Source organism: Excalfactoria chinensis, chromosome Z (genome assembly GCF_039878825.1).
Source record: "Excalfactoria chinensis isolate bCotChi1 chromosome Z, bCotChi1.hap2, whole genome shotgun sequence".
In the NCBI taxonomy this organism is placed as follows: domain Eukaryota; kingdom Metazoa; phylum Chordata; class Aves; order Galliformes; family Phasianidae; genus Excalfactoria; species Excalfactoria chinensis.
Window position 1 is genome coordinate 53,887,119 of NC_092857.1, and position 242,480 is coordinate 54,129,598.

Sequence of the window (242,480 nt, forward strand, 5' to 3'; positions counted from 1 at the left end):
TAGTAAGACAGCCTCTAGTGAGAACAAATGCCCTAATGAGTATGAATGTTGCCAGTCAACATTTTCTATAAGAAGGAAATACTGATCAATCTTTGCTGTTACAATTTTAAGAAGCAGATAAAAAGGAAATCTCAGGTACAGTGATTTATTTTCCCTTAAGAAAAAAACTTTGTCACAGTACACACTGACACATCACTAAGTGACTGAGAAGTAATTTTATGGAAGATTTTTGCAGACACTGTCATTCTTGGTCTGCAAGTATATTAAATGAAAAAGTATCACCTTCACTGATCAGAACTGGTGATCCCTAGGTTATTGGAGCTCACTCCTGCCAATATCTCATCTGACATTGATTCACAAAGATTCACTTCAGACTCTCAGCCAGAGAGTCTTCCTTATACTAAAGGATCTAGAAATTTTCCTTTGAAATATTCTGTTTCTGATGTTCGATTAGCTGATTTGCCTCAAATTTTCCTCTTTTCTTCCTGCTTTACCCTTGACAGCCTCTCTTGCATAGTAAGCCTTTCCCACTAACTTCTCTTCCCAGAATCATGGTGCTAAGGGAGGTATGATATTGGGAAACAGAGGCATATTGCCAAGGTAGGCTCTTGTCATGCAAATAAATGTTTTGGTTGTTCCCAGAACTGGAAAGCTCATTGGTACTGATGAGTCCAAGAGAGATGGGAAGACCTAGAAAGAATTGTTTCCCATCTTATTGACCATTCAGATCTGTAAGAAATTAAGGATCATATTCTCTGCTGAAATAAATTGGCTAGCTCTAACACACTTGTCTAGAAACCTCAAAAAGATATCAGCATGTGGCCAACCAAAAACAGAGATAATGCCACATGGGTGGCAATTAATGGATTGTTATGTAGCCAAGTTCAGCCTATACATAAACACAAAAATTGTATTCTTTAGAGTAGAAGAGCTATCCCAGTAGTGGAAACACACTTTCCCTCATTTTAAGTGACTTTGTTCAATCATGCAGCTGTACCAATTTTTCTTGTATTACCTAGCCCCCCCCCCCTCCCCTCTCCTCCCTCCCCTCAAAAAAAAAGAGAATTCACAGAAAAAAAAGTTTCAATTTCTCACTCACATCTGTGCCACAAAACATTTGCATGCTCAATGAATCAGAACAAAATAACTTTTGTATTATCTCACTGTTCATAATTAACTCACAGCAGGCTTATCTACTACCAAAGACTGTGAGTTATTTGAAATATATGTGGGCAGCTGAAGGAAGAAATTTCATACAAAATTCCAGATTAAAAGTTGGAAAACTGGAACATTGATAGATATGACAGATTTTAGGTGAAAACTCGATTCTTTCCATGAAATGTCTATCTTTCTTTCAGTCCAGGATTTTGTTCGTTATGTCTCAAGTGATTATATGTACTTCCTACAAGATGAAGTGAGACTATTAATGCCTAAATATGCAGAAGAATTTCTGCTCAGACTTGGGAAAAGTGGTTAATATGAATTTTGAATGAGAAAGGAGAAGCCTGATATATTTATCCTGATCAATCCCAACCCATCTACAAACAAGGGGAACTGTCACGGAGCAGATTTGGGTTTTTTGATTATGGTAGTGGAAAGTAGAATGTCTGCTGAGACAGCATGGAGTTGATATCTTGGAAATCAGCAAGAGTATTCCTGTTAGCTAACCTATTTCTGTTTCTACTGCATTATGATAACAATAAATAGTATTTTTCATTTAATATTGGAAGGTGGGAATTCTTATGCCACAACACACATGACTGGGATTGCTTTCCTTGAAATTTCCGTGGGATTTAAGCTTCTGATCTCTATTTCTGAGTGTATTTTTAACTTCCTAAAATCTAAATTTAGAAGATTTTTCAGGCCAACACAGTATTTCAGATACACAATCAGTACAGTGAATAAGTAGCTTAAGCTTAGTCTTATCTCAGTATTTATTGCCCAGATCAAATACTTCATTCATGTTTTGGCTCAACAGGTGGAACTTCTGCAGGCAAAACTTTGTCTGGCTGAAATGGGTAAAATGATCATATTTATTCTGGTTCTTTTATATCAAAAAAGCTGTTGAATGACAAAGATGACTTTATTTTAGTGAAGGAAATTTCCCAGACACAAGGCTATTTGACTTCTGAAATGTGGTATGAAGTGCAGCTCAGACTGGAGAAAAGACATTGGTTTTTAATCCTGTTTCTTTCCAAGATGAACAAATAAAAGATCAACCTATTCCTAAATGACTCAGGCCCACCTAGTTTTAGATTTATGCTGTCTTAGATGAATTTAAGATGAAATAGATGTAGATCTGTCAATATTTTGTGGTATCTTTTGTCAGAAGTGTCTAAAACGACATCTTGAACTCATAGGCTCCTTTGTTATCCAGACTTAAACGCACATGTTGTTTAGATGAAGAACTGGCATAGTGCAAGTTTCTCATTTAATTTATGTAAAGTCTTTGTTCAACCAGCTGGATTTCTTTTGCTGAACATTGTAGTGCTCACTAAGAAGAGAGATTGCGCCAAGAACGGGAAAAATGTTTGGCCTAACTAAGCAACTTCTCTAGACTGACAAAAGAAACATGTAAATACTTTAAAATGCTGGGTGAGAATCAAGCTAGAGCTGCTTGGGATAGCCCAAACCTAATATGAAGATGATTGTCACAGTGTAACCTTCTTCTGTGTTTCATGTGAGTGCTCGTGTTCACGTACCTTTAGAGTTTGCTACCTTCAAAGAGCTCAGGAGTAAAAGAAGGACTAGTGTTGTGGATATATTTCCTCTGCGGAGTAAGAAAGATCTGGAAAGAATTGACCTCTGACCTCTGTCTTGAAACTTATTGGTGAGGTTTATGGATAGTTCAGATAATACCTCCCAGCATGCCTTTTATTATTCATTCATGAGGGCACTCTGAGATTATTTTCAGGCGTCACTAGACATAACTAAGGTGAATATCTTTATCTTCCACCTGACTCTTCTAGCACAAATTTCCCAGAAACTGTTCTTACCACTGGTGGCTACAGATGCCACAAGTTTCTTCACCTTGCAGGCAGGTTCTGGGCTGTGCCTCTGCTATGCTTTGTGTCGACACAGTTCTTATTAGCTTCCTATGATAGATCCTGTGAAAGAGTTCTCAAAAGATTCAGCCAACTCTTTAGGACTCACAATCAGAATCACAGAATCACAGAATGGCTCAGGTTGGAAGGAACTTCAAGGATCATGAATCTCCAAACCCCCTGACAGGCAGGGCCACCAACCTCCACATTTACTAGACTAGGTTGCCCAGGGCCCCATCCAACCTGGTCTTGAACACCTCCAAAGACGGGGCACCCACAACCTCTCTGGAAAGCCTGTTCCAACACCTCACCATTCTCATAGAAAAGAACTTCCCCCTGACATCCAACCTAAATCTTCCCTCCTTCAACTTAAAACCATTTCCCCCTGTCCTGCTGTTATCTGCCCTTGTAAAGAGTTGACTCCCCTCCTGTTTGTAGGCTCCTTTCAGGTAATGAAAGGCTTCAATGAGGTCACCTCACAGCCTTCTCTTCTCCAGGCTGAACAAGTCCAGCTCCCTCAGCCTGTCTTCATAGGGGAGGTGCTCCACCTCCCAGATCATATTTGTGGCCTTCCTCTGGACTCTCTCCAACAGCTCTATGTCTTTCTTGTACTGAGAGCTCCATACCTGAACAAAATACTCCAGATGGGGCCTCACAAGGGCAGAGTAGAGAGGGACAATCACCTCCCTACCCCTGCTGGACTCTTTTTCTGAAAGCTGGAAAAGCAGTTTCACCTTTCGTCTTGGCTTTCTATTATGATGTGTATGCCATATTTGACCTATGTATAAAACTCTGTTTGAATCTGTTAATACTGATAAGGTGAATGATGATAGACTTTAATTTAGTCGTTTTAAGAAATCTAAACTTGATTCATGTTTTGCAGTGGAAAAAAAAAAAAAATGCAGTTAACTGTACTTAATTCATAGATGCCCAAATTAATGGAGTAAATCATCCCCTGAAAAAAAATTTTAACCTTGACAGTTTTACATAAAATAGTGTAAGGAGATCTGCATGGATGAGCAAGTATCTGAGTAACAATGTCAGTGATCCTCACTTCTGTCCCTGGAAAGCTTATGGAGTGAAACAACAGTCTGTGGATGTCAGCTATAAACACATGGGAGAAAAGAAGATGACCAGGAGTATTCAGGTTGGATTCACTATGTAGAAATCAAGCTTAAACAATCTGATAGCTTCCTGTGATATCTTAACTGGCTGGGTAGATGAGGGAAGAGCTGTGGAAGTTGCTTTTGATACTATCCACCAGAGCATCCTACGTGTACTGTGGATGACTTTACTTGAGCAGGGGTTTGGACCAAATGAAATCCAGAGGTCCATTCCAACCCCAGCCATTCTGTGTATGATTGTGTGTGTTCACATATTCTGACTTTTTCCTCAACCTTCTCTCACAAGAGTATTGTGCCATCATTTGACAGTGGGCACAGTATTGCACATTGCTGAGGCCCCCTTCTCTGACAAGATATCATATAATGTTATTTGTTGAGTGGGAAAAAAAAAATGATGAGGACTTTAATTATAGGTTTTTTTCCAATAACACTTTATTATAGCCTTATACCAACTGCTCAAGATGTGACTGAGAAAGCTGTGCCATTGATGAGAAAGTCAAGAATTTCTGTCTTTGTTTACAACTGATCCATTAATCCATATATTTTTACACCTTTATTTTTGGAACAGCTTGAGAGTAAATTAAGGTAATATATCACAAACTCAGTTGTGTTTTTATATCCACGTGGGACAAAGTCTCATCAAGATATATCAGAAAGGTTTTAGGGTGCAGATATTGCTTAATTTCTAAAATTCACCTTGGTTTCCTCACACAACTTCTTCTGAATGGTAGCTTTCATTTCAGGACTTCAACTGCTTGGGTAGCTGGAATTTCCTGCCAGTTTTGTGTTGCAGAGAGAAAGGGGGAGTTGTTAGGCATTCTTACATGAAGAGTCTTTCATGTCAGCAGTATTTATGACTGAGAGTCAGCAGTATAAATAAGTGCAGCTTTGTGTGTGCTCAGATATGGATATGCTGTTCATGAAAACCTGGCATTTTAGCTACCATTTTCATTCCTGTTGTTTTCCTTCTGAAAAGTAGGTCTGTAGATTTCAGCTGGAGTGAAAAGTCTGACCTCAATTTTTCTGCAGTCTTCAGACTTCAGGCATTAACATTTATGAAAAATGAGCTTCAAATATGTAACAGGCTTCTCGGAGTTCTTTATAATTTCCTTTTAGACTGCACTGCTTATCTATATCCAGCACACAGTGCTGTGCTGTCCTTCTGCTTGGGAGCTGGAACCCTTTTTTTCTTTACATGCTTGTCATCAAGGCGCTTTGTCCTGATCAATCAACTTGAATCTGAGGTTTAATTGCATAGGGTTTCTTTTTTCTGACTGTTTACTTACAGAGACATAAGTGACTCTTCCACTCAAATTCATTTTTCTGCTTGTAATGTCGACTCTGTGACACTTCCCTGTGTTGACTCTGTGACACTGCTTGCTCACTCTCCATCCTGACTGCCAGGTCCCTGGACTTCTTTGGCTCTCCATTTGTTCAAATTGTTTCAGATTGTTCTGTTATTAAATAGTTTTTCTTTATTTCTTTTTTCTTTCTTCCCCTCATACTCCAGTCTGCCGTGTTGTTCTACTTTGAAACAAAATCCACTTTAGAAATGTAACCTTTTCCATGAGCCCTGTCAGCTCTGATCATAACTGGTGTTTTATCAGAACCTGCCCTGACAGCAGACACCTTCTGTGGTTTCAGTTGCCTAAATATTCATGTCTTGCCCTGGACATGGTGACTTTGAGCATATCTTCTAGCTGTTGCATTTAGAAGGCCCTAGCATAGATTGGATTGCCAGGCTTATAAAGATGCAGTAGTTGTCTCTGGATCGTGATTAGTTGGTTCCCTTATTTTTAACTCCTTTGTTATGATCTCTGCTACTGAAGGCCTTCTGAATGACTACTACTCTTTATATCACATCACCTGTACTGCCTTAAGCAATTAGGATTTTCTAAAATCTTGAATCAAATGAATTGGCAAAAGTGACAGAAATTTTAAACGCATTTCGTGGGAAGAAGAAGAATAAAGCTGAATGGATGAGAAATAATGAGGAAGTTTTAAAATGAGCCCCAAATTCACTTCATTAAGTGTGAAAAATTTGAAAGTCTACTGCTTATAAAGCAACACATGCAGCCAAAAGCCCTTGCAAAACTACGGTGCTGGGTTGCTGGGTCTGTACAGCCATAGTGTTTTGCAGCTGATCAGGAAAAAAAAAAAAGTGAACATTTATCGGTTCCACAAGGCATTATTAGTGTCTGGGGGAAGCTTTGGATGCACTGTGTTGGTCCAAAAGTCTGGAGCCAAGACTAAACAGCCACAATTGTATCTACTAGATTTTTTTGTCATTTGAGCTAGAGCGAGGCCATTGATTGGGCTTTTTGAAAGTACGGTTGCACACATTAGTAGCTCTCTTCACACACCTGTTATAACACCTGGAACCAAACCCTGCATTTGTAATGTTAAACAAAACACTGATGCAACCTAAGCTGAAAACCAGTATGTTTCTCTGCAGCATCTAGAGCTGGAAAATTTTTATTTTTATTTTATGAAGAGTGGACCCCGGGAGAGATGCAGTAATAGTACATTCGCGAGAGTATTTTCCTGCACCACTGAGTAATTACCGAGAGAGAGGGGAACCAAACTTCCAAGTTCTCTTTTTGGAGCATGCTCCCAGGATCTCGAAGAGAGACTTGAAGCATGAAGGCTAGTTATCTTCCCATTGTAGAAAGAATTAGATATTTTACTAGGTGCTCTGCTGTTTTTAAGGCCAAATGCTAATGACAAGACTTCAAAGACTTATAATCTTTCTCAGTGACACATAGAGTTGGCCTATTTCTCTGATATCATAGAGTATCATGTACATGACTAATCTGGATAAGAAACACTATTCAGTCTAATTGGGTGCACTGGAATTTCTAGTGGCGGGGGGGAAAGTAGTTCATAAACATACCTATAAAAGAGGAGTTAATGCCACTGCAGTTTCAAACTGCTGGGGAACTCTACTGAACGGCAGGCTTCTTCTTCCACTGAGATTGCAGTAGTTTGAAGAAAGGTTCTGCTTTATTTGGTTCTGATTCTACCATGATGTTTAATCCAAAGAGTGGTTTGAATTGAGTTTTGAGCAATGAAGCCATAATAGTTGAAGGCCTGGGCACTCTGGAAACCTGTATTTATTTGCTCTTATTCCTGAAATTGTTTAGCACCCAGATCTCCCAACACATTTGCATTATAAGTAAATGTGATACAACATAAGAGATTCCTTGACACATTTTTTTCATTTTATTTTGCAACAGTGATTTGGCACAGCTACCATCTGTTCCTAATGAAATTAAAACCTAACCATCAGACTGGGCATTGTTCAAATAGACTTACCATGGTCACATGTAATTACAAACCAGCCTGCAGATCTGATTCTTTCGCCACATTGTTAGCAGATGTTCTAATTTAAAAATGTTAGAGCTTATGCATCTCTACAACATCTCTAAAATGATAATTCATATTCCTCTCTGTATGCATTTCTCTGAAAGGCAGATGGGGGCTTGGTATTTGAGCTCTTCATGAGAATAGATTGGTAAGATTATACTGTACTTTGCATGTCCTTTATTATTCCAGTGCAACTGATGAAAGCTTCTAGTAACAAAAGGACATTTGGTAAACAAAGGCCAGCTGACTTCTGAATGAAGAGCAGATCTGCCTTTTTGTCCCAGTCCTGCACAGTGTGGTAGCCAACTTGCTATTTGCAAAGAGCCTGTGGCTGGTGAATCAAACAGACTCATGCACTTTCTCAAGATGTTGTTTAAAAGCAGAGAGCAGCAGAAATTAGATTTTTGACTGGAACAGTGGTCTTTCCTCTCAAGTCTTTCTGCCTTTCTTGCTCACTGCTACTATATATCAATGAGCATTTCATCTGTCCTGTGCAGTGGTGGATCATGGTTCATAAGGCAGTGGAACAGGCTGTCAAGAGACTTGGTTGATGTCTTGTCCCACGAGACTTTCAAGGTGAGACTGGATAAGGTACTAAACAACCTGATAAGCTGTGCACAACCCTGTTCATTGCATGGGAGTTGGAACAGATGATCTTTAAGGTCCCTTCCAGCTCTAAGGATTCCTTGATTCTACAGTTCTATAGGTTCGCCCACAGTGAAAGAACTTGTTTTAGCCAGATAAGCACTATGATGTGATCTCCTCTCTTCTCCTAGGTACTACAGAACCTGAATAAACAGCCATGCATTACTCTCTAACCTGATTAAATTTCGACAATTAGACAATTAGCCATAACATTTGCAGCAACTTTTTCTGGTTTGGTTTATTCCCTAACTTCTACTCAATCATAATCAAGTCTTTCTTTTGGTAGAAATAATTCCTTTCATCTCCATTTTCATGCTTGTCTAGGAAAATGTGCCCTCTTTCAACCAGTTACAACAGGAAAGAGAATAATTCTTCCATTTCTAGTCCCTTTGGTTTTCAAACAGTTAAGAAGAAATAAGAGAGATCTACTTCACTTCTGCAGAATTCATTGGTGTTTTGTTTAATTAATCCTAACATTTCAGTCACCCGAGCCTTTCAAAATGTAAGGGGCCTGAGGAAGGAAAGACTTTCATTTAGTGTTTGTGTCATTTGTAATTACACCATTTGATTTCCCTTGAGGCCACACAGTTTTCCTTGACTCTCCCTTGCAGGCTGTTTATGGAAAGGAGCCCACCAAGTAGAAAAAAGAAAAAAAAGAAAAATGAAAAAAAAAAAAAAAAGCAAGAAACAATGGTAAAAGAAAACTAAGTACTCCGAAAACAAAACAATTTCTTCAGTGTTACTGCTAGGAGAGCAACAGCATGGAATATCTATCTTGTAGGCCTGCATTGCTGCCAGGGAGGGAAATAACCTAACAAGAGTGTCAGTTTCAGGCAAGGTACCACATCTAACACAGTTAGCAGAAATAGAACTGTTTGAGTTACTCTGTAGGAATATACTGGTGATACTCTAACATCTGAGGCAAAAGAAATGCTACGTATGAAAATGAAACTAGAAGAAAGGAGAGGCTTCCAAATATAAATGTAATAGAGCACTATTATCACAGAGCACGGCTATCACTAAATAGTTAAGACTGGCATGAACATATCCAGGAAGTTGTACTTGTGCCTTTGACATTAATGATGTTGGAAAGATTTTATATCAGTTGAAGAAGTGACCCTAGATATGACAATATATTTTAAGAATCACAGAATCACAGAATCACAGAATTATAGGGGTTGGAAGGGACCTCTAGAGATCATCGAGTCCAACCCCCCTGCCAAAGCAGGCTCCCTACACCACGAAGAATTAAGTTTAATTCTCAGTACTGATTAATTCTCAGTACAACTGAATCTAATTTACCTACTTAATAGTGTATCTCCAGAAATTCTTATCATGCAAATACAGAGGGAAACAAGGGAGCAGAGTGTTTTACTGCTACTTGTTTGTATTTTGAATGTCCGTGCTTCCTCACACCATTAGTGGATGCACACTTTTTGCCCTGTGCAGGATGTGCCTCCCTCTGCTTTGTCCACATACGTATAATTGCCAGAGCATGGTGCTAAACTGTTTCCATTAATACTGTTTTAAATCATAAGATTAATTAGCACTTTTGAAAAAGGGACCATATTCAGCTGGACATATTTTTTATTGTGATTCCTTATCATTTGGTAACATCTGACAAATTTATAAACTGTAAATTTTGTGGACATGAATGTTGGATGAGAAGCCCCCTTCTTTATGCCTCGATTGAATGGGAAAATTTTCTACTTACATATTCTCATGTATTTTATTTTTAAATAGAGACCAACAATGCATTTTCAGGAAAAAAAAAAAAAAAAAAAAAAAAAAGAAAAAAAGAAGAAAAAAAGAAGTTAGAGATGGTCTTATTTTTAGTTGCAGACCAGGTAACATACATTTTTATTCCAAGAGAAGAAAACAAACAAAAACCAGACTGCTGGAATACATTAAATTTGGAAGCAAAACTGATTTAGACAGTGCAAGTGAGTTTGTTCCAGGTAGGTGCTCATTACAGAATAATGTCTTGGAACATGAAAATGGCCAAGCCTTGAAGTAGAATCATAGCAGCAGAAGAGAATCATAGAATCATAGAATCATAGAATCATAGAATCATAGAATCATAGAATCATAGAATCATAAAATCATAGAATCATAGAATGGCCTGGGTTGAAAAGGACCACAATGATCATCCAGTGTCAACACCCCTGCCACAGGCAGGGTCACCATCCACCCGACCAGGCTGTCCAGAGCCACATCAAGCCCGGCCTTGACTGCATCCAGGAATGGGGCATCCACAACCTCATTGGGCAACCTGTTCCACTGCGTCACCACCCTCTGAGTGAAAAACTTCCTCCTGTTATCTAACCTAAATCCTCCCGTGTCTCAGTTTAAAACCATTCCCCCTTGGCCTATCACTGTCCACCTTTGTAAAGAGCAGTTCCCTCTCCTGCTTATATGCCCCCTACAAGTACTGGAAGGCCATGCTGAAATTCCCCCAGACCCTTCTCTTCTCCAAGCTACACAAGCCCCGTTCCCTCAACCTTTATTCATAGGAGAGGTGCTCCAGCCCTCTCACCTCAGTGGCCCTTCTCTGGACTTGTTCCAAGAGCTCCATGTCCTTCTTGTGCTGGGGATCCCAGGCCTGTACGCAGTACTGCAGATGGGGCCTCACAAGAGCTGAGTAGAGTGGGACAATCACCTCCCTCTCCGTGCTGGCCACCCCTTTTTAATGCAGCCCAGAACACAGTTGGCCTTCTGGGCTGAAAGCACACACTGCTGGTTCATGTCCAGCTTCTTGTCCACCAGGACCCCCAAGTCCTTCTCCACAGGGTTGCTCCCAAGGGGTTCTTTGCCCAGCCTGTATAAACACCTGGGATTGCCCTGGCCCAAGTGCAGCACCTTTCACGGTAATTATATGTACAATCCTTGATAATGTTATAGGACATATTCTTAAGGTTATGCTACTTCATTATTTTTAAATGACTAAGATCTAGTGTACTGCTTAAATCAGTTAGCACCCTGTGCAAAAATACGCCTCTTCCCTTCTACACATGTAAATATTACTTAGAGAATGCTCTTCACGTTACTCGGTGCTGACTAAGGGCCTATCAGTGATCTTGTTTCTCTTATAACAGGGTCTGTATATTCATTTCCTGTTTTGAACTGCTATGGGCAAGTGGATAACCTAGAATTTGCAATACAGAGATATGTTGAGAAACTGATACTCCACTTGTGACAAAAGGGTCAACAGGATCTTCTGTTTAAGCCAGCATGAAGAGAGAGCATTGGAAGAGAATTCAGGCTGTACCCACAGACAACCTCCCAAACTGACTTAAGATCGTGCATAACTTGATGAGTTCTGGTTTTGGCTTTTGGTGGCTATTTTGAAAGATGTGGAAGTATCTTGTGAAGATGCCTCAACAGTCCTATCTAGGAGGTGGAAGCAGTCAAAAGTATAGGTATCAGTTGAAAACTCCAGCAGTTTACTTTGGCAAGGTCCTTAATTGTCTCTTTGCCAGATTCTAGTCAGCAGAACGGTATCTAAAACATGAAGCATTTTAAGATTCAGTTATTCTATTTTCAGAATTCTTGGAACTGAAAGTTTCTTTTTGTTGTTTGTTTGTTTTTTGGGTTTTTTTTGTTTGTTTTTTTGTTTTTGTTTTTGTTTTTTTTAATAATCTGACTCTGTCCAAATGTGATATTAGAACAAATATCAGTAGAAATCATTTATTTACTCCTGAGGATCAAATACTGTAATGCAGCTCCCAGAGTTGGATTTAGAGGGATAAAAAAAAAAGTCCAAATACTCCTGCTGTTAAGCTCTAGAGATTGTTTTTGAATGTCTTTGCCAGTTTAGTACTCTCTGATCAAAGCCCACTTAACCTTGGCCAAATCCTGGGCCTTGAGTGGCTTCACCAGTACTGGCAGACGGGCACTGCACTGCTACTTGGCTCAGACATGCGGTGTTGACACAGATATTTTCTAAGAGGTCCTTCACGCCTTCAGCATTCATAGCAAAACTGTTCTAGGAGTGACTTTGGATTCAATAGGAACAGGATGCTTTCGCATTTGAGAAGTAAACTGGAAGACGTATATATATCATGGGCTATGGGCTAAGAGAAGGTGGCTGTAAGAAAAATGCAAAATCAGATTTTCTTTATATGCTGGGTGATGTTAGACTGTTCAGTCTCTTTTTTCCTCACGTTTGCTAAAGCTACTTTTAAGCACAGATTTTTTTTAAAAGTGTTAGTTGACTTCAGGTAAAGCTATTATCAGTGGTTGTGCCTACCTTGCAAGATGAAAAAATAATACCTCAAATATTCTCCATGAGGTCACACAAACTGGCTAGTCACAACAAGTGCACAATACACATATAAAATCTTTCTGAGTAGTCTGGAGTTAAATGTTTCTGGTTACTCAGACAAGAGAAGACAGGATCCTCACTTAACTCTGTGCAAAGCAGCTCACATCCTCTCTGGTAGCTGCTCTATCAGAGTCGAAGACAAAACACCTTACAGTGCTCACCATGAAGTCCACAGGCAGATGATGAAATGTGTTGGATAACCAAAGTCTCATATGAAAGTGATTCAGTCCATGCCATTTGTTTTTTTTTTTCTTCTTGCTCTCAGATCTGCTCTTCATGCTGATTTTTGCTGGTGATTTTTTTCCATCCCTGTCCCTTCTCTGTGTTCTGTGAATGCTACGTGTGTTTCACACTGTTCATCTTGAATCAATGGGATGGTTTTGAAATAAGTTTGTCAGTTTCTAATTGAGCACAGACTATCTGCCTGGGGAAGAGTTGAAGGGGAAAATACTAACATTAGGGAGGTCTGGAGCCTAACCAAGCAAATATCTAGGTCAATGTCTGCAGGACATGGACTGCTGTAGACATGTGCTCTCTACAGCCACATATTGCTTATGGTGATGCAAAAAAAATTATCTTTAAAAGGCCCTTTGTTTCCCCACTTCTCCATCTGGAATCTGAACCCTGAGATGACAAAGGGCAGGTGGTGGTGTTCGACTTGTTAGGATATAATCTGCTGGCTCAGCGAGGAGTTGATAAATGACTCCCCAAGAATAGTGAATTATTTGGTAATGGAATTGAAGAGGACCAAGCTTCCATTTCTGCCCTCAGGTCACAGCAGTAGAACATTTGCCTGTGTATTATATTGTACTTTATTATGACAAGGAGCAATGAGGTCTGTTTGTATATGCACAACTGAGAGCCCCTCACCAAGCCACACTAAGTAAATACAATAAACATGTCACAGGGAGAACTTTTGTGGTTTCTGACCTGTTTCTCCTTTAAAACATATTGGCCAAATTTGAGGTGAGTAGTCCAAATGAGTTTAAAGAACAGTCTATACTATTATGATTCATGTGACCACATATTGAATCATTTAATCAAGACTGGAAACCAGCAAGATCACCACCTCACCACTATAAAAAGTAGGGAAAAGCAATAAACGCTTTTCTCTCTGTTGTTGCATTGTGTTGTGTTAGGAAAAACCTGAAGTAGTGTGGTGGTCTTAAAATCAAGCAGATTAAATCAAGGGTGAAAAATACAGGGCAGGTGAAACAGGGACCCCATCCAACCTGGCCTTGTGTGCCTCTGGGGATGGGGTATCTACAGTGTCTCTGGGCATCCTGTGCCATGGCCTCACCGTTCTTTGAATAAAGAACCTCTTTGTGATGTCTAATGTAAATCTGTATTTCTTTACTTTAAATATGTTACTTCTTGTCCTATCACTACACTCCCTGATGAGGGATATGTTCTGTCTCTCTTGTTGACCCTCTTTAGGTACTAGAAGGCTGTTTGCCTAGAGCCTGCTCTTATCCAGTCTGAATAAGCTTTATTTCCTCAGCCTTTCCTCGTACTAAAGGTACTCCAGCCCCCTGATCATCTTGTGGCCCTCCTCTGGATCCACTCCAACAGCTCCACCTCTTTCTTGTGCCCCAGCACAAGACTTATCTTGGCCCCAAATCCGAATGCTGTACTTTAGATGGGTCCTCCCAAGGGCAGAGTAGAGGGAGACAACCACCTCCCTCTCCCTGCTGGCTACCTCACTGTCAATGCAGCTCAGCATATAGTTGGCCTTCTGGGCTGCAGGCACACACTGCTGGCTCATATTCAGCATTTGTCTACCTCTGTAAGCCTGCTCCTAACCCACTCATCACCCAGCCTATATTCATGTTTGGGAATGTCCTGACCCAGGTGCACAACCTTGCACTTGGCCTTACTGAACTTCATAGGTGTGCAGAATGCCACCTCTCAAGCCTGTCCAGGCCTCTCTGCATGGTCTCCCTGCAAGGCCTCCCTTCCCTCCAGCATGCTGATCACACCACACAGCTTAATACTGTTGTCAAATTTGCTGAGGGTCTTACTGTCCATGTCACTGATACATACATTAAATAACATCAATTCCAACTCTAACCTCAGAGGAACACCATTCTTCATTGGACTCCTCTTAGAGTCCAAGCCTTTTTACCATAGCTGTTTGAGGGAGACCATGCAGCCAATTCCTTTTCCATTGAGAGTTCCATCTGTCAAATGTACATCTCTCCATTCTAGAGACAAGAATGCTGTGGAGAAAAATTGTGCTTTGCACAACTCCAGGTAGGTCCATTCCTCTCATTTAAAGTGGTCAGCATGCATCCAGAGACCAAAATATTTTTCATGCCCCCAACCTCCTAAGAAAGTACCATTAAAAAGCAAAACTGATGCTAAAACTTGTTCCTTGGCAGGCAGATTCGTGTTGTGGGCAAGGAAATGATATGCTCAACACTGAATGTTCACAGACTTTCCTTAAATGGGGAAATCATCTGAAGCCCATAAACCAGGTCACACTGGTAGGATGGTGATAAATTAAAATGCCATCTTTGGTATTAGGATTTTATGTCTCTAGTAAATAACAAACAATTCAAACATCAAATATAACATATTATTAGGGATAGATTTATCTTTTTCTCTTCTGAACTTTTACCAGTCTGTGAGAATCAATCATGAGGATCTGGAATTAACATTTGTTCCAAAGAGACAGTGTGTCCCTTGGCCTCCTTTATTATTTGAAAAGGGTGGGGGAAGGAGAAAAAACAAAAAACAAACATGTAGTTTAGTAGGAAACCAAAACTAGTTTGTGAATGTGTGTGTCTGGTTTAGCTTATTCATGACCGTGATACACGTGTAAAATATGCTGGTGGTGCTACATAGTCAAAAAAGAGCAGCTTGCCAATGCTGTTAAATTACTATTTATTTCCTTTGAATTCCACTGGGTGTGACATTTATGTCCAAAAACATCTATCATTCTTTTGGACTTTAAGCCTACTACAGCCCTGAAAGGTTATTTAAGTTTTTGCATGCAGGAAGGGCCAGCTGTGAAGATTTAGAACTAAAAGGGGTACTTTCATATTTTGACCTGACTTAACTTTGCTTTAAAACAAGTCTTTTGTGCTTTAAAACAAGGGGTGGTTTTTTTTTGTGGAATAAATGAAATCATATATAATTTTGCCCTTTTTGAATTGCCATGTATTTTATAGGGAAAAATACAGTACATTCTAATCACAGAAATTGAAATTATCAAATGTAAAAGCTCTCAGCTGGTGTGATGGCATCATCTAGCAGATGACAGGCTATCCTGAGCAGCTTATGTATGATGTAAGAACAGAGGATGCAGAAGATGTCAGTGAGTCTGGTACAGGACGTTTGATTTATACATCGTGTGGAAAGAGATTGAGACATATCATGGAGTTTGAATTAGGACAACACAAATTGGTGAATGGTCCTGCAAATGAACCAGAATACACAAATAGGGCAATTTAACAAAATGGCCGTCACAGGACACGCTTACAGCTGTACTGGAGATACATCCTGGCTGCTCTCCCACACAGATGATTTGGAGAGAAAAAACTCTTTTTCATGGTGGATCCCTTTCAAGTAATGGAAGTGATGTGATGACACTAACTAATGAGAACCTACTAATAAATTATACTTCCTGTACTGACATAAAAGATAGCAGAAATAGCTGTGACACTGGAAATAATGATAGTCAGATCATTAAGAAAATGTTGGTGTGGGAACTATGTGAGTTAGCAGTGCGCCCAGTTTTGAAGGTGCTTCTAGTTTAAGTTAATGAAACACCTGCAAATCTTCCTAAATTGATTCTTGTAAAGTGGGAAGCAGTGGTTGAGCTGTACTATCAACATTGTTTTGTTTCTCAGATCTTTGGAGCCTGAGTGAAGATTCAACGTGATCTAAGTAAATTTCATGAGGGGAACACAGCTTTTGACTGTCAAATACTCGAAAATGGCACACACCAAAGCAGGAGGTTACAAAGAACTACCTGTGATCAATGAGCCAAATGAGGTGAACTGAAAGAGGAGGACAGATTATTTCTTCATGTGAGATTCGTCATTTTAGACCTGAAAAAGTTTTTCCTGCCTGAGGGTTTTTGTTGTATTTTTTTTTTCCCCAGCTGCCAGCTGGTCCTGCAGAATGATAGTATTTCTCCACACATTTTGCTTTGCAGACAAATTTGGGAGAATCATGGGAAAAAATGTGCTATTTATAAAATATAAGAACCGTAGGCAAGCAACCAACAATTAGGGCACATCTTCAAGTCCTCTTTCCAGTACTTAAGTGTACCTTCAGCATCCATCACGTTGATTACATTGCATTACAGAAGATGAAGGAATGCTGCTTTTCAGTTAGTCAAGTGCCATCAAATGGATGTGGAACCTCTACAGACATTATATATTGTGTTGAAAACACTCGTTGACTCTGACTGCGATGGCTAATAATTATGTTCAAATAATATGACAAAATACAGGGAAAAAAAAAAAACAAACAACAAACAAAAACAGGCTGAAAAACATTTAGATAGGAATGTTATGATGATATAATCTAAAGCTGGAGCAGGAGTGCCAATTTTACCTAAGTTGGAATGCCTCAGTCTCAACTTCACTCTGTTCAGCAACTTCCTTTGTGAAAGGCAACTTATCCTCTGCTACATACAGAAATACTGGAAATTTCCACTGCCAAACACAATCCACCTCTCACACCCATGACAACAGAAGTAGATGTTGGTGGTATGGCAGCAGAGGTTGAACCTTCCCACCAATATTCTCTTACGTGTTGTTGCTGTGTGGCAGATGGCAGCAGAGTGGCAGTCTGACATGGAAGCGTGGATGAAGCAAAGGTTGTTCACTGAATTCATCCACGCGGACAAAATGGTACCCATTAACATTTGTCAACTCTTGCTGAACAATGATGGTGACAAACCAATGGATGGAAACATGGCAATACGGTGGTTGGTGCGTTTCAACAGTGGTGACAGTGGGTCACCTCCTCTGCTGCAAATTTTTACGAGCACGGCATATGTTTTTCTTAATTGCCAACAAAAATGCACAGCTAATGGTGATGACTATGTTGAAAAATAGCATTTTGGAGCTGAGAATTTGTTTTATCTGACAGTGTTATTGAGCTCATTGTATCTGTTATGGTTTCCATGGAAATAAACAAGAGGTATTACTTTTGGAGCGGACCAAGATGATTCATCATCACTCAGGGCAGCACAGGGAACCCAAAAGTTTGGCCACCGATGCTTGCTGTAGAGAAGACCACAGGACATTTTATCTGTGAATGATACTCGGTCTTTACAGGCAACTTGAATTGTTTCTGTAGGTGAACAGTCTATGCACAAAAGCCACAGAGTAATTGTTTCCTCTACAGCACAGCGACTTCACCTCCAGGTGACATGATGTTTCCATTGCTCACTGGCTGTGGTTAACAAGGTACAAAGGGTTTTTACAGAACAACGACTTTGTTCCAAGAATAAAAAATGCTCGAGTCATCCCTTGGACTTCACTTTTTCTTTCCTTCTCCTCCACCTATGCCTGCCCATTTGCTTATCAGTCTCTCCAGAACACCAGATCCTTACATCAGCAATCCCACCTCTTACTCATGCTTTACTCATCTCCCATCGTGGCAAGTACTACTGTTTGATTTGTACTTTGGTCACTTGAACTTGCTTTGAACTTGTGGTCACTTAGAGTGAAGACATGGATAGAAGTTAGAATGTCATTAATCCATAGCAAATTCATGCAAGGATATGAAATAATCTGTCCATTCATCAAAGAACACTAGATCATGTTCTAGATATTACTGTAAATTTGTATGTGTACAACAAACAGATTGCCACATTTTGTTCAGAGATTGCGAATCAGTGCTGTTTTAGTAAATTCTAGCTTTGTATGCCTTAAGTGAAGCAAGAGCAGTAAAGCCATGGCAATAGGCAGCTCAGTTCAGAGGTGGTGCCTGAAAACAGAAGAGTTTGCAGATGGATTCCTATGCTTGCCTGCAATTCTATATAAACACAGGATGGCTCAGGTGTGTCGATATGAACTTCAATCACAAACACAAAATGCTGTGTTCTAAGAGCCTTGGTCACATGACAAAGACAAGGTGTAGCACCCACACTTTGAAGGAAGAACAGTTGGTATTATCCAGGTTGCATCACGTTGACCACCAAATGCTAATCTCTTGTAATATTACTCACTTTGGGACCTGTCTGTATCTCCAGAATGTGCAGGTATCTTGTGCTACAGCCACTCTCACCTCCTTTTCCCCACCTACGCCTTCATTTCATTACCCACTTCTCACGAATACTCCATCTTGGAAACTGTTTATCTTCTACTTTGCTAAATACTCTAGGAAAACAGATGGGACATTCCCCTAAACTGCATGTAAAACAGCCTACACTACCCTCACCTTTCACCAAATGTGTGCAACAAGCAGAGATAAAGAAGCTTGCTAGCTGATCCACCTGTATGTAAAACAATGAGTACTCTTCTAAAGCAGCAGGCACACCTACAAGCTTAAATCACATTTAATTAACCATTTCCTAAGTTCCAGCAGCTCTTAATTAGGATAAGATCTCCCCAGACTTGATGGGGTTATAAACTCCTGTATGTCAGCCAGGAATTTCTGCTGCTTTCTTCTCAATTACCTTAATAGCCATTATCAGCTGTTTTGATGTAGGGTATGCTAGTGTGCCTTTTTGCCATTATACCGTTAGCACCTGTGTAATATAGTAACAAGCACTTCCTTCTCCACTTGGTTTAGGAATCAGAGCACAGTTCAGGAAAGACTCTTTCCCTTGCCACCTCTAGTGACAGAACTCCATTGGAACATATTTACTGTTCTTTAAAAACAATGTAGTCCAGACTTAACGTTTAAGGGTAACTTGTAAAATTGTATCAAGTGTGCTCACAGAGTTACGCTTTCATCTTCCTTCACATAACAGTTAAACCTTCCCCAAGTGTCAACGATGCGTATGAGATAAAGAGCAGAGAACATGAAATAGCTTTAAGATTCCAACATGGGAAAAACAGTATTTTCCTTCATATCTTGAACAGTAAGATTGAAGAGGCATCAATCTCTCCAAACCCGAAACTTTGTAAAAACAAAGAAGTCTTCCTGAGGTGAACACCTGCCTACAGTAGTTATTTCAAAACAACTGACATCTGTCAGAGTTTAAAGACCCTGTTTTTAAATGCTTTTACTGGCGGCATATTTTGAGTAGCCCTATCATAGACAACACTTATCTCTGCCTACGATCTTTTCTAAGGCTTGATTACAAGCTCCTTCTGAACTCAGGCACTTCTAGCAGCTGCTGAGAAATGTGTCCTTTGCATAGTTGCTAAAGCGGCACTGCTGAGCAACTGTGCAGCTAGTAAGCCAGGAATATCCTGTAAATATCATAAAAGGATCAGTGAAAAAAAACCCAATATTCAAAGATTTACCCATTAGCTATCCACATTTAAGACAAAATGAAAAACTGCTGTAAATAAATAATTCTAAGGGCTGAACTGAAAGTGACAAACACAAGGAGGCCGGTTCATTTGAACTCCTTCAACAACAACAAAATGCTATGAACAGGAATAGCTTTAGCAATACATTGCTCTGTCAGTGCTTTTTGGATTATCTAGGCTAAAAAAAATTACCAGGGTTGTTTCAATGGTATTTCTAAACACAGGTAAACACAGATGGTATTAAGAATTAATCTGACAACTAGGGCAGTTTTAGACAGATGCACAGTCTATAGACACCATTATTTATCATAAAGTCCAATAAATGTTAAAAGCCAGAACACGCTCACTAAATATAATAGTTTCCAATGATCCTACACTTGTTTTTAACACATACGTACATGAGTCAAACCTCAAGTCTCCTAATGAGCTTCTCTTATCCCCAGTCTAGGAATGGCACTTTCCATACACAGAAATGAGTTCCTTAGATGCTCTAATGCTACATCTGGGGCAGTACCCACATTCAAAGAAATGGGCTTGGCTGTTCCTCAGATTTCCTCCTTGGTTTAAGGCTTGTATGTGTGCACACCATGGTTATCAACATCATGCAGCTCCATACTCCTCTGAGCCTGCAGGTTTTTAGAACCAATGCTTTTTATTTCACCTAAACTAGAAAAAGCTATTTTTCCTGTCTGCTGATTAGAAAACAGCTTTGGACCAATAAGTATGTTTGATGATAATTTAGATATGCAGATACACATGGGATAACACAAAGCTAGTCACTAACAACCACTTCCTTTCCAAGTACAGGGTGATTTGGATCTACAAAACAAAGAGTTTTAATAAGAATGACAACAGGTACATACCATGCAGATTGTTTTATTGCAGCTAAGCTCATTCTGATCACATACCTCTTCAGAACAACCCAAAATACAGCAGACAGATAACTCTAAAATGCAGTCATTACGAAGTCATACACCTGCCTAGTAAAAATACACTTCTTAGGCACTACTGAAATAAGTTACTAATTATCAGAAAATTAAAAAACTAGAATGGCAAATTATAATGAGGTTTATATCGTTTTTGCTAATAGTGACTGTAATCTTTTTTTTTTTTTTTTTTTTTTTTAAATTTTATTTTATTTATTTATTTATTTTATTTTAAACCCTTAGAACATTAGGGCATGCAACTTTCCTATCTCTGGACTACTGAGAAGCTACCTGCCCCCTCAGCTGATTTAACAACCTTGTATTAAATGCCTCAAAAACAGTAGCAGAGCCATCAGAATCTTTTTGAAAAAATAAATAAATAAATAAAAATTAGGGAATGATTTACCTGTGAGCTTGATCTCTAAAGACAAATATATATGTATATATTTACAGAACAGTCCTGGTTTTCCAATCATTCATTTGTGAATTCTCAGCAGATAGTCAGATGTCACAACTGTTATGATCCCCATCTTTATTTATGATTTATCTTAACAACAGAAATATCATTAGATTTAGAAACTAAGAGATTAGAAAATAAAAGCTGAATGTGACTTAAACACTTAATAAATCTATTTTAAGCATGTGATCATACCTATCACAATATCACATGAATTGTTCAGGCATTAAGAACTGAATTATGCAGTAAACATACTCTATAATGTTCTTCAATTTCATAAGAGTGGTTCTTTTGCCAGATGTATAATTGTTAAAATTTAATTAAATGAGTCAATCAAAAACGAAACATTAATAAACAAAACATTAAAAACCTTTTTAATTGCATGGTACAAAACATATTCTTGTGGAACCCAAAAACACAATGGACATGTTTCGAACTGTTACATCAGCAGTGTCAATATTGATGTGACATTATTATCTACATATCATACTGAAGTTAGTTACATTATGATCACCAAGAGACTGGCTACCCAGAATGTGGGAGGAGAGTTGACGATGTTTCTTAATTTTTTCCTGCTGGAATTTCTTCCATGCTTCGCTGTTTGTTAGCAGAATCTAAGGGACAACCTCCAGTTGCTACTGAACAAACAGAATGCTGAAGGCCATCACCACACAGCACACAGCTACGTAGGGGCTCTTCCTTTCACCTGGAGGCAAAGGGATTGAAAAAAATACAACTCAGGCATAACTACATAGATCTGGGCTTCTCCTAGCCTAACATGACAATTACCACATTGCACGTGCAAAGTAACATTCAACACTTTTGGTTGCAGAAATGCTGTTACAGCCATATATACTGGAGAAGAATATGAAAGGGAGATGAAAAGCTAAGATGCAGGACAGTACATGCTGCTGTATATAAAGAGAGAATTGGAGCTGTCTTCTTTAAGCAAAGTTCAGTGCAGGGACCTGTGTGTTTCTATAAACAGTCCTTCAAAGTAATAGAAGAGGTCAACAGATTAACAAGCTGCATTAAGACCTCTATTTCTGACACTGTCATAGCTTTCCACGGCAGACTACAGACAAAAGTTAACTGCGCTCCTTTAAAAGATTTATGTTCGGTAGCAAAGACAATCAATATCTATTTTCACCTATTTTCACTCAAAACAAAATTTAAAGTACCTCTTGCTCACCAAAACAGTTAGATTAAAAAAAATAAAATAAAATCTTAGGGAACTGTAACACTGTCATGGAAAGGTATTTACTAGACTGCTAATGATTTATACGGATGCTTCCGCCATACAGAGAGGAAATTGCTTTTGCCCTTCTGCTTAAGCACATTCTGTAGGAATTCACTGACTTTACTCTGGAGAACAGAGATGGCCTCCTACACTGGATTCCTCTCCCAGCCTACAAAACTGTCAGAAGCATTAACAATGCCACAGCTCTAACATGACAAGATTCCAGATTTGATGCATTCAGAAACATAAAAATGGAGTTGGAGCTGTTTGCTTAAGCAAAGTTCTATTTGTCCATATTGCATGAGGTCTCTTACCTTACTATAAACTATATTTTCTAAGATACTGTTTTCAGAGAAATGATAAAGGAAAAGAACAAGCCTGGCATTAAGGCATAATCCTCAGGAAAAGAGGCTCCTTCACTAACAGGACCCTCAAGTGTAGCAGCATTGCCCTAAGAAATAAAATAAGATACTTGTAGTGATATGTCCCACAAGCAGGGGTGGCTGCCACAGTGACATTACATGCTGTTGCAATGATCTGGCATATATTTAATTAAGTTTTGAATGAATTAATGTTTGCTATTTCACATCTGCTTAAAATAAATTTTTGAGGAAGTCCAACACTTAGAGTTTAGAGTATTATTATTTTCATAAGGCTTACACTTTCCTGCTCCTAAATTTCTTGAAAAAATCACTATGTGGCAGGATTAAACATCATTTTGCACAACTCTGTAAACACGTAGCCACTTGCTGATCATTAAAATCCTATGCACATTCTGCAGAGGTTGTTTAAACATTCTGAGTAAGTTGTATGTAAAAGGAGCCAGTAGGTACTACCATTTTTAAAAGCCTACATTCTTCCCCAGTTCTCTGTTAGTGACTAACTCAAATAAAATATTGGCAATCCCCTTCAAAAGCCATTACCCATTACTGAGGGCATGATAGTGTTATGTAAGGAAACACAGGAGGAATGGTAAGATGCTACCTCATCTCCCAATTTGAAAGAATAGATCATGCATGCATTGCCTTGGATGCGGGAAATGTAGAACTTAATCAAGTTGCTACAGTATGAGAGAAGACTGTACCAGATGAACAGGGGTTCTTAAGTTCATCAAATTGACAGGGACCTCATAAAAGCTCTTGTGCACTCTTTTAAATGGCTTTTTAAATTATTTGCTGTGCACAGCTAATAGCAAAAAGAATGCTTGTGCTTAATTAAATAGAAGATGGTAAAGTGAAGTGGTCTCTTCAACCCTGAACAAAACCTAATGCAGCTGAAATTTAGATTTATTTTTGCTAGTGCAGCTCAGAATCCATTGCTAACAGCTGCCAAATTGCCAGTATCTTTCAACTACAATTTTATAACTGGTTCAGCTATGTCTATTAACTAAATAGGACAATACCTGCAATCATTTTAATGGCAGGTCTTCACAAAAGAATGTTTTTTGCATCAGTGCATTCTGACATGCTGAAAAATGTATGTCATGTCCCTTTAAAAGGCTGAGAATGAAGAAAAGGGAACCACACATTTTCCTCTGGGTTCAGTGACAAGTAGCAACATCTAGAATTACATGCCCGATGCTTCTGCTCTGCATTAACAAGACAATCTGAAGAACAGTTTTTAATGATTTTTTTTTTTTTTTTTTTTTTTTTTTCAGATCATTGACATATATTCAAGATTTAAGTCTGGAATTCTGTAGCACATTCCCTTTTCAATTCAAAAATAAATTCAGAATCACGACAGAAAAAAAATATACAAGCGTAAATGATGGGAGAATGCCTAAAATCAGATACAGCTGATCAGCCTCCCCATAAATTCCACTTGACACCAACAGCTTTGAGTAATTCGGAAGTGCAGAAAAACTAACAAAAAGAAAAAAGCAATATCTGTGATTAAGCAGAATCTTAACACATTATGAATTCCACGTTGTTTTATTACTGTACGGTAAATATCTATTTTTTGTCAGTACTGCATTAGGTTTTCAAACCGAAGCTAGTTTTTGAGGAATCACTGATTACTCCATAAGTTATAACAAGTCTGTTTTGAGTGATTCCATGCAGTAAGATCCGCAAAAGGTTTTTGAAACTTAACAACTTAGATGTAAATTAACATTAGAAAAATTCAGGCTTCCACTGTGCTAGGTAAGACAGTCATAGCTCCCCTAGTCAATCTTCACTGTATTTAATGCAGGTAAAGGTTATGTTTTCGAAGATAATGCGTAAGTGTGGTTTCCACTGCTACCTGGAAACACTGTGCCAACAAAAAACGCACACATAGGAAAATTTTATAAAAGATATTCCAAAGAAAAAAAGTTACCAATCCTGGCGCATTTCCAGAATATTCCCAATAGTCTGCAAAGATAAAAGAAATTCATTAGGCTCTGGAGTTTATGAAGTCATTTAAGAAAAATCTCAGTCAATTTATCTTCATCCTTCCACACTACAGCAGTTCAAATAAACAGATTTTAACTTAATTCTCAGCTTCAGGAAACACCAGGTACATGCATGAGGTCCAAGCTATGAACTAAACAAACAGCGAAGTTCTAAGTCTAGCAAGTCTTTTAGGGTTTTTTTGTTGTTTTTTTTTTTTTTTTTTAGTTTATGTTTTCCTGCAGGTGTAAGAGATTATACATCACAGCATTTTAAATGTAATGCTTCGTAGCATGTCTCTGATATTTCTCTTAGCAATAGTACATGAAAATGTGCTTTCCATCAGGGCATATTCGTAGGTACAATCTGATATTACAGAATATTTGCATAGATATAGACACCAAAACAATTATTCAGGTTTGTTTTTTGTATTTTACACTGGTTTACCTAGGTAAAGTCTCTCTAATCTTGCCCACTAAGAGTATTAATGATCACAAGTGTAATTAACAAAAAGAGGAAAAAAGGTTTCAACTACACAGACTAAATAAAAACCAAAACCAAGTAGGCCACACCTTTGTAATTTCTTCATATAACTAAAGTGACTTCATATAGAATGCTCAAGAGAAACAAGAAAAGTAGTTGGGTATGCTTGAAAGTTTGCGGAAGAAGAAGAACAAAAATACTAAAGCATCTTGAATTAGAAGGGCAGTTAACTCTCAGTCATTTAAATATCAGTCAGAACTTTGTTGAAAACTTTACGTTTTAGGTTTGCTTCATAGTATAACTGGCTGCAATACAGTAAAAACATCTGGATTTGGCTACATTGACTACACGCACATTTATGAACTAAAAAACCCTCAAGGTTTTTCCTCTTCCTTCCCATCATATTTATTCACAAAATAATGTGTTAATTGATTTATTAACAAAAAATGATTTATTAACAAAAACCTTGGTCTAGATTATTTGCGAGTCTTCACCTACTACCTGCTGTGATGGCATTTCTCCAGATGCTTCCCCACAATGCTGTGAATCTGTCCCCACCCTGGTCTGGTTATCTGCTATTCCTGGGCTTCAGTAATTGTATATTTTTTCAATGTATAAATGCAGACAGGTAGGTTTGGACCACTTGATCATGCGTAACTACACAGTCAGCAAATCTCATTTTATTTAATTTTTTTTTTTTTTAAAAGAGAATTTCTGTTGATTTCTACCTAGAGCTCTTTTATCACCTTTGTTCACTTTGGCATCCCTCTTTCCATTCAGCAGTCTTTCTTTTCTGTTTGGTGTTCGATAATTCAGAAGCAAGAGTTCAAAAAGGCTGCAAATGACTGACAGTTCTGAAGGCAAAGTGAAATGCTTTTTGACCATTGTAACTCTTGTTGACCGGTTTCTTACTAACATTAAATACATTTGCTTTTTTTTTTTTTTTTTGTAAAAAAGTTATTCACGTATAAATCTCACCGAGTAAGATACACATGTAAATCTTACTGAGTAAGACATATAGTCACAGAGTCCCATGTGAATGGCACTCAAGACTATTAAATCCGTTGTTCTCTGTAAATAAAGACTTGAAGACCGCATGCAGTAAAATCTTCCACAGCCCAGTACCTCAAGTTCCCATTTCTCACAAGCGTACCCAGGAATTTGCTGAAACAAAACACTACTGTTCTCTTCTTATGCACACTTACAGAATTTTACCTGGGAAAAAGATTGTTCCCTCTTTCAGGCAGTCTACAAACCTGTAGTATGTAACAGTCTCAGCAGGGGTTTTTCTTTACCTTCCCAGAGCTTTTTCACCACACGTAACAAAGTAAAGTTCAAACATTTACATAAAGTATTGTGCATTGTTCCTAGCTTCAAAAAATTCCTTACTGGTGGAGATAATAATTCTCCCTTCTAGTGTGGGTGGTAGGAAAGAGAATCAAGGTTTCATCAGGTGCCCATAATAAATTTAAATTTACCACTGACACGAGGTCTGACAAGCCTTCTAACAGGTAACAACAGCACCTTTTTGAGATGCTTGTGCTCCTATCAGAACAGCCCAGTAGATCTGTTTGTCCACATACTTAACTGCTGAGTAGCAAATTGAGACATGAAGCTCTAAAATATCCATAATCATAATCTCTGGATACACTAGAGAGCTCACTGTGGCAGAAAAGCCACTCTTCTCCTATGCTCATACTTTAATGTTCACCTCAGGTCCACAACAAGTATCTCAAGACACAGCCTGTTTGATTATACAGAAATGATGATTCCATGAATGAATCTGCTCCAAAATAATTCTTCCTTAAGCAATTATTCAAAGCAATTGCACTGCTCCTCATTCTTGCCTTTATGTTCACCCTCAGCCTTTATGTTCACCCTCATCCTTCTTTTAATGCAGGTGTCAGTCTGGCTTGCAAGCCTGTAATTTTCAAGAAGCAACACATCAAATATATGCATGAGTTGCTGCACATTGCTTGATTTCACTGTAGGTGCTGTTGGCTATCTAAGGAAAAAGATTACAAAAAAAAAAAAAAATTCAAAGAAATGGAAGCAAGCAAGATGGGAAAGATGTAGGGGCTTCAGGTTTTGGCTGCTAAACTCATAATACTGTGAAACGCTCCTGCCATGTGTTTGCCAGGGCAATCTCGCTACAGCTTCAGGAAGGAACTGTAGGAAACCAATGCAATGCTTGTGGCAAGTCAAAGGCAATCTCCACTGCACATAAGATAACACATTTTTCAGGTTAGTAGAGAGGACAGAATTATGCTGTGGTACACATTCTTTACTACTTAGTATGAAATAGTAAATCTCCACTTGCTTTCCCAATCCTACAAGCTATTGCTCCTGACAAAGCACATGGAAACACTCATGATGCTTCAGGGAATACAAAGGTTTAAAATTGTTTGACTTAGTAGAAAACTACACATTTTGGCAGAAACCATTCAGATGAAATACAATGTTATGAGAAAGGGCAATATCACTGCAGTGTAGTTTCTCAACCAACAGAAAAATGCTACTTTACTTTCTATCTTAATTACTAACACAATGGATTTCCATCTTCAGTAAGTTTATCACTCAGTCAGAAACACAGCTAGTTACTACTAACATTTTTCCTCCCTGTAGCACTAATATTTTATTGCTACTTTTTTATGTTACTAATTTGGAGCAGGAATAATGAAGTAAGATCACCTCTGTGGTAAAATGAAGTACCAGTAGAATTTATTTTATCCAGTATGTCTAGACGTTTCCATTTGAGCATGGAATATGTTAGTGAAGAGGGACAGAGGTTTAACACAGTGCATGAGCTCCATGTAAACATCCACCATTCAAAACACAAATTTCATTGCTTCCGGGCTAACATTTTACTCTTTTGTACAAAGCGGTCTACACACATACATGTATATATATGTGTGTGTGTGTATATGTATATATTGTATGTCCAACATCTATATAAATACAAGCCAACAGATCAAATACTTAACTCCTTCACTGCCAGCAATCTTTGAAAACACGTTATGAAGAGACTTCTATTGTACTTGAGACAGATATACCTCCACAAGAAGATTAAAGGACATAATCTATGCCTGTAAAATAATTCTCTCACTTCTTACTGTGTATACCTCATTGACTATAATGTTATCTTCCATTAGCAGACACTCAAAAAAAACCCAACCCCACAACAACAAAAGAACAGTACCATTATCAAAAGAAATTTCTCACGTCAGTGGTAACTGCATGATCTCATTAGAAAAGACACAAACACTCTCATGCCAGAACACCCAACCAAAAAAAAGCTATTGTACTCTAGGTAGTTTACATTACTAAAAGAAAACTTGTGTACTCAGATGGCAATTCCAGAAGTTGATCACAGTGAAGGTTTTCAAAATACAAAAAGGAAGTTTATTGATAGTAAGGTTCTATTACAACCTTGACATTTTTCTTAAAACTAAATGCAGAAGTGTCCAAAGATACAGGGAAAAAAAAAAAAAAAACAAAAAACAAAAAAAAAAAAAAAAAAAACCAAAAAACCCCCCAAAAAAACAAAAAAACATTTTAATAGCAATCAGTCTAATGGAAAAAGTGGAGATCAAACATTCAAAGACCAAAATCTTGTATTTTTTCCCTACCCAGCTAGAATTACCTCCAGTTTTCATAAATATTATCTCCTTTGTAATAGTCCTCAATGATAGCTCAAAATTGCCCAATCATTACTTCAAAAACATAGCATTTAAATCACAGCTCTGCATATTGCTCACTGCATCCAACACTCCATGGTATCCTTTGTAGTACAAAGCAAATTGCTAAGCCAAAACATGAATGTGCTTTAAAAGTGTACAGGAGGCACAGATTTGTCTCTCCTCATTTCCTACCAAACACAAAAATCATGCTACTGAGCAGGGCACAGAACTATTTCACAGCAGCACATCAAGTACATTCCAGGAGAACTGGGAACGCAAAACAGAAAAACGGTGGTCATCCAGGAAAATGTGCTTCAGGAATAAAAGTGAGAGATACAACCACAGCAGCCAAATGACACAGAGGAGAAAAAAAAAAAAGAAATAGCCAGCCAGTTTCTGCTGTTAAGGTTTAATTCTCTACCCATAAGAATAAAAAATAAATAAATCCTTATAATAACAGCTGAAAGAAAGAAAATGTTTTCTTTCTGTCTCTTGTTTCTGTGGCATCTAAGGAAAATGTTACAAGCCTTAAAAATAACTAAAAAAAGAAATATTAGCTGGCTTTCTGAGGCAATAAATTCACAATGCAAAACTGCAAGTAATTTCAATATTCTACAGTAAGAACTTATACAGCGAAGATCTTTATCAAAGACAACCAAAAGTTTTTTATGTTTAAAGAAGAAAAACATTTTGCAAAATAGCATTTGTATTATCAACCACTATTAGAAGTTACTAAGAATAAAGCATTATAGTGAAAACCAAACAATTTGTGAATTTTTAAAATGATTGGACTACATACCCGGTTTTATTTTTGTCCAGTAAGCTGGGAGCCACGGATCTGATATAGGCACAGGTACATATGAGCAGCAAGATTACAGTCAGAATACTCTGAAAGTTGAAGATGGCAGACTAAGGAAGAAAATTAGAAAAGAAAAATTACACCTTCACAGCACAAAATTTCCCTCAATTTATAAGCTGGAGAAAATAAACGATTCCCCATACAGCACCCATTGAAAAAGGAAAATAATCAAAATCAATGTTGTCAGTGAACAAAAAACAAACAAACAACAAAAAAAACACTTCCAACAGCTTTTGTATTCTGTGCACAACAGTGAAAGAGTGGAGCTTTCCCTTCCCAGTTCCTCTCAAGAAAGGTAAAGAGCAGGTAAAAGGGTAACCTTACAGATTTGCTCCCAGGTACTTGTTCCAAACCAATTTCGGGAAACCTATTAGCGTCAGCCTAAGAGTTACAGAAAACAGACATCCCCTCTTGGCCAATAATAAGTGTAACTGTAGTTTGCACCAGTAGAGTGCTGTGATGGTGGTGGTGAAGGTGGATGTAAAGAGAAATTAACTAAACCAGTAGCACCAAGAGAGAGTAAAATACTGAATACAAAAGGCAATCATTACTATACTTCTACATGAAGATGGCACTCAAAATTCAACATATCTGTGTAAGTACACATTACTAGACCCATCTGTACTACAAGAAGACAGTTCATTAATTTTACTTTGAAATCATTTTTTTCATTTTAAATTTAAAAATACCTTTGCTAAAATCACACATATGGATGTTCATATGGGAAATGCTGGATGAACAAAGAAACTGACTTAAAGGATTAAAGATCTGTTGTCTGACAGTCAAATTAATCTGCCTACTGGTAGTAAAAAGTTCTTGAGAGACTATAATATCCAACCATTTAATTAAGTTGAAATACCAGTAACATAGAGTTAATTAATTTAAAAAAATACTGATAAGATTAAAGTATGCCTTAGCCTTGCACAGTCAAAACGCATTTTGTGTCATCAAATCGTAACCAACTATCATTACGTAACACATATGGACCAAAAATGGGTGTTCACATAAGGACTTCTGGATCTCCAAATCAAGAACAAAATCTGAAAGGAAGCTTGCTGATGCCAATTTCCAGCAAGCACTATATCACCATTCCAATAAAGAATGCACTAGCAACATTATTATTATTTTGCAGGACTTTCTCTGGAAATGTTGGAAGAAATATTTGGCAGCTAGTCCTTGTAATTTATAGCTTCTAGTAACTAGTCCAAATCTGACTTAAGATTCTCCTTACAATATTAAAATAATCCAGATGTAGGAACCTGCACTAAAAATAAATAAATAAAAAAGAAAGAAAGAAAACATTCAAAGATAACATCCCTCAAAAAGCAGTTTTGTCAACAGCACCAGGTAGAAAAACAGACAACCGTTTATTGCAAAGTGCCTAATTTTTACTTTGCTCCACTGTCATATTCAGATCCTGTTTATTCAGAACACCAAATAAATAAACAGAAAAAACAAACAGAACACATTCTTCATTCTGCAATTTTGTGCTATGGACCAATTTATGTCAAGTATCTTTTTTTTTTTCCCCTCCCCCCCTACTGCTCAACCCAGAATGCTGAGTAGCAATATGTAATTAAGTGTAAATACTCAGCACTTATGAAGGGATATTACATTGCAGTCTCCTTCACGAGGCAGAGAACTGGGTGGGATTAGTTAAGAGCACAGTGATCCCATTTCCACAGCCTGAAGCATAGCTCTGTTGATTGACGTGCACTTTCTTATTGCATCACAACTTTCTAATGTTTTGAAGCTCTGAGAATCACATTTCTCTATATAATTAAGCAAAATTAAAATCACAGTATTTCAGCTTACTACTGTACTCTTGCACTAACCACATGTTAGAGAGAACACCTACAGCTCTTTTGATACTGAGATTTGAAATATACTTAATTATGTGCATATTGTAATCATATGTATCTTTAGCGATGGAGAAGTCTGTGAATCACATGAGACAACACTGGAACGCACACAGAGCTGCCAGTCTGACTACACACACTAGGCAGGGCTTGATACACAAAACAATGAGAACGTTTCAGCTAATAACATGCAGCAGGCAACCCTTGAGTGCAGAGCTGCACACAGAGGTCAAGGAGCAGCTGAACAACTCCACCTCTGCAGCCTGGAGGACCAATTTCAGCATCCTGGTATTGCATGTCCCCAGGGGCAAGGTTAGCTGGCTCATAAAAGGGTGTGCAATTCTCCCATTTACTTCTGTCTGAAGCAGGATATATCTTGCCTCAGCTGCCTTTGTACAGGACTAAACTCTCAATCAAGCCACTGCCCTCAGTTCCTATGTTCTGTGATTAAAAAAAAAAAACAACAAAAAAACCAAAAACGGTAAATGTGATGATTACTAGGATGCAGACAGATATGGTAGGCAGTGAAGGAAGACAAGCCATATGCAGCAGCTGACAGGCAGGAAGGTTTCTGCAACAAGAGGGAGCACAGACTGGATACTGCACAAGTCAAGCAGTGAGCCAGTATCTAAGGACAGGCCGGTGCTCTTCAAGATGCCTCTAGCTGCCTTCCTCCCTAGCCAAGGCACTAGCTAAATCATCATGTGCGGGTAAGTATTTTAGCTTAGCTAGCCAAATCACTTATCCACAGTACTTAAAGAAATGGACAGATTATGTACAATGGAGAAAATACTACTTACTACTGTCTGCATACCCTTGCCTTTCAACTAGTCACAAGCACTTGTCACATTCGGATACTAGGAAGTCCTCAAATGCCCACATTAGGCATTCTCCTGGCTCCTGTGGGGCTCTGATACTCCCTGTCAATGATGAATTTGACTGGTCCTCTGGGACAGACAGCTGCTCTCAGCATAGCATGGCACTGTGCTTCCAGTGCCTGGTTCCCATGAATTCCTGCAGGCTTCACACTGCAGCTGCTCCCAGCAGCCTGGTGCTATCGGGCATTCAGATGTACATGGCAAAAAGGGCACACTGTCCCATTTGCTTCATACCAAGCAGGGAATGTAAATGTATACTCATGAAATATGTTATTAATCAATCAATAGCGGCAGTACATAATTGTTCTTTGTTGGACTTCCCACGTTTTTCCCCAGATATGCAGCATAGTGCATCATTATAACTACACGTGTCCTCCTACATAAACATGTTCTGAATTACACAAACATTTACAAGTCATTTTAAAGGAAAGAGGCATATTTCAAAATTTGTCTGCATTTTTAAACTGTAAATGATCATCTACTTCTGAATCAGATAGCTTCACACTTCACATTAAAAGTAGCTCTTATACTCCAACTGAATTTACAGAAAAGGGCAACTTGCATCCAACTGCTTGAAGCAATGTAATTCAAACCCATAAGAATTGTACACTTCTTGGAATACTTTTAAAAGACACATTGTTAATGTACCATGTTAATCTGCAAAATGCCGTAATATAGGTGGGTTGAAATTCAATTGGTTAAAGCATTTTTCAAACAGTGCTGGTTGGCCTCATGAAGATCCTGATCACTGTTATAGATAAATTCCTCAACATGGAAAAGTTGACGCTGTCTTTATATTCTGTCTTCATGTTGGTAAAAAGATTTCTTCTCAAAGCTCAGATTGCAAATGCAGAATATAATCACCACTGGTATTTTATGTTGATTTTATGTCAGCTGTGGTTTTAGTTATATATGCTTGGACTTTCCATACCTGCACTTTAAACTTTTCTGACATGATGGAAGCACCTTAGTAGCCTCTACATTCTTTGTTGCTTAAGTACCACTTTTTTTTCTTTTTAATTATTTTTTAAATTCCCTCTTCTGTGTGCTCTCTCCAGGTAGTTATGAAGCACAATTGTATTACCCGAAGCTCTAAGAACACGTTATATGCAGCAGGACTTGCAAGAGCAAGTTTGACTGCAGGTCTTCATAAATTTAAGATCATGGATTTTAATGCTAAGAGCTATGTGCCTGAAGGCTCCTTCAAATCCTTCCCAAAACTCAAATTTAGACACCTCAATATTACTTCCTCGATGATACCATATCTTACTGAAAATAATTTCATATAATATGCAGAAATAAAGCGTGAATACTCCTGAAGTTTTCTTGTGTTGTCTTTCCAATCTACAATAATATAAGATTGATGGATGATTATAGCCTCTGGAAACAAAGAAACAGATGTTAGTATTGGATCATTTAGCTGTCTCTCACATTAAAATGTGAACAAGAGCTCATACCATAGTTCAACTGCATTTAAGTAAGGCTTATAACACTGAAATCCCACATTAAAACGGTATTAACTCAGAGGTACCATTCAACTGCAGTAACAGAAAACTGAAATCAATCTAAATAAAATTTAAATGAAGAAACCCTTAAAAAGTTAAAACGCTTATTATACAAGGTTTCCATTAAGTAGTGACATTCTCATTTTCCCAACTTAAGTCCTATTTTTTGGAGTATGAAACTGGAAAAAAAAAAAAAAAAAAAAAGGAAATAAAACATGTAAGACTACTCCAAGCTGAAGGCAAAAGCAATTGCTAAAAATTCAAATATGCACATAATTATTTTCCAAACTATTCTGAAACAATTAGTTTTTCTACTCCTGCTAAACGTAACCATATAAAAATGAACAGAAAATAAGCATTGCAGAAGAGACATGCTAATAAGAATTGTAAGAAAAATACAAAATACTTGCAAATCTGTTAAATTTGATGTTTTTATTGGCAAAAGTACAGTGAATAACTAAGCAAGAGGTCTTCAAACAAAATGCAGCTGAACTTAATAAGAATCTAGATACTGTTTTGTTAGCAGTTATTGGTTGCTCGAACATTAATAAGGGTGTTTAAGTTTACTTCACATTCATCCAGGATGTGGTTTCTGAAGAATGCTTACTGTTAATTCACATTTCTGTTTAATACATTTACAGTTCCATCTAAAATACGAAGCCTTACAACCAGCCAAAAGTATGTTACGTCACAATTAGAATAATAAGTTACCTTTCCTCTACACATCTACTGAAGAAATATTTGTCTAATTAAAATGGCAACTAAGCACACAGGCACCAGCAGGTACCATTTTCAACCAAATGAAGTGTAATATAACTGCTTAAAATACAACGAATTCTTCTGCACAATTAAGAGAAGAATGCAAGTACTCACTTCCACAAAAGCTCTTAACTTTAACACACCTATTTTTCTTTAATACAGTTAAAATTCACGTTTATATGACACCTTGAGTTGACAATATTAAAAATGCAGGCTCACTTGAATACTCTGTTTGCCCCAGTAGCTAGTCAATAGTCCCAACATTGAGTTTTCGGGACAAAGCAGCTAGCAAATGCAGCATTTCCCCCAGAATCTTAAAAATAAAAAGCTAATTGAAAGCTACAATACTAAGCTTCTCTTACTGAGGTTGTTATAATACCTGGGTGATGCACCATCTACATATTTATTCTACAAATACTGCTTTTATGTTTGATGTGCCAGAAAAGCCAGGCATCTTTTCCTCTGACATTTCTCAGAAGACTGTAGCTTGCAGCTTACCATGTTTTCCATCCTTCCCCTCCATTTGATAAGGAATGATTTCTGTTGTCCCAATTCATGGATACTGAAATTAAGTGAGCTCTTTAGAGTAAAAGAGAAATAATGGAAACTTCTGGAACTTTAACTAGAGTAGGTAATAATCAGTAAAGCTCTTTAAGTGGAAATAAATCTTGTATTTTATCTCTTTCACCATTCATGCCCTAAAAATCTGTACCTTAGAGACTTCCAGAGAGTACTTGAACAGAAGGAGAAAAAATTACCCACACAAAAGAAAAAGACTCTCTCACAATCCGCTCTGGCTTCATTTGCCATTTACTGAAGCCGCACGGTTAACCATACTTGTATAGTCTTTGTCTTTTTGATAAGAAAGCTGCACAGTTTGCCAAGCCAGACAACCCTCCTTTCTGCAATTGCACACCATATTGCTTAGTTTGCCCATACTTACAAACCAGTCTTAAGAAACAATTGCAAGAGTGTGTGAATGGAAGATGTAGGAGTAATTTTAACATGCCAGCAAATTTTAACTTGAGTGATATCCCTATCCGAATAAAACCAGCATTCAAATAAAGCGAGGGGAAAAGTTAATTTACAGTACATGCTGCAACAGGAATATGAAGATGGACATAGAAGAAACTCAGAGCTAACAAAACTGAAAATACCAAAATCTTTTTTTGCTTTGTTTTATTTTACAGTATTTTAGCATCGAGGATATGTGCTGATTACTAAAGTTCTACTATTGCATCAAACTTACAAGCATCAAATATTAACCTTGCATATGCTCCACTCTAGAACAGCAAGAAAAACATATACCTTTTATTTGTCTGAATGCATCTCACCTCCATAGAAACCCTCAGCAATTGAAAGCTGAATTATACTGCTGAGCATGGTTAAAAAAAGCTTAAGAAGTTGCAGCATTCAAATATGGGATAGTAGCCACTTGTTGTTCCAAAGGCCAAGTAACAGTGCATCCTACAATTTACCTAAACTGTTATATATATGTTTTCAAACTGTTACATATAACGTAAGATTTATTTCCTTAACAGTAGAACTATCTATAACATGAAAGATAATTACTTCTCATTCAGGAACAAACATACTTTGTCAAGAAACACAAAAAGTCTGCTAAGTCTCTATGTCCTTCACTGCTGGGAAGATCTACTGGATCTACTAATGGGAGGACGGCTGGACTAGATGATCTTGTAGGTCCTTTCCAACCTCGTGATTCTATGATACTACATCTCTTCCTTGGTACAGATCAGGAGCACAGTTTGGATTTTTAACACCTTTATGACAAGTGCCAGGTGGTTCCACCTCAAAACCTAGGTTACCAAGTTGAAACTGAAAATCCTGACTGGGATTGATCCCCAGGCTCTGTGCATTAGCACTATAGCTACTGCAGTGGATGCGCACAGTGATGAATGCTGAAGTTAATTAAAAACATTTACACTGCCACATTTACTACTTTGTGCTTTTTTTTAAATCAGGATTTGGGTAACCAGCCCATTACTAATTTCAAATAGCTTGCACACACACAAAAACAAAAAACAACAAAAAACCTTTTCAACACTTTTCATGTTTTCACTGCATCAATTTGTTTCAAAATAGACATAGCCAAAAACGTTGAGTAAGAAGTGTTTGGCACTCTGCAAGGAAATGGTTTCATTCAATTGCTGTCATTCCTTCACTGTTGAGGTCTGCGGTAAAATTTGTTAAAGTAGATCGAATACATCTTACAGTTTCAAAACCAGATTAATAGAGGTATTAAAGACACGCATCTTACAACAGCAGAATAAATTGTTTCCTCTGTTCTGCAATCATAGAAGAAAAATATTTTCACATCCTCTATCTATAATAGCCACTTAAGCAGTCATTCATTACAGATTTCTGACTCCACAGCAGCATGTACAGTTACTGAAGCTATCTGACTTACTAGGCAACAACAGTGGTGTAGCAAAGCGCTTACTTCTTCATTCCTACTTAGCTACATTAATATTCCTAACATTAGCTAATATTAGCTACATTAATTATTTCTCCTTTTTTTTCCTCTCCTCCAGCAGAAGAAAATGTACAGAGGACAGATTATTCTTACTTCTACCTCTGCTAGCTGCAGTTAGTCCTACACTGAGAGGCATGTAAGAGCTGGCATGAGGTTAACTCATACTGACTGCAGAGATGCAAGTCAGTTGTGGCATGGTACAAATGATGCCGTAGCATCTTTCTGCACTACAGCTTCTGCCAAAGAGTAAAAACCTCAGACTACTAACAAAAAAACATGTCAGCTGGGCAGCAAAGGTTTTATCAGATGAAAATTTTGTTACTATAGCTGAAACTCCCTGAAAATGTATTCACTTACTTAAGACATTTCATGCCTGACGGTGTTACAAAAAAAGACATGCAAAGGCTGCATATCATCGTTTCAAATAAACTCATTACACAAAGATGTGTATACGCTGTGCATATCCAAGATGAACTTGGACAACTTTTTAAATCTTGTCTTTCTTTATCCCATTATAAAGAAGAAGCTGTTAGAAAATTTGAATCAGGATTAGTTCCTCTTTAACTTCCACATGCCAGACACAAAAGACTTCTGAAAGCATTTTTTTTTTCCTTATACAACACTGTTTGTATTAGAAAGCTTGTCTTGGATCAATATTTACTACGTAATGTTTTTAGAATAGCTTTTATGAGCAATTTTCCTTCCTTCTATAAAAGTCATTCTAAGGCAGCAACGGAGGTTGTAACAGAAACGTTTGTTCTAATGGAAAGTTTCAAATTAAATTTTCTACAACAATGTGGAATTTGAGGTCAGTTATAACCAGAGTGGGAAGGGAAGAAGCCATCTTCATGAAGCTTACTACAATGCATTCCTTCTTCACCGCCGAGTTGCAATTACAAACACATAACATAACTACTACGAAGTTCTCATGCATATTCATGTTGTTTGGCTGTAGTTGCATATTTTTACGACAAAAGAAACTGAAGACCTCCATTCACAAAGTGAAAGGCTCATCATCTTTAATATGGAGTTACTTCAGGCTTCTACCCTCTTCCCACCCACCAAACCACGTGTGTGGTACATTTTCCAGTTTCAACAGCAGAACTTCTGCTGAGTTTTCTGAAATACAGCTTTTCAAAAGTCAGCATGACAGAGTGACATAAATTTTCTGCTTCTACATAAACCAAGAATCTGTGTCATTATTATATTCCTTCCCCTCAATAATCGTTTTAATTCATTAGGCAGAATCCATTCCCTTCTCAATGTTAGTTGAAGCTAAAACTGTATTACTCATAGGCAGGAAACAAAGATAAATACAAAAATTTGTGTTTTCAGATAAAGGAAAAGACAGGTACAAGTCAGCTTCCATACACACTGTTTGGCAGAGGCTGGCCTCACACAGAGCATACATCTGGACTTACAAACCAATTATGTGATAAGAAAGCCTGGGGGACAATGGGATGGAACTTAAAGAATAATTTCCAGTGGACTTTTTCCCTTTTCAAAATCATTGCATTTACAAAGCTACCAGTTTGTCACAGTTGCAGCTATTTTTCTTTTCAGGGAAGAGAACAAACTGGATGTGCAACTCTACTCTCTTTCCCTTAATGATACTTACACACAGCTGTTTCCTATTCCACAGCCAATCATGCATGCAAAAGAAAATGCAACAAACAGTTCATGACTGTTAGTCCCACAAGGTACATTTTTTCAGCAGAGCTATGACACCAGAAGCAGCATCACAAACAATCCAAAGCCCTAGATATGCCACAGGATTATTGTTTTCCTGAGGAAGTTAAACTTCCAAAAGAGTGAGGAAACTTATTTTCACCTCTACAAACTCTTAAAACAATCTCATTAAGAAATTCTAGCTTAATTTAAGTTACTTTAAAAATATAGCCCAATTTCTCAAAAGTATTATGGACAGTGAGAAAGAAAGCTCACAAGAATCCATATGCATGCCATCACCTTTGTGCTAGATATAAGTACTAATACTACATATAAATCATGTAAATGCTTAACTGACCAGTGTAAAGTACTGCACTGATCATCTAGGTTCTCTCACTTTTTTGCTGCAGTCACTTCTGAAGTGCTATGGAAACAGCAAGGTGGTGATGTACTTCTGTAACAGCTACCTTTTAAAGGTGATGACTCCACTCATCTCTTCCTTCTCACCTTCCACATTTTCTGTATGTATGTTTTATATATCTTCTAAGACAATTTATGCTTCTTATCATGAGAGCTCTTTGGCAACTGTTTGGAGATATGGTTTAGAATCACAGAGTCACCAAGGTTGGAAAAGACCTCAAGATAATCCATTCCAACTGTCCATCTATCACTAATATTTTCCACTAAACCATGTCCCTTAGTAAAACATCTAAACACTTCTACACCACCAGGGATGGTGACTCAATCACTTCCCTGGGCAGTCTGTTCCAGTGTCTAACTACTGTTTTGGAAGATAATTTTTTCCTTGGGACAACTTGAGGCCATTTCCTCTAGTCCTATTACTAGTTGCAAGGGAGAAGTGGCTGACCTCCACCTCACTACAACCTCCTTTCATGCAGTTGCAGAGAGTGATAAAGTCTCCCCTGAGCCCTACCTTCTCCAGACTAAATAATCCCAATTCCCTCAGTTGCACCACACAGGACTTAGCTTCAGACCTCTTAGCAGTTTTATAGCTCTTCTCTGGGCATGCTCTGGCAACTCCATGACTTTCTTGTAGTGAGGAGCCCAAAGGTGCAGCCTCACTTCTCTGTTCCTGCTGGCTATGCTCTTTCTGATACAGGCCAGGATACCATTGACCTTCTTGGCCACCTGGGCACACTGCTGGCTCATGCTCAGCCAAGTGACAACCAATGCCCCTGGTCCCTTTCTTACAGCCACTCTGCCTCAAACCTGTAGCACTGTCTGGGGCTGTTGTGACCAAAGTACAGAATCCAGCACTTGGCTTATTGAACTACATTCTACTGGACTCAGTACAGCAATCCAGCCTGTCCAGACCCCTCTGTACCCCATGCAGATAAACACTTCCTCCCAGCTTGGCTTCACCTGCAAACTTACTGAGGATGCACTTAATCACCCTAACCAAATCACCAATAAGGATACTAAACAGGACAGGATCCAATAATGACCCCTAGGGAGAATCATTTGTGACTGGTCACTAGCTGGATTTAATTCCATTCATCACTACTGTCTGGGCCTGGCCCTCCAGCCAGTTCTTTACCCAGCAAATAGCATACCTGTCCAAGCCATGAGCTGCCAACTTCTCCAGGAAAGGATACTGTGGGAGATAGTGTAAAAGGCTTTGCTGAAGCCTAGATAGACTACATCAACAGCCTTTCCCTCATCCATCAGGAGGATAATAATAGGAGATGAGGTTGGTCAAGCAGGATCTGCCTTTCATGAACACATGCTGTCAGGGCCTGATGCCATGTGATCTCATTCAAGATGTCCTGCTCCACAATCTTTCCTGGCACATGTTTAGCAGAGGCTCATCTAAAAGATCTGCTAAGGAATGCTGAGGCAAATCACTTCCAGCACTTTCCTTTTGGTGACAAGATCTAGAATCTAGGAACTTTTATTGAACAATGCCATAAAGTTCAAGAGATATTAATCTTGTAATAAATATGTGGAAATTACTGAAAGATTCAGTGGAAGTTGCACACCACTGCTGATGAGAAAGCAAGCCAAAACATTCTGACAAAGCTATTCTCAAAATGAATTCTGGGTTGAAATAAAAATTATGAACAAACCTTTAACTGTACAGAATAAGAGTTTCTTTTCTATCTGTCCTTACTTTTAACATTCAAGTCTTGTACTCGTGCCACTCATCTAAAGCTCAGTATCTTAGTTGATAAAGATTTAAAGCCTGATCCAAACACAAATCCTTTGCTCATATTTTCAGCGTGTATTAGAAAAAACAAACAAACAAACAAAAAAAACCAGAAACACTGTAAAAAATTTGAACAGCAACACTAACAGGCTTCCAGGTCAACTTGTATGTCACCCACAGCTTCTCATTAAGCAAATGCACACAGGCACCCAACGTTACTAGGCATCCAACACTACTCATGAAAAACAGGAACCAGTGACAGAACCTGGCCTGCTGCTGCAACTGCAAAACATGCCTTAGCTGCACCAACAGCGTGCCCCTGACAAGGCAGGGGGACAAAACAAAAACGCTGCACCGATGCAATGTGCCACAGGCGCAGCACAGCCCCGTGCCCCAGGGAAACTAGGCAATGCCCTACAGATAGCCAACACGTCCTGCGGGGAGCGGAGGCCGGGCCCGGTAGCACGGGCAGTGCTGCAGGCCTGCTGTCCAAGCAGCACTACGAGAGGTACCCTCGAGTGGCTGAACTCGCGGGCTCGGACCCCTTAGAGAGAAGTGAGAGCGTCAGCCCCTAGGAAAGGGATTCGGAGCGGACAGAAAGGGCTCGGGGATGAAGAGACTCGGCAGGCCCAGCAGCTCCCGCCCGCCGCCCCGCGCTTACCATGGCGACGTGCTCACGGCCACATCACACTTCCGGCGGGTGCGGGGAGAAGCACCAGCGCCCTTCAGGGAAGGGGCGAGGAGGAGCGGATGGCTCTCATTGGTGAAAAATGCCCTGTGTGGGCGGGGAGAAGGGGCAAAGGACTTCACTTATTGGCTGCCGCTCGGAGGTGGGTTGGTCGTGTCGTGAGGGCGGAAGCGGCGAGCGGCGGTGGCGCGAGTGGAGTGGAGGAGGTGAGTGCGGCGCTCCGCCCCTACGCCCGAGTGTGGCCGGCGTCGGGGCCCGGTCCTGAGACTGGTTTCATCGTTTCAGAAGTGGCTCTTTGGGGAGGGGGCGGCCACTGCTGCTTCTCGTACTTACTGAGCCGATGTTCCCCTGTTTTGAGCGTCAGGGGAATGCGGTTTGTGCCTCAGGTGCTTTCCCTGAGGGTGTTCTCAGTGAGCGGCCGGGCACGCTGCCCGCTTTGAGCAGCACGAGGTTGGCAATGCCTCTCTGCATTTGCTCTTTTCCTTTCTTTTGTCTTGGTGGGGGCTTTCGGGGTGGTGCTTGGGTCACAGAGCCATGCTGACAGTGCTTGGATAGAGGCACTGCGTTCCCTTGTTATGATTACCCCATGTGTTCTATAACTAAGGAGCCCAATCGATTAAAAGAGCCTAATACTTAATATTGCTGTTGTCAATTTATTGTCTGTGAGGGAAGCTGGTTAAAATATGTAGTGACTTTATGTATTTGGTAGCTGACTTTGATAAGCCCTGCCACCACACCATTCAGAAGGGGCAGGCCTTGTTTTGGCTCACTGTGAAAATAATGCAGCACAAGGGGTCTAAACCAAGGCTGGGATTTTTCTTCCCCGCTCCTTGCAGGTTGGTTATTGTTGCTTTATTCCTTCGTTTTTATTTTTCTTTCTTTTCTTTGAGGATGTAAATTTGAGCCTGTCAGGGACTTCAGTGAAGCCAAGGCTGCACGTGTTGCAACAAGTTCTGTGGAAGAACTTTGCTGTGGCTGTTTTGTGTGTAGGGTAACATCCTTAGGTGTTGCTGTCACAACCAATTTCTGAATGGTTATGAACAATTTTGTGTCACAGAATCACATGGTCTTCGGAGTTAGAAGGGACTTTTAAAGGTCATCTAGTCCAACTCCCCTGCACTGAACAGTGACGTTCAAAGCTAGATCAGGGTGCTCAGAGCCCTGCCCAGCCTGGCCTTGAGTGTCTCCAGGGATGGAGTTCCCACCATCACTCTGGGCAACCTATTAACATGCAGAAAGTTCTAAAAGCTGCCTTACTATCTAGTGTAACTTATATTAGTGTGTTTTGTTTTTCACCTTTACTTTAGTTAGAAGTCAGTTGAAGGAGTTACAAGTATAAGCAATGAACAGTTAAACCTCTGATGACTACCGACACCCTAAATCTTAGGAACCAAAATACTTATAAACTTTTGTTTTTCTGTATTGGAGAAAGAAAATGGGGTTGGTTTTCCTGTTTTGTTGCATTTCTGGTTCCTCAAAGTGAATTAGTTACTGAAATGGAAGCATTGCTTCTGCCTCTATGGAGGAAACTGCAATGCTTAGTTTTTATTTATGGTATAGTCAGGCCTGCTTCCAGGTGGTCATCTAACTTACTGTAGTTCTGTTTGCAGGTGTGCTATTTACAGTAGTTTTGTGGGTGTTTTTTTTTTTTTTGTTGTTGTTGTTTGTTTAATACAATGCTATCTACTTTGATAGCTTATAGTAAGCTCACATACAAACTCCATTGCAGACCTTTTAGAGACACTTTTTATTTACCTGAGCTATTTTATTTTTGAATGAAGATTCCATCATTTCTATTTGGAGTAGAATTTTCATTGGTTAGGTGTTGGTGTAGAATGCTTTCAGCAGTATATTTTGCTCTTGTAGGGAATAACTTGCATACACATTTTAATTTTGAACTGGACTAGTTTCACTGAAAAATGAAGTTTTCTGACATTTAGAAAGTTACTGTAGAAAACTGTTTCTAAGCCAAATGGCCTAGAAAGTGAACATTTTTGCAAAAAAAGTATGTTTTGCTCTGCCCCACCTCGGTCCGTGTTCTGACTTGAGCTGTGTCCTGTTCCTAAATTCAGAGATAGTGTCATTAAGCTCCTGCAAATAGTCTTCAGGGTGTCTTTGTTGGATACTAGTCTTTGCTACTTCCTCTGTTGCCACAAAGAAGATAAAAGGAAACAAACGAAGAAGAAAAGGTGGTGCAAGAAGATTACTGGTGTAGGAACTTGGTGTTGGGTAGAAGGACTGGTCACCTCTAAAGTCAAGGCATAACAGACTTACTGAAGGATATATGATATCACATTGACACAAACTAAGGTAAAATTAAGAGGACAACCATTAAAGAAATTACTGTCATTTGCTAATCTAGCCCAGTCAAGACTGATAAATGTAAATGGCAAATTTACATGAAATGTTCGAAGTTGAAAAAATGTATTTATTACGTGTGTCTAGGAGCCTCTGGTGTTACTCTTCTGAGACATACTAGTAATCACATGCAAGATTATTTCATTAAGTACTACCAAATTTACAGAATTTGGAAAATCATTGGAGTAACTAAATTCTACACCTGTGTTTCACACTTACAGGTGAGTTGTGATGCTGGCCTTGTAGGAAGGGTTGTGCTCTAGCAGAGCAGACAGAGCAGAGACTGTAGAATAAATGAAAAAGGTTACTGATCCCATGTGATTTTAGAAGCGTAAAGACTGAGAACTTTTGTGTTCTCAATCTAGACATCAGCCAAATGACTTGCTATCTTGGGATGGAAAAATTAATGCAATTAGAGGAAGAGTGAGGCTGTATATCCTATCACAGGCTGCATTTGTTTTTTTACAGATGAGTCAAATGATTATGAAAGGGATTGTTTGTTTACAGGTTTACAAAAGGACCTTAGAGAGGCCACCCTCCTCAGCACAGAAGCTGGAAAGGAAAGAGAGACCACGGGGCTTTCCAAATGCAGTCATCTGTCTCAGGCTTATGGTAGAAACTTCACAAAAACCTCAGGACAGGTTTGTGTTGGCTGAGCAAGTGACAGAAGCTTAGGTAGTGGTTGGAGGCAACATTTGTGGGCTTATATAAAATTTCACCAGCTGTGAAACCTGATGTTACGAGCACAGCAGACAGTGGCTGTAGGCATTATGTAAGCTGGACAGATGTTAATTATGGTGAGAAGTAGGCTTCAAGATCATAGAGGATAATTATTTTTGAAAATAAGAGACAAGGGACTAGTGTTTGTTTGTGTGTAGCAGATATCACATTACTTACCTGCCTTAGCTTCCTGCAGGCACTGTTAGTTTGTTGTTTGGTTTGTTTTTGGTTTTTTTTCCTGCCCTGATCAGGGAAATCATAGATGAAAATGGTGTGTTGCAGTTCATGATATTTCTTGAATGTTGTCTTGTCTCAGGAAATTTGTTTCATTAACCTTGACTATGCTATAAAAAAAAATTAATTTCTCTTCTTGGAGGAACTTTTTAGTGTGTACTTTAAATTTATACTTATTCATACAGTGTTTTTTGATACTTGACAATGCAAAATAAGCTACTTTTAAAGGAGAGAAAAAACAGTGGGGATACTATATCTAAAAGCTGTTCTGATACTGTTGCAACTGTCAAGATTTGGCTGTACTGCACAACATGCTAAGTTTTTCTATGTTTGCGTATGTATGTTAGTTTAGATTCAGTATATTTGTTCACTGCTTCATTTAGGGCAGCCGCCTCAACCCTTAGCCTGGCTGCTGCAGATTCTGGCCACGGCTCACAACTACCAAACATTAGTGTGCTATTGATGCCGTGCTGATTGCAACCAGAGCATGGGTTTAATAAATAAAAATGTTTATGACAGCATTTTTAGTTACTACTTGTCTGACCTGTGAATCTTCAAAAGAAGTATATGGAGAAGCAATCAGGTATTCAACTCAAAAATCTGATTGAGTTGCTTTGCCGCACTTCTATAAGCCCCCTCTTATCAGAAATATTCTCCCTTCACAACCATACCTTATTGATGTCAAAGCTTTTTGGCAGCATGCACAGGTGTGAACAACTGTTTTCAAGGATGAAGCACAGGAATAGTAAAATGTCATTTAAAAAATCTGATTAAGACCTTGAGGTCTCACTGAGGATTGCAACCACTGCCGTCGAACAATATATATATACATTTAATTTATTTTAAAAAGTTACTTTCACAGTAACTTTTGTGTGTTCGGCCCAGGACAAATCCTCTTCACTCAATGTGGCCCAGGCAAGCCAAAAGTTTGGGCACCTGTGACTTAGGATGCTGATATGTAGCTGAGAAACAGAAAGCCCAGCAACATGAAGGTGAAATGTGACCCAGCATGCAGGGGGTGTATTTTTTAATTTATTGTTAAAATATTTTCCATATATATATATATATATATATATATGTATGTATATATATATATATCTGCTTCTTTTCTTCTCTAATAACTTTTATAATTCCATAAAGAAGGATGTAATTCATGTGGGAATGCAATGTCTTATTGTCTTATTATTACACTTCTGAAACTTACATGCTCATGCTCCATGTATTTTTTTTTTTTTTGTAGTAATTTGCACTCTTAAGATTTCAAAACTGTGATTAACTGGTGAAATATTTTAAGTTCTTCTGTGCTATATTTTCTTAATGAGTACCTAACTACCCCCTAAGTTCAAGTCTCAGTAGTTCTAGTGTTATGCCCCTGCTGTGTCCTCATATTAATATGCAAGTTTCACTATAGCTCGGGCTAGCATTCCTTAGTAGCTACAAGGGAAACTAACATTGAAAAGTATGCTTCCTCAGGTTGACTCCCCGCCTGACACTGAATGCTTTTGGAATGGTTTAATTTTTTGATTGCTTTTTCTTTTTTTTTATTTTGCCTGGCCCACAGTAAGGAGAGAAAAAATAAAAAATAAAAAATCTTGTCATGCAAAAGCATTTAGAAAACTTTTAAGATAAGCAATGAGTTGATATCTATATTGATGTCAATGGTTTATGGGCTGCTTTGGCCCAGTTCTGTGACTAATAGGGTGGGGGAACCTTCTGGTCCACTCCCTAGGAGAGGGGGAAGGAGGGAAAGATACGAAGTTTCTAGATGGGTCTAGAAACAATACAGTGGCAACGTGCTGAGGGTGAAAATTAATTAGCTAAATATGGTAGTGGACTATCAGATAATTCCAATTATATTTTATTATATTGCATTGAAGCTAGCAAATCGAATAATGTGAGAAAGAGTCCAAAACCAAAGGCCTTACTCTAATATTAAAGGTGAAATGTCTGGCAGTATTCACTGCAGAGACAAACAGTGAAAGAAGGGGGACTGACTTTTGTCCTGCCAGCTGCTTTATCTTTCTCCCTTAACAGAAAACAGAAATGGAACAGTGGAAGTTTTCTGGGAGAAGTAGTTCTTCTGAGAATCAGGTACCCAGGAGTAGCAACAGTTCATGGAACTGGGCACTAACTCTTTAACTCCCAGAGCACTGCATGATGTTATGATGTGGAAAACCGATTACAAAACCCATAAAACCATGACACTGATAAAACGCCTAATATTTTTTTTTTCAGAGGACCTAATAAAAGTATTACTCTTTTGAAGCTCTCTATGTCCTTGTTCCTTTCTAAATTATACTTGTAGATACTGCAGACAGAACACTTTCTAGTAGAACAGATGTTTATTATTATTTTTTAATTATTATTAATAGGAATGTAAAGTCAATAGCCACTAAGTCTGTTATCAGTTTAGTGGAGGTGTCTCTCTTGGCATTCCGGTCAGATTACAGAACTGAAGTTGAACTTGTGCCCATCTGTGGAAAACGTTAATATCAGCGTTCAATATGGATTGATGCCTCTTTGCCTCAGCTTTACCCCTGATTGCTCAACCTAATCTTACTCAAAAGGCATTTATTTTCAAGGCAAAGTGATTACTATGGCTAAATAAAGAGCTGCAAAATTGAAGTTTTAAGTGCACTGAAAGTTCACTGAAAATGTCTTGTGAATTATTTTTGTGTGGGAGCCATACAAAGCAAAATGAATTATAATGTTTAAATTAATAAATTGAAGTAGTGTGAGCTTTCTGTTTTCATGGAGATCGATGTTTCTTATTCCAGCTGAAAAATAGAAAATGTGAAGAAAAACATAATAAAACTTCTGTTAGGTGAATACAGAGTAGTGGAGGAATTTTCTTCAAAGAAAATGCCTTAGGAAAATGTTTAGCAAGATAAAGTAATTTAGAGTCCAGGACTATTTTTTAGTACTAATTTGACAGGAACTTGAAATTAAAATAATCCATCTCTTTGAAATGTCTTGAGTGTGGAAGTGGGAGGAGGGTAGGCTGTGTAAGCCTTCTTGTTTATACCTGCTTTTGATATCCCACTCAAGTGGTTTCACTTGATGTGACTTGTACTTCTATGTTACTGGCTTAGTTTATTAAAACTTCAGTAATCTCTCTCAAATACAGAAGTGCAGGTGTCCTTACCTAGCTCTTGTCACTTTATTTTTTTTTTTTTTTTTTATCCTTTACTCAGATTTGTTACTCTTGCCAGTGGCACCGAATTTGTTTTGCTTTAAGCAATAACTAAAACCATCCAGTGAAGTCCATTGCTCTGTGGTACTAAGTCAAGCATTTACAGAAACATGTCAGGCTGAGCGAGATTATAATAAAACTGTACACAGGGACTAAAGAATAGAAAACAAAGGAAGTCTGTAAGACATTTTTTTTTTTTTTTTCTGTGTTGAGTATCTTGATAATTCTTATTCCCAGAGAAGGCAGCGTTTTGGAAAACAGATGAAATCTCAACCAGTTTACCGTGTTATCCAAACATACATCAAAAAGACACATGTATCTGAGGACTTTTGGATGGGAAAACAGCAGTTAAAGCTGGCTTTTTTTTTTTTTTTTTTTGGCTTTTTTTTCTCCTTTCTTTTTCCTTCAGCTTTACTTTTCTTGAATGGATAATACTAAGTTACTGAAGTCTGCAAGGGAGAGTTTTGGAAACTTGACTAAGATGCCAGGAATTCCTGGATTTCTGTTCTTGCTGATTTTGTACAGTATTATCGTCAGGCTGAAACGTTGTGTGTAGAATAATTATACAGACTTTTTTCCTTTTCCTTTTTGAAAAATGAGTAACTTTAATGATGACTTTTCAGATAGTTTGTGAAGGAATTATATATTTTAGATGTGTTTGTTTTTTTGTTTTTTTGTTGTTTTTTTTTTTTTTGTTTTTTTTCCCTTGTCTGTTTGCTTGGTGAAAATGAGTTTTCTTTCTTAATAAGTAGCTTAATATTTCAGTTTTCACAGGAAGGCAAAATAGGTACAGCCTATTTTATCTGTATACCCCTGGCTATAGTAGGACCTTTGAAAGGCAGGCAGACATGCTGCCAAAGTAGAAGTCATGAAATATTTGTTGAAGTTGCATCCCCCAGAGGCAACAGAGATAGAGAACCTGGTCTGAATCTCTCAGGTATGTGTACTGGCTCTCCATCTCAGATCTGGCCACTTGAATCTGATCTGATTTTAGTCCTGCTTGGTTCTGTACATGCTGTTTGTAATTTTGTACTCAAGTATTTGATACTCAGTGGAAAAAGTTTTCAATTGAGAGATAGCATTTTATTTTCATACCATGTGTTAACATGCAGTCAGTGTTTCCTGATGTATTTTTAGAAACCTCAGGTTTTTATTTATTTATTTATTTTTCACATATGGATTTGGGAAGGTTGAAATTTGGTGGTGAACACACTGAACTGTTAGGGTTGGAAAGAACTCCTGGGGAGATGTGAATAAGAAAGGTTTGTCCTTTTTCAGAATCTATCAAGTTATTCTATTATTTCCTAGTGTACACTGGTATAATTTCCCTCTTTAAATATATTAAGGACCTTTTTGTTTTTTTCCTGTTTTTTAACCTTGTGGCTTAAACTGTCTCCTAATATGGATGTTTACAAATAAGACTGGCAAGTCTGGAAGCCTGGATTTGGTAGTGGGTTATGCCCCACACTTCAAGGGGATGAAAGACACCAGGGTGGGCTTTGTCTTCAGGCTACAGTTGAGATCAAAGCTTGTTAGTAAGATTCCTACTATAAAGGTTGTTGACTGTCTGCTTCCTTCTGTTTCTCCTCATTTTTCAGCTGGTGACTGTAGTAAATAAGTCTGACAAGTGTTGTTCCTTATCATAGATTCCAGATCTTTTGTGGCAAATCCTGTGTATTCTATTTGCCCATGGAGTCTGACAAACTAAAATAGCTGTCTTTCTTTTTCTTTTCTATTTTTAACAATTACACAAGAAATATGTGTATGTTTCCAATACTTTTGTGGCTGCCACAGAACAGTGGAAAAGGAGTGTAAATGCTAGCCATGTGAGCCTTGCTTCTGCAGCTGGGTCCTTGAGGACCAGCTACTGATTGCAGCTTTCTAGAAGTTAGTCTCTTAATCAAACTTTATCATGCAGCACCGAATTTTTAAGATGGGCCTTTAACCTGTCTGCGTGAAGTTACAAAGTCATCCAGTTACTTCTTGATATCTGGTGCCAATTTTTTATTTTCTGTCTTCAAGAGAGAAAACAGAATTGTGAACCTTGTGTAACCCTTGGGTCAAACAAGGGAACAGCTAGATACAATTTAGGTTACATGTCCTATATAAATGTGTTAGCTTTTGGTTCAATAGAAAAAGAGATCTTCAAAAATTTTTATTTTATTTGGTCTTCAAATATGTTTGATACTCAGCTGAAGATTTATTATTAAGCATTTCTTCACCATCAGTATTTCTTCATCAACAAATATTGCAGCCCAGAGATTGGGAGGCTTATTGCGAGAGGTGATAGGAAGGAAGACGTGTTCTTTTCTTCATACTTATTTACCCAAACATTTTCTGAAAAGAAAACAGAATAAGTCCTTATATGATCTGCTGTCTCTCTAATATTGACTGGGTCATATTTGAAGTTTATGCCAGATAATTTAATGCTTTTTCTCTTGAAGATTGGAGTTGATGGAATTGTAAATTAACATGAGAGAAAACAAACTAGAATGCAATGTATCTCAGAAATATTCATAAATATAAGCATTCTCTTCCTGTCTTTTGCTTGGAAATGTGTCAATAGCTGGTTTTAATCTTAAAAAGAAATTAAGATGTTTTTGACCGTCTTAAATCTCAATCTGCTATAAATAAATCTCAGTCTGTTTATAAATATCTGTTGTCACATGAATAATACCCGTTCTCTTGCTAGGTTAATGATGCATGTTCTTCTAATTTTTTATTTAATTTTTTTGTGTTCAGATTTTTTGTGGTCCAGCCAATGGCAGAAGAAGTCAAATTATAGACTTTACTGACAGCTTGGTGTTTGTACTAATTTTCCATTCTGAAGTCACTGTAGATAGTATCCTATTTTTCTCAACAAGAAAGCACTTAAGCTAATTGCTCCGTTGGCAAGATATAGTAGCTCTTTCTGATCTGTAAGTAGACTTCCATGCATAACTGCTGAAGTTTGAAACACCTGCAGCTAAAGCAATTTGGAGAAAAGCCATTAGTCTTCATGGACGAAAAAATAGTGCTGAAGTTCAAAACATCATCAATGAAGCTGTGTTGGAGCTGTCTAAAAGATTTGGCTTTTAGTCTATGCCTAGTGCCATCCAAAACAACATATAAAATTCTTTGTAGACCTATTTTAAAAGTGTCTTGTTTATTCAGAAGCAACTGTGTACACTATTTGTTCAGGGAGTAGGCTCCAGTCAATTGCAAACCAGCCAACAGCTGATTTCTCCTTAGAAAGAAACATTGCCTAATATAGATCATTAGAAGCCAAAAACTAAAGGGACAAAGTCCTAAAGATAAACAGCTCAATCCTCAACTGTTTAACAGCCTCAATAAAGCCTCTGATTTACTAATTTAGGGTGCAGCTCCACTGTTCCCACCTGCAAGTTTGTCTCAGATCCTTGGCTCTGACTGGGTGAGGTGTTGATGTGTAGTGTATGACCTGCTGTGCCCTTAAGGAGAAAAATACTGGCTTTCTTGTGGCACTAATCAATCAGTTTCTCTGCGACTTTTCTTTATAAGCAGTCAAGGGTGGAAAGAGGTATTGATTGCTCTCATTTTATCAAGATGGTGAATGGAAGGCACCTAAGTTACTAAACCTTCAAAGGCACTCGAAGGTACTTACTGCTTTAATTGACTGCTAGATGCTTTTTAGGCTTGTGCAATGAGGGTCTGAGTTCAGTAATTTAAACTGATGGATAACTGTAAAAATAGTCTGGTTTATTTTCAATTTTTATTTTTTAATAAAGCTCAGAAGCAACTGGCTTCCTGCTAAACAGGAACAGTATCAAAATTCAGGTGAGCACTTTAACTCTTTTGATCACTAATGCGATTCTTGTCTGTGTTGCTAACTTTTCTCCAAGAGATAGTGAAGTGGAACTAGTCCTTAAAGCTTCATTGCTTCCTCATTCTTCCTTATATTTCTGTCTGTCTTTCATACTTATCATTAGAGGTGTTTCTAAAATTTGAAAAACAGTATCACTGTCTCCAAGTCTGTGTGACTATCTCTCTAAAAACTCAAGTCCCACACCAGCATGTATTTCTCAGATTCCTTTGTCAGTTTGTCCTCTTACTTTATTATGACCAGTTGCTTGACCCAGAGTACTTAAAAGAGCTGTGATTTGTTCTGTTGTGTGCTTATTCTTAACTTGTTGGTGTAACACTAATGGAGCTGTTGAATCAGTGGCTAAAACAGAGCAGTCACAGAATCACATACTGACCTGGGTTGATAGAGACCTCAAGGATCATGAGTCTCCAGCTCCCTACACTTATCCATTGAGTGGTCCACCCATCAAATCCACATCCCTCCAATTTGGAGATGAGGATGTAGTGGAGGACCGTGTCAAAGGCAGTTCTGGGTAAATGACATTGATCACCTTCCCCTTGTACACCAATGCCATCACTTCCATCATAGAAAGCCACAAGATTGGTTAGGCATGACCTTATCCTGCTGAAGCCATGCTGACTGTCGTGGATCACACACTCATTTCTCATGTGATCAATCATGTCATCCAGGAGGATCTGTTTCATGATCTTCCCAGGCTCAGAGGTGAGACTCTCTGGCCTGTAGTTCCCTGGGTCCTCCTTGCTCCCTTTCTTATAAGTGGGACAAATGTGACCCCTCATTCAGTCATCCGGGACCTCATCTGACAGCCATGACTTTTCAAATGTGATGGAGAGTGGCTCAGCAATCACCTCAACCAGCTCCTTCAGAACCCTGGGATGCACACCATCCAGCCACATAGACTTGTATGCATTCAGTCTCATGATGCAGTCTTGGACTTTGCTCTGCCCTTACAGTGGTTTTACTGCCCTGTTCCTCTCCTAGATATTTAGGGATGCAGGGCTTAGGGACATGAGAAATAATAGAATCCTGGCCACCAGTGAAGACTGAGGCAAAGAACTCATTCAGTACCTCAGACTTCACTTCATCCACTAAGCCAGTTCTTTTACATTTACTAAAGGAGGTACATCTGTTTTGGCCTGTCCAATGTACCTATGGAATGTCTTGATATTGTTTTTCACATTCCTATTCCCTTTTAAGGAATACTTAAGCATTCCTTAAAAAAAACAAACAAAAAAAACACCTCTAATATTTCTAGTGGGATTGCTTTTGAATTCATAAAGGTAAATTCTTTGACAAACACTGGTGACACTGTTGGCCAGAACTCGCATGTGTAGTGGTTATGACTATGAATTATTTTACTGAATAACTGGTCTATTGAAGCATATCTAGATAACAGATTTAAAACAAAAATATTTTCTATTATTTCTATAGTCTACATTTAGGGTTTGGGTGATCAGTAGTAATGGGAAGCATCATCTGTTTCAGCTTTGATAGAACAAGTGTAGATTTACAGAGTTCTTCATTCCTTGAGAAATAACACTCATTGGCAGCCAAACTCAAATATTTACAAAGTAGGTTTTTCTTTGCAGGCTATTTATTTATTTATTTATTTATTTTATTTATTTATGTATTTAATGTGTGTGTAGGCAGCGGGATAATCTGCTTTGGCAAGTCTGCTCTTCATGTATTCCTCAGACTGACAGCACACAGTGTTTCTCCACCTGAGGATGCCCTTAGGCAGAAGCTCCATCCGCCACACGATTCCCCTTTACAAAGAAGTGCTTGATCTGTAAAGAGTCACCTGTTCTTGACATACTGAAGGCTGGCAGGGTAGTGAGAGAACAGAGAGGAAAAAACAGGAGTATTGAAATGTGTCACCTAGAAAAGGGGTGTTTTAACTTACTTAAATTCCTTAAAAGAGATATATCACTCCTTATTTCAAAGTGACTTGTGAATACTGTAAACATGTAACTAACTTTGGATATTCAAGTAGGATTTCTCATTTCATCCTGCTGAAATATTTATTTCAGTAATACAGTGCTGAAAACTTGTTACTGAGTTTTGTCTTTAGAGTGGAAGAGATGCATGCTCTTTCTGTACAGTGAATGAATAAAGAAAAAGCTTTGATTTCCTGTTCTTTTGTTTTGTTTGTTTGTTTGTTTTTCCCACTAGCGGGAATTCTTTGTTGCTAGAGGACTAGAAAAATCTTCTGATGTATTTAATTATTTTTCACTGCTTGTTGTTCATCAGTTTACTCAACTGCACAAAGTACTGGAGGAGTTGTGTTGGGATATTTGGGGAAGATTTTTTGTTAAAGTGAGGTAAAATATTTTTGTTTGCTATGATGATTCTAAATGCAGTGCTGGTAAAGATTGGGAAGGCTTGCTTCTTTTGGAGAGGATTATATAGTAGCCAAGATATATACAACAAAGAGATCCTTGAGCTTTTGCTAACGGGTTTGGACAGTCAAGTGCCTAGGGATCACAAGCAAAACTAAGGGCGTGCTAGAAATCATATGCAAGGCTGCTTTGCAGGACAGCTTCTAGATATTTATATTGGTATTAGAAGAAAGTTCTTTTTAGTGATGAGAGTAGGGAGGCACTGGTAGAGGCTGCTGAGAGAGGTGGTGGATGCCCTAGCCCCTGGAGACATTTAAAGCCAGGTTGGACTGGTCTCTAAGCACCTAATGTAGTAGTAGGAATCCCTGTTCATTTCAGATGTGTTCTAACTGGATGACCATTAAAAGTCCCTTCCAACTGAATTTTATAATTCTGTAACATAGGTAATACTCATCTCAGAAGATAAGTGGCACAACGGGAGAGATAAAAGCTGGGAGGAAAAGGGTACTGTTTTGTTTTGTCTCACACACAGAATTGCAGGGGTTGAAAGGACCTGAAGAGATCATAGGGTCCAACCCCCCAAGCTCTCTTGTAAAGTTGTTCAAAGATGCACAGTAAAATGTGGAAAAGCTTGTCAACCATGTCTTTCATTTTGTTATGAAATACTTAACATTCTTCTGTGCCAGATCTCTTCAGCATGTTTGTTTTTATTTAAGTACTGTTTTACCACAGGTAGACAAATCATGTGAAAGCTTTCTCAGTTCTGCTGATGTGCTTGTCACCTACTCCAGAAACAGATCTTTTAAGAATGATGAAAAAAAAAAAAATTATATATATATATATACATATATATATATTAGCTGTTATGCATTGCTTACATTTAATACTAGCATGTAAAGATGGATGTATGAAAAGTACAGTATTATGACCATGCAGTTTTCATCTCTGGCCTTGGAGACCTTGTTAGCACATGTTGCAAAACAGTGCATTATTTTTAGTGCGCAACTCTTTGCATTGCTTTTTATCAGTGAGGACTGATGCTTCATCGTCTTTATCATCACACAATTATAAGACCAGCTCTTTACTTCCTGTTACAAACAGCCTACATTAAAAAAGAAAGACTCTTGTGGAGGCTGCTTCCAGTGAATGCAGCTCTGCTTTGTGATGAGAATCAAATGCAACAAACAAAAATTCCCTGTTAAGTTACATATATGCATTATTGAGTTCTGTGCTGTCTCGCTGGGTTGCATGCGACTGTTTTACAGCCTGTAATTAAAAAGAAATAATTAAAGTGTTTTTACAAGTCTTTTGGAGAATGACTTTTATCAAAATATTTCATAAAAGACTGTAGTGTTCCAGAAGAAGCTACAAGAGGAAGATAATCCAGCAGGCAAAGGAAAGTGCACAAAAATGTACGTCTATATGCTTAAATATATTACACACATTATTTGTGCTTCCTGCCGTGTACTTTTATTGACCCACAGTCAGGACATCGGTGCACTGCAAATCTTTAAAATGACTTCAATTCCATAAATGGTAATTTACAAGGCCTTATTTCAGGCCTCTAAATATTTAATTTTCTGTTATTGTTTACAGCTGCATAGGCATACTGTAGACTTGTAGAAATGCCCAGTTAATTGGTGATAAAAATAAGATAATCTTGTGGGGGACTTAAGCTAATTTTTCAGTATGATTTTTAAGTTACACTTTAGTCTCTGGCACTCCTTCAGTGAATAGAAACTCAGAGTATGGCATCTGTTATAGTATAAACAGTGGTAGTCTATGGATATAAATAATAGTTGAATAGTTGTCTCTTATACTGTTGTTAAATAGAGTTTATGCCTTGTTATATGTACATGATTTATCTCCTCCTCCTGCCATGGTTTTTTAATCCTAAACTCCTTCCAAAAACATTCTAAGCTGTGTTAACTGTAAGTTTTAAGCTGAAATAAAATTAGCTCTTTGCTAATTTGTGGTGGAAAATGTAATGCATAATCAGGAATGCTAGAAGTACCTAGTGACTTGTTCCAGCCAAAGTTCAGTCTGGCACTCACAGCAGACACTTTATGTGATGTTCCTTTTATTGTTTAGAAATGCAATTTGTTAGTCTAAGTTGATCAGTATTGTGGTTTAATTGGCCATCCGAAGTAGTTAATTTACGTTATTGACAATGCAGTTGTTGTTTAGCTGTTAATGCAGCCTTGTGCTTGAAAAACAAGTCTTATATTCATGTATTTTGCTGCTTTTGTCTGAACAGTGCATGGAATTTAAGGAAAAGGCATTTTTTAAACATAGTTGTGCAAAGATCAGACAGCGTGGGCTACTTCAGTTAAAACTTCTGGACATACTTCTTGTGAAGCCAGTAATGTTGAGATTTATCTCTCAATGCACATAAGCAAAGAGCTTGCCACTGCCACTGCTTGAAGAATAGGGTTCCTTCAGAACCTGAGCTGGTGCTGATCACGGAATCACAGGATCTCTGAGGTTGGAGGAGATCTCCAAGATCATCCAATCCAAGTGTCCACCTATCGCCAATATTTCCCACTAAACGGTGTCCATCAGTACAAAATCCACATGTTTCTTGAGCACTTCCAGGGATGGCGATTCCACCACCTCCCTGAGCAGGCATTGCAGCGCCTGACTACTCTTTCAGAGAAGTTTTTCCTAATGTCCAGCATGAGTTTCCTGTGGTACAACTTGAGGCCGTTCGCTCCACTCCCGTTGCTAGTTACATGCAATTAGAGGCTGACCCCCATCTTTCCATAGCCTCCCTTCATATATTTGTTGAGAGTGATGAGGTGTCCCCCTGAGCCTCCTCTTCTCCAGACTAAATAATCCCAGCTCCCTCAGCCACTCCTCGTAAGGCCTGTGCTCCAGACCCCTCACCAGCTTTGTTGCCCTTCTCTCATCATGTTCCAGGGCCTCTATGTGTTTCTTGTAGTGAGGGGCCCAAAACTGAATGCAGTACTTGAGGTGTGGCCTCACAAGAGCACAGTACAGAGGGATGGTCACCTTACTGCCTTACTTACCTTTTTAAAATTAATTACTTTGATTGTCAGTGGCAATCAATGCAATAAATGTGTTGCAGTGTAGCCTGGTAGTTTTCTCTCAAGCAACAGTCTTCCATCTGGGTATTAGTTATTTTGAATCATATTCTATGTGTTGTATGTTGGATGATAGTGAACAGTGAAGTAAAAACAGAGGGAGAAAATGACTGAGCAGTCCCTAAATAAGAAACTAAGTGTCGGAAGCAGAGGAATACAAAGTTAGTATACTAATTTTGCCCAGCTTCCTGATGCTTAGTTTCTTATTTAAAGAATATTCAAGTATATTTGATTGTTGACGCTTACTTAAAACTTGATTATTTTAATCCAGTTTTCTGTTTGAAAACATCAGCAGTTCTCTGAAAAACTGTATTTGTGGAGGAAAGCAGCGTGCTCGTAAATGTACCTTTCCTCCCTCCATACCCACTGTAGCTAAACATTGTTGCTAATATCTCATAAAACATGCCATTGATTGTAATAAGATTCTGTTGTGTCTGTAACAGGTGACTGGAAAATGGAGAAAACTTTAATCAGAATTCATCCGGTTTCTAATCCAGAAGCAGTGTATTTTCTACAAGTATCATGGGAACAAGATATAAGCAGTGGATTTGGTATAAAGCTTACTGATGGTGAATGTGCATGGACTGGGACAGGTAATAGTGAAAACTGTTTTAAATTGTACTGTTCTTTCTTAATGTTAAAAACTTTCCAGTCTGGATCCACAACTTGCATCAAAAAGATTATACAGTTATCATCTGAGTGATGGAGGAAGTTGGATTTATGTTCTTCTGGGGCATACTCAGACATCTTTGAAATCTGGAAAATGTATATGTCAAACCTGTTACTAATCTATCAGCATGTAGGTAGACTATGTTTTGTTTGTGCTTACTAATAGAGTTTCTTGCTGTGATGTTGCATCATTGTGTTATATCTTCAGATTCTTGGATAAATGTGAAATACCAGTAACATTTGCAAGATGTAGTTCATGAAGCATTTATTTGCAAATATTTTCTTAATAGGCTTGTTAAGATATTAATAGTTAAATGTAACTGTGTTTGGTACTCAACTGCATTTCTGAGAATGTTAAAATACAAAAAGTTTACTCCTGGTGAAACTTTAGGGAGGAAAAAGGAGAAACTTTTTTTATTCCTTTTCTCAGAATTGGATCAATTTCTAAGGAATTCATATGATATAGTCCTTTAAGTAATTTAATTGAGAGTTGAAATTCTTGTGCACAAGGCTTTCCTGCTGCATCTGTCTGTCTTTGTGCACTCGTTGCTTTTGATCACTTCTTCTTAGTAATTGTGTCATATTTGAAATTGCCTAGATACCAGATTCAAAATCTGAGAGAACAGAAAGCAGTGGTCAGAAAATTCTTGCTGTGGGAAATCCCTTTTGGGTTTCTCATGCCTTGGATTATTTTGCTTGGCAAGACCTACCAGAAAATGAATGAGAGTTGCTGATAGAGTTGTCTTTTATGGTTCCTGTATATTTAGAATGATGATGAAAAGTGTTGGGGGTCTTATTTAGAAAACGAAACATAGTAAAATCTTTAGGGGAGGAAAAGCACAGTAATATAGATCATGATCTGTTCACTTGGTATTAAGTTAAAGAGCCACTTATAAATCTTATGTTTCTCTAAAAATTGCTACTGATGTTCTTTTTTTTTAATTTGTTAGTTTTAAAAGATGGAGGAATACACTGCAAGTACACACAAAGCAATAGGAAAAAAAATCCTAGTGCTCTTTTACGGTGTGTTAGTATGAGCTTTTTTTGAGCTAGCTTGATCCATATTGTAGTCCTCATTCTTCACTGGCTTGTAGACTCATTTGTACCTCTCAGTAATTGCACTCTGTTGCTTTCTACGCTCACATTGGAAGTGCTGCTTTTAGATTTAGAAAAGAAAATGCAGCAGACAGTTATTAAAATCTGAAGTCTTCCTAATGACATCTGCTTTATGCTTAAAATGTTTTATGAGATCTTACAAAATGCTTTTACTACTTCATCTTATAGAGACTTGAGAGTTGTGGCTGAGTTTAAGCATGACTGACTTGGCTAAGAATCATGTAGGGCAGAATTCGTAGCATGTACAGTGGTTGGTGTGAGTTTGCAGCCTTTGCTGCAGTACTGTGTGTGATGGTAGAAAGTCGTGTTCTGAAAATGGTGCCTGTCAGTTTTAATGTATGAGAATTAATACAAGACTGACTGATTTTGTCTTCATATTGGCTTGTTTGTAGGTCTTTCCTTGTTTGTGGTGCTGCATGCTATTTTCTCACTTGTTCATGTCACCGGTGTGCCACCTGCAGTTGTATCTGGTTGTTATGCAGCATCGCAGCTGAACATTTATGTAGTGTGACTTTTCACACGAAGTCCAGTTTGTAGGACAAGTACCAGCTGGCAATATACACGGCCTTCAATCTTAGTTTTGCTGATGCATTAGGAAGAGGTTTGACGTATTAGAGGAGAAGAGATGTCCTTACAGTGGGTGGGGAGAAAAAAAAATCGTTTATTTCCTCTTGTCTTCCCCTGTTCCTCCTGCCTTTATTTCTTGTTCCTTTTCATAGCAGTATTTAAGCCCTAGCTTAGCAGAACATGAGCTACAGCCCTCTTCATTCTGCTGAATTTATATTATTTTATTGTAGAAGTGAGTTTGGAAAGTGTAATGGTAAAGTAAGTAAAACCTTGTTCTTAAAACAAAGATAATATGATTTTAACCTGTACCTCATCATGTGTCTCAGTTCTTCACTGCCCTAAAGTTCATCAGTGTTAGGCTGTACACAAAACTTTTACGTATGATTGTCTATTACAGTTAGCAAAATATAACCTCTATTTCAGGAAGCATTCTTTCAGGAAGGGCACATTCTGAGTTTACAAATCTGTAGGGTTTTGCATGTTATAATTTTCTGTCTCCTGACCAATTCTGGATTTTTTTTTTGATTTGTTTTTTTTACTCCACTCTCTCTAATATAAACAGCAGCTTTAAATGTAGGGATAGAAGCATCTTTTCCAATCTAGAAATGACGATAATGAGAGTGATTTATTTCTAGTCTTTTCATGCATATTCTGGAGCACTCCTATATAAAAAAATCACAACGTTTAGGTCTTTACTTTAACCTGATATAAATGTGACATCTTTACAGTTTTCTGTTTTAAAGTCAGTAGAGAATACTCAACCAGTTAAAGTATGCAGGGAAGTTTATGACAATATTCGGGCTGACACGTGTGACAAAGACTCGCTTGATTGTATTTGTTGAGCCCCAATCAATTATTTATTTATTTTTCTTAAAAACAGCTCTGGGGCAGCTCAGTTCCTATGCATCCTTTTTGCTTTCTAGCTTTTACAGATTTGAATTTGCCTAAGGAAAACTTGCCTGGTGCTGGGGGATAAGTAATTTGATTCTGACACTAATGTATCATTTTAACTGAGTATGTCTCCAGGCACAGATTTTCCACAGATGAGAATACTTTGTCCTTGTGTCAACTATTTTTTTGCTTGTGGCTCTGACATTAGCATGCTGTCTTTTGCCACCTGCATCTCCTTTTTCACCTGGCTGTTGTCTTTTGTCTTACAAGGTAACAAACAGGTGCCTTAATGACTGACCGGCCTTATCAGATTTTACATACAATAATTAGTTTGTGGCTTTTTTTTGTGGGAACAAGTAATCAATGTGTTTGTGAATAGGTAACCTTTCTCGCAAATAACTCTGTACCATATTATGATCTTTTGTTAAAAACAACAGAAAACAAAGAAAAAAACACCATACAACCCTCCCGTTCTGCTTTCACCCTTTCAATAGCAATTAAATAATAAACAAACACAAAAAAAAAAAACCCTTCACAAAATAAATGAATAAATAAAAACCATCAGATTAGAAAGTTGCTCAATTTCTATATTTTAAGATATGTACATGGAGCAAAAGCTACTGGCTGGCTATGTAAAAGTTAAGAATGGTTTTTGCTTGCAGTGGTTATTGGGTTTTGAAGCTCAGGATCCTGAGAACAGAGTGAAGAAAAAAAATGGATGTTCATGAACATAGATTACAGAGAACTAAAGTCTGACCTGTTCTAGTGTCTCTTTAAAGGAATTCCATTTAATACAGACATGGAGAAGAGATAATTGATGTGTTTTGAGGATCACCTCTTCCAAGCTCAAAAATGATTTATTTCAGAGGAAAATGAAATGAAGCAAAGGTGTCAGGAGCCCTGAATGTGATTCTGTGATTCTGTCATCACTTGGATGATGACATGCTGCATCCTTAGCATGTTTTCAGATGGTGTAAAAATGGTAGGAGAGTTTGAGGTACCAGAATATTTGTGTTTCCATCCACAGGGCCTTGGATAGGCTGGAGAATTGGGATGATGAGAACTTCAAGAGATTCAACAAAGTGAAATGAGAAGCTGCAGACCGGTAGAGGAATAAGCCCTTAGTCTGCAGTGGTACTTTGTCAAAGTGTTGAATATGATCCAACCTTGTGGCAAATAATATCAAGAGTTTCTTGGGCTGCTTAGGTTTCTCTAACCTCTCTCTAAGAACTCTGCTAAGAGTTTCTTAGGAGGTGTGCTACCAGTAGATCAAGGGGGATCATCCTTCTCCTTTGCTCAGCACTGGGCAGATGTGGCACTGTGTATAGCTCAGGGCTCCCCAGCAGCAGACATGAACTTCATGAGCATATTGGAGTCAAGTAGTAGTTGCTGAGGATGACTGAAGGACTGGAGCTTCTGCCTTATTAGGAGAAAGTGGGAGAGCTGGGGCTGTGGAGCCTGGAGAACAAAAGGCATAAGGAGATCCTATTAACATATTAACATGTGTTAGCAGTGATGGGAAATAGTAAAGAAGACAGAGTAAAGCTCTTCTCGGTAGAATCCACTGACAGAACATGAAATAATGTGCACAGTTTATAACACAATTATTAAATAATAATTATTATTTAAAATTATTAGCTCACTCAGAGTTAGTCCTTGGAGATATTTAGAATGCAGTCGGACATGATCCTGAGCAACCTCTGTAATTGACCATTCCATTGAGCAGGGGGATTGGACTAAGCAATCTCTCAGAAATACTGAAATGTGTGAGGATATGACTTTCCAGCAAGTAGTTATACATTTTGCTGTATTTTAACCCCCGCTGTATTTTTAGATGATGGATAGATTTGATAAGTGCTGCCTTCTTTGTAGTATGAGATTAACTACTGTGTCTAGATGAAAATAGAAGAAAAATGAGGTAATTTAAACAAGCTCATTTTTGCTTGAAATGCTGCTCTATTTCCATCAGTAGAACTTAAATATATGAACAGGTTTATGTCTCAAACTGAAATTATATTCAGATGCATTTATATAAGGAAGAAATATTGTTACTGGGCTTTTTTTTAAAGTCACTTGTAGTTGCGTTAAGGATGTGTTTTTGCTTTTTGCTTTTTTTGTTTGGTTGGTTGGTTTTTGCCTTTTTTTTTTTTTTTAAGGCTGTCTCAAACTAATCTCCTTTTTCATATTTTTCTCTCTCAAATACTGGAAAAATGCTAGAGAAATCTAAGAGCAAGCTAAGGTAAATGGCAATCTAGAGCAGTCTTCCTCAGAAGGTTGGTCAGAAGTGAATGAAACGCTGAATGAATCAAGTAAAGAACTGAAAATTCTGTATAATAGACTATCCATTAAAGCACATGCTACATTATAGAAATAGTGCCTTGTCTTAGACTCTTTGCTTACTTCTGCTAAAGGAACTGCACTCCTTGAGTTCATTTTTTTCTAATAGAATGATCTCTAAAAGTATTGTGGAAGCAGTTTTAAGAATGAACTATAAAGGAAGGAAAAACACTGGGGGCTCAGGTGGTAAAATTAATGACATTCTTTTTCTTCCTGACTATAGAATCATGTGACTTGGTGAGTTGCTTTTCAGTTGGAGGGTTAACTGAAAGAAGATTTAAGAAATAAATACATTAGCAGTTGTGTAGCAGACTGCACATCTTTATTGGCTTGTTTTGCTCTGAATTCAACTGTTCTTTTTCTTCAAAGGAGAGGAATAAAATTTTCATAATAATCTTGATCAAATACAAAGTGGAGATAGCAGAGGATCATGTATTTAAACAGCACAACATGGATTCACCTGCATATTCATTTGTAAATTGACAGTTTACTTTGTTGTAAGATTACAAGTAACGAATTTGGAAAAAGTGGATTAAAAATATGCAAGGTTGTCTGTCTACACTCTGGGTTTGACGCATTCAGAGAAAACCAATAGAATATTGAGTGATTGTCCTTAGGTTTATGCAAATATATGTACAAGATCACATATGAGTATTAATTTCTCTCTCTCTCTTTTTTTTTTTTTTTTTTTTTTGTTTGTTTGTTTGTTTTTGTTTTCTTTTTTCCTGTTTTGGGGGGGTGGGCTAGTGTCTGAAGCTGAAATTTCTAGGGAGGCTGCTGACATGGAAATGAATAGAGAAAAATATGTTGAAGAACTGAAGAAAGCATTGATACTTGGAGAAGAATCAGCTGGCAAATACAACTTCACTGTTTCAGTGGATGAAGAAAATACACAGTGTCACTTCTCCTATGAAAGAAATCTGAGAGATGGCTCTGTAAGTATGGTTAAAAGTTTAAATTTGACTTTTAACTATGAGAAGAACCTTACTGATATGTTTCTGTATTTTCATTTATTTAAAATCAAGTACAAGTATGATACTTATTTCAGATAGAATAAAGATGTCAAGCTCCACTTTGGTTTAAATTAGGAAAAATCTTGTGGTTTCATGTCAAAACCTCATCAACAGAACAATTTCTTTGATACATCTATCTTAAATGTATCAGAATAAGAGTATTACTTCTCTAATTTAATTATTTTGTGCATGTTCCACACGTTGCAAGTTTGTTTTTAACACCTAGCTTCCCTCCTTCTTCAAATTCAGTCCTCTAGTATTTTTTTACTTGTTTCTTTTTTCCCTCTTCCTTTATACTTGTCTAAAAAAGAAGAAGAAAAAAGAAAAAAACAAAAACCCCCAAAGCCGTAAGTTTACTTTCAAATGAGAAAACGTATTTTTAAAGTACATTTTTCTATTACTTTAAATATTTTGGAAGCTAACACTGAAGTGGTTTCCTGCTTAGCACCGCATTACATTGTGACTTGTTTTTTTGGCTGTATAGGAAAGGATTCTTAAAGCAAGAAACAAAGTAGTATTGTCTGTATCTGCAGATACCATTGACTGTTTCAGATTATGATTTGGTGTTGAAACTTTTCTTGGGAAGCTGATCTAAGGAAATCCTGCTTGCTCCTAGCCTTTTTTCTCTGAAATTAAATGCGGTGCAGTTGCCAAGTTTTATAACTGTATCAGTAGTGCTGTGATAATTGTTGAGATTACTGACTTCTCAGCCACACTGGTGAAATAATTTGATTGTTAGGAGAAATAGCTCTTCTGACAGGACTGTGCCCATAATCACATTCAGGACACTGTTCTTCAATCAGTTCATTGGCACTATTAAGGGGAACAAAATTATGGGCAAAGAAAAGAAACAAGATTGCAGATAAAGAAGAGCAGCAGTGTCATTGGACAGATCCTTAATTTCTGCAAAAATAAATAAATACATAAAAATCCATAATGGAGTTATTCCTGGAAGGAAGTTATCTCAGAATTTTCCCACCTGGCTTTTTTTCTACTTCAGACTATTGAGGCATACCTTGCTCTTCCTTTGATTAATTTTGTAATGTATCAACTTTTAAGAAACTTACATGTAACAAAGAGACCAACCACAAAGGAGTTAACTTATCAGACATTATTTCTGTAGAAGATGGAAGCATTCTTTTCCTCTAAATCGGAAAGAAATTAAGAATACAACATGGGGTTCAGGTACAGATCTGGAATGGGAATACATGTTTATTTCATGTATGCTGTGTCTTTCAGGCGAGATGAGGAAAAGTTTCCTGTAAAGTGAGGGCCATTCACTAATCTGCAGCAACTCATCCAAGTTCTTCAGAAGCCAAGCTCAGATTCTTAGCTACACTTCAGTATGTGGAGAAAGAGAGATTCAGTGGCATGAAGTTAGGCTTCTTAAAAGAGTGCTTCATTACAGGCTAGACTTTTTCCTCATACAGTTTAGGAAATTTCAAGCTCTTGATTAAGGTGCCAAAAAATTAGGTGATACAAGTCTTTCAATCTGTATTATCACTTCTTCTGTGTATTTACCCAAGACCTTATGGGCTCTGTATCACTTTCTTGACACTTCTTGTAAACACATGAGTGTTATTGCTGTTCACAAAAGCTCTAGGCTTAAGTATGTATACTACATACTATATTGCAGCAGTATTACAAGGCCAGGACCAAAATTTTACTTAGAAAATAACAGCAGTAATTTTAGCAATCTTGTTTTTCTTGTCTGTGTCACACATAATATATTCTAAATACCAGACAGATGAAATACATACTATATTTTATGAAGGGAAAATATCTTCATATATATGGGCCACCTAATATGTTTCCATCAATTAAGGCTTATGAGAAACTTAATTCACAGGAAAGCATCTTAATGTCAGTTTGGGAAAATAATCTAGCCAAAGTAGTATCCTCATTGCTATATGTGCTTTTGAGTTTGATCATCAAAAGAGTAGTTTGGAAAAAAAACCTAATTTCTTGGGTGAAAATGCACCTTTTTTTTTTTTTTTTTTTTTTTTTTTTTCTCTATGTATTATACTAATGCTATGAATTAAATTGCCTGAGTCTTTGTCAGAAATATAAATAATAGTCATGTATACAATAGAATATGTTTCAAACATTTTCTGAAGTCTCTGGGAACGTATTCATGCCATATACCTTTTGGCATCAGATTAGGAAATAATCTTGGGCTCTGTACGTCCTGAGGGCTGAAATTCACTTAAATGCTTTCTTGCTACAAAGAAAACCTAGAGAGACTTCATGCAACATAAACACAGAATTTTAGTCACATTTGTTTCTTACCAGCGGTAATTTTTCTAAACAAATATTTATCTATAACTTTTGTTTAGTCAGTATGAATATATTCTTTTTCCTATTTCAGCAAATGTGTATATGCCTACAGGCTAAAACCTTCCTGGTCTTGAGAAGAGCAATTTTTTTCTTTAGTGGGGGATGTGGTGAAGCTGTTGATTGAAATGCACAACTAACAAAAGAAATGCGGTACTATTTCAGTCAAGCAGAAGGATTTGTTAGTCTTTGTGTTCTTACATAAAAGCGTGATCATGAAGGAAAAGGAAGCAATTATTTCCAATTTTGACAGCAGTGCACATCATACTTTTAAGTACTCCAGTTCCCTCTTACCTCACATTATCAACCTCCATTGTGAAAAAGGTCTATTGAGTTATCAGAAAATAATTAGAAGGTTAGTATTCTTTAGTCAGTATAGTTATTATCATTTGATATATAACAGAGAAATTCTGGGGAAGTATGCATAAAGATGTCATTGATTTGATCTTGGAATACTGAACTTCTTTTTTTTTTTTTTTTTTTTTTAGTGTTAATGAATATACTTAACACTTTCTAGTTTAAAAAAAGCACCCTGAAAAGCATTGATATAATTTGTGAACTATAAAAAGAATATCAGCCCATGCAGCTAATATTGCTTCATTTATTTATTTTTTTACCTACTGAATATACAAATGCTTATTTTTGTACACTGGGAAAATCCACATGCTTTTGTTAGAGGCACCTAAATACTCTCATACACAAAATTTGTTTTAGTTACTGTTTGTGAAACCTACCAACAGCATGATATTGATTACTCACATTAACCTATGCCCACCTTTGCCAGTAATTTCTGTTGCAGTGCTTTGGCACAGTGTTCCATCCAGTATTGATAAACCTCTAATTCCTGTCAAAAATTAAGTATGAATTTCCTTTTTAAAAAAATAAAAAAAAATTAAAAAATAAAGAATAAAATCATTTATTTTTTTCGATTCTATTCTGGATATATTGCAGGTTCAGTTGAGTTATAGCCTGGTGACTTACATGGTATATCCATGGTAACTACAACAGGTAATCAGAGCAAATTCTAAGCTAGAACAGAACAGTATTTTTTGACATAGTCACCACCATTAATTATGCGTTTTTGCTTGCAATGAACAAGAGCCTGCATGCCATTCTCATAAAAAATCTGCACCACTGGAGGTTACTGCTGGTTACCATTGCTGAAACACACCACCCACCACCTCACTGTGCCACTGTACTCACATCCACTCCTTGGTCTCTCTTTTGTTCAGCAAGTGTTGATGAATGCCAGTGAGTATGGTTGATTTTTTTCTGCACAGAGGAATTCAGTGACACGCCTTTGTGTCATCTGCACTTCCAAGTCAGACACCATTCTGTCAGATTGCCCCTCTGCTGCCATCTGTCATATGGCAACAACGTGTAACAGGATACTGTTGGGATGGTTCTACCTCTACTCTCATACCAACATCTGCCTCTGAGGTAGTGGGCCAACATAACAAAACAGGAGGCATTACTTTCAGAGCATCCCTCGTATATATTCCTTGGTATACAAATAATAGCTGGCTGAATCTGTAACATGTGTAACCCAACTGGAAATGGGTATGTTAGAAGCAGCTTAAATAATTTATGGTGAAAGCCGAGGAGACATCCAACAGTTTAGGGAGTATACGAAGGCAAGTTGTACAGTGGTAAACTTCTTCTTCTGTCTTCTTATTAAGAAAACTCGTATTTAGATAATAGAACTTAAATGAACAATCCGAAATAAATATTTTAATGCTTTTATTGTTTACAGTAGCTGAAAAAAATATGGTGTTAGCTATTTTTTGTCACTTCAATTTGCAAAAAGTGTTTGAGAAAACAGAAAATGGCAATAAAACACAACTGTATGCCTCTTTACATACAATAACCATGTGGTGAAGACATATTGCTACAGCTTTGTACACCATCTTTGTGTATTTATTGTTCCATGTTTTCTTGTAGTGAGTATCTGTGTATGTGGAATATAGTTTGTATACAATTAGCATGCTTTGTATAGTACTAGAAACTTAGATAACACTCAAAATCTGCCATAAAAGCAAAAGTTTTCATATGGCATGTAGTAAATCTGCTATGGTTTGCAAGTTCCACTGGAATTTAGCATTTAAAACATTAAGGCTAAAAAAGCTTTTCAAGAGTGTTGTGGTACAGAAATTTAATGATTGGTTGATGTAAAGTTTGTTATGCCAGCAATATTCCTTGATTTTTATCCCAATGAGCTTCTTTTCCAGTTAGGTAGTTCTATTTAACTATATGGTAAGACTGTGTGTGTACATATATATGTGTATATACATATATATGTATATGTATATACACACACACACAGGTATTTTCAGGAGCTTAATGAATGTTTAAATCTGCAATACTCCATTCTTCTGTTGTTGTTTGTTTTGTTTGCTCTTAGCTGTGTTTTCCGATCTGATTTCCAATATTCAGATAATGCTATCTGTTGATGACTTTTGCCTAGTGACTCGTAATAGTCACTTGATGATGATAAAGTGTGCTTCTGAAATTTACTTAACCGTAAGTGTAGTAAATGGTTATTCTGAAATTATTTTTAATGCTTTTGGTAGCAGTTTGTGAAGGAGCTACCTCACTAAAATAATAGTGCCAAACCTAAGTTGGGTGGTCTGCAGGAGTGCAAAGAAGAATAATGAAGTGACGTTAAGCAAAGGAAAAATGTAGGCATATTATTAGGAAATACTTTCTAATGTTGAATTTTGTTTAACTGTGAAAGTGTTGGCTAGAGGAAGTGGTAGCAGCCCCATTGCGTCAGTCACTTAAAGCTGGATTGGTCAAAGAAATGGAAAATGCACTGTAAGAAATTATGCTGTATTGGCAATAGGATGTATTAGATGATCTAATAGGCATTTTCCACCCCTAAAACCTCTGTGTCTCTGCTTGCTTGCTCAGGCTATAATACTCATGAACTCTACCAGCCTATGATATGATGAATGCCTTTTCTATGGAAGTAATATTTACATCGTGCCCACACCATCATCATGCACATGTGCATGAAGGTTGAATACCAAGAGGGCAGAGAATGTACTTTCTGTGAGTTGCCTCACAGTGACAGGTTTATCATCCTTCTTCAAGTGCCATAGTTTTTTTGTTCAAAGCTTGTGCCTTCTGTTGTCTGGATGGAAAGTAGTAAGACTGATTCTCCGCTATAACAATAAAGGTTGGCAGTTTAAACACTTCATTGAGGAAAACTTACAGACAAGCCTTTTCCCAGCTGATAGAGGAGAATAACTATTCTTTATATGTTTACGGAAGTAAATAAGTTCAGAGTTGTCTGCAGATTACTTCTCCCTCTGTAATGCTGGATCCGTAAGGATGGCATTAGACTTGTTATCTAGAGCCCTGTTTTGAAGGCCAAGGAGACATGCAGCAGTTTAGGGGTTATGAGAAGGCAAGCTGTATCCAGATGTAAAATTCTTGTGACCATTTTTTGCTCTTCCAGTCAGCATAAGTATCTGGGGAGTCATTTACAGCATCTGCTATGTCATTCTGCTGCTTATGATCCAATTTACCTGTTGTTTTGTTGATAAACAGGTTGGTTCCTCCTAAAAACGGATTTTCATAATCAAATCTATACATTTGAAAGCCCATGATTTCAATCACTCCACTACCTGGAGTGATTGAACCTACTGGTTGAGTGAAACCAAACCTACATTACCAAATCCTTATAAAAGTGTTACGTATTTTGCATTGTTACATATTAAGAATTGCAAAGATTTGCATCATAAGTTGATCTACTTAGGCCCTGATTTTTTTGTTTTGAATGGAGGAATACATGCAGTGGTGATAGTATATTTTGTAATGTGTTATTGTACCATGTTATTTTAAAAGCAGCAGAGCAAGAATCACAATTTAACATAAAGAATATCCATAAGGATTTTAGCATGTTCATCCTTAGCTTTTTTGAAAAAGTGGTAAAAGGAGTTGTAGGAATACTAGTTCTAGCTGCATCTCGCATGGTGTAACTGAGCCTAAATTGTTGCAAATTTGAAACTTCTAATTTGTTCTGTTCTGTGATTTATCTTCCTTATGACAGGTGGCTTTGCCGGAGGGCATTCAACACTGTCCTTAGGAACTGTTTTTAGGGTGGTGAGGGCAAAGCAGACTGTTAAGAGTCACATTAAAATAACAATGGATTTGGTATACAGTGGAGCTTGTGTGTCGAGCCAGCTGCAGCGCGAAATGGGCCACACACACAGAGATCTCAGTAAGGGGCCATTGAGGCTCGGCCAGCTAAACTGCTGCCACCTAAACAAACACCATCACAGAGTCAGTGATTTAGAGCTTGATCTAAGTAGGTGACCACTTGGAAGTAAATCTTTCCAAGTGCTTTAGCGAGTCACTCCACATATAATAAATAATGGAAATCCGGCAAGATTTTTTTGTACTGGCATTTAAATTGATTAAATGGTCTTTGATAAACAATTATTTGAGTGCTAGCAGTCTTCTTTCTTACAGTAATGCGACAGGCTCCGTTGTTTTTTTTCCTTGCCTTTTAAATAAACTTGTAAATAGGGAGGATATTAGCTCCACCTTAGGCACAACACTCTTAGTAATTAGCTGACAGAAAAGATGCAGTTATTGGTCTCTTCAGTTTCCCAGGGCTACATTTCTATGGTGAGTTCCATGAGTTCATTATAAGTCTGCTACAATATAAAAATACTCAGTGAAGTGCAGAGTAACCAACATATGACATATACCGAATGAGGAAAGTAGAATGGTGAATCTCTTTATACTGTCCAAACTGTCCTAATTCAAGCTTTAAATAGTTACTTTACTCCAAACCACCAAGGGTATGTTGTTTGGATAACAAAGGTCACCAAGAGTTCAGATTTGTTTCCCAGGCAATTCAGCTAACTGCTCTATTAAAAAGGAGAAAGGAAAGCCATTGGGAGAGGCAAAATGCTTAAAAAGTAGCTCATTGTAAAGGCACTGGTTCTTCTCTATCACTTATATCTATGTACTTGAGGATTTAAGAGCATACACTTGAATTAGTTTCTCAGTGGCTCAGTTTAGGAATAGTATGTTTATATGCTGTACATAACAAAACATGAGTGTAGCTATTATGTAATCACAGGCTTGAGAGTGCTACATGATTTTCCTCGTCTCACCTGATGTGTAACCTTAAAAACTCTTCAGATCTTGTAAAATGCACTTTAAATACAGTAGATCGCTTTCTGTAGCCTTTAGGTTAAAAAAAGAATAAAATAACTTTCTTCCTCCTCTCCTTTCTCTCTCTCCCCATTAATATACATACTATATTTGGCAGAAGTGCTGGAGAACAAGCTGTGGTATTTTCCTTGGTTAACTGCAATTTTAATACTTTTATTGTTTTTGGGAAGTGCTGCAGGGGAAAGAATATTTAAAACGTTGGTAACATACATCTTTAAAAATGAGAGGTCATTGAAAAAAGATGAATCAAAGGCAGCAATGAATGAATATTCCTACTGTTTCTATCTACTTGTCATCATGTCTGGAATTCACTACTAGTATCCTACTGAACAAAAGTCTTGATTCACTTTATCAAGGCCTATTGTAAATAGTACTGTAAAGGCCTTTTTCTTTTCTTTTCTTTTCTTTTTTTTTTTTTTTTTTTTTTTTAATTTCAGAAATGCCATGAGGGTGTATGTATGCTAAAAATAGTTAAGTGTTCTGGAAATAGCAAAGTTACAGTTGTTATTTTATTAAAACAACAACAACAACAACAAAAAAAGTCAATTTTCCTTTCTTCTGCCTGATGTTACTACAGTGTCTTATCCCCTCTCAATTCCTAAACATTTCCCATTTTGGAGTACCTGCTGTGTATCAAATGTCTATGTAGGCATTAGGGATTACTTACACAGCTGAGCAGAGATGCTTTCAGTTTAGGAGGGAAATCCTTAAATCATTGCTTACTGACAAATCTTAGTTTCCTAAGAAAAAGATACAGGGGACAGTAGATGCTCTGGAAAAGTCATTACTCTGCATCAAGTTTTAGAACTTCACTACAAAACTTTAGTCCAGTACTTCCTGTAAGGATGAGCAACAGTCAGAACAACAGCAACAGTCATACCTATGTTTCTCTTCAGAAATGCTTTTGCAGGTCCAGAGAAGTCATTCACCTTTCTTCCTGCAAAGGTACAGGAAAACCATCTAGTACAGTTCAATAATGTTTTCTTCTCCAAGTACACTGAAATTTTCTTGAAACATAACAAAAGAGCAATTTATTTTTAAGGTGTACAGTATTTAAAGAAACATATCAAAACAACAAAAAAGAGAGAAAATCAGAATTGTTATTTCATAATCTGATGCAGAAATAAAATGGCTGTAGTATTTGCAATGAGGAAGATTTTGTGCTTCCTGTTGTTTTCTTACCTGTATGGTCATAAAGCCAAACTTATGCATTTTTGCTTGTTCATTTGTGTGATGGGGACTCTGTATATTAGTAATTCTGAAAATAAATAAATAAATAAATAATTGCTGTGAACGATGAAAACAAGTTCCTAATTTCATTGCCCAGTAGGCAAATCAAGATCAGTTGCTTCCTGATAGAATGGCACTAAGCTAATTTTGCTACCTTACTGTAAATGCTATAAACTGAACTTAGAATTCTGGAGAATGCTAACTACTACAGCTAGCAGTATGAGAGATAACTTAATTTTTATTTTCTGTCAGTGAGGATAAATTGTATGTTTTTTAAATTTGAGATTTGAAATTTGGAGCCAGATTTTATGTATATGTTAAATTTTTGGTGAATCAAATTTTCATTTAGAAATATAAAACTCCACAGTGCTTTCTAAGATAGATTGTCAAATCTTGAATGTGATGCTGTTACAGAAACATGTTTCCAAGTCACATTTTGTATAATTTGAAGAATACAATTTTAGGTCTTTGAATTCTGGGTTGGTATCATTGTGTGAGAAACTGTTCCATAAAAGAGGATTTGTCTCATTGTCTTTTGTTGCGTTTTAAATCTCAGAGTTCCTGCAGATAGCATTTTGTCTAAGATTTATTTTGAATGGCTTTGCTTAATATAAAACACAACAGATACTAGTTTGCTTTTTTCATGTTTTCAGAACAGAAAGCCTTGTTATTCTGCAGGTATTGTATCATTAGAAATGTGAAGTGTTTCTTCACCACTTTTTGTTTTGATAGTAAAAGGCACGTATCTCTTCCCAGTGCATGATTAATGTTTGTAGGTTATACACTGGTATAGCCAAGTGATTAAGGTGATAGAGTAGAAATTCACTGGGGTCTCACTGTGCAGGTTTTTGTCCTACTGACTAAAACCCAACCTGATGATTTCCTCCCACTTCCTGGCACTGCACTTCTGCTGGAGAGCAGCCGCGCTGAAAGAGAGCTGAGGGTCTTGCTTGGCACCAAATTGAACATGAGTCAGCAGAGGGCCTAGGCAGCCTTTGAGGCCAACCATATCTTGGGGTGCATCAAGCATGGCAATGCCAGCTGGTTCTTGTTAAGTTCACACTGCAGCGGGGCAGCCTCACCTTGAGTACTGTGTGTGGTTTTGGGCACTGCAGGACAAAAAAGACATGAAACTATTAGAGAGCACCCAAGGAGGGTTACAAAGATAGTAAGTGTCTAGGGGGAAAGAGCTATGATAAGTGGATAGTTCATTCATCCTGAAGAAGAGAGGGTTGAGAAGAACTTTACTGTAGATTGTCTTCTTCACAAGTGGGAGTGGAGGGACAATAATAAATATAATAAATAACTCTCTAGTTTTGTTAGAGAAATAGCTACTCTTGCCAAAGTTAAGCTGGTGTTTTTAGATGCTCTACTAAGTTTGTGTTTTGAAACAGAGGTGTGGTTCTTGATGGTGTTTGTTGTTAGTGGTGGGTTTTTTTGTACTGTTGTTGAGTTTTACTGTCTATTCATGAAAATTCATATATGTTTGGTTGTATTACTGAGCTTTCCACACATTCTGTATGATGTTCTGGTTTGACATACTGATGTGCTGGTTTGATATCTTCTTTAATATATAATTCCATTCACTTTGTATGTGAATTTCAGATGCTCCTAAATTCTCAGAATTCTATGAATGAATTTATTTTGAGACTGCATTTGGAACGCATGCTAACTTGTGGCAGGTTTTTGCCACTGGAAAGCAGTTTGGAAACAGTCAGCTGATTGTTACTGCTCATTCAGTCTGAATTATTGCAGCATTTTAGTGTTCTAAAGACTGAAGCCATTAGATGCAACAAAATATGTTTAATTTGTGAAAAGCTGGAGTAAACACTCTTATTGTTTTCCCGTCATTGCATTCTTTGGTCACAACCCTGGATCCCTGTAGCTACTGTGGCACAAATGTAGAAAAGTGGACTCTACCTCCACTGAAAACTCAGACACAAGAGGAAAAATGACAAAAATTTATGCTTGCTCTAACTTTTTCATGAGGGAAAAAGTCATCTTTTTTGGAGGAGGAAAATAATCAGCAAGATGTTACTGCCATTAACAGTGACATTAGACTGAAGGTCAAAGGAGAGTTGTTAGTTGAAACCATTGCATGCTTTACTGACTTTAGTAACAGATATGATTCTGATATCTATAACCCTAAACAATAAATAGCAACATCTGAAAGTAGAAGAGTAAGGAAATGTATGATTTAGCCATGCTGAGGTTGAGCAAACAGCTGGACTTTAAGGCAATAGACTGAGGGAGGTGAAAGGTCTTGAAATATAAATAGGACTGACAGTCATCAACTTAGAGAGAGGAGATGAATTTGAGTGTAAATAATATCAACAAGATTTAAGGTGTACAGGAAAAGTAAGACATCAAGCTGAACAGAAGCAAACATTTGAAAGCTCACTTTGTGTGAACTGACGGTTTAAAATACTTGATCAGAAATTGGGAAAAAAGCACCTTGTTTTTGTTTGACATCTGTTGAACAAGCAGATATCTTAAAATCTATCTACTACTGCAGTTTATTTTCTATCTTTTTTACTAACCATTGTTAAGTTAGATGCTGGTATATCTCCAGGTTTAGCCCATCCTAATTGAGCTGTATGTTTTATCTCAAGTTTGTTAGGCTACTTACGTTACATGAGTGCAGTGTTTTCTTTCTGGTGTGCTGTCAGTTCTGCATGTGTTCATGAAATGTTCAGTCACTGCAGCATATTTATGCCATCTGGAAATGCATGTGCTTCCCTTTCTGAACAATGGTCTTTAATCAAGGAAGGACTAGAAAGAGCAGTATACATAATCAGTAGGATGCCAAAATTAGAATTACACTTGCATTTTTCGGATGATGTAACCATATCATGTTTCATTCAGGGTCCTGTGTCTCTGGAACTAGTACCTTTATCCATGTTTTCTTTTACTTATTCATGTATTAGTTAGCGTTCAAGTCCTTGAAGAGCTTCAGGATAATAGAAGCAGATGAAGAATAATAGCTGAGAACTACAAGCCCATAGGAATTGTCTGGTATCTTTTATTCATTAGGCAATACATTATTTTTTTTCCCACGTCTGTCTAAAGAAAGATATCCACAAAATCACTTCAGATTTTTTATACAAGTTTCTTCATATTCCACTTTGTTTTTTTTGTTTTTTTTTTTAAGCCATTGCTTGTGTTAATGCTATGCTAACATTATGTAGTTGATGCTAAAAGGACATGTAGAGAACACAAGCACATTTGTGTTTCTTTCATGGTAAGAGTCAGAAACTGAAGTGTGCCTGGTAGTGTTGCCCTTATAATCTGAGGTAAAATTCAGGAAGTAGGAAGATGTTCAGTCACACTTGTAAAACTGATCTTTGTTGAATGATATGACTGCGTGTTTGTCTTCCACAGTTACAGTGCTTACTGTCTCTCCATTAGATTTTAGCATTTTTTTATTCCAAGTACATTTTGGTTTAATAATATGAATTATGTTAAAAAGTTGATTCTTTATTTTATTTATTTTTTTTCAGTCATTGAAATTGCCTGTTGGTAGTTGGTGGGTAGGTGGGAAGGTTTTTTTGTTTTGCTTTGTTTCCCAGTTATTCTGGAAGTGCTTTATAAAACTACATTAGCTAATTCCAATGTCACCAGAGCTGGCAGAATAGCCCTAGATCATTTTTTTTCCTCCCTTCCCTCCCTTCCCTTCCTTCCCTCCCTTCCCTCCCTTCCTTCCATTCCCTCCATTCCCTCCCTTCCCTCCCTTCCCTATTCCCACACAAAGTGGTACCTTGTGCAGGAAGAAGAGGGCAAGTTTCATGATCTACCATAATTTTCCTGATACTACTCATCAGTCCTTGGAACATATGCTCTAGAGATGAATGCATTTCTTTGGGATAAGCTGAGGCTTGAATCCACAGTTAAATCCTCACTATTTTATTTTTTTTTAGATGCGTTAAATTTCTCCTGGGTCATATCTTTTTTTTGTTTGTTTGTTTTTTCCCCACTGGACTGGAGTCTTTTTGAAGCTACAGGAGGAAGGAGCTTAGCCCATATATTAGTATGTAAGATTTCAAGAGTAACTGCTCTTTTGATTAGAGTAGTCCTACCTAAAATGTGGGTTGCTAACCTAACAACATGGAAGAAATTACCCAAAATTTAAAAGTATGTAGTTCATGCATTTGTTCATGTATTTCAGCCTGAAAAATGATTTGGTTCAACAAATGGTAGCTACTTTGCCTAAGGAAAAAAAAGAAAAGACAAGCAGAAAAATGCAGGCAACCTCTGGTCCATGTACTTTCAGAAAATAGCACTACTTTCACAATATGCGGGGCTTTTCCATACCACTACAAGTTTAATCTGTACCAGGGCTTCAGAAGGAAATGTGTTTTCATATGGTAAAGAATTTATTAATGTATGTTAAATAAATATTAATGTGGGTTTCTCTGTAACTAAGGCATTAAGGCATAAAACTCTTAACATTTCATTACTCTGATGTTATTGTTTTCAATATTTTTGAAGAGAAAATGTATAGTAAAAGAGAGTTGTCTTTTTTATCTTTCCTTTAGAGAGCCATTTGTATGTGTTGGAAAGTCGAGATACACTAGACTTTATTGAGCTTCCCTAGACATATGCAAGGACGATAGCAATATGCACTGATTTTAAAAATATAAATGATTTCATCTACCTCCTGAGTGACTGCTAGCTTTAACAAGTGCTGTTATAAACTAGCTTTGATTAGATTTCTGAAGCAAATTACATTACTTCACCTTTTCTTTGACTTAAACATATACAAAACCTTGTGAAACAGTCCCGAAAGCAGATGTAGCTTAGAGAGTGTTTTATAGAGTTACCTTGAATCATCAAAACTTTCATTTAATTTATAACCCCTCTGTGTAACTGAACAGCTTCAAAAACTGGTGGAAGAGTGTATAAATGGAGTAGGAGTAAGCATTTATTAATAATAGTGTCGCACTGAGATATTATGGAGTTACTCTCCTTAGAGGCATTCCAAAGCCATCTGAACATGATTGTGGATGACTGGCTGAAAGTCACACTGCTTGAGCTGGTGAAGTTATTCAAGATGGGCACCAGAATTTCTTTCTAGCCCAAACCATTCTGGGATAGTATTCCAAGGTGCACTGTATGTTTCAAATTATTCTCTTTCTTCTTGCTATAAGAATACCCCTGCCTCAGACAAATACTTTATCTGTGAACATTAAAATTCATTATCTGTTTTGCATGGCAGACAAAACCAGAGCCTAAACAAAATTGTTTCCTCAGTAGAGACACCAGGTGTGTTCTTGTCTGATCAAATCAAATATTTCTGGTAGAGGTTATAGCTTAAGAGAATTCTCCATGTGATTTTGCTTGAATACAAACTTTTCCTCAAAACAAGAAAAGAGAGAATTCCCTTCCCAGGTAGTCGTCTCCATTTCATTGAAATGTTCATATGGTGGCCTTCCTTCTCTTCCCTTCCTCCTTGTAAGCGTCATCTTAAAAAGCCAGAAATGTTGCTACATGATTAAATCTGCAGTTGTAACTAAGGTGTTGTCAAGTCCTTACCGCTTTCTTAAAAACAATTAGGATTTTCCCAAGTGCTGTCTGTAATAAATGAGCTTTTGGTTTCCACTCAGTTTGAGCATTTAGGTTAGGAGATCACTCTGTTACAGATTCCAGCTGCTCTCTTCAGTGAAGAAAAGTATTCATAGCCATGGCCTAAGGATAGTTGTTTAAGAGATAGGATCTAGTTTCCTTAGTGTTTGTTTTCAAGGATTATCTTTTGGTCAGAGTGGATGCACAGCTGTTTTACTGGTCCTAAATTTTCCATTCATTATCAACTTGACACCTATAGAAGATAGGTGACATCTTGAGTTTCCATCAGTTCTTTCCCATGGGCATGGAAAGTAATTTTAGAACACTTGCTAGATAAACGGTTGAACTCATTGTTTTGGAGCTCTTGAAGTCACCTGGTGATATTCACTTAGTTTATTCCATGCAATGTTACCGTTGCTACAGATGGCATCATTTACTGGCAAAGTAATGAATACTTAAGACACCAGTTAGTGTAAAAATTGTGCTATTACTTGTGGCCATGTTGGCTTGGATACTTTCATCTGTGAATGCAATATTTTTGCTGAATGTTCTGCTATGAATAACACTAGAAGAATGATGATTTTTTTTGCTGAAGGAAATATCTCCTAATTCCTTACATAGCAATTTTTAAAACTGAAGTAGCTGTGTTTGTCTTTTAAGCTTTATGAAGGCTTTGTGAACAAATTCTTTAATAAATCTGTTTGCTTTGCTCTTATAAGCTTATTCCAAAATTTACATGAGAAAGCTCACATAAAGCTGATGACGAGTCAGCAGTAGAGCAGTCAGGAAGTTGTCCCCGGAACTTTTAACTTAGTTGCTTGTCAGATACATTTGAGTTTAGGTTTCAGCAACAGTACCTATTGCTTGGGTGATTACTTGGATCCTACTTAAACGAACTCCTCTGAAGTGCAGATTTTCAGGTGAAACTTCCAATGTTTGAAGTCTTCAGTAGTTGAAAACTAATGCAGTTCAGAAGTTTACTTGCCTTTTTTTTTTTTTTAAGGAAGTGCAGTGTATGAGGGAGGAACTTTGTTCTCATATTTGTTCTACACTTTAAAAACTAGCCATCAGGTCAGCCAGTTTGTGTCTCGACAACTTGGGGTTTATACAGCAATAATTCTTTACTTTGTCACTGTGACTCAGCCCAGGCAGATTTCCATCTCTTTTTCCACTCCACTCCCCCAGATTAATGATGTTCAATATGACAGTATTAGAGGAGGCATTTCTTGGTGGTGTCTGTAGATAGTTTTGGTGATAAAATTACTTCATTCATTCACATATGGCTTGTTACATGGAGTCTTTATCCTGAGCAGAATTGGAAGTGTTTATTTCTTTCACTTAAAAAATAAATTAATTAATTAATTAAAAAAAAAAAAAAAGAATTGGTAAAATTGGTGTCTGAATTTGGAAAAGAAAAATGTGATTATATTTTCTTAGTAACTTCTGTTCAGCTCCAAACTAACTTGTAAGTGGAGAAGAAGAGAGAATAATTCTCATCTCTTCTTCAGACATTTTACTTTCCTGTTTTGTGTTATCTTGATTTTTTTATTCCTTTCTTAAGAAGATGTCTATCTGCTAATATAGCTTTAAAATTAATATAATTTTAAAATGTAAATCTGAAATACTGAGTTGATGCCTCTTGCACCTTTATGTCACACAAGTGCACAATAAACAAAGAATTTCCATATTTTTCAGTACATTTCAGCTGCATGTGTGGGATACATATGTGGCCTTTTGGCAGTATGCTTGTCTTCTGTCTGGGAGTTTTGTGAGTTAAAAGGTATCCTCATATCTGTCCTCACATTACTCTACAAGTTATGAAATTTGTGTTCTCCTTTACATGGCAGCTATGAAGTGAGCATACAGAAATGTTTCATGCTACATAACAGGACAAAAGGTATTTCTGATAACCAAAGAAGCAGCTTCAAACATTTTTCTTTAGCTATACATTTTTTATATGCAGATAACAGTGGACTTTTTATATATAGATATAGAGGCTGTTTCATTTCATTCACCTTGTTCCTTGTGTTTCTTTCAGAAGAGGTAGTCATGATAATATACTCTGCTGAACCAAATGCAACTATCCCTATCAGTGTGTTCTAGAGCATTTATATGGTTAAAAGTCTGATTTCTTAGTTGAGAAAACAGAAGTAATGCTTTTCTTGCTCAAGTGGCTTGAAAATATGAAAGAATAGGAGAAAAAAAATAGAAGTTATAAAAATCAATTAGAAGAAGAGTAATAAAAGGGAAAGATATGCAACCAACAGAAATTAGAGCAGTGCAGCTTTTTTTTTTTTTTTTTTTTTTTTTTTTTTTTTTTTTTAATTTTTTATTTTCTGTGAATCATATTAGGCCAGTAGCCTTGTTACATTAAATGTATTTCTAGTACCAAATGATGAAAAAATTGTTCCCATTACTTCAGAAAAGGCCAAATGTTCCATTAGTGTTTCATTTCTGAATCAGAAAAGCAAAAATATTTGTATGTCACAAAGACAATCCATTAGTTACTAAGGAAGATATTACATACATGGACACAATTTATGTGGGGAGAACGATAATTTAGAAGTGTTCAAGAGAGTAAGAAGAATTGGCTGAGCTGATTTCTGGCTTGTTCAAGTAAATTATTAATGTTAAATACTTAGCATGTTAGGGAAGGCTTGAAAACTTGCTACTGTTCTGTCAGCGTATAGTGGATATGTACTTGTCCTTTTTTTTAAGTCTGAAGCTGTCCAAGCTGTCTCAAACAAAAGGCAAGTCTGCTAAAATACTAAGGGGTTACAGAATGAAAATGTGGTTAGTGGTAAGCATTTATCCCATTTTATTTCTTTAACAGCAACAGACATCTTGGAGTGCCCTACAAAAAAGAGAGATGTTTGAAATAGCTGTAGTTATTAATTTACATGGAAAATAAAATTACAGAGACTCACCTAAAAGAGAAGAAGTGAGTTAAGGAGTTCTGTATGTGAGGGATATTACTGTAGATTGTTTTTGAGGTAACATAGCTTTTTTTCATATTTTACGGGAAAATTGTTCTTAAGTATCTCCTAAGAAATATCTAAGGATTTAAGCAGTAACTAGGATTATTTCTTTTGTACTGTGCAGTGTCTCTAAGACAATAATTGTACTGTATGTGTTTTATTTCTAAAGAGGCTACTGAAAATATAAAGTCTCCTTGTATGAACATTGAAAAAGACTGAGGCTGTCTTCAGTAGAGAAGTTCTTTTGCTGAGTCGTTGTAATTGGTAATCAAACACTGAATAAGGAAACTCTGGAAAATCATGGGGAGTACTTGATGCTGTTCTGAAGTTATTCTTCCGAATTATATATGTAGTACAAAAACTGATGAAGGGCTAGTTAACCAGGGGTAAAAACAATCTTCCAGTTTACTTGGTAAAGTAGGTCCATTTCCACACAGTGCAGTTTTATATCACCAAGCTAAATAAAGGATGCAGCTACAAGGAACGTGCTAGGACTAACAACTCAGAAATGGGTTTGGAGACCACAGAGAGCAGACAGCTTAGAATGAACTTCTAGTGTGTTTCTGTGATAAAAATTCAACAGTATAAGAGTAATGAGTGAGATATCTGTTGCTCTGACAACTTATACTACTATAATGCATCCTGTTATGTCTTCTCAGGATTTTTCAACATAATTCTAAAGGTACTGAATTCATGACAAAAAGGCATAAAAGCCTTTTCTGTCACAAAGGAAAAAACAAGGCTAGAAGTTGAATTTAGATAAATTTACCTGAAGTGAATGGGTAGAAAACTAGATCATTCTCTGTGAAGTGCTAACATAGAACCTTTTTGAAGAGACACTTCTGAAAAATATTTCTCATCAAAACTAGTTACTGACCATTGGCAACCTGTCATTTTATTGGTTACCTGTCTTCTGTTCATTCCTTGAAATTTTGTTTTCTCTTGAAATCCTTTGAAGTTATATCTGCTGTTTGCTATTTATGAGGCATGACTGTGATATATTAGTGTGTTCAGAGAATAAAAAGCTGTGGAATTCCTACATTATTTAGTCAGAATTTGTATTAATCTTTGTCTTTTTTTTTTTTCTACCATGCTTTGAAAATTAAGTATTTAACTAACTTGCAATTTCTGCATTTCAGTCACAGTTTTTATTATGTTTTTCTTTTCACTTTAAGACATTTATGGCAGCTTAAGCTGAAGATCTGTAAAACTGGAGTAAAATACTATTTTTTCCACAGGAAACATTCATTAAAATGATAGTCATCTTACTCTTTTTTCCCCTTCCTTTTCTTAATTTTTGAGCACCTAAATTAATTTTTAATTTAGAAACTGCAGGCTCTGGGTAAGTCACATAAAGCAAAATAAAATCAAGAACTTGAAACTCTATCAGAAACAAAACATTTTAAAATGTGCTTGGAAGTGGTCTGACTCTTCATATATCTGTTTTAATGCTTATCGTCTACATAGTGAAGAAGTGCATTATCACTAAGACTGACATGGAGAACAAATAAGAGTGTGTAAGTGCATTCCTTGAGCAGTGGAAATGGCAGTAGGTTATCATGAGGCAAGTAGGCAGATTTTATTTTTAATTTTTTTTTTTTTGTATTGTAGTGAAAGCAAGTTGAACGTTATCACCTCATTAAGAAAGAAAGAAACAAACAAAAAAGTTAAACTCACTTGAGCAGTTTTAGAATTCATCTGAAAAGTATGTACAATATAGAAAAGTATTCTAAAGGTTCTTAGGAGGGGCCTTGCTGAAGAGATTACGTGAAAGATGGAGTTGTACTTCTTGTCTAACAGTTTTCCTTTGTTTGCGGTCATATTATAGTGATTTAAGCTAAGGATAAAACTTGGAAGTTGAAACTGGAATTCAAATACTTTGTCATAGTGCTTATATTTCATGGATGCTTTTTGACAACGGGAAAAGCAAAAAGTTAAATTATTTTCTCCCAGTAAGCTTTTGCTGGCAGTAGATCTATTAAGGAATATGTGCATTTAAAATAGTGTAATTGTAGCTATGATGGTTAAGAATACAGATGACTAAAAGCTCAGAGAAAAATAATCTTTTGCTATGTAAGCTCTGTGTATTTGCGAACCATGCAGCATTGCATTTCACGTATGCAGTGTTCTTTCCTGAATATTTTGATTCATCTGATAAACAGTAGTATTTTTGTGTATGTATTTCCCATTGAGCTTTACTGTCGCCTTTTAGAAAGAGAAAAAAAAAAACAACAAAAGAACAGAAAAGTCAAAAGCTGCTTTTTTTATTTTTTAAATCACAAAATTTGATGTTACAATCTCTGCACCATCAAATTTTCTTTGTTGTTTTTTTGTCAAAAATTAATATTAAAATTTTATTAAGAAATAAAATGGTTTAAGTAATCAGGGCCTGTTCATGATGAAATGTTTTGGCAATAGGGATGTGGTTGTGAAACTTTTGAGTTAGACTGAGTACGGTGAACAGAGTCTGCTTCTCATGCTTCAATGAGGGGAGGACGTCGTGATGTTACATTTGGGAAAGCAAGTATTAATATATATGTGTGTATGCTGCTGTGAGGCAATAACTTAAAAAAAAAAAAAAAAACCAACAACCATGAAGTTACCTAGCACTTATTCCAGCAGTGTTAGATGTATCTAAGGTCTGTGAAAAACCACAGTAGCTACTGATGGTTGCAGTTTGTTTGGCATTAAAGTAGTTTACATGGGAAACTGTATACTGCACTAATCTGAAAAGCAGGACAAGAATGAGTAGGGTTTTCATCCATTTTATTTTGAAATTATCTTTTAAATTTATGGAATGTATTGAATAGGACATTATGCTAAATCTATTCAAGAAATTACATTTTGCTTTTTTTAAAAGACTTATACGTCAGCGTTACTTAGTAACTCATTAAATATATATATTTTTAAGTCTTCAAAAATTGTATAGAAGGCTTTTTACTGAGGTGGATTGTTGTGTATATTTCTGTCTCAGACAGAGATGAGCACTGAGAAGAGGGGAATGTAAAGCAGAATACTTCTCACTGAGTTATATACACTACTGAGATAAAATGTTTTGGTCATTAACGCTCCTCTGTGGAAGAGAAAAAGGGATTGGGTTAAAATGGGCAGAACATCTCTTAATTAAGGCAGAACAGCTGTATTTTGACATTTTGGTGCTCTAAATCTGAGACTGGCTGAAGTTCATTTTGGATTCTGTGGGGTTTTGTGCATTCATGGTCTTGTGTCCTCTTTGGCCTGAAATCATCAGTGAGTGTACAGTATAAAGCTGAAAAATAAAAGTGCCTTTAGCAAATCTACTGTCCATGTAATGTTTAAAGCAAACAGACTGTGTATTGCTGTGGTAACCAGACAGTAAACAAGTGGAAAAATTATAATCTCTCTTAAACTCGGTGTGTGTGAGCAGTTAGTTCATTTTACAAGATTGTCTTCTGCAGTCCCATCACTGTTTTGTAGCAGCATGGAACATATAAGATCTGTTGTTCCTCCTTTTTTCTTTCATTCATACAAACATTTCAATGCACATGAGAAGAATTGTGTGAAGATTTGAGATGATTGTATTGCTGAAGTAAAAAGGAAAAGAATATGATTACTCTGCTTTTAGGAGCTGAACAAAAGAGTTATTTTGGTGTGGTTTTTGTGTTGTTTATTTTTTCATACTTCAGGTTTACAAACAGGCCACACAGCTTAGCCAGAAATCTTAGCTATGCATGTGTACCTTAAAAATGCTTATTACAATTATCAGGAAGCCTGAGTTGGCAGGAGGGGAGATGTGCTCCTTGTCCAGGACAGGGTGGTTCCTACGGGTTACTCACATACTGGACAATAGCAGTGGAAAAGCTTGCAGCACTGCTCTCTTCACCAAGTTTCTAAATTATGACGGACTTCTGTTTAGCTGTAGTTAGAGGTCATCACGCAGTGAGTGGCTGCTTTTTCCGTGCTTTTATTCTGTATCATTTAATTTGTTTCTGAAATGTCTTCTGAAACTTCTCTTGGTATGTTAAAGAAGTTGTAACATTCTGATACAGATTTCTTTGGAAAAGCTCTTTTAATCTCTTGGAGAAGTATTTCCTCAGTATTTGTAACTTTCCTAGCACATCCACACATAACACATGTTCCAGATACTGCCTTCCTCTATTTTTTTATGGAAGATTTTAAGAAGTATATCCAGACCCCAGTTAACCTGAATGGATGAAGTTCCTGATACTCCGATTAATAAAGAGGACAATTTTGTATGCTCTTCATATCATATGTATAGCAGCTATATTATTTAGAAAAAATACAGTGGCACTTATGAAACTCATCTGTTTTAGGTGGTCCAATGTCAGTATTTTTCACTAAAATAGAAGCTACAGATAAAAGGATGCCATGTTGTCTTCAGCCCCTCACTGTAAACATACCATAAGTTTAGGAGTATCTCAACACTTAATAATTACCTTGACTCCCATCCCTAGGCTGTTTTCTGCCTCATGAGTTGGGTGACTGTAGAAGGTACATGATCTTTTGATAATCTCTTTTGGAATACAGTTATTTTCAATTTTATTAGTATCTTAGGGTTTTGTGTTCTTAGAAGTTGTAAAATGTTGATCCAGATAGTAGTTGCTTTAAGACTTTTCTCTCTACCTCTCTCTGAAGTTTAATGGTGTTACTGAGTACAAGCTCCAAAGACTGCACCACTGAAACATGCTTCTTTCAACTTTGTCACCAAAGCTCCAATAAGCTTCTTTCTTTGCTTGACTGAAGAACCATCTTCTCCAGAGTTGGTGCTGCACTGTCACAACTGCTGAAACATACCACCCACCCCCCCTCACTGATTTATCTCTATCAGTGAATATTCAGCAAGCATCAACGAATGTCAATGGTTGCTTTTTTTTTTTCTACACGGAGAAATTCACTGATACTCCTTTGCTTCCATGTCAGACACCGTTCTGTCAGACTGTCCTGCTGCTGCCATCGTCACACAGCAAAAAAATGTAGTGAAATATTGGTGGTAAGGTTGAGCATCTGTTCCCATACCACCAACCAACATCTGCCTCTGGTTTTGTGGGTCAACATAATAAAATAGGAGGCATTGCTTGCAAAACAGCTCTTGTGAACATATATGTTCATATTTATGTGTATTTTATATGTATTTATAAACACCCACCATATTAAAGGCAAGCTTTTTGCAAAGAGAAACAGCACAGTGCCTATAGCTTGTCACAGAAAATGTGTCTCCTTTGAGCTTACTTAATTTATGCCTATTTATGTCCACTAAGAGTGTCATTCGTAATGATTTCTAATTAATACCTATTGTAAGTTTGTCCACACTTGTACTACTGCTCTGATGTTCAGTCAGCTTAGTGAACTCAATGGGTTGTGCAAAGCACTTCAGCTGCACTATATTTTATATCTGTGCAGTGGGAGTACTTTGAGGAGCAGTCTTGTGGTTCTTTGTGCTGCTTGAGTTGTGTCACTGGAAACAATATGAATTACCTTTCAGTGAGTCTTGGAGAAGTTTTCTGTCACCTTCAAGCATGTGATGTGGTAGGGAGAAGGCTTTGATGGATTAGGGGCCCGTGAGTGCTGTGATCAGATAGCCTTTTTGTGGAAAATGGTCTTTTTAGCATGTGGGCCATTCTCACTCATCCTTTGATACATACCTTGGACAGGAGGACAATTGCACTTTAAAGAAAGTCTGATTTTGATACATTTGAGGATTTTTATTTATTTATTTATTTTTATATGTACGCGGAATGTAAGGTCAGCAATTGTTTTATGACTGTTTTATGTCTTAGTAGTGATAAGCAAATGGAAGGATGGACATTGCAGAGCAGAATAATGATTGCATGCTGATTAATTAGGAATCTGGATCTAAAAAAGCCAATGTTTCTACCAACAATGGATATGATTTCTGAGAAGAGTGTTTCTGCTTTGTCAGGGAGGAATGACCTACTGGGAGTGGCAGAGAAACCTGAGGAAAAAGTCCTCGGAGCTTCATAAAAATTGCACTAGAAATTCAGTGATTCACTTGTACTACCTAATGCTCTGAGTCACTGTGCTGGGCAGTGCAACACACAGGGATGTGAGCCAGCACCATAAAAGGATATAAATTAGCTAGTGGACACCAAAGAGAACAACTCACTATTTTTTTTACAACCCTACTGAAATTAAATAATAATATGAGCTGCTGTAAAATTACAGAGAAATAATTTACTTTTTTTCTTTTTTTCTTTAATTGATATTGTTTACAACTTCGGTTAAAGGCTTTGTCTTCTTTTTTGTGATGCTTCTGAGAAAACAAGAATACAAAGTCAACTAAAAGACATAAGGCTAGTGTTCTATTGTTCATAACTGGATTGAAATTACATAGGGTTATAAGCATGGTAAATTGCTAAAGAACTGCTGATCTTATCTTTCTGGGAATCAACACAGGTCATGTGTGAACAATGCAGAGCTGTACCAGACAAGGGTTGGACTGGACGTAAGGAAAAGTTTCTCTACCATGGTGGTGGTCAGACACTAGGACTAGCTCCTTAGAGGTGGATGGAGGCAGTGTTGGGAGGCATTTGGACAGTGCTCTCAATAATATATGTTAACATTTGGTTAGCCCTGAAGGCGGTTGGACTAGATGATTGCTATAGGTTTCTGCCAACACGACTATTCCAATTCTAGATGTAATTCCTACAGAATTGTATGTTGGTGAGAGAAGAATCAAACCTATGAGAAATAATCACCACAAACTTTAGCTTATTTGATTTTGCAGTGTAGTTTCTATATTTGTTCATCCAAGAATACAATGTTGTATTTTTATTTCTTTTTTGGCTGTGCTTCAGTTTCTTTCTGCAGAGCTTCTGTTGTGCTACTGTGGCATCTAGATGCTTTTTCTTTTAAGCTTGTGTCTTGCTGATTGTTTTGTTTGTTTTTTCAGAGCTCAGCTCTTGAAGTTACCTGGCAAAGTAAAAATTTTAATTTTCACTTTATTTTTGAAATTCCCCATCCTGAAAGATACTGAAAAATCTTAAAAATGTGAAACTTAGAAGCTCAAAAATTTTATGAAAAAATGATAAAACTTATTTTAGAAAACTTTCATTTTAAAATATTACAATTTCTGTGTTGTTTGTCCTAAGTTTGTCCTAACACTTCTAAATAGGTTATGAATGCTGAAATGTAATGTGAAAAAGTAAATACAATTTTTACAGTCCTCTGGCATTACTGAATTCTTCCTTCACTTCTCTTAATGAGTTGCCATAGTTTGCAATGGTTATATGATGAAAGGCAAAGAAAAATGAAAGTGGGATGGATGATGGAAGACAAGTTCTAGCCCATATTGAAGAGAATGTGAGGAAAATCTGGAGATGAGCTCGCCAACACTACTGAGAGCAACAGGAAATGGATTCTATGCATGAGAAATGTGCTTAATTTACTTTCTCCGTGTCTTTTGAGAGTCTCTGATAGAAATTTGAGTTTTTGGAGGAACATTTGAATACATCTGAGTCTTGAATCATCCCTCTGTTCAGGTAAATTTAAGGTAGTCATGATTTCTAGAATTCTGGAAACATAAGTGGTGTAAATAACTGTTTTCTTAGTCAATTGCAAACTGCAAAAATTCTGTTCAGTTTCAGGTCGACATGAAATAGAAAAGAACAAGGAAAATCTGATCTTCTTTTGAATTCAATTCTATTTTTAACTTTATTAAAAAAAATAAAAAATAAAAAGCCAACAAGTGTAAAATGCAAAAACCAAAACTGTATTAAAACCTAAACTTTCAATTTAGAAATGCTGTTATAGAAAATAAATTAAAAATAGAATAAAAAAGTAGGGGTTAAAGTTGAATAGTTTCTGACAAGAAACAGTGCTTCAATCAAGTTGTGTAGAAAGGAAATTAGTTTAGTAGTAGAAGGAATGGACTGGAAAAAAAATGCAAGGTGAACTTTTTTTTGTTTGTTCGTTTTGTTTTTATATCTTTCGTAGTTAATATTGAAAGCTTTTCTTTTTTTTTTTTTTTTTTTTTCCCTTGCAAATGAGGACCATGCTTGTGGACAGTTATCTGTGTTTCTTAATGCTTTATGAGGTCTAAGATGCAGCTGAACAGTTGGAAGACTATAGTTTTCTGGGAGTTTTAACTGGCACGAGATAATTATCTTCATAGGAATTGTGTTGAGATTTGTCCTTTGCTGTGATGAAAGCATGTGTGAGAGGTATTTTTTGTTTTATTTTTGCTGGGACAGAACTTGGCAGCTTAGAATATGGAAGGAAGAGATACTGGAATAGGACTAAAGCTGAAGTATTTCAACAGCCAGACAAAATGCATTTGTAATACTTTGACATTTAATTCTGCTCAATCATCTTTCCAGTTAACACCTTCGTAGCTGAAACAGCATGTTACAAAATACAACCAGCAGTATGTGATCAGATTCCCTTACAATAATAAATTCTGAGTAGATATTTCAAAATAATGGGAATGTAAAATTCCCCTAGACTAGATGTGAACCACGCCCTCTGGGTGGGGAAGATGATACTGCTTTTTGAAGCATTGACCAATACAGATATTGAGAGATATTTGAATCTTAAAAGGAAGCAAAATTGGAAATGTATCGTCTTATTAAAAATTGAGTTTTCTGACTTTGCCTAGGACGTGCTGTCATCAAATTTCCAGTGCTCATCTTTTTCAGAAATTTCTTTGTGTAACTAATTTCTGTGAAGTTTTACAAAAATACAGGCAGCGATGCTGTTTTTCATCTTTCTTCAGACAAGATCTGAGTCTTTTGTTGCATCATTTGTAACAGGAAAATGATGACACATTGATTTTCCGATTTTTGTTTTGAAAGAACCAGCCTAAGCTGTAACAAAAATATATATTGGCACTGTGAGATACATTAAGTATTGTATAACTGCTGTTATAATTGTTCATGTCAAGTATTAAAAACAAAATATTTATCTTTGTAAGTAAATAGCATGTGCTTGATGTTGCATTGGTATTAGAGAATGGAAAGGCAGAAATAGAAAATAATTTCATAAGGGGAGTTGGTGCTATATTAAAAGGTGAGTGGGTGCATTTTTTTCCAGTATCATGGGGTGCATATAAACATACCAAACATACCCTGATCTAGAATCACCTTGGATTTTTTTGTTTGCTTTGTGTCCAATGAATATATGAACTTCTTGGCTGCTTGTTCTTATTTCCTATCAGTGGAGAATTATAACAAAGGTAAAATAACAAAATTACATGGACATTATATCCTATATTTAAAAGATGCTATAGTAATACACCAAAAAATAAAGAGTTGTAGGCTGCACAGAGTAGTATGCCTGTTTGCTGATACTGGACTTGAAGTTGTCTAAGAATCTGAGTAGTGCTTGAAATAATATTCCTTTATGCTCTGTCTATGGTTACCATGAAAAATTAGCCCCTACCATTCACTGTCATTGGAGAATATAAATCTTTCTTTTCCAACATTTTGCTGCGTGCAATTAAAACAAACAGTTTTACTTCCTGTAAGCGCTTGTGAAATAGCCATTATGAATCAAACACTGAGAGTTTCAATCTCAAGCATGAAAGTCTTTGAACAATGTATATTTTGGTACATATTGAACATTTTCTGTAAGCCCCTATAAATAAATCCAGGAAATGTCTGTCCCTTGAGTACTGCATTCATTAAATCTGGAGCAGCTGTTCTTGAACTTGCACCCAAACATATAATGGAGTCCTTGACATCAAAAACTCTTCCATGACTGGCATATTATTATAAGTCATTGTAAACATGGGTTTGTTCTGAAGTAGGATGGCTATTACAATTATGAACTAGTTGGTGTTATGGAAAATGGAATTCTAATCCAAATGCTTCGGAATACGATTAATATTAAGCTTGCATTAATGCTTTGGTCTTATAGGTCTTGTTTTGTTGGTTGTTTTTTTTTTTTTCTGGTGTGAATGTTTTTTTTGTTGTTGTTGGTTTTTTGTTCTTGTTTTTACCTATGGATTGAATATTCTACACAATAAATAAGAAGCATGTTGAATAATGTAAACATCACAGAAGTTGTGTAGTGCCTTTTCTGTAATCACAGACTTAAATATTTAATATTTAATATTAATAATATTTAATATTTATATTAAATACTTAAATATAAGACCATGACTTAAATATTGGTGCTACAAAATTGTAATCCTCTTAGATTTTTAGAAGACGAGTAAGGTCAAAAAGCATTAGTAAGTTGAATGTTTGAATAGAAATTATTTTGGGAACTCCTATGTACTCCATAAAATGTTATGGGTGATAAGATGTGAATAGGCATTTGAATTCAGGTATGGTAAACCATGCAGATGCCTTCAATCTACATAGTCTGCAATAATCAAAATTATTTATCCACTTTATCTGTGAAAACAATAATTTAGCTTTTGTAATAAATTTTTACACGGCTGCTGTTTCTTTGTGTCTGCCTTAAAAGCAGTAATGCAGATGGCAGAAATGTTAGCAGTCATAATTCTAGGTCAAGGCAGAACAATCTAGATCTAGATCAAGGCTTCCAGAAAGTTGCATGTTGTTTATTTATATGGTTCTTGGTTTTAACTTAATTTAAATGCCTTCTTATGATAAGATCAATGAACTGCATTACTCCACAATAAGCTAAATCATAGAATCATAGAATCACAAGGTTGGAAAGGATGTACAAGTTCATTTAGTCCAACCATCCTCCCATTACCATAGCTACAGCAAACCACTAAACCATATCTTGTAGCTCCTCATCCAGATGCCTCTTGAACCCTGCCAGGGACAGTGACTCCACCACCTTCTGGGCAGCCATTCCAGTGGCTGACCACTCTCCGAGAGAAAAAGTTCTTTCTTAAGTCTAATGTAAACCTCTTCTGATACAATTTGCAGACATTTCCTCCAGTCCTGTTTGTTGCTTGGGAGAAGAGGCCAAGCCCATCCTCATCACAGCCTCCCTTCAGGAAGTTGTCGAGTGCAATTAGGTCTCCCCTGAGCCTCCTCTTCTCCAGACTAAACAATCCCAGCTCCCTGAGCTGCTCCTCATAAGGCCTGTGCTCCAGAACCCTCATCGGTTTTGTTGCCCTTCTCTGGACACGTTCTTGTAGTGAGGAGCCCAAAACTGAACACAATACTTAGAATGCAGCCTCACCAGTGCTGAGTACAGAGGGATGATCATCCCTCTGCTTCTGCTGGCCACGCTATTTCTTATACAGACCAGGATGCCATTGGTCTTCTTGGCCACCTGGGCACACTGTCACCTCACGTTCAGCCAAGCATTGACCAACACCTCCAGGTCTTTTTCCTCTTCACAGCCATGCAGCCACTCAACCCCAAGCCTGTAGTGCTGGCTATAGCACTTTGTGGCCAAAGTGCAGGACGTGGCACTTGGCCTTGCTGAACCTCATCCCATTAACCTCAGCCCAGTGATCCAGCCTATCCAGATCCCTCTGAAGGGCCTCCCTACCCTCAGGCAGATCAAACACCACCTCCCAGCTTGGTGTAATGTGCAAACTTACAGAGGGTGCGCTCAATCCCCTCATCCAGGTATTCAGTGAAGATATTAAACAAGATGGGCCCCAGTGCCAATCCCTGGGGGACACCACTGGTTGCCAGCTAGACTTAACTCCATCAACCACTACCCACTAAGCATGGCCCTCAAGGCAGTTCCTTACCCAAGGGAGTATATACCTGTCCAAGAGAATACTGTGAGAGATATTGTCAAAGGCTTTGCTGATGTCTAGGTAGACTACACCAACAGCCTTTCCCTCATCTACCAGCCTGGTCACCCAGTCATAAAAGGAAATGAGATTGGTCAGACACGATCTGCCTTTTATGAACCCATTCTGGCTGGGCCTGATCCCCTGGACACCATGCACATGCTGTGTGATCTCACCCAAAGTGATTTGTTCCATAACTTGCCCCGGTACCGAGGTCAGACTGACTGGCCTGTAGTTCCCTGGCTCCTCCTTATGGCTCATTCCTGTAGATGGGAATCACATCAGCAAGCCTCCAATCCTCTGGGACCTCTCCAGTTAACCAGGAGTGCTGGTAGATGGCAGAGAGCAGCTCAGCAATCACTCCCACCAGCTCCCTCAGCACACGAGGGTGGGACATGTCTGGTCCCATGAACTTGTGATAGTCCAGGTGGAGGAGGAGCTCTTTAACTGTCTCCACCTGAATCACTGGGGGTGTATTCTGCATTCCATCCCAGACTTAAAGATCAGGGCATAAAGTGCCCTGACGATAACTGTTCTGCCCATTAAAGGCAGATGTAAAGAAGGCACTGGGGACCTCAGCTTTCTCCTTATCCTCAGTGGCCACATTCCCCACTGCATCAATTAAGGGGTGGACATTTTCCTTGGTTCTTCTCTTACCATTGGTATATTTGTAAAATGACCTTTATTCTCTTTAACTGTAGTGGCCAATCAAGATTTGAGTTGGGCTTTTGCTTCTAGGAGGATAAGGAGCTTCTAGGAGGATAAGGAGCTTCTAGGAGGATAAGGAGCAACTTAACAACAACTGTGAATTAAGTTGTACAAAAAAATACAGGTTTCAGTGCATGAGATATATAGAAGATGAAATTTACCCCTAGATTTCCGCACCATCATTTTTTAGTATTTGACTGTGGGAGTTGCATTGCATTATTTTTTCCTAAGGAGATGTGTTTCTGGATAAAAGTATTTGTAATTGATGTTGTTAATTGATTTAATTTTCTTCAAATTGTATTCAAACTTAAACATCTAATTGCAGGAAAACTTGAATTTCATTTTGTCTCGTATCTTCCTAAATGTAAATCAGAAATTAAGGCTTACTAAGCTTTCTGTATTATATTCAGAAATTAAATTCAAACTCCAAAGTACTTCTACATTAATATATCTAGATATGATGTAAGACATCTTTTCTTTGGAGTCTTTCCTGGTGGAATCAATGACTGCTCTTTCTCCAGTTCTTGGTATAACATTGTATGTGATACAAACCATAACCATATTCACTGATATAAAGTAAAATGACCATTTCTGTATATTCTTGGACAGGAAAGTGAGGGAGTAGATAGAACATTCAGTGATATCAAATACAGTATCAGGAGTCTTGCACTGTCATTGCAGACGTCACATCTGCTCGTAATGTATTTCTTTAGCAGATTTCTGACAACAGTGTGGGTTTGTGATGTTTGAGTCAAAGTTGTAGTTCACAAAAACGTGTAATTTTGGTTTGTTTTTCTTCTTCAATTGAAATAGGGCTACAGTACTTAAGGATCATAGGAGATGTCAAACCAAATACTTCTCTCCTTTAAACCTCCTGAAGTAAGTAATTTATGTTATTAACTGTGAGTCAGAGAAAACAACTGAGAATCCAGAGATCAGGCTTGCCAAAAAAAAAAAAATGTCCTTCATCTTTAACTATAAGTAGAAATCATCAAACCAGGACAATTTGGCACGGCAGCTGATCTCTTCCATCAGGTGACAAGAGAGCTGCTTTCCAGTCAAGGGAAGTGCTGTTTTTTTGCATCAACTTGTTTGTGCTTGAAGTACTGAAAATTGTAGAGAACTGCAGAGAGGACTGTCTTCTCTGGTGTGAAGAACTACAAGAGGCAAGGAGCTTCTTGTTGGAAGTGTTAACTTCCAAAAAATAAAAATAAAAAAAATCAAAGGCTTATTCCTTCTGATAAATACTGTCTTGCAACTTACCTGCAAACTTCACTAAATGATATGGTTAGTGAAAAGTGGTTAGCTTAGCAGCACTAAATAAGCCTATAAACACCTGCACCTGCGTAGCTGTGTGAGATTAGGGTTGAGCCTTTATTGTCAAGTGGAGTTTCCTTGGAGGTTATTCTTCTGGAAGTAGTAAATTTGTTTATCAAAATTTATCCTAAGTCCTTTAAAACAACAATTCTTTCCTTGTATCTTGAAATCTTATTAACAGTGTATCTGAATCCAAACCCATATTACTAGTTGATGAAAGAAAAGGAAATAATCATGGTGCGAGAGAGGACTTTTGTCATTTTTATAAATAAATTGATCCTTAGTTGCAATTCACAAGCTTAAGTAGGCAAGCAGTAACCATTCTGATCTCTTGCACAACAGGATCCTCCCAGCGGGTTTTGAAATACAGTATTTGTTTTCATAGTAGCTATGATTTCTTCTCATATTGACGTGAATTATCTTCCAGTTCTTCTGCAAAGAGCTGTCTTTTCTCCTGGGAGGTGCTTGATAAAAATATTTGCTTCTCTTTTGATGAGTGCTGCTTCATAATGCAGAGAAAAGAGAATAATGTTCCTAAAAATGGTTTCGCAATTGCACAACTTTAAGAGCAGTTCTATCACTTTCAGAGAGTAGTAACTAAAGTGTTGGTCTGTGAATCACAGAATAGGATCATTTAGTTTGGAAAAGACCCAGCAAGTCCAACTATCCTTAACACTGTCAATTCCACCACTGACCGGTGTCTATAAGTCTCAAATACCCTGCCCATGGAGGTTGTGGGGTCTCCATCTCTGGAGATATTCAGTACCCGTCTGGATGCCTACCAGTGCAGCCTGCTGCAGGGAGCCTGCTTTGGCAGGGTGGTTGGACTAAATATCTCTAGAAGTCCCTTCCAGCCCCTATAATTCTGTGATTCTGTGATAGAGTAATCTGTGATCTTAACAGTGACTGATCTTATTCAACTGGTGCTGTGATTTCTCTTGAAAGCATTTGTTTGCCTCTTATACTCTCTCGGTTATACTTGTGAAGACTAAATATTTTGATTGTATCTTTAAAGCTGTGTTGATGATGATTACTTCATTTACTATGGGTAATTGCTCCATAGATGCATTTCATCACTAGAAAGCTCATCATGATTATCAATTGTATCTCCAATTTCAGTTAGTATCGGTGTGATTTCTAACACTCAAGTGATTACAATTAAGGTAAAAAGGATATATATATAAAGGATTGACCCAACTCAGTGTTCTAGCATAAATGTGAGAAGCATTTATCTTTTTTGTTGTTGTTCATTGATATCCTTATCACACATTTTCTTGGCTGTAATTATCACCATCACTTTCAGCTGGCTTAAAGTAAGGGAAGGATGTTTGTGTAGAAAACTTGAACATCCTTTACTTAAGTTTTATTTATTTTAGTGATTGTTTCAGTCTTGGTTGGCCAAAAAAATCTCACAGGCTCTGAGGCTGGTCTGAGTGGTGTTTACTACTGACTACAGGGTGCTAGTCCAGCAAAATCTGAAATAATTTTCCTCACTTTTATAGATCAGGAGCATGATGTTGACAATCCCCCTCTATCCTGTTCCTTCTTTTTTTTTTTTTCCTTTTTTTTTTTTTTCTTTTTTTTTTTTTTTTTCATGTAATGAATTCTTTTACTTTTGCATTTGGCAATGTAGAGCCATTCCAGTCTGCTATGTTGCTACTCTGGTTGATGTATTTATTTCTTGTGTTTGTGTGGGCTGATGTAGTCACTTTACACTGCTTACTTCATGATCTGGTCTGTTTCAGGCTATTAGTCATTCCATTTCAGCAATGAAAAGTTTAAAAGCACTGCTTCCTTAGGCTTACAGCTCAGAATAAATAATTGCCTTTTCTATGTTTAAACTAACTGTCCTAGAGTGTGATATGGCTTCTCTTCAAAAGCTTGTTCACATATATCTGTGTGTTCTGTGTATGTAAGGTTGGATTTTTTTTTTTTTTTTTCAAGTAGCAGTTTCATGGGCCTTACATGTATTTGCTTAAGAGCAGCCTTGTGTTCTAATGGGAAGCAAGTTTAGCAATCCAGTTGATAGTTTCAGTGACAGTGGTGGATCTTTGCTGTTTTCCTCAACTAGAAATACATTTAGGTTTTATTTGGGATGAATAAGTTTGCTCAGATCTTTACTGGTCCAGACTGCTGAGAACCAAGCGAAGTTAAATCTGGCAGCCTGAAGATAAGGAGAGTTCAGACCTTGTAGATACATGCTTTATCCTGGTAAAAGAAGAAGAATCTGCATGAATGTTTCAGATCCTATTTCATTCCGGGCATTCCATTGTCTCTTCAAGCATTATCCCTTTGACAATGGAAAACTCGCTTCAATCTAAACAAAATTAAATCAGAAAATAAACTTAAAATAATTTTTTGTTTTGTTTTGTTTTGTTTTTCCCCTTAAACTTTATGTGTAAATCCCTGGGTTTAGCACTTATATATGTAGTTATTTTAAAATTAGCTATTCTGTCATAACCTCTGGACAGTACACAATTCACAGAGTTACCATTACCAGAACCAGGAAACCAGAACACTGTGTTGACTGTCATGTGAGAAATAGTTGACTTCTCAGCAGTATTACTATGGTTCTTCAGAGACTTTTCACACTGGATCCTTCTTTCCCCATGTATTGTCTTCATACTTTGTTGTGCTGTTGGTTAACATGTGAAAACATAGTTAAGTAATGTCTCAGTATCACAATGTAGACAGCTTTAGAGAGGGAAAATTAAGTTGTCTGTCCTCCTGTTCCATAGCACTGTACTGTGCAATCTTAGTAATTGCATTGATGTATCAGTCCAGGTGTGAAAAACATTCACCATACCTTTTGCTTCCTTTTATATTTTATTTTATTTTTAATGAAAGGTCACATATTATAGTTACATCTTGTTACATCACTCACTCTTATGTACACCTGTTTTCTTAGAGGATCAACTTGCCTAGGAAGTGAATTAGTTTACTGATAAATTAGTTGGAGTCCTTAGTATTATATCAAAGCAAGTATATTTAATGCAGGTTTATTTTTAAACTTTACAGTATAAATTTATAAATAAATATGTACTTAAGGTAGATTGATAGCACTGTCTGGCCTTCAAAACGATATTTAGTTAGGTGACATTTTAATATTGACAGTTCTTTAAATGTTTCTTTGCATTGCATTGTATCTCTGTATTACAATGTATTTGTAATACATGTATTTGTAATACATTTGTAATACAATGTATTTGTAATACATGTATTACAATTAATTATTTAAAAGGCAAAATAAGCAACATAAGGCACTGAAAGTAACTTCTTAACATCGAAGTCTTCATGGTTGGACACTAAAATGTTTTTAACATGAAATCCTTAAGTTGAAAATTCTTAGAATTAACTGAACTGAGTTCTTTTCCTCACCTAAATTTCATTGAATGTGGCTAATTATTACACATTTAGCTACTTGTCTGGTGCATGCTGATTTCGCATTTGAAGAAAACATGGAGTGTAGAAGTAACATCTTACCATGAAACTAAAGTTTAGCTCCTAGAACTATAACCTCAGCATTTCAGAATGATTTTAAGGGTGCCTGCTGAGATTTATTAGTTTTCTCCTGCCTTTAAAGTTTTTTCTTTGAAATGGTACTGAAATGTTAAAACTGGATAGGCTTCACATTAATGTTGAACAGTGTAGTGCTCTGCAATGACCTTTACCTGTAGAAGAAAAATGTTGTTTTAATTATTATTGTATGGCAAAATACATAGGTTGCTCTAGATTTAATGCCTGAATGATCTTTCTTGCTCCACAATTTAAATTTTGTTATAGTTTTTTTTTGTTTGTTTTCTAATAAAAAAAAAAAAAAAAAACGCAAACTAGTTTATACATTTATTTGTTTGTTTAAAATAAGTGAGGATCTCCATTAACTGTAAAGATTTACACACTATTAGTGCATTTTATGTCTGTATAGTTTACAGAAAGTTTCAGTGGTCAAACTTATGCATCTCTCACAGTGTCTTTCAAGAAGATACTGGAGAATACTCCTTGATTTTAAATTCTTTTTTATTTTATTTTATTTTTTTAATGATAGAAAAATGTCTTGAAGGCAATTGCAATTGTGTAAATTTTTTCATGAAGACAAAAGATGTGTTCATCAAGGAGATCTACAAGAATTTGCTCCTGTGTGTAGGTGTTTTATAGAACTGTTTAAATCCTTCTGCCCAGTTAACATTACATGGAATTTTTAATTCACTGGGAATTTGTCATACTCACTACATACTGAAAAGTTCCTTGTTTGTGGGTATAGCAGAGCACATACAGATGTGCACCACACTGATCAGGTGGGTGACCTTAGTACTAATGAGAAAAATCTTTAATCTCTTGTTTTCTTGCGAGGAATAAAATAACTCAGTTGAATGAAGTTTTCATTAAGTAGTTAGATGTCTGGATCTTAAAGGCTTTAGCAAGTGGCTGTCAGTGTTCTAAAAGAGGGTTGTAAACAAAGGAGAAAAATAACACCCAGAAAACAGTCTTTGGGTGTTCTCAATGAATCCTGTGTTATTATTATGTATTACTCACACTGGAAAATTGTTTGTAGTACTTCGCTGGGAAAACTTTTATATTTTGTCTTAGTCTAGGCATTCTCTCATGCTTATTCACATGGTTATACATTTACTTTCCTAGCAAAGAAATATTGAACTGTTAACTCTCAGAGTACAACATATTCAAGGAGAGTCAGACTTATATTACTGCAGAATCCTGACAAGTTCATTCCAAGGGTGTATTCAAGAAGCATTTTATAGTTTCCATTACTTCCCAAACTCAGAGGTCAGTGTCTGAAGGGAAGTAGCTCCCATGACACATTGTCCTTATATATAACACTTATTACCCTAGACATTTCAGTTATATTTTATTAAAGTTTTTAAAGAAAGCCGCAGTCTGGGTTTCATATGTAAGAATATGATCAGTTGACAAGTAGTTCTAAAATACTTCCATTATGCAGCAGCTAACACATAGTGTAGTGGTTTTTTTTTTGTTGTTTTTTTTTTTTTTTTTTGTGTGTGTGTGTGTGTGTGTGTGTGTGTGTGTGTTTTAACTCTTGAAAATATTAATCATTCATATTTTGTTACCTTGGAACTTACGCTGACAGTAATATCACAAGCACTTCTGCAGGCCTTGCTTTTATTTTGGAGATCTGCGCTAATAGTGCATTCATCTGGATCCATATTTCATTGCATTTGCTGTAACCTTTAAAGAGGTTATCAAAAGGGTTACATTAGTCTTTCATTGATATGTATCCTCAATATATATTCTTGCGGACAGTGTAGAAAATACATAGTTCAGATGTTTTGCACTTCTACTTGAAAGATTTTCCATAAATAAGCTTGGTTCTAAAATAATTTTTTGTTGGCCACCTGAACTTAAATGCAGAATATTTGACAAACAAACAAACAACAACAGCAACAAAAACATCTCCAATGTATTAAATGAAAAATCCTTAGCAAGAATCCTTTCATACTATGGGCACTCAAGCCTCAAACACAAATATGTTGCTGTGTGATATGTTTATGTGTCATTTTCCTTGTGGCAGTGGTTCATGTATTGTCCCTAGCCCACAGGAAATACACTCTGACTTATATTATCTTATTAGGGTTTCCCTCTGAAAGCTGAATTAATGGACTTGTGAACCATTTGTGTATTTGAGCCATATATAAATTACATGTTAAACAAGGAAGAAAATAGGTTTTGATTTCCAAATAAAGCTCATTCTGTAACACATTTAGGGCAGTTTTTAAAATAATAAAATGTGCAAGGGTTTTACCCTGCTTCCTAAAGAAACAAAGCTTATGTGATTGTGCTGTGTGCCTTTACTGACTGCCAGTCTCTTCCCTCTCCCCCCCTCCTTTCTTTTCTCCCCCTCATAACTTTTGAAACTACTGGCCAATTTCAAACAGATTTGACAGGAGTAAAGGTCTCAGATATCAGGTTCCTAGTAGTTTCATGGAAATAGGTGGCTGGATGGAGAAGAGAGACCCTATTCATGTCTGCTTTGGGAAAAAAAAAAAAAAAAAAAGCAAAAAAAAACAACTGTGGAATGAGATCAACTGTATTATTAGACACTAGCAAATCCTCATGGGAAAGAGAAATTATGAATGCCCCCAAATAAGGGGAAAGCTTTGACTGGATTTCTCACCTTCTTAGACATTAGGGAATCCAACAGAAGAGTCATGTCCATAGGAAACCAGGCTTCAGTAGTTCCATTGCTCACAGACCTGCTTATTGCTCAGAGAGGTAGTAAAGTATCTGATTATTCCTAGATCCATTGAATTAATGAGGAGGAAGATGAAAAAAAGATCTTTTAAGGGTGACCTGCTTCAGTTGTCTTTGTAAACTTCAGAGGCAGTCTGGTAGCAAAGAGTTGAATGGATAGTGGTGCCTAAAGTAGAGAAGGAAGTGATAAAAGGGAATTATAAAAGAAGATAAAGCACTTGGACGTATGAATAAAATGCAAAACCACAAGTTCTTCTGTGATGAAGCTGTAAATCATCACAAATTTGAGAAACTGAATTGTTTCTTTACATAATCATGAGTCTTATCGTTATCTGTGGAAATATAATATATTGTTGTCCATTTCTTATTTATTATTCTAACAGATAACTAATGCACCTGGTCCTTCTGGAGCTCTGCCTCTGGGTTTTTTATCTCAGGGCTTTTTTTAATTTATTTTTCTTTTTTTTTTTTTTTTTTGGCTTGGAAATAGAACTTTGTTTCTGGTTACCATTCAAAAGGAATTCAAATAAAGGCTTAACATTGCAGTTACTGAGTGTTGTTGCTGTGGCACATTGTAGTATTCAGAGCACTTTTAGTTTTAAATAGTTCAATTATGTAGTGGTGATGGAAAAAACAGTACTGGCTTTCTGTAGTTTAGCACCTTGGGAGATGAATATTGATTTGATGTAAATGTCCTGTAACTTTACTCAGTTAATTCCTTTCTTAAAATGTATCAGTTTGCTGGATGCAATGTTAATTGAAGTATTTTCAGATTGAATTATAGTATGCAGCATTTCATAGTAGATCAGTTTATGTCACCATTAATGGGGGAAAAAAATCTCCTCATGAGTGACGGCTTTTTAGAAAAAGTTTGGAAAAATGATTACAGAGCACTTAAAGCCAGTGAATCATAGCCTGGCTAGATGCTGACCAGACCATGTCACAGCTGTCAAAATTCAGTAGCTAAAGACCATTTCAGCACTGGCAGGATTAAGCTTCTCAGAAGTAGCTGATTGTATAGATACATGAAACAGGATGTTTCTAAGGAGTATAAACATGAAATAAGGGAACTTTTCAAAGAGTTTGAAGGAGGAGTTATAGATATAGATCTAATGCTGTTCATAAAAGAAACATATCCATCTGTTTCTTGATACATGTCTCACAGGCTCTTACCCCACCACTTTTATCTATCAATACCGCTCACCTAAAAAATAGAATAAATGTACAAGTATTTAAACAATATCTGATGTATTCAGTATTTTTATGCAACAATTTTTTGCTCTAGAACTATCAGAAGAACCTGGTATTCTGGAGTCCAGGTAATCCACATATTCTAATAATTCTTGAAGGGTCAATATGATGGGGGGAGAAGAGAAATGAAACATAGAAATGAAGTAAATATTGATGATCTACAAATGTCAAAAATGTCCAACAGTCTACTGCTAGACTTTTTGCATAGTGTACTTAGTTGTGGATTATATTAAGAATTGTATGTATTATTCTGTTCATTTGCAGTAATGAAATGCAAATTCAAATTAGAAGGAAGTTTATTTCATCTTTTGAGCAATAAAGCGTGACATATATAGAGCTAAAGCTACAAGTTCAAGTGTTAGTTTAACAGGATGAAGGTTGATAGAGATAAATAATGATATGTAGATAACCAAGTCTGAGCACTAGAGAGAGAACTCTGTAATAGAAGGACCAGAGTCTGTCCAAAAGCAGTGCATACAAACTGGGAGTATATGTATTTAAAACCTTGCACTCAGTGCCATCATCTGTGTCACTGATGAAGATGTTGAAGAGCACCAGTGCCAAGACCGACCCCTGAGGGACACAGCTTGTGACCAGCCTCTGCCCTGACACAGAACCACTGATCACAACTCTGTGGCTGCAACCAGCCAAACAGTTCTTAATCCACTGAACATTCCATCCTTCAAATCCATACCTCTCCAATTCAGAAAGAAGAATGTGGTGAGCGGCTATGTCCTTGAGTTGTGAGAAGCTGAGGAACTGTGTCTGTTTCATGCAGAAGGGGTGTCTTCCGTCATTCTGGGAAGGGGGCTAGTAGCATATCCTCAGTACCTACCATGAAGTTATTGAGAGGACAGAGCTAAGTGTGTGTCAGGAGGGAGAGGGACAGCAGACGTAACAGCAGCCAGAATTTCCATCTGGAAACCTCCTTGGGGATGTTCGAGGCCAGGTTGTACGTGGCCCTGGGCAGCCTTATCTAGGGTGGCAGCCCTGCCTGTGCCAGGGGGTTGGAACTGGATGGTTTTAAGATTCCTTCCAACCTAAAACATTCTGTGACAGAGTGGAAAAGTTTTTCTTTATGAGACTAGTCAAATATTGATACAAGTTGTCCAGAGAGGTTGTACAGTGTCAGTGATTAGAGCTTTCCAAAACCCAATGGGATTAAGCCCAGAGCAATAACAGTCTGTTCTCTGAGTAGGCTCTGCTTTGGCAGGAGGTTGAACTTGAGACCTCCAGAGGTCTTTCTAATTACTTAGCAATAGGAGTTTTCAGGATAGGAATTTGTTTTCAGTAGTGTACAGATTGGAATGGGTTGGATGGAAAAAAAAAAACAAAACAACAAACTTGTAAGTGATAAAGCCTTTTTCAGCTTTACTTCTGCATCTTTCCACATGATCCGAGTATTCCCTCAAAAGGGAATCTTGGAAGCTATTTCTGCACTGTGCCTTGGTCCTACTTCTTAGTCAAGTATATTATGATAAATTTTGCCGCGAACCTGACAGAGCACTATTCCAAGCACCACTGTGGTTGCATCTAAACAAGTAAATTTACAAGTAAATTTAACAATAAAATTTTCTAAGAACATTCCCAAGTATAGAGGCCAAATGGTGGGAAATGGTGTGGATCCATACTCTTAGTCTTTTGCAGACTCCAGGACAGGCTGGCTGCATGTGAAGTGCCTCTTGGGAACAGTACCTAAAATGTCCTGACCCCTCAGATGTGCCTGCATGCTCTTTTGTAAAGTGGTAGCTGACATGGGCCAAGGACAAGCTGGGGCCCATGTAGAGCTGTCAATGTACAAAATGCTCGTATATTCTAGTGCCTGGCAGTGTTCCCAATTTCTGCTTAGTTTATTGTATGGGTATGGCCTCCTTGCACTGTAGTCACAAAGGATCAATGGTACCACAAATATGTAGGTTTGAGGATGTGAAAAACAGCAAAGCACCATCCAAAATATTTGGGAATCCCTTCCATAAAAAGTAGTAGATCCAGATGGGATTTCATTAGTTGATGTGCAGCAAATACAACGGCAGTTTATGTGGAAGGCTTCTGCAGCGCAGTAAAAACCTGAAAAAAATAGCAATCATATATGTCAGCTGTCCTGCTTTAGAATAAATGTAATGCCTTCATCGTGAAGGTAGATAGGTTTTTCTATTTCATTGTGGTTTTTTGGGGGTGGGGGGTGGGGGGGAGGGAGGAGGTGATGAAGTAGTGCTTTTTCTCATAAATAACATTCAGGAGGGAAAGGCAAGAGTGGAGAAAGGCAGAATTTTTGTCTTTACCTTGATTTTTACAACTGATGATCGTATTCTTATACTGACTGATGTAACTGGCAAGGTTTCTTGGCTTCCATGATATTCTGCAATGTTTCTAGCTTCCTAGAGTTTGCTCTTACAAAAGCAACTTCTGCTTTCACATATTATCATCACTGTATTATGCAAGTCCAGTATACTCTTTTTTTTTACCACACCCAGGGATGTCATGGTTACTGTTGAATGATTTCCCTGGAGATAATAGTGGCAAAACTTTAAAAAATCAAGACCACTCACTGATTGACTTAAGAAATAAAAATGGTATAATGCTTTCCAGATACGAGCTGGTAACAATACTTCCTTTGTATAAGAGACTAAGTGTCAGCATTGATTCATTTGTAGGTCATATTCTTTAACCCTGTATATGAATTTTCATTAACATTTTCCTCTTTTTAAATACCTATGAATTTTCATAGAAAACTCTTTTTATTTTAATCAAAATTTTGATTATATCTTAATTTGGAATTTGTGCTTGTCTGGGGTAGATGATTTTTGATGTCTGACTGATATTAACATTAGTATAACTCTAGAAATCACAGTCTGTCTTCAGGAGTTCTAGCTCCAACCAAGAGGACAAAATCAGTCTCTTATATCGGCTAATGTAATTTAAGGGTGCAAGGGATGTGTTACCTTTTCTTATCATAACATTAAATGTTATCTGGTAAGTTATGTCTAATCTCTGTCTGCGTGATAAGGAATTTCCCTTCTGTGTCATACATAGGCAAGGTGATCAGCTCATGACATAAGGATAGTTTAGCTGGTAGCTTAACTTATCCTAGCAAAGTTTTCCAAGTATAAATTTGTGCAGGAGCTGGAAAATTAATTAGTAATTCTTTTGGTTTGGTTTGGTTATTGAGATTCATATAGAAGGCTTTTTGAATGTTGAATACATACGGTTTCAGACTGTGGAGGATATATTAAAAAAAAACAAAACACCCCCATCTCACTTAATTCCCAAAGACCCAGCTGAAATGATACTAACAGAATGGAAAGAGTAAACTACAGCAAGAAGCACTATCAAGAAATATCCTTCCTAGCATTGCTCCGTCTTAGCCTGGGAGAAGTGTTGAGAGACACTCAGGATAAGGCAATGACAAAAGGATCTGTTGTTCCTTGGGTCTATAGGGCTTTCCTGCTTCAGCACAAGGGTCACATCAGCTGTGATGGACTGCAGATTATGATAAAAGCTGGGAGAGACTACACAGCTGCTCCATGCTGGTGGGCCGATGCAGACATATTTTTTTCACACACATTCTTCATTAATATTTCCCTGGTGAAAGGACATGTGCTTAGACACCACCTTGTAGGAGGCAGCACCTGTCTGCAAGGATGTAAAAGTTATTAGCTGAGTAAACCAGCTGAATGTTAGCACAGCTTGAAGGAGAGCACAGAGTTCTCTGAATCCTACCCCAAAGGTGTAGGGAAGGTGAATGAGATTGTGATTTTGTGGCAGGCAGTATGCTAACTCATGCAGTTTAAACTCCTTTAATTTAGTTCTCACAAAGAAAATATTTTGATTTAAAAATCAGACCTATCTATGGATATGGTATAAGTACATATTTTTTATACTATCATTTTCAAGGCAAAAAAAGCAAAAAAAAAAAAAAAAAAAGCAAATTTTGGGGGGCTAGGAACTAAGAATATAAAATGAACAGAAAAGAGGCAGCCCATATAGCCTCCCATAGCCTGCCAGAATAGGAAAGTACAAAATCTAAATAAACCATGTATGGAACTTCCAGAATATATTTTGTATTACAAATACTGTTAGAAAGTGTATTTGCTGATACTGATAGCATGTCAAACAATGCAGATTCAGTAACAATTTCCATCTTTTTTTTTTTTTTTTTTTTTTTTTTTTTTTTTTCATAGACCAGTGTGTCATAATGAAAAATTGCTGCTATTGAAAATTATTTCCATGTTAGTATCTAGCTTTAAATTGTACTTTGGAAAACGGTTCTCAGACACTTTTCTTTCAGTGCATGACCTCTAATACTTACTGCCTTAGATATGACACCCTCAGTTCTGGTGGAATGAAGTGATACAGAGATCACTTAGCATATATGTATTTTTAATGAAAAGTGAAATCCGGGTCTCATGTCTCTGCATAGTCAAGTAATTTTCATGTGGTTTCGGACTTTTTTATGGAAAAGATTCTTGGAAGATGTTTTAATGCCAAAGCCTTTTTCATTTAAATATTGGTACTTTAAAAATATAGAAAGAAAAAAAAAATGAGACGCTTTTAGGTTTTCTGCCAAAATGGTTTCTGCCTTGCAGTTGAAAACACTTCTTTATTCTTCTGTAAAGGACAAACAGTGTTTGGATAGAGTGAGAGGTGATGGGAAAATGATGGTTTTGTTACAAACATCCAATTGTTGTTTTTATTGCTAAGCCTTAGTGGATAAGTGCTGGCTGTAATTTCTGATGAAGAGGATACAACTTTAAAAATTATTCTCTATCCATATGAATGCATCTTTAGAAAATTACAAACAAACAAAATTAAAAAACAAAACAAAACAAAACAAAACCCACCAACAAACAGCACCAAAACTATCCAACAATAAAGCAAACATTGAAGAGCAGCACTGTATCAGTTACAGTCAGTTTGCTGTCCCCTGGGACCTCTAGATCTGGTCATTCTCAGTGTGAATTAAGTGTTCAGTGCTTCACTGTTTTACATAATGCTTTTTTGAATTGTCTGAAAGAGGAAGTGAAAGGCAATGTCTGCAGATGAGGCAAAGTTAGAGAGACCTGCAGCAGCTGGAAGAATAGCAAGCAGTACAAACTCATCTAGAGAGCAGCAGCATGCAGGAATTTACAAAACGAGATTCGCCTGGAGAATGTAGTCCAATTCAGACATGTTGTATGTAAATTTGGTTTAATGAAGTGTTAATGTTGACATTTCACTCAACACCATAAGCAAGATCTATCCCTACTCTGCGAAGGACTTCAGAATCACGAAATAACCCGAGTTGGAAGGGATCTGTAAGGATCATGAAATGCAACTCCTGACTCCATGGATGCTAAAAAGTTAACTGTTTTTTATGGTATCCTAATCTTAAACCAATTCTGAATCATTCTAAGATTCTATCCAATTTCTCAAGTGTATTTTTGTGTATTTTTGGACAAATGAATGATTTCTTGTCTTCAGTGCATATATAAAAAAGAATAATATGTAGGAAAAACAAACTTCCCTCTTTTTTTTAATTTTTTTTTATTTTTTCTGTGATCTTTTTTTCCAAATATTCGAACTTAAGATAATTCTGTCGTAGTGCTGCAAAGTATATGTCTGTCCCAAATTCAAAAGCCTCAGCACTAAAATGTTGTTATTTTGTGCATTTACCACATTGCCTTCCAGTTTGGAACTGCAGCAGGACCTTAGAGTAAAGCTGCCCTGAGACCTGGTTTTCTTTATATTGTTTTAGAAATGGCTCTTGATTTGCCTTCGTGCTTTGGAGGCAAAGCTGATCTGGCTGCCTTTTACGGTTTATCAGCCTCTCAGCACTAGGCTCTGTAGCACAGTGAGTGCCAATCAGTTGTAATTTGCTCCGATAACAGTGTTGCTATTGTTAGTGCTAACATTTCTGTTTGTTAAATTGGCAGTGCAGTAGCTGGCTGTAACAAATAATTTCATGCTGAAGAAACAAATTGAGAAGGCTTGTCTGTACAGGATGTGTAAGATTCTCTATGAAGGTGGCATAGTAAAACCTCATCTCCGACATCATGTTACCTTTGGCTTAATAAGGGCCATATTAAATATCCAGGGTTTTTCTGCACTGATGCACGCATGAACACCACGTGATACGGTGTAGCGTCAGTATGGCGGTGTAAGGTATTGCCTTCAGTTGCGCTCTTCTGAGAGGACAGTCAGGCTCTAAAATGAACACTCAAAGTGATGTCTCATCATTCCTCATATCCCACCCGCACCTTCTGGTTCAGGGGTTAGCAACAGCACCATGTGCTCTGCTCTCTGCAGCCTGACCTTCCTCCTCTTTCTTTTCAGCATTCATCAAAATGGTAGCTTGCCCAAAGGCTGGCTTTGGTATCTCTCAGTTCTAGAAAAGTATTTCTATGCAAATGGTGAAGGGCCTGGAAGTCAGCTGGTGTGAGGAATGTCTGCAGCCCCTGGGTTTGCCCAGCTCAGATCAGAGGAGCTGAGGGGAGCCTCATGGCGGCTGCAGCTCCTCACAGGGAGCGGAGGGGCAGGAGCTGTGCCAGGGGAAGGGCAGGCCGAGCATCAGGAAAAGGTTCTTCATCAGAAGGCAGTGGGCATGGAACGGGCTGCACAGGGAAGCAGGCACAGCCCCGAGCTGCCATAGCTCAGGGAACATTTGGACACCACTCTCAGACACAAGGTTTGGGTTTGGGTGGTCTGTGTGGAGCCAGGAGTTGGATTCAATGACTGTAATGGTTCCCTGCCAACTCACGGTGTTCTGTGATTGTAAGTGTATCAGCTTCTATTTTAGAAAGGATTCTATTTTTCCTTATAGATTTTCAAATGTTCTTTTGTGGTTGTGATCTGTGAAGCCAAGGATATACTTTGCAGTTTGAAAGCCCCTTATGACACAAGCAGTATCATCTTATGTAATGCATTTAAGCTGAAATGCTGTTTGCTTATAATTGTGTACTTGTGAAATGTCTGCCATGTACTTGCTATGATTTTGATTGTGAACAGAACCCAAGTTTTGGCTGCAGTTCATTCCCACTAATGTCTTTTAGGAATATTCATATTTTATTGTCCTATGCTGAGTAAACAGTAAGTCAGACAATGTGTATTTGTCCTCATTAAACACACTTATGTTTGCCCTATCTCAACTGATTATATTAAAGTATGAGACAAGACTGTGTACTCTTCCTGCTGCTTCTTCTACAGCATAAGTAGATCATGTTTCTATTTATCTGTGCTGCTATGCTTCTCTATCTCTGTGGCTAGTATTAAAGTGTGGCATGAATTGTTTATCCGTATAGTGTGATGGTAGCTTGCAAGTGATGAAAAGCAGTTTCCTTTATGCAAATATCCATCTTCGTTAATTCTGTCAGACAGCAAGTGTGATATTCAGGGAATACAGGTCACTTTGTGGGTTACTGATAATGTAATCTAATTTCCAAAAATAAATTAAAGGAATCTTCTTATCTGTAGCCATCAGATGTACATAAGCTAAAGGGAAACAGTATGTCAGACACTATACATGTGAATTCAAAGGAATAATCAGAGGAGAATTTGAAACGAAATCTTTTCTGATTAATTAGACTCATTGAAGAAGTATCATGGTTTGTTGCAGAGACTGTCACAGATTAAGTATCTTATCTAGGCTGAAGAACTGATATTTACTTCAAACGTTCCCTAAAGGTCTTGGTGAGCAATTCCTACATGGCATTTTACAGCAGACCATTATGTATAGCAGTAGTTAACTTCATTTTTAAAATCAGCATTAAGAAAAGCTTATTAAAAAAAAAAAAAAAAAAAAAAAAAAAAAAAAAGGTGTTAACAAATGCTACTCTTCTTTTTTTGTGGAGGACTTTTTCTTCCCACATAAAATGAAGAAAATGTATGAAAAGGTAATTCTATTTTTGAATAGGTGAGGTGCCAGCACACAGACCGATATCTTCCCTAACTAACTTTTCTTTTTAACATTAATGACATGTTAGAGTTGAAAGGAGGTGCAGTAGTTCTATTTCTATTTGTAGGGAATGGCCACAGGACCTGTGAATCTTTTTAAAGATTCCAAGACATGTGAAAGGACCCCTTCTTCCAAGCACTCAACCTTTCTGCAGGCATTTCCAATCAAAGCTTAGTCACTTAGATGATTCTATTTCCAAAAGATCTATTTCTGCTATTGTTTTTGCTGGCCAGAGTCTGAGTTATGCTGAACAGCCCAGTCTGCTTTTCTATAGCTTTGCTCTCTGTGTTATCTTGTTCTCACGTCAGGCAAAGGTGGTGGTGCCTCCAATGGCTTCTGTGTACTTGAGCAGCAACAGAAGTGCAGCTGAAGGCACTTCAGATTCTCCCCTTCATCTGCACACAGAAGAGCACCAGTCAGGTCCTTCATTCCTGATTTGTGTTTCTTAGATCACGTGTGTGACCCCGTTCACACAGCCTCTCTATACATCTGCAGTTGCCCCAGTCATGTTGTACATATTTATATCTTCATCCAGCTGTGTGTGTTTATAGTTTGGTTCATAGAGCCTTGTGCATATGGCTGAGCTGTTACTCCTTTAGTGTAATAGAAACAACAACCTTCTGCCTGCCAGACCAGGCAGAACAAAGCTCTTCAGACCTCTTGTACATTCTATATGTCACCCTAATTGCAGAAGAAATGCAACTGTTTGCTATAGATCCCATCTTTTTGTCTCAGTGAATTGTTGAGGCTACCAATTTAATTGAGGGTCTCTTTTTATTCTTAAGAGCTTTACAACTGAGCCCAAAGTAGGAAAACTTTGGAGCTAGTTTCTGTATATGAGGTACGTGCAAGGTGGGCATTTGTAAGGCTACTTTAAATCAAAAGTAATTAGTGTTCTTTGGTTTCATCTTTAATTTTTGTGATTGTTTTAATATGGAATTGCCAAAACAGAGAGCGAATTACATATTTCGTAGGTCAAATAGCAAGAACAGTGCTAGCATCACAGTAAGTTTTTCAGGTCCTGTCATTTTCATGCATCTTGTGTAAAACTTGTGATTATATCTTTATATCACTGACCTTCTGTGTTTTGTACTGGAGCAGACTGTTGCTATGTCATATTACACTTCCTCTATTGTACATCTTTTCCTGCCATTACAAGGCATGTCAGTGTTTTCTTCCTGTGTGTATTGAATGGCACATGTCCAGTAAGACATTGTTAGCTGCTTAAATAATTGGCAAATATGTTACTCCACATGCTGCTTCTCATTACAAACATATTATATCCTTCTGAACACGAGGACTGTGAAGTGTTTCTTATATCTATGCTTACTAAACTTATTAATTTTCTGGAGGGGTGCTTTGTGATCTTCACAGAAGAAATAACTCAGTCTTTTCTTTTGTCCTAGTTTAGACTTGGATCTCTGAAGCTGCAAAAAGTGTCACGTCCAGCTGATGTGGTTAAAGAGCTGATTGGCTATTGTCTGGACTGCTTAGGAGGACTCCAGGTGAAAAATGAGCACCTGCAAAAAGAAAATGAGAGGCTTTTCTGTGATTTGAGCGATGTTGAGAAAAGGTAAGTTCAGAAGGGTATTCACAAGTCATTCTGGAGAAAATCACACACATCTTTAGTCTTCAATGATGAGGCCCTGGATAGCTGCCCAGAACAGCTGTGGATGATGCGCCCTTGGAAGTGATCAAGGCTGTGTTGAGTGGGGTCCTGGGCAGCCTCATCTGGTGGGGGGCAACCTGCCCATGTCAGGAAGGTTGGAACTGAATGGTCTTTGAGGTCTGCTACAACCTAGGCTATTCTACAATCAATGCAGACTTTGCTGATGGACACATTTGAAGTCATATAATGTGAAATGCACACCGATTTTTTTTTTTAAATTGAGGAAAGTTCTGCACTTAAATATTTGCAGCATATGTGATCTTCTTCCTGTGTCAAAGATAAGACTGATATACCAGACCTTGCGTTAAAGCTGTTTTTAACCTTATGTAGTGAAAAACAAATCACCCCTTTTTTGCAGAGTCCTTTCCACTCTTCAGCTAGCTGGTATTTTTCTTTCCTTTCTATAACCCTTATGACTAGCACTTTGAATCATTGACATTTTTGACTGGTAAGTAAGTTGCCATTGCTTTAATCTTTCCTTTGGCAGCAATCAGAATAGAAAATGAGGATGCTGTTATAGGAAAGAGGACCATGTGGTGTATTTCATTAGCTACCGTTTCATTTATGGTCTGAATTGCCTGGTACTGCACACTGCAGTGAAGTCATCTGTGCTTACTTTAGCTAGTATAAGGTGGTTAGCATGTATAAGTCAGAGATTTATCTTGGCTTTCTGTAGCTTTATCTGAAGAAACATGTTTAGGGAGACTGATGAAAGCACATAGCTAATTGGTGTTAATTTATCTTGAAAAGCAGAGCTAGCTTTTGGAAAGAGTTAGTTTTGTTTCTCTCTTGTTAAAGTGAGTAACAGTTTTTCCTGACAATCTCCCTGACAAGCATGTGGCCTTCCTAAATAGTGTTTTATTGCCTAACAGTGTATTGAACAATAGTGTATTGTATAACCAGCATGCAGCACTGTGTTACACACTAATGTGTAGTAGGCATTAGTGCTTATATCAATTTCCATGGTGGTGTACCACTTTTAAAGAGTAACCCCAAAGAAAGATTCATAGTTGCCTGACAACCTTTGCTCTGTAAAGCAATGTATTCAAGACTTTAAAAAGTCTTGTTTTTTCTCTAGTGTGTTTATATTTTGATAGTAAAAACATGATTTTTCAAAATAAATACTGTTGTGCCATCATCAAACTTTGATCATGCCCCCTAAATAGAGTATAAATAAAGTATAATAATTTTCAACTAAACATTAATTTTTTTCTCTTCTTTTTTTTTTCTTGCCTCAGCTATTTAACGCTGCCTCATTGCTATTTTGGCCTCATTTGCTGGGCCAGGTTGCTGAAAGTTTAGTGGAGCTGCACAAAAGCTTTGTCTGCGGTTGTTCTCTAGAGAGCATTTCAAGTTTCATGTTCTGTGTTACATTTGTGGTTGAGAAGTAAAAACTAAAACCAAGTATGAAGCATATGGTGGAAGAATAGCTCTCCCTCTTTTACTTGAAAATAAGGCAAATCAGCTCAAATTCAACACTTCTCACTCATTTCAGGACATTATTAGAATCAAAACAGAGTGCAGACTTGCAAGGTTTGGTTTTTTTTTGTTCAGTTTGGGTGGAATAATAAGCAAGGAGAACTAGATGGAATAATTCAGTCACCTCTTTTCCATTTTTCTGCTGTAATTTTCTGCCAGTCATTAAAGTTTAATGAGCTCAGCAGCTTTAAAAATCCTTATCCTGTGGCGTTCCTGGTTCTCCTGAATGCTCTTTCTGCTTTCCGTACCCTCAATAAAATGAGTAACAAGTTTCATTCAAGAAGTTACATCTGCCTCGTGAGCAGTCTGTAGACTAAATGCCAACCCTGGTCTGCTGTCTGAATGTACAGGGCTGCTCCGAAAGTAATGCTTCCTATTTTATGAGGGTGGTCTATGATATCAGAGGCAAACTTTGGTGCTATGGCAGTAGAGACTGAACCTTCCCACCAGTATTTTACTATATTTACTTCCATGTGATAGATGGCAGCAGAGGGGGAGTCTGACAAGATGGTGTCTGACATGGAAGTGCAGTTGAGGCAAAGAGGTGTCATTGAATTCTTCCATGTGGAAAAAAATGGCACCATAATAACATTCACTGATGCTTGTTGAATGTTGATGGAGACCACAGAGTGAATGTGTGCACAGTGAGGTGATGGGTGGTGCATTTCAGCAGTGGTGACACTGCACCTTCACTGGTGCAGATTGTTACAATCATAGCATGCAGGCTCTTGTTCATTGCTAGTGAAAATGCACAGCTAATGGTAGTGACTATGTCAACAAACAGTTTATTGTAGCTGAGAATTTGCTCTATCAAATGGTGTTATTGTGCTCTTTGTATCTTTTGTTATTTCCATGGAAGCATTATTTTCAGAATGACCTATGCATATGAGATAATCAACTCATCTATATGTTGTCAGCAGTTTTCTGACATGTTCAAGAATGGCTTCTGCCATGCCTCAGAGATGGACAAGTTGAAGTATCAAAGCAGAATAGCTATAGCTCTTATTTCATGTAGATAATTAAGGTAATAAATATAAAACAGTAATAATCTTTAACAAAATAATTTGTTGGTAAATAAAGCAAAAGTTAGGTATTTGTGTGTGGTATTTATTTTTTATCAAGCATCTAAAATTAGGGTAGACAAACAACGATCAAAATAGCTGTGAATTGATGTTGTGGTCAGCTATAGTGACAGTATGTTTAAATCACAAACAACTTATAAAAATGCAGGTTAGGTAGCTTGGCACTTGAAATTGGCTCTTCAGAAAGAGCTCATTGAAATTCCATACCAACACCAATGCTGGGGGAAGGGAGGCTGAAGTGTAGTAGGAAGTACAGTAATTATTTTGAAGCACAAAGGACAAGGATAGATAGGTAGCACATTTCTAGTATTTGAGTGTGGAAAATGCATAAATGTCAGCAAGTTGCATAGTTCACATTAAATTTTGTGAAGCATGTACGATCTCTATATTTAGGCAGCACAGAAGGACTGGACAAGTACATTATTTTCTGAATTACTTATCATAACCGTTCTTAATACTAGCTGTTTTGTGTAGCATGTGCAATTTTTTAGACGAAAATCAACTTGTATGTCTAGCTCACTAAAGGCACTGTATAAAAGACAGATCTTAAAAGTAGAAAACACGAAGCACATGCAAATAAGACTTATCCCATTCTATCCATTAAATGCTGTTTATTTTCATTATTCTTGAAAGTTGTCTTTGAGATCAGTAGCTCCTTTTTTTTGTCCTGGAGAGATTATAATTTGGTGAGACAAATCACGCACAGGCACGAGCATATGATAAATTGCAGTAAAAGATTGTATTTGTAACTGATGAGGTATTGGAATGAAACCCATCCAGCTTTGCTTAGTGGTACATAATTCAGGTAATGCATGCCTGAGTGAATCCTGACAGCTGTACCAAGCTGCATCCAGAGCCACCCCCTTAAATGCAGTCCTGATGCAGTCACTGCAACTCTGATCTAGCAGCAGATGACTGCTACATTTTTAGCTATTTCTTGCGGTATAATGTTTTTACCTAAGTGTTAATGTTATTACTTGCAAGTGTAGCATTACTGTGAAACTATATCACATTTGCCCTTTGTTGAATGCTCTGCGAGTTGAATTTCTATATGTGAGGAATATACATATGCATGACTTCCTTTAAACAATTAAAATAAAATGGAAAAATATGTTGACAACGATGAAAATAATCACGCATAATTAAGTAATGGCATTCTACAAGTTGATTTTACCTACTGTGTCCTTCTATCGAGAACATTTAATATCCTCTTATATGCATACAGGAAGTGTGTATTTTAGGATGCTTTTATTTTATTCCAGAGCACCAAGATGTTGGCTACTCTTGCAATAGATTCTGTGCTTCTTATGGTCCAGGCAGTATCAGCCACACACCATTGAGGGTCTGCTGTAACATGGGTTTTCATCAAAAGGATTCAAAGGACTTCATTGGAATTGTGTTATCTGGCACCTTTTTGGCCAAGCAATGGAAATATCTTAATGTGGCAGTTTAAATCAACCTCAGTTGCTCTGCCGTTGACCAGTTCATGATGAAAATGAAGGAACAGCAGTAAACAATTTCTTTACTTAAATTGTTTTATGGGGGAGAGGGGAGTTTTCTAAAGGTCTTGATATTAATATACATATTTAACAGGAAAAAAAAAAAAAAAAAAAAAAAACTTTTCAATTTTTTATGTATATGAACATCATTATTTTCAATCATATAAATGACAATTTGTCCAATAGTTGCTTTTTAAAAATTATTTTTATTTATTTATTTATTTTCTGTAATGTCTGAGAGCTGCTTGGTAAGTGTGAGGCAATCCCTGTCCTTACCCTTCTCCTTTTGTGAGTTAGTCATGGCATGCCTGGGCCCTGTATTATGGTTTATGGTTCTTTGTACTTTGATTTTTTGTCTGTTTTTTCACCACTAAACAGTTAACTTTCCTTTAATAGGTGGAAAACCTCCTGATACTTGATTAGTACGTATGATCTTTCATTTAGGAATTATTGAACCGATCTATATGGTAATGATGTTCTGTTATTTGCATTTAAATTAGATGAATTATTTATCAAGTATGTCCCTAAAGCATTGCACTGTAGGCTTAATACTTGATGAGATTATTTTCTGTTGTCTTTCTTCTTACATCATATATGGTTTTGATCTATGAATGAAATAATCAGAATTTATATAGCAAGTATGCTGAAGTTTCTTATCTTATAAATTAATATTTTTAAAATCTCTTATGCATATGTGTTTAATTCTAAAAAAAAATCTTCTGAATATTTTTCACCATATTTACATAGGCTGGTGCAAAGGATGCTGTTAAGTTATTGCTATTTGAAGGAATACAAGTAGTTGTCTTAATCAGTAAGATCATCAAGATCTTACTTGTTGCCATCTACTACTGAAGTATTTGGGTTTCAACTCAAGGTCTAAAAAATTATAAAATACTAGAATAACTAAATGAGCACATTAATTGCAAGTCAACACTTTCTTCAGTGTTCCATTGTTTATTTATATTCCAGTGTTGCCTTTCCTATATCTGAGTATACATGCATATTCTTAATTTTAACAAACTTCATTCTGTTGAAATCCAGCTACCTACACATTAAACTTTTAAAAACACACACAAAATTTATTTATTTATTTATTTATTGCTCTGAAAATTATTGACGTCTTTAAAACCATTTTCACATAATTTCTTAAAAATTTAATCCTAACAAGTAATTCTGGCTGGTTCAGAAAAGTGATGGCTGCCAGTGCTCACAATATCTCAGCCGCATATGTCTTGGAAATGGTGTCCAACACACTAGAGCTTTTAGGTTTTTTGCCTTTGGATGAAAAGGAAGATTACTGGTGCCATTAGGTGATGCTCCAAAGCCCTGATGAGTTTCTGCACATCGCTGTTGAGTAGAGCAAAGGCATGTTCATCTGCTGATGGAGAACTATTGAATCAACTTCTGTCTGTATCAACCACATCTGCCATTAGGAATGAGCTCAGTACCTGCATAACTGGCCTGGTCTGTACACTGGGCACCTTGGCCTGACTCTGTGTTCTGTCTGTTTCTTCTATTTGTTTGTTTGGTTTTTTTTGTTTTGTGGGAATTCTTCATTTTTCTCCTTTTCAAGTGCATTTCAAGTCAGAGTATGTAGGCTGGATTTGGTGCCCATCGAGATTAAACGTATCTATTTGTAATCTCATTATGTGTATCCTTCTAAGCTGTGCCCACTCTGGTGAATTCAGTAATGAAAGAGCACTTGTGCCTACTAAACTTTGAGTTGTCTGAGAGACGTGTGTAAGAATCTATTATATATATATATATATATACATACATATATATAAAGAAAAATTTTCCCCTTGAAAATGTTCTTCCAGTAGTTAAGTTCATTGCACATTTCTGTGAAAGAAGCTGCTTCGGGCCTGTTTCTGTTGAAAGATGCTGGACTAGTTATTCAGTGTATATTATGGGAATTCCTGTAGTGGGAAGGCTGTCTTCTGTACTGAATTTTCTTCCAAAAAGCACACAAATTTTTAAAAAGAAATGATGTGAGTGTGAAGTAAGCAACAGTTAATTTTATCTTGTAGGCTGGAAAAATGTGTAGAAGCTAAAGAAGAGCTAGAGGCAGATCTTTATCATCGGTTTGTTTTGGTGCTGAATGAAAAGAAGACTAAGATAAGAAAATTACAGAAGTTGTTGAACGAAGCTAAAGAATTTGCAGTGGATGCCCAATGTGCAAGGTATCTCCTGATTTCCCTGAGACATTTGGTATCTCATCTGGCACATATTTTGGCTTATTTTCTGTTACTTTAGCCATAGCATTGAGTAACAGTTCTTTCTGGCAAAGTTCTTGGTTATCCAAAACAGCTATGTTACTCGTGAAAGCAGAGGATTCTTTGGAGAGTCATTGCAAATAGCAACATACTGTTTTGGGCTCTGTAGCCAATAAATAAGTATTACTTGAATCTCTCCTCTACAGTATTCTATTAGGATGCAGTTAATTTTTCCAGATGTTGTGCCATTTCTATGGTGGTATTTTTGTATGCTTTCTTCTCCAATCCTCTGATTCTTTTTCTTCTTTGGGAAACAAAAATATCTAAATCTGAATGTTTTTATTTGCTTTTAATTTTAAAAGTAGACTAAGAAGCTGAATTTTTCTAACGCTGCAACACACTTCTATTTGTTTACCATTTTTATGTAGCCTTGTTTTATAACTGCTATTTCAATCTGTCTTTCTACCTGATTATACTCGGTATACTAAGCATAACTCTGGGGACTCCATGTTGATTTGTATCAGTTTGCATTGTCTCTAAGACAGTGCAGAAATAATTATTTTTCTGTTTCTTCTCTTTCTAGGAACAGTATAGCTACAACACAGATGACAACAGAGAAAGAAAATGACTATGATGGCAGCACTGAGGAGGAAAGTGAAAATTTAATACAGTCCTCATTACCATCAGGTAAGGCAGAATGTACTGTCTTTGGGGAATATAATGGGCAGGACAATCACTTTACAAGAATAAACCTTAATGAAGACAAAATACTACCTGACAAGCTGTTCAATGACAAGCCAACCTGTAAGCCTTAAAAATATCTCTCTTTAAGCAGAGTATAATACTGGCATATTCAAATTAAAGAGAGGAAGTTTAAATGCATATTGCATGAGTGAAAGTGCTGTCTTTTCTCCCAAAATGACAAATTGCATACTTTGCAGAACTAATTGCAATCTAATAGTGCCTCAGCTATCAACAGTTTAATTTTAAGTTCTAGGAATCTTGAAGCATATCCCATGACTGCTAAAATGTAAAATGAAGTTCTTGACAGTTTCAGCAGTGTTTAAAAAGGGGAAAGCGAAGAGGTTTAACTGCAGTCAGATAAATAAATAAATAAAAGCTGTGCACACATTTTGCATCATAAAATGGAATAAAAAATGTATTTATAGCAGAACTAATCTTAACTTCTCTATGAATTTTTGTCCTTCTGAAGGTGCTCATAAAATTCAGTTCGACTGAGTTTTCTAGTATTGGTAAAGTGTATGGGACACAGCAGTAGCCCATTCTACAGTATCAGATATTTATCTGTGAATCATAAGAATCATGCAAAATAGTAAGAATCTGCAAGATGAATGCTATAACTGTTCTAAAACTTCAGTGGCATTTGCCATATAGTTATCATAAACTTCTCAGATCTAATAAGTTTTCTTACTGGAGCTTTCTATTTCTACTATAGATGAAGGTAATTAACAACAAACAAGTGTTTAGTGTGCAGCTGGGAAGTAAAAATGTCCAAGGCCCTGACAGAAGTGGTGTTAGACTTTGTAATTCATAACTTTGTTTGTTGAGGACTTACTACTATAATCCAAAACAGGCAGAGCTTCAGACAAATGAAGAAAATAAAGAATCTGCAGCTGTGGAAATGAATGATTTTTTACTGATTTTTTTTTATTCAGAAAACATTTATTTCAAGTATTTTTTAGTAAGTGCCGTGTGGTGCAGTGGTAGAAGTGCCGCTTGCAGCACCGGAGGCCTGGGTTCAAATCCCCCTGTGGCACAAGTGGTAGAAGTGCCGCTCTGCTACACAGAAGACTCGAATCCCGGGAGTTGGACTCGATGATCTCTAAGGTCCCTTCCAACTCGCACAATACTGTGATACTGTGATAGCATCAAGAGAAATGCTTCCTACTTAGTGAAAACATAAGGGAAGTAAAAAAATTACTGGTTCTTTTGCAAGGTTCTATAGGACTTAACTAGCTCAGGGAGTTGTTTGAGACAGACAAATAATTTCCAAAAGCAGAAGTGAAACCTGACCAGTCAAGCTATAATGAGGGTCTGAACTGATCAATGTTGCTGGAAACAAACAAACAAAACAAACAAACAAACAAAAAACAAACAAACAAACAAACAAACAAAAAAAACAAAAAAAACCCAGAAAGTGCACTTTTATTTCCACTTTAATTTTAACCTAAATTTGAAGGTTAATTTTTATTTTTTTTAAAACATTAAATTTTCATTTTCCTCCTCAGCACTGCCACCTTGGTTATTTTCTTTCTTTGTAGCCATCTGTGTTGTAACTATACTATCCCTAGGAAGAGAGGAAACAGATAAAAAGGCTCATATTTATCTCTACTATCCCTGAGAAAAATTATAATTATTTCTGCACTGTCTTAGAGACAATGCAAACTGATATAACTCAACACGGAGTCTCCAGGGTTATGCCTAATGTGTCCAGAAGGACAGATTGAAATATCAGATATTAAAAAAGATGTAAAAAAAATACTGTTTTGTGTTGTCTTTGAGAGATATGGTCCTTTGATTATGTCTAAAGCATTCTTTCAACTGCAAGATTTGAGTATAAAGATTAAAATATCTTTTTGGTACTACAGTCAATTTTTTCATGGCAAAAGCACTTGTAAATCTTAGGTCAGATGGTACTACCTGTGTACCCAGTCTTCTCTTTTTATGAGTGCATATAAGAGCCACACTTCTACCCCCATGCAGTAGTACCTGAAAAGCAGACATCTTTAATAAATACTTTTTATTTCAATTTAGGGAGAAAAAACTAGTTGTATCATAACTTAGCTCCATTCTCCTGTAAACTGGGTGATATATGAAAAGAGCTGTGAAATCACTTCATTTTAAAATTGACCTGTTAGAATATAATCAATTGTAAAGTTTAAAGAACTGGCTATTACTTAGCCAGTGACTAATACTTATTATATTTCTAGTACATTTTTAATGGAATGTTTGGAACACTGAGGGGATTCCCAGTGATTTAGAAAAGCAGCTGCCAATATTGACCCAAAGGAAAGGTAAATTAAATGATATATTCAATTATGGGTATATGACTCAGATGTTGATCTGAGGCAAATATAAGAGCAGGTCTTAATGAAGAAAAATATCAAGAAAAAGAATAAGAAAGGTTAGTTTCAATCCTTGTGCAGGTGCAGAAACTGATGAATGCAGGCTAGATACTTGAGTGTTGTGTAATGAGATTACCAACAGGGTGAAGAAGATAAAATGAGAAAATAATGGATTTTGACTTCTATAAGACATCATTCCGCACCGCATTTTGTTCAAGAAACTGGAACGTGGAAATTTTCCTAGTATATGGTATATAGATTCTCAAACAAGGTAATATGTCTATCTGAAAATACAAATGGAAAATTATCATCCTTGTATCTATACACTGTGAAGTTGAAGATAATTTATATAAACCAATTTGCATTTACTGTCTGTAACCTTACTGCATGTACTCTCAACACAGTGTAATGCAATGATTTCCAGTGCTTTGATAGATTCCCTTTGCTTGAGAAGACTAGCAGTGTCTTAAGTTTTGCTTGTCCAGTCCCTTACTACATAAAGGTTAGTACCTCTGAGTATTGTCACTTTGCCTTCTCCATGCAGACCCATAGAGCAAGGCCAAGAGCTTGTTGGACAACTTTCGCATCCTGCTTTATATTGCACCCATTATGGGACTGCAGCAGTGCTGTGCCTGAACTCGCAGCTTGAAACTTGACCACGTTAGTTCATCTGGTCTCTGCCTGACCTGCTACAAGTTTGTGTCTTCCCACTTCTACCTGCTGGTAGAAGCTACTTTGGGAAATAAAGAATGTGCAGTCAGTGATTTAAAAATGTAAAATATAGGTGAACTGTGTGATTTCTGCGTAAAGACATTGCTTTGCACCTTGACACAGGAACGCATCAAATTTGAGCATCCAGACTTGAAAGCAAATGTTAGCAAGTTGGGGATAGTAACATAGTGGTGACATTGAAAGGACTGGCAAATGATTTATGTGAAATACTAAGATGAATTTTAAGCACCCATTGCAGTCATGTTCTAAAAGAAACTACAGGTGAGATATTGTGATAGTAGATGGTCTTTCCATCCAGCTATTATTACTTAACTTGACTAACTGCAGCTTGACACTTTCTCTGAATATACTCAAGACCTGTCTGGACAATTTCTTGTAAACCTACTTTAGCAGGTAGATTGGACTTGATCTCCAGAGATCCCTTCCAGTCGCTAAGATTCTGTGATATATGATTAACAGTTGAATTGCATAAGAAAACCTCCATATATCATCAACATAAAGATGCTTACTCATGCATGAGCTTTCATCCAGGCTGCCAGATAAGTTTTCAACTTCTTTGCATCAGCAGGTTGCATTTATCTGCTTAGCTTTGCAGAAATTTTCTGCAAGGACCTTTTCCCTACAATAATGACCAGTCTGTAACTAAAATTTACTTAAAAATTTAGATGTTTGACACTTACATTAGTAATGTTAGTAGGTATGATATATAGTTTGTTTATTGCTGGCAGTCTACTTCATGACATAAATCTAATATCAACTGAAATATGTTAATTATTGTCTCAAATCTACATACTGATGCTGTTAATGCTTTCTACTCTAGATGAAGAAATTTAAATTGGATTACAAGCTACTAGTAAATAAAGCACCTAGGAAAACCTAGATATTCATAAGAAGTGCAAGGTTTGCAAGTAATGCTGTGTGTTTTTCTGTACAACAGCTTTGCTTTCCAGTCATTATGCATGAGGTACATTTGTTCATTTGGTGCATATGTTAGTATTGTGAATACAAGACTGAAAAACATGTTCAGCTCATGTGCTCACTGCAGTTTAGTCAATTATTAAGCAGTAGCTAGAAAATGGTGTGCCAGGTCCTTGCCAACGTCTGTGATCTTTTGTTGGAGAGACCTTCTCTGGAGGAAGGACAGGAAGGAAATCATCCTGCTGTTGGGGAGTTCTTCAGAAATGGGTACATTTCAATGTTTCCTGGGGCTGGATAGAGGTTGTTTTCATTTTGCTTTCTAAAGTTTGGTAAGATAAGAACTGAGTCATGGAGAACTGAGGTACAGTTGTTGCTTTGACTGTTAGTACTCCAGCTAAGTTCCAGTAACTTCATAGGTGCCTCTCATTTGGGACTAGTGGTGTGTTCTTTAGCACCATCTCATTTGTTTCGCTCCTCCCCCGCATGTTGCTTCCAGGCCTTCAGCTCTTAATCAAAGGCCTGATATTTTGTTTAGCTTGACAAGTGCCTGGTGTTTTAGGGTCATCATTCTTATTTGGGACTATGGGGTCCTGTGGCAGTAGAATTATGTACACACAGATGAGAAGCATCTGGAGCGATCTTGAAAAGATTACAGAAAGATGTTGATTGGGGTAAGACTTGGAAAGATCTTCAGCTCTTTTCATGTTGCTTTGTTAACAGGATCTGTTTAATAAAAAAGCTGAAAATTGCCAGTCTTTTTGACCTCTATATTTCTGTTAGCCCACAAGACTGATGTGGTGACTCAGTTAGCATGAAGCAGCATGCTGAGGCAGGAAGCTTCTGTTGCTAATTGATGCAGAAACGCTTACTCTGATTAAGGACAGCCCAGAGCACAGACCAGCTGTGGTCTCAGTTCATCATATCGATTTCTCTTTCTTCTACTCAGTGATAACTTTTACTCTTACATAGTCTAGCTCTGAGTCATTTCTCCTAGAAGGCTTAAAAAGACGGTAAGACTATCAGACTAAGAAAAACACATTTGATGTCGTGACTACCAATCATGTCTGTGTCAGACAAATGAAGCCCTTTTGTTAACTATGAAAAATACTGTAGTGCTCCATATGGCAGGAAGATTTTAAACAGAAACAAGTGTTGAGTACCCTCTCTCCTTACTTCCAAGGAAACTGAAATGTAGACAAGGAGTAAAAGTTTTACTTTTCACAGGGTTTGGAAGATGACCTGAGAAAGGAAGGTTATTCTTTTATCTAAGAATATGATGAAATTGTGGGGATAGATGTTATATACTGTACTCTATGTAGATGTGCATGATAATATGTCAGGTAGAAGATAAGCAATACAAAAAACTATTTTATAATTGATTACTATTATCTTCGGTTATAATGCTATTATCTGTGGCCATCTAAATGAGGCTGCTGGGCACAAATCTACAGTCAGATTGCTTTCTCTCTATTTAATTTTCCCTTGTCCATGAATTCTTTAGTCATATTTCATATTGAAACTGGTGGAAGTTACTGCTTCTTAGGAAAGAGAAGGATGTCTAAACCCTGCTGGTTTGAATGAAATTTTTATTTTCCATGCTTGCTGCCATCTACATGGAAATCATAGAATCATAGAATTACCCAGGTTGGAAAAGACCTTGAAGATCATCAAGGCCAACCACAGCCTAACCAGTACCCTAACTCTAAAAAAAAAAACAAAACCCTCTGCTAAATCTTATCCCTGAGCACCACATCCAAACGGCTCTAAACACATCCAGGGATGGTGATTCAACCACCTCCCTGGGGAGCCTATTCCAGTACCTAACTACACTTTCTGTAAACAAGTTCTTCCTAATATCCAACCTAAACTTGCCCTGGCAGAACTTGAGGCCATTTCCCCTCGTCCTGTCACATGTCACTAGTGAGAAGAGACTTGCCCCACTCTCACTGTAAGAACCTTTCAGGTACTGGAAGAGGGCGACAGGTCTCCCCTCAGCCTCCTCTTCCTAAGACTAAACAGCCCCAGCATCCTTAGCCTCTCCTTGTAGGGCTGATTCTCCAAGCCCTTCACGAGCCTCGTTGCCCTTCTCTGAACCTGCTCCAGTACCTCCATGTCAGGAGGTACTGTAAATGTTCTGTATCACATCAATCCTAGAACTTGCAATACTCAGAAAGTCCTGAATGTTTCCTTATGAGGACCAAATTAATTCTAATAAGCTCTTGGCAATGCCTAAAATAAATAAAAGCGAGCATCTTACCATTTTTCACTTTATAATATGCACGTATTCTCCTTCATTCACGGTCTTTCTTAAGGATTAAATGTTGTGCCTTCAGGAGGCTATGACCATTTAAGTTTAATTAGTTCTCTTGTGTAGTCCAAACCACCAATGGCTTGATGCTGCTGGTTAATAAGCTTTGATCAATGTTATTTTAAAAAATGCCTATTATAGCAGCACCCAACTGTGCTGCACGGTTGAAGTTCCATCTGTCAAAGCTTCCCCTTTAGAGCCTGTTTTAAGGAGTTTTAGAACTTGGCCATTTTAATTGACTCTGGGCTTAAACTATTATTTTAATTTTTTTTTTATTATTATTATTATTTTATCAAGCTATAATTGGAAATGGCTAGTCCCAAGGAATAATCTCATTTCTTCCCCCCCCCCCCCCCCCCCCCCCCCCCTTTTTTTTTTTTTTTTTTTTTTGTTCATAACCTGATGTTTTTATGTCTCTGGTTGCCCGGTGGCTTCCCATCCGTGTTATACCAGGTGTTCTGGTCAAAATACTGTCAAAGTACAAATGGCAGAGTTCTATGTCTCTTTAAAAAATCTGCTACAAATATTATACTAAGAGACATTATTAATGTTTTACTTTAAAATATCACTGAAAATTATCAAAACTGTGTACAGCTGTGCTTCTTAGTATACATGCTTCAGTACAAGAAGTAACGTAGCTGAATGCGGTTGTCTTTAAATGAATTATTATTTATTCAGTGGGGGGTATGGAATCACAGTGATATAATATTAATGAATTTATGCCTTGAGAATACTACTGTGGATTACTTTTTCGTGATTGATCAAACAAGTAGAGTCACCACACTGTAGGTTAGGAGTAATGGCATTATCTAGTATCAAGAATAAAACCTTTGCTTTTTTTTCTTGTGCACTGTCAACATACTAGTGAATGTTAAGTATAAAGGAACACCTTTTCTTTGGTGGGCTGTAAATTTTTAATGCGTAATTAAGTTTCTATTCAAATCATTGCTACTTTAAGTGTCTTAATCAGATTCAAGATTAATTGTAAGTTGCATTTTAGAATCATTATAGATTTAGACTCCAGGTACAGTGCACTTTGATGGATACTGCTGTATTTTGTCTCCCCACATAATAACAAAAATGGTTTAGATAGTGCAATATTAAAACTTTGGAGCTGGGTAGAATCACTGTATATTTTTACTTTAGGTTTTATATATCCCTGCACACATTAACAAATGACTTGTAGTTCTAATCATTTTGAAATATGTCAATTAATGAAGCTGTATTTTTATTAGTCCTGAGTTCCTCAATGAATAGATTTTCCAGCTAAGGAAGCAAACCAGCTGTATGTTTGTACCCCCCAGCTTGCTAGAGTTCTGGTGTTCCTTCTGGTTCTCTGGAACTAAAACTTTGTTTTACTTTGCTACAGTGTTAGGAAAAAATAATTTTAATAAGGGAAAAAAAAAAAAAAAAAAAAAAACAAAAAAAAAACAAGGGGGGGGGAGGCATAGGTAGAAACCCTTATTGTATATCTGTGAGTACCGATGTGTTCCTATGGGACATGTAAAGGCAATGTAGAGCCTCCTTCTGTTCTTGCTTGTATTTCTTACCAATCTGACATGTACCAAACAGGATGGGCATAAATTCTGTGAGTACTTCACCGGGCATGCACATTCTGATACCAGTTTCCTTTGCAAAATCCTGTAACTTGACCGTTGGCCAGACAGCTTTATTTCAATACGACCCTTCCTTTGTTTTCTATCCTTGGTGAACTACAGAGGACCTATTTCAGCACACTCTGGATGAGTATGTAATTCATCAGTTGTGAAACCAGAGCCTTAATGGTGGTGGAATAGTGCTATAATACCCCTTCTCTGTTTTATCCTCCTTCAGTAAATAGTTGAAAAACAACCACTTATCAAGTAAATAGGAAACTTTTGCTGGTCATCAGTAACCTTCTTGTGTTAATCCCCATTCTAACAGTGTTGTTTGTTCTTGTGCTCTTAGAGCACTGACTCCTCATGCATTTGTTTAATATCCAGCATAATGGTCTTTTGGGGATCTGTTGTATTTAAAGAACTAGTGATAATTATTATTCCTTTACCAAAATATACTTCAACACATGTTCTACAGAAGATAGAAACAATAGAATGCAACATACAGTAACAACATTGTTTTATTCTATACATGCTGCACCTGCTGTTGGAACCACTCTATCACACAGATTCATTGTGCATTCATGCCACAAACCTGCTTAAAAATTTTTTAGAGTTGCAGGTCATAAGTTGGTTTACATGAACGTACAGACAAAGGTTCATTTTCCCTCTTGGGTGTCATTTTGGAAAAGTAAAACATTTCATTTCTGAGTTTTTTTAATTGTGTTATGACCTGTCTTTAGCATACATTATTACCATGTCTAATTTAATCAATACTTTTCATTTTATTTTCAGTTCACATCATTTACTCATGATAGTTTTCTTGGGCATGTTTACAAGGACATGTATTTGCTTTTGTGGCTATATGGTTTTAAAATGTAAGTAATTCAGAGAGGAAGGCAAGGCATCAAAATCTTTAAATATTTCTTCACACTATGTAGAAATCAAATAAAACAATTCACGTGATAGTAACACAATACATGTGTACTCTTTTCTCACTGGGAAATATGGACATACTTTAGAAGGATTTGTCGTGGTTTTGTCAGTATCAGCTCATGGAGAAATGTCCTATCATCAAAGGGAACTGTTAGTTCTTGAGAAAAATAGCTCCTGCAGGAGTACTGATAGTGAGTTTCTATAACCCTGAATATTTGGATAAAAGCTCTTATCTTCATCTATTGAATAGAGTGCCTATCAGTGGCAACCAACAAAGCCCGGATGCTGCTGACTCTTGCAGACCTGAGAATTCTGTGTTCAGCAAGTAACACATTCAAGCTAAGTTTGCTGGCATAACTTGAAACTTCTGACTATGTGCACAATTTTAAACATCTCTTATCATTTTAATATTTATAGATTATATACATCGTGCTTCATGCGTGTTTTATCATGACTGGTGGTAACTCAAGCTTTTTCATTACATTAATTTTATGGACAATTACAAGCTTCTGGTTCTGAACTTTGTATGTTGCAGTTAGCTAGCAAAATGCTGGAAAGGCATTTACTTAGGCTACCTAACATTCTCTTAATTTCTTCCTATCTGTATTACAGTGCCTTATTTAACACTGCAAACAGTGTATCCTGATTAATAGCTGGGATAACATATGGCAATTCATTTGATTTATTCCTTGTACAGGTTAAAGTATGCGTATTTACTCGATTTTACTTGATTTAACTTGAATTTTTCTCAGTCTGACTTTACGCTCTGGTTCTGGTAGGAATCTGCTAGACTGAAGGGTCAACTTCTCCAGTTGGGTATGCTTCTTGTTGCTGATTTTTGTATCCTGATATCCCCTAAGTACTTGACTAGAAACTTAATTCAGAGCTATAGAAACTTAAAACCCTTCCCACTATGTAAAATAAGAATAGATTTATTTTTTTTTTCCTTTTTTGTCCTTTAAAAAGACTTTCATTAAGAAGGAGAAAATCCTTTTGTTCTGTAGGCTGAAACTTGCAAGTATAATACCACAGATTGTTGTGTGGGACTTTTATTTTTTCCTTCTTCTCTCCTTGTTTTCTCTTTTATCTTTATTTTTTTACTGTTATTGTTTGTATACATCTCAAGTGACAGATTCAGTCATGAATCACTTCCTAAACACCCTCTAGGTTTTATTCTAGAAGTAGCACATAGTTCAGTTTAAAAAATGTTGAAGGTGGAATGTTAGAGGGACATAAAATTGTGTTAGGACAAGGTGCTTTAGTTGATAAAAATTCTATATGCAAATTCACAAAAAAGGTTTCACACAGTGTTAGATTTCTTGGACAGCAATTTTGTTGAGCATTGTACAGGAAACCTGAGAAACCCCTTTTCATCATAATGATGAAAGGCTCTCTTTCAGGACCGCTTTCCTCAGCCTGCATAACGCTACATATGTTGCCATACAAGTTTCATGTAAAATATGGTACATTTGTAAAATCTTTGTGGGATACTTTAAAGTAATTCAGAGACAGTAGATAAATGAAGTCTAGTTATTACTACATTATATTGAGAATTACTATTAGTTGTGTATTCTGCTTGTTTTCAAAATCTAACCCAAGCTTGTTGATTTATGCTCCTTTTTGTACAACAGTCAGAATTAACTCATAAAGAAGATATTAGTTAAAAAGTTTGTCTTAGAGAAGATCAAATGTTATGTTACATACTCTGAAAGACAGCTTTATTCAAGTGTGACCTAATGGAGGAAAGAGATATTTGCAAAACCAAAGCTGCCAGCAGCATCTTAGTAGTTTTTTGACTTACTGTATAAATTAATGGGAATGATGCCTAATTGAAAATATGATGAAATGACAAACTCTGTCTTCTACTCTGTCTTCTGCTCTGTCTTCTGATCAATTCGGTGGAGAACAGAGAGAGAATGTACTTCTTCATGTTTACAAATCCCTGCGTTTACTCACCTACTTATATGTTTTATTTATTTAATTCCCATGAGACATGGGTAATGTGACAGATCCTCACAGCTTCTGTAAATACCCAACAGTAAATTCACAAGAATCAGAGCTTCATGTATAGGAAGATAGGTGTAAGTAAAAGCTCTCTAATATTTTGTGGTATGTATTCTAAAACATGATTATTTTTACTGTAATTAGATTTAATCCTCGATGCCTACATATTCTTATTAAATGATGATTAAATTTGTTTCCTATGGATACAACTCTTCTGTCTTAGAAACTGAATACCTTACTTTTCTTAATAGAGGATAGATAAGCACAATATCAGAGAAATGATCTTCTGAACTTCTCATCCCCAATTCACATCACTTAACTAGTGGCAAGCCCTAAACAGTGTGAGATAGCAGTTAGTAGGTGTGATCATGACCACAGGAGACTAATTGTTGTACTGAAGTCACTGGGCCTTCCTTTGTATTACTCAGTCATTTAAATTTTCCCCAATAAGCTATCCCCAGAGACAAGATACTAACCTTTTCCTCCTTTATACAATTATCTTTAACAACTCATTTATAACTTATGTTCATTACTGATTCTTCAGGAATGTGCCTCCGGTGGCGCAGTGGTATAAGTTGCTGCTTGCAACACCAGAGGCCCGGGGTTCGAATCCCCCCTGTGGCGTAAGTGGCAGAAATGCTGCTCTGCTACACAGAGGCCTCGAATCCTGGGAGTTGGACTCGATGATCTCTAAGGTCCCTTCCAACTCGCATGATACTGTGATACTGTGATACTGTGATACTGTGATACTGTGATACTGTGATACTGTGATACTGTGAAGGAGACACACCATTACCCTCTTCATGTGAAGAATGTTGGGTTACTTACTGAGCTGCTCAGTACTTCTATAGCCATTCTTTGAATTTATGCACACATTTGAATAGCTAAATATAAATTAAAACAGGTACCTATTTTTAAATGTGTGTTGTTTTTTTTTTTTCTTTTTCTTTTAAGAAATATTATATTGAAGGTTAGATTTAGCCTTCTGTGAAGATATCAGCTGTGTTCAAAATCAACAAAATGAAAATGAAAAAGTGTACATTAGCATATGCTCATATGTACTAACATTATGGAGTGAGTGGAGAGTATAATCAACATCTTAAACTGATGGCTATTTCTTATCCTCTTTTAACCAGATATCTGTAAGGAATTTACTTATTTCAAGAGGGAAAGTAGACTGGAGTTATGGGAGGGTGCTCCTACACACAACTCTGTTCCAGTAATGGAGGCTTTTGATCTGCCATGTTTGTTTCACTAAACTATTGTCTCTGCTTGTTCAGGTTAGTCCCTTGATTTCCATGTGCTGCTTCTGTAACTTACAGCTGTCTCCAAGTAAGGAAGGGAAAAACATGGCTTGCCTGGGCTCTGTGAGCTGCTGTCCCAGCCAGAAAAAAAAATGATTCTTTTAATCTTGGGCCATGAGTTGAATTCGCACAAGGGTACTCATTACTTAGGTTCCTGGGAGAGAAGGGTCAGGTCGTGGATATCTGATTGCCAACAATTTCCTTAAGTCCCTTCCTGGGAAACACAAGTGGTGGGCAATTTGGAAGGCTTTGGAGTATGAACTTTAGAAGCACTGTGTAAAGCAGAGTAGTTAACCTGATTTGTAACCTCCTATAGACCTTGCGTGAGGGAATTCTAACACTCACAACTGATGAAACAATATTAAAATAGCAGTAAGCATTTTCATATTATGCGAATGCACTTTATTTGATGAAGATTTTAGAGTAATTTAAAAGAAAATACACAAAAATTTGTATTCAAAGTGAAGTATTTTCAGTCCTTGAAGGCAGTTTACTTCATTACACCTCAACAAATATTAACTTATTAGTTATCCAGAAAAATTGGTCTTTCTTAGAAACAGTATGCTGGCTTCTTGCATCCTCAATCAGTGTATGCCAGACAAAATGTAAATGAGGCAGATAGCCAATATGAATTCATATATTAGAGTATATTAGAATAAATTTTATGCTAGAGAATCTTATCACAGGAGTATGCGCATTAAGAAGCAGAGTTCAAAGGGGACAACCTTTCTGAATACCTAACATTTGGAATAGCTTACTTAATTGCAGTTTCTCAGCCTCAGTTACATTTTATGAGTCAGTGGATATACTGTTTTTTGAGTATTTGTCCTGGTCTTCCATGATTTTGGATTTTCAGATGTGAAAGCTTTGCAGAATTTTTTCTAGGGATTTTCAGGAAAGAACAAAAACATTGGCATATAAAAGAACAAAATAGATGATACTGACGGGATAGTTGGTGCTGGATACAGGATATGTTTGCCCATTTGTTTTAAAAATAAACTTTAAGATTGATAAAGTAGAATTATCTGTAGGTCTCCTATGTCTGTGGCTATTACCTAACTGCTTTTGTTTTGATAGAAGTGCAGCACAGCACAACAGGTTACCTTGCCTGTAGCCACAGTGCTAAACAAATCTTGGCAATAAGAGCTTTCATTTGACAAAATCACCTGCCTTAGATCATCATGTGTATTAGTTGCTTGGCATCAGCTTTCATCTCTGTTCAAAGATGAATCCTCATCCACAACTTATTCAAACACTGCTCCTTCCTTCAAATTAGCATTTAGAGCATTCTATTCATTTCGATCCTTGGCAAAGGTCTGTCACTTATTCACAGTTTGCTTTAACTGAGGCAGATTGTAGGCTGCCTGAAAACACAGTTCCCCAATTTCCTTATTTAACAACAGCAAGTCTGAGTCACAGTACCTAGTGCTCACTTGTTTCCAACTGTGTAGCAAGGTGTGCTTAATAAACATCCCTACAAAGCAGGAGTATGTGTTTGTGCAGCAGTTTGGTGAGGAGTGATTCTTTATGCAGGAGGTTAAAAACGTGGTATTTATCCTCCAACTGAAGCTGCTGGTAGATTGTTTCTGAATTGAATTCAGTTTAGTTAAGCAAAAATGGCCAACTCAAACGTTGCCAGCTACCCTGATTTTAAAAAGAAAATTCTAACTGGTATACATTAGCTCCGTTTAAAATAAATGTATGCTGCTAACAGGTGAGTTATCATGTGGATACAGCACTGAGCTTAAGCCAAGGATCCTGGCTGAATGGCTATCACCATACATTGAGGCAAATGACTGATAGTTTATAAATTTTACACTGATGAAGACTTGTCTTCAGAGTGTTAGGATGGCGTGGAAAAACTGAGTGGCAGGTTTTCAGAAATATTACAGAAATGATCAGTTTGTTTACTGTAGTTTGTATGCAGTAGTATGCTGCCATAGGAACTGAAATAACTTTTCTTCTATCCAATCTAAATGTCCCCTCCTTTAGTTTGAAACCATTTCCGCTTGTCCTATCACAACAGGCCCTGCTAATGAGTCTGTCCCCTTCTTTTTTATAGCTCCCCTTCACTGGAAGACCACTCTCAGGTCTCCCCAGAGCCTTCTTCTCTCCAGGCTGAACAGCCCTGGCTATCAACTGTCCTTACAGGAGTGGTGTTCCACCCCTTGTAATGCTTTTGTGGTCCACCTCTGGTGGTGCTCCTACAGATCCAAGGGTTAGATGTAAAGTGTGGATGGACTTCTAGATTGAGTGCATTTTCAACTGCTACAGTGTGCTTCTGTCATTTGTTCTCGCACGAAGTGCCTTATTTTCCTTGTACTTTTTGTTCATGCCCCTCCACCGCTCCCCTTCCAATGCTGACAAATATTAAACAAAATTCAGTAACCTGTTCTGCAAAGCATTTGTCAGCAGTGAAAATATTAGCAAATCACTAAGCAAGGTCATTTTGCCCCCAGGATGGAAAAGAAAATTAAGTACACATCACCTTCAGTTGCCCAAGAGAGAGATAAGCTCCTATTTTGCACTTAGATGCAAGCTCTTTGTATGAGAATAATTTATCTTTTCATCATAGTGGAGAATAGAGAGCTGTTTTCCTCCTGGGATTAATAGTTTATATTTTCAAGAAATACTTGACACTTTCAGCTTCTAAGGAGATGTTAAAGGTGTTAATAAAAACTTCTGATAATTGTGACATGAATAAATCTGCATGTTCTCTGTGGGCTGAGATGGAAGTGAGTTTTAAATGATGGAAGTGTTACCTTCCATTTTCCACTTACCTGAATCAAAACTAATTTTTTGAGAATGAAATGAAAGGAGTTGCTGCACAGGTAAGACTTACACTGAGAACCTGACCCCAGTGATTGCCACCTGATGGCATGACTGGATCATACCAAGCATGAAGTCACAGTTGTGAACTGTATCACAGTCTTTTGTCAGTGAACTGTGGCAGGATCCTCAAGATTTTCAATGGGAATTCTTTTTCACACTATCAGTTCTTTCAATTTCCTTGAAATTAAGTAGTGAGTTTTGATGTCGGTTGCTCTCAGAAAGCATCCACAAGGTCCAAATTGTAAATGGCTTCCCGTTAGTGCTTCTGTGAATGAATTATATTGCATTTTAGGCTGCTGGATTACTCAGTGGTGTTTTATTCTGTACGTGGTTATAGCATTTGGTTTAGGAAACGCCTTGTGAAAGAAACTTCTATCTAGCCACATTAACATCAAAAAGATGTTTAAGTAGCAAAGTACTTTCTGACCAGCTTTGTTGCATAATTATATTTTAATAATCTAGGGAAGTAAGGATGGAAAATTATACCTTAATTCTAGAAGAAGCATTATTCCCATTGCCTCCTGAGAAGAGGTAGTTTTTGTCTACCTTACGCTCAGTCTCTGGGGAGGTAGCAGGAAAGCTGTGGAGTGCTCAGAAGAGAAGCTGGTTTACTGTTTCCATGCTTATACCCTAAGACAACATAAGTAATAATGGAAGAGATGCAGTAACCCCACAGTAGGTAGTGTGTCATCCCTCAGTGAGTGCCTTGCTTGTGAGGCTTGACTGATGTTTAGGGAAATTAAAGGTACTTTTATGTACAAAGAAAGGCCAACTCTGTGAGTGTTCCTGTGTACTTTGAAGTGACAGATATTTAAGAGCTGCACTGAGCATCCAGATAAGCAGACACTCTCAGGAGATGCTTATATTTTGTAGTTGAAGTATGTTATTTAAATCTTTTTCTAAAGCTAAACCATAGTAGGGCCCTATCTTTGGCCTACTGAGTGGAATATTCCGTTGCATGAACAACACAAAAGTTACCTTAAAATATCAAGCCTGTCAATTCCTTTGGACAGGAGTTTGTAAGCCGTCATGGCTGTACTCATCTGGAAGCAAAGGAGCTGGCATGGGGCAAGCAGTACCACACTGAATACGATGGGAGAACCCATGATCCTCATCTCCATCTTGCTTGAGGCAAGACAAGAAGCTTATGGTGCAGGCTGGGGGTGTTCTTCTGCAGCTCTTCCCAGCCTGGTGGAGGTCAGCCTGTCTGTTTTACTCTGTGCAGCTCTGTCTTGGCGTAGCAAGAAGCTGTAACAGAACAGGTGATATTTTGTTTTACATAGCTTGTTTTTTTTTGTTTTTTGGTTATAAAGTGCAATGTCAGACTTTGACTGTGAGTTATTTCCTGCTTCATTCCCTTTTCTTTAATGTGAAGTGCCATAATTCTATAGAACTGAAGAAAGGTACAATCTCATTTGCTGACAGTAGCCCGTGTTTCGGTCATTCTTGACACTGTACTTCTGAGAGTGTTTTATGACCTGTGTCATATAACTGTATCCAGTGTCTGGGATGGGAAACCAAAAGGCAAAACAAAACACACGCCCTTCACGCTAGCAGTGTGGTGTGTTGCTGTCAGGTTGACTTTGCTCTGTTGCCACTGCCATTCAGAAATGGCAGCACATAGACACTTAAATCTGTGGTACTATTTCAGAAGTCATCTCCTTGTTGCATTGAAACCCAAGAAACGTTAAAGTTCCTGATTGTGAAAAAACTGTGTTTTGAACTGCTGAGCTCATGTGGTGGTCTATGCTAAGGAATAGCCTGAGCACATTCTCTGGTAGGAACAGAAGACCTGTATTTTCTGTATATATCCCTAGTTAATGAGACCAGTAGTTTTTATAATTTGAAATAAAATCAAATAAAAGTTCTAGAGAAAATACCACTTTTTTTTTTTTTTTTTTTTTTTTTTTTTTTTTTTTTTTTTTTTGTAGTAAAGGCTACTGGAGTAGATCAACAAGATATGTAATAATACCCTTTTCATGAAGTGGCTGCCTTTAGACACAACCATGCAGGAGAGCTGCTAGCTGCATGAGCTGAGATCTCAGCAGCCACTGGGAATGTCCTCTGTGGGTGGATCTGTCCATACAGCTCATTTTGACTTGTTCAAGCTTAAGAAAGACTTACTGTAAGAAAGTGAACTTCAGGTCTGGGGTAAGTGTGTTGTGCTAACAAGTTAAAATGTGGTGTCTGATGGGATAGGCAGGGTGATGATTAGAAAAGAGGAATCTACTGTAAAATTTTAGCATACCTTTTTTTTTTTTTTTTTTTTTAAATAACTTCTATTTATAGCTTCTACTAGCAAAAGAAAAAAAAATGTCAAGAAGTATTCCAGTTGCTTGTCGGATAATCGTTATTCATCTGTCTTTTCAGGAAATAAAGCTTAAAATTAAAATGGCACAGACAATTAGCCTTTTTTGTTTGTTTGTTTTGTGTATTTCCCCAGAAAACCATCTCAGAATAATACACTGAGTTCTCAATTGGTGTAATTCATTATAGATCCATTAACTTCCAGAGGGGCTATTCTGGTTTATTCTGGCTTAGTTTCTGACCAGAGTGTTCAATTCTGAATATGTAATAAAAGTGTTAGTCATCTTAGCAGCTGTTATTCACATTAGTATTTTATACTCAGTTCTGGGTGTTTTAATGTGTTTTTCCTTGATCAACAAAGAGAGCCCTTGTTCACAACAGGGTACGCATGGGCAGGGATTAGATGAATCTTCCTGTGCTTTTGAACTTTATTCTGATGTATTTGCTCTTATGCATAATATTCTGCTCCATGAGTCTAATCAGAGATGGTTATCTGGGAAAATAACTGCCAAAATAACAGCCAGTATCAGTGAATGTTCAATGGGAGGCTGTACTGTGAAGACTTCATTTGTTAAGTGTGAGCACACAGGGAAAGGAAACACTTCTAAATGTCTGATCTGGAATCGGTGATTTCTTTTTTCAAGTCAACTATACCAACCAAATAATGATTAATCCATTGCATTCAAATAAAATCATACGTTACTAAACAAGTATTAAGATGGTTGAAAATAATATTTGGTAAAGGCCAGAAATCTAATTAATATAAATGCTTTCTTTTCTAAGAATCATACTATTGGATGATACAGTACTCATATGATGGCTAGAATAATTGTAAGCGTAGTCTGTAATGTGAGAAAATATGATTTCCAAGATTCTTCTCTGTTTTTTGTTTTGTTTTGTTTTTTCCTGGAGAGAAATTAAAATAGTAATTTTCTGCTTAAAGAATCCTTTTATCGTTTCCTGTCATCCTACCTATCAGCCACTTAAACTAGTGACCTCATTCTGAGCCTACTGTTCATGAACCTAATTTTACACATCTTTGTAGCCCAAAACGTGTTTTTCTTTTTTTCTTTTTACTTCAGAAAATGTCAACATAAAGTCATGTGTGATTTCTAATATTGTAAACAAATTTTGCTAGAAATTACCTACAAATATTCCGTATTTGAAAACATCAACTCTTATGGTATTTAATTGGTATTAGTGTGTGGCTTATATCATAGTGGTTTGTCTCTTTGTTCTCCCTGTAGCAGGGTATCAAAGAAAAAAACAAACAAACAAACAAAAAAACCACAACAACAACAACAAAAAACTTTTTAGCTAGATCAGTTTGTCAGTGTAAATTGTCCCTGTTTTTAACATTCTGGTTATTTTTTTCTTAATCTGATGGAGTATATATGTTATTTATTCCTGTGTCTTAGGAAGGATGTTTTAGAACCCATGGTTATCCACCATTGACAGTTCTGAATTAATTTTCATATTTCTTTTCAGCTTTCTTATAAGGTAGATGCTGCCATACTGCCTTTTCCCCACCTATTTTGTTTCATGGATGATCAAAGTTAATTTTCCTCTTACATGAAATAATCTCTTTCTGTGTTTTTGCATTTAATCTGAAAGATCTACATGCATCTCCACTTTTTTCTTTATATAATGGAGATTTATTTGGTTCCCATCCTTCACTCATCTTCTGTATTGCTCTTCTGATAACTTCAGTATTTCAGTGGGGACTCAAATCATGTTTTCTTCAAGCTCTCTTTAGTTACAGAGAGACTGTATTACTTTTCATAATGAAACCACCTTATCATTAGAGTAGCTTCTAGGAGGACTGTCAGGAAGTGTTCGAACCTACGCAGGATTTTAATAAATTAATTAAGCAACAATATGTTTTCCCTATCTATAGATACTCCATCTTTTGAGAATCACTGCTTACTGTGGGAATAGTAAGGGAATTGACTTGAGCTTTGCCACTGCAAGGTGCCATTGAATAATTTGTCTTGTTGCTGCATACTGCAAAAGGATGGTGTGAGTATCAGATTTAGCAGTAAGGTTCTTCATCAGAAGAAAATTGCTTGTTTCCTAGACGTGAATATAGTTTTGTGTTATGAAGTGGGTTTACTGTACAAGGTTATCAACAATCAGTCATTCCCATTTTAATAAAGAATTTGCATGGTCACTCCTGGCCCTACTGACTGCTAGGGAAGAATATATGTAACAGCTCTGGGCAGGATCCTATTTCTTCTGCTATGGCATGCAGTTTTTGCCATATGGAAAAGCCATCTTGGAGTTAGTAGATCACAGGGAACAAAAGCCAGTTTTCTATGGTGAGTCTGGTTGTGATTTACTTTAATACCACACAATTACTTCAACTTGCATCCTGACTGTATATCTGAATTGTCTGACTAGTGTGGGGCCAATCTATTTGCCATAGTCTTCCACCATCATTGCCCTTTAAAATTCCCCTGAATATCTTCTTGCTTGTCAAAAAGAATGTGTTTGATCAACAGTTTCATGAAATATGAAGATGCGCTCCTTTTTGACTACATCTTCAGTAGTGACCTGTTAGTGGTGACCTTTGTGCTCATGCGCAGCCCAGCCAAATCAATAGAGCTTTGCCAGTGTCTAGAGACTAGATAAAGAAAAACTGCCTGGGTCAGAATGTAAACACCAGTCCTTGGTCCAATAAGAAGTATTATAATCCATTCACAGTGAAAAATAAATGATGAATACAATTTAATGTTGTGCCGTGTGCGTGTGTGTTAAGGACTGTGTTTTAAGTGTTTAAAAGATTCTAAGTATAAATAGAGGTTGTGATGAGTTAAACCAGCCTATTTTATTCGGATTAAAACATGTGAATTGATAAATGTTTGTTAGCTACACTTTAATGTCTTTAAACATCATCTTTATCAGATTCCAAAAGCACTGCTCAGTGTTATAATAAATATTAATGTAGTGCTGCTCTCAAGGTACTGATTGAGATCTTCACATTTGTTTAAATTTATTCTCAGAACCTCTTAGAGTAGCCAGAATTACCTGTAGCATTTTCCACAGCAAAATTATCTGGTGATGTTGATTGAAATTGTACCAGTGCATCTGCCATAAGAAACGTTAATGTCACATCTGACTGAGACACGTGTACCTTCTATGTTCATCATTTCTGAATCCATTATAAGACCCTAATGGCAGCTGTATATAAAGATATGCCATAATGACATCATAATTGCTGTCTTTAAATTCACAGCATGAAAAGCCTTTTAGGAACAGTGTATGAAGAAAAAAAAAAAAAAAAAAAAAGCAGCTAACAGCAATTTCTAGGGAATATTCCTGGTATTTCTTTGATTCAGTGGGGGTTTTATGTTTATTTTAATAGAAGTAAATGGTTCCAGGAAACCAGTGTTGTAAGTAGAACTTTATTCTTGGTTGATGACATTTGGCATCTCAGGTCAGCTTTCTTGTTTCATAGCAAACATTAAAAAATGTGTGTCAGAGCTTGGAAGTTTATCTTTTGACTGTACAACAAGAAATATATATATATATAATAGAAATAAGTTTATTAAATTTAGACAATAGGTATATGCATACAAAATTGCAAGATATAAATATTCTAGAAATCACTTCTGCAGTAAGATTTTTAGAAAAAACACCAACTTCTCATGAAACAATCCCATAGAAGAAAGGAATTTGGAGTCTTGCTGTAATTCTGCCAGGAACCTTGTGTAGTCACTTTCTGGGCTGGGTCCTTTTATCGTTCATCTCAGTACACTCATTCTGAGTGAGAAAAAGGAAAGGTGAAAAGATAGAAAAGAAAGCAGTACCAAATCTTACAGGCTTCACTGAAAATTGTCAGTAGTCATCACTGAGGAGTATGCTAAAGCAAAGCACAGGTTTTTACAATAATGTCTTGTGGATTTATATCTAACTTCCCAGCATTTCAGTTAGTTATTCAAGATGCTGAGTGCTTCGGGCAGTTTCATCTTCATGAGATTGGTTTTTTTCTTCTTAAACTTCACTGTTTGCAGTAGCAACGTAACCTTTGATCCTGTCAGCAGTACTGTTGGATTTATGTTAGCTAGATTTAATTCTTTCAGCTCCTTTCTGTTGTCATTGGTAGGTAGATTACTGTAACATTTTTTCATGCTGAACAATCTTGATGGCCATTGGAATGGCTCACAGGGCCATTAGATTCAAAGTATATTCGTGATTGAGTGTCTTTGAACCAAGCTGGCCAAATTGTCATGCCTTCCTGCCCCGGAACTCACTGATTCCTCCACAGAGGACTCAGCTTCCAGTGTTCCAGCCCTCTCATCTCTCCATACACAGCTCTCATCTTCTGTTGACTATGCTGTCTGTGTTGGTGCAGTATATCAGTCAGATGCCTTCATACCACACCTATAGTAGGTGTATAGTCTGTAGTGATACTGCCTCTTATCTGCTTCGATGTTTACAGATGTGTCTTCATCGTTTGGACCAGACTTGTATATTCCTTATTTCTCAACACCAAGATATTTTACAAAAGCAAGTAAACGTTGCTTGTAGTTTTACACACAAGGAACTGAATCATCAATTTTCATCAAGGTATTGGTAGGAACAAGAATTTCCTTGTCTTCCTGTTTGTAATGCTATACGCTGAATAACTTTGATCCTTAGAAATCTCTTTGCAGTATGGGACATCAGAATACTGTAGGTGCTGGGGATTTGATATTAAGTCTGAATTCTTCTTACAGATTTCAAAGATTTCACCCACATGTAAGTAACCGAAGATGGCTTGAGCATCAACATGTAATCATTAACAAATGTTTACCAGGGCTTGATCAGATTAAATAAATTCATATTAACTCCAAAACAGCTGATTGCAATTGTGACTTCTAGTTGCTACAAGCATAGGTAGAAGCAGAACTGGAGAATTAGATGTAAAAGGCATGCTAGTAATTTTTATATATTAAGTTTATGAGCATCTTTGTCTACTTCCAATATCTAGTGATACAGAAACACTGTGTAAACTGTGGGAGATGCCTTGTTTCCTTTTTATTCCTCTAATGTTTTCTCAGTGTTTTTCCTCTGAGGATGAAATTTTGAATGATTATGTTTTATCCAATCATTAATTATGTATGTTTGCATGTAGGGACATTTTTATTATAGCTATCTTGGGGTTCCAAGATTAAAAACATTTTTATGAAGAGACATAGTGCTTGTGTCACTTTTGGTATAAACTCTTAGCATAAATGACTTTGAATCTTGAAGTCCATCTTGTCTCTCAAACAGAACAGATAGAACCACACAATATTTATTTTGCTATGTAAATACCATGACTGGCAAAATAGCTCTGAACTGAATATAATCTCTGTGTAAGATTTTACTGTACTTCACTACTAACTTGTAGTAAGCTATGTGGAGTTAATGTTCACGTTTAGGTACAGATTCTTATTTTAGATTTTTCCACCACTAATGAACCTGAACCAAAAATACCTTCACTATCCAATTATGGAATTTGTAATATAATTGAAAAAAAATAAAAAATAAAAAATCTGAGGCTAGACTAGAAGACAGTACACAATGAAGTTATTGGTAGAGGTTAGTAATTAATCCAATACAAAATGCCAACACCATGAAAACGTACTTTTTCCAGAGTTATTACAGCTTGTAGCTTCCCTTGTGTTGTACTGATTTCCTCAAAAATTGTTTAATGGCAAAAGAAAGCATTCCCATGGCATGGAATTCTAAGTTCCAACTATTTCAAAGCAGTGTGATGCAACTCCAGGTCATTATGGAGGTTATGACCTTGGTTTGCACTTCTGTTTTTCAAAGACTACCTTTAGGACCCAGTGGATAGCTCTCTGGCATTGTGATTGCTCTGTGACTAAAAAAAAAAGTGTGTCAAGATGATGATCTTCTAAGTGGGCTATATTTTACGCACATCAACGACCTTGATGAGGGGATAGTGACCACCCTCAGCAAGTTTGCTGATAATACGAAGTTGGGAGGATTGGCTGACATGCCTGAAGGCTGTGCTGCCATTCAGCGAGACCTGGACAGGCTGTAGAGCTGGGCAGTAAGAAACCAGATGAGGTTTAACAAAAGCAAGTGTAGAGTCTTGCACCATAATTGCATGCTGGGGGAAGACCTGCTGGAGAGGAGCTCTGCTGAGAGGGACCTGGGCGTCCTGGTGGACGACAGGTTGGCCATGAGCCAGCAGTGTGCCCTTGTAGCCAAAAAAGGCCAATGGCATACTGGGGTGCATTAAAAAGAGCATGTCCAGCAGGTCAAGGGAGGTGATCCTCTACTCTGCCCTGGTGAGGCCTCATCTGGAATACTGTGTCCAGTTCTGGGCTCCCCAATACAAAAAAGACAGGGATCTCTTGGAAAGAGTCCAGCGGAGGGCCACAAAGATGGTGAAGGGCCTGGAGCATCTTCCCTGTGAGGAGAGACTTAGGGAACTGGGTCTGATTAGCCTTGAGAAAAGAAGGCTGAGAGGGGACTTGATCCAGGTTTATAAATACCTGAGGTGTGGGAGCTATAGTGGCGAGGCTGGTCTCTTTTCAGTAGTGCGTGGGGACAGGACTAGGGGAAATGGGCTGAAACTTCAGCATAGGAAGTTCCGCACGAATGTGCGCAAGAACTTCTTTACGGTGAGGGTGACGGAGCACTGGAACAGGCTGCCCAGGGAGGTGGTGGAGTCTCCTTCTCTGGAGATATTCAAGAGCCGCCTGGACGCCTACCTGTGTGACGTGGTGTAGGGAACCTGCTTTGGCAGAGGGGTCGGACTCGATGATCTCTAGAGGTTCCTTCCAACCCCTACAGTTCTGTGATTCTGTGATATTTTAAATAGCATTACAAATGACCATTCTACATAAAGGTTAGTAGGGTGATCTCTTAATAAAGAAATCTCACACTAATCAAAAGTTGGTAAATAAGTAATACAATTACCTGTAATTCAAACTCTTCTGTTGGACCAGCTTTCAAATGTCTGGTTGCATTCAGCAAGGGGTTTTGCATAGTAAGGCGTACTCTCTGACTTATGGGATAACCTCAGAGATGATGTTTGGAAGCTCAACACTGTCACTGCCAGGGCTAGGGTCAGCTGGGTGGACTTGGCAACATTAGTTGTAAACATCAGAAGCATTTAGTAGAGCAGCAGTGATGCCAGTGTTGGGTGGAATTTCAGTCAAGAGGTGTATGTTTTACATGAATAGTGAGAAATTACTTTGGACTCCAATTACATCACATTTAAGTGAAGGATCACTGCACAGATTTTTTTTCCCAAAGCTTTTCTTAGCTTCGTGTTTTTAGTTCTTCCATCTATCTGATTTGTTGTTTTGTTTAGTTGACCTGCATGTTGTTTAATATCTCCTGGGAACGCTATTCAGAAGCCTCCTACCTCCACCCTGGGTGGTACAGATGATCCAAATAGGACATCCAGGGACTCCAGAGAATGACTGCAGCGAATAGTCACACCCGGGACAGTGAGCTCATCAAAACCTTTACACATGAAGACTTTTTTAATGCTCTTGCCTGAGATGGAATGCGCTGGCATGCTAGATGGCTGTATATCCAAGCATGGTGCACAGAAATGAGCTTCACCAGGCAACATCAGTACAGATTTGAAAATAATTTGAGGGCAAGAGATGGAAAAACATTTCTAAAACTGCATATAATAAATCTGGGCTTCCAGATGAATACTGAAAGGCTGGAGCATGCTGTTGCTGAGCAGCTTTACTGAACTGCCTTTGGCCAGTCAGAAATCACAACATCTGAGTCACCAGCAGTGCCATTGATTCTCTCAAGCACCCATAAAAAATAAAGCAGGGAAAGCAACTTAATCATTAGTAGGCTTCAGATATTGCAAAAGCAATCTCTTCACTTTCACCACTACTTAATTAAATATCTACCCATGACTCATTTCAGAGGACTTTTAAGGATATTGTAAAGCTTTCACCTTTACATTGTAAGTGAAGTACTGATACATGGGAGCTAGAGACATCTTCATATGCTGTGTATAAGAACTTTCAAGAACTCTGCATCACTGATAGGTTTTAACCTTTGACAGTGTTTAAAATGAGTGACCCTAGAATTATGACTTTACTACAGTATTTGTAGCAACGTACATTTTTCAGGACAATTGAAAATGAATCTATCTTCTATTAAAGTACATATGATCCATTAAAATACACCATATCAAAGTGTTCTTAAAATAAATGTTTCTATTAGGGATTGGGATTTTGATGATTAAAATTAATGAGCGATTTCAGATTCTTTGTCGGTAATTGTGAAAACTCATTCCTTTTTTCCCCTCTAATATTCTGATATACAAAAAGGGCTCTTTCATCTCGACCAAAATTTTTATTTGCTTGTGAAATTTAGCTCGATTTTTTTTTGTCATCTAGCTTCAAGACAATGTGTGCTAGTAACAGTTGTGCAGTCTCAGATAAATAAGCACTGAGAAGGAAACCATATGTCACCCAGATTTTTATTAAAACATGAGAAGTTTCCGTACAGGTTCAAAATAGTATTATTATTTTTTTTTTAAATTAAAAAGACACTTAAACTGTAAAAGAAAAAAAGATTTTGAGAGAGGGTGACATGAGCAAGAGAACAGGATTTGCAGAGGGCTCGGCATATGTTGTCAGTGGTAATACAGTCTAGCAGGGTGAAATGTAAACTTCCGTACTGAGCTGGACTCAATTTATACATTTTGTATAGCTGGATCTAAACTTTTTTTTCTTTTTTTCTTTTTTTTTTTTGCTGAGTTGTTTTAAAATGTGTCTTCATAAACACTTCCCGTGGAGATATTCTTTGTAAAAATAAATGTTAATAACTGACTGACAGAGAATTTATAGAACTGCAGGCTCAACTGCCTGTCGGCCCCAGAGGATTACGGCACAGTATAGCCAAATTTATACAAAGAATGAAATAAAGAGTAGAACAAAAAAAAGGCTGGAGAATGATTCTTTCTACTTTCATAAAATTGAAATAGTGACTTGTTCCTGCTAATTTCACCGAAGCATATGTAGAAACCATAAATATCAGTGTGTAATTTTGGACCTTTGTGTGACCTATATGATCTATTCCTTGTGAAAATTATGTCCAAAATCTGTGTGCTGTAGAGGATAATTTTAGCATAGGTAGAAGTAGTATTTCCTAAATTGCCTGTCAGAAATGACTTAATCCTACTTTATAGGAATTGCCTACATCAGTCAGACACATTCATTTCAATACCCATTCATTTAGGAGACTCTCTGCTGAGAATGTCAAAGAGATGCTAATTATTATCAGCTATGGTGATCCTTCGGGAATTAAGCTGAGATTGAGAAACCACATAATTACACTACAGTCGGGGATTAAAGTGATGAGTTTTGCTCCCTTTTTGCTTTTTTTTTTTTTTTTTTTTTTTTTTTAATATATATTTGGTGGCTTGGGCAGCAGCTGTCACACACAGGCCTCGTGCTTTCAGTGGCTGTTTTGTGAGAATTCTTCTGCTTTCAGGCCAGTTTATCTGCTGCCAACACTGTGCTAGGGTAGGGGGAGAAGAAGCATTAATTGTGGTAGGTGGCTTTCTAAGGAAAATGTCACAAAGAAAATACCAGGGTCCTCGATTGAGGCAATCATTCTGAGTAAAACCATCTGCTGTGCTGAAGAGAGACAGCGGGGTTCGAAAGTCCTGTTGGTCACCACATTCTGCCTCTGCTTAGGTGGAATTCAAGTGGGAAATTCTGTTCTGTTAAGTGGGGGACTCTGAGGGGAACTTAGGGACCTATAGCAGCATTAGCATCTGGTCATGTGAAGAAATGTTAATAACTGCTTCGAAGACCTTAGCACCCTGAAGGAATGAGTCCTTATTACTCTGAAAGAAAAGGAATTGGGTAAATTTTCATTCATAAGAGAATTTAAAACTGGCAGACTTTTGTATTGCTGCATATAACATCTGTATGGTTTAAATAAAAGATAATCCTTTTCTTAAAGATGAAGTGTCCATATTCCTTGCTATTTTTTCCTGTCCATTCCAATCCAGATAGAAAACTTTTCTTTCTAACTTCAAATCCTTTATTGTGAGCCAAGCAAGTTAGTGTACTAAATAAGTCTTATTTAGTGGGCTGTGCCAGAAATGTAAATTTTCCTTGAACTCATTTGGCACTGTTAATTGGTTTTGGAATTATGGTCGTATGTCCTGATAATTCAATAACACAGAGCTGATGGCAGTAGGCTGTTTAAGTGTATTTTACTGTTCAGTGTTCCCTATTTCTGGAGTAACTGATTAACTCAAAAATCAGTCCAGCACTGTAAGCCTGGGAACTAATTCTGTGAGGTCTATGACTGTAGGGTTCTGTTTAGAAAAGACATTTCCCATTCTAATGTAATTCAGCAGCCTGAGGGGCACAAACATTAAAAAGCAATTTTACCAAGTGAAAAACAAAAAAAACAAAAAAACAAAAAACAAACAAACAGCAACAACAACAACAAAAAACCAGTATTTAAGGTCATCGAAACCATAGTGTTTTTGAAGCAAAAAGACAATAAGAGAGGTGAAAAACTAAATGAGAACACTGGTGTCATCTTCAACAGTAAATAGAAAGATCCAGATTCTGCTTTCACCTGTGTTGCATTAAAAGTCAGCAATAGATGATTTTCAAGATAGAATTAGAATGGTTTTAATCGGAAACTATGAGGAGCAGTTGAGCTGAGCATGCATAGCAGCACAGACAGATGTTTTGAATGAATTAAATGAAGTCTTAAAGTTTGGAGATCCTTTCTTACGTCTTAAATATATTCTAACAGTGTGACGTGATGGAAAATTGTGTCCATGACTACATTTCTTATGTGTAGACTCTTATAAACTACAACTTTTAACCTGCTTGCAGGAATTCAGGTGTTGAGAATGTGTTATTCACATGTATGAAGCTAAATCATTATAGGCAATCAAGTTGCTCAAATGTAAAATATTTCTGCTGAAATTCTGCTCACCTTTTCATATGTATACCAAGATTTCAGTATTGCTTTTATATTGCTTTTAGTCCTCTAGTGAGAATAGAGCTTGTAGTCAAAGAAGGGCTGGATTCTGCTTTCTCATGTGAGTTCAGTGCTGTTGTGAACAATTAGACATATCTGAGCTTCTGAGCTGTAGAATTTTCATTACAGGTGATGATATACAAAGAATGAATGTGAATTGGTGCTTTTTTTTCCAAGCTGATAGGTTAATGTAATTGAATGAAAGTTTGGGGTTTTCTTTTCCTTGCTCTTTTTCTTTCCTTTTTTTTTTTTCTCCTTTTTTTTTTTTTTTTCCCCTCACAGTTCACTTTTGCATAGCAGTATAAAGAAATACAAGAGCCTGAGAGAAAATAAATATCTTAAAATACAACTGAACTATGTATCCTTAAGTAAACTACACATATTCATTTTTAAATACTGTTGGTTTTCAAGAGTCATGGTGTCTCATCAACTAGTGCTTTCGCAACTCCTTTACTTCTCCTGCAAAGTATGTTTCTAGATAAAGTTACCATTTTTGTTTTTCTGTGATGTTTTTATTATGATATTACAGACCTAGACTGAGCTTCACTCAGCCATTTTGAACATCTCTTTTACAGGAAAAAAATGCAAGCCTAGACTCCCTTATTGAACCAGAGATGACTGCAGTCCCAAACTATAGTATTTATAAAGATCTAATTATATAATATATAGTAATAGTTATTTTGTATCTGCAGAGATCTAATTTTGATATGAGATGCTTTTTTCTCTTCTTATAGTTTCCCAATAATTTGAAAATAGTAGAATCATAGAATCATAGAATTACCCAGGTTGGAAAAGACCTCGAAGATCATCAAGTCCAACAACAGTCTAATGATAGTACCCTAACTCTAAAAATCCTCTGCTAAATCATATCCCTGAGTACCACATCCAAACGGCTCTTAAACACATCCAGGGATGGCGATTCAACCACCTCCCTGGGGAGCCTATTCCAGTACCTAACCACCCTTTCTGTAAAGAAGTTCTTCCTAATATCCAACCTGAACTTGCCCTGGCAGAACTTGAGGCCATTTCCCCTCGTCCTGCCACTTGTCACCAGTGAGAAGAGACCTGCCCCACTCTCACTGTAAGAACCTTTCAGGTACTGGAAGAGGGCAATAAGGTCTCCCCTCAGCCTCCTTTTCCTCAGACTAAACAGCCCCAGCTTCCTTAGCCTCTCCTTGTAGGGTTGATTCTCCAAGCCCTTCACGAGCCTTGTTGCCCTTCTCTGGACCTGCTCCAGTACCTCCATGTCTTTCTTGTGCTGAGGTGCCCAGAACTGAACACAGTACTCAAGGTGAGGCCTCACAAATGCCGAGTACAGGGGCAGGATGACTTCCCTAGTCCTGCTCACCACACCATTCTTGATACAAGCCAGGATGCCATTGGCCCTCTTGGCCACCTGGGCACACTGCTGGCTCATATTCAGCCGACTGTCCATCAGCACACCAAGGTCCCTTTCTGTGTGGAAGCTTTCCAGCCACACCTCCCCAAGCCTGTAGGGTTGCCTGGGGTTGTTGTGACCAAAATGCAGGACCCGACACTTGGCCCTACTGAAACTCATTCCGTTCACCTTGGCCCATTGACCAAGTCTATCCAGGTCCCTCTGTAGTGTCCTTCTCCCCTCTGGCAGATCAACACTCCCTCCCAACTTAGTGTCATCTGTGAACTTACTGAGGGTGCACTCAATCCCCTCATCCAGATCATCAATGAAGATGTTAAACAGAAGCGGCCCAAGCACTGAGCCCTGGGGGACGCCGCTCATGACCGGCCGTCCACTCCATTGATCACAACTCTCTACATGTACATGAAGCTTACTTTTAATTATTTTAATAAGTGGGAAAACGTAGAAACTTGTTCTCTCTGTAGATTTTCAGACATGGCCTCCATGCTGGCAGCTAACTGAGTTGTCTGCCCAACCTCATTGTTAGCAGTTCACTGCTGCAAGGATTTTGCTCTGTGCTGGCTGGGGCAAGCAGTTACCCAGGTAGAGCTAGGGTTACAGCGTGGAGTGTGCACCCAGAACTGTTCTGTATGGGTGCACAGTTCTGTGAACCAAGCCTCTTGACCCTCTTGGGGTGAGTACTGGCATTTTTCCTGCATCTTCCCTAAGATGTATCTATCTTCTGTTTGCGTCTTCCTTTTTTTTTTCTGTCTGTCTCATAGCACTCTTCAAAATGACAATGAATATAGCAAACTTTATTATTTGATATCTTCAACCTTTGCACAAATATATTTTTTTTAATGCTTTATGATGTTTCCCTTTATTGCTATCATGTCGATATTCCTTCTTTTGACTATTTACCTCCAAGAGGTATGCTATATTTGGAACATTTCCTTTTCTTCGTCAACTTTTGTTGTTTTATAGGATTTATTAACTGGCTTTCATCATACAGCACTTGCTCCTGTATAGAAATTGCTACAGGTTTTCTCAGGAGTATAATAGTAATTCATACTGAACTGTATAATTTCATAGTAAAAAATTTAATTTAGTGAGAAGTGAAGGATCTTTACTTCCCTAAAACGGTGTTGAACTTTAGACAGGAAGAAAAAAGATTTCAGAATGAAAAATTAGGTTTATATTCAAGATATATCTCATTATTCCAAATGCTTTTGTGTCAAGCAATAAATAATATTTTTCTGTAGCTTTGTTTGGCCTTTAGTCAAGTGCTATAAATGAATCCCTTAATGGCATTCACTCTGGGCAGCACTAGTGGGTATGTTTTTAGAGTCTTATGATGATGTGTGATACTTTAAGTTTCAAGTATATGCCATCTTTCCATTAGTGGTTCTGCCCATAGAGGTAGCTTGGCATAAAAAACAAACTACAGCAAAAAAGCAAAAAAGCCTTTGTTGATGAATTTTTATGTATGAGCCAGTCTTCTACTATTCATGAGATTGCATTCCCAACTTGAAGTTGGGAAATAAATGCATTTTACAGCGAAGACTGACATTTTTCTTCCATTTTCTTCACATGAGCATCAGTGGGACAACAGTATTAGAATATTAGGCAATCCTGAGCGTAAGTGCCTGTCTACAGAGCACCATTATCTATTACACAATTAGAAGTACAAAGGCATTATTTAACATCAACATTGTTTTAGTTTTGTATATGCAGTTAATTTTTTTATCTACTTTTTAACAAAGCAGAGACTGAGAGGAGAACAACAAGGAAGGATATGGTCTGTGATAACTAAATTATTTGAATTTGTTGATGTATGCTTGATTCTTTACCGTAAACTATTTTATGTATCTTAGTTAAGGAGAGGCTGACTTTAGGAACTGGTGCTGCAACATGCAAAATAGTACTAATATAAGTATTTGGTATCCTACCCTCAGAGTACTGTAAGTAACTGATAACTAAATAGTAACTAACAGCCATGAAAATGTTTTTAACAGTTAGCACTGGAAAAGTATGCATAGCTAGTTAAACATTAGTGGAAAGTATTAGGTTGTAACTTAACCTCTTTCAGCGTTTATTCTAGGCAGCATACCTTGTCTGTACTGGACTTTGAAACTCATTAAGTATCTTGTACTTTGGAAATATGACACATTATGCTTATTGTCACTCCACAACCATCTGTAAGTCTGTATAGCATTAAGTATAGTTCCTGCTGGCAAAATGTGAAAGAAATGAAAATTAGGACCCACTATTTATTCTCAGTAAAAACCTTGAATACAGAATTTGAAATTATGGTGTCTTTCATTCGTGTAAAGATTAAACCTTTCTAAAACACACAGAAAGTAATAATCATGAAGGTTACCATAATAGCATCATCCTCAGTCACTACATTATTGTTTGATATATTTCAGTTGAAATGTTTGCTTCTCTGGATGTCATTATCTTTAAATTTCAAAGTAATTAAAGATTTTATTTTTAAAGCAGGCATACCAAATAAAAGCACTTTAGCAAGTATTGATGGCTGAAATAAAAATGCCTACATGTCTTGTGAGTGTACAGCGACATCAAGGGAAGGGAAGGAGGGCTTTTGCTTACGGAAGAATGTCATTTTCTTGATATTCAGGTTTCAAGTAGATAAGTGTCAAAGCAGAGAGGAGATTACTTTTGAATCGAGATTGCATCTTTTATGAATTTGCTTGATGAAGTAATATAAATATGAACCACGTGTGTAGCTGTAGTTCATGTGGTAATTATGCAAATTAAAAGTGTATGTGAATACAGCCTACTAATCTTAAGTAGATGAGCCAGTGGACACAGGTCATCCAGCTTCAGATTGTAAAGACCTAGGAATTGTCCCTCTTTTCCTTTCAGTCTACAGCTTCTCTGTTAGTTTGAGAGATTTACTCTGAATCAGGGCCATCTGCTCCATGGGTAGATTGATAAGCTGTTGTTAGCACTGGTTTTGCTCCAGCTAGGTGATTTCTTGCCTCTGTGTACATACACCAGGCTGTCACTCTGCCTACAGTGTGGAAATGCAGAACACCTAAAGATTTATGGGCTGGTGGTTTGAAGTAGCTGTATGACTTATATAATCACTTTGTTTTGAAAGCAACTGCTATCAAATTGGAGTCCATTTTAGCAATATGGTAATTTTAAAAATTTTAAAAAGTAGTTTAAGAATTCTCCTTTAGTATTTTGTCTACAGGACTTTGGTTAACTTTGTTCTTTTTCTTTTTGGCAGCTCCAGAACGAAGAGATTCCCTACTGGCTAGTCCTGATGTCATCAGTACTGCTCCAAGACGAAAGAGAAGACAAAGAGCAACAAATCCTGTTGGGACAGAAGCTAAGATATCAACTTCTGAGACTGAAATGCTAGAAAAGGAAAAGTAAGTCATTTTCAAAATGTATTGAAGTGTTGCTATATCTACAAATACTTGTTCTTTTTGTGCTTTCTTCTGCAGTTTTGTAATATTCAGAGTACCTAAGTATTGGTTTGTAGCATTTTTTTGTAGTTATTTACACATTTTCGGGACAGCTTTGAATAGATGTGAATGATTAAATGTAGTTAGGCCCAAGGAGTTAATCCGTTTAGAACATCTCTGAAATGACAATTATGAGATACATTTAAGTGACTCGGATAATTTTAAACAAAAAGTCTGAGGCCTACTAGAATGGTATTTGTGGATTACCATGTATCCCTGCAGTCACAGAAAGATTCACTCATAGCATCAAACTAGGTTCGGGATCTTGAACTAAGCTGTGTAGTGGGAATTAGGATTGTCTTTCTTCACACTGAGGGTGATCAAACAAAACTAGGTTGCTCAGAGTGGTTCAGAAGTCTACATCTATGGAAGGAATACAAACCCAACCAGGCATCATCCTGGGCAACCTGTTCTGGTTGAGAAATGAGAGTGAGCTAGAGAATCTCTGGAGGTCCCATCCAACTTCAGTGATCCTGTTATATTGTCTTTATAATTTATGTGGAAATAAATTCGCAGTACTATTTTTAATAGACCCAGATAGACTTCTTTCAAGAATAAGATCACTTGGGATAAAAAATAAATAAATCACTCTGCAACACAATGGGTCGGAACTTATAACACTTGATAAAAATATTTTTGTTTCTGTGTCACTCTTAACAATTTTTATTTTTACATAACCTAAGTGGGGGTTATACATAGAATTACCTCAGAGCAGCTCTGTGTTTGGTGGTATTTTCTTTTTAGAAATGGATAATTTTTTAAATCTATGGTAAATTTATTTTGAAAATTATTATGTCACCCTTTTATCTCCAATATGCAATGTGTGATTAACTCTTAAGCAGACGTAGACACAGGTAGACTGCAAACACATTTCCCAAGATTTCTGTTTAAATCAGCAAGAGAATTATCTTATTTTGACTAGAAAGATTGTAACTTGGTGCTGACAGTGAATATTTAAAGTTACAGTTCTGTTTTATTAGTGAAAGAATATTAGTTTTTAGAATGGTCTAGAAAACATCAAATTCTATTTTTCCGTGCTGTTAGAATCTTGTATATTACAGTGAGCCACACTTTTTGCCAATTGCGTGCAGTCAGACAGTTTGATTTCAAGACTCTGGCTGTCTTTGCCTGAAATACAATTTGACTCTTTTTAGTATCGATTGTGGAAGGAAAGCATACAGAGGTGAACAATAACAAAGAGAACAAAAAAGCCTCGGGCTCAGTAATCCTTTGAGTCCATTGCCTTGGGGAAGGACTGACATGATATCGATATTTTTGTTTTAGTTCCTTTAAATTAGGCAAATTTTAGAGAAATAGAGCAGCATTCGATTTTTGTACTGTGTAGAGCATTTCTAATGCACTTGTAAAATCAAGTCAAAGCTGGATCTGAAGAGTGGTTCTTCCTGGCTACTGCATAATTAGCCATCTTTTAGGTCTTAGTTAAAAAACAAAAAAAAACAAAACAAAACAAAACAAAACAAAAAAAACATTGTTTCTACCAGGTCCCTGTCCCTTCTTTTCTTCTGCATTTATTATGTGTGAACTGTATTGTAAACAACTGCTTTGCACTCCAGGTTGCAGTTTTGGCTTGAGACATACCTTTCAGGACTTTTCCAATGAAAAAAAAACACCATGTGCTTCTTTCTGATCCCAAACAGACTTGGAAATCAAAAGTAATATCACTCAATACTAAAACATATTTTTGAATCTTTCATTTAATTAAAAATACAGAGGTAGTACTTGTGCTTTATTTGATGAGAAATTATTGGATCCCCATTGTTTACCAGGAAAATTACAAAGGTAAGCTGATTGTTTTTCTCAGTGTCTCTGCTCAGTTCTTGGTTTTTTGAACTTCATCTTATGTTTTTTTGCTGGCTACTAATCAAACGCTCAGCCAATTTCTTTGGCTAATAACTCTTACTTCTCTTCAGCCTGTCAGAAGTTGGAAAATATAGAATTAGTGTTGTAATCCAGTTTGTAAGTATGTCTATTTTTATGAAGTTTCTCCCACAGTTTTTACTCACAGATGGCTAGATCTTTCATGACATGAAAGGTTTTATCTCAAGCTGTGGTACATTGAGGTCTTGCCCCAGATTTTTTGTAGTATTGTGTCACTTAGTGAAAAATTATGAATCTAAGTAGACCACTACAGTCTGTTTTGAAGGGGAAAAGTTAACTCCTTCACCTTTGGAAATGTTCCATCACAAGCTATAGAAGATGCACAAATCTTGGAAGCACGTCATACAATTCTGTTTGGCAGAAGGATCAAATGACAGATTGTAATCACCTTCATAAATGCGTGACTGAGTCCATGTTTCTGAACTCTCCTGCACAGACCTGCAGAAGGATTTGATTCTTTACCTGTGATGTAAATCCTTTAAGGCGCTATCTGATAAAGTCATATCCCACAGTTCTAGCTTTAACAAACTAAAGCTTGTGATTTCTGTGCATTTGACATCACCAGTGCTTGCTTCATATTTGCTAGGCAATGAAAGAGCAATTACAAAGCAAACATCAAATGCATAATGTTGCCTTTATATTATTAGATCATAACTCAGTTGATACAAGACCCTAAATGAAAAGAAAAAAGCACCTTTTTGCAAAATTAGATTGTCTTATATTCTTTTTGGCTTTCCAAACTGATAATGAGGACCAGAGGGTTCACTACATATTTCTTTTTTTATTTTTAATTGCAGTTTTTTTCAACACAGTCATCATGGAATTGCATAACAGGAATTATAACTTAAATTTTATTTATTCCTTCTAAGATTGTAAAGTCTGCTAAGAAAGTGCCATTTATGCTTGAAGTTAAAAGCATCTTAAGTAAACACAAAGTCATGACAAATGAAGGGATTCTGTTTCCACAAATATTTTAGATTTATGGATTTTGAGGCTAGGTATGTGGCAATTATTTAGTCTTATGGAATGAAAATATATACTTAGATATGACCAAGAACTCTGAAAAGAATGCAAATAAAAATTATTTAACATAGGAATTAGGGCAAAGGAGCTCTGTCTCTCTCATGCTTTGCATGTGGGTGCAGTGGCAGAAAAAGGAGTCAAATTGTATTTGTCTATATAGACATCTATTATTCCTTTGGCATTTTATTCAAGGCTTATATAAATTTTTTAAGGAAACTAGGATAATATGAAGCTTAGTGAAAGTAGTGTGGCCATGAGATCAGCAGAGAACTGAGCTAGGATTTGTGCCACAAGATTTGATAAATTAACTGTTAAATTATTTGCTGAGATACTTGTGTCTTCAGGATGAAGTATAAACGCAGCATAAATAGCCACTGAACTGCTGAGATGCCAATTTATCTGTCTTTGCAGTGGGTTGCTTTCCAGTATGAGATATCATGAAAGCAAATGCATCTTTAGGCAGACAGACATTACTTATAGTTCACAGCAGTCAAAGTATAGCTCACAATTTATGCGTTTTTAAGATGTGACAAAGGATGATTCTTACAGTTCATAGCATGATTGAGTCAGGAAGTAAAATAAAATTATGCTTATTCCAGTTAATTGTGATGGTATTTGTGAAGCTTTGACTGTAACTTAATATCTGACGATTTCCTAAGGTGCTGAGCAGAGATAATACGTAAGGCAAGCTAAGATGCAAATTCTACTTTTCATAATTTGCATTTTATACTTGGTGGAGAAAAATTAATAAAAGCAATCCCAATTCACTTTTAGCGGTTACGCTTATTGATGCATTACCCAAATCTCTCAGGGGACTGCATATGAATAACACAACTAGCTATGCAGAATATCCATGGAAGATAAAGGCTTAAGTATATAGCTTGAGTCCTGTCTGTGACTGATTATTCCTAAAATAATTTTCCTCAGAAATGTTAGAGCCTGTTTGTGAAAACGTAACGTGAACTGAAGATGATGGAAAAAAAAGAACAACACATATATAACATTTTATGAATTAAGCTTAATGATTAAACACAGAATGCTTTTTAAAATTTGTATTATCTGAGCTAATAGAGTGCAGAGGAACTCAGGCAGTGTCGGAGTTTGTAGCTTAAAACAAAAGTAAATCAGAAATAAGAAAAAGTTTTCAATTTTTCATCTGTTATTTTTTACTACTGAAGAATCATTTAGACATAAAAATTTTTATTTTTCTTTTCTGTTTGCTTCAAAATGTATTTCTCTATTTGAATTTGATTGCTGCTGGTGTAGTTCTTCTTGCTTTGATTAACAACACTGAGTGACTATTGCAGTCTGGCCTACATTTACATTAAATAAAATAGATGTTTCCCTTACCTTCAACTTGTTTGATTTTTCTGAAATATTTTGTTGTAGCCATTAACCCACTAAATTTAAGAAAGTTGTTGCCACCAGTGCTGTAAGTCTTTCTTCTTCTACATACAAATACTGCTTTTTCAGACAACTTGAAGTGATGAGTATATATTTAGAAGTTCACAGAAGAATCTTCCTGAAAGAACACATAATCAGATTTTGCAAGGGAGTAACAGAAAGAATTATGTACCTTCACCACAGAGTCAAGGAAGTAAAGATAACTTCAGATGCAGGACAGAATGCTGGCAGGGTGCTTGGAAGTGCCGTGAGCTGCAGAGGATGTTTTGTGCCACCTGAATTGCCATCAGTTTCTACACTGGGGGAGGCCAAAGTGGGAATGACATTCTTACTTTGAGTTTTTAAATAAGATTGTTACGGTCTTCACGTTCAGGGTTTGTGCTTGACTTGAGGATCTATTAAGGTTAGTCACGCATGTAATTGTGTGTAGGATCAGCTGCATAGTTTTTACCTGTTAATAATAAACAAGTTTGTTGGTTTTTTGGTTTTTTTTTTCATTTTCATACTCTTGTCACTTTCTTTATTTTTGAAAGATTTTTATAGTTTCCAGATATATCATTTATTTGAAAAACAAAACAAAACAACAACAAAAAACCTTTCAGCTTTGTATTACAACACTGAAAGAAGCTAGATTTGTCTTTCTTTTGATAACCTCCTACCCCTGAAAAAGCACTCAGAGCCTGTGGTTTGCCAGGAATCCCCATGAGATCCTCTCTGAGTTTGTGTGAGTTATTGTTTGAGGGTCACATTTTTAAGCTCTTAACATACAGTTTATTTAAAACATGGTTTGCCTCCACCTATGATTCAGGTAGCAAAAACATAGATTTTTCCTGGAATTTGGGTTTCCCGGAGGGTTACACATAGACATCAGTATTACTGTCTCACATGTGAAGTAATTTTTTCCAGAAAAGGTTTAACCAAGTGAAATTTAGTTCCCACTGAAAATGATACCATAACCTCCCACGGTCCAAGGGGAGTATAAAGTTATCACCACAGTTGCCCACGATAAAGAAAGATCTTTCTGAGAGTACATGCTGACCTGCCACTTTTTTATACAGTGAGTGTATTTATTTAATACAATTGGAAAGAACTGGCAGAGCTTTGCACAGTGACACAAAGGACTATGATCACCGGTGTAGGCACATGTGCATTACTGTAGTGCCTCTGGACCAGAGCAGTGAGCTATTTGCTACCATCATAAATTTATGAAATACAGTGTTCAGAAAGCTTTTGATGGTTAAATCATTTGGGTTGCAATATAAATAGGCTAAGAAATATCTCAGAAGTCAAAAGTTTGAGAATCTACGTCAATTGATGAAATGTGTCAATTAAATGAGAAATGTTTCAAGTAGCTGAATTAAGTCCCTTGTGGGTTTCATTCATGTTTAGTATTCCCTTATTTAAGAAGAACAGAAATAATTTTCATGGATAATCACAAAACTCTGAGGATTAGAATGGACCTCTGGAGAATATCTAGTCCAACCATCTTGCTCAAGCACTACTACAGTAAGTGGCACAGAAAAGTGACTGGGCGAGTCTTGACCATCTCAAGAGGAGACTCCACAACCACTCTGGGCAACCTGTGCCAGTGCCCTGCCACCCTCACAGTACAGTTTTTCTGCAGGTTCAGGTGGGACTTTCCTTGTTCTAGTTTGTGCCTGTTGCCCCTTGTTCTGTTGCTGATCAGAGCTAAAAGAACCTGGCGCCCATCCTCTTGAAACTCACTCTTCAAAATATTTATGCACATTGGTCCCTCTCAGCCTTCTTTTCTCAAGGCTGAATTGTCTCAGATCTCTCAGCCTTTCCTCATAAGGGAGAAGATTTCACTAAGCTTTGGGTGTTTTCTTTCCTTCCTTTTTTGCCTTGCCACTGGCAGGAGCAGTAGATCACCAGTCCTACCAAACAGACTGTTTTGACTACCCCACACAAATCTTAAAGATTGTGCTGTAACTTTGTGTGGCCTGATGGGAGCTCTGATAAGTGATACTAATCTTCTGAACAGTTTTCTGTAAATATTTAATCTTGCATAAGATTTGAGTGAAAAGAAGGGTTGTGTTCATTACCTGTGTTGTATGACTTGTGGCAGTACAAAAATGGGGTGTAGTCAGAGGCAAAAGAATGGAATCATTGATTAAAACACACAGCTATGTCTGTGAAAAGAAGAAAAAAAAAAAAAGCATTAGCATAACATCTAAAGTAATTCTATGCCCATCTGGAATGAACAAGGCAGAAATAAATGCACCACAGAACAGTTACCTTTGCTTTCTCCTAGGTGACACTCTGTTTTTTTTTTTTCCCTCCCCTTGTTTTCCGTCTTTGTTTTAACTGAATGGTAGATAATTAGAAAGTCATCCACAATCTGTGTGGGAAGGGGTGATTTATTTCCATCGAAAGTGCAAGAATTGGTATCCACATCGTCATTTCACCCTGTTCCCAAGGGAAAGATGGGAAAATACGAAGGCTGAAAGCCTGAGGCACAGAAAAAACGAGCATTATCTGCTGACCTTTGAGATGGCAATTTCTCCTGAGCAAAGCCACTCAGCTCTGTAGTTTGTAGCACATCTCACCAAATTTTCTCTCCAGTAATAGTCTAATAATTGACTGTTGATGGATAAGTTATTACTCTGTGGAGCTGACAGGAGCATGCCCTGTGTTTTCTCAGGGCACGTTCTTTACAGCAGAATTTTATTGCTGTGCCAAATCTGGTGAGATATATTTCTCAAATGGTTAGTCTACAATGAATTCTGATGAAATTGGTAGCTGTGAGATTATAAGAAGATGACTTTAAGAATGGAAATGATATGCTCTTCCACTACCTTTCTGGTAAACCTTCAGTGTTTGTTCTCTTGCCTTTCTAATAATGATTTTACGCCATAATAATGCTTGCACTACATTTTATATTTTAAACCTCTTTTACGTATGCTGTTTGCTTTTTTATATCTTAGCACCATTGATTATTTCTGTTAAGTATCTCCTTTTTTATATTATTAATTGTTGCTTGTGTTTTTAACATGTGAAACAAAAGAATTGCTTCTCAGGGGTAAGTTAAGTTAAGAAACAAGAAAGACTGTGGCTGAGCTAATTGGCAATATTGGAATATTCCCTGTCTTTTGATGTAGAGCAAGCTATAATATTTTTAGACTTTTGAGTGGAAGGGTGAGAAGAAGGAAAAGAAGGGCTCTGTTATTAAAAATAACAAAGAAGGAAGTATTTAAAAGGCCCCCATAACTCCTCATGATTGGTATACAGCAGCAAATGTGCCATTTTTATGAACATTTCTGTAAAGGACTTTTGATGATGGTATTAATTAAATACACATTTCCTAAAACAGCTCATCAGTAATGAATATTTTCATGTTACTTCTAATGGAAGAAATAGGTAATGTAGCTGCCTAAGATTTTGGTTGCATTCACTGGGTGGAGATTAGGGCCAGACTGATGGAAAGCCTATGCAATCATGCTTGCATGCTCAGTCCTGATATTAAAAATAGACAGCACATAAGAATATGAGATGAAAGTTTGTCAGTATTAATGAGATAAAGCTGCTTCAAGATTTTTTTTTCTTGCTCATTAGACTGATCATGAACTATGGCTTCTACACTGGATTAAATTAAAGTATTTCTTATTGCACAACTGTCTGTGGAGATAAATATTCTTTTAATTCATTATGGATCCCAGAAAATATTCTGGAGAAAATCTTATACAGAAAAGTACTTTAAAAAGTAGGATTTGGGAAATTATTTCATAAATTCTTGCAAATTCTCCTGTTCTGTTGAGGCAATTGCTCAACTTCTGTTCAGTTTGTGCTGTCTTGCATTCAGAGCATGATGCTCTGAATCTTTTTAATTGCCCTTTCTCTGTATGTAGCTTTTTAATAAACAGTGATATTTTCTTCCTTACTTCACTCCTCCAAAGAGTCTCACCTCAGTAATACAAAACTACAAGGCTGCCATTTAGAGTGGCAATGGTTTTCCATTTCTTTATGTTAAAATAAGTGTTTACTCCTATATATAAAAACCACAGAACTAAACCCATGCAGTTTGCTTGTCAAATAGTGACTTCGCTCCTCAAACTATGAAGGCCATGTCTAGATGGCCTACTTGTTTTTACCTACTTAATTTCACTGATTACTCTTAACTGTGAAGAACTAAATCCAGACAGTAAGAAATATTATAGACTTAAACATTCTGCTGGATCTTCAGTATATAACTAAGTAGGCTCAGTAACATTTCCTATGGTTTTCTGTTCACCTTGTTTTATGTGAGGTTCTTTAGATTTACTGTTTCACATTTGCCAAATATGCTATTGAAACTGAATAAGATGCCAACATCAAAAGATTTTATTTTCCAGAATGCTTGAAACACAGTGGAAAATATTGAAAAACTGAAGGGAAAAGGACTCTGAGTAAAAGGACTTATGATGAGTTTTGTTTTAATCCTGTATCCCCTGCCTCACAGGGGAGGTTGGTCTTTAGAAATGACTTGAAGAAGGAGCAAGAAAAGGTCTGGAAGGTACTGTAGAAAAGGTCAAGCTATGACACCAGAAATGAGCAGGTAGATGTGACACTGTGCATTTACTTTTTTATTACACACATATGTGTGTTTCTTCAAAGCAGTAAATTAACATCTAAACTCCATGACAATGTATTTTTGATAATGTTTAGAACATTTCCAAATCTGGTCCTTATGGATAAATACTTGTAAATTTATACCCTCTGACTAATACATATGGTATGAGCAAATGCACTTTCATGGTCCATTGAGAGAGCTCATCTGTTTCTGTCAACTCGCATCAGGATTCAACACAACATTAACCAGTATCTTTTTGATAAGTTTTGCCATCTATGAGAAGGTATATAGCTTATTCTTGTGCATCAAGTCAAAAAACATATGGGAAAAGAGAAAGTATTGGCCAAACTGAACCTTCTAGATGTATTAAAATATTTACCATTGTTTCAATTACCTTAAAGGTAAGCAAAAACAAGACCTTTTTAAAAGCTGCAGAAATTACCATAATGGATAATATCTTTGTTTACAAAGAATACCGCTAGAAGACTCTCTTGATTACTTAATAGCACTTAAGTAAATCCCTTACTTTATTCAACTGTCACACTATTCATAATAATTTTTGTGTAGCTATTATATCATCCCTGCTTGTACATATGAAAAATGTTTTGAAAATAAAAAGGTATTTATGAAAATAATTACATGCTTATACTTTCTCTGTATCATTAACTAGCAACTATTAATGAGCAATTAGTAACTAGCTATTATTTATTAGTAACTGTTATAAGTGTGAGTACAGATTTGAAATCAAACTGAGGGAAAATATTCACTATTCAAAAAAGATGACCCAAAATAGCCAACACTATAATGCATGTTAAATAGTGGAAGTTGGCTAAAATAAAAGTCATTTTGAAATGATCTTAATGATTCAAAAGATGTCAAATACTTGGGTGAATTAAAATCCAACAGTAGTCTAGCCACTGATACAAATGTTACATTCTCAATATTTAGAATGATTACAGGAATAACAATTCAAACAGGAAAAGGTTCAAATGTGCATGTAAATGTTACTGTTTATAGAGGATAATTCCATTATAGGAATACATGAGAGTTCTAATATGTTTCTACTTTGAAAGCTGATAATTATTCGAGACTAAAGATCTAAATATTTTTATACCTTTTCTGTGGTTATGAAAAAGAAGTTGACATCAAGGGGACAAATCTTTCTTTTACGTTTTAAAATGGTACCTCTTTTTTTTTTCTTTTTCCCTAGAAAAGGCAGATTAAAGATGCTTAACCTGGGAAAATAATTTGTGAGAAGGTTGTTGAAAAAAATGGTATTTTTTGTTGTTAAAGTTTGTAATCATTTTGCTTCTGGATTATTATTTGACTACAGGAAGAAAACAGTTATTAACGCTTGATTTACATTAGAATGTCCCCACTCAGATTGTTCCCCAATCTGCTCCTCAGATTCCTACAAAACACTTTAGAATATTTTCATAGTGATTATTTTTCACTCTGAATGGAGTATGGTACTTGATTTATCACTTCAGTGTTCCAGTGCAGCTCCCTAAGCCTTGCAGTTCCAGAAGTGTAAAACTGAGGTAAAGTGATGATAAATCATGTCCCTTAGTTTCTTATGGTGATGTGAAACAGCCAGACTATGCTTTTGTCTCTCTGGGCTCGCTGCCTGGATAACTATTAGACTACCTGGGCAAAATTCTACGTTTATTATAATATGTGCTAAAAGATATGTATTTATGTTAAGAAACTTCTCAGGTCTTTAGGATAAAGTACACCATTAAATAATTTTTTCGGCTAGGAATATATTCATTTAATTTCCTGGCAGTCACAATTATATAGAATTATTTTTCCGCTCAGATTCAGTGTCATTGGCAAGATGTAATCAAACTAGAGATTAAAAAAGGTTGTGTTAGTATATAAAGAGTCCCTATTTTTTACGTATCTGTTTAACTACAGTAATGCCTGAAGATCTCCAAATGTAAATAAAATATCATCATAACGAGTTCCTTCCTGACACCTTAAAAGCATTCAAAGTACGTTATGATCCCCAGATTCAAAGTTACAAGAACTACCAAAAGCACCGAGTTTTTATTGATGCAAGTCCCAGCAATCTAAGAGCTAGTATAAGCATAACTTTCAAACCTCAATATCCAGTACTAATGGTGTAGGAGAGAAGCAAAGGAGAAGACCTCAAGAGATCATTGAGTCCAATTCCCTTGCTACAGCAGGTATCCTACAGTAGGTCACAGGTAGGCATTCAGCTCAGAATTAAGTATCTCCACAATCTGTCTGGGCAACCTGTTCCAGTGCTCCATCACCCTTACCATGAAGTTTTTCCACGTTAGTACAGAACTACCTATGTTCAAGTTGTAGGCCATTATTCCTTGTCCTTTTGCTATGTGTCACCCAAGAGCCACCTATCCTAATCCATTTGCCTCCCATCTCCCTTTTGATATTTTTAAATATCTGAGTAATATTTAGATATTTGTAAGTAATTTTAGCAAATATCTAAATAATACAGTGGTGGTAATATAAATAATACAGGGGAACAGTGGTGGTTGATTGGGCCAACAAGCCACAGAGGAATAGTGTCCTGTTTGTCCCTTGATGATCAGTCAATGAATGACTAGTGAAACAGTCAACAGTTTGCCCATGGCTCTGGTAACAAACCTATACTCACACAACATTATGTTGCCCAGTTCTTAGAGTTAGTATCTTTAGTTGTATGGTAGCTGATGACTTGGAAAAGTGAAAGAGATCTCAAGGTACCGAGAAAAACAGTTAAGAACTGGAGGGATTATCATGATGTGGAGTAAAGTTCAGCGTTGCCTAATTAAGCCTTGTAACACTTTATTCATACTTCTGTGTCAGACCTCTCAGTCTTCTGTTTGTATTCATGTTCTCTCCTATTCAGCATAGTGCTTCAGAGGTGTGTATGTGCATGCTTGATATGCATCTACACTATTTGTGCTGTAAGTAATACCAAGTCAGCCATCAAGTCTCAAAGAAGAAGTGGGAATGCTTTCTAGACTATTTATTCAGTGTGACTTGATGTGGGATGTTGCCAGAGACCACAGTCCCAAGTTCACAATGTCTCTCATGAAATGATCTGCAAAACTGAGAATTTTCTGATGCTGTTGTAACCTTTCTTAGACTAGATTTGCAAAAACATCAATCTAAGACAGTGTTAGCCAGGCACTCCTCTTTTTCATGGCTTTTTAAGCACCACTCCCAGTTCTGCAATGAGTCCTGTGTCCTTCATGTTCTCCTTTTGCCAAGTTTAAAAAAACAAAACAAAAGAAAAGAAAAAACTAATTTTGTCTCCTCATTATTTCTAACCCTTCTGTTGCTGAGATCTCTCTAGAAGACCAGCTTATTTATAGACGGTTTGTAATGAATAGAGTAATATATGTTGTATCGGCATGTGAATGTTCCTGCGCTAGCATTTGACTTGTTGGAATTTTTACAGCCAATATGACAAAAAGTTTTCAAAGTGAGAGCACTGAAAATACTTCTCAAGCACTTTGGAAGCAGGCCTAGAAGAAATCATTGATAAATCTCCTTTAAGAATGAAGTTGAGCAACAGTGAGTTCTTGGGAAGAATTTACCAAAACCCTTTTAAGCTTCATGTCTTACCAACATAAAGCCATATCATTATTCAGTATATAAGTATGTAAGTGAAAGAAAGAGCAGATTTAAGGGATATTTGTATTAGTAAAGTTAAGTATCAGGTTTTTTTGTGCAGAATAAGCAGGCCTAAATTTTGTTGGCTATTTAAGTTTGAATATTCAATGCAAGCATTTCAAATGACTTGAATCCTTCTGAATCTGAACTAGCTATTCACTTTTTTATTTAACATCTTCACATCTTTGCTAGAAATTCCTGGTTTTTGGTATGGTATTAGTCTTAAATTGTTCAGAGGTATTTATTTGGATGCTGTTTCCTCTCACTAAAAATCTGAGTCTTAGTTAGGACTACTAAGTCATTAGCATTCAATTTTCTACCACACCTGAAATTTTTGTCTTTAGCATGATACAGACATTCTAATTGTAATTGATTCTTCTGTCTTTAAACATGTTCCCTGACTGAGTCATGTTGACAAGTGTTTTTTATATTGAAAACTTCACCGTTTTTAGACCCTGTCAATTAGATGTGGAACTGGTAAAATTATAACCGTGCACCTGTGTTTAGGCTAACTTGCAGTCATCTAGCATCTCCAAATAGTTTTATTCAGTGGTATGTTTTTACAAAACTATGTTGTCTCCTGTAGCATGGTCTCAATTGTCAGCTATTAAAAAAAAAAAAAAAAAAAAAAAAAAAAGTGACAGCTGTAAAATGTATGAAGGAGCTGGGAAATAAGAGAAGACATTATCTTTCTGAGCATCTTCTATTACATATTTAGATGAACAAGAGACAAACGCTAACAGAATATCTATAGTTGCAATTTTTTTGTTTATTTTGTATATATATATTTTAAGCAGTAGCTAGCCACGTCATTAGCATCTTAGAGTAGCTTTTGAAATGCACTCTGCCCCATAAATGGTGTCAAACTGAGACAACTACCTCACCTGAGTTTTAGGTTTGGTCCTAGATAAGGTAAGTCCCGTTTGCTTAACATGCCTGCTTACATTTCTGTAAAGTCGATCAACAAAACCTTTGAAGAACTGCAATGAGCAATCTGATTTATCTATATAGGTTCAGCGTGAGATGCCTCATGGTTCCTCAGTTCCACATGAATACTTGAAGTCTGATCAATTTGGAAGAAAGTCCTAGTTCACCCACTAAGGTTGTGTATAATTTAATAACCTGAACATCCAATAGGCAAGTCTTTTTTATCTACACTTACAAAAAAATGGGGCACAGTGTAATTTATTTTGGGCTCATAACTAACTTGATTTGAACTTCATCAGAGTTTCTGAGACACTTCTCTAGAAATTTCTTTTGATAGAGTCAAGGATCTTAGCTGCTAATTCTAGATTATATGAGAATTCTGTGCCAGGCTGCATCATGTGTGCTTTATGCTTAATGATTTCAGATGCTTGTGAAGTTGGACATTCCTGAAAAATATTTATACCCAGTAGCCATCTCTATTGTTAATTGAATGATTTCAATTCAATTGGAGCGATCAGAGATTTTTAAAATTTCCATTATTAATTTATACATAGCTGAATGTATTGAATCATGTTGGTAGTGTGAAGTCAAATTTTAACTGAAATCATCTGAAATACAGATGTATTCAAGAGGATTAGTAAGCTCTGATGACAATATCTGTATTCTTAGGAACTCCTCATACTTGGACTCTGCAATGTAGAATAACTTAAATAAAATCATCAGTGTGACAGGACATAATCAACGTCCTTCATCTTTAATAAGCTCTTACAGATATTATTAACATACCAGTTCTTCTCCTGTATTCTCATGGATCTACTGGCAGAGAAGAATTTGTAAGTCTACTGTAAGGTTCTTGTTGGTTAATGGTTGGGGTTTTTTTTTTAAACTTTAGAAGCTTATTGTACAGTACAAAAAATTATCTTTTAGTTAGATAGAAATCTGTGCGGGACAAGATATTGCTGGAATAAAATCAGCAAATTCAAATTTTATTGTGAATGTTTAAGGCAGGTTTTTGTCCCTGGTTTTGTCTTCTTTTTCTTTTTTTTCTTTCTTTTTTTTTTTTTCAGTTTTCCTCAGAAAGAGGAAGATTTATATATTCAAACTGTTACATTCTCATTGTTTATACTTCATTCTTTTCAATATGGTGCTTCTTTTATCTCTTTGCTCTTCTTCATCTTTCATTAAAATGAGTTTTCCTGCTGGGCTTGCAGGCAAATTATGATAAAATTTGTATTAACTCAAAAAGGAACTCAGGGCACAATCCATATTAAGATTTGTAATAACAATTCAGTATTCCATTTATATATGAAGCTTTCATGAAAATACATCGATAGGACCAGCTTTGAAGACCTTTTTATTTTTTTTTTTTGTTTTTTTTAAATATAATACTACCTGATTTCAGAAGTACTTTTTCTCCTGTTTTTAGTATATACATACTAATCGAAGTAGTACAGTGCTTCAATACGAGACAAATACACAAAAAAGAAAATAATACATGCAGTGTTTAACAATGCATACCTTTCCAATTGGATAAATAGGAATGCCTCCTAGATAAGTGTTGACTGACAGATCATAAAGCTCTCTGGTGATTAATTATAACTTAATTGACATCACAAGTATGAGACAGATGTGTGACAAGAGCTTAAACAGCAGGCTTCAATTTTATTGGAAAGCACTTATGAAGAAAACATAATTAGGCATAAGCAAAGCATAGATACAATTGGGAGACAAAAAAGAATCTTCGTCCATTTAGAGACTTGGGGTGCTCTAAAAAGTGTGTGGCCAGCAGCAAGGTTTTTCTCTCTCTTTACTCTGCCCTGGGTAGGACACATCAGGAATACTATGTCCAGTACTGGGCACTTCAGGTAAAGAAAGAATTTCTAGAGGCAATCTGGTCACAAAGATGATGAAGGGTCTGGAGAATCTCCTTTATGAGAAAAGGCAGAGAGTTCTGGTACTGTTCAGCCTAGAGAACAGAAGACTGAGAGGGGATCTTATCAATGCTTGTAAATGTCTAAAAATCTCTCATCTTTAGAGATAAGGATGTGGTGTGGGACCATGCCAGAGGCCTTACAGAAGGCCAGGTAGGTAACATTTGTTGCCATCTGTTGCCCTTCCTTTGTCTACCAAGGCTGTCACTATATTGTAGAAGGTCATCATATTGATCAGGCACGATGTGCCTTTGGTTAAGCTGCACTGCCTGTCTCAGATCACCTCCTCATCTCACATATGCTATAGCATAGTTTCCTGGAGGATCTTGCCAGACACAGAGACTCACCAGCCTGTAGTTCCCTTGATCTTCCTTTCTGCCTTTCTTAAAAATGGGAGTGATGTTTCCCTTTTCCAGTGACTGTGATCATTGCCTGATAGCAATGACTTTTCAAATGTGATGGAAAGTGGCTATCAACAGTGTTACCCTACTTGAGGTGTCGTTCTGAGTTCCCTGGGGACAAATCTGAGTTTTTTTACTGCTGATTTATATTGTGACGGCATTCCCTGGCTCTTCTGTGTCACCCAGAACCATCCCCTTCCTTTATCAAATCTAGTTTAAAGCTCTGCTATTCAGTGCAGTCAGTTTTCTGCCAAAACATTCTTGCAATTCTTGCCCCTCCTGGTCAGTTGCATCCCATATGATGTCAAAAAGCCTGGTATCTCAAAGGCCTGTCCTAGATTATAGAACTTAAAGCCCTGTGCGTGGCACCATCCACACAGACAATCATTCACCTGATCCATTCTCTCCTTTTTCTTCCTGGCTGCCAGCTTCTGAATGGGAGAACAAAGAACACTACTTGCACTCTGAATCCTTTCAGCATCCTTAGAAGAGATGTTAAGGTCATTCTTTTAACATTTTATAGTTTCCTTTCTAAAGCCTCCTGTAACCCAACTTGAATGAGCAGAAGTGGATGACAGTCTTCTCATGTTGTCAGACCAAGTAGTCTCTTCTTGATGTCTCAATCATGGATCCCCAGAAGAGAGCACAACTCTCTGGAGAGATTATCTGGGTGGCAAGTGGGTGCCTCAGTGCCTCTCACTGAGGAGTCCCCAGTTAATAAGACCATTAACCATTTTTTGGTAGCACTTTTTCTAATGTGGTTTGTTGGATGGACTATCTCAGTGTACTTGTCCATTCCTTGGGTCCTAATCTTTTCCCATCCCCTCTCCTCTTTCCAACCCCAGTACTTTGTATCTCTTGCTTCAGAGATTTGGAAAGAGAGAAGAGCTACTACTGCTTGTTCTAGAGACAAAGCTCCAGTCCCCCTCATTCTGCATGTGTTTTAAGGAAGTGATCTTCCATCAGTGTATTTTACTTAGACCAATCTAGTCCTCAGTTCATCCAACTAGAGTATCATTTTCCATGAATAACAGATCTGGGATGTGATATGTGATTGTCTGTGCACAGTTATTGGTTGGATTAGAGTGCACAATTTTCATCTCATCTCTTTAATCTTATACCTAGACTTAAAAGAAAGATATATTTATTTTCTTTCATACTTCTCATTCATTAAGCATTTCCCAAAACCAGTCCTAGTGGTACAGAACTTTCCCTTACCTACCACTGTACAAATCCTATAGACCAGACAGGTCTATAGACCTCTTCATAATCTATGGGTAGGTGATACCCTGTAGGCACAAAATTTTCTGGACTTTTTATGAACCCATAGAACAAGAAAACTCCTTGTTTTCCACAAAACTGCACAACACTGCACTAATTGCCTCACAAGTCAGTGCCTGCTAGATTCATTTGTATAATCCACACTACCATGCATTTATCTCAATATCCTACATCAGTGGGTCCGCCTGTTGGAGTAGCCTCCTGCGATTACTGTAGACTGGAACCTAATTCAGAACAAAGTGAATGTATTCAGTCTGTTTCAGGCGTGATCTATCAGTTATTGTCAGTGTTTGGCTGCCATTACTCAAATTAGCATGATTTTTGCTATTATAGATAGATGTAAGTTAAGGGGTTTTTTTGTGCATTCAAAAATACAGAAAAAAAAAATACTTTGTAAACTGAAAAAGCAGTTGTCTGTTAGAAAATATATCTGTTAAAACTGTATTGAATTCTGAGTTAAACGTATGTTTGTACTGTGAACTCCATCACTGGAATATTTACACATTTCCTTTTTGGTTCATAACCTAGTAATTAACACTAGCCACTTTGAAAAAGACTTTTTCTTTCTTGCTTTTTCGTATTGATGTTCCTTATCTTTTCTTCCTTGTACAACTGAGTACACCCACTGCTATCCCCTGAAGCTAATGCGAGAATTTAAAATTCAAAGCACTGACAGACATGGATTGCTGTTCAAACAACACATCTAAATGTTCTTAAACACCTTGATGAGTTACATACTCAGAGTGGGCTAAATCAATGAAATCTATTGTGTGCCTTTTATTTGTACTCCTTTTTCTATCCAAACAGTTGTCTTTAAGATAATTCCCCAAACCCAGTCTGATGATTGCTGTAGTGTTTCTTGTATTTTGTTCACCTGCCTCTGAAAAAAAAAGAACAAAGTAATGCATTTTGCATGCATGACAAGTGGTCCCTAGGGTTGTTATTCAACACAGAGTGTTTACTGTTTGCAATTTACAATTATTTCTTCACATTTGGAAAATATTGAGAGTGAATAATATTTTCTCTTTGAATGCACCAAAGATAACTAAGACTAATTTTATTGTAACTTTGTGTTCTGGTTCAGTACATGATTATTCTGGTTACTGTGGTGTTTTTGTTAGGCTGCAAAACAACTGTACAAAAAATAGGGGACCTTTGCAGACCTAACCACACAGTGTCTGAAGATTTTCATATGCGTCTATTTTCTCTTCTAGCATTTTTCCATTCAAAGTTTGAAAAAGATACATAGTTAACAGTACTAAGCATAAGAGAGTAAGGAAGGGGTTCACTGTGAATAGGGGAAGATCAGTTCTGTAGCAAACACGTGATCAGTACAGCATGATTAAATGGATGAGTATAGATACTTATCAAATCTGAAATAAATATCATTGCTGTTATGGATTTGGCCTGTTCTCCTAATATCACCAGTTATGAAAGCCACTGGGAAGTTGGCCTGCTTTTAGCCTTTGAGTGGTATGTTTGCATGCATGTCCATCGTTACATACTGACACTCTTTGCTAAAGATTCTTCTAATTTGCTAAAAGATTCTTCTTTTTTCAGATTTAGGCAAAACTTCATCTGTGCTTATTTTATATGGCATGAAGTTTTTTTGACTGGGAAATGGAAAAGAATTGGTTCTCCAAAGTATTAAAATGTTGGCTACATTCTTGGTGCCTAACGTGGAACAGTTTCAGTGACATCAAGAACAGAATATGGGAACATGATATTTCAAGTTGGTGCATGTTGTCCCACTGAAGCCATCAGTTTGAACTGTACTTGATGCAAATATATACATTGCTACTTTGGGTTAATGAAAGTCTACTGATACAACAAAAAATACTCAAAAATTCTGATGACGGGCAGGCAATACTTGTATGCAGCCGTGGACAAGTTCTCAATTATGGATTATGTTTGAATTTGTATTTGCTGATAATCAAATACAATTGTTGTTTAGAGAGCACTGTAAACAGTCTATTTTTTGTTAAATGAGTGAGATGAGGTCCTTTAATGAATTAAAAATGCACCATGTTTATCCTTGAGGAAAAAAGCTTTCATCTTCATTCAGTCAGGTATCTGTGCCTTCACAGTCAGTAGGATCACCTAGTGAATTGACCAGAATAATGTGCTAGCAGCTAGCAGGTAGAGAAGGAATTTATCACTAATCTGTTTCAGGTTTGCCAGAGGTGATCTCTCATTTTGAACTGTAGTTGTTGAAACCCAGAGAGGGTGGTGAGTGGAAATGTGCAGGTGAAATTATTCAAAGTGAAAACTGCTTGCCAGCTTAGAAACAATGTTTTGCAGAGCACAAGTAATGTTTCAGCATCTGAGTTCTTGTGACTACCAGTGGAAGGAAGATGTCTAAGCAACCATGACTTGCAAGTTTAAAATTCTCTTCCTTTATGCTGCTAGGAAAGCACCAGAATGGGAAGTTTAATTTCAGCAGAGTGTAATGAGGTCGGTGACAGCTGCTGAGCACGCACCACTCTTCAGAAAAAGGCCACTCTGTACTCTTGTTGTGGAACATTTCAGACATGCATTTTATCCTGTTTCTCTCCTTGGCTTTTGCAACTGGACAGCTTAGTCATCCTGGTATTAACAGTTCTTGTATTGTGGGCCTTGCTATAAGCTGATTACGTAGATAAATTATTGCTAAACAAGCTATTAATTTAATAAGTGAATTTAAAGAGCAGTGGTATTTCACAAGTCTCTGAATGACACTCCTACTTCATTTTTTGTACTTCAGCTTTCTCTGGCTCCAAGGGATGCAAAGCTTGGCCCTAAGGAGGCAGGAACATAGCTCAAGAAGCTCCATATGAGAAATTGATCTTGCGATTGCTCTTCAAGGATATTTCAGAAACAGAAAAACCCTGGCTCTTTCAAGAGGTTTAAAAATTGTTATGAAATAGCTGTTCTATGAACTTGAGTTTCTCAGAGGTACTTCTGCTTGATCAGCTTTCGAAAAATGTCTCTGGATCTGAGAAAGCTGAGCATTCGGCTTCTTTACAGCCAAATGAACTGATCTGAATTACTATTTTCAGTGCTTGGATGATATTTTTGCATACACTGATACTATATTTCCATTCTGCTAGCTAATCTTTGTTTCTTTTATGTGCCTGTGACTTGGCACACAAGACTGCAGCACTAGTTACAAGTAAGCAATGTTATAGGGAAGGATTTGTAGTGCTGCTCAGTCCATGCACAGCACAGCTGGGGGAATAATGCAAAAAGTATGAAAAATTATTGTGGAAAACATGAAGTGTTCTTGTGAGAACTCTCATAAGTGGCTTCTGAAGTGCAAGAAGCTGTACCATATGTGAGGCTGGCAGAGAATGTTTTTTGGGGAATATGGTCCTTGGAGGAACTAATTCTGACAGTTTATCAAAGACACAAAGCAAGACAAACTGAGAAAGTAAATAGACTGACAGAGCTGCCTTTGTATGGACAGGTTTGGGACACAATGACCTTGTGTTGCTGCTTCCTGCTGTATCTTCAGCAAATGTTCCTCCCGACCTCTGCTAGTTAAGCATTTTAGTGCACTTGATTACTCCTCTTTCATGTCACTGCTCATTCCTTCAGTTGGGGCAAAGGGAGAAGAGGGGCAAGGAGGTAAAAAGTAAGGGTTTGATCTTTAGCTGATGCTGTTCTGCTGTTCTGATGCAAAATTTTTCTTAGACTGCCTGTCTTTTTCTGCAGCCAGTTCAGATGTCAAAGATGTCAAACTTGCGGCCAGGCCTGGTAAAATATGAGCTTAATCACATCCTGAAGACTGGCCGTTCTCATGGTGTCTTCCTATGGATACAAATGGAAGTTCACTAGGATTTTTGTGTGTGCTTTGGTTCTTAAATTCCCAGAAAAATTTTACTGTGCTCAGTCAGTATCTTAAAAAAATAAAAATAAAAAATTAGTTCTATAATATCTGCAGTGCTTTTATACTTTCAGGCCTTTGGTACTCTTTGGTGAGTGGATCTTATTAGGGGAATACATGGAGCAAAAGACAAAAGGAAGAGGGGCATTTCCATGTTTTCTTTTTTCTGCTCTTAGGGCTGAAGTAAAAAGTCTGATGCACAGAGGTCCGTGGAGCAGTAAGAAACCATTTACTGTTTGTTTCCTCTGTCAGAGGCTATCTGCAAGCACTGTAATGCTTGCCAAGGATGTAGGTAGCCAAAACAACTCTGTATCACTGATCTAAACCTTCCCTATGGAAAGAGAATGGGATTTGTTTTTAGGTTTTTTGATCCATTGGCTTCAATATTAAAGCTAATTATAATCTCAAAGTCAGATTTCCAAATGTAGTAAAGTCACTAAAACTTCAAATGTCAGCTTTGGAGGAACGACCAACTGAGTAATGAAAGCCACAAAACATCACTGAACTACTGCTCTGTAATTCTTTTCCTGTTTACTAACCATATAAGCTGATGTTGGGAGCCTTCTGCTGTTCTTCTTTTTCTCTAAAGTGCAATAGTGAGCTATAAAAGCAATCAAATGAAAGCCCTTAAGGTCGAGTGGGCAATAACTGAAACAAAAGGTACAGTTTTCTTTCAGCACAACCAAGACAACATTTCTTTGATTCAACAGCTGAATGTCCAAGTAAATAAAGGAAGAAGATCATCACTTGCGCTTACTTTGGGAGCAATTAATAGCCCTTTGATAACACACTATTTCCTTTTTGTCCTGTTCTTGCATTGCCCTTCCTTTCCTTCTGCTAGTTAAGCACCCTCAGTAGAGTTTCATCTCATACTGTGGGCTCAAGAAATGCTTTTAGTTGTTGTTGTTTTTTTTTCCAGGTGAGGTTTTGTGTCTTAGGGAGATAAAGGCTGCCTCTTTTAAGAGGAATAAAAGCAAGAACGTTTGTCTCACAGTCCTGTTTTACTTTCCTCCTTAACTTGCAGTTGAGGTGAAATGTCTTGCACATCCTGAGTGGAAAATTAAGCTATTTCATTTCATTCTATTAGGCATTATTTTTTACCTACCTAGAAAATTTTGGAATGTTCCTGTGTATCTTACCGCATTAATTAATAAACAAGAAAATGAGGAGAAGGAGAAGGGAGTTACTACTGGTTGTGTTTGCTTATAGCTCTGCCTTACTGCCACATTTAAGTATCAGTTCCAGACTTTGCTTTTTGAAATCTTTTAATAAGAGATTTCTCCACAGTTTCTGACAATTCTGACACTGACGTGCTGAACTCTTTGACCCTAGCAAAAATTTAATTCCATGCAATTTAGCTTGACTTAGTCTTATCATGGAGTTATTTGTTTCACATAGCAGTGGTGTAAAATTCAAAGCTTCTAGTTGGTTTCATTGTTATCCTGGTCATCTTTAAGATGGATAGCTCTCAATCGTCTTGAATGTATTAAAATCTGTGAATCCTTTGGTTTGTATATGCCCTCAAGAAGAAAACCACAAAGCAGCCATGAGCTAAATGCTTTTTAGGTTTGTGTATATGTTTTAATAATGGTGGGAGTAGTAGCTCAAAGCAGCTTGTGGATTGGTAATAAAGAACTGCAAGTAAACAAAGTTTTGCAGAAGCAAATTAAGCTAGCATGTATTCCTGCCAAAATTCAGGAATTGTTCACAGCAGACAAGCCCTCAGGCTGGAACAGGGCATTTTGTAATAGCTTTCTATTTCTCCAGTCTTGTTCCTGTGAACGTCTGAGTTTCTGACCATGCTTTTAAATCCTCTGAGCTTAAGCAGGAGGAATATAGTTTCCTCACCCTTCAGCAACTTAGTAACTTGGAAACATTAAGTCACAGAAGAAGTTTGGTTTTTGAAGTTAATGAAGGCCTATACTGGGATTATAAGAATTACACCCAACACCTGACGTGTTCTACTGAAACCAGTATAAAGATCCATGCTCATTAAGAGAATTGTAGAGTGCTCATTGAGTGTGAGGCTATGTAATTCATGTATAACACATGTGAGGTATAAAACTCACATAGAACTATATTGTACCCTAACCCAGACTGAATTTTAATCCCTGTATGGTTTAAAGGCTGTGAGTTGGTTTCAAGGTGATTCCTATCTATGCTTTTTGAGTCTGCAGCCACACAGAATTTGGAAAGGTCTGTTATGAGTGAGCATCCACATGGTTGCTCCCTCCTTCCTCTTTTATCCTTTCTCTTCTTCTACAGCCTTGCTTGTTTATGGCAAATAGTCTCTAAAGTCCCACAAATTTAATACTGTCAAATGACTAATAGTACAGCACTGCTGAGCCCAGATCACCCACTTTGAGAGTAATACAGAAGGTGGCTCTCTGTCCCTGCCATGCCGTGCTCTTTGAGTCATGGTCTGACTCATCCTGCACCCCCTCAGCAACCCCAGACCTACAGCACATGAGAGACAGAATTCATCTTTTGTTTCTTTTATTTTTCTTAATTATTTACTAGGCATAAAATTACTTGTCTCACAAAACTAATATTTGCAAGCAGATTTGTTTCTGCCCTCAGTTTGTACAGAAGGTCCCTTCTGCAACCACCCTCACCTCGTGTCGACACTTAACGCTGAGTCTTTCTTTGTGGAGAGGTTAGACACAGCAACTTCAGTCTGCCTGCTTCATTTACTATGAGAGAGCACAAAACCTTGCTGATAACCTTTATCAAGTTCCAAAAGCTTTCCCAAGCAACTTGCTGTTTTTTTTCTTCTGCTTTGTTTTTTCTTTCTTTCTTTTTTGTATGTGTGTGTTGGCCTTGCTTTTTCCTGGATTAGGTCCTAGCCAGCAGTTTTTAACCAAAGCTCTTTCCCAAACACTGTATTTCATCAACGTATTGCAATGACACTGATTTTGTCTAGTGTTTTTAATATTTCTTCTGTGAAACAAGGCTCAGTTCTTGTCTTTATTCCTGACATGTAACATCTAATACCTTTAGGGAGTTAAATAGCTCTCTTAACCAGGTAGAAGGAACATTTTTTTTTAACTTCTGCAAGAAAAAAAACAGCAACAGTAAAAATAATAATAAAAAAAAAACTGAGTCTTTAAAAGGATTTAATGCTTTAGGGAAATGCTCAGCTGAAGGCATGTATTTGAATACCTGATGATATTGGGTTACTACTGGCTGTTGTAAATAGCATTTGTTTCACTGTCGCAGGGTATTATACCAAACAGTGCTTAGATTTCAGTTCTGGGGAGGAAAATTGTTTTGGTGGTGGTGGTGCTTTTTGTTTAAAGTCAGTATTTATGAAGGAAGGAAAAGAAGGCCGAATTGCATATCACAGATCACATCACAGCTTCTGATGGAGCTGAAAGCTGGCATGCTTTATTTTACACTGTTGGCACAAATATTAACCTGATCTTTAGAGCATGAGCAGTTGAAACTCTGCATCCTGTCCAGCCACTTCCCTCACATCTGCTTGTTTTTCACACCGCAGATTGCAGAATCTCTTGCAGAGATCATTGTTTTAAAATTAATCAACTGCAGATTTTCAAAACTCATAACACTGGCAAGGAAACTGGGGGGTTTTGTAAGGAATCAATGGTCTTGGAGGTTCTTTTTAAATAAATTTTCTGATTTTAGAAATATTGCAGTTTTGATATTGGTCATTTGGAGTGCATTCAACGTAAGGGCCATTTTTGTGTTCGTTTCTCTGAGAATTTAGTGATATGTTTAGACTTGGAGCTGTACTCCATATTCAACACTTAAAAAAAACAAACAACAAAACAACCAAAACAACCAAAAGAACCAAATAGACCCAATTTACTATTATTATTATTATTATTATCATCTTTCATTTTGTATCAAGATCAGAAGACTGACAAGTCACAGCAGGTGGCCTTGTGGGTGAAGCCTGTACCCATTCAGTTTATGTTGTTTGAAAGGCCACAGTGAGCTTGCAAAAGCAACACACAAAATTTGAGCCACTCTTTTTTATGACCATTATTATTTTATGCCATATTTCACATTCTTCCCAAGCTTTACAGAATTCTATTTAGGTTGGAGAGAAAGAATGATATAAGAAGAGCCAAATAATAAAGGATAAAATTAAAACTTAAATTACACTTAATTAAAATTGATAGGATCTTGGTGAAACCAACCTAAGAATATATATAAAAAAATAAAAAGCAATTACACTTCTAGTAATATAGTGGAGTTATTGGAGGGTAGGCTTTGTGCTCATTCACTTTGTTGCTTACTTCATTTTGTAGAAATTAATGACACTTTCTATACACTGGCCTAAGCAAAGGTATGATATTACCAACTGTTTACCTTTTCTTTTGCCTACTGTACAACTAGCCAGTGTGTACAGTGGCAGTATGTCTGATCAGGTAGGCACTAACTGAGTTTTGTTGAAAGGCAGACATAACTCGTCCTACCATTTAAAAGCAGTTTTCCTCACAGAAAATGAACAAGCACTCAAGGAGATCCGAACTGGTAGATCTGAAGGTTGAGATCATGGTCTTCTGTTGAGCAGAAGTGGACACAAGTGGACACAGTGCTTTCTTGTTTATATCTTGTCTGACTCATTCAGTTTTACATTGTCCTCTGCTGAACATGTCAAGGAATGTGTGAAGCACTAGTTGCAATGGTGACCATGTTGCATGGATACCCACCACATTTGCCTGGAGATAGGGCAGACCTTTAGAAGATGACCACAAAGCATCTTTTACTCCCATTCAGCTGGGAAGAATTTGAGATTGCTATCACAAATCTGAATGTTGATTTTTTTATTATTTTTTTTATTTTTTTTGTGAAAATAAGGACCTTTGCCAGTTCTTCCTATTACTAAAAAGAAGTTTTCATATGAAATGCTTTATTTGTTTTATGCTAAGCAGGAACTCTTTGTAGTTCTAGCACTTCTGCTTATTGGGTTTAATATTACGTTCATCAATACCGGGGATCACATCAGCTGCTGTGTTTCTGGTTTTGTCATCAGTGATGGCAGCCTTCTCATTTTGTCTACTAGGTTTTATTATTTGATACTTATGCAAAAGTATATTACTTCTCAATTTTCTAATAATAAATTGATTTTTAACAAGTTTAAATTAATTTTAAATACCTTGGTTTTATCCTATAAAGCAAAGAGCAGTAGTATGACATAGACTATTCATGCTATCTTTTTAAATTTATTCATCAAATTAAAAGTAGTCTTGATTACCTGATAAATATAAATACAGCTGTTACAACATTTGGGTAAGACTGCATAGTGGATTTGATTTTTAAAGTTGTTGTGTTGGTAACACAGAACATTTTGATAAATATAGGGTAAATCTCCTTGTTTTATTCATGCTTTCTGTTTTGATCTGATTCTTTAGCTTCTGTAAATCAGTGGCTTACAGTGAAGTTGAGAAGTGTGTTAATTCATATCAGCTGAATCATTTGACCTGAAATCTCCCAAATGTTCTTTAAAAAACAGTAAAAACAAAGAGGCAAGGAAAATTGATAACATGTTTTCCAGCACATTTCAACTTATATCTAACAGTTCCACTGCTTCTCATGATAACGTATAGTCAAATGGAGGCATAAGTTCTTCATAGTATTATATACACAGTACTCAATCAGTTTTATGCAGGCAGACACATTAACACAGTAGATGTAGCTATTTGTTCTCTCTTTCAGATGGAGTGTTAGATTTCTTTGATCGCTGCCCTAGAAATCATTATTAATATTTAATTTCTCCACTTTCTGAGCCCCTTGAAATAGAAATTGGAAAAAAAAAAAAAAAAAAAAAAAAAAAAAAAAAAAAAAAAAACACCTAAGGAAGAGTCAATATCTGTAATTTTACTTGACTTAGTGCTGGCTTTCTCTCAGTGAAGCGCATTGAATTTCAAGTGCTGAGACTGTGTGGATTATCTCAATATTTAATGTGAAGTGCTTAAATTCTAAGTCTACAGTAGGATGGGTTTTTAGAAGTCCTGTATAAGCCACCATGTAAAACTTAATTGCTATCAGAATTTTTTTTTCTGGTTTGTCATAAAAATTTGAATACAATGTAATGGGAAACATGATGTACAACCCAGGCATTCTATGATCTACACTGGCTTAAGCTGATGTCACTTACTGTCTTTGAGAATCATTTTCATTCTGCAAAGACCTAATTGTGATTTTTCAATATATATTGGCATCCACTATGAACTCATAAAATTTGGAGGTGTTGGAAACCTCTGTTCAAAAGACTGAAAAAGCATGAATTGCTTGATTTGAATAATATTCGTAGAATACAAAGACTAACTGTCTTTTCTGATACACTGTGTAGGATACTCATGGTTTTCTATTGTTTTGTGGCAGAATTATCTTTAGCTCTTAAAATAACTAATGTGAAAGGTAGAAGGGATATCAGCTGCTGTTTATTTCCAGGGAAAACAAACAAGCAACAACAGCAGCAACAAATCAAGAAACAAAACCACAAAATACACCTTTTCTGGTGAAAGGTTCTTTTCTCATTATTTTGAAGCAAATAATTGTTTTCCTATCTGAATTCTACAACTTTTATTATTATTATTATTTTCCCCTTTTTGTGATTTATTTGCTTGTTTTTCCTACAAGATATTAAGTAAAGAGAAACTTTGTTCACCTACTTATCCTTGGTCACTTGGTTAAATGTATTTAATACAATGCGAGTACTTAACTCCACTCACTCATTTGGTGTGGGTGTAACATGTGTTTGGACCTTGTGTGGGCTGTTCTTTCAATCCAAGAGGCACAATGTTGGTTTATGAAGTGGAAGAAAGGCGGTGTTTGTATGGGAAGCTCTTGGCTGCCTGTTTGCACCCACCATATCACTGCTATATTGACTACCAGTTTGGTGGTATTCTTCCACTATCATTTCACTTCTAGCCATCCCGTGAGGTGGTTCTTCATTTTAGTCTCATCTTCATTTAAAACATTATTTCCATTCTGCCATTAGTTTCTCAAGTATTAGAAGGAATGCCAAATGTAATGGAAAATATACTGCTAATATGAATCTCTGCAGTGAAGAATCATAGCTAGCTATGTTATCACTTCAGTATATGCAACCAAACAGGTACTTTGTAACACCTGTCTCCTACTTTAATGTCAAAAGAAGCAATTCATATGACAGAGAACCACGACAGAGATCTTCTGAAAGACTATTTGCTTCACCTGAGAGTACTGATGAGAGCATTTGTGCTGTTTTTTTGTTGTTATTCTGTATTAGTAGGCTCCTATATTCCATATTTGTAGAAACAGAGGTTTTGAAAGCCTAGCATTGATTTGAAAGAAAGAAAAGTCTAATAATGTTTTCTTTGTTACAAATCTATATATATATAAGAATGTGTGACTAAGTGGAGAAACAAACTAACAAGTCATTTATATTTTGCTCTTAAAAATTTAGAGCTGAGATTTCTGAAGCAGGATGACATACTCTCATATTACTGCTTTTAGATTGTATAATGAGCCTCTTCTGCTAGGAAAGACTCTACAGAATTTACGTAAATATCAGACTGTTTTAGTATTCACTGTGCAGTACTCTCTAAACACCTGTCAACATTCTTCAGACTAAACTGCTCTCCTGGGATGCATTCTTCTTTAATAGTTTTCTCAGTCTTTAATGGGACTCCTTGGTGCAATAGTAATTACACCTACAAATAAACATTTGCAAAACATTGGTCTTGGATTAAGATGCCTACAAAGAGATACAAACTACAACACAGGAGAGACTGATGAGAGTGAAGACACTGTTCTTCTCTTCTGTCCTTTCTTTTTCTGCTTGTCTTTGCAGTGTGTGCTCCCTAGCCATCTCACCTTCATCATAAGGCCTTCAGTTTTAGTCACTCTCATTTTATTTAATCTATTAGCTTAAATTCCAGTTATATTGTATCATGTTGTGTTATCCTATATTCTGCAAGCATACTAGTTTTCTCCCTTAGCTTATTACTGCTGTTTTGTTTATAGGCCCACCTCCCTGCCTCTTACCTTTTACCTTTTCCCCTTATCTAGGGTGTGGGTCTGCAAGTCCCTCCACCCCATTAGTCATGGAACTGGGCCAAACTGGACAGTGGCATATTCATAAGCATTAAACAGCATTATAAGAGACTCTGTTGTTCTATTATGTGATGTCACAGAGAGAACAATGCCTTTTGGAAATACACTGTGTTTTAAGACCAATACTGCCAAGTCACATTACAGAAAGACATCACATTATCCCAAAGCAAATTTCATAATTATTCACATTCTTGGGGGGGCAGGGAGGAAGTTACCTTATTATTACTTCTACAATATTTTAAAACAAATTTAGGAATAGATTTCTACTGTTTTTTCTACTCATTGCATTAAAAAAAAATAGGAAAATTTGTATTTCCTTTATGCTAGTAAGAAAACCACACTTTGTTTTTTGTTTATTTTGTCATGCATTAAGATACCACTGTAATGAATTTGTGTGGGAAGACATTATAGTGGAGAGAGTGTGAACTGTTTTAACCACCACATACTCATAGAATCTTAGAATCATTAAGGTTGGAAAAGACCTCTGAGATCATCCAGTATAATCATTAACCCATCCCCACAGTGCCCAGTGAACCACATACCTCAGTACCACATCTACACATTTCTTGAACACCTCCAGGGAGACTGATTCCACCACTTCTCCGGGCAGGCCCTCCCAATGCTTTAGCACCCTTGTGGAAAATAACTTTTTCCTAATATCCAAACTGAACCTCCCCTGATGCAACTTGAGGCCATTACCTCCCACCCTATCACTGTTACCTAAGAGAAGAGGCTGATCCTCACCTTACTACAACCTCCTTTCAGGGAGTTGTAGTGAGAAATAAGGTATTTCCTGAACTTTCTCTTCTTCCAACCAAACTATCACAGTTTCCTCAGATGTTTCTCATAAAAAGTGCTTCAGACACTTCAACGGCTTCATTGCCCTTTGTTGCTTGAGCAGTGGGCCCAGGAGATCCTTGTGAGGTTCAGCAAAATCAAGTACAAGGTCCTGTACCTGTGTCAAGGCAGTCCTCTATCAGTACTAGCTGGGATGTGAAAGGATTGAGCAAAGCCCTGCCAAGAAGGACTTGGTAGTACTAGTGGATGGCAAGCTGGAGAGGAACCATTGCAGCCCAGAAAGCCAACCATATACTGCACTGCATCAAAAGTAGCATGGCCAGGTAGACCGAGGTGATCCTGCTTCTCACCTTTGTGCTGGTGAGGCCTCACCTGGAGTACTACATCAAGATGGGGAGTTGGTAGTACAGGAGAGGCACAGACCTATTACAGCAAATCCAGAGGAGGGTCACAAAAATGACTCATGGGATGGAATACCACTCCTACAAGGACAGGCTGAGAGATCTGGGGCTGTTCATCCTGGAGAAGAGAAGGTCCAGGGAAACTTGAGAGTAGCTGCTCCGTATCCAAAAGGTGTCTGTAAGAAAGAAGGGAGAAGACTTCTTAGTGAGGTCTGGTGTGGTAGGATAAGAGGAGATGGTTTCAGAGTAAAAGAGGGAAGATGCCTGGTGAAGCACAGGTACAGGTTGCCAAGAGAGATGATTGCTGCCCTGACAACATTCAAGGTCAGGAAGGATGGGACTCTGATCAACCTGATCAAGCTGTAGGTGTCCCTCTTCATTGCAGGGGAGTTGGACTGGATGACCTTTAAAAGGTCCGTTCCAACTCAAACAATTCTGTAATTCTGACTTTATGTCTGTACACATAAAGATGGGAAGATTTGAGGTTTAACAAAAGCAAGTGTGGATTTATTTTATTTTATTTTTTTTTTTTTCAAAAATGAAAACTATTTGCTTATCAGATGTAATCATTAAAGTAACATTTTCAAAATTCTCATCCATTGGCAGAGATTACTCTCCCATGTCAGTGCTCTTGGACATAGAGTGATGAGGAGAAATTATAAATGTCTTCTGAGTAATGATAGTTAAGTCACACAGCTGAATAAGGCTCCTCTTAAGAGAATTATATTCCCTGAAACTGTTACTTTGATCAACCTTAATCAGAGAAAACACTGTTCTGTACCCTGTCATCCAACTATTACTGAACTTAGTTTTCCCCTCTAAAAGCTCCCTTCAGTACACTTTTTTTAAGAGAATGGAGGAGGAACTCAAATACAAGATAAATCAATAATGACTTACTTCAGAAGAATGTTAGGATGTTAGTCCTTCCTATGTGCATGAAAATTACTATAGCATGCAAGCCTAAACATTAATGAAACATGAATCTGTGAGTAATGGTGCCACTCTAATTTGTTGTGCTTCCCTTTGTCCCACTTTCTGATTTTATACTCTGTCAAGCAAAAAGATCCAATCACAGTGATCTCTTCTGTAATGACTGGGTTGTGCTGTGGCACCTTATGTGATGCCAGAGTTACTCTTCATCATGATTCAAACCTAAGTCAGCCAACTATGTACACATATCAAAACCTATGCTACTTTCTGTTGCTCGTTAGCACTGAGAATAATGGGGTGCCTTCTTCATTGCTTTCTGACTGCAATAACCTGTCATTTTGACGTAATCTAAAGAAGATACTGATTCAGTCACACCTAGTATAAAGCATGTTCAGTTCAAAAAAGAAAGAAGTCATTCAGTAAAAATGTTTTGAAATATTCTGTAGGGATTTTTTTTTTCTTAATGATACCTCCATTGTAATATCTGTAGTCCCAGTAATCTGGTTGTTTTTATCTCCACGGATTTTTAAAGGGAAAAGTTTGAATTTAAAAATAATCAATGAATGGGGTTATTTTGCAGTCTTAACATCAGTACTTCTTATTTGACATATGTTTGAAGTATTCCTTAGCACTGATTACCAGATGTTGCCTTGAGAAGTGTTTGTACTGCCCTGCTTGGTTTGGAACAATCTAATGGACTGATACAAATAAAAAAAGTGCTTATCTCACACACTGAAAGATCACTAGAAAGTCTTTTGTAATATAGGAGAGATAAATCAGATAGTTTAGAGGCACAGCCCACCAGCAACAGTGTTTTCTTATAACTTGCGGGACTTTATTTGCAAAGATAGAAGCAGAGGAGAGATACTGCACTGGAAATATTTTAAAGAGATCAATATGTGAACACTGTTGCCACTAAAACTGCAAGGAAAAATTTTATTATTCAATTTAAAAAAACCCCAAAAACTGATTTATGTGATGGCAGTGGTTTCAAACAGTAGATCTCAGACAACCTGGTAGGAATAAAGTGCTGCAGTGTTTGATGAGAAACTCCGATATTGATTCAGGCTGGTAAAATATTTTTCTTTATCTTTTGAGAGGCCTTACCACGTAGATGCTATGAATACAAGTTTGGCATTTCTAATGTGTTGAGAGTACAAAAATATACAATTCTTTTTTGTTACAAAAACTCTGTCTTGTTTGCTGTTTAACAATGCATGTGAACAGAGAAAGACTGAAGTATAATTCTGTTTTTCTGAGTCTCAGTCTACTGAATAGGTATCATTGTGTCTGTGCCTCTTGAGAATAAAGTACTGCTAAATCTTCGTGGAGTTTTTTTGTTTGTTTTTTTTTTTTTCACTGTGCAACCTCCTACTGACAACTGCAGAGAGAGATGTTGTCTGGTCTTCTTTAAGCCTTTCCTCTTGCTGTGTGCTTTTCCTATCAACTGCTCCATAAATATTTTCCTGTAACTGGTACAGCTGATGCGTCATCCCATGCCTTCCTCAAGTCCTCATTGGAAATGAGAGGTACAGTTGTGATCTACACTAAAAAAGAAGTGACTGAAGAAGACTTGAAGAGTGCTGAAGGCTGTGTCTGGAGACCCAGCATTTTCCTTTATTTAGTTCTTCTGGTTCTTGGATTTCAGTCACATGCTTTGTGCTTCATGACCAATTCATTTGTTCATTTAGTACCAAAGTTCATCATTTGTCTTCAATAATATGAAACTATCTGTATTCCCAATACACATTTTAGGTTATAATCAGATCTAGAAAGTTTTTTCTCATTAAAGCATCTTCATTCTGAACATCTCATATCTTGACAAGTCAGTGATGTGCTGAAGTGCTTCCACTTTCTAGACTTGGCTTATGAGTAGTTCTGTAAGACTTTTGACTGTCATTTCACCATGGTTAATGAAGTTCACCATCCTAAACATTAAAATTAAGCAGGATGATACTTCTCAGTATCTGGAACAAATCTCTTTTTTTTTTTTTTTTTTTTTGCTAAGTGTATACAGAAGAAACATCTATTGTAAGGAGGGAAGAAGAGAATACATATTCAGTGTTCTTGTTTATGCTATTTATTCATCATTTAAACAGTTTGTTTGGGATATTTCACAATAAAATTATAATACTGTTCTCTGTTAAAAGTAGGATAAGGGAGATAGGGATACAGAGCATTATATTTTCCCAGTTAATTGTGTAAGAAGGGCTTACATAAGTGTGGTCTGGAATTGTGAATGGTGTGAACTACTGCATTTGGGACTTGAATGCAGAGTAAATCAGCAAAAAAAGACCCTGACTGTGCTGATATTTCAAAACAATAAAATTTACAGAGATTGATGAAAAAAAAAGAAAAAAAAAAAAAAGACTGTTTTGTCTGTGACAATAAAGATTAGCATAAAAGTCATGTATCTTTTTTTTTTTTTTTTTTTTTTTTTTTTTTCCTAGCACAGCTGTCACATTGCCAGGTAATATTAGTTTCATCCTGAGCTACTTTAAAACTATGCTTTGCTTCATGGAGGGAGCACTAATAACTTTTCTTTTTAAGGGAAAACATAAACTTGCCTGCAGGTCAGTGTTTAAGTGTTATACAATATGGCTTTAAGCTTTTCCTGCAATTAATGTCTAATCCAAAACACCAAAGCACATTATCAATTTTATACTTAAATGGAGTATATTTTCAACAGGCCTATTCATCTGCCTAAAATTAAGCATATGCTTAAGTGCATTGTTGAATCAGAGCCAGAGTTGTTATGATGAAGCAAAAAGCTGCAGAAACTATCTAACAGATAATATTCATATTTCTTGGATTAAAATGTTCATTTCAAGAAGAGGAAGAGCTTATCAGCTAGCTTCATGCACAGGTGAAGTAGTCAGCTGCTCAGTACATGGCTGTTGGAACCTGCAGCCTGCTTGCTTTTCCTAGTAAGAGGTGATGGAGCTGATGAGTCCAGCAGCATCTGCAGCTTGGCCAGGTGATTCTCTGTAGCCCTGTGGATGAGAGGACAAGCCACAGGAAGCAGCCATGACAGCTGTAGATGAGGAAGCTGCTGGGACAATGAGGTCCTTGTTTCCAGATGCGTGGTGCAAAGCATGCTTGGCAGAACTGGAAGAACTAAAGGAGCAAAACAAGCAGTATGACTAAATCACAGCTAGTGTACACTTCCCCCATCTTCCCAGGGTATGTCTTTTTTTCAAGAGAAAACTAAAAGCTAAAGCTTCCATTTGACAGATATCCATAAATTATTTTACTCGCATGCTAAGCATTGCCTGGTTAGTATTCTCTGACATTTGGACTTGGTGCTGTTACACTGTTGTTTTCTGCAACTTGGGTTTAAATCACTGCCCTTAGGCAAGAGTTCTGTTCTTCAGAAAATCAGTTAGTGAAGATGGCGAAATTTTCAGAGGGAGAAGACCTTTGTAGCCAGGGTGAAGTACAGGCCAGATGGTCCATATGAGGTGCCTATTGATGGAGGAGAGGTGTGACACTGAACAACCATAATGCATGTTACATGATGGTTGAAGTTGCTTGAGATCAAATTTATAAAGTTGGGACTGAGCACTCTCAAGAGCACACATGCTAATATGTTCAGTTTAGGAAAAACACAGAGAATTGTTGGCTACTGATTGTGGCACGTTCTTAGTGACTTGGAGGGAATCAAGACTGGTGTCACACTGCCAAGGCATTTCAGCATCTAATTGTTCACACCGTGACACCAAGACTTCCTCTTTGCGGCCTTCAGCTCCCAGTGTATCCTGTTACCTGAAGCTGTGTTGGCTTTGGGGGCCAATCAGGTATTGTCCCTCTGTGTGTACATTATGTGCAAGGTTACAGTATGATGTGTGAGAGATTACACTGGCAGTCATGAACCTGTCCACTCATGGAGCACAAGTCTTTGAGAAGATGGGGATGCACAGCTCCTCCATCTGGTAGATTTCTAATGTAGTGTATATTGCTTTGCAGAATTGATCAAGTATCCAGTAAGGAGGAAAGCTGTGTGGTTTGGGCCATGCTGTGGAGCTGTCAGTGGCTTTCATATCCAGGGTTTGATGCTGTCTCTAAGAACTTCAGAGGGTGTCTTTGGTTAAATGCACTTGCTATAACTTACTCAGCCAAAATGTTGATGGCAGCAATGTGTAGAGTATGTCACTGATCAGTGCACTGCGCTGTTGGCATGTATAGGTTACCAGGTGCAACCCTGAACAGATACTGGCTCAGAGGGAGTTGGAATCACCACGTGAAACCTGTTGGAAGCTGAGCATGTCAGAAAAGGGGCACTTGGAAAAGGAGGATTTTCTCAGAGTGAACAGATAGTTGAATTTCTCCTTTTCCATCAGATCACATGGTTCTTTTTGTTCCTGCACTGTATCTAGTCATCTCCTCATGGCTTGCATAGGAATCCCCTAGTTTCAAAGCTAAGTAGGTGTTAAAGGTGTTATAACATCAAGAGGTCTTAGCAAAGAGGGGGAAAAAGCCATTGTGTTGTAAATAGTGTAGCTATGGAAACTGTGAAGGCATGCAGAAAAAAATAGGTAGAATGGAGAAGAAAGAAAAATATTTAATATTTATGTCTTAATTTTGATTAATGACCTTATTTTCTGTTTTTGTCAGAATAATGTGGAAAGCAAATATAGCTGTTCTGAAAATGCCAGAATATTCCTGTGTTATGTTGCATGCCTTATTCATGAGGTAAAGATGCTTATACCTACAGTTATCTACAGAAAACAGTTGACCTCATGCTCATGTATCCTGAGTTATTTTCCAGATTGCTACAGCTCTCTTCCAGTGCAATGTTGATGTCTTATGATTTGTTAACTTTTCATTTCTTGTCCCTTGTTTAGCATTAAAAGCACAGTCCTGTTAATTACAAAGAATCTAGGTCTGCATTTTCCTTACTTTGCTTTTTAGGGGAAAAAGAATGAAATGTTAGGGACAGGAGTTTGGGTTTTTGTTTTTTTTTCTTCTTGTTTTTCTTCTTTCCTATAGAATGTTAGTAACCTTTGGCAATTCCCAAAGTATTTCAGTAGGTCCGATGTTTAAACTGGACTATACATCATTTGTTATAGTGACACCTGCTGCCCTTGTAGTAGTGAAGTGTAAGTCAGTCCATAGAATCTACTTTTCAATAATATATTTTGTGATGAAACTAAGCATACAGGCCTTTTGACTAGGAACTAATTATTCTTAAAAAAAGAATGGTGGGAGAAGTTGGTTACTCATAACAGCTTACTATGCAATAAAAGAAAGCTGGTTTTGTTACATACATCTGTTTATGCTGCAGTAGTTTGAAGTACGAGCAAAAGAAAATAATGGACTTGTTCACCTTTCATTTCTAAATCCAGATTCAGGGTGCTGCAAGGTCTCTGATGTAAATGGATGTGAATTTCTAATTCTAAGTCTTCCAAATATTTCCTGTTGTCATCAGACTCTTTGATTAAGAAGTGTAGAACCATTTTGAAGCATGGAGCCCAGCTAGTTCTCTGCTAACATACAGGCCTTCCTGGATAAAAACTTGTAAAATTCCTTCCAATCTGTCTCCATTTCTGTGTCTTTTAAAACTGCTGCTTGTGGAGACGGGGACAGGTGCTTTTCTCACCATCAGGTTGTTTTTTGTACTTTTGCAGTACAAAAAATCGAGTAGGTTACACAGGAAAGGAACACACTGATGCAGGCAGCCAACTCATGACAGATCTTGCAGTCTATGCTAAGAAGGCTAAGACACGAGCACCTGCAATGAAGTCAGTAGCAGAGCAGTTGTTCTCAGATTAATTCTCAAGATTACCAGATTTGTGCCTCCTTTTCTCACAAGGGCTAAAAAAAAACCCCTTTCTAGTGGGGTATGAGTACAAGTACAGAAGTAAGATTGTTGCCTGGAGGTGTCTTGTCTCTTTTGTGCTGAGCTCTGTTCTTGTCATCTTTCCTGAGATACCACTATCAGTGGTCTTTTTGGAAGCAGTCAGATGTTGCAATTGCAGGAAGGCTTTTGAGTAGCAAGCTAAAATGTTGAAAGTGGGGATGATGTTTTATATCTAACTGGAAGCGCCTGTAGGGTTTTTTATTTTTGCATTCTTGACTTGTTATTTGAAGGCAAAGGCAAACATTGACTTCTCATGTAGATTATATTTCCTGCTTTCGTAAAACGAAATCATCACTGATATGTATGTTTGTTTTATGTAACATTATCACTTTCTTAAACTGTCTGAATTTTTCAACTGTTTTACTGTGGATGCTGTAATCATCTCAACTATATGTTTTATAGAAACCCCATGCAAACCATTTGTGGTAATCCTTATCATCTTAGTAGTTATCTCCTGTGAATAATTCTATGTAGTTATCTTCTATGAATGTAATTCTAAGTATGAATAATAGTACAAATAAAAACTCTATGTGTTTTTTGTTTATGTAACCATGAGAATACAGGAATTTTTTCCAAGGCTGCCTTGTCATAGTTTAAATACTTCCTGCCAGGAAGCAAAATATGAAGCAATTTCAACACACCAAAATGCACGGAGAGAAAAATTCAACCTAAGGAGTTGTGTAGGTGTGTATAAATGCAGGTTGAACTTGCATGATTGAGTTAACAAGGCTGAGGAAAGTACTCCATACTGCTGAAAGAGAAACTATCTGTGTCTAGTGAAGTATTTCCTTTGTCTTTATGTTTTGTTGAGTCACTGTAGATTTCCCTTGTGTTTGTGCAGGTTATCCTGAATTCATAATAATTCTACATTAATTGTATGAGTGTATGTGGCAGGAAGGAGAGCTCTTTGCAAACTCAATGAACTGTTTTACTGTGCTACAGAGGAGACTAGTGCTCAAAATTATAAATAGCAAGAGAGATTTAGGTAGAGATACGGCAAGTGCTTGTCTTCTCATACTCCTGCTGGGCCTTAGGAGATGAGAGGTGCTTCAGCCAATCAGCAGACAGGGCTGAAGACCACCTTCTTCTTCAGCTGCTTGAACTTCATGGAGTTTGACTGCCCAGGCCTACTCCAGTCACATGGAGGCCTTCTCATCACACCTTGGGTGCTGTAGAGGACAAATATGATCTTAAATCTGCTTCTCATCCTTGACATGAAATGAGATACAACTGATATACTGCTTTGTCTTCATGGCAGTTCAGGAACTAGCAGCAGCTCTGGCTTTGAGGACTGTTTTTCCAAAGTCTAGACATTTTATATGAGTTTAGGGCCTCCTTCTGTGTTTTATAAGGGAGGCAAACACAGCTTTTTTGATCTGGTGGTGGCATGACGGGTGCATTGGCTGTGTGCTGTTCTGCCTAAAAAATCTCCAAAATAAGCAATCTGCTGGCGTTTTATCTGAAACTACGGTTTAGCAAATATGAAACAGGTGTATCAGCCACCACCTGTGGAAAGGAATAGTGTCTATTACACATGGCCACACAGGTGTCACACAGTAAGTTGTCATCATAAGGTGTGCTTCGGCAAATGTAGGCTATCATACGAAGGCACTGGGTGAGTGAATAGAATGGTTTTCTTTCAGTCTTTTGGAAGATTAAGTGCTGGTTTTGTTGTTTGGTTTGAGTTTTGGAGAGGGACATTATTCCAGAAAAAAGGTGGAATATGTTGAAATGCCTCAAAAAATTGTTCTATATTAAGTAGATGTGTTGGAAAAAAAAAATACAGGAGAAGTGAAACTGTTCCATCCAGTTCTTGTCAGTGTGAGGCTTGCAGAAAATCTGTCACGATCCTTTCTGAGTCACAAGGGTCAAAAAAAACCCAACCCTTGCTAAATGGTGGGGCAGTCCTGAACTGTGCCGACTGTGCAGATCCCAACCAAAAAGAATATGCAAACACAAATTTAACCTTCACATTTCTGAATACTTCAATTGACTGCTATGGTAAGTGAGTTACTGGAGCAGGACCAAGTATGCAGCATTTAGTAAGAACAAACCTCGCTAATCTATTTAATGCCTGCTTTAACAAATTATCTGGGTCAGTTTCCTTCCTTTGCCTCTCCTGTGCTCATTGGCCCCTCGTGTGTTTTTGTGATGTCCTCATAAACCATGAACTGTGAGTCCCCGGGGGCACCGTGTGACATTGGCTCCTTGCTGAGAATGGGTGCCTCACCGTATCATCTGCAATAGCAGAGCTTGCAGTCTTCCAAATTGCCTGTGGTTTAAGGATGCCAAAGTGCAGAGTTGTATTTTGCATTTCTTATTGAAACTCTACACACTCAATTCAAATCTATGAAATATAAAGATGCATAATTACAGATTTCTTTAAATGTTTTGACTTTGCCATTTTTCTTTTTATTTTTTTTTTATTATTATTATTTTTATTTTTTTTTTTAATAATTAATACCTAAGATGCCTAAACATACCATGTGTTATTTTATTCGGTACTGAACAATTCCCTGCACAGACACTGTTAGGCAGTCAATAATTCAGCAAGACAGTGTTTATACAGTAAAAATCAGTGTAAAATACATATGCACAATTGCAAACTGGAATAGATTTCTGTTTATATGAAATACATAAACAACAGATAGATAGAGTTGTTTGAGTTATATTTTGTGTGTATAGTACATACATTTGCCCCAAATCTTATGCATTCATAGCCTACATGTATTTCCCATTAATGTATTCCGTTGGTAATACTTCTTAGGTACTTCTTGTCCATAACCAAGAACTACGTATAAAGTGTGTTGATACAAAGTTTCTGTAATGGGCTGTGTTTCTCATTATAGATAAGAACAGTTAATATTTATATGATGCTTTCCATTTTAAAATCAATTTAGATGCATTAATTCATGCGGGACTATTAAGGGAAAAAGTAATCTGATAGATCCTATGAATGAGAGAAACCGTGGAAGGAGGTTGTGCCAAATGAAACTTAAACATAGTAGCTGACAGCAAATTACACATGAGTTTAGCATGCTGATTTGACAGCAATAAAGACCAATTTGATTCTGTTCTGAATGAGCAGAGCTTTCCTGTCCCTTGGGATACAGGGGTCTTATTAGTAAGATATTGACAGCTGGAGAGATGGAGAGAAGAACAGCATGCTTGGGAAGCGTATTTGGAGCCAAGACTTAGAAAATGGTTTTAGGTTAAATGCATGCAGGCTAGTTAGAGAACAACAAAGGAAACTTTTGATAATATGTAAAGGGTATCAACACTAAGCAGAGAATTTAATATGAGAAAAGGTATTAAGAGAGATGAGTTGAAATGTAAAAAAGCTTTTGGACAATATATTAAGAATTTGTCAGCTATATCTGTTAGCTTGCAAAATAACATTTCCAAAGAAGAAGGAAGCTGCATCTCTTACTTATTTTAGAGCCGTGCTGCAAGAACAGAAGTAATGAGGAAGAGTTCTTCTGTAGCAGAAAACAGGTGCTTTTGTCTCAGATTCTAACTTCACAGAGTTTATTTGTAAGGAATTACAGGTAACTAAATACTACTCTTCTAGTACTGTGTTCCAGAAAATGAATGTAATTAGAGAAATTAATTAGTGTGAGCATGCAAGAAAGCCAGCACAAGCACTGGCATTGTATAAGGCGATAGATGCAGACACTAGGGTCTCTGGCAGAATTTTAAACTGCCAGGGCATGCTGCCTCCTTCCTTGTCATGCATCTTGTTTTCTTAAAAATAACTTATATGCATAAAAATGTGTCTCCTTATTGTTACCTCGATTTCTTTCTCCGTCATTCTTCCAATGACACTTCACTATTTTGGGATTTGTTGAGCCAAATGTGATCGTAAGTTGAGATTTCACCAAGGCTAGCAAAGCAACCCATTCAAATGATGCTCATTTGGATGTGTGGTGGCCACATCTGTGTTAAGGATTAGTTTCTGCTGAAATGAGTTTATTTGGTTTTAAAATTCATCTTTGGATTTTGTAAAATGAACTTTACAACATATTCAGTGCATGTGAATAAGTGCCTCCTCTACTGTCTGAGCCTGAAATTTGCAAGTAATCTTCATGTATCAGATTGTCTGTAAGCAAAGGATACAGCTTTTTGAAGCACTGAAAACACTAGAAATCCTTCATCTTCTAGTTGAGACTCACAGGAACATGAGCACTGCTACTTTTTAGTGAGCCTGGAAGCGTAGCCAGATATAAAGGGGGATCCTGTATGCAGAACTGCTCTGTAAACCTACTTGAGATGTGTGGAAGGAAAGAACATGACTTTCTGTGGTGCTTTTCATTCCATTCTAGGCAGGTTTGAACTATAGTGAAGAGAATCATCCTGTCTCTCTTGGCACACAGAGGAGCTATGGATCTTTTCAGTTTTAAATGTAACATTTCACATCACTTGTGCATCTTTTGTAAGATCAGGACATCTCTTTTACAGTATGAACAGTTATGAGCAGTCTGCTTATACTGTTCTATTTGAAAGCATCTGAGGTACCAGACTGAACAGGTATGTATGTGTGAGTCTGTCTTGCACTGGTAGCTGGCAAAAAATGGGAGCTGTGTCATAGTCCTTATGTGCAAATTCCTGTGTAATTATTTTAAGCCAGGTCTATATACTTGGCATACAGTAATACTTTCTGCTCAGTGCTCCTATGAGATCCTACGAAACTACTTTACCTTGATGTCTGCATCTGTTCACTCAATTTCCCTTTTTTTTTTTTTTTCTTTTTTTCTTTTTCCCTTTTTTTCTAATTTCTGTTATATTCTCAAATCATTAGTTAGATCCATTGTACTTCCTGTTTACCTGGACTGAAAATAAGTTTGCTTTCTGCATGTTCAGGAGTTCCGCCTGTTTGAATGTCTTCTCAGGCCCTTGGTTTCAGAAGCACTGTTTTCAGTGGGACTATGGTAGCCAGATTAAGGCTAGCAGCATGAGTTTTCATCCAGAGTCCCTCTTTTCTTTCTCAAGTGCAAGATTCCAGCATGCAGAATTATAGAAAAAAGTCTTGGAGCCTCTGGGGCAGCTTGAAGTAAGTACTCTCAGACATACGCTGTTCTGGTCTCCTCCAAGATGGTTCTTTTTCACACTCTGCCCCCAGTCAGAGGGTAAAGACATTGCTCGGTGAAAAAAAAACAGAGGAAGAGCCTTATCAGAATTCACAAGGGACGTTCTTTTGTGATTACAGTCTGATATTGCCTAAATTTCTCCTGGATGCTCAGCTTTGCTGGAAAGCTACCACACATTCTTTATTTCCTAAAGCTCCTTCTATGAAAGCATGGATGGTGGCAACGAGAAATTCAGCACATTCATCTATTTAAATCTAACTCATGCTAACATGACTGCAAATCTGTGTTTTGTCTGCTTCCAGTAATTTTAACAATGCACATTCAGATTTCCCAGTAACGGGATATAAAATGGATGACAACAATGAAAACGAAGTGTTGTTTGCACTGTTGCATATACATATGCTATATGCATCCCCTAAACTGATTTATCACCTTCATACTTTGCTCTCTGTGCTAAGTCCTTATCTTCTTAGTGCGGGGTTTTTTTCCAGTTTAAGATGTTCATGAGAAAATAAATGATCTTATGTAGCAGTGACTTTTTTACACTTGTTTGATAATGTCTAACAGACTCTGCAGCAATTTTCATTCATCTAATTCTAAAATCCATTGCAAATACCTTTCATTACCTGGGAAAGATATGCTGGTTGGTTGATTTCCAAATTATTCCAGTTTAAGTCTTCAGGGTCAAAAGTTAAACTTTCAAAACTTTTTCTACATTTCCCAATACTCCGAAGAAATTTCTTAGTCTTATTACTTGGCTGATTTCCTTGAAACTTTGAGCTATAGTGGGAGGTTTTGTTTAAGTAGCTCCAGACCATGCAAGTATTGTGTTAATGTGGATGACTTTAAGAGGAGTAAACTGTGTTCCAGTAAAAATATAGCAATAAAATTTGCAACCTACAGTTCTTCTTTGATCATTTAAATTCTTTGGGATTTGATTCCCAGCATTGCAAATTGGGTCAGTAATTGATAGTTCATTGTACTACTGTATAATTCATGTTTTTTGCAAAACCACAGCAAAAGCATGTCTGCCTCCTGGCTAGGGTGAAAGGACCGATTAGGCAACAGCAACTTCTATCGCTGAACTGCTTCTTCATACTGAGCTTTTACAGTCTTGGCAGAGTCCAGAGTCAGAGTTTGTAATCCTGGCTCAGCTGTTCATGCATCAACAGTAACTGACTGTAGCACAGAGTACAGCATCAAAGCAGAGAGCGACAAAGAGAGGTATGTGACCAAAACCAGAAGAAACAGGGAAGGAAATCTGTGCATTCCTCAGAATGTTTGTAAAATAATTCAGTCAATTGTTTCATGCTAGGTCCTGAACAAGTAGTGCTAGCACAGACTGATAGCAATGAATTTGAGCAGTGTGTGGAGAGCACAGATAGAAAGGATGCAAAACTCCTCAGTCCTTGAACCTGTTGTGGTGGAACATGTCTCTGAAGATGTTTCCTATGCCTTGCTGCCTGACATGTCTGTAATCTTGCAAGTGCCATACGGAAAATGTAAATAGGGAAAACGGTGGTATCGTCTGAATCGGAGATCCTACTTAATCTGTGAAATACACCTCTAAAAAATCAAGTCATAGGAAATGCAACGAATGTGATGTCTTTATGGAAAGGTAATGCCAACTAATCCAACTGAATCTCAAAGGTGATCTGTCTTCATTTCGGCTACACTGCACTTCATCAAGAGCCTGAATTTCTTACAGTGTCAGTGTTAAAACAAGCCACTATTTACTTGGCCAAGAAAATAATTACACTTTTAATGGGGGGAATCTGCCACAGTCACATTGAAGTATTATTCCATAGCGCTGTAAGTTAAGGAATAGTTTGTGGTTCAAATCAAATCTAGTAGCCCCCAAGCTAGAATGACTCATCATCGACTGAGTAAGTGTATGTCATTTTCCAAAATCTTTTTTTTTTTTTTTTGTTTTGTTTTGTTTTGTTTTGTTTTGGGTTATTTTCTGTGCACTATGTGTTGTCAGTGTTCATTTTGATAGAAACCAAGATACGTTTGTTTGTTTGTTTGTTTTTTCTGTTCTAAAATGAACCACTTGAGATGAAAAATATTACGTGGGAATGAATTGGTAGGATGAACATATGCAAGGATTTTCAACATATTTTTTGTTGAAATAACTGTAGTCCTGATGGAGATTTTCATTTACTTTAAAGCTACGTTTGTCCCATCTGGAGGATTTGTTCCAATTGCTATTTCTTAAATACTGTTTTAACATATGAGTATATAGAGAAAGGTATGTTGGATTTTTTTTTTTTTTATTTATTTCTATTAAGTTGTCCTAGTAAATTCTCATTAGCACAGAAGTTCAAGTGGCTAATGTATGAAATGACTGGCTTAAAGTAAAAGCTTGTTGGAAATTGCTATTTCCTAAATTGGAAATAACACTTGGTTATTAGTTTAGTTTACATCTAGACTCTGTGTAGTGTTCTATCCACATAGAAATGCACATTTAGCTGTATGAGAGAAGCTGAAGAGACTGAGAATAAAGACTGTCCCATCACAGGAACAAATAGAATGGCTCATCTGTTCACTTCTCTGACAACATGACTCAAAACCAAATTTAACTTACTGTTTCTATTTGTTGTTTGGCAAACGTGTAAAATCAATGGGTTTCTTGCCTTCACACATTAGACAGCTCCCATTGTACAGTGATGTACCTAGTATACATTAAAGGGAAACAGTGATGGCATTGTACAACAGGCAGAACATTTTTAAATGCTCAGACAAGGGGGAGTATTATCTGCATTTCACTTTTTCTACACACCTGCAAACATGCATCAGGATGACGGGAAGTGGCTTTAAACTGGAGGAAGGTAGATTTAAGCTATATAGGAAATTCTTTACTGTGATGGTGGTGAGACACTGGAACAGATTGCCCAGCAGTGCTGTGGATGCCCCTCCCCGGAAGCATTAAAGGCCAGGCTGGATGGGGCTGTGAGCATCCTGATCCAGAGGGAGGTGTCCCTGCCTACAGCAGGGGGTTGGAACTACATGATCTTAAAGGTCCCTTCCAACCCAAACCATTTTGTGATTCCATGATTCTGTGTTACTGGAAATGGCTCATTGCTGTTGCATTTTTCCAGATGAAACTCTTATTCATCTGAGTGAGATACGCATCTTGTGCAAGACACGAGGCTGGCAGACTGATGCTGGGTAATGGCAACAACTTCACTACACGAAGCAAAATGCTGGGATTGATAAAATAATCCAATATAGATGTGGTTTTGTTTGTCTGTTCCCTGAAGATCAGGACGAGCTGCAGTATGATATTCATCAATACTGGATGTAAGATTTATGCAGGACAGTGTAACATACCATTTTCTTTTGTAAGCCTGTTTTAATATCTCTTCCCAGAAATAAGGTATTTAAGTTTGAGGGAGGCCTGACAACTTTTCTGACAACGTATGTGGTTTAGTCTCTAAACCAGTCCTTTGTGAGGAAGAGCAGAGTACCACTTATGACAGGAATATTGCAAAACAAATTTCAGGAAGGACTGTAAAGCATGCTAGCCATTTCATGTGTCACCAATAGGAAAAATGACATATGTGGGCAAATATAATTAGGTAACCAGTTTATGAACCCTAAGGCCTCGTTTCCCAACTTTCCTTAAAATCCTTTGGTATGTATCTAACATGGATCGTGGATTTGTTTGAAAAACAGCCAGAGAACTCCCAACTGTCTATAGATGTAACTAGCTTCAAACCCTTAGATTATTCCTAGGAAACATCAGCAAGAATATATCCTTATGAAATTTAACCACCAATTTCAGGTAGCTTATAATTAGAAGCATTCCTCTTGTGCTACAAAGAAACAGTTCTCACAGAGGGGACAAGTTCAGGAGGTCTGTGAATTGTGGCTTTTTCCTTGGAGTTCTTGCAAGAGGTGAGATATTGCAGGATGTGATGACTTCTAGAGCTCAGAATCTGCATGGGTAACTGGGCAGTTTCTTACCAAACTGGATTCAAGATGTGTTGGAAGAGTCTTTCCCAATCTCGTGTTTAAGGTTGCTTTATTTTTCCCCTTGGATTATCACGTTAAAATTTACCCTTGCAAAATATTCATTATTGCTGTATGTATTACCAACTATTGGTTTTGTTTTTTGGTTTTTTTTTACATTTTTTTGTTTATTTGTTTGATTGTTTTTTGTAATAACAGTCTTACCAACACTTGTCTGTATGATTTTTCCCAGTAGTCTTTTCAACAGACATCTCAACAAATGTTTGGATTAAGGTTGTCATAAATAATCATTGATGGATGTGCTCATTCCCAGGGTTAGGGGTTTTTTTTGTTTGTTTGTTGTTTTTTTCTTTGTTTTTTTGTTTTTTTGTTTTTTTGGTACATTTGTTTGTCTGTTTATTTGTTTTGGTTTTGGTTTGGGATTTGTGATGTTGGTTTTTTTGTTTTGTTTTTTAAGATTCTCTTTCCCATAACTGAGCATACTAGTGATTCTGGAACTTGCTTCTCTATTAAGGGAGTTCGCATTTGTAAAGGGTAGCAATACATCATCCATTGGATGTTCTACTAGAATGTGGTGTACATAACCTTTAAAACCTATTTCTGTCACCAAAAGCTGCCTATTCTGTAGCTGGCCTCAATCCAGCTTCTGATTCGGACCCACATTGGTCTTATGCTTGCCAGCTACTGTTCCCATCAGAGGCCATCAGAGTCACTGCTTGGATTTTCCCATTTGGACTGCTGGAAGAAGATGATGGAAGCAATAAATGAAATGCATGGAGAGGCTTGATGGGAAAATAGGTGGTTTTGGCACTTGTTTGGGACAATATGCATAAGGCACTGCAGCTTAGATGCACATATGCAGTGTGGCTATTCTAAACTTGTGCCAATAACAACTTGCTTTTACTACATAGCATGATGTCTGTTCTCCTCTCTCTAGCAGCCACCTTCAGGCTGCCAATGGCAACCTTTCCGTAAGTGTGATTTTAGTCCAAACTCTCGTTACTTCGAGTGATCCTCGGGAGACCGATACATTTCTTTCCCTCTCCTGGAGTTGTAGCACTTCAATTTTCACTCTTCATCCATATTAGAATTGAAGTAGGGATTCAGATCATGGGGCAGACAGAGTGATGAGCCCTTAAGACCATTCCCACAATGACAGACTAAAGGACAATATAATTTCCCTTTTTTTTTCCCCCTAACATATTCTATCAGCACAGTGGTTCATCAGTTTCACGCTTTGTGGAGGTCAGTCGGCTCCAGTGAGGGAAGGCAGTATCTCTGAGGGAATTTGAATCACTTAGGGTTTTTTTTCTTTAAAGATAATAGTCTTTGACTTCATTATCCCCTTTATTGATTAAATTCTAACTCTTCGCCTTGCATTGATCTGAACTACTCAACAGAGACAGTTTCACTAGAGTTTCTGTCTTCTCAGCCAGCAATTAAAATTTTAAAACAGCACCTTTGAGTTAAGGATCTTCTGTGAGTGGTTTTAAGGAAGGGCGAGCTTTATCACACTTTTGTTGTCTAATCTGTGATTACTGACACTTCATAAACACACAGAAATGCTGAAAGTAAGTGACTCAGTGTGTGAAAGTCGAAACTCTGTCCTCTCCTCCCACCCCAAAGTAGTAGATTCAATCTTCAGAAGAGTTGTCCTGAGTGTTCTTGTTATTCCATTTTAAATCCCTGTCTGTAGTAAGGGTGTTACTTTTTTCCCCCTCTCATACTTCTGAAAGCAGTAATACAGAAATCTCACTATCTGGGTATTCTTTCATGATTTTCTACTGGGTCTAGTGGCCTTAGGTCTGGATAGTTTTGATAAGCCTCTAGTTCAAGTCCAAACCTTCTGAATCTACTCATTTTGGTAAAACTAGGAACCATTCCAATATGCTTGCAAGAAGCAAAATAGCATCTTACAATACAAAGTGAATCTGGAAGCACGGATATTTTTTCTTCCTTGCTTTTGTGGCAGCTGTAGTAATCAAATAAGAATTTTATTCTTTGTGTTTTGTCTACCAAATCTTTCTTCTGTCTGTTAGTTCACTTCCTGTTATGAAGTCAGAATCAATTAATCATGCCTATGGATTTGTAAAGCTTTTGTACAGGAAAGAATACAAGTATTTCAAGTCTGGAACAGAATCCATTTCTGTAGGTCTAAGTATCCTTGACCAGCAAACAGTAGTGTTCCCAGTAGTGGCTTTATATTTGTTGCATTCTGCCCCTTATGTCCAAGGACGTGTGTGTTTTAATTTATTCCCTAAACACTCCCCTAGGCTGTAAACTTAACATGTTGCTTTTCTTGTTTTGGTTGTCATTGTTGTTGTTGTTGTTATCATTATTTAATTGTTATCATGTTGTTATAGGAAAGTTTTAAAGAAAAGATAATGTAGCAATCTTCACTACCCAATACTAGTTTTTAATACTAGTTCTATAAAGATTTCAGTTGTTCTTCTATACCATTATCTATAGATTGGCCACACCTCCTCTTTGCCAGAGGCAAGCAGATACAACATAAAAGGCATAGATGGCACCTTAATACTCACAGAGCAGGAACTGGGTGAAACAGTTGTGCCTGCCAAGGTTTTGTGTCTCTACCAGACCCCTATCATAGTGGCTAGGTCCCTTTTCTTGCCCCATGCTGTACTGTCTTTCATAAAGATTAAAGTACCAGGCACCATTGTAAAAAAGAAAATCTAGTTCCCTCAGCATATAATTAAAACAGTGGAATATTTTCTCCAGTGCCGCTGACTTCATGGATTGTTATGGTTGATGTCTACTCACTGTAAGCTCCACAAAACGTTCATCTGCAGATCAGGTTCACTGTTATTTCATGGAATATTTGAAGCAAACAGATGAAGTAATACTCAGCTTCTTCATGCATCCAGTCATCATTAGCTGTTTATTACCATCACAGGGAACTTTAGCTGGGGAGCTAAGACCAAGCTGATGTACAGACCCAGTCGCTCCTTGCTGTTCATGAAGGGCCTCTTGGCTCTGTGGAGCTAACTCTTCCAGGGATTAGATGAAGCACACATTAGGAGTTGTATTGTCAGTGTTACTGCATGCATCATCCTTGAGTTGTTCATATAAACAGGACATAGACTGCATCTCCTTCGATGTTTTTCATAATCACAAAGCTTGTGCAACTTCTAAGTGTGTGTGTATAGCATCACTGCTAGCATTGCAGGCTAGTCAGAATATTATCTGCTGATAAAGGGCAATATTCAGACTAAACCTAATGACTCCCCACTGTTTGTTTTTTCTTTATTATTTCATTGTATCCTCCACAATGGAATATTTATCCAGCCTAGGAAAACAGAAACAGTTGATAAAATTTAAATGAATGCTCTTCATAGACCTCTGAAGTTTCTAGCACTGCCTGCCAAGGTCTTCAAGGCTGTTGTCATATTTTTTCACTAGTAATATCCAGAAGTGCAAGATGGTTCCCTTCTTGAAGAATTTCTGTGAAATCAGATAAAATTTTATTGGTTCATTGTATACTCTTTCGGCATTCTGCAGCTAAATGATCTGTTTCCTTGGTATCGTTCCATTCTCAATGGAAATTGGCTTGCAGTGCTTTCCTTCATGAGTAGGAAAGGCGTAAACTCTGAAGAATTGCATTAAGCTCAAAACTTGACAGTTTGACAGTACCAAACCTTCACCATAATCACTTTCATCAGTTCCCGACAGGTTTAGAATGAGCTTTTATTACCATTGCCTGAATAGCTCATTGCATTTACCAGTACTGAATATGAAAAGGTAGAATGGATTCCTCTCTATACAGCAGATGGTAGAAAGCTGGCTGATAAATCATTTTTAAAGCTCATGTTGATGATTAAACAGCCTCACAAATAAACGAACTTTCCAGTTTGCTTTGTACTTAGTATCTACTTAATATCATTACTTCTATAAGGATCATTGTCCAATATTTTATAATTTCATTATTTTTTATATATGTTCTCATAGTTCAAAAATGTAAATAAAATCTATTTATCAGCATATGTTAATTCCTCTGTTGATTCTCCTGTATACTTTGCATTCAGACAGACATCTGCATGGATGCTGTGTACCTGACAGAACAAAGCAAAAGCAGTTACATACGAGGTTAATGCATAAATAACACCATCAAAACATAACCAATGAGCAGGGTGTGCTTGGGGCTTCCTTCTGATAAACAAGAGGGCCATATACTTTGGAATGCTGCCTCACTGATGAGTCCAGAGGTAACTGGTGAAAAAAGAAAAAGCAATTGTGGATAATTATGAAAACAATCCACCAGCCCATGCTGTTTTGGGAGGCTCATATAGGTTTGTCATGTACAAAGAACCAGTAAAAAGAAAACTAAAGTCAATGGGGAAACTCCAGTAGATTCCAGTGGGTTTTAGGTAGTATCCCATGACCACATCTTTTATGACCAGATTATAATTGTTAGCATGCAGGAGAATATGCAATACAGTCAACTGCTCTGCTGCATATTGCTGATAGTAAAACTCTTGTGAGAAATTGCTGGTGGATTAGGAAGGCCTTGTGCCAACAGTGTCTCAGAAGGAGCAACAGCAGACCTTCCACTGCTGCTGGAGCATCAACAGAGAGGAAACTGTCTCTGATGTGTCCTTAGAGCAGCAAAGTGTTGGTAATTCCACGTGCAAGCCTTTAAAAAATGCCAATTAGTTAGCCCAGCTCTGCTCTGAAGGAAGCAGATTTTGTTAAAAGAAGAGCTGTGCTTTGAGCTGAAAATTTGAGTTTCAGACTGGGTTCTGAAAAATTATTATTTTTTATATTTTTAATAACAATACCAGAAATGCTTTCTACCTGCTAGATTTATTGGGAAGCTTTTCAAACAGACATTTATAATAAAATTCAGGGACAAAAAACAAACAAACAAACAAAAAACAACAACAACAACAAAAAACACAGCTTTTTAAACCACAAGGTCTTCTAAATTTTTTGCATTCATTTGTATTATCTGAAGTGTTAATTCTGAGCATGAGAACTTATCCTAGGCTGAGGATGTTATGTGCTGTACTTTAAATGGGAACTCTTTCTTCCCCTTACTCTCTCTCTCTCTTTTGTAACAACAATGTAATTCAGACAAAAACAAGTTTCCAAGCATAAAAACAGTCAAAATCTTAATTAGCAAAGGACAGATGACATTTCCATGTGTTGCTGGACTACAAAACTACTATAGATCTTGATTTTTTTTCTCTGGAAAGAAAGATGGAGATGTCAGATGAGAAAGTTTACCAGAAAAATGGGCATTACTAATTTCTTGTTTCCTGATACTGTAGCATGGATAATACCAGATGGGTTTCAAATAAGTGTATTAGCAATGACTAAAAATACAGTTAGAATTGCATTTTCAGCGATTCATCGGTGTAGCACACTGGCTTGTTTCACACAAGCAGCATCTGTTTCAGGCGTACAACATGATTAATCTACTTTGATTGGCATCCATGTTCTCCTAATAAAATCCCAGCTGCCCACCTGTGCAGTGCTCCCTTTTAAGATAAAAAGTCCTTTAGAGAATTCACAAAAAGGCAAGCCACCTAAATTTGTCAACAGCACAGCATCAGCACAATTATCAGTGTTCTTTACAGGTTACAGTTTTATAAAGCCAGTGCCAGTGGACTGAATGCTGGTTTGAAGCAGACCAATACAAGAAAATGTTGGTGGAGCTACTTCAGGTGTACAGTAATGTATCACAAGAAAAGTTAAAATCTGATTTAGGCTGTTGATCTGAGACAACTCTGTGTAGAATATAAATCTCTGTACATTAGTTTCAGATTTATTTTGTCACATTTCTGTCCCGTTTATCTCATTCTGTGTTTTCTGCTGTGTTTTTCCCGTCCCTGTGTATTACATGCAGAAATCCTTGAAGGTGTTGGGTCCATCAGAGGTGTATGTGAGCTCCGTGACCAGTTTGTGATAGAGACATGCTGGATGTTCTCAAATCCATGGAAAAAACACTTTGCGTGTTTCAGAGAGTGCCTGGTTTTGGACACTGTTGGAGATGAGGTTCTAGGCTAATTTGGATTGACCCAAAACAGCTGTTCCTACCTTCTAGCAATCTGGCAAATTATCTTTTTAATTACCTGTTTTAGACTGACTGACATGGCCTATTTCTTCATTCCAGAAAGACACTTTTTTCAGTCCAATTCAGGCCACAGTGACCAAAACAGCAGAATGTTTTTCGCGATGCTGTGTGTGAAATAGAAATCGTAGATGTCCAAGCCTAGTGCCAAGTTGGGAAGGTGTTGGGCAGGCTTGGAGTATGAAACATAGGGTGATCTCCCAAGTCACAGTGTTGGGCAAGGGCAATCTGAGGGTGCTTGGCTGTCTGACACCAGCACTACATACTCTGAGGGTTGCATTTCTGTATTTGATTGGTAGTACTGAAGAGCCTGATAGCCTCAGGTCACCTTCTGAGACCCTGCTCCTAATTCCAGGTTGCCTGAGTGTCCCTAAAAGCCTTGAGTGGGGGAGGAAAAGTCTGGCAGATGGACTGATGGAATATGGGCTCTCTGAAACTGGGCCTATATTTGTGGAAAAGTAGTAACTGAAAAATTCCATTCAAAAGGTAGGGCTGCTGCCATCTTTCAGCCTGCCATGCTTATTAATCCATGTCTTCTGCTCGTTGTTTCAGTTCCTTTCTCATAACTGGCATAGGTGTCCTGCTGAAGCAGAGGCATATCTTGAGTGGTCACCATTTTGCATGGTCTCCATTTGACCTCTGGAGACTGATCTTAGCAAGCTCAGCACAGTCACGGCCAATTAGGGTGTGCTTTAGGTTTAGAAGAAGTTAGGTTTCCAACACTATCACTGCAACAATAAGGGATGCACAGGCATGCACAAGTGAAAGTGTCCCTTGATTCTGCTGCAACATGCATCAAAGTTGTTCTGCCAGATAAAGGAAATCTTTCAAAATTTTTTTAGGGCTAAAAAATGTTTTTGTGACTTTGTCTGTTTACCAAAAGCAAGCAAACAAAAAACAAACAAACAAACAGAAGTAGAGAGGTTTGTTACAAAGAAAAAGCCCAGGTAACACAAGAACTGTGAAAGAAGCACACAGGGCCAGGCCAGCCCTCTTGGACAGGTGAGATTTTGTTGGTTTTGGAGGTGACACAACCTTTCTTTAAAATCTTACAGTCTAGACTATTTCACAGTGTTTGTACATCAAGAAATGACTTGGCTATTTTCTCCATTGTTAAGTGTTCCACTAAGGCAGATCCCAAGAGCTAGAGTGGTTGGAGACCATTTGGGGTTTTAGAGGAGAAAGATTGACTTTTGAAGAGATCAGAGAGCATGTTTGTTGTCACTGTCTTACAGCAACCACATCGTGGGCTGCAGATGATTCCTGCTTTTTTATTGAAAGTGGCTTCCTTACTCCACCAAATAAATAGACATTTTCATAGGTGTGCAATGTAGCAGGAAAGTCTAGAAGATGTCACTATAGGCAGAGATTTGATCTAAAATATCAAATGTTTGAACTTCTTTAAGAAAATTGTGAATGAATCCAGGTCTGTGGCTGGTAGTGAGCAGGAGGAACACAGGACAGATTGTTTGGGAGTTCTGAGACAGCAGAAAGGGAAAGACAATTCTCATTATGAAGATAATTTTGTATTCATTGGAGACCTATTTGAAACCCTTGGAGGAGAGGGGAAGCCTGATACTTTGTCTGCTCTGCTGTAACTTGTAAATTGGAACCTGCTCCTAGTTCATTCAATTCATTGCTTACATATTTAATGAGATCTCACTGCAACTTTGGGCACTTTGTCATCGGTTGTATCTAGTCCAAACTGGTTCTCTACAGTAAACTACTCGAAATGAATGGCCCAAAACCTGCTATGCAGATCTGCAGATAATAGGTAATCTCGGCAATAATGCCTTTCTGCATGTGCCCAAGTATATACGTACAAATTGTTCAGCAGGAAGGAAAAGAAATACTTAATTTAGTCATGAGAGTGTTTAAAACACAGTTTTTAAGATGACATCTGTGTATTCTCTTACACCCTTCAGATAGCTGGATCGTTTTTAGCTGCACCTAGTTGTTTTGTAACTGAATCTAACTTAAGAGAAGACTTTTCATCGCAAGAATGCTGGACTGCCCCATTTCTGTGTAAGAATGACCTTATTTAATTTTACTGCTTTATGAAATTCTTAAGTTTCTTTATGTGGTGGTCAGTGTAAAGAGCAGGCCCAAAGGAGCTGTAAGCTGAGACCATGGTTCAGGAGAATTTCTAGGCATGTGCTTAACTTTAAGCAAGTGTTTAGAAGCTGATGAAGTCAGTGGGATTTTAGCAGCCACTTAGAGCCTAATACTAGAAAGGAGCAGAGAGAACACAGATTTCAAGTGCAGTTTAGGATTCATTCTTTCTGGGTGTCCTCTGTTTAAATGACTTATTTTTGTGATTGGATTCAACACAGTTTTGCAGGCTGTCATGTCAGTAGAAACCATCAGTATGGTATTCCTACAACCAGAACAAGGAGCCGGCACATGCTTTGCCTGGAAGGACGGGTCCCAGAAATGGAGGCAGGCTTGGGACAGCAGGGAGAAGAGCACAAGGACACATGTTCCTCTTTGAGAAGCTCAATCAGGGATTCTTATTTGCCCCCTCCTGTCACTGTTCATGGTCACCCTGGAGGGATAAGTAAAGGCTGGGGTGAGAAAGCAGTCTCTGAGGTTTGACAGTCTGGAAAAGGGTGACAACACAGTTGCTGGTGTTATATAAATGTATATGTGATAAATAGTGCTTAATGACTGTGAGAAATGACTTCCCACATTTGCCAGAAAAAGTTAAAAAAAATTAAAAAAAAAAGGCAATGTACTGGATTTATGAAAGGCCTTGACAAAATTCCTAAACAAACTGAACTTTCCTTTAGTGCATGGGCTTGTAGTTATGATTAAGAGATTTGTATTTTTTGCCAGTGAAGGCTGTGGTGGTGGCGTGTTGCTCAAGCTGGATGCGGTCTAGTTTATTTAAGCAAGAGGGAGTTTAAGTGGAAATGAGCCACAGAAATGTGTGCCACTTGTCTAAAACAAATATAGTTTAGGCTTTTCCTTTCAAGTGACATCTATTATTGCATTTTTAAGTAGATCTTTGTTAGTAAGCATCTGCAAGTGTGTTTGATTAGACAAAAAGATCCAAGGCTATATTTATCTTCCTGAACTGGAATGTTCTTTTCAAAGGGCCTGCACCTATGCCAGCTGAGGTTAACTGGAAATCTGAAACGGAAGTTCCTAAAATAGTGCTGTCAGCGTTGTTCATTTACATGATGTTTTGTCTGCACAGCCATTTTAGACATTACGTGGGGCTTCCTGGGGGTCTTCAGAACCTTTTTTCCTTTTTTCTTTTTCTTTTTTTACTTATTTTTTTAGAGGACTAAACAGATGATAGAGCAGAAAATGAAAATAATTTTGAGAACTCATCCATGCTGGTCATCAATACGTCAAAAAGAGAGAGGTGGTTATCTTAGCATAGCAGCTTTGTTTGCAGGTTTGTTCTTGCTGCAGTAAATGTGTCTGTTTCTACCACAGTTTAGAGATTCTCCACTGGCTTTTCTCTTTTTGTAAGGGGTGGCGTCCAGGGTGACACCTGAAGCAAAGAACTTGTGTAACTTAAAACAGAATTGTCCTCTTTTTGCTAGTTTGTTGTTCTAGAGAACAAAGAATGGCACTTACAAGAGCTTAACGTAGTGTTTAGCAGTTGTCCCTTTTTCAGATGTTATGCTTTAAGTGTTGTGCTCTGCAGTAATTACAGACATACCTCATCTGGCATGGTTATGATGAGCACAGGTGCAGCTGCAGCTTGGCTTACAGCCAGAGGAAACTTATTAAAGAACATCGATTCCCTGGCTGAATGTTAAACTCCTAGTAACTGCATTGGAAATATTCTTCATTTATAGTATAACTGAACAATCTTACAGTTATTATTATTTTTCTGCTGACTTCAGCTGTGTCTAGACATTGTGTTTAATATGCTGAATGGGTGAAAATGCCACACATGGAAGCTTCCCTAAGAGGTGTGAAGATTTATTTCCTTAAGCAAGAAATGTTTAGTTTTTTATGTCTATATTCTTTCATGAGCATGTTTCTCTGTTCTCTGTTCATTTGTTTTGGGGCCAGCTTCCCCTTTTCTGTGATGATGCCTGAGGCACCTGGTCAATTCAAATGATTGAAAGTAGCAGAAAAAAGTATATTTTCAAATTCATCTTTAAAAAGATATGTCTGCACGCAGCTTTCTTGATGCTTCTATAGATATAAGAGGTGTTTTCTCCACCTTCACTTCCCACCATTTCTTTTACTTTTCATGTCTCAGTTTTCCTCTTTTCATCTAATAGCTGTAGGCAGACCATGTGGTGGCTCCTGAGGGATTGCCCCTGGGGAAACAGTTTTTCAAGACCAAGCCATAGCTTACATATAGCCACAAGATCTGTCAGGTTTCACCCAGGTCTATACACAAAGCTCCTTTTATAATCCTTCCTTATTAATGACTGCTGGTGAATACCTTTCTCCTGTAAACTTTCTGTGAAGACGGGGTTGTCTTCACCCAGACAGCACACTGCTGATAAATCAGAGAATCCAAGCTTTGCTCTTGGGGTGGACTAGGCGAATCATCTCTGGAACGTGAATGTCGTTCTCAGCTTTTGTCCTGTCAGTCAGTGCGGCTGCTTACTAGCATTTAATTTAATATCACCTTTGTTTTACAGTTTGTGCTGTAATGACTATTAATTTTTTGTTTATGTGCTGCTGCTGCCATCTATTTTTATGATGCTGAAGGAAGTATACATCGGATTATATCCCATGTTAATATCTACTCTTTAAGCCTTTGTGTTTTTTCAGGCTAATGACAGGAATGAACCATTAAACCAACGGAGAGATATGCACACATCAAGACTTTCAGCCCTTTCCTTCAAATGACCACAAAAAGCTGCACAGCTGGGAGAGCTGAAATCTCATTTTAGTAAAATGTCAGCTATGGACTGGAAGTGGTTCTTTGAATTACCAAGAAAAATGGGGAAGATAACACTGTAGGTTAAGGATACAAGTATGGCTCTTAGATTGCTTAATTTTTTTTTAGGAAACATTTGTAGTAGCTATGTTAATTTACCAAAGTTGCTCTTTTCCAATCCCATGAACGTCACTTGAGAACAAAATCTTCAATAGAAGCATAACCACGCTATGCTGCACTGAAAGCAAGCAAGGTATGCACATTGGCAAGCATATCTCTGTGCAAGAACCTTTCATCCTTCCAGCAAGAATACCTCAAGTTGAGCAATTGTGCTGTGTTGCAGCCTCTGACCTGGTTTCGCTTCAGAGCAGCTACAACTTGTTTGATCTTTTTACCACTAGGAAGTTCTTTTTAACCATGTCATTTGTAGCAGTCACATTAGAGATTATTTTCTCCTTCAAACTCCTGCAAAAACATTACCAAGTGCAATTGGCTGTGTATTGCAGCAGGACTGATGTGCTGATTTTCTCTGGGGTCTCTGTGAACTCGGAAACAATTCATCATATGAAATGAATGGGATTGGTCCGTCTGTCCTATTGCAAGAAAAGGGTGTTGCTTTTTCTCCCAAGCTTTGCAAAACCATCATGCTGTTACTGTACTGCTTAGTTAAGTGCTGCGTTGCATGTCTTCTGTTTCTTATGGCTCTTACTCAGCTGTGGAAAGAAATATCAAGTAATATAACCACTTTCTTCCAAATCTTGGGCCAGAATCTCAGCTGGTGTAAGTCAGCAGAGCTCCACTGACATTATTAGTGCTCCAGTGATTCACACCAGCTGTGGATCTGCTCTACTGTCTCAGTTTATGAAGGGCTTGAACTAAATGTCAGGAAATATGAAATGATCTCTTAGAGTCAGCATTTCTCCAGATGTGTTAATGGAGTTTAAGTTTACCAGAAGGCAAGACTTCAAAAAGTGATCCAACAGAAGAATATACTTTCAAGAAGAATGCTTTACTTACAGGCTTTTTGGCAAGATGGGGCTGTACAACTCACTGCAATTTAAAGAAATTAACTATGTTGTGCATCAGGGTATGGTAATAAGGCTCCAGTGAGAACTGAGGATGACTGAAAATAATTTCACAGCACAAAGCAAGCTGTTGGCATCTTGTGAATAATTGCCATGCAAATATGAATCATTCAGTCCTAAAGCCAAAATTAAGTAGCTTATGAACTTCATATAAGGAGTCTAATGCTTCCACTTTGCAAGTGCAGTTGGGTTTATTCATAAGCATGGTATTACAACTTCTGGAGATCAAATGAGGACCATGTTGCTACAAGAAAACAGAAGCTTAATAGTTCTAGATGTGCAATGTTAAAACCCACCAGCGACTTGGTTTATAGATGGGCTCTGAAGTCTAGTGCTGAAAACACTTTATTTACCCAGTGAGGATGGAATTGTTACTGACATTGCCATTCCTATCACTGTCAGGCTTACTTTTCACAATCAGAAGATTCTGCAATGGGTGAAACCTGAAAGTTAACCAATCTGGGATTTCAGAACTCTTACCATAATGCTCCCATATGGCATATGGACAGTGAAAAATTCCTAAGCTACTCTAAGTAGGACCTCCAGTATCTGTAATTTTTGGTGCTATAGAGATTTTTCATGGCCTAATTTGTTTGCTGGTGAGGCCATTAGGAATTAATTGATAAGGCTGCTACTGCATTCTGTGTGGTTCACCTTTGTTCATGTATCACTTCTTTAAACCAACCCAGAAAGGTAGAAGAAATGCACACCTTCATTAGCTAAATCAAACATCGCGTCATGTTGAGTTATGGTACCTATACTTAAAAAAAATAATTAAAAAAAATAAAATAGGGTATAAATGAGTTACTCAGTAGCAATGAGAACAGTACAGAATGATCTGATCCTGCTGACCAGAGGCTGCTGGCTAAATTGTCTGAGTCTGGCTAGATTTACTTGCATTTAGTCCAAGTGACTTTTGATGTCACACCTCCTTTCTCCAGGTGTCACTACATACACTGAAATGATTTATTCAGATGTGAACAAAAAAGTTTTGAAGAGTTCATGGAAGAACTAAGTTAGATTTCTAGAGAAAGTAATGATCATAACTTAAAAGAAAATGGTATGCTGAAATTACAGCAGAACTAGAATGACACGTAGAGTGGTGAGGAAACTCTTCCAAGTACTGGTGAGCTTGTAGGAAAGGAAGGCATCCTGGTGTCAGTGTTTAAAGAGTTTTTACTGGTTCCCAAGGACTACAGAGGGTTCACTTCCAAAAGGAAATAATTCTCCAAGTCCACGGCAGGAAATGTAGTGAGAGCTCTGAATCTCCATCAGGTTGATAAACTTGAAAGGTATGAAGCCATGAATCAGGAGGTGCTTGAGGTCCTGGGAAAATTAAAGCATTTGGAAAACTGCAGTGTGTTTTGTTGTGTTTTTTTTATTTTCTGTTCCCTGGAGCTTTCCAGTTAGAATGGGAATTTGGGAAAACTTGGTTCTGAATCTCTATAAATCCAGATGTCAAAACAGCAATCAGAAGTCCTGATTTTACCTAACTATATTGGCAGCTATGGAGTAGTTGAAGGTTTGAATTAGTCCAGAAATTAAGACAGCTTTTGAATGCCTTAATACCCTAAGCCCTTATATGGCAGTGTTTCAGTGTAACACTTTCCATCACCTTCTGCCGTCTTCTTCCCATCCTGGTGGATCATGTGTTAGCTTTGGTAATACAAGAATTTTTTAACTTCTGTTAGAATTACAGCAGTGGAATATACCTGGGCACAAAGCCATCAATCCTCATGAATTTCCAACCAGCACAAAACCTTACAGTGCAAGCACTTCAAGTCTACTCCCTGCTTCCTATACCAGTTCCCTACAGATTGCTGTGAAAAGATTTAAGAGATTAACTCCCATTTTCAAAGCTGCTAGTGATACCACCCTGGAATATCACATCAGTGAGAAATCCAGTAATTAGTAATTCTCCTCCTAAAGCTACAAAACAAGTTTGTCTGTGCAGGATTCAAAGATTTTTTGTGGATCCAGTCTACACACGTTAATTCTTGTAGAGATTGGAAGCTGTCACAAGTGTAATCTAGGATAACAGTGTTTGTTAGTATGGTTTCTCACTTACTTTTGTTTTCTTTTGTTCTGCAGTTTGGTGTCAGGTTTGCACCCTCAGAACATGGACCTTTGAGACAGCTCTGTATGAATCTTCTTAATGCCTCTGTGCCAAACTGATGGACAACAGACACATGCTTAAAGCCAGGGTGAAAATAAAAAGCAGTTAACTGAGCGTCATCTTGCATAGAAACAGCAGAACAGGACCTCAAGATTTTCTCTGATTTTGTTCTGTTCTCCCCAGCTCACTGTGTTGATCTGGTTGGTGAAACAATCATTCTCAGGGTCTTTAAAGTTGTAAGAAAATAGCTAAAAGCTTGATATTTATAAGCTGAATTTCATCTGTTTGTTTTGCCATTGCCATCTCAGCACGTATTTAGGTCTCTTACACATAACCCTAACAAAAATCTCAAAACACACTGTTAAATGGGCACCTTGGCAGCGTGTGCGTTGGATTTGTTTGTATCTGTATCTGTATTTATTCCAAATCTGTTTATTTGCTTTATATTTCTAGGTCTGATCTCTCCTCACAGAAGACATCAGGCAAGCAGTCCCCGGATGTGATGTCTCTTGAAACACTGGAGAACACTTGTGAGCCAGAGGACCTCTTTGATGACATCTAGCTATGTGCTGGCTGAGAAACTGAGAGACTGGTGCTCCACACCATGTTGAGCTATAAAACTAAAAAGCTTTGCTATAGACACTCAGCTGAAATCTTTACGGTATGTGATGACATATTGCTCTAATCCTCTTGCGCTGCCCTTGTTCCCATTCTTCACTACACAGTTGCAGATCTCTTAGTTTGCTAAGGCTTTGTACCAGCCTTGAAATCAGTTCAGCCTCTGTGCAGACCTTTTATCACACATATATGGGGAAAGAGAGCACACTCACATTTTTACATCATAACAGTCTTTGTCTGCTGACTGTATCTGGGAAGAACTGTTTTTCAGATGTCCCCAGGGAATCACTCAGATAAAAGGAAGACTTAAGGATATCACTGTACTTACCTTATATACTGCCCTTTCTCAGGGAGCTCAGCTTAGATGTGGTCTATCTAATTCATCCCTGACTTTAAATGAGATGTACATCTTTCAAAAGTGAAATATCCAAAGAGGCTACATTTTTATTGCTATTTGAAGATTCTTTGTAGTATCATGCATTGCAAAGTAGATTCTTGCATTGGGGAATAAAGTCTTCAAAACTGAATCTATATTAAGCTGCTGTAGAAACTCGTAGCCTTTAAAATTCACATTTTCATATTTCGTTATTTTTCCTAATGTGATTTCTAAAACAATAAAATGCTTTCTAAAAAGACCTTGGTTTTGGTTTTTGTTTGCTTAGAAAATCTGTGAGTAAAGTCACCACTTAGCAAAATGCTGTAATGCATAACCTCTTCCTGACTGGTGTTGGTGCCTTCATTTAGATTTAAGAAAGTGTTAGCAATGTGTGTTTACTTTCAGTGGCTGACAACAAATGTGTAGAACTAAGCATGTATATGTCAGGTTTCTGCTTTGCAATTTCAAAAGCTCAAATGAATTTTTATTAATTATTATTCTTTTGTCTGAGAAACGAGAGCTTTAAACTTGAATAATCCCATTGAAATCACCAGGACTATGCAATATAGTTCTGCTTCTGTGTTCTACGGCTTGCAGTGAACCTTGAAAACCACCTCATGTTTTTCAAATACCAGTTTACTTATGCCCTGATTCTGCCAAAATTCAATCCTATACTTAACTAAAAAGCACCCATGTCAGTATCTGCACAATCAGGGACTCATTTAAAAACCTAAATGAGGATTTGGGAATACTAAAATTAAGTATTCCTTTCTGAAAAGCATGGTCGTAGTATTTTAAATTTGCAGAGGTCTTTGGGAGAATGTTGTAAATCACACAGTAAAAACTTGAATGGCCAAAATATTTTGCCTTCAACATAGACTGTGCCTAAGAAATGACAGGACCACAAAAGGCCTATTCATACACTCATTCAGAGGTATTGCCTGATTTAAAATCTTCCAGTGCTGATCTGACAATGCTTTCTACAAAAGCTTGTGTATAGTTGCAGCTTTAAGGTGAAAATGTTCCATGACTTAAGCTGAAATAGAAGGGCTTGGTTTAATTGTGCCTGCAGCAGAAAATGAAGGTGAATAGAGTTGAACATCCTGCAAAGTTCTGCTTTCAAGGAACTGTTGCTTTCTAATAGTAAAATATTAATTTAAAAATAGCAAATATTACATACATCAGACGTAGTATTTCTGTTATAATACTTATTACTTTATCTCTTCTTTGAGCCATGAATCAAGGCAGGAATTTTGTAGAAAATATCATGATGGTGGACACACCTTGGACTGAGAACAGATGTGCCATCTAGTTAGATTAGCCATTATATGGAGACAGTTTCCCATCAGCTAAGTCAGTTTGTATGCACTAGAACACCATCTCTCCATCAGAAACCATTTACAAAATGTCAGCCTCCACAACTGTACGAGGCTGTGTTAGTGAAAAACCCCTTCTTGAAGAATTTGTGCAAGAAGCTGTAGCCTTTTTGCCAACAAAGTTCCACAGAATCTTAGAAAGTTTTAGTTTGGGAGGGAACTCAAAGTCCACCCATTTCCAATCTCTGTCTGTGGGCAGGTTGTCCCCCACCAGATGAAGCTGCCCAGGGCCCCATCCAGTCTGACCTTAATTGCCTGGCTCTCAGGCAGCTACCCCAGAGCCTCAGCACTCTTGAAGTAAAATATTTCCTCCTAATGTCAAACCTAAATCTCCCCCCTTTTATTAAAGCCATTCCCCCTTGTTCTATCACGACCTACCTATGTAAAAAGTCAATCTCTCTCTTAAGTACTGGAAGGACACAATGAGGCCTCCCCAGAGCCTTCTCCAGACTGAACAATCCCAGTTTCCCCAACCTTTCTTCATAGAAGATGTGCTCTAGCCCTCTGATTGTCTTCGTTGCTTTCCTCTTGACCCACTCCAGTAGTTCCACATCTTTCTTGCACCAAGGCACAGGGGCAGAGTAGAGGGGGACAGTCACCTCCATCACCCTGCTGGCCACCCCTCTGTTGATGAACCCCAGAATACTTTTGACAAATAAGCATTCTGACAGAATTACGTCTGCTACGTCAAATTACAACTGCCAACTGAGTGTAGCATTTTCCGAATGTCTTTAGGAAAGACCCTCTTGTTATAATGCCAAAGTGAGCACACAGTAATTGTGAGAACAGAGGTAGTATTACAAAAGCTACAGAGAAAAACTTCTTTACAATGCATATTTATTTGCGAGTGTTGGAGACATCCACTTTATCCACAGACTCATTCATCCCAGTGCACTGAAATAGGCCCAGTGGCCTTCTCTGGCCATGCCAAGTAAAATCCAATTCAAACTAACTCATGATCTTTGGGACGGAAATTCGGTAATAACACCTCATAACATATTGTAAAAAAAAATCTGCTAAGGTAATATGGTATGCTGTCGTTCTTGGTGAAGTCTCAGAGAAAAGCTGGAATCTCTGCAGTTCCTCCAAGTTCATGGAGCTCTTGTGGGATATTTCCAATGCTCACAGAACAGAAGGATTTTCTTGTGAATCAATAGACAGTACTACTGCTTCTAAATCAAATACAGTGCTCACCTTCTTCACAATGACAACACATTCACCAGTTTATGTTCTTGGTTCTTGTGAACCAACATAGTTTTTAGGGTCTTAAATACAGAGATACAAGATACAGTCACTTGGTTTTTCTTTCAGTATTTGTGGGGTTTACAGAATCACAGAATCACAGAATTATCAAGGTTGGAAAAGACCTAGAAGATCATCCAGTCCAACCATTACCAATACTTCCCAGCTAAATCATATTCCTCAATGCAACATCCAAAAGTTTCTTGAACACTCCCATGGTCGGTGACTCTACCACCTCCCTGGGCAGTGCATTCCAATGCCTGACTACCCTTTCCGAGAAGTAATACTTCCTAATGTCCAGTTCCCCATTGAGTTCTGTAACTGGCCTTTCATCGTACTGACTTGCATCTTATTTTTGAAGCTGATTTACCTATTTTGTCAAAGTGATTTTGAATGCTTATTCTTTGTCAGTTTGTTACTTTTTGGTACTTTGGTACCAGGTTGCTCATAGCAAATGTAGTAAGCTTCCTATTGTTGATAAGCACACTGAATATTTAAGATAAAGGATTTGGGGGTTTCATTTGATTAAAGACTGAACCTGGGCAGGCAGTGTGCTCCTCCAGCCCAGAAGGCCAATGGTATCCTGGTTTGCATCAAGAGAAATGTGACCATCTGGTCAAGAGAGTGGGTCAAGGGAAGTGATTCTGCCCCTCAGCTCAGCTCTAATGGTACTCCACCTGGAGTACTGCGTCCAGTTCTGGGGCACCCAACACAGGAAGGACGTGGAGCTGTTGAAGTGGGTGCAGAGGAGGGCCATGAATCTTCGTGATCAGAGGATCACCTCTGGAGCACCTCCCCCACAGGGACGGGCTGAGAGAGTTGGGGCTCTCCAGCCTGGAGAAGAGTGGGCTCTGTGGTGAACTTATAGTGGCCTTTCAGTACCTGAAGGGAGCTCACAGGAAAGCTGGGGAGGGACATTTTATATTGGTGTTTTAGCAACAGAATGAGGGGAAATAGCTTTAATCTGGAAGATAGTTCATTTAGACTAAATATAATGAATAAATTCTTTACTGCGAGTGTGGTGGGACACTGGAACAGGTTGCCCAGTGAAGCTGTGGATGCCCCTTTCCTGGAGGTGCTCAAGGCCAGGCTGGATGGGGCTTTGAGCAACCTGGTCTAGAGGGAGGTGTCCCCGCCTATAGCAGGAGAGTTGGAACTACATGATCTTAAAGGTCTCTTCCAAACCAAACCATTCTGTGATTCTACGATTTATGGTCTTACACCTCATTCCATTCATTTTTCCATTCTGTGGAGTTACTGAATTCAGAATTACTTTGCGAGCATGGTTTTCTAACTCACCTTTTGGAAGATCGTGTTTTCCAGGGATGCCTATAACTGTCACATGGAACAGCCTGACATGAGATGTCAGTCAGTTTCTTCTCCTATGTACAAAATATTTTAGCAATGATGAAAGACAGGATAGAGAAACGTGCCCACAAATGGTTTTTCAAGACAGGAAATTAACTAAAGTTAAGAAATACAGATCAAACTTCAAAGGTGTACCTAATTAGTACTTCACTTTGATATTACTCTGAAAATGATTTTCCAGGTAAATGTTTTCTGCAGTTTAAGCCATACTTAAGGGGAAGATAAAACACATAATTGTTTTACAGGAGGGAAAATGTGCCACCTTTTATTTAAAGATTTTGACTCATCTAAACTTTTATACTTTCAATGTAATTACTTAAACAGAGCATATTTTTTATTCATAACAACGTGTTATTTGAGGTCTGGGTTTATCCAGTAAATCACTTAGTTCAAAAAGATTTACAACATTTTTGTTTTCTGAAAGAGAAGAAAAAAAAAAAGTGTTATAAAGCAAAATTAACCAAAATAAATAAACTGCCTGCTTTCTCGAGGAAGTGCTGTATAAGGTATTGCCTTTGGGATGAAAATATTATTCTGGCTTTGAGATAGTGTTTTGGCAATTCATAACATTTTTTTCAATTACCCTCTCAAAAGTAGACACTCATATATATGTGTGTGTATGTTAGACATGCTGTTCTTCCTTGCATTTTACCGCTAGTGTACACATGATTGTGTTTATAAGTACGTGTGGTTCTCTGGTATGTTTAGTACAGCCTACTTTGACATCTTCTGCAGTATGGTTGAACAGATTTGAGGTAAAGAATCCAAGCTTCTCTCTTGGGGTGGACTAGGCGAATCATTTGAGATAAAGACATGCTTGGGAAAGGCTCTAGATAAGCATAAGGAAGAGACAGTGACCATGTGAGAGATGTCCAAAAAGAGAAAGTGGGAGCACTTTTGTCCCACATATGGCTGGAAAAAGGAATGAGAAACAAGACAGTTGATTCTATTTAACTCATTCTCTTTGGGAAACAGGATTGCAGCATTGTCGGATCTTGCATTACCCGCTAATCCGAATGGTCAGAAGGTTTAACACTCACCAGAAATTGCCTTTTTTTTACTGTCTTGTCAAGCTAGTATAACAGCCTCCTGAATGCATTGTTCATTAATGCCCTGGAGAAAAAGTATGACCATACTGTTGTCAGGGTATTTCCTGGGAAGGAAGAATAGCTCTGCTTTATTTTTGTTGTTGTTGTTGCCTGCTTACTTGTTTGTTTACCTGTTTTATGGCTGTATTTGTCTCATGCAGAAATATTTGTCTGAGGAAGATTTTACCATCATAATTACAATACCATGGAGTCACAGGACAGTTGAGAGTGAAAGAGAAAACTGCCTGGTCCGGTGCTCAGAGAAGAGTTGACCAAACCTAGTTTCTCAAGCTATGCATACACAGAGCTGTCTTTTTTTGAAAACATAACAGAGGAATATCTGATAGGTGAATCTGAAGGTAGTTATCCACTCTTCAGGACGTAGCTATTGCAACAGCTTTGAGTACCTATTTTTCTCTGTGTGAATTAAATAATACCATACTGTCCTTTTTTTTGCCTATTAAATTAAATCTCAATTGGAAGGGCTGTCTCTCAAGCATGGCCACTTCATCGATCTTGTGCCAAACCTGTGGTAAAAACAAGGAGACTGCGCAACAGGAGTCTGAGAGATGAGATGTGGACAGAGTTTGGGAAGAAAGAGAAAGCAGTGCCTGCTGGAGCTTCTTTGCCACCAGATCCCCTCACTGCAAGAAAGATGTGGAGACCCTGGAGTGTGTCCGGAGAAAGGCAATGAAACTGTGAGGGGTCTGGAGCACAGGTCAGATGGGGAGTGGCTGAGGGAGCTACAATTGTTTAGTCTGGAGAAGAGGAGGCTCAGGGAAGACTTATTCCACGTAATTAGTGATAGGACAGGAGGGAATGGCCTCGAGTTGTGACAGATGGTTCAGGTTGGACATTAGAAAAAATTCCTTCTCTGAAAGAGTGAACATGTGCTGGATCAGGCTGCTCAGGGAGGTGGTGGAGTCACCAACACTGGAGGAGTTCAAGAAATCTTTAGATGTTGTACTGAGGGACATGGTTTAGTGGGCAATATTGGTAGTAGGTGGTTGGTTGGAATAGGTGATGTTAGAGGTCTTTTCCAACCTTAATAGTTCTATGATTCTGTGATTGAAAGTGCAGCTGAGTTAACTACATCCCAGCTGCTGTGTGAAAAGGATGTAGGTAAGAAGGAAACTCTGGCCTGGATTAAAACATGTGGCTTGAGATGGTCAGCCTAAAACAGTCACCCAGATTCCTTCAGTACAAAGAAAGGATGGCTATCTTCAGCGCATGTATTTTAGAATAGTATAGCTAACTCCCAGCACTAAACCTTGCTTTCTGCATGAATATGGAAGAAACATGGATGGCAAACATTGAAGCTTGTCTGTTTGAAGCTGGATGGATAAACACTGGGAAGCAGGTAGCCACCATCTTGTGAGCAAAGAAGTGGCTCAGGGAACCTGACATCCAGAGTTATCAGACACTTTCAAGGCAAAAGAGGTCACAGTATAGTGTTTATCTGAAAGCAGTCTGAATGCCATCCCTGGTGTTTCTCTTTAGCGTAGTTGATATCTGGACCACCAAGTTAAATTATGAAATGATGTGGTCAATCATGAACCCATCTATGATACAGATTACTTCGTTTGGGATTCTTGATGGGTAATGCAGAGAGAAGTGCAAGTCGCACATTTTATGAGTTTCCTACATTATCCAAATGACTTCTTTTTCTACTTCTGACTTCTTGGAGAGGTAATGCTAGTAACACTCTCTGGTGCCATTTCCACACAAGGAGCACATGGTTACTTTTCCTTCATGCAGAGGAAAAACGTTAATCTTTATCCTTTCCTGTAACTTGCTGGAAAGGCTTTTGGCAAGTGGGATTGCACCCTGATATAAACACCACTTGCTCCCCCCTGGGCTGGCCCATGGGCAGTGCAAGCTACTCCATCAAGGGATGCTACAGGAGCAGAAGGGGCTCTGCATTCGTGCAAGCTGCTGTAAGTTTACTTTGGAAAATCAAAACCTTGTTAGACGTTGTCTGCAGGGAACTTTTACCAGACATGTTGAAGTCAAGTTCACTCCACCCTCTTTTCAACAGCTGCAGTGGAAGCCAAGTGTGAGTGTTATATGAGGTGTGGACGTAGTGAGCATAGCAGCACCACTGATTTGCAAGAGTGGAGCTGTGAAGCTGAGCACTCAGGTGCCTAGCATGGGTAGCAGGACCCTGATATCAAACAAGCGAGGTTCTGAACTGAAATAAGCAGCATCTGGCACATCTGTACTTCTGCAACGGCCTCTCTGCTGTTTAATTACTTCCCACAGCTGATGCTGTGTGATGGGAAGTCCTGCAGCATGGGTGAGTGAGCTGTGTCCCTGCAGCAGCCCAGCGAGCAGTTTGTGTGGAAGCAGAGGCCAAGCAGCCTGGAGAACAAGCCTTCTTCTCAGTTCAGGCCATCCCAGCTCATCTCCCAAGAAGTTACGGCACAGTGATTTTAAACCAGGGAAATGCAGAGACTAAATAGTACCATGCTCTGAACCTTTCCCACATGGGAATTAGAGAAACACATTTCTACACACTGATTTTTCAGTATGCTTGCCTGTCCCAGGGCAACTTAGAAGTTGCCCAGCAGCCGTGCCTAGTTAACCACATTTCTCCCAAAGGCTGTGGGAGAGAGGAGGGGAGGAGGGTTGTTTTCCGCATGGCCTCACGTTCTGCCCACGCAGCCTGGCTAACCACTCAGCCCCGCGTCTGCACGGCCAATGGAGACCGCCTGTGTCCCGCTGCTTCTGTCTGCAGGAATTTCAGCTTTATGACACAGTCCTTCCCACAGCACAGCCAGAAATATGGGAATGGGATGGGAAATGAAATCAGCTGTCTAGAAGCTGTACTAATAAATATCTATAAAAATAAGATTGGATTCCCAAGAACAAAAGAGCAATTGAGACGTTTAACCTAAACATCCACAATAAACTAATCAGAGCTGATTTATGGCAAGAAATATTTCATGCTGCAAGAGCACGGAGGAAGTGAAATAATTTCTGCCTAACACTTGGCCTTCTGCAGCCTGTCTCCTTACGCAAGCTTTGGGAAGATGTGACAAACCTCCTCATGACAAATCCCAGGAATGCTGCATCTTCCCCTCCGACTTTGTGCCGCTAGAGAAGAGCTGAGCTGAGCAGCCAAGCTGGATGGTGATTTATTGCAACTGCTCAGTAATAAGCTGCAGTAAGCCCAGAATGAGCAGTTGTTTTGCTTTTTTAAAAAAAATATATATATGTATATATATGTATATATATGTATATATATATTCTTATTTTTATTTTTTTAATTGTGATTTTTCTTTCAGTTTCACGTGTGAAAGAAGAAGAAACTCAAAATTCTCTGTTTTTGCAGCCTCCTTTCTCCAGCTAGAACTGACCTGGGGACCTCTCCTGCTGCTATCAAAGATTTCAGTTGATGGCCCACCTGCACTTAGGTCATCTTTTCACGTATTTTATTTTAATGGATGTATTTATTACTTTAAATTTTATCTCAAATGTGAAGTATGAGCATGTCTTGGGGGTTTGTGTTCGCAGAAGACGTAAACCGGTCCAAAGAAAGATGCAGGTGGCACTGCAGGGATCTGACTTGCAATGGGACGGTTGGCTCAGACTTGTGATGAGACCCTGGTACTGTCCTCCAGCTCAGCAACGTTCCCTGTCACAACGTCCACTGCCAGCATTGCTGTTGTGACACATGAGCACACACAGCCTGTCAGGAATGTTCAGTGATGTGTGAGGTTCCTCCTAGTAGGCTGGAATCTGTGGAACCTGCAGAATCCTCCTGAGAGAACAACTCCAAAGTTAATATTCCCAAATTAAACAGCTGAAACCAAAGTTTTATGCTTGAAAACCATTGCCACTTCTCTGTGGGAGGTGACCCTGGCTGGTTTCATTGCTCCAGCTTAAGTCCAGAAAATGAGAAATGAAACTTCACTAGCACAAAACAGTACACGAGCCAAAAATGAAATAAATGGTCTCTGATTTCACAAAAGATACACACAGGTTTCACAATGAGTTTCACATATCCCTTCCTCCTCTCTTCAGCATATTAGTGATTTTGAGAGAAATATGAAAATCAGGCTATAGTGGAGGCGACTTCTAATGTGTAATGCCCAGAGAGCACTGCTGCAGAGGATGCCCATGCCTCAGTCCCTCTCGCTGTCCCTGCAGCATGCCCACACTCCCTCTCTCCAGGATCCTCTTGCCAAAGAGAAGTTACTCCACGCCCAGTCCTGTGATTATAATTTGAATAGAAAATTGCCATGAAAGAAAGCCCTACTGAGGACTGCAAAAATATCTCCATAAATTCTAGTGACAGTGCTGCTTTTTCTGCATTTGTCTGGCTAGATTTTTATTTTGGCCCTTTTATAATGAATGGCTTTCAATTGCAGCACGTAATGACTTGACAGGTTTGCTAAGAGCATCCATGAATCAAGTCCTCACTTCATTGAAGCCAATCCCAAATGTTACACAGAGTCTGGGAAAGCAAGGATGTGATCTGGGTGCTTTTTAGGGTACACAAAGATGGCCACATTTCAGCAGGGCAGTGCATAGCAGAGATGATGGAATAGAAGCAGAGCACATGGTGCACAGATGGGCACTGATGATCTGGGTAATGCACAGAAGGGGGTGTCCCCAGCTGTACTTTGATGGAGTGGAGCTGTTTCTGGCCTAGGTTTTGGAAGACGTGAGCTTGACTTTTGATCCACAAGAGGGAAGAGTCTAGGCTGCAGGCTGAGTTACCACTGGCGGTCCTTGTCCTGTGTTTGTCTTGGTGCATTTTGGTGATGTGCACAGCTTGAGAGGTCACCCCTCTCTGCCTGCTCACTCCATTGAGGGATGCTCTCAGCTGTCCAGCTGTGCAAAAAACAGGATTGAGGCTTTGTATAATTTCAGAATATAAACTCACACTTGTGAGTTTAACTCTGTGTAGCAACTGAATCTAGAACTGACGCAAACCCAGAAGCCCATGCAACCATGCTGTAAGATATTTGATGGATCAGCTTGTGGCCTTTCAAAATCCCGAGTAGAAATCCTGGGTCAACATCCAGTATCCTCTGACTTCTGTCATGTGCAGAGGATATGTATGAGGATTCACAACAACTGCAATATGAGCAAAAAAGGTTTGGAAAGTAGCAAGAAGCTGCAGAGAATATCTGAGGGAGTGAGTAATGGAGCATCAAAGGTAGCTGAACTACAGCCAACAAATAAAAACAAATAAAAGGAATAAGCAAAAATAAACAAAAGGAAGCTATTCTTCATGCAATGCAATACAGACCTCTGGAGCTCCCTGCCAAAAGATACTGTGGATGTTGAGGGCTTACACAGCTCCCAGAGGAATGGGAAGGGAAGTATGGAAAAGGGTCACTGTACACTGGCTTGGGAAGTCCCCTGGGATGGCAGGGTCTGCAGGTTGGACGGATGCTGCGGGCATCACCACCCCTACTGCCCCATTGCTACCTTCAACATGCAACTTAACAGTGCTGAGAACAGGTGTTGAGGAGTGTAGAACTGTAACCTAAGTCAGACATGACGGTTCCCTTGGGTGTAGAATATTAACAGGCTGTTGTATGCCTGCATGTAAAGCAGTTGCAAGAGCAAATGGGAAATCCCTGCATAAACTGTTGAACAATAACCTAGGAAACTGTAGCTTGCAAGCACTGAGTGGATTTCTGTGGAATGCCAATTATATATATGCCTCAGTGCTCCTTACTGCCCTCTCCTACAGGGTAGGTGTGTCCTCCTGCTCCACAGCACAAATGCAGTCACCGTCTCCTTCCATGGTAGCTCAGGCCTGATTGGTCCAGCACAAAAATTACCATTTCTTTGGTCTTCAGAGGTCAATTAGTGGCCTGCCATGGCATTTGGCGCCACAGAGTGTGCTGGACTTCAGCCAGCATTGTGAGATTTTGTATCAAGATTTTGCAGTGCGATGTTCTGGTGGCACCACACAATTACTTTTTAAATAAGATGCATAAGTTTGTGACTGCTGCAAAGAAAAAGCCTTATATGGGACAGTGAAAGCTGGGACAGCATTGGCATTGACAGTGTTGGTGGACAAGTACAACTGTAGAGCACCTTCGAGCACTGTAAGAGTGGCCAGCTGTAGAGGAATTTCTTTTCAGCTTCAGGAGCAGAAACAGTAAGGCTGCAGATGGGTCAGGTCAGGCTTGCTTTGGAGCCCTTTGTCCATCTATGCATTTTCCTCCATTTCCCATATGTGTGCCTTGGTCTCCATGTATTTTACTACATATTTGTGTAGTGTTGCTCTCCATGAAAAGACAGCTCTTCTGTTTCAGCCCAACAAATGCATTTTGCTGACTAATTACTGCAGTTGGCATCTGCCACAGAGTGCTTTGGAGTGAAGTACCACACTCTTTAAGATCTTGTTATTGCAACTGCTTGGTCTGATCAGAAGTGGGTAATGATAGAGGCTGCCTCCCCGCCAGCTGCGTTGCTCAATCTTTTTGGATGATTTGAGTTTCATTGAAATTTCTGTGTTGGTTTTGTCCATTAACATACCAAGCCCAGCAGTTCAGGGGGGAGGATTGGTCACAGTGCCTTGCTTTCCTGTTTGTATCTCACACTGGCTCATTAAAATTATGAACGTGTTATGAAATGAAAATAAATACAATTTGGGTTTATCCAGCATAAAACTAACTTAGTCATGCTGAGATAGCGGCTGTCTACATCTGTTAATTATATCCTGACAGACCTCATCTTGTGACTTTCAAGACATTGCAGGATTTTCTGAGATCTCTTGATACAAACTTTCTTGCTCTAAAGTGCAGAAACAAGGGCCGGAAATGTTTTTTGTTCTTAAGGATGTCATAGCACTGGGTCAGAACTGGTGTCTCTATTAGGAGAGTTCCCAAACTTTGCACAGGGCAAAGTGCTTGCTATTGTAACTTAGAGGGGAATCTTCATAGCAGAGACTATGGAAAATAATGTTGTGTTTTACCACCTGCAATATTTTTCTATGACTAATCTGAATTTTAAAATCCTGTAGAGGTTCCAACAAGTAAGTGTTAAACTTTCTGTAAGAAGCACATATGGAAGAGGAAAGACTTGCTAAGCATGAGCCCATGCTGGATACCTAAAGCCCAGAGAGAGAACAGATGTTTTACCACCTGCATGCTCTTTTCTACTAGAATATAATTCAGATTTGGACACTCAACCTTAGATTGTTTTTTGTTTCTTTCTTAAAGCTGATCTTCCTTTTAGTTATGTTTAAAGAAAGGACAGAAAAGGAAAAAAAAAAAAAAAAAAAAAAAGGAAAAGACATTAGTATTATACCCTTGGTTTGCACAGTGCTTACAGGAAAATGTTAAAATGAAGTTTCTGTCTCCAGGGGTTAATAATGTATGGTTAGCATAGGGTTGTTATGAAAAGAACATAGCTACAATGAGAGCATGTGGACAAATAAAAGAAGAAATGCAGCCTCTTGGAGATGCTTTCTCATGGAAAGGGAAAGGCACAAGCTGGCTGGAGCACAGGCATGTTGTCTGCTGTTTGTTTTCCTTCCAAAACACAAGGCTATCACTTTGAGGCATGCAGTGTATTTCAGTGATATTTTTCAGTGAATGGCTGTTCCAGCCCTGGGCTGAGGGTTTAAATGGAGGCGCTAGGTTGCTTTTGGATACTCAGAAGCAAAGCCAGCTATGCAGGAGCCCTCGTGCCATACCTATCCTGCAGAAGGCAGCAGGGTTGTGCCTCTTGTTGAGCAGTGCACGGCTTTCTGACACTGCTTGTTATGATGCTAACGATGGCTTGTGCTCTGCCCCAACAGAGCCATGCCCAGATACAGCAGTGCAGAATACATTCATTTCCAAACAACTAGAAGAGAGTTTACTTTACTGACAGATAAAGATAAACAGGAGGAGGCAGCTGTAAAAAGAATTCCATTGACCACTGACCTGAAAACATGTTGCTTTCCATAAAACAAGCACAAACTAAATAAAAAGGGAGTATTTAGAGTCTGGAAAACTACTTCCTACAGAACCTAGCCAATTAATTTTAAAGGGTATTGTGAACAGAATATGTGAGCAGGGAGAAGGCATGTCCCCATAGGTTAAATTAACATGCATTTCAATATTACTAGGTAGACATCTTTGCTCTCTCAAATGGGACCAAAGATGCCCTGACTTACTACTGCTGGAGCACAAGGATCAAGGAGGATCTCTCACTCAGACAGACCAGAGCTATGCAGAGTGGGGAGCAACTCTTCAACTGCCTTTAAAAATGAAAATTAATGAGGGTCAGGGCCATAGCACTGGAAATAGCCCAGAGTGCATGGACAGGGATAGGGGTGCACAGGAGTGCCATCTTTGTCAGTTCTCTTCTTCTTCTACACTTGCAATGTCCAAAATAAATTAGTGATGGTTGCAGTCAGTGTATGCAAAGTTAAGTCACTGATAAGATAGAGGAACTTGGAACTGATCTGCAATTTGTCAGCAGATAAATGCTGATGCTCCATTATCCTCTTTCTCCTCCACAGTAGCTACCTAAATCTAAACCCACATCTATTTCTTCTTAGCTGGGATAAAAGGTTGAGAAATGACACTTATCTTGAGATTCCTTTTGCCATCCTTTTGCTTAAGTCTTAGTAAGAAACACCGACCTACTACGTAATATTTTTTCAGGTATCACCTGCTCTTGCATGCAGACTGAAAGTTTGAGCCTATTAAAACAACAACAAAAACAAGACCAAAAATTTTAATGCTCGGCCATCCATCTTCTAAAATACTGGCACACAAAAGCACTCTTGATCTTTACAAGAAGTTTTACTCTTGTATGGATGCCATTGTGCTTGACAACTACTCAATCACTGCAAACTACTGGATGTACACCCTTTCTTACCAAGGTCAGAATAGCTCATTCAAGGTGAAGAGCTAAAGATTCTAAAGAAAATCTAGAGTGGGGAATACCACAAGCTCTCACAATTGAGTGGTTCCCTTGCAAGCACAAAGGAAACTAATGGAAGTCTATGGTCTGGTAGAAAGTGCTTGCAGAAACCACATACAAATCACAGGGCCTGAAGTTGTAGAAGAGGTTGGACACACCAGGCCATGTTTCTCTAGAGAAACTTCCGAAGAACATGAACAATGAGTAACCACCATGGAAGCTATCCTTCAGCCATCTGTAAAGGCATGAAAGCTCCCAGAGGATGTGAGGAGTGAAAAGCTGGTGTTTGCAGCATGATAGCTCTTTGCCATGCCTTGCAGACCCTCACAGGCCCCAACACTGTTGGACTCCATCACCTTCCTTTTCCCAGCCTAGGGCATGTAGGGAGCCTCTCTTCTGGTCTTGACAACCGCACCAGGGATGGCAGACCCAGTTGTTCCAGGGCTCAGGTGCCTGAGCTGCCCCTGGGCCAGCTGCTGGCACACGAACATTTGTATCCTGGTACTGCAAGGCATGAAAAAGATCCATTTGCTTTCCATCTGCTTCTCTGTGTCTTTGTGGTGCCTTATCACATCTCTGTCAGCGCAAAGTACTTGGAAGTAGTGATTAAAGCAGAAAGAAACACTACTTGGAGAAACTAAAGTCCTACAAACAGAAATTATTTATATCTTCACTTCCAGCTGATGTACTGTTTACTAATGGGAAATAATCACTTTTCTGAGCTGTGTTTACTGTGGTTGCCATACGCCTCTTCTGACTACTAGCTTTGTTTGTTAGAGCTGGCTACAAAATTTTCTATGAAAAATACAGATGAGGTGATATCATAAGACTTTAAAAAGTCAAACTCAATTTTTGCCAAGTTGTCTGTCCTTTAAAATTCCCCCAGAAGCCCACAAAAAAGCTGGAAGCAGCAAAGAAATAGAAGTCCAAGCAATGTTTCAGATAATGTGGGAGACTTCCATTCAGACTGGATTTTTATTCTTGATCTCTTTATGTTAAAATTTTAAATCAAAGCAAAATTATTTCTTAAGGATGAGAAAATGTGCCTAATCCCAAATACATTTTTCAGTGGACTGAAAGCAATTAACGCTGGATCAGCCCAAAATAAAGATCTCCCTTGCTATTTGTCCTTCACTTAGTTTGTTTTCAACTAGCATTTAACAAATATCTCTTCTGTCTGGTGGTTCTGCAGTTCTGGTGGTTATAGGCAAGAAGTGCTGGTAGGGCTACCACTAATTACTTATGTGAATGAAGCAAGGTGGATGCTTTGGTCTTCTCCTATGTCCTGCAGTCACTATGCCTCTCCTGCCCCTCAGGCCTTCTATATGCTTTTGTGGGGGTTGAAGGACTGGAACCCTTCAGCTTCAACTCAACTTCATTGAGTTAAGAGTCATGTCTTTCCCTGTCAGCATTATCAAGGTTCTTCATGATCAACTTTTCTTTCATTGTCTTCATACTCGGAACAGCTTTAAAAAAACATTCCTGTACATCACTTGTGTTGACCAGTGCAACAGACAGATGGCCTGTCTTCATCACGTGAGCTCTGATATGACCTGCTTGGGCACCATGCAGATGGCAAGCCATCAGAACACATAGATATCTGCCTGCTGAGGCAGCATGGACCTTCTTGGGACAGTCCCTCTGTACATTAGTTGGACTTCGATAACTCTGAGCAAGGCAACAAAGCATTTGCTAGCCCTAACTACTACTGTCCCATTGGATCCTAGTCCCCATGCCATCACGATTTAAAAAAAAGCATTTTCCAATGCTGTCATATGATACAGAGGCATTGTTTCCAATCCATTCTTTTTTGTTTGTTTGTTTTTTAACTTATTATAGTTTTTAATTTATCATACAGAATATACGAGGTAAAACTAGCTGACAAGTATTTTAACTTCTTTCAAAATATGAAATAAACAGCTCCAACAAACATCAGCTGCCAGCTACATTCTGGGCTTTGCTCTGAATACAAGTGTGAGCTGAGAAATTAAGTCCCATAAATCTCTCCCGTGGACTCTGCCAGTTTATTTAAGTGATACAGTGTTATGCTAGCTGAAGTGATCATAGGAGACTGCTAATAGCAAGTGATTAGTTGCTTAGGCATATTTATTTAAGAAATATAATAGATTAAAAGCCTTCTGGTCAGAGTAGATACTCCATCACCTTTAAAGTAAAATAATTCCTGCAATTTATGACTTCTTTTGTCACAATTCAGGCTTTAAAACCATGAATCATGGCTGAATTGCTGTTGACTGGGCTGTAGGTAGAGGCATTTCTAATGATGATAAAACAAAGTGAAAATTTATGATTGCTGAACTTATTTTTCTCTGCAGCGAGGTTAGAAAAGACAACACTGAAGTGCTCATTTCTAAAGTCCCCATGCTTCTGACATTTTGAACTTTAAAATGTCTCTTTAGCAACTCAAAGTGCTGTCACATTATACAATAAAAGCATTTGCCTTACATTTTCATGGTAAATCAATGAAAAATGATACAAGTTAAAAGGACAACCACAATATTTCTGCGAGCCCCATGCATCAAACTCTCCTTGTTATTTATCACATTGGCATTCTATACGAGCGTCAAGAACATGACCTCTGAGCACAAGCAGAGTGGAGCTAATTACAAAAACACGGCACAAGAATGACAAGAAACTTCAGCTCCAGAGCTTGCAGGAATGGACACTGCAGCTTTTACATTGTGTGTTATGGTGGCAAGTTATATTTTATACCATACTCACTCCCGTATTTGGTGGAATACAAAGAGATTCAGCATTTATGTTTTAGAAGTTGATCCATGGAGCAGTCATCTGTTCAAACCAGTATGGGTGCAGCTCAGGGATGTGTAATTAGTAAGGCTTTGGGGATAATCAGTAATGTTTGTAGGATGATGCCCCATGCCAAAATAGAAATGGCTGCAATATTAAAATATCCACTCTTTTCAGTTTGTCTGGCTGCTAGCAGAGCACCAGCTGCTCTAAGAAAGGGCTGGCTGTACAGCGTTTAAGCTGAAAAGGTCATTGTGTAGGTCCCTTTCAGTGAGAGCTTTCATTTGCTATCTGGGACCCAGCAATGGGATAGCTGTCTGTGGGGGCACTTTTTCAAGTTAGGAATATGAAAAACATTCTTGTGTGACTTGCTGCATAGCAGTAGAAATGTTAATATATGGGCAAATGTGAGCAGAAGGCCTCTAATATCTATTCCTTATGAAGACACATGATACGCAGCTGAACTAAGGCTCCTTTATGCTACACGGGAGCTGCGGTGCTGGTGCCTTTTGGTAGCAGCTTCTCTGCTTGGAGGTGGCTTTGGTTGGTGAGCACTACTGCCAGTGACAGATGCATCTCTCAGTGCCCCAAAATGAGAATCAGCCTAAAATGGATCATTTTCCTGTATCCCCCATCAGCCTCAGCTGTGCCCTAAAACAGCTGAAGCTATGCTCACATTAGTGCTTCCTTCTCTAATCCTTTGTTCAAAAGACATTTTTCCATATTCATAAAACTCTGTGTGTACGTGCATTCTACCACTACAAAAAACAGCTCTACCACTAGGAAATTATGAGGATTACAGAGAAACTATGGCTTTGATCTGTCTTCTACTGCACTTAGATCGGCTCTGAAAAGCATGATTTTCAGAAAGACAGCATTTTTCTATCTCAGTGCTCTCAGGATTTGTTTTATAGAAGCATAAGGAGAGTTAGCATATTCCTTTTGACCAACATTTTTACTGAGCACCTCAGAGCACAAAGCACCGTGAGACTGCTGGAAGCCTTCTGAATTCAGGATTTGGAATTATGATATAACGTATCCTGTAAAAAATATGGGATCTCATTAAGAGATAAAGATACCCCCAATACTTCTTTTTGAATCTTGGGCTAGTCTAATAATAACATCTAAAAATAAACAGTAGTCATGAAAAATAATAACAGTGTAGAAGCATATTGGTAAACTACATCTGTGAGGTTATGCATATATATCCCAAAAGTGAAAATTACAAACTAAACCTTAAGGATCCCAGTAATTCCATGGAAAATCAGAAAAAATGGGACCTAGGATTTCAATGGGTCCTTGAAAGGCCATCACTACAAGAAAGACATCAAGGCCCTGGAGTGTATGTGTCCAGAGAAGGGCAATGAAGCTGGGAGGGGACTGGAGCACAAATCCTACAGGGAGTAGCTGAAGGAACTGGGATTGTTCAGTCTGAAGAAGAGGAGGCTCAGGACAGATTGCTCTCTTCTGCAAAAGAGTGATGAGGCATTGGAATGGGCTGCCCGGGGAGGTGTTTGAGTCACTCTCATTGGAGGTGTTCAAGAAATGTTTAGATGTTGAACAAAGGGACATGTTTTTGTGGGCAATACAGGTTGTAGGTGGATGGTTGGACTAGGTGATCATAATAATCTTTTCCAATCCTGCTGATTCTATGATTCTATTAAAAGGTTCCCTTCAAGGCTCCAATGACTGTTTTATAAATGGTTGACTATTACAATGTTATCTATGAAATTTCACGGCCTCTTTCAACTGATAGGCCATACTTCACTCTTTTCCACCTGATCCTGCCTGGGTTGATTTGCTGGCTTCTATATTTGCTCATTCTCAGTTGCCAGCATCCCTTCTCTCATGATTTCTCTCTTCCTTGGCCTAGGGTCTGTCGTGGTCCACAATCAGCACAGCTGTGAGATTTCTCCAGTTTATAGCGTTGGATCTGGTTTCCAGTTAGTTCATTTCACACACATTACCTTCAGTCTTAAGAATCAGCAAGTGTCTCCATAGCTTTTCCTGCCACAGTTCTCATTATGGCTGAAAGGCTGACACACTCCAACCACAAGAATTATGCCCAGGTGACTGTGAACCCAAAGGTAGTGAAAGGCCTATTGCTACTTAGTATTCTAAACACCATTTTTAAACTAGCTCTTTAATTATCCATACCATTTTACAATTGGTTGTAGAAGAATGAAGAAAAGCTTAACAGTCTAAAGATTTCCTCAACTTTACCACTTGAGATAAGAGTTGAGATGGAATTCTGTCTCAAAAAGAAAAACAACAACAACAGCAAAATTTTTGCACAAAGTAACGGAAGTAAAAACATTCTTCTGTTCACTGTGCTTGGCCCTGTCACATTAGTTTCACAGGCACTGAATTAAATTGGGAGGAACAAGGCTTATCAAGAAGATACATGCAGGGCAGGTATCAGCTCCCATGGTTTGTTCTGCCTTGTGTTGATGGAACTGGTTTGGGGTTCAGAGGCAGAGCAGTATCACAAAGAGTGATCTCTTGTCAAGGGGCAGTGTCAGCTCTCCAGTCCTGCTGCCACGTGGGCACCCAAAGACAACCGGTAAGTGAGGATTTCCTCAGCTTGCAGAGCGAGAGTGCTTTCCCAAGAGCAGGTAAGCAGAGCAAGGAGGCAGATATGCCTCACACATATAAGCAGAAGACACCAGGTATATTTGCTTTACAAGAAGGAAAGATCCTGTGATTTTTCCCCAGCTGCTTCTCCTTACCAGCCTAGCAATATGGCAGAAATACAGAAAAATAACCTCACCTTGTATCCATCCTGCATGTTATACTCTTGTTCACTTTTTTTTCCCTCTCTCTTTTTTTCACCCATCTTGTGTATCTGGATTGCATAAAAGGAAACAATTGTAGTGCATGGCCACGGTGACATAATTAGTATTTGTCCATAAGGCACTGAATCTGTAGTATGGAATGGTGTGCTGAAAGTCATCAGGATGATGCTGAAAGCAGCAGAATGGGCTGGAGTATGTTAGGAAGTTTTAAAGGGCATTAATTCTTAGGGATATCAAATGCTCGAGGCAGAAATAGTCCAGCCCTCTTTGAATCTGAGTGAAATTACCACAGTAGTGTATGAAGTGGAGAGTGATCAGCAGAGGTTGTACGTTGAGAGAGGTTTTGCTAGAGCCCACACAGACTCAAGAGCCACAAAATAATTAAAACATAAGCAGAACAATCTGGAAATAATAATAATAATAATAATAAGCATTATTTCTGCTTTTGTTTGAATCACAGAGTAGCTAAGGATGGAAAAGACAAATCAGATCATCTTTTCCAACCATCAGCTCATCACCACCATGCCCACTAAACAATATCATGACTTAAGGGCTACTAAATTATTTCACGGTGGGAAACTGAAGGGGCCAGATGAAGAGGGGCACAAGTGATGAGAGAGCACAAGTATGGGTGGATATCTGGTTGCAGTACAGATGACACAGTGTAAAAATCCCTGTACACACATTAAAAGATGTATGGATCTTCTCACAGTGTCCCGGCTGGCATCCCTTGTGCCCCCTGAGCCACTCCATGACATGTAAAAGAGCCCACTGTTCATTATAGGCTGAGAAGCCTAGGGCAGCCTCCAAGTGTGGAAAAGGCCACATTTCACTTATCTTCCCTCTTCTCCTCAAGCCCAGATGCTTTGCAAAACAAACAAGCTACATATCTGCATATCCTAGCCAAAGGCGGGTATCGGACTGCATTCACTGAAAGCCTCACTGTCTGGGGCAGCGAAATTCAGCACGGCTTGGCGGGGCTGCCCTCGAGCCTGCTGCTTGATTTATGTTTTCAGATGGAAACTATATGAAGCTCTTAGTTATGCCTGGTGTTCTGCCAAAATCAGTTTGACCTAAGCTAGGCTTTATAGAAACTTAAAGCACAAGGTGAAATGTCAAATAATCCTCAGCAAAACCTGGCTGCTGCTGCTGCTGCTTCTTTCTTTTCTCTTTTTAAAGAAAGTGTACATTTACTAGAGCCAAACTCTAAATTTTTCACTCCTGTTAAGCTCCCCCTGTGAAAGAAGAAGCTGGGAGGCCCATAGGTTTCAGCCTTGCCTTCTCCTGCAGTGTATTGCTTGAGCCTGACACCAAGGCAACAAGGGAGGAATGAGTGCCGAGCTGGACTGAAGGCTGTCTGTTTTCAATAACAGGCACTAGCTCTGGAGCAAAGGGTCCCTGGTACATGCACAGGGTACAGCTGGGACGAGTTTCTGCAGAACTGGAAAGGAAACTACAATGAGCTCTGCTTGCCTGAAAACAAAACAAAACAAAGCAACAAAACAACAACAAATTAAAATAAGAAAGCAAAGATGAGGGAATATTCACTGATCTGGTCTTTAAAAAAAATAATAATAAAAAATAAAAGAAAATATTTTTCTTCTTCCATCCCCCTCAGCCACCAAACAGCGTGGTCAGAGCTGATGAGCAGCACCAGGGGCGAGTTAATTGCTGTAATTTGCAAGAAGGGAAGTGCCACCTAGCGGCCGCCGGGACCGAAACCCGCAATGAATTCCGCGCGGTGCGGCGGAAGCGGCGTCTCCGAGCAGGCACAGCCTGACGGATGGGGACAATGCAGCCCAGGGAACCAAAGATGGATGTCCCGACTGCAGATGCCTTCCTTTTAATTCTGTTTGGTTTACCAAATAGGAATTCCTCTCGGAAACCTCAACAAAGAGTGGATTAATGAGGACTCTAGCAGTGAGTGTTTGCTGTATAAGCAATTCCGAGCCTAAGTAAAGCAAGGGGCAAAGTCTGATGAGCGTTCAGTACCAAAGTCAAATTCTGACAGAAGTGGGCGAAAAATGCACCAGCTGCAGGTCAGCATGAAATGCTAACAACCCTCAAACACTGGTCTGCTTATTTTCGTTAAAAAGCAAACAGGGAGCAAAACAAACACGTATTTTTCCCCTGACTTTTGTCATTCTCTGGAGTTTGTTTTGACAGCCATTCTCCTTCAGCTACAGTGCCTCCTGTTTTCCTCCTTTCCCATGGCACCTTAATGCTCATCACCCCTTTGCCTGTGCAAGGACAGACCTCTTCTAAAACCAGGCTACTTTGTCTCTCACTGTGCTTCTGCCTTCCTGCATCCAAGTCATTTTGTGCTTTCACGCTCAGAAGCAGGCAGACCTCATCCCCCAGGCTTCCTTCAGCTGCTCTCCAAGAGCGTTCTGGGGACACCCTGCCTCTTCTTGCAACATCCTGAGCCTGAAGTGATAAAAACTTGCTCCATGCAAGAGGGGAGGGTAGCTTTTCCCTAAAGGACTCTGTTGAAACAGCTTGATCATCACTGCCATGCGGCAGCATTGTCCAAAGGACCAGCCAACATTTACTTCACCATGAGTTATTGCTTTCGTGCTTTGGGATTTCCTCTAACATACACACTCCCTATTACTTCGCTTTCCTGATAGGCCCCATGCAGTTTAGGGATGCGGAACAGTTAATGGGACCTAGCCAGAAAGCAGTCTGAAAAAGCAAACTCCTCAACCCTACCATTCCTCTCCTACCACAGCAGGACCACCACAGCCACAGCTTTACCTGTGCATCTCATACATCAGTGTGGGGTGATTAAAAGCAAAGAGAACAATCAAGCAGCTGCAGGCCGGCATTCCTCAAAATATTCTGTGCATGTAGCTAGGCATAAAAGCAAGGAAAAGAAATGGATCCACTCTTAGTTCAAGCAGATCCAAACCACCTCTCTGCAATAAAATACCAGCCAGGTGGGTTTGTCTGTGTTCATTGTACTGCAGCCCCTCCTTCCTTGGCTCACAGGTCATGGCTGCTGGCAACACAAGCAGGAAGAGCCCATGGTGACTGCAAAGTACCTGTAATGGCACGAGATTCTGGCAGGTCCCAGGCAAGCCATACCAATGTGAGCGGCAGCTCCAGTGTGAGAGCTCCTTATCTGCCCTGAAGCATGGCACCACCAGCACAGATAGCACCAGTTGTTATATCAGCGCTATGGGCATGGAGATGTTAGCTGCTGGGGGGTTTGTGCAGAAGGTGTCCAGGTTGAATCAGAGATGGCTGCAGTCTGTGCTGACCTAGCAGCTGCAGTAGTTTCACTGGCACTAGCACAGAAAAATCTCACAAAGTTTATGCTACTTTTGTCTGATTTTACACTAGAAGGCACGTTTTTTATCTCCTATAGTCAATATTATGAACACTGTAGTTGTTCCCCTTCACCCCCCATCCTGGGAAACCTCACTCATGATGATAAGAGGAAACATTTCACTAATACCTGGATATCAGAAAAGCCTCATTTTATCCTTCCTTCAGCAGCTAGAAGATAACAGAAGCACATGTCTTTAGGAGGTGGTGGTGGGCAGAGTGCCCTGATTTCAGCCTGCACAGGCTTTTCAGCAGCACGCCTTAGTGCCTGGAGTTTCAGGCTGCCCCAGAGAGATATCCTCCTCTGCTCAGCTTCCCTGGAGTTCCAAATTTCCCTAAAGAATGAACCCCTGAAGCAATGAGATTGCTTCAAAAATCATGACCGACTTCCTTCCTTCAACTATTTCAATTTGTGCATTAGGCCTTTATGGTGAAGCTGCTTCCTGCCTCTACAGTTTTCCCTGCTAGCACAGCAATTCCTGCTTATTGTTAAATGTAAAATAGGCTTCTTCAACATTACAGTTCCTTTAATTTCTCTTAAAAACAAGCACTGAGAATCATTGTACATGCAGCAGAGTGTAACAGTTCTCAGCAAACCCATTCTCCTCAGAGAAGTGTAAAGGTAAGGCCTAGAGGCCACCAGCACCAGCAACAAGCAGAACGTAGAGCAGGAAAACACCAGCACTGCTGCAGGAGCCCTGAGCAGCCCTGTCTTCACTCTCAGCCCTGTAGGGAGATGTTCTGTAGCACAAGAGGTGGGTATACACATCCCTGTACTGCTGTGTAAGACTGGCTGACATCAAGGAAGCAGTAGGTCTTCTGTGGGGGACATTCCTTGCACCACCCCAAGAATTCTCTCAAGTGCATATGACATTGCAAGAGGCATCTGCAGACCCCGTTGCTCTTTTTAGGTAAATTATTTGAAATCAAGGTGTCACAGAAGTTATCCTGGCCACATCTGAGAGCGAGTCAGCAATACCAGTAATAGGCCTGATTCCACACTTTCTACTTTCTTGCACTCAACTTCTTGAGAGGGGTTGACTTTCTCTGCAGACGTGGATCTTTCTCTCTTTACTTGCTTCCTAATACCTTTCAAAATTTCTGTGTTTTTCTTTCAGTCTTTCAAAACTAGTCCTTGGAGAGGAAACATAGAGACTTTCATGCATGACGGAGGACAAGAAAGGAAGCCTGCTGCCTAGCACTCTCCTGTTTTTAGGACCTTCAAAAGTGGCAAAGGGGAAGAAACTACTGACTGATACTTGTGGAGTCAGCAGGGTGACTTCAGTGGGTATAGGATTAATCTCATTGCTAATGTTTGTTATTGCATTAGCGAGGGATGAGAAGGCCCAGGAAAAAGAGATTAGTTAAGAAAATCTCTTTTGATCCATTTCAGGAGCTCACCCTATCAGTGCAGAACCAGACCCAGCAAGCTTTTCTTTGCACAGCGGTGGTATCTTCATGTCATATTGGGAAAAAGAAAAAAAAAAAAAAGAAAAAAAAAAAAAGTTATGAAAGACTCTCTTCATTTGGTAACAGTAAGAGAACAAAACTACATTTGATTCTTTGGGATTACTTCTGCACTCAACCTCATGATGCAGCCACTGAGTTATCAAAACAAAAATAATGGTTGTCCAGGATGGAGTTTATCAGAGGAAGTCCAAGACAGCAAGGATTAGCACAACACTTGACTATGGCCCAGCCTGCCCTGCACTGATATGTTTCCTAGTTTCTTTCCTACTCACTTTCTTTGTACTGTGTGCACTCCTCACAGGGATCACTGTGGATAACGACCTTGTCTGTGACCTGCTCACCCTAACAGCTCCTCCCCAAAACTGGAAAGCAACTGTTCCTTCAAGAGTCGGATCTGACTGCATAAAGCAGACTGCTCTTGAGCACAGTTAGAAGATAAAGCCTTAATATTTTTGAATATATTGAAATAGAACTAAACACTGCCAGCTTTCCAACATGGATTTCAGGGTGACTAGCTGTGGAAACAGTGATGCCCTACACAAACAAAAATATCTCTGTGTGGCCCCTCACTCATAGTATCGGGGCAGAAATATCAGGGCAGGACAGAAGGCAGCATCAAAACGTAGGAGAAAAATGTAGGTGCAGGGCAGGGGACTTTGCCACAGTCAAAGGCTGCTGAATTCATGTCCTGGAGCTCCTCCCAACAAAAACTGCTCTGGAAGCTGGATATCTTTCTGCAGATAATGTGGTGTCTGAATCATTACATTTAACACAGAAATAATACCTAACCATCAATTGTGGCTTGTTCTGATACCAAATGAAATACTCTGTTCATAGTTGTTCATAGCTTAGTGCTCCCTCCTCAGCTACAGGAATACAGAGCATAAATAGGTGGAGAAGGGTTTTGCCACAAAAGAAACATTGACATAAGCCATCATGTGTTTCTTTCCAGAAGACGGTTGTGCTCACTTCTGCTGCTAAAATTGACTAACTTGAAGGTTTTCAATTTATCTCTAAAAATTTCGTGTGACTAGCAGGAAAGAGAACAACTGGCAAAGGCTTTTCTTAACTAAAGCATGAAAACTTGTCAATGTCTATTGTCTCAAAAGAATTTACTGTTTCTGAAAAGGCACTGGTTTAGATAATGGAATCACAGCAGAATCAGGAAGCAGTATACATTTCTTTACAATTATGAGGAAGATCAGGCCCATGCTCTCCTTGTCAGTGCAGCTGGCACGGTGTGGCTTGTTGGTAGGTAGAAGAGCACGGAAAGTGGGACCTCCAGAGCAAATCAGCCAAATGGAGTAACTTTAGAGGGATCTCTGATTTGCCTGAACTGACAGTGGTGCTGCTGGCACTCAAATTATGTTATTTCTTTGAATTTTATGTCAGGATTTTTGGACACGGTAGTTCGAAAAGAAGAAAAAACAAACAAACAAACAAAAAACAAGATAAAAAAGCATAAGAAAAGACAAAGATGTGACTATTGAGCCACAGAAGGTGAAGGTCAAGAGAACCTATGTGAGATGAGGGAGATTTTCCTTGATAGTCTGTATTTCAGATTCGTAATATTCTTTCAAGTGATGGGAAGCCTTTTTCTTCACAGATGCTCAGTTTGATATTTGCACATTGGCCAAAGCCACAGTCTAATTAATTTCAGATATTTCAAAACAATGGTTTCTCATAAAGAGCCATTTAGGGTCTGTGGTTCACATTTAAAATGATAATCATTGTTGAGTCAGTAACATAAAACCTGTGCTTAAAAAGTGTGTAATGAAAATAATACTTTTCATCATCTCTGGACAACGATATAGCTAATAGGGCTTTTTCTTCCTCTAACGATATATGCTCTAGGATTGAAACCTCCTAAATATCTTCTCTTTGTTGGGTTTTCTCACACAAATCTGAACATCTGAAAACAATGATTTGTCATGGGAGACGTTTGGCAGCCTGAGCAAAGGTTTACTGTTTCTACTTTGCCTAAAATATTTACAGAGAAAAAAAATATCTGACATTCACAGTAAATCAGATGGCGTTTCAGGCCCCTGACAGGGCTCACGGAGGAAGTCTCGCTGAGAGGAGAAAAGGAGAGCCTCTGTACGGGGTGAAGTTTTGGTTGGGCACAGAAATGCGAGATCTCGAGGAAAAGGGGGAGCACAGAACGTGGCTGAAAGCACCCAGAGGTCGCCCGGGTCTGCCCTTCCACCTCCTCGCCTCTCCTGGGATGCCCGAGTGCCTCCAGCCCCTTCCCTCGGGGAAGAACCCTCCGGACGGTTCAGCCAGGCGGCACAGCCACACCTTCATGGCCTCCGCCTTTGTCTCGCGGCCTCCACCTCGACCTCCCCACACAGCCGAGCCCCGCGCGGGGGGCACAGCTCCTCGCCCCGCGGCTCCCCCAGCCGGGAAGGTGCGGGAAGGCGGCCCCGCACCCCCCTTCCTCCACCGCCGGCCTCCGCCCCGGGGCCTCGAGGCTCCGCGGGGGCGCCGGGAGCTCCGCGCCGGGGCCTGGCCGAGCCCGGGAAGGGGGCGAGCGGGGCCGGGGAGGGGGCGCGGAGCCCGCGGCGGGAGGGAAGGAGGAGGAGGAGCGGGGGAAGGGGGTGGTTTCTGCAGCCTCTGCTTTCTTCCCAGCTCCCTGAATGAGCGGCTCGCTCGTCCGGTTCCCACCAGGACTCCGCTGCTTGGGGAGATCGAGTGGGGGAGAATGGGAAAGCAGGTCTTGTCCTTAAATTATCATCTCTTTTTCTTACCTGTCGTGGAAAATGAGAGCCCACTGAGCAGACCTGAGGCTGCTCTGTACTGAGATAGACCAAGGGTTTGAGCCTCATTGCTTTGTGGTGGTGACCGTGGACTAAAGAAGTAACTTCCCCACTTCTCCTTTATCCTCTAAAAATCCTGTGGTCGTATGCAGTGCCTACACCAGCTCTTCAGCCCAAGCTGTAAGAAAATCCGCTGGGCTTGGAGAGAGCAGGGAGGCACTGACCTCTCTTCCCTTCCTTCACCAGGAGAAACACTCTAATTTCCAGTGGTAGAGAGTGAAGAAGTGAGTGGAGAAGCAAGACAAGGACTGCAGAGACAGCTTCTGCTTTGTGATAAATCCCCTCTGGCCTGCTGAGGCCAAGGAATGGAGAATAGCTGAATGAGAAGGGTGGTGGGAACTGGAAGAGAGATCAAGTTTTGGTTAGACTATGATGTCTCCTCATTTACAATGACAAGAAGGAAAAGCGCCCCACGGCCCAGGTTGCATTCTGCTTTCCTTCCTGTGGCCTGGGATGGCGTCAGGGTCCCACCTCCACCGGGAGCTGCAGTGTTGGTGATGGGCCACATGGGCTGGTACACAGGGAAGACTGATCCAGGCAGATGCTCGTGTTGCCCACAACTTCTCATAGCACTCAATTAAAAGCATGAAGTGAACCAAGAAAACCACAGCACAGCTGGAGGAGGTCCAGTTTTTTGAGATGGGATCACCCAGGCAGCAGGGAACTAGAGGGCCTGATGTCAGACAGGTGGGGATGTGTTTGTGGAGATGGGCATCAGCCACTCCTTGCCCCCCTTTCTAACAAGGAAGCAATTGTGGGTTCCCTTTGGCTAAAGAGGGTAAAGCAGTGAACTCTGAGAAGGTGCGATAAGGATTTCATGCCACAGTCCAGCTCCATTTGGGGCTTGGCCATGGCTCACCCAAACCTGAACTGGTCCGAGCCGCCAGGTCTCTGTCTCCCTGTCTTTTGCCTCCCATTCCTGCAGCTGGCACGGAGAGCTGTGTTTGGAAACAGGGGCTCTGGGCTGGTTTCAAACCCGCTGTCAGCAAAGCTCCAGGGACAACGAGGGGTGGAACAATAAGGGTAAGAGGCACTGGAGGAAAACCCCTCCTGCTCACTGCTGGAGATGCTATCTGGGCTTGCCAGAAACGTGCCTTGGAGTGGCGGATCAGACGCACCTATTTCTCCAGGCGTATTTTTCCTGGCTGCAGGTTTGCATCTTCCTGGAGGAGGGGGCTGTGGCACATGCTGCTGCAGGAGCTTGTGCCAGGGTGGTGAGCCTGAAGTGTCTTCCACATAGTGAGATAGGTACATTTTGGGGAAGGAGCCACCTGCGAAGTACGAGGACACTTTATTAACTGGTGAAAGTCCCCTTTTGAAGCATGGTTTAGAGTTCTGCATATGACTTCATCTCCAAGAGGTCTGGACAGAAAACGCAAAGGCTAATCTTAAGGCAAAAAAGAAAGAAAGAAAAAAAAAAAAGAAAAAAAGGAAAAAAAAAAAGGAAAGAAAAGAAAAGTGGTTGGAGATGCGTAAAACTAGGGTGGAGAAGCTTGGCTCGGGAGGCTGCCGATGC

General features: G+C 37.9%; 2 protein-coding genes across 3 annotated transcripts; one reads left to right on the forward strand and one right to left on the reverse strand.

Moving 5' to 3' along the window:
- Nucleotides 1-21,382: 21,382 nt before the first annotated feature.
- TMEM167A (transmembrane protein 167A) lies at nt 21,383-42,049 on the reverse strand. The gene is made up of 4 exons (XM_072359158.1): nt 41,954-42,049; nt 29,903-30,012; nt 24,888-24,922; nt 21,383-22,037 (listed from the first exon to the last, which is right to left on the reverse strand). The coding sequence occupies exons 1-4, from the start codon at nt 41,954-41,956 to the stop codon at nt 21,967-21,969; spliced, it is 219 nt and encodes a 72-aa protein (XP_072215259.1). The 5' UTR covers nt 41,957-42,049; the 3' UTR covers nt 21,383-21,966.
- XRCC4 (X-ray repair cross complementing 4) lies at nt 42,004-214,079 on the forward strand. Of its 2 annotated transcripts, XM_072359157.1 has the most exons (9): nt 42,136-42,186; nt 52,232-52,280; nt 58,216-58,365; nt 64,100-64,287; nt 112,186-112,352; nt 118,539-118,691; nt 119,308-119,411; nt 152,379-152,523; nt 213,287-214,079. In XM_072359157.1, exons 3-9 carry the CDS (start codon nt 58,227-58,229, stop codon nt 213,393-213,395), a joined length of 1,005 nt encoding a protein of 334 aa, XP_072215258.1. In that variant the 5' UTR covers nt 42,136-42,186; nt 52,232-52,280; nt 58,216-58,226; the 3' UTR covers nt 213,396-214,079. The 2 variants fall into 2 exon arrangements, with proteins under 2 accessions (XP_072215257.1, XP_072215258.1); XM_072359156.1 differs by lacking the exon at nt 52,232-52,280 and having other exon boundaries at nt 42,004-42,186.
- The last annotated feature ends 28,401 nt before the right edge of the window (nt 214,080-242,480 follow it).

Bases quoted from the DNA above. Each gene is read 5' to 3' on its own strand.
- TMEM167A (XM_072359158.1), bottom strand. The intron at 24,923-29,902 runs GTATGTAGTCCA...TTATCTTTGCAG, and splicing joins CTGGACAAAAATAAAACCGG to ACTATTGGGAATATTCTGGA. The intron at 22,038-24,887 runs GTAACTTTTTTT...CTTTGCCTCCAG, and splicing joins CTGGAAATGCGCCAGGATTG to GTGAAAGGAAGAGCCCCTAC.
- XRCC4 (XM_072359156.1), top strand. From the start codon at position 42,063: ATGCCCTGTGTGGGCGGGGAGAAGGGGCAAAGGACTTCACTTATTGGC. The intron at 42,187-58,215 runs GTGAGTGCGGCG...TGTCTGTAACAG, and splicing joins GCGCGAGTGGAGTGGAGGAG to GTGACTGGAAAATGGAGAAA. The intron at 58,366-64,099 runs GTAATAGTGAAA...GGGGTGGGCTAG, and splicing joins ATGTGCATGGACTGGGACAG to TGTCTGAAGCTGAAATTTCT.